At 42.5% G+C, this 288,358-nt stretch overlaps 5 protein-coding genes and 1 pseudogene across 6 annotated transcripts; 4 read left to right on the top strand and 2 right to left on the bottom strand.

Moving 5' to 3' along the window:
• The first annotated feature begins 22,432 nt into the window (after window positions 1–22,432).
• LOC147883859 (tubulin alpha-3 chain) lies at window positions 22,433–25,634 on the top strand. Its single transcript, XM_087398773.1, has 5 exons — window positions 22,433–22,704; window positions 23,044–23,258; window positions 24,065–24,264; window positions 24,377–24,885; window positions 25,182–25,634. The coding sequence occupies exons 1-5, from the start codon at window positions 22,592–22,594 to the stop codon at window positions 25,489–25,491; spliced, it is 1,347 nt and encodes a 448-aa protein (XP_087254899.1). The 5' UTR covers window positions 22,433–22,591; the 3' UTR covers window positions 25,492–25,634.
• A 15,882-nt stretch (window positions 25,635–41,516) lies between these two features.
• On the bottom strand, window positions 41,517–43,219 carry LOC147883858 (uncharacterized). Its single transcript, XM_087398619.1, has 6 exons — window positions 43,055–43,219; window positions 42,722–42,813; window positions 42,535–42,613; window positions 42,249–42,346; window positions 42,064–42,159; window positions 41,517–41,976 (listed from the first exon to the last, which is right to left on the bottom strand). The coding sequence occupies exons 1-6, from the start codon at window positions 43,179–43,181 to the stop codon at window positions 41,905–41,907; spliced, it is 564 nt and encodes a 187-aa protein (XP_087254745.1). The 5' UTR covers window positions 43,182–43,219; the 3' UTR covers window positions 41,517–41,904.
• A 19,357-nt stretch (window positions 43,220–62,576) lies between these two features.
• On the bottom strand, window positions 62,577–110,935 carry LOC147883857 (uncharacterized). Its single transcript, XM_087398988.1, has 10 exons — window positions 110,516–110,935; window positions 109,434–110,115; window positions 109,247–109,331; window positions 79,515–79,602; window positions 69,301–69,482; window positions 68,724–68,856; window positions 68,490–68,629; window positions 63,316–63,390; window positions 63,114–63,227; window positions 62,577–62,877 (listed from the first exon to the last, which is right to left on the bottom strand). Exons 1-10 carry the CDS (start codon window positions 110,631–110,633, stop codon window positions 62,806–62,808), a joined length of 1,689 nt encoding a protein of 562 aa, XP_087255114.1. The 5' UTR covers window positions 110,634–110,935; the 3' UTR covers window positions 62,577–62,805.
• A 14,761-nt stretch (window positions 110,936–125,696) lies between these two features.
• LOC147883855 (pathogenesis-related homeodomain protein-like) lies at window positions 125,697–169,602 on the top strand. 2 transcript variants are annotated; one of them, XM_087399125.1, is made up of 10 exons: window positions 125,697–125,929; window positions 126,097–126,170; window positions 135,243–136,236; window positions 136,618–136,783; window positions 139,613–139,736; window positions 139,840–139,952; window positions 140,044–140,433; window positions 166,070–166,303; window positions 166,608–166,697; window positions 168,858–169,602. In XM_087399125.1, exons 3-10 carry the CDS (start codon window positions 135,512–135,514, stop codon window positions 169,176–169,178), a joined length of 2,163 nt encoding a protein of 720 aa, XP_087255251.1. In that variant the 5' UTR covers window positions 125,697–125,929; window positions 126,097–126,170; window positions 135,243–135,511; the 3' UTR covers window positions 169,179–169,602. The 2 variants fall into 2 exon arrangements, with proteins under 2 accessions (XP_087255251.1, XP_087255250.1); XM_087399124.1 differs by lacking the exon at window positions 126,097–126,170.
• Window positions 151,400–152,192, top strand: LOC147883856 (uncharacterized; annotated as a pseudogene).
• Window positions 169,603–258,126: 88,524 nt separating the features above from the next.
• Window positions 258,127–259,226, top strand: LOC147883854 (citrate-binding protein-like). Its single transcript, XM_087398883.1, has 2 exons — window positions 258,127–258,384; window positions 258,642–259,226. The coding sequence occupies exons 1-2, from the start codon at window positions 258,127–258,129 to the stop codon at window positions 259,029–259,031; spliced, it is 648 nt and encodes a 215-aa protein (XP_087255009.1). The 3' UTR covers window positions 259,032–259,226.
• The last annotated feature ends 29,132 nt before the right edge of the window (window positions 259,227–288,358 follow it).

Genomic DNA, 288,358 nt, shown 5'->3' with positions numbered 1-288,358 from the left:
CCATCACTATGTGTTCTTACAGACTCTACTCCACTTACACCTTGACTTTCCCAAATTGACCTTCTTTTGATTTTTCCAAAAGATTGTAGCTTCTTTGTCAAGGTGCGAGCTGCTCTACAGTAGCTCTTGGGGCCATACAATGCTAAGTACTCTTTCTTGAGTGACCAAGCAAGTGACTCCTTATGCGAGGTGCTCCCCCTGATTTCCACTCAACGTAGTCATGAACATTAATAACAAAGTCCCATTTTGGACCATGTAACTTTATGTTTTTCCCCATGTGCATGTGGAATACCTCTTTGAGAGGATTGTGACACCCGCATAAATCCTCTCCCCATATCTTGGTTAACAACCTCATAGTGTGGATAAAGCATTGAGGTAGTGCCCATTTTGGCCTTGAGATCCTCTTTTGCAACTCCTTGTTCAACCCCAAAAACATTATCACGCATATGCATATTGGCATGGGCCTGACTCGATGCATCCATAGTTTGCCTCCTCACAACTCGTCTTAAAGATCGTGAATGAGTATTTCTAGTTTCAAGCATATTTGATTGTGCATTTGTAGTCACAACACGTGTCGTGTTCCTATTCAAATCATTGCCATCTCATCACCCCCTTCTCTCCATGCCTTAGCTTAAGAATCCTCACTAAGAATCTCATTCATTGGCACTCATGATCGTGGTCCACAAGTTTCCCAAAATGCAAGGAGTCAGAGTATAGACCACCCTCAAAAACACACAACAAACAATCACATCCACTAGCCCTCGTGTTCGTCATCTGCAATTTTAATTTTTCCCAAAACATAAGGAATCGGAGTAGCAAACCACACCCACAAGTATAATGAATGTTGAATCACCCCCCCCATTTAGCCTTACCACTATTCACTTTCTTTCCCAACTTACCAAAGGGTTTATCAAGATATGAACCACAATCAGATCAAATGATGAGCCTCTATTGCCTTTTCCACCAATATATAGCACCAGGTTGCATGGGAAACTGTGAATTAGCAACCCACAATACCACCGGTACTTAAGATACTACCGGCAGCAATATGAAAAACACCCCCGATAATATTGTATTACCACCGATTATAATACTGCCGGTGGTAATATAAGCTGCTGGTATTAGTAATATTACCGTCATTTAGTAATTTACATAATACCACTAATTATATGAATACTATCAGTGGTAGTTTATCTGATTTCCCAGTGTTTTTTTTATAAACAATGTGATCACGTTGTTTTGACTATACTTTAAAGCGTAATTAACCAATGCTAATAACCCATTAATGCAAACATGAAAATGTTAATGTAATTTTTGCTTAATGTTGATGAGATTTTGAAAGCTTACTCTTCAAGAAGGGGTTGTAGATGTGGAAACAAATTTCGCTCAAAAATGAATTTAGATGGAAAAATTGGTAGGAAATTCAAAGGGAGTTAGACTCTCTAGCTAGGAGCAAGGTTTGGTCATGAGTAAAATACAGTTGTGGCAAAAAGACCCTACTTGGAGAGGTCATGTTCTGAACTTTTCAAAAGAATCCAACTGGATAGGGAGTGCTCACCTTTTTCATATCCCAACCCCCTTTAATGACATTGACAAGATTATTAGAGCCCTCAACATAAACTAGAAACTGGCAAATAATAGGTACAAATGGCAAAATAGTTTCCTCATACTTTGGGAGAAATTTAGAAAACTTTTCTACCCTCCTCTAGCTCATCCTCCACAAAGAAGTGTGAACCAACTGTATAATTGAGAGAATAGGGAAAGGATCATGCTTTGCAAAAGGTGCCCTTCAATCAAAGAAGACATTTTCCATCTTTCTATTCCTTGCCTAGGTGCCAAAAAAGTGTGGAAATTTAAGCAAATGTAACCAAGGGAGCCTATAAATTGGAAGGCAATATTGCTAGGGGCCTCATGGGTTATTTTAAGGGAATATGCACGTAAATTTTCATATTAACATTTTACTATAAATGTAGTAGAATGATTGGGAACCAATTGATTCCAATGGATCAAGATTTGAACTCTTTTGGTCCTAAGAATGAAGCATTGGATATCACCATTAACAAGAATGACAATTTATTGGAAATCATATCACTCATACAATGCTGCACACTCGCTCAATTATGCCAGGGCATTTAGTTGGATATAGAGGGTAGTGTTGCAAAAAGATTCTCATTCATTTTGAATAACAAGAAGGTAAACAAAGAGTTGAATATGACTCAATGTTTTTTATTTATTCTTAAACAAATGGTTGATTAACACTATGTGTTGACAGGTATTACAGCAAAGGGAAAGAAGAATTCTGTGTAGAGATATCCCAAATTGAGATAATTCAAAATTCATGATTATAGGTATGAAAGGAGTATTTACATAGTATACAATTGTGAGACAACGGATTAAAATTATACATTATATTGTCAAACAAACTAATGATTCTTAGACAATTAGTGAGGCAATGGTGGATGCTATGATTCTTAGACAATCAGTGCCCTTCAAGCGATGGTGGATGATCCTATGAAGAAGGTTGACCAAGGATCTTCTATTGTGCCTTTTCCTCATCCACCACCTTCTCTTCCACGTTTTCATCTCACCTTCGCTCTAGTAGTTGTACCTTTCTAGGCTCATATTGTTGGAATATGAGAAGCTCTACTATAATTTTAGCTCTAAAGTTACAGCCATAATCAACATTGTAACTATATTTTTTATCATATACAATCAACAATGGAGAATCAGTTTCTTTGGTATTGTAACAATTTGTCATGAAAATTTTGTAATAGATACATCCATATTCATGAGTCGTCTCTCTCTCTCTCTTTCTCTCTCTCTCTCTCTCTCGCTCTATGGATTACAAACTAGAGTCTCGTATATAGATGAATTTCATTAAACGTTGTTATGCATTACAAACTTCCAAGAGTACAATGTGCCTCAACTCAACTAGGGGGCTCTAAAGTTTGTAAAGGATTCTTAGGTCCAAGCTCAATAAATGGATGGGGAAGAGGCTCATGATCCTCAGGTCCAGGCTCAGTAGTTTGAGGGGCTCGATGAGGGGCCTCAAATCTAAGTTCATGTCCAAGTTCAGTGGATTGTGGAGGCATCTGAGGTTGGGCCTTAGGATCCTTTAGTCTTATCAAAGGGTCCTCATCTTGCTATGGAGTGAGGTCCTCCATCAATTTTGAGCTCTATCCCTCATCTAATTTCTTAAAGCTTTCCTCCTCCTTGCTTTTCTCTTGTGGTAACGAGGAGGCATATTGAAGGAGATGTATGATTATCCTAACTCTGAAGTTTAACACAAATTGATCATCATAGCTTTCTTTTGTCATCTGCAGAAACACAATCAAAACTTTAGTTTCAAGTTTTGTGTTAAGATTTATGTTATGTATAAATTTTAAATGCATCAATAATGGTACTTATGGGACCTGCTGTATCTCCTGACAAATAAGCCTCCAAAATGTGCTTGGTGTTTATAAGGACCCTCCATCCACAAGAGTGGGCATCGTATTGCTGTGGTGTTTGTGAACCAATCCAGTCACTTGTAAGCATAAAATTATTCTAATTAATTTAAAAAAAGTAATGAGAGGGCAAAGGATTTTATGTCTTACGTCCAAGTGCAATGGTTCAATTGCACCCAACTTATACGATTTTCTTTCACATAAATCGATTGCAAAAGATAGTCTCTTCATACCACTGCAAGTTGCATATGTGAGTGTGAACAACTTTCTACAAAACAAATAATTTGTTATTTTAAAAAATTATGATACTTATTTTATGCATTGCAAATTCACTTACAGATCGATCTCTTGATGAGTATGTGTAACTGAATTGAAGTAGAAGCATTCTTTTGATGGAAAATGTATTATAGCTAAACTCTAACGGCGACTTCATTTGACAAATGCTATAAAGATTAGCATTTATGGATTGAAAATAACAATCTAGCTCCTTATGAAACGTACTTACTAATCACTTACTCTGAATGGTAAGGGATGGCAATAATTAGGTTCACAGATTCAAAATTGCAATATGTGAACCACTTCGCAAGCTGGTCCACTGGCTCCCTAGGATCCTTCATTTTGAAGGAGATAGCTGGATCCACAATATGTATCATACCTTGAATCTCCCCATGTAACTTTTTTTTGAGTAAGCTACAAATCAATAGAGGAATTCAGAACAATTTTTAAAATAAGTGGTTGTCTAAATTGATATATAAAAGAAAAACCTACCAGAGTCTTGCAAGGATAACTATATTGGTAACTTGTCCTAATCTATCTTTGATTGCTTTAAGACAATCTTCTATTAGGGTAAACTCTTTCATGACTCTACATCTACAAAACTTATCCTTATAGCAGTATCTAGCCACTTGAGAACATGTAGCTCTAGCTTTGTAGTATTTAGATTAGTGGACAAGGTACGAAGGCGCTTGGTGTCCTTATATTTTATCCTTTGCACCTTCTCGAAGGCTGTTTTTGCTCTTGTTTTTATTCCATGAGTCACTTGAGTCACTTCCTCTAGGCGTTCAAGCAGGTGATACAAGCAAAATGTCTCTCATCTTCATGTTTGTCATATTTGTAGCCTTTAAGAGTTTGTCATATCTCCACCTAACCATCTTCAAAGTGGTGATATCTTTTGCCATGATTGTCACCCCATGGCTGTGGGCTGCAAGAAAAAATGTATCCTGAAAAACTCTATGAAAAATCCTCAGTAGCCACCTGCAATGCCCAAATAGCTGTTCTTCGCCACCGGTATCCAAGGCCCACAAAGTTCATATCATCACAAACTTGCCTAACAAGCCTTTGAAAAGGAGCCTTGGGAATACACAATCCCATGGCTTTTTGGGCCCTTCTTATCTCCATTAAAACACTGACCTTTTGTGTAAATCTTCTCTTTTTTTCTTGTTTGAGAAGATGCATTGGCTTTCCTTTTCTTGGATGTGAATCCTGTCCTCTAGATGTTGCCAATTTTGCTATGGGTGGACCCCTGTTCGTCTTCCTGGAAGTAGCCTTCGTCCTTGCCATTGTAATTGATGCTAAACTACACGTGAGATCAGAAAACATAATTCCTAAGTCCCCCCCCCTCTCTCTCTCGCTCACTCTCATGAAAGGCATGACAGAACACAGTGCAGGCATGAACAGAACACAGTTCTTTATCAAGATTTATGTAGCCTTCTATCCCCTCTATCCTTTGATGCAACTATTGATGGATAGCATGGAGTAAACACTGCAATCAGTCTAGCATTATTAATTTATCAAAGTCAACATGCTTGGGCCAAAATACATATAATTGGGCATTTGTGGATGCTAGGCTGAATCTACAATGCTTCCCAAGCATCCCCACCCAGCAATACTATCCTCCTCCCTCCCTTTGCATTTCTCCCTCTCTCCATGCCCCCCCCCTCTCTCTCTCTCTCTCTCTCTGTCAGTCCCTCACTTCTGTGGCTGTCAATTCTCCCTCTCTCATTTCTCTGCCTGTCTCACTTCTCTCCCTCTTAGCTCAACCTCTCTCACTTCTTTGTTTGTTTCTTTCTCTCTCTCTCTCTCTCTCTCTCTCTCTCTCTCTCTCTCTCTCACTTCTCTCCCTCTCTCATTTCTATATCTGTCCCTCACTTCTCTCCCTCTCAGTTCACCCTCCCTCACTTCTCTCTTTGTTTGTTGGTCCCTCTCTATCTGTCTCTCACATCTCTCCCTCTCAGTTCTCCCTCCCTTACTTCTCTCTCTCCCAACTCCCCCCCCTCTCTCTTTGTCTCTCTCTCTTTACACAGCATATACAGTGTACAAAAGAAAGCGATATGGAGGGCTGGGAAATTCCCAACCCTCCTAATCACTTTCTTTTGTACATCTGTGTGTGTGTGCATGCATGCGTGCATGTCTATGTGTTTCCCTCCCTTGCTTTGTGTTTCTCCCTCTCTCCATGCCTCCCCCTGTGTGTGTGTGTTTGTGTGTGTGTGTGTGTGTGTGTGTGTGTGTGTTTCCTTGACCAAAATGTTGATCATTGAGAGGTACCACCTTTAGCCTCTCTTTCCTTAAGATATTACATTGGGTCCTCAATACCACCTCTATCCATCTAGTCCCAAAATCGTTATAGTAAAACACTCGCTTGGTAGTACTAGGTGAGGGGTTTGATCGTACTTGGCATTCAAATACTACTTAATTCGACCTATCTTGAGTAGCAACCAAGGGGCCTTTGGTTGGAAATGAAGGCCCTTGTTGAGGCCTACTAGCAACACAAAGGATGGGCAAAATAGTGTGCAGTAATCCGGCATTACATCAGGAAAGTTTGCCAAAGAAATAGTGATATCTCCCTTGTCTGTAATCAAATTGAGCTCAAATTTCGGCAACAGCTAGCCCTAAGCATTGTCCAAGTGAAGCTAATAGGGCAGGTCAAAATTATGATTGTAGAGGCAGAATTTTGAGGAAGTTTGGTGACCAAAGAACAAGGCGGCACACTAGTTCAAAGTACAATTCTGTCAATCCCAATAGCATAAAGATGCACCCTAGTGTGGGAAAGTTGTAGCCAGAATTATTTGTCGGATGTGGAGAAATCGAAGTTGCAAGATTCTAGCAGAATTGGGGAAAATGAGATAAACATAGAAGAGATGGAAGAAGGTTGAGGAATATGATGATGTGGCACTAGGACATGGATGGAGGCTCAAGGAGAGTGGAAAGGCTCTGATACCATAAGTTACATCCAAGAGTAACATCATATGTGAGCTCAAGAGAGCATCTCTAGATCCATAATTATCTCTCAATCACACACCACACTCCTAGATTCACTCATTCACACCTACTAACTGACACATCATCGGTCACACCTAACTCAAGCACACCTACACACACCATGTGTTCACACACTCACAACCATAGACCTTAGGACCCTTGGTATGATCCCATTACATCAATTTGTCCTTCAAAAACCAAGTCAAATCACCATGATGGCCGGCTTGGATGGAGACTATGTATGCAGGACAAACTGAATATCAAAGTGGTGCAACCTTGAGTTAGTAGGAGGGGCCAACACAAATTATGCTAGGAAACCAATCTATGATAGTGGTTTAGTGAGCTACCAGGTCTTGATTAGGATGGTGGTTCATCTCAACTCCCTTAATTCCATAGGTATTTAGAGGCTAGGTTCCAGTTAGAACAAGCTCACTCTGGCCCTCTAATTTTGTCTTATTGGGATTAACACAAGTTGGAAGAATTTGAGTCTAGCTACTCTTAGAGAATGTGGAGCCTCAATCGAGGTGAGAGAGAAAGAGTGTCTAAGCATTGAGTTTGTAGCTATAGCTATTTGAAGCTGAGTGGCTCTATTTATAATACAAGTTTTGTTTTGCATGCTATGGCTATTTGTAGCCGAGTGGTTCTTTTCTATAATACAAGCTCTATTTTGCACCTATGGCTTTCCTTTTTTATGCTACACACAATCATTCACTTGTCTACATACCGTTTTACCAATACAACATAGAACCTCCATTGCAATGTGGGTAATAGGTTGTAGCAACCTACCGTAGTACCAAGAATTCTTTGGTTAGGGACTCAAATACTTCATTCATGAAGTGAATTCCTTAGTTGCTGACAAATTCAATTGGGCATCCTAATTTACATATGATATTTTTAAATAGAAACTTGGACGTACTTTGGGCAAAGTTTTCTCTCATTGCCTTAGCCTCAACCCACTTGGTTGCATAATCTATAGCTACCCAAACATATTTGTATATTGAGCAGTCTTGAACGGACCCATAAAATCCAATCCCCATCTTTGAAAAGCTTCCCTAGGTTGACTGGGTTGAAGAGGCATATGATCCTCTGAAGTGTTTGGCCTATTTGTTGGCATACATTACATCTAGCACATCAATCATAAGAGCCTTTAAATAAGGTTTCCCACCATAGCCTAGCTTGGAGTACTTGTTAAGGTATTAAATCTCCACCAAAATGACCACTAGCAGGCCTCACTTAGGACTCTCTTCCCATTCATGTGACAAAAACCATCTATGCAATATGCCATCAGCACCTTGATGATACAAATGACCACCACTTAGGGTGTAATGCCAAGCTTTTAAAGCCGATTGTCTTCGCTTGTCCTTGGTCATATGCTCAAGAAAGGTTCCTTGAGAGAGATATTGCATCAAATCATTGTATTCAGTATCCACAAAACTAGCAGCAAATAATTGTGCATCTGGTAAATTGGTTAAAACACCTTGAGTTTCTTTAGGAGGTAACCTAGACAAGCAATCTATTCCTGCATGGGTTTTCCCTGGTTTGTGAACAATTTTGAAGTTAAACTCTTGCAGCAAAAGCATCCATTGAACCAAGCATCCTTGAATCACTATTTTGTTAATCAAGTGTAACAAAGCTTGATGATTGACATAGAAGACAAGTTGATTACCAAGAAAATAAAGCCAAAATTTTGCACCATAAACCATGCCAAGTGTGTCCCGTTCAGTGGTGCTATAATGAGTCATAGCTTGTTTGCATAGTAAACTAGGTAATCTAATTTCCCTTCTAGTTGAGCCAAAATAATCCCAATGGCATAACCCGATGCATCTACATGAACATGAAATATTACATCCCACCTTGGCTGCCACAGGATGGGTGTTTCAATAGCCCATTGTTTTAAATCATGGAAAGGTATAGCTAACTCCTTGGTCCACTGAAACTTAGTATCCTTCTTGGTCATCTCATATAGAGGGCCAACAATTTTTGCAAAATCCTTAAAAATTCTCCTATAAAAGCTAATAAAACCCACAAATGATCTACATTGAGTGAGATTCTTCAGTTTCGACATCTTTTCAATGGCATGAGTGTTACCTAGCTTAGTGTGAATGCCATCTTTAGAAATCACATGTCCAAGTGATACAATGACATGTACACAAAAGACACTTTTAGCTAGGTTAAGCAATATACTTGCTTGTCTACACCCGACAAAAACCTTGCCCAGGTATATGAGGTGTTGGTCAGTCTCTAAATGTATACAAAAGTCATACAAGTAAATAACAATGAACTCAATAAGATAGTCTCGAAATGTGTCCACCATGAACCTCTGGAAAGTAGGAGCATTTTGTAATCCAAAAGGCATCACTTTTGTCGCATAAGTGCCCCACTCTTTAATAAATGCTATCTTAGATTGGTCTTCAAGAGTGATTGATATTTGGTTATACCCATTGTAACCATCCATGAATGAGTACATCTTATGTCCTGCAACTTGGTCCAGAATTCCATGTCTGAAAGGAATTAGAAACGGATCTAGCATAGTTTGAGTATTGAGCTTATGGTAATCCACAATGACTAAGAGCTTCACATTTTTCTTTGGTACCATAACTATATATAAAAACCAATCACTTCAATCAATGGCATAGATGAATTCTACCTAAATTAATTTATACAGTTTGGCTTTGACTTGCTTGGCATAATTTGGATTCAAACAATATTGTTGTTGCCGAACGGGTCTGACATCTAGAATTAAGGGTATTCTGTGTTGAAAACTCTCTGATGGCACTTCATGCATATTTGTATAACTCCATGCAAACACATCCTTGTACTACAAAATAAATCCTTAAGTGCTTGGATCTAGTCACCTTGTAAATGTGCACCCACAATCACTATCTGATGGTCTTCCTCGCTTCCCACATTTAATTTTTGTGTTGGTTTTGGGATTGAAGATTCCAAACCAAGCTTAGTAAAAGTAAGTGGATCCTCGGCAAGTTCCCATTCACCAACCATATCCTCTATGAAATTGTTGGGGTAACAGTGTTGTTGCTCGACCAACTTCTCAGCTTTTAGTTTTTCCTTGAGCTTGGCTGTGACCTGGAATACATCAAACTCACCTACTAGTAAGATTTGCATCTCCATTATTTGAATTTCAATGTCCTAAGGAAAATGGTCTAGAACTTCTAGGTTTGTTGGACAACAACTACTCGGTATATTAAATGGATTTGTGGGAATTTGAATTTCAATGTCTTGATAGTCATCAATCAAAACTTTCACACTCTTAAGCCAAGGTCAACCTAATAGGACCGGTATCTGCTCTCTTCCATGGGTATGACTAGTAGACTCACTGTACAATGGATTCCACCAATTGTAATGAGAACATCTTGTAATATATCTTTCAATTCCACTAGTCAATGATCTTCCATTTGTATCTAGAATGGTGATTCTTAAACCACTTAAATTTAAGTCGGTTGGTTGGCAATAACCTCTAAGATAATATTAACTCTAGATCTTGCATCAACAATGACACTAGAAACAATTTGCTTCCTGATTTCTTTTTAAATAAGTTGTACTTGGTCATCCACCTCCGAGGTATCAATGATCGGTATGGTCTCAAGGGATTCCACATCCTTGGGTGGTTTATCTTTAATTTAGAGCTATTGTAGAAATAAACCATGGCAAGATGGAGCAATCTGTATTACTTTGGCTAAGGTTAGACTGATCTTCATACCTTGGAAAATTACCCATGCCTTCGCCACATTAGGAGGTGGTCGCTCTTCCTTATCAAGTGCTTCTTGTGTCTTGCTTGTAGAAACTTCATCAGGTGTTGTCACCTATTTTGGCATACTCAGCTCAGGTTGCCAGTTAATAGTGGGTGCTTTACCCTTTAAATCCCATGCCAATTTGGATGCCAGGAGCTTTTATGTAATCCATTCCAAATCTATATTTGATGATGGGTCCTCTTTTGGAGTTGCAACTGGACCCTTTAATCAAGTAATTGGATTGGCACTAACCAAGTCATTCAAATTGATAAGTATAGCTCTACAACCAAGGTCTACCTCCTATCTCTTAAGGGTGTCCTTCATTATTTTGAGATGTTCTTTCCATAACTTACATTCAACTTCTACATTGAAATCTTACACTACTATCCTACTCCATTCTTGCCCTCCCTAGTCTAGTCTTGTCCTATTACACATCCTACACTTCTACACTACACTCCCACACTTCTACACTACCCACTCTTACCTCCCTACTCCATTCTTGCCTTATTTCACCTCCTACACTTTTGCACTACACCCCCACATTGTCACATTGCTCCATTGTGGCCTTGCTAATTCTACCAAGTTGGTGAATTGTTTATGTATATTTCATTGAAGTAGAAGAATATGTATATGTTTCTACGTATGTTGGTTACAACAAAAGATCTTTTGGGCAAGATCACTTTCATCCATGTTCGTCAAATCCTTTCGCATATGGTTGTCTTGTTACCATTTATCTCCCTCCTACATATGATATTGTGGATGAAATTTTACATTCTTATAGACAAATTAAGCCACTATGTAGCATGTGGTTGGATTTTGGATATATTTTAAAGAAAATCATCCAATGGCTCAAAAAAAGAAATTATTTGCATATAAAAATTGTAAACATGAATAATTACTAGGAAAAAGACTAAGTCCTAAAGAGGGGATTCTAGTGTGGAAGACCACAAATGTCAAAAAGATACAACTTCTTTGAAATCCTTGTGAATGATAAGAAGGCTATGTGCTTTGCCCATCTGGTAAAGAATGAGGTTCCTCTCCATGTTGGCTTGCTCCTCTTTTGCATTAACAATGGTCTTTTGAGTGACAGGTGGTGATACATTTACTGGTGTGTCATAATAAGTAAGAGGAGGTTGAAGACACTCAAAAAGCAAAGTGAGTGGGGCATAGTATGGACCCAAGATCGTGACATTGAAGGTTGGATGGAGATGTAGTATAAAACGAAGCTCCAACATTTTGAATGATGGAAAAAGGTCCATATCTTTTGGTCGAATGGTGATATTTAACTCTTTCTTTAAGCAAATGAAAGGCTGCTGACTTCAAAATTAAGTTGGTTGCTTGGTAGTAGGGCATTCTTAGTCAAGTTGTTGGTAAGGGACTTGACTGAAGGGGACCAACCATGGAAGAAATTTTTGCTTCATGGCATACTTTAGTGCACTCCATAATCAGCCCACTTTTCCATTGGTGAGAAGACTTGTCCAAATTTGGAATCTCTTGTCCTACTCTTATCAACGTAGTTCCATCCACTAGGGAGGAGTTAGCTATACATACACTTTTCCACAACCTCTTGTATAGTATCAGTGTGCTACCATCAACAATGGCATAGACATAGATTGGCACGATGGCACCCATAGACATTCTTTAGGATTGATGGTTGGTTTAATTGAGGCCAAGGGATCATGGATGAGTTCATTATCCACAAACATGGACAGCTTCCCCAAATTGCAAGCACTAGACTTCACATCATGAGAGCATTTTCGAGACTTGGAGTGAGACTCTCACTAATCCTCACCATCCATAGATTGAGCTTAGATGGCTTGGATGTTTCAATATGCATGGAATATCTTTTGGGAGAAAGATAAGTATAGATAACTTTTTTTTACTATACTACAGACACCTCATTTAGACTCACACTTAACCAATGGATCAAGTTGTCTCTCTGATGAGAGTTTTATGATGTAGTTTGAGTTTTAGGTTTATATTTGTTTGCATCTCAATCTGGCACTCATCTCTCTATTGAGAGTTACATGATGTAGTCTAAGAGTAATATTTAGATATGTGGAATTGCGTAAATGCTTAGTCTAGGACTCATCTCTCTCTTGAGAGTTGTGTGATGCAGTCTAAGTTTGATATTTAAATATACTTGCATAAATGCTTAATATGGGCACTCAAAGATTGTGATGCAATCTGAGTTCATTATATAGAGATGTGTGCACAAAATTATAGTCCTAAATATAGCACTTGACTCTCTCAATAGCTATTTGTTATAGTCTGAGTTTAATCTTACATGTATTTGCATAAGCGGTTAATTGATGGCACCGAATCAAATTTAAATTACGTGTTGTAGCTTGATTGCATATTAGATGGTACAAGCCAGTGAGAAAAGCATCTACATCTCACTTGACCTCAGAAGAAGGAATGAGAATTTTCAATTCTTGATGATGACTATTGACCAAGACATCATTAAGATTGCTTTCAACCATGGTGAAAGCTTGCTATCACCTTAGGATTCCTGTTGTTCTGGACTAGTTGCTTCACTTGTCATGTTTTCAAGTTCTTCACCATCACCTTCACTGCCTATTAGGGTCACCTTTTGCCCTTTACTTTCATCTTTTCCTTTTTCCTTCATATTTTTCCTTTTGGAGCTGTAGCTTTGTTGTTCTTCTTTGGTCCTGTTCACCTTCAACTAGATCGTTCGTTCATCGTCTTTACCCTTCATCTTTGGCATGTCAATGTTGACACCACCTTTCTTCAATGTTAACTTTTACTGCCCCTCTAAATTCATCTATGTCCCCATGGACCTTGGTTGATGTGCTCTCTTTTTCATGACCCTCAGTCGTGCAAAGACATCGCTTGTTAATGTTTCTACTATCATCCTTCTTTTGGTCTTGCACAGTCTCAGTACACCTCGTGTGTGCTTCTAGGTGTCATGGTTTGCTTTGGAGACCACATCCTTCAGAGCCCATAGCAACTTCATGCTAAATACCTCAACTTGTGCTTGTGATGGGTCTATGATCTCCTTTTTTCTATCTTTTGTCCCTTCATTGTTTTTGCTCATCGGTCTTTCACTTCAGTGCCAACACTTGTCTTTGGTTCTGTGCCTTTGGTTTGCCTTCACTACCGCTTTGGTCAGTGTCCTTGATTCTTTGGTCTTTGGTCTCTTGACTACCATCCTCTACATCTAATTTGGCCCCTTTCATATGCTTTTGGCCCATCAACATTTTGCTAGTGAACATATGATCTAAGAGTTGCCTCCTTCACCATCTTGCTAGTAGCCTTCTTTACTCTTGTGCATTCTTGGTGTGCTCCTTCTGCTCCGCCCTACTCCACCATCCCATGGTCAAATGTTCGCCCTTAGGATGAATGAGTTTCAATCCACTCCCTTTGTCAGGATGCATTCATTATTCAATCTTCCATTGTCATCTGTCATTAACATGCCTTCCTGAAGTCACCTTTTGTTAATGTCTCTGTTGCCCATCGTCTTTTGGTCTCATGCAACCAAAATACTGCATTAGTGCTTCCATGCTTCGTGACCATTTGGGGGTGCATCCTTCGGAGATCGTGAGATCTTTGTGCTTTGCCATCTTCAAGATTCTCACCTCCTTTTTACCGTTCTGCCTTCTTTTTGTTGTTCTTTGAGGTTACATCCCTTGAAGTTCTAGCCTTGTTTCAAACTTGCCCAACCCATCGCTCCTTCCTACTTTCTCAATGCCTTCTTTTTCTTCATCTAATGAGGCTGCACCCCTCGAAGCTTTATAAATGTCATCTTCTTTTGGTTTCGTGCCATCAAGATCCCCTTCGTGCTTGCTAGGCCCCATCCTCTTTCTTTGGGTTTGTGGTCTTTTGTCATTCGCCCTGTACTCCAGCTCATTCGAACGTGGACCTTCATCTTTTGCTTCCACCTTTGACTTGCTATTTTGTCTTTGGCATTCAAGCCATGCCTCTAGCATGTCTAATTCTATGGGGGGGGTTTCTCCTACTACTGAAATTCAGACCCAAATATTACTGCCAGCAGCTGCCTTTCTTTGGCCAGTAAGTTGTATTAAGAAACAATTGGATTGGTAGCCATTGCAATTCGGTGTCTCCTCGTGCCTCCTTCTATGCTTGTTTGCTTCCTTCATCCCTACTGGCTTCATCTTTGGGCCTATCGTTTACCCTTGATTTGTCACTGTGTGAATGACTTGTACCCTCCTAGTGGCTTTGGCATGCCCTAGATGCTTCATCTCTACAATTTTCCTTTGGTTGTCTTTGTTTGTCTATCACCTTTGGGCTAGTCTGCATGCCACAAAACTACTCCATTGGCTCGCTCCGGTCTTCCTACTTCCAAACTTTTGGCCTACTTGATTTGATGGATTGATAGTTTGTGACCATCCATCTTCATTCTTGAAGCCCTTTTGCACCAGTGTATGCATTGTCATCTATGGGCCCCTCACTTGCCTCAACATGTCGAAGGTGGTGGGATCGTTGCTTGGAATGGCCGAATCACAACAATAAGTTACAAACATTGGTTTCATTGCAAAAACCCATCTATTATGTTTCCCTCTAAAGCTAATCATAACTTGGGTCTGTGCCTTCGAACAACTAGAAGGTTTGGACCTTTGACTCACCCAACTACACACATGTAGGACCGAAATTATGATGTTTACAACACCTAGCTAAGTGTAAATAATCTGCACAACTCACCAACAATCAACAACCCCACAATGGAAGAGGGCACATGCTTTTATAGCCTTTTTGATGTGACGTCTACCTAATTCTGACTCTCTTGGATTTCCTTGGCTATCCTTTTCCTTTGTCATCATGTATGCAAATCTCTATTGCCATGCTATACAGACCTTGTCAATCCACCATCGCCTCAAGATTCCCACCCTTTTGGCTGGTTGCTTTGCTTGTTGGTGTTTCAAGTCTTCACCTTCACCCGATACCTTCGCCTTTGTTGTTGGTGTCTCATCCTCCACCTTGCGCCCTTTGCTTTTGCCTTTTGGAGCTACTCATCTTCAGCCAGGTCGTTCGTTCTCATCAGTCTTCATCCTTTGTCTCTTCGCTCCTCAGCTCTGGCCTTCATTGTCGATGTTAACATTACTTTTCTTTGGTGTTAACATTTACACTTATAAGGAACCTCATAGAATATTGTGGGATATCATAGTCTCGTATGGTACTCTATGGAGCCTTCTAGGTCTATGATATTGTGTCATCTACTACTTTATTAGTTCTTGCAGTATCTTATAAATTAATGTAGCTACATGCCACTAGAAGATCGTGTTTGTTGATAATGGTTATTGTTGCCATTCTACACTAAAGGTTAAATGGTGTCAAAGCAAGAACACTACTTTGACAAGAACATGTACGACATTTTCCAGATGCTTAAGAGATCTTAGGTATTAAAAATCTATATATGGGATTACTAGAAAAAGGAAAATATGGAATACTAGCAATAGAGAAATAAATATGTAATTTTTAAACTCTAGAATATGGTATATTTTGATGCAAATGATAGGGCAATACTTTTAACTAGAAGGTTTGGACCTTTGACTCACCCAACTACACACACATAGGACCGAAATTATGATGTTGACAACACCTAGCTAAGTGTCCATAATTTGCACGACTCACCAACAATCAATAACCCCACAATGGAAGAGGGCACATGCTTTTATAGACTTTTTGATGAGACGTCTACCTGATTCCGAATCTCTTGGATTTCCTTGGCTATCCTTTTCCTGACATCCCCATCAATTGTCATCATGTCCTGCAAATATCTATTGCCATGCTATATAGACCCACTGTAGCCTCAAGATTCCCACCCTTTTGGCCGGTTGCTTTGCTTGTTAGTGTTTCAAGTCTTCACCTTTACCCGACACCTTCGCTTTTGTTGTTGGTGTCTCGTCCTCCACCTTGTGCCCTTTGCTTTTGCCTTTTGGAGCTAGAGCTTCAGTATTGTTTTCATCTTCAGCCAAGTCATTCGTTCTCATCAGTCTTCATCCTTTGTCTCTTCGCTCCTCGTCTCTGGCCTTCGTTGTCGATGTTAACATTACTTTTCTTTGGTGTTAACATTTACATTTATAAGGAACCTCATAGAATAGTGGGATCTCATAGTCTTGTATGGTACTCTATGGAGCCTTTTGGGTCTATGATATTGTGTCATCTACTACTTTATTAGTTCTTGCAGTATCTTATAAATTAATGTAGCTACATGCCACTAGAAGATCATGTATGTTGATAATGGTTATTGTTGCCTTTCTACACTAAAGGTTAAATGGTGTCAAAGCAAGAACACTACTTTGATGGGTTCCACTAGTATAAACATGTATGGCATTTTCCGGATGCTTAAGAGATCTTAGGTTTTAGAAATCTATATATGGGATTACTAGCAAAAGGCAAATATGGAATACTAGCAATAGAGAAATAAATATGTAAATTTTAAACTCTAGAATATGGTATAGTTTGATGCAAATGATAGGGCAATACTTTTAACTAGAAGGTTTGGACCTTTGACTCACCCAACTACACACACGTAGGACCGAAATTATGATGTTGACAACACCTAGCTAAGTGTCCATAATCTGCACGACTCATCAACAATCAACAACCCCACAATGGAGGAGGGCACACGCTTTTACAGCCTTTTTGATGAGACGTCTGCCTAATTCTGACTCTCTTGGATTTCCTTGGCTATCCTTTTCCTGACATCCCCATCAATTGTCATCATGTCCTGCAAATATCTATTGCCATGCTATACAAACCCATTGTAACCTCAAGATTCCCACCCTTTTGGCCGGTTGCTTTGCTTGTTGGTGTTTCAAGTCTTCACCTTTACCCGACACCTTTGCTTTGTTGTTGATGTCTCGTCCTCCACCTTGCACCCTTTGCTTTTGCCTTTTGGAGCTAGAGCTTCAGTATTGTTTTCATTTTCAGCCAAGTCATTCGTTCTCATCAGTCTTCATCCTTCGTCTCTTCACTCCTCGTCTCTGGCCTTCGTTGTCGATGTTAACATTACTTTGACAATAGGTAACATGATCAACCTTTGGGGACTCAAATAAGTATTCTACTTGGCCTTTTAGCCATGATGTTGGAATAGACTTTTGCACTAACTCTCATGTCCCAAAAGCTTAGTATGATACAACACTCTTGATTGAGTATGGAGCATACAGTCTTGTACACCTCATTTGAAGATCAACATAATCAAAGCATGAGCATTCATGATAGGTTTCCTTGGTTTGTAGGTCTCTACATCTGGTCAAACATCCATGACTTTTACCATTGTCTACCTTAGGCAAACCCTTGATTGTACTCAAGCATGTTGACTAAGATGCCTTAGAATCTATGTCAAAATGAACATGGAAATGAACTCTCAAAAACAAGGATGAACTTTCAATCAATAAAAGACAAAGTAAAAGGTTGACTCCCTCCAGAAGCAGCTAGAAGTAGAACACAAACTTGTCATGAATTAGGTTCAAGAATTTATCAAATGGACTAATGAACATAAAATTTTTATGGGGGTTTAGTTTTACCTTGACAAGAAGAAAACAAGCAAGAGAACATCTCAAGACCATTGATATACGCCTTTTAAATAGTGGTCCATATCATAACTAAAGGCTACAAAGAAGATCCTTGAGGTAGAAAGAGGTAGCTGCACTTTAGGCAATAGAGAAGTGGAGTGGTAGAGGACATGGACAGGGGGGAACACTCAAACATAGACAAAACAAGAGAGTTGATGAGGAAGCTTTATAGAAAGGAAGACATGTAGCACAAAAAAGATGCACTTTTGTGAGGCCACATTCTTGATATGGAATCTTATAAAAAATCTAATAGTCCACTCTCACAAGTCTTCAATACACATATGAAGGTGCCATATAGTCCCCATATAGTCCATAAAATGAAGCCATAAAATGAAGGTGGCCATCATGCATGACCATTTTACCAATAACTAGAATGGACATACCAAATAAAAGGACAAATTCTTTGAGCTACAAACAATACCCAACTTGAAGCAAGAGTTACCTAAAAAGTTCATCGATGGTGGTTGAAGGATTGAGTAGGTGACCTACATATATAGACACACTAGAGTAGCCACACAATACTACCCACACATAGTAGCATAAATGATGGGAAGAGATTACAAAAGTGTGAGTGATGAAAATGTCAAATAGATTTATATACCTTAGGAGCTCTTAAAGTTGCAATATGAGCTTAAGGATTGGGCAGGATAGTGGCTTGATCTAGAGAGACCATTATTCTTTAAGAATGATCCTCAAATTGGTTAAGATCTTACAAAATTAGATAAGATAATTATACTTTGTATTCTTCCAAATTGTTGTATGCATTTATTTTCTTTTTCATGCAACTAGTTGTTTATCCGATTAGTGGCATTGCAATTTAGCCACAATATAGAGGTTGAAACCTTAGGACAAGTTCATTCAAGCATGCCATAAGCACCAATAATTGCTGGCATTAGCATATATCTACTCATTTGCACATACATTGTAGTTTTGGGATGATGAAAAACATTCAAATATGCGCATAATGCAAAAACAACTCATTTTTTGTATTTATATGCTATAATACAGATGTACCTTTAATGAAGGAGGAAAACTTTCATATGTACTACTAGAAGCAACACACCAAATAAAAGGACGAATGCTTTAAACTACAAATAATACTCAAGTTGGCCAGAGTAACTCAAAAAGCTTAGCCATTAGCAAAAGGACTAGATAGACGATGGTTTTGATATTGCCAAACCAAATAAAATAAAAATTTCCACATCTTTAAATGTATTCATTTTCATTTTTGTTTCATGCAATTAGTTGTTTATTCTATTGGTGTCAATTTGGCAACTTAGCTATGATATGCGGATTTGGCACCTTAAGTCACATTAATCTCTCTATAATTGAGCTTACAATGATTTTCAAGGAGTAGCTAAGTTGCATGTCAAAGAGTTTAAATAGTCCTTGTAGAAGCACATCATAAGCACCAATGATTCTTTGCATTACTATGCATGTTTGACCCAACCCTACTATTCCAATTCATTTGCTCATAACTTTTAATTTTTGGATGCTTAAAGACATTTATATAATGTCCTTGCATAAAATATACAAAAGAAGTGCAAGGTCTTTTTTTGTATCTCTACAAGATCACGTAGATGTACCTTGAATGGAAAGAAAACCTTCTTATATGTTGTACATCAATTGAGACTCACTTTAATGCTTCCACGCATTCAATAATAATTTCATCCTTCCCTTTCCATTTGTTTCTTTGTCTTTAGCTTAAACTTGAGTTGTTTGAGGGACATATCCTATTGACACATACAATAACTTCTTCAGTTAGTCGCCTTCTCTCTTCCCACTCAAACACCTGGAGGTATTTGATTACTTGTTAGATATGGGAATTCTATAATGTATGTAAGTGATGCAATCCTTATGTTGTGTAGTCACATCCTATTGGGGCGTGGATCACGTACTATCTATAGAATTTTCCCCCTTAACAATGTATATGGACGTTGGGTTTTGGCCCCACAATGGCATGGCTATTGGTTGGGCATTGTGCAGACATTGCACACCTTGTCCATTGCAATCCATGAAGCATGGGCCTTGCCTAAAAGGCATCTGAACATAGAGGGGTGCTCACCTTGGCTAGATTATCCATTCACCCAACTCGGCCAAAGTTGTCCTTAGAAGTGGAAAGTCGCATTTAAAGTGGTCTTTTCATTCCTCTTTATGTTTCTTGATGTTAAATAGAATCATGTAGGTTAGCAGTAAGAATTGCACTTTTGATGTGGAAGCGTGGTGCTAAAATGATCCCATTTCTTGGTTGAAAAAGTTGAACATGCTATATAGGCATAATCAAATTTTCCCTACCAAGGGATTCATACCTTGTAAGGTATAAGGTCTATTGCCATATATGCTTTTTTGTGGGTCTCACAACCTTGTAGATGGGGTGTAGATGGTACTTCAATATGATGTGCTGAGAGATTGTTTGAAGATAATTGTTGGAAAAAACCTGAGCCAAATAGTAACTAGAGGGAGGGAGACATGATAGATATAGCCCAATTGATTATAAAGAGTAAGTGGTGATTACAATGTCACATGTTCATCAAAATCACCTATAAGTTAGCATTTACACATAATCACTTATACTTGCACTTGAAGTTGATGGTCAAATTTTCAAGGTAACTTGACTAATGTAGGTTAAATGTTGAGCCCTTATTTCGTACTTGCAATCTAGGCCTTGATCCCTTTCTTAAGTTTGTTTATTTTGATCAAAGAACTTGCCAAGGAGGGAAACTTTAGTTGGTGTGTAGTATTCTTTTTATGAACATTTTGAAATCGAATGGACAACCCATCACAATTATCTTTCTACATTTTGTTGTGCAATTGGAATCTCTAAAAGTTCTTCTATGTCGTTCCTTTTACTAGTTATTGCAATCTTTTACTCTTTATGCAAATGAAAATAATAGAATTTGCAATATAGAATGTTATAAAGTTTATCAACTCCATGGGTTATAAAGACTATCTACTCTATTAGTTATAAAGTTTAGGGGTTCATAAGACTTGCTTTTCCATGTGCTTTCTTTACTTGTGTGCATGAGAGAGTAAAGATAAGTGAGATAAGTTATTGGAAATATCTCAAGACCGAAATAATAGAATGTTGTCTTAAATACGAGGAGGAAACTTTCCTTTTCATGGATGAAGCCATTGGATGCAAAAGGCAAGGTGAACTCTTAAAGATAAGACATTGAATTCGTAGTTTCAGGGTGGTGACTTGGGAGGTATGCATGGTGGGGATGGGTAGGTGTGCAAGGTCGAGAGAGAGACTTGGGAGCAACTGTGGGCACAACAAAAAGGAGAGGAGAGAGGGCAAGTATTCCCCCTTACTCAGCAAAAGAATCATTTTCCAATTCAATAAAGTTTGATTATAGGGTATGGTTTATATAATGTTAGGCATTAAGGACTAGAGGTAATTCTACATACAACATTGTGCATTTGATATTTCAGGCTTTTTCCTTTTTTCCAAACACACACACACACACACACACACACCCTCTTTAAGAAGGAAAGGGGTGCCGGGGTTGGGCATCGAGCTCTAGAATGCCCAAGTAGGCATGCGGAGGTGCTATTGTGGGGCTGAATTGAGGGGATATATGACAATAGAGCTAATTCTAGATTTGATTCTTTTTTTGAAAAAAAATTTAGACACAGTCATCTACGAGGGGCATAACACCCGTGGCCTACATTGCGTGGCAGTATAGCTGTATTCCGGAGGGAATCTAGTTATAAATCCTTCGAATCCTCAATCTTTCACAACACCTTGCCAAAAATATTTGATGCTTACATGACTATTGAAGATACGTAGAAAGAATTAGTTTGTGCTTGCAATACGTATGTTAATGCTTTGTTCATTTCTCCAGATATGGAACCGTGTATGGTTGTTGCAGATGGGCAAATTGCAAACCGCCTGAAGCGCGACTGCGCTGCTGGGGTTGATATTCATTCAACATTAAAGGACCAAGATGAATTGCATTTCATAGGGCCGGCCCGGATGGTAAGAGGAAAGGAAGCGAAGAGCGAGGGTGGTAGAGAAGGGGATGCGCAAGAAGCGAACGAGGGGCTACAGTGGACAGCCATGAATTGCACGGATGTCATGGAAGATGTTTCCAAACGAGCAGCTCCGATGTTGAGAATAGAAGGCGCCGATGTGCTCGTTGGAAGGATGGACTAGTGGAGTAAAGGAGCTCTCCAAGGGCATGAAATGCTGAATTTGAGAACCACCATTCTCGTGCCATATCACTAATATATAGTAAGATAAGAAGATAAGATAAGAAGTAAGAAGTAAGAAGAGAGAGAGATAGAGAAGCCCTAAACGCCTAGTAAAGAAATAAGAGAGGATGAAAGCAAACAAAGGCCAGGCTGGAGGGGGACGGACGTGAGGCAGTGATGTAAAAGAGTTAATAAACTTAGGTCGTCATGTCTTCTTCACACTTGTTGCTTTTAAAGGTCATCAGCCTGATTGACCAAAAAGGCTGCTCTTTTGCAAGCTCTTCTCTCTCTCTCTCTCTTTCTCTGTGTCTGTGTGTGCATTTGCATTGCGCGTCCTCATCACGCTCTCTGCAGATCCTCACCTTTCTTGCTTTCCTCCTTCACCATGAGAGAAATCATCAGTATCCATATCGGTCAGGCTGGTATCCAGGTCGGTAACGCCTGCTGGGAGCTCTACTGCCTCGAACATGGCATCCTCCCCGACGGTCGCATGCCCAGGTTTGCCTTCTCCCCTCCCGCTCATTGGATCGCACAGCCGAGAGCATAGTCTTGCTTTGCCGCATTCTTGAGGAGATTGCGGGCGTCTTCAGCTGTCTTTGCGGTGTCTCGCTGTCTTGATTTGTTAGGGAGGACGCTTGGCTAGTAGATCGTTTCGCCTTTCCTCTGTTGTACTCTGCTAGCTCACTGATCTGTCTTCTACGATCTGTTGTCATGCACTGTGGAATTTTTGATCTGTTGATTCTTAGTCTTTTCTTTTCTGGTCGCTCTCTGCTTCAGAGCACGGTATGCGCGATCTTTCTGATCGTCGGATCTTACTCATCTTATGCATCTTTGCAGCGACAAATCCGTTGGAATAGCCGATGACGCGTTCAATACATTCTTCAGCGAAACTGGTGCCGGGAAGCATGTTCCAAGAGCCGTCTTTGTCGATTTAGAGCCGACAGTCATCGACGAAGTTCGCACTGGCACATATAGGCAGCTTTTCCATCCGGAGCAACTTATTTCTGGCAAGGAAGACGCAGCCAACAACTTCGCGCGTGGTCATTATACCGGTGGGTGCTCTTGTGATTGGGTTACGTGAAAATGGTTTGCAATGCTGCTTTAATTTACGGGTGCAGTTGTCGTTTCGTATAGCTGCAATCTCAGCACAGAAAGCACGCAAAGGACGAATTAATTGCTCTACTAGAGCAGTATCTGTAAAGTCTATCAGATCCGGACAACTATGCTTCCACGAGATGTTCTAGGTTTGGTCTCCTGTGACCTTACGTATTGAACATGCCGGAAATCGTTATTGTTCTCTACAAATCGCTTGTATCTTGGGACTTGCCATGGTGCCATTCTTGTGCCTGGGCCCACGGCCATAAGGCTTCCACACAGCACTTCCAGGCAGTATAGCCGACCCTTCACAAGTCAACACATAGATCATGGAAACTTTGAGACGCTATTGGTCCCATTGATTGAATGTATCGCTTCTTTGTTGACAGTTTCAAGGTTACTTTAAGAAAGATTATGCTGTATACAGGATGAGTCTGGGCATCGTCCTGGTAGTTTTAAAAGATGTCACATGTCATTTAGACGCCCAAATTCTTGAAAATTTGGACTGCAAAATTTCTTTTTCATCGACTTGAAAATTTGGTTCATGCAAAATTGTTTGTCAATTGCTGCATCCCTCCCTTCCTAGAATCTAAACAGAAATAGACTGAGTGGAGCTCTTTTCATGTGTGAGCTGGCTGAATGGATGGACTTTTGGACTGGTTAAATGCCTTTTCTACTGAAGCTCTTTTAAGATTGATTATTTGATAATTAAAACTCAAGTTTGCCCTTCCTTTCACTGAATCTCATCTGTTTTTGATTGCAGTGGGGAAGGAGATTGTAGACCTCTGCCTTGATCGTGTAAGAAAGCTTTCGGACAATTGCACTGGTTTGCAAGGCTTCTTAGTTTTTAACGCAGTTGGAGGTGGGACTGGATCTGGCCTTGGATCACTTTTATTGGAGCGGCTCTCAGTTGATTATGGCAAGAAATCTAAGCTTGGATTTACCATCTATCCCTCCCCTCAGGTAATGTGTGCAAACCTGCATGTTTGCTTGATTATAGAAGGTCTTTTAGAAAGTGACAGGTTGCTCACTTAATAGAGCTAAGCATTTCTGGTTGTTGACTGGATCTTGCCAGGTTTCTACAGCAGTTGTAGAGCCTTACAACAGTGTTCTTTCTACCCATTCCCTGTTGGAGCATACAGATGTTGCTGTACTTCTGGATAATGAGGCAATCTATGATATTTGCAGACGGTCTTTGGATATTGAAAGACCCACATATACCAATCTCAACAGATTAGTGTCTCAGATCATTTCTTCTCTCACAACTTCACTCCGCTTTGATGGTGCCTTAAATGTTGATGTGACAGAATTTCAGACAAACCTTGTACCATATCCCCGTATTCATTTTATGCTCTCGTCTTATGCACCGGTTATCTCTGCTGAGAAAGCATACCATGAACAGCTCTCTGTCCCTGAAATAACCAATGCTGTGTTTGAGCCTTCCAGTATGATGGCTAAATGTGATCCGCGGCATGGCAAATATATGGCCTGCTGCTTGATGTATCGCGGTGATGTGGTCCCCAAGGATGTTAATGCAGCAGTTGCAACCATCAAGACCAAGCGGACAGTGCAGTTTGTTGACTGGTATGCATTCATTTGTAGGGCTATAATTCGTGCTGTGTCCTGTAGGCTGTAACTTAGGGGTGTTCCCAGTTTTCCATTTGTAGATTGATCACAGGATGGTTTTCAAGCTAAGCATGATAGTTTTTGTTTAATTCATTTCATTGTAGAAGTTTTGGAGAGGTCTTTCTGTCAGAACTTTGGTTTCTCTAAAATATATGCTGTAAGATTAGAACATCACATGCCATTTGGTTGAAAGATCAAATTATGTGCTATTTAAATCATGATCATATTCTAAATTGTCTCCCTTCTGCTCACAGGTGTCCAACTGGTTTCAAATGTGGAATCAACTATCAGCCACCTTCAGTAGTGCCTGGTGGTGACCTTGCTAAAGTCCAGCGTGCAGTGTGCATGATAAGCAATAACACTGCTGTTGCGGAGGTCTTCTCAAGGATTGACCACAAGTTTGATTTGATGTATGCAAAGCGTGCATTTGTGCATTGGTATGTCGGTGAAGGCATGGAAGAAGGTGAATTTTCTGAGGCTCGTGAAGATCTTGCTGCATTGGAGAAAGATTATGAGGAAGTTGGAGCTGAAGGTACAGAAGAAGTTGAAGGAGAGGAATATTGAGATCCTGTTTGAAAATAATCACCCTGATGGCACTGAAAGGTGATGTGTCAGTATGTATTTTAAAGGATCTAACCCAATTATTTGCTAGCTTATGCTTGATGATTTTTAAGAATTTAAAGTTTTGTTTTAACCCTGTACAATCATTCTTTCATCTTATGAGTTCTTTTGATTGCTGATATTCCACCATGTACTGTACAATCATGCTTTCATCTTATAGTTATTTTAGTTGTTGACAAATACCAATGGCACTAAGCATTTGCTATAGGCTGTTTTTACATCCTCAGCCTTTTCTAAGGGCTCTGAATTAGTATATTGCAGTGTAGTTATACCCTTGTTTAATTAGAGTGGTAAAAGGAAAAGTCCAAATTGCAAGTGTCCTTCTGGTGTGATAATCATTTGGCTGTATTTTATTTGGGGGGCTTTCTTGTTTGTGCCAGTAATATGAGCTGCTTCTCAATCACTAGAGTTGTGATTGTTTGAAGGCATAAATATGGCAGTGTTGTTTTGCTAATATGTTAAAGAGGAAATGTTTAAACTGTTGACATTGGAAGTAAATAGTTCGTATTAAAGATGAATTAGTATATTGCAGTGTAGTCATACCCTTGTTTAATTAGAGTGGTAAAAGGAAAAGTCCAAATTGCAAGTGTCCTTCTGGTGTGATAATCATTTGGCTGTATTTTATTTGGGGGGCTTTCTTGTTTGTGCCAGTAATATGAGCTGCTTCTCAATCACAAGAGGTGTGATTGTTTGAAGGCATAAATATGGCAGTGTTGTTTTGCTAATATGTTAAAGAGGAAATGTTTAAACTGTTGACATTGGAAGTAAATAGTTCGTATTAAAGATGGGATGTGCTGTGTTTGACACGTTTTTTGGTTGAGTAAATTTTTCATTAGGCCACATATGACTCAAGGTCATAAATCATGCTATGAACCCAACTATTTCAAAAAGAGACCATTAAAAATCTACCTCGAAAAGGATTTGAGGGCTTGAGGGAGGAGACACATCGTAAATTAATGCCTCAAGCTCCTAGTGGTCAAAATTTTTTATTGGAATTATACCAAGCTAAATTTATATGTTTGATCCCTATTCAAAGTTCATAATTAATATCTCATCACCATACACTAGATTTGTCACGAGATTATTACATTCAGTTAGAATGTAGCAAGAATGTAGCATGACCTATGTAGCATGACCTCGGATGGGTTGGTGACATTCTTTTGAGAGACCAATGGTAATGTACATAAATTTAAATAATTGATTGTTATGTTGTGCTATAGGAATTGGTCAAGGATTTAGCTATAAGATTATTACATTCAGTTAGAATGTAGCATGACCTCGGATGGGTTGGTGACAAATTCTTTAGAGAGACCAGTGGTTATGTACACAAATTTAAATAATTGATTATGTGGTGTTATAGGAATTGGTCAAGGATTTAGCTATAAGGTCTGACAATTAGAAGGCTTGGAGAACCCATGCACATTAGATGGTTTTTCATTCGCCATGCTCCTAGGAGTAAGCATTTAGGACGATTAGAAGGCCTTGAGAACCCATGCACATTAGATGGTTTTTCATTCACCATGCTCCTAGGAGTAAGCATGTAGGGGCAAAGATAAGGTTAATAACCGACAGGCCTAAATCAATCATGCAAGGGGTGATTTGGGAAGAGAGGGTCTCGCAAGGTAGCAAGGAGCTCTCTAGGGACATGGGGAATATTTGTTCACTCTGTGGGAAAAATAATTATGTATGTGCAATTAAATGACTCAAATTGAGTTGTTGGAAGCTTGTTGCACAAAGATCATTTGGTTGGGTGGAGAATTCTTCTTCGATGCTTTTGTGTGTTTTGGAGAGAGGAAAGGCTTTAGTGTCATGCTTGGTGTCTACCACATTGAGCTATTGTTGTATGATAGCGAACATCAAGTAGAGTTTGACTAGTATATTTTGGTTTGACTACTTAGTGTCAATATTCTAGATCTAAGTGTAGTCTACTCCTCTACTTGTGTGCACATCTTGGTTTAAGATGCATGGGTAGTGTCTTTAAATTTCTTCAAATTCAATAGCTTTTTGGATGTCTTTTTACAACTTAGGGAGGGAGGCAAGGTGGATGGGACCAATCAAATGTTGTGTAAGGTGAAGATACAAAATCACCCATGGCAAGGAAGTTTGAGAGGTTAAATGGTGTTCATCATTTGCAAGGAAGGAGCATCATCAGGTAGGAGCTTCACAATGCCTATTATTGACTTTGTTTCTATAGAAGCACCATCTATCAATAGCTTGTAGGTCTAGATGTAGTGGACTCTTGTGGGCATAGAGTAGACCTTGTGAGCCCCAAAAATTGGAGAAAGAGGCCATTAGGGTGGAGTTTGTATATTTGGCTAGCTTTGGATTGGACAAAGGCTAGCTAGCAGTATCAGAGGAATGACTGTAGGCTAGGGCATTGTGGTACCAAGGAAAGCCCTTTAAGTCACAATAAGAGTAGCAGATGTTACAATTTGCCTTATTTCTTTTTACCTTGAAAAATTTTGAGAAATTGTAATGAAAGTCCTTGAACTTGAGCCTTAATTGTAGTTTGTTCAAGTCAAAGATTATATATTTGGCTTAAACAAGATAAAAATGGAACGTATTCTAAAATGTTGGATGACTCATAGCACTTGCATTGAACTATGAGGATGCTAGGGGTAACATAAGTGGTGTTGCACACCTTGAAACTCAGTATAAATTCTTGAAGAGGAAATTTGTGAGAAAAGGAATAGTGCCACAAGCCAGTAATCAAGCCAAGTGAGCTAGAGTAATTGGTAGTATATCACCATCGGAAAGGTGAAAAGAACGTATAGCATCTCGCGCTTGCTCAAAGTCGTCATTGACTTTGGAGTAAAGGAGAAAGCAAGGAAAGAAGGATATGTTTTGGATGCCTTTAGTTGCATCTATGGAAGGATTGTCCAAAAAACAAAAGTTGTCACAAGACTAAGATGATGATCTTAGAACGGATATGAAAACAGAGGAGAATCGCAAGCAAATTTAGCTTGAGTTAAAGATTGTTGATCCCAAGCAATCATTTTTCCTAAAAATCAATGTAAGTGGCATTGCATAGGAGTGGGTATATTACAAGAAGGGAGGCTCGTTGCCTTCGAAAATAAAAAGCTTTCACCTTCTCAGAAGAATTGGCCAACTCACGAGCAAGAGTTGTATGTTGTGGTCCATGCTTTAGAAGCATGGATACATAATTTGTGGTACAAAGTTTTATGTCGATGCCGATTATGATACTTTGAAATATTTTTGTGAACAATTTGATTTGATTGGCCACCAACAATTGAGCTGGGCAGAACTCATGTGGGTATGGAAATTAGTATCGAAGAGGGAATGATAATAAAGTTATTGATGCATTGTCATGCATTATGCATAATATGAGTTTCAAAATATTAGAAAGTGGTCTAATAATTGGCTATAGGACAGTGTGTCAAGTTATAACCCCGATTGTTGTGGGCTGTGGTTAATTCTAGAGAGAATATGTGAGGTTGTCTATCGATTAGAATTACCACAAGGTTGCCTATTGATTAGAATTACCATAGGATTGCAAGGTGCATCCAGTATTTCATGTGTCTTTGTTAAAACGATTGTTGCAACCAATTGATTCATTAATTGAGGAAAATGTAGTGCACAAGTAAGCAAGATTCCTAGATTTAGGAGAAATGACTATTTAAAATCAGAAGGTACCTACTGTCCTAATTGCTTGGTATGGACTTCCTTATCTGAGGCTACCTAGAATCGGTTTACGACATACGAGATTTTATCATCAAGGAGGTTGATGCTTGAAGAGGTAAGGAATGCTACGTTCCAGTCAAAATATAGCATGACCTCAGATGGATTGGTGACAGAAAGCCCTTATAGACACAAATGGGAATCATGTATTTAAATATAAATAATTAATTGCTATGTTGTGGTATAGGAATTGGTCAAGGATTAAGCTATCAAGGTCCTTTATCGGGGTTTGAGATACTAAAAGGCTCCAAGGCCCCATGCACCTCAAATTAGCCATGCTCGTAGGGGTTATTGCCTAGGGGCAAGGATGAAGTTAACGATTAGAAAAGGAAACAGATGTTAGCAAGCGGTTAAATTTAGTGAGGAGCTTTCTAGGGACATGGTGATTTTTGTGGACATGCTTTGTGGAAAAAATAATTGCATATGAGCAATTTGATGACTCAAGCTGTGTTGTTGGAAGCTTGTTGCACAGAGATCATTTGGCTAGGTGGGCAATACTTCTTGGATGCATGTGAGTGGTTTTGATAGAGGAAAGACCTACTGTCGATGATTTTTCATTATCTTACACAAGCATGCTTCCTACAATCGTATTTCTTTTAAAACGATGTGATGAACCCTCCCCCTTGTAAGAACCCATATTTTCAATAAAGAGACTTTGGCTTTCCATTAGTAAAAATCAACATTATCCTATATTCCTTAAAGATAGAATAAGCTAGAGACAATCTTGAGAGGAATACCTACGTAGTTGTCTTTGGAAGACGACCTCAATTATAAAAAATACCATTGTGAAGCATCTACTACAATTCCCACCCACAGGTTCCTCCTCTTCCTATAAGCTCTCATCTTATCGTCAACCTTCGATGCAGTTCCCTCACATGGGATTCTATTCTAATGGAGCCTGCAACCCTCCCCCATGCCCAATACTTGCCATGTGGGACCACCCAGTGGTGCCATGTGTCCCCCCAAGGGACCCTTCCAATAGGATTCCTTTGCACCCTCTAACTAATGTTTGAACCTAGGGATGACCCTAGACCGACCCAAACCCTTTAAGTCCCACTTATGCAAGCATTCTCACAACCCTGAATGGTTTACGTCCACAAAAACAAGATTGAGAAACCTCCTTTGGAGATTGCTTACCCTTTCCCAGGTTGAACTCTCTTCAGGTCTATCTTTCCACTTAACCAAACATTCTTGCCATATTGTTTGTTGTATTCTTTTTTATTGTCGATCTAAAATTTTTTTTGGTTCATGTGGTAAAGTAGCAAGTTCAATTAGTTCAACTAGGACTTCATTGCCAATGAGATTATCATCATCTCCTAAATTTCTTTTTAGCCTACTTACATGAAAAAATGGATGTACTCTACATCCCTCTAGTAAGACTAATTTGTAAGCAAGTCCTCCAATTCTCTTAAGTATTGTGAATGGTCCACAATACCTAGGAGACAACTTAGAACATTTTCTTATCTTTAGAGATTATAAAGATTTAGGTACCCTAAGATAGAGTTTCTCATTTACTTCAAACTCCAACCTTCTACGGTGGGGGTTTGCATAACTTTTTGCTCTATCTTGAGCCCTTCTGATGCTATCTTTAGCTAATTTAAGCATTTGATTCATATCCTCAAGAAAGTATTTGGATGCTTGAACCTTTTCCTTTTTAAGTCCCATGCAACTGGGGCTCTAGGTTGAAATCTATACATCATCATGAATGGACTAAAACATGTAGTTGAATGTTTGGCACTATTATATGCAAATTCTAATATGGGAAAATATTGTTCCCCATTAGTTTGCCATTTATTTACCTATGCTTGAAGCATATCCTCAATGACCTGATTGACCCTTTCAATTTGATCGTCACTCTGTGGATGATCCACGGTGCTCATATTCAAAGAAGTTTCCAACCTCATAAACATAGCCCTCCAAAAATGGCTGCTAAATTTGCTATCCCAGTCACTAACAATACCGACAGGTAGCCCATACAATTTATAAATATGCTTCACAAATAGCCTAGCCAATTCTGGAGTTCTAACCTCTTCATTGGTTGAATAAAGTGAGCCATCTTGGTCAATCAATCCACAATTACTTACACATAGTCGTGCCCCCTCTATGTTCTAGGTAATCCAATAATAAAATCCATGGAGATGCTTTCCCATTTGCAAGATGGAATCTCCAATGGGTGTAGGAGACCTCCTACCTTAAGGTGTTTAGCCTTATTGACTTGGCATTTTTGGCACTTCAATACATAATCTTGGACGTCGTTATTTATCTTTAAGCTCTGGTTGATTGTAAATCCACTTAATGCTTTCTTAATAAAAAATGATTTCAAATTTGGCACCATAGAAATACTGCCACCATTTCTTCAAAGCATAGACTATAGCATACAGTTCCTTTTTATATGTTGAGTAATTCCATTGGGCACGGTTTAACTTTTTGCTTTCAAAGGCCATTGGTTGACCCTTTTGCAAAAGTACCACCCTAACAGCAAAGTTACTAGCATCTGTTTCAAGCACGAATGGTTCATTGGGAGCCACTACCTTTGAAACAGGAGCAGATGCTATAGCTACCTTTAACTTCTCAAAACTATTCTTTTGAGGCTCATCCCATCTGAAGGTGCTTCCCTTCCCCTTAAGCTAATCCATCATCGGAACAATAATTTTAGCATAATCTTGGATGAATCTCCACTAAAATCCATACAAACCAAAGAATGTCTATAATTCTTGTAGGTGTTTAGGATGTGGCCATTCCAATATGGCCCTTACCTTCTCGCGATCCATATGAATCCCTTCTTGGAATATTACATGTCCCAAGTACTTTACTTCTTTTGCAAAGAATTCACATTTGGATTCTTTTGCAAAAGAGTATTATCTCTAAGCAATGTTCCTAAAATGTTCTAGACGCTTTTTCCTTGTTTTACTATAGATTAGGATATCATCTAAAAGTACTGCAGCAAAGTTTTCTAGTTTTACTATAGATTATCTCTAAGTAATTGGAACACGTTCCTCAAATGTTTGAGATGCTTTTTCCGCGTTTTACTATAGATTAGGATATCAAGAAATACTACATCAAATTTATGGTCTCAAGACACTGTTCATAAATGTTATAAAAGTTGCTGGAGCATTAGTTAAACCAAACGGGATTACTTTAAAGGTATAATGCCCATATCTAGGATGAAATGTTGTCTTAGGAACATCCTCTTCTCTAATTCACACTTGGTGATATCCTAATCTTAAGTCAATTTTAGTCAAGTTTTGCCCCTTGCAATTGATCAAAGAGCTCATCAATGCTAGGCATAGGGTACTTATTTTTTATTGTGATTTTATTTAAGGCTCTATAATCTAAGCATAAACACATAGTGCTATCTTTTTTCTTTACCAGTAAAAGTGGTGATGATCATGGTGAATTACTAGGTTGAATTTGGCCCTTCCTAAGGTATTCAACTAGTTTTCTTTCGACCTCACGTTCTTTCAACTAGTTTTCTTTCGACCTCACGTTCTTTCATTTGACTAAGTCTATACAGTGGTCTACAAACAGGGGTGGATCCAAGAATTATCTCTATTTTATGATCTACATCTTGCTAGGGAGGTAAATCAATAGGCAAGTCACTCGGAAAAACATTTTTAAATTCAACCATTAAATCCTTAAATGAAGTTTCATACTTTTTAATCACATCAAGAGAAAATTTATTCTTTTCAGATGTAGCAAAACCAAAATCACCAATAAAAGAAATCTCACAGAGATATACCTCGCATTGTTGTTGTAGAAGTCCCAATTCCATCGAACAAATAAGGGGAGAGTTGGACACATCATGTTCTCCCTAAATCTACAAGACTTTACCATCTTTTTTCAAACATAATGGAGTTATTTAAATAACTCCGCTGTAAGCTGTGACCAAGACTATACAACCACTCTCAACCAAGCACAACATTTGTTCGATCGAGATGCATAATTTGGAAATCCAAGGCATCCTGATAACCTTGGATATCCTCCTCTACACCATGAATCATGGTGCCCCAAATCTTTTTATTGCTGCCCTTTGCTAGAGATACCACATTTATGGGCACTTGGGCTCTCTGGCAACTTCATTTTCTTAACTAGTGAATAGTTTAAGAAATTGTGTGTGGTACTATCATCAACCATCACTCTTACCCTTTGCCCTTTAATTTTCCATGCATCCCCATTAAGTCATGAGGATTGAAGGTGGGCTACAACATTGCTGATGATAGACACCACATATGGGAGCTATCTTTATGAAAAAACTCTACCTCAGTGTACTTTTTAGCACCATTAAGGGACAATACCTACACCACATGTACTTATTTTTGTGGAGGTTTATTTGGGGATTTAGCTCCCGCATGTTTTGTTTTCAGGGAAGTTCCAAGTAGCATGGTCTTTTGAAGCAAATATTTTCCTGCTTAGCCCTTTCATAATCCTCCTTCTTTAGGAGGATATTTTCGTGTTTGAGGTTTCTAAGGTAGTTCCTGAGAAGCCTCCTTCTTGAAGTGTCCCTTCCTTTTCAAATTGGGAAATTTATTAAACTTAGGAGCAAAACTTGTTTGTTCCGAAGTTCCACCTTTGGATTTCTTCGTTGTATCCTATATTTGGGCATACTTAATTGCTTCTTCAAAGGTCTTGGGAGAATTTCTTCTCACCTCAACCTTGTAGGTGTCTTTCAAACCTCTCACAAAACCCCTTATCTTTTGGAATTTGTTGATTCCTTTAAACATAAGGACTGCCTCCCTATAGTTTGCTATGTATTGGACTAAAATATTCTTACCCATGCCATAATTGTCCCAAGACTCCCAAGCTCTTCCTAACTCATTTTCAGGTAAAAACACTTTTAAGAAGGCTTTCTTGAATTGGGAATTCATCCCAATACCTAGAGATTCTGTCATTTTTCTTGAGGCTCATCCACCATTTATAGGCCTTATTTCCAAGGCAAAGACTCGCTTCCACGATTGTAAGCGAACCTGTAGCAAAGACAACCAGCTGAGCATGAAGGAAACTACTTGCAAATGTGTAAGTGACCGTGCAGTCACATGAAAGGCTTGCTAGATAGCCAAGGAGAAGGCAAAATAACAAAGAACGTCGACTTGCATTCAAAGAGAAGAAACCCGTCATCATGTAGGGTTTAACAACCTTTAAGAAAGCCACATCAGCAACCCTCTTTATACCCCTCTTTCTCCTATTTTCTAAAGTTTTCATGGCCCCTCTTTCTTAAAAAAGCCTCTCTTTTCTCAGACCTATTCCTTTCAAGGATATATGCTTTTTCTTTAGCCTCACCATAATTCAAAGAAGGCAATTGAAGATTGAGATCGAGGAAAGAAAAAGAGTAGAATCTAAAATAAAGATCGCAAAGTATCTAGTGGGACGACTTCATCTGTAAATCCAAAACCTCGAATAAATATCAAGGAAGTGGCCCATCATATTTTTGTCTAGATAAAGCATTTTGTTTTATAATATCTAGAAAATTCTCTTTTTAAAATGATGAGCCCAGAAAGAGTGGAGACAATTAGGGAGAGAGAAGAAAGGGCTAAAAAAGAAAAAGCGATAATGGAAGAAGAAACACATGAGAGGAAGCAGATAACAAAATTCAAGAGGATAGTATGGAAATGGAGGATGTTAATTACGATGATTATGGAATTCTGTATTTGGAATTTATTAAACTAGAAACTCGAACACAAAACATAGAAAAGCAGTTAAGGACGATTAATGATAGATTAAAATCCCTAACCAAAGCCATATCTAAGTTATCTAATTTTTAATCACGGTAACTCCTATGGCACAATCACCAACTCCTCCTAGTCAAGTTAAGAGGTCTACCTCTTGACTTGAGAAACCTCAAACATACTTAAGGACTTGAAACCACTAAATTTTAATGGGGAAGAGAAAGAACACAAAAAGGAGACGATAAATATGTTCTTGCAAAAATAGTAAGCCTTCCATAGACTCAGAAATACCCCTCTTAGGTAGACAAATAATTGTGATGCATTTTGTAAGCATCTAGTCGTTCATTTCACGCTGCCATCTAAATCTTTCCTTACTTCTTCAAGCAGATCAAATTGGCTCTCCAATTACTTAATGTGTGGGATGATAGTCTCTTGAAACTCATTTGCTCGTTGGGTATTTTTGCTCATCTACGCATAATTGTCAGCTTGGGCAAAAGATTACAATTGCCCTTCAACTCCTTGTCTTATAAGTTATGAACAGACTCCTCAGGTCATTTGCCACACTCTAATACCAATGAAGCATCTGCTACAGTAGAGGGCTTGAATGTTTGACCTCCCTAGCCATGGGTTCCTCCTCTTGTTATGACCTCTTGTCGTACCGTCATCAACCTCCTATGCAGTTCCCTCACGTGGGAATCTATTCCAATGGAGCTCCATAATTTTGGAACCCTCCCCCATGCCCAATGCTTGGCGTGTGGGACCCCACCCAGTGGTGCCATGTGTCCCCCAAGGGACCCTTCCAATAAGCTTTCCTTGCACCCTCTCACTAATGGTTGAACCTAGGGATGACCCAAGTCCCAAACCCTTTAAGCCCCACTTATGCAAGCATTCTCATAGCCCTTTGGCTTCCCACCTCACCATAACCAAGCTATGGGTTTCAACGATTATGGCTGACATAACCCATCGCTCACACAGAGCCAAATATTGATAGAATGAGTAGTAAGCTCACAGTATGATGTACTGGATGCCTTGTAGCGAAGCTAGTTATTACTATTTTGGTTGTGCATGTATTGTAAATAGAATGAACTAAGGATTGCTGAAATCACAAAATTCTTTACCCAAGTAGTGATGTTTTCATTAATGTTTGGTTAAAATCTTGGTTACCTATGTTTATCTTCATCCAACTTCACTTTATTAATTTGAGAAAGGGTATCCACCTCTCAATTCTATACTCCTACTAAGCCCATCTACCTTGCATGGAGCTCGATACTTGGCAAACTTCTAATTACCTTGGGACCTTAGTGATTTAATAAAATAACTAACTCCATGCCCGATGTCTACAAAGGCTACTGCCTTGTTGTGGTATTCCTATTGCTATCATGCTATGTTGCTTGCATGGCAAATATCTATTTCTTTTTTAGGTGTTGGCTTGTCGATTGTCCTCACTTATCTATTAGGATGGTCATTGTATTCCTAGCCTAGGAGATGAACACGACACACACAGTACATTCTAACCCAAATTATGGGAGGACCTTATGACTGTAGTTAGTGTCAATATGCCGAAGGGTTTCAACTCAATACAATGTTGATGTATTGTGCTTCTCTAATACTCATTGTACATTTAGCAATCACTTTTTTTTTAAAAATGCAACTTAGCTATGGGCAAGCATGCAACTAGAAACCTATGTTCTCCATTTGTTGGACAAACCATGTAAGAAGATAGCATTAGTAGAATGCAAGACAAGAAATAGAGGATGAATGTTATCTACTCCTATATGATTAAGCATATTAACACCTCATGGAAAAGTACATCTATATGCTAATACTTGACAACATACATATTCTCTTTAAGTAACCAATCGAGTCGGGTAGATGGGGAGCTCTTAGAATATTTTGGACAAGGGAACATTTTGCCTAGATAGGTCTTATGCACATAAACATTAAACTTGAGGCTTGTGGTAATGGAAAATTTGTCTATTCAAAAAGTTAATCCATCTAAGAAATCCTTGAGGATAGAGCTTGAAATGTTCACCCATCCCAAAATGGGGGAGTTGGATTGCTCAAGTAGATACTCAATGCACATTTTTGTCTAGACAGCCATATGACCACATTGGACTATGCATTTTGAGGGATTTTGAAGCCCACAAAGGCTTGTGTTTCATAGGGGCTATTTTGGGCTAGATTTGGGGCCAATTGGGATGTATACCGATGTAGTTAGACAAGCTTTAGCTATCCAATTTGCTAAAACAGCCAATCAACTAGCCCTATGATTGTTAATCTAAGGTTTGTGATGCAAATTGCCTCGCTCCGCCCTAGATGGATAGAAAGCAATTGATTCCCCTCTCCTCATCCCACTAAAGCCTCCAATAGGTACATGACTTGTGGAGAGGGGGCTACAATCATGTGGCAAGGTCTGCCTTTATCATATCTAGCCATTGTTTGATTTTGGCATCTCTCATTTAGACCTTTAGTCAAGTCCTTAGTGTAGCATAATAGAGGCTCTCTTAAACATTAATTTCAATGTTGCACTTAGCCAAATTTCAATTCTTTTTTATGCAATTGTTTGATATGAGTTTGGGAGAGGGATTGAAGGTGTTGAGAAATGAGTAGTAGAGGGAAACATGAATGCAACAAGGAACTACATGAGGCAAGGAGTAGTGGCACACAAAAAACTTCAATGGTTTCATTAGATAGGTGATTTAAATTTAAAGACCATGAGATTTACAAACTTATCCACATCAAGTGGCATCACCGAATCACACCAACCATTACACAAGTTCTCCCATATCTAGAGAATACCCCCTCACTCTAAACAGGATTAAATATAGGAAATGGAGACTTTTATAATTCAAGACATTACAAATCCAGATAAAAGGCACACATGATTAAGATTGTCAGGCAGCAATCTAGAGAAAAAAACAGTAAACCTAAGGTAGCCGACAACAAAAGCTAATCACTAACACAAGATCACCAAAGATGTGGCGACAGTAGAAGAAATTAATGTTGCTGGGGGAAAATTAACAAAAGCTGAAGTTTGGGGAAGAGCCATAAAAAATGGCAGCAACAATCAAATGTGATGCAGGGCTATGATGGCTACTTCAAGGCAAATTGGTAGAATACACCTTGAGGGGAGAGAGCGATCGAACCCCTGCTCTGATACCATGTTGAGAAATGCGTAGCTTAGAGAGGGACACATGAAAGCAACAAGGAACCACATGAGGCGAGGGGTAGTGGAACACACAAAACTTCAATGATGTCATTAGATAGATGTTTTACATTTATAGACCATGAGATCCAAAAATATCTCCATTAGATGACCTCACCCATCTCTCCTACAATCCACTCCGTGGAATGCCTCACTCATACCAACTATGAGACAAGCTATCCCAAGCAAGCTTGCACACCAAGAGACAAGATCCTATCCACACATCCATATACACACATGGTCACATTAATACATGTACACATGTAATGGGGACATGCACACATATGACTCCAAATCCCCAAACAAGGTCCTTTGCCCATCTATATTCCACACTGCAGACTAGTTTAAGGTTTACTAATCATTCTTTAATTGAGAAATCCAAGAAATGGATGTGTGAGGGGCCTCCCCATGGGGTAAATTTCAATCATTGTGTGCCTTCAACAATCAACATTGATGGAAGTGACGAGGCATAAGAACTAACCTAATACCCAAGGTTCTCCTACCATATGGGAAAGCTCCAAAATGCATGAAGTACTATGAGTGCTTTGATATACCATACAATGATACAAAAGGTACCAACTTTACCTGGTACTATCAAAAGATATTTTAAAAATAAAGGTCACAACTATTTTTAGAGTTGCAATTTATATTCATTGGAGAGTAAGTTTTTACATCCCTTCCATTCATCTTGCTCAGTTTCCAACGGACACCACTAAAATCATAGTATCATACTCTCTCTCTCTTCCCAATGATTTTGGAATATTCCATTTCATCATTTACTTTTATTTACACACGTATTGACTCAAGTGACATGTGTGAGCCCTTATGCATGTGATAGATTTGCACATAGTGTTCACCATTCCAACTTGAGGAGCCTCACATAGACATAACATATATGCATATTTTGTAATAGTTCCTACGAGGTGACTAGATGGGGCCAAGTTGCTACATGTGTAAGTTCAATAGTGTAGATATTCCCAAACTAAAGTCGGGTCACCCTCCACCATATCACGTGCTTGATCACATGGCCTAACATGCAAATTTGTTGCTCCACATATCTTAGGATATTTATGCCTATGGGACTTTCTACTTTCTCTATCTTGTTCAATTAACCATCATCTTCTGCATTTTGTGGGCGAGTCTTGGTGTGTTGGGGAAGATACTAGATAAATGATATTTCACTTGAGGCCATCTAGAACCCTTGATAAGTGTGGTGGCGGGTATGGCCTCCAAAATTAATTGTCATTTGCATTAGAATTAAGCTAGGCATTGCACCTATGTCAAACATTTAAGCACTTGCACAGGTCACGCAAATTTTTGGTTGATTTCACATCTAAATCTAAGGTTTTAAGCCCTAGTTGTCGAATAAAAAACAAGTTTGATTTACGCTTTGTATTTGATTAGAGGGGGGTCATAGGGCAAAATTCAAATGGATTAGTTAGAACTCTTTAAACATCACCAAACCAAAACTCAAAAGTTAGTTAATGTGTTAACTCACATAGTTAGATGAGTCATATGATTAACTAAACCTAACTCTAAGACCTACTTTAATCAAAATCTTCAATGGAGCCCAAAAAAGGAAAGAAAAGAAAGAAACAGTTACACGATTGCAACTTTTACCCTAGAGAGACATTGCAAGGCTAAATCACAATTTTTTGAGTAACTCTCTCTATGATCAATTAAGTCTCAAGCCATTAGCTCAAAAGCGTGTTTCTTTAGTGCATAGTGAGATTGCTAGAAGAATCATTCTTTTGAGCTACTTTGCTAGCTAGAACTATTTATCTCTAAATTGAAAATTTGTAGATCCTCATATGGATGGATGATGGAAATTCATGTGATGAGATGCTCTCTTCTTAAATTAGTTTCAAAATTTGACGTGAGTTAAGTGATGTATTTTAAGTGGAATAATTGGGTATCGATTGTGCAATATGCAAATCCACAATTCTCTCTCTCTCTCTCTCAAACAGATAGATAGGCAAGATTATGCAAAGATCATAGCAGAGTAGACTAGAGGGGCTGCTATGGTGTTTTGTGGATTTCAGGATGGTGTTCCACACAGTTTCAAAAAAGAGGACAAAGGGCCAGCATAAGGGTAACCTTGGATGATGACAGAGCAAAGGATCAACGAGAGGGTATGACACACCTTCAAAATGGAAGAGGGGTTGTCTTGCGCACAAGTCAAACAAGGATACCCCAAAGCTTGAAAGAAAGTATCATGGAAGATTTACAGAAGAGAAAAAAAGGTCGGGGAGGACACTATACTCTTATGATCTGGTTTTTATGGCACACTCTCAAAGGACCTACAAACCCTAGTGAAACAACAAGAAGCTTTCTCGAATATGTGTAAGCTGGTGGTCAGGATAAATAAAAATTGTGTGCAAGCATAGACATTATATATAGAATATTGAGGTTGTTTGAAGTTACAAACACATTGAGATTGACATCCCCTCATAATATCAACAGGGGAGCTGCCTCACACAAGAATTGAAGCAAGACTGAATGCGCACCATGCCGTAGAAATAAGGCACAAAAATAGACATGGAAATGGTGGCTGAAACGTTGCCGTAGTTAATCTTCTTAAGGTAGAGGCTCTCCTGAGTGTGATGTGGCTATTAGAAGCACTTCATCAAAACACCCGGTACATCAACACAATGACAAACATGGACAAAACAAAGCCTCATTACAGAGCAATAAAGGGAGCCAAGCATGCAGAATAGTACGAGGTAAGGGTAGCGTGGATAGCACATTGGGGGTTAAATGGCTGAGGATCTACCATCCAATCACACAGGAATACGGGAATAAGTGAAGCAGATAATTTTTAACAAGATTTTGAAAGATCCAGAAGAGAAGATGGCATTCTCCTAGAGATATATCAATCCCATGCTCATCTACAAGTGACGGGTACTTCAATGAAGACATTTCCAATTTCAAAGGCAGCTCATATGCAGGATGAGAACAAGCTCAAAACAACCTTGATGTGAAAATGGGCAGATGGAGAACAGACATACTAAGGGAGAAGTTTTTTTACAAGATATGCCAAGAGGGTACACAGAATGAGCATCACACTTTCATATGCTGCCATGCTTATCAACACTCTCTCAGAGAAATCCAGACGATTACAATACCAGAAAATATGCAATGCCTGCAAACCGGCTTAAGAAGGCACATACATCAAGGACATTTTATAACACCACAGAGAAATTCTAGACAGGGCACTTATGGTAGCCAGACAAGTACTACAAGCAATCTACAAAAGGCAAGAATACATAGTTGACAGCTATACATAGAGCTTGCAACTTGTAATCTGAGAATATTCCATTCTCTAGTACTGTCTCTCTCTCTCTCTCTCTCTCTCTCTCTCTCAACCCCCCGTCTCCAGTTTTAAATATTGGAAAACTTCAAAACTAAAACCTTTTTGGGCCCATTTTTCACATTTTCAATATGAAGCCAACATTCTATCACACCCAGTGACCAAGAGAGGATCACGAGGCGGCAGATGGACTCTTGACAAATTGGAAAGCTTCCCAGATTCTCTTGTTTTTTGGCTCGGGATTGTTATAAGCGTTCACACTCCAGTAGAGTCACACAGCTTTAAATAACTACTAAGCTGCTCATCTCAGACTTGAGACATGACTTCTCTTCTGAGCTTTCAATCCTTCAGTAGCCAAAAACTCCTAAGAATGAGGGGACATACTGGAGAGATGCTTGCCACATGGCCGAGATAAAGGTAAATTCTAACTTTGTGCTTGAAGCGAAACTTATGGCCTCCAGCAGACTTTGTTTGTCCACTCACGACTGATTCATTGCTCTTTCCAAAATCTGCTGCAGATTACTACCTTCATCAGCTAGCTCTGCTGCAGTCTGCACGAAGAGGGTGTATCTCAGTAAAATAACACCCGATAGCACTAGACCAGTTAGAGAACACGTGAGAAAATCCAAGGGGCACACCTTCCCTTGAGCATTCTGAGGTTTTGGAGAGGCCCCATAGCTGAGAAGCATGTGTACGGCATCTTCATGATTCCCACGAGCTGCATTGTGCAAAGGCTGAAATACAAAAGCCTTTGAATGACTCAAGCTTGCCAGGCGAAGATACTTCACTTACGTTAAAAAAAGAACAAAATACAAATACTTACCGTATCGCCATCAATATCAGTTGCTTCCAAAAGGCTTTTGAACAGCTGTTCGTCCTTTTTAGCAGCTGCTAGTAGGATCTCCACGATTTCAGTGTATCCTGGTGTTTGCATTTGATGAGAAAGATTTCACATGCTCTATGCTTTGGGGGTTGGATTAGTAGAGATATGTTTCAGCGCGAACTACATAACCAGAAGAGAATTCAGGAAATGCATAACGAGTGCACATGTCACGAATTTTTCAGACAGATCCCCTTGAGATTTGAATATAATTTGCACATTATTATACCTCCAGCACACGCATCATGCAAGGCTAAGGATCCATCTTCGTCTCTCACGTTCAGAAGTGCGCCGGCTTCCAATAAAATCTAGAAATGAGCAGACGGTCAGTGTCATATGCTCAAAACAAATACAAGAAAAAGTTCGAATACACGATCTTAAGTGAAACAGCTAATCCGGAGAGAGCCAAAATGGACCTGGACGCAGCTCACGTGACCGTAAAGGCAAGCTAAATGGAGGGCCGTATCCCCATCCTCGCCGGCATCGTTTATGCTCCCATTCAGATTGGCTAGTGTTGGCATTCAGAAGAAAACCAATCGCTTGAAATCAGCCTCTCGGGGGCATGCATGCAGATCAAATAATGTGAGGCGTAACCAAAAGGGGAGCAAGGATGGAAGATAAAATCAAGTGCGAGGAGGGAAAAAAGCAGAGGGCGAAAGCGATCAAGGGTGAAGATCTCCACAAAAGAAAGCAGAACAAGAGCCATGACCAAGAACTGTAAAAAAGGAAGGAAAGGGGGGGGGGAGTACCGAGGGCATGACGGAGGACATGGGGATCACCGAGTTCAGCTGAGCTCAAAAGGTTGAGAAGGTCGGAAGGAACGTCGTAGATCTGCTCATCGTCGTCCTCCATCTCCATCTCCACGGGAACAGCCATAGCTAAAGCCAACCTCTTACAATTCTCCTTTTTATTGACAACAACAAAATTTAACCTTCCCTTTTCTTCCTTAACCCTACCTTCCCTAACCTTACCTCTTTCGCATCCATCTCTTTCCCACCCCATGCCTTTCACGCTTCCCCTCCCACCTTTTCAATTTACCCCCCCCCCCCCCCCCCCCCTCCCTTCATGGGGCCGCCCCCGTACCCGCTACGCTTTCCTAACATTCGAATGCTTGGGAATAGCTTACGCATTGGCTAATGCCTCTCAGTAAGGACATCATGCCTCTCAGTAAGGTCTGCATGGCAACTTCTATATTCTTTCATTTTGGTTGAAAAATATTTCTTATCATGGATCATGATGTGGCCTCCCACATCCAACAAAAGGCCAACGGGACAGTCGGAGAGGGGCTCGTTATCTTTGTATATTCAAGGATCCTCATGTCACAATAGTGCTTATGGGATTTCTTCCTTTTTGCATTTGTACACGTGTCATCCGTGCGCTAGAGGGGCCTCAATACTGCATTAACCATATAGACCACAAGGCACCATGAGGGGGGTTTGAGCCACACCAAGGCCTATATTTTCAACAACTCAACCCTGATGGGCAAGTTCATGTAGCCCCAAAAATTTGTTTGCTGGGATTAGACAATATCAGTTTTTTATGCACCTCTTAGAGTAGAGATCTAAAAAGACCACCGTTTAGAGCTCAAAAATAAGGAAAATGTCATATATCTTACATCAACATGGAGTATCAACTCAAAAAATTTATTTTTGTTCTAATAGTGTCAAAACTATTCATACCCAACCCAAAATTCACCTTTTTTCTGTAACATGCAAGAATCTCCTTCAATGTGGGAGAAGCATCTACAATCCACGGTGAGCTGAGGTCGTCTAAAAGATTAGAATATGCCCTCAATATTAGATCTAGGAAAGACTTCATCATGTGAAGGAAATAAGGGTTGAAGCAGATGAGGGAGATGGGGTAGATTCTCATGAAGACAAGATCGAGCTCATATAGAAGAGGGTAAGCAAGAGGAGAGTGAAGGGAATGGAGCATAATATTTATTCAAGTTTAAAGAGAAGATCACTTGGAGATAATTACAAAAGTAGGAGGCCTAAGGAGGAATTGGATACAAAGAGAAAAATGAGGTGCTTGAAGGGGAGGAGAGAGGCCCCCTGTATAGAGTATTTTTTACCCTCCTTCATCCTCTCACATTTCCAATCAATAGATACCTTCACCTCCTAGTGGCATGAGGACATGGGTTGCCATCAATTTTCCTTCTATGGCTACATTATGACAAATGTTCCATTAAAGATTATCATTATTCTTTTAAAATGATTCTCGTGACTTTTAAAAAATAAGAAAGTCAAGAATCCTCTAACATGGAGCCCATGGGGACCCCCTCCTTTCCACAGAACATCCTTCTACACCCCTCTATGTTCCCTCCATGCCCTTTGCATGTGGCCTTCATATTATTTTAGTACTAGACATTTCGCCTATTTCTAAATAAATGACTGATGTTTATTTTCCAATACATTCTAATAATGTTTTTTCCCAAACTACTCTTTTGTTATACCAAAGTATTTATAAATCATACTCATGGCATTCACAATAGGTGCTCCATATATACTCACATCTATAATCATGCTGAGCCCATATCTATTATTACATGAGACAAAGTAGTCAACATCAACTCATTGACAAGATGCGATGAAAATAGCCTTCTCCCATTGTTGGCTTCTACATCACATTATGGGCCCCACAACTTTCTACTTTATTCAAAAGGTAAGAATCAAAGATATTAAATTTTGTTGACACATCTTGCCCCCCCAAACCAATCCCCATGCTTGTATTGCGGGCCTACTGTGCGGGCCTACTGGCCATAGTATTTGAGGCTAAAAGATATTTCTAGGATTTACTAATTCTTCTTGATGAGCGAATTTTTTGACATACTCAATATATTTTGTTTTTTCATGCTATGCATGATGTACTCTTGCCATAACATGTGCTCTTGGGGTTTTTTCCTACTTAATGAAATATTTTCATTGGAAAAAAAAGCATAATGATGGATAATACTACCCACCTCTGTTAACGTGGATTATGATGGATAATATTGCACACCTCTGTTAAGTGGTGATAAAAAAATGTCATATATCTTACATCAACATGGAGTATTAATTCAAAAAAATTATTTTTGTTCTAACAGTGTCAAAACTATTCATGCCCAACCCAAAATTCACCTTTTTCCTATAACATGCAAGAATCTCCTTCAATGTGGGAGAAGCATCCACAATTCATGGTGAGTTGAGGTCGCCTAAAAGATTAGAATATGCCCTCAATATGCCTCAATATTAGATCTAGGAAAGATTCCATCATGTGAATGAAATAAGGGTTGAAGTAGATGAGGGAGATGGGAGGGATCCTCATGAAGACAATATTGAGCTCATAGGAGAAGAGGCAAACAAGAGGAGAGTGAAGGGAATGGAGCATAATATTTATTCAAGTTTAAAGAGAAGATCACTTGGAGAGGATTACAAAAGTAAGAGGGCCTAAGGAGGAACTGGATATAAAGAGAAAAATGAGGTGCTTGAAGGGGAGGAGAGAGGCCGTATAGAGTATCTTTTACCCTCCTTCATCCTCCCACATTTCCAATCAATAGATACCTTCACTCCCTAGTGGTATAAGGACATGGTTTGCCATCAATTTTCCTTCTATGGTACAATTTGACAAATGTTTCATCAAAGATTCTCATGATTCTTTCAAAAGGATTCTGGTGACGTTTTAAAAATAAGAAAGTCAAGAATCCTCTCACATGGAGCCCATGGGGACCCTCTCCTTTCCACATAATATTCTTCCACAGCCCTTAATGTGCCCTCCATGCCCTTCTACATGTGGCCTTCATATTATTTTAGTACTAGACATTTCGCCCATTTCTAAATAAATGACTGATGTCTATTTTCCAATATATTCTAATGTGAATTATGATGGATAATACTGCCCACCTCTGTTAACATGGCAATCCCAAATGCTTGGTTTGCAAGGGTTGTCACATTAGGAAAAAAGGGAGCTCATTTTGGGGCCGTTTAGGGTTTAGAAAAATAGGCTCTCGACCAATTAGTAGAGGCAAAGTAACATTGGAAAAATACCAAAATTACGTAAAATGATAAAAGACGTCATATTTAAAATCTCTCTTCTATTAGGTCTGACATACGTGATCTTAAAAAAAAAAATTTGTGCAGAATTTGATGATTCTGACATTGTCATGTGCTCAGAGCGGGCGAAAACCCCCAAATCGACCCCAGAGACACTGAAAACCGATGCTTGGAGGCTCGAAAAAGGGCAAAAATGCCCAGAACGAAAATTTGTAGTAAAATGTGATTTGGCGAGTTGGAACTAAAGATTTGCAGTAAAATGCCTGGAATGGAAGATTTGCAGTAGAATCCAAATCTTCCGTTTCGAAAATTTTTACCCTTTTCCAGGTATTTGGGCATCGGTTTTTGGTGGCTCCGGGGTCGATTTGAGGGTTCTTGCTTGCTCCGAATGCACCGATGATGTCAGAATCATCAAATTCTGCACATAAAATAGAGGATCTTATATTCGCATTCAATGTGAAGCTTGGGTACTAGATTGGATTTTTTGTAGTAAGTATTTGTATCTTATGGCATTTTTCATATTTTGGGGGTAACAAAAATAGGTAAATAGTGAATTTCTTAAAGGGCCCCAAAATGAGTTCCCTTCTTTCCTAATATAGTTCACAATGATGGGTGAGGGAGTCCACACTACACTAACACCAGAATCCCCACGCCAAAGAGAATAAGTCCATCATTGGTAACGCTCAAATGCGGGGGAACTTGTGTCGTCAATCCATATCACATCTAAAATTTGAGCATGGGTAACCATATCAAATTTCAACTTTCTTCTTGAAGAAGCATGTACTATACTGATCCCCTCCTTCCAATTTTGTATTGCACCCACCTTACTTGACAAGCAAAATTCAAAGGGACCTAGGCCTTTCAAAACAACACACCCCATACATATATCATTATCCATTTTCACATACAATCCAACAAATCAACACCCAAAGAAACGAAGACCCATTACATTGGAGACTTTGGCCCACATCACCTATGCTCATCAATTCCTCAAAACCCTGCAAGAAAGACATTATATTCATCTTTGAAATATCTACATCCAACATGTTCAAATGAGAGAAAACAACTCCTACTGTCGCCAAAGCCCATCCTGTGGGGCAGTGCATACTCTGAGTGCCTACCCATATTCACAAGAAATCTAGATACATTTTTTGTCCATATTAGTGCCAGAGAGCAGATTCAAAAAGATGAGGGGTTGAAAGAGGGGAAGAAGAAAGTGAGTCATTTAGTGATGAGGAGAAAAGTGTCAATTCGGAGAGTGATGAGGCTATTGTGCTATAAATGAAGATGAAGAGGGATGAATTGAAGTGATACAAAGTCTTATGCAGCCTAGGAGCACTCAAGAGTCCATCTAAGAGTGCATCCCAATCTCACTGTAGAAGAGGAGGAGGAGTATCGTGCAATACTTAGGAAGTATCCCAACCTATTTATCACTTTGTATGAAGAGATAGGGAATTCAAGGGGAGACCATTAAAGATTAAACTCAAAGAGAATGCTAGGCCAATCTTCCAGAGGATGAGAAGACTAAGTCCTAAGCAGATAAAGGCATTGAGGGAGGAAGTTGTTAAGTTGTTGAAAGCTAATATTATATATCCTATAGTACATTCTGATTGGATTAGTCCTTGGGTTGAAGCAAGACTGGTACGGGCTATAAATGCTACATCTATTTGTGAGTTTGTGTATGAGGATGTGCTACCGCTATGGAATGCCTTTAGAGTTGGTGCTGGACATGAGAAAAAACACGCTAGAAGAGTAAGCAAAAAATCAAAAGGAGTTGGAGAGAAACCAAGGTTGAGGCTAAAATGCCACCTCAACCCTAATGTAGTCTCTGAGAAAAAAGGGAAGCCCCTCCATTCTATAAGGAATATAACCCTCCTAGAAGAGGCTGCCCTGAAGGACCCTTGCATGCTCGCCCAACTGGCCATCAAAGTGTGAATGGTATCAGTCCAAATACTGGCCAAGGTATGAGAAGGGTAGACCTGTGATCCATTAATGGCCTCTGTGCATCTAGCGCTCTAGATCTACTAAGCAATAATACTAGCCAGTATCTCCCTAGCAAAATGCACATCAGCATGCACTAATCTATATTGGGAGATAGGCACATCCTCCAGAAAACAAGGCTCGGCTAGGCGTCATCAAATAGAAAAGGCCCAGGAAGCATCCTGCCTCTCACTTCAATGAATGAGCACTTCAATGGTGAGGTATGAAATGTTATAGGCAAAATGATGAGATTGCATGGGAAGAGTTGGGATCTTTCTTTGCTTGGTGCTCTGTGGGCTTACAAGATTGCTGTGAAGGAAGGCACTCAATTCTCCCCTTTTCATTTGGTATTTGGGAAAGAGGCTTTGATACCTCTAGATGTTGAGTTTCCATCTTTGCAGATGTTAATTAAAATGGATGAGCACACAAATTTAGCCTTGAAGAATAGGTTACTAGATTTACAGGAGCCTCAAATGGAAAGGATGAAAGCAGTTGAGCAATATGCTTTAACTCAAGAAAGGAACCAACTGAGGGCTAATTTGAAATTCAAAGATAAGGAAATTAACAAAGTGGACTTGATCCTTCGTTATAGTAGTAAGATTGATCATACCTTTAGGAAAAGGTTTGTGACTAAGTGGGAGGGTCCTTAGTGAAGAAGTTTCAAATGGGTCACATCAGTTGGCAAACTTGGATGGTAGTGTTGGGGTAAAGGATGATGTGTGCGGTCTACTCCTTTTGTACTCATATGTACCATTCATATATAAGTGAGCATAATGGAAGATTAGGGTGTGGTTGCACCAACAAAAACTAGTGTGCCTCAGCTCTCTCTCTCTCTCTCTCTCTCTCTCTCTCTCTCTCTCTCACTCCAGCTAGGCTATAGGCTGAGCTAACTCTAGAACTGGTATTAGAGCTACACGACTCGAGCCTGTGGGGTGTGCATGGGAGAGGAGCTTTGGATTGAGCTATCTCGAGAGGTGCATGGGCTGCCATTGCTATAGATCTGAGTATGGAGGGGGAGCTTCAAGCATCGGAGAGCTTGGAGCGTGAGAAGGAGACTTGGAGCTTGCCTCGTGTGGGACAAGCACTTATCTTGTGAGGGAGATCCAAATTTAGCTATGTGTCATGTTTTGGCTTGTGAAGTGAGTGAAGAAGAATTCTCTGCTACAAAGCCATGTGCCATTGTTGGGATTTTTGGAGCTCAACAAATCATTGTGGAAGCATTGAGAAGCTTCATCAGAAGCTTAGCATTGGATATAGTGGAGGCCCAAATGAAAATTTTGCAAGTCGTTAAAGGAAAATCCTATAGAGCAGGGGTGCTATTCATGCTTGTGTGTAGGATATCTTAAGGCACCCCTCTTAACCACTCAGGAAAACCGGCCCGATTTGATGTTTTGAAAGGCCAAAGCAAGGTGAGGAAGAAATCCATAACAATGAGGGGTGCCATTACGCATCTTCATTTGGCTGAGATTCAATTATTTTAGCCCATTTTCTTGGTCATTCCAACTTCCGAAGGCACTCCGAGGTCCCTCTTAAGCCTCCCAATAGGTCCATAACAACTAGCATTGCATTTTGTGGAGATTTGGAGGAGTACGGATTTAACACAATGGCGTATTTTGGTTGCAATTTGTTGCCTTTTTTGGCATTTTCTACAAGAGAAGAGCTAGTTCATGCCTTTGAGGAGCTAATGAGCTCTTGACTTGATTCATTGGCTAGCCTGGATGCTTGGTGGATTGCCGTTGATGTCGGAATGCATTTGCTGCTAAGTATATGCTAATTTGGAGTGCCGTGCTTGGACATTTTGCAGGATTCACATTTTTGCCATTTTGTAGCTTTATATGCTTGTGCACTATGCATATGGACTTGAGTGTAGTTAAGCATTATTAGCTCACTTCACTGGTGCATTTTTGTCCCCATTGGACACTCTCAATTTCTTACATCCATGAGACAGCTCAATTGGGTTGGGGTATTGGTTAGGCACCTCGAGCGACAATAGGCTGGCTTTGAGACACCAAAATTAGGAATTCTCTTTTCCTAAGGCCCTTTCTTGGTTGCTTGACAATTGATACATGCTTTTATGTATTATTGGATGCCGTTACATGCTTCTAGGACACATTGAGCAATTGTGTTGGATGTACTGATGGTGCTCAGTGACTTGTTGGATTGCCACTCACTAGCCATTATTGTTGGCACTTTTGGGGCTAATGTGCTAGTGTTTGTTGGCATCTTTGCATTGCTCCTTTGGCGTGTATTTTCAGCCGTTATTATGGGCTCATCTTTGGAGAATGCATTGTTCAACATTGAGAAGTTAAATGGCACTAACTTTTTTTATTAGAAGGAGCAAATTTACAATGCCTTGGTGTAGAAGAAGTAGGTTAGACCTATCAAAGTGAAGGGAGTTAAGCTAGATGCCATGGACACCAATGATTAGTACGATCTTGATGAGCTCACCAAGTCTACCATTATGCTTACACTTTTGAAATTAGAGTATTTCAATGTGAAGGACATGCAGGGTGGTGCCTACGGTGTGTGGAAAAAGCTATGTGACTTATATGACAAGAGTTGGATTGCCACTCACTAGCCATTATTGTTGGCACTTTTGGGGCTAATGTGCTAGTGTTTGTTGGCATCTTTGCATTGCTCTTTTGGCGTGTATTTTCAGCTGTCATTATGGGCTCATCTTTGGAGAATGCATTGTTTAACATTGAGAAGTTAAATGGCACTAACTTTTTTTATTAGAAGGAGCAAATTTACAATGCCTTGGTGTAGAAGAAGTAGGTTAGACCTATCAAAGTGAAGGGAGTTAAGCTAGATGCCATGGACACCAATGATTAGTACAATCTTGATGAGCTCACCAAGTCTACCATTATGCTTACACTTTTGAAATTAGAGTATTTCAATGTGAAGGACATGCAGGGTGGTGCCTACGGTGTGTGGAAAAAGCTATGTGACTTATATGACAAGTAGAGTGCGGTGATTCAGGTGTATTGGCTGAAGAAACTCATTGATCTTTATATGGAAGAGGGGACGTCTATGTCCAATCACTAATGAGTTTAATAATATCTTCAGTCAGTTGTTGTCAGGTCATAATATCACCTTAGCGAACTCCATCAAGGCTATGTTTCTTTCTCGAATGCGTCAATTTTATGAGCAAAAACCTATGAGCAGGTTTATCCGAGCGTGTTTTTCAAGAGATTTAAAAAATTGTATTTGTGCTAGCATCTCCCGCATCTGAACCACAAAGTTCGCGGCACTAGGCACTTTCTGAGGTACTCCAACTGTAGTTGGATTTGCTGGTTTATAACCATAGTTCAGCCCAAACGGACTAAACCCTGTAGAGGAATGTTTTCTATCATTGTAGGCAAATTCTAACAATGGCAAATACTTGTCCCATGTATGTTGCCCCAATGACATATATGCTCTAAGCATATCCTCTAAAATTTGGTTGATTCTTTTCGTTTGACCATCCGTTTCTAGATGATCCCCACTACTCATTCCCAACTTAGTCCTTAGTGTCTCAAACATTGCAGTCCAAAAATGACTAGTAAATTTAACATGCCTGTCTGACACTATGGATTTGGGTAATCCATGCAGACAAAATATATGTTTTATAAATAAATATGCCACCTGCGGGGCACTAACAGTCTCTCTAGTTGGAATGAAGTGAGCCATCTTGGTAAGACAATCAACTATCACAAGGATAGAATCATATCCACCTTGTGTCGTAGGCAGACCTACAATAAAGTCCATGGAAACGCTCTCACCTAGCTAGTGGTATTTCCAAAGGCTATAAAAGTCTGGGTGGCTTCACCCACTTTGCCCTACTTACCTGACACAAAAAACATGTCACATATTTATGAATATGTTTTTTCATTTTTGGCCAAAAGAAATCTCGCTTCACAAGATCATACTTTTTCCCCACTCTTGGATGTCCCGCACATGGGCTATCATGGCATTGTTGAATGACTCTCTGCCTGAGATCATTTTGATGATTAGGTACTACTACCTTGCCATTTCTTTTTAGCATACAATCTCTTATGGTATATCTTGCATAAGTTTGGCCTTTTTTACATGCCAGGTCATCCTTTTCCCCGAGTTTAAATACATGAGCCTTAGGCTAAAGGCTTTAGACGAACTCGTCCACCTTTTGAGTTTCTCTAATCTTAGTCATTAGGGCACTCTCTAATATCGTGAAACTCATATTATGCATAATGCGTGACAATGCATCAGCAACTTTATTATCCTTCCCTCTTCTCGGTACCGAATCGTCAAGTTAAACTCTTGCATGAGTTCTGCCCACCTAGCTTGGCGGCCCCTCAAGTCAGGTTGTTTACAAAAATGTTTCAGAGTATCATGATCAACATCAACATAAAACTCTGATCCATATAAATAATGTCTCCATGTTTTCAGAGCATGGATAACAACATACAACTCTAATTCATGAGTTGGCCAATTTCGTTGAGAGGGAGAAAGATTCTTGCTTTCAAAGGCTATTGGTATCATGAATACGTTTTTTCATTTTTGGCCAAAAGAAATCTCGCCTCACGAGATCATATGTTTTCTCCATTCCTGGATGTACCGCACATGGGCTATCATGGCATTGTTGAATGACTCTCTGCCTGAGATCATTCTAATTAGGTACTACTACCTTGCCATCTCTTTTCAACGTACCATCTCTTATGGTATATCTTGCATAAGTTTGGCCTTTTCTAGATGCCAGGTCATCCTTTCCTTGGGTTTAAATACATGAGCCTTAGGCCAAAGGCTCCAGACGAACTCGTCCACCTTTTGAGTTTCTCTAATCTCGGTCATTAGAGCACTCTCTAATCCTGTGAAACTCATATTATGCATAATGCGTGACAACACATCAGCAACTTTATTATCCTTCCCTTTTCAACACCGAATCGTCAAGTTAAACTCCTGCATGAGCTTTGCCCACCTAGCTTGGCTGTCCCTCAAGTCAAGTTGTTTACAAAAATGTTTCAGAGTATCATGATCAACATCAACATAAAACTCTGATCCATATAAATAATGTCTCCATGTTTTCAGAGCATGGATAACAACATACAACTCTAATTCATGAGTTGGCCAATTTCATTGAGAGGGAGAAAGCTTCTTGCTTTCAAAGGCTACTGGCCTTCCCTCTTGGAGGAGAATTGCTCCTATCACAATGCCACTTGCATCAGTTTCAAGGCAAAACGGCTTCTGGGGATCAACTATTTTTAATACGGATCCTGAGACCACAGCTTGTTTTATGGTGTTAAAACTTTCCTGTTGATTCTGTCCCCATAAAAGGTCTTTATCTGAGGTCAGATTAGTCAATGGTGATACTATTTCGAAATATCCTTTGATAAAATTGGACAAATCCTAAGAATGATCACAAAACGGTCACTTTGAGGGATAGGCCAAGTCAGTATCGCAACCACTTTCTTTGGATCCATTTCTACCCCCTCAGGAGTAATAATGAATCCTAAATATTCAAGTCTTACCATACATGGTATAGTTTTCTTTTTAGTTACATAAAGACTGGCTTTCCTCAAAGTATTGAACACTATTCTCAAGTGTTCGATGCTCAGCAATATTTTTGCTGAACACAAGAATGTCGTCAATAAAATGTACTACAAACTTCCCGATATACGGGCATAGTAAATTGTTCATAAGCATGACAAATGTAGCTGGAGCATTGGTAAGTCCAAACAGCATTACCAAAAACTCATAATGTCCAAACCTGCTTCTAAAAGCGGTTTTATGCACATCCTCAACTCTAATACGGATTTGATGGTAGCCACATTTAAGATCTATCTTACTGAAAATTATGGCCCCATATAAGGCATCTAACAAATCATTGATCTGAGCCATCGGATACCTATGCTTAGCAGTGATATTATTCAGTGCTCTGTAATCTATACAGAGGCGAAAAGTATCATCTTTTTTTTCTTCAATATCACTGGCGAGCAAAAGGTGAGAAACTGTGTTGAATCTGCCCCAGCTTGAGGTATTCTTCCACTTGTCTTTGCACCTCCGCTTCTTTGGTAAAATTTAACCTATAGGGAGGTCTATTTATAGGTTCTGCCCTTGGGAGGGATTAGTTCAATCTTATGTTGAACATTCTACTCTAGAGGTACCCATAAGGTAACTGATCCCTAAAACAATCAGAGAACTCCCCTACTATTTGATCAGCCAACTTGGCCATCTCTCCATTTTGGGTAACATCGATGCTAGCCGAAGGATTATCAATCAGCTCTATCGATGCTGTACAAAGAAACAAAAACTCTTTCTGAACTTTTTGAACTTCCATTATGGAAACCAACGGTCCTTGAGGTATATCTTTTCCACCTCGCAAGACATACAACACATCATTCATCTTGAATTGATAAATGTGCTTTTCCCAATCTATGGCTAGATTCTTCCTAGAATGCCAAGCCTTACCTAGGGCTATATCTACGTGAGCAAGCTTTGTCAATTCAAAATCAAGCTTCTCTGTATAGTCCTGAATTCGAAGTTCCAACTGGGTAACCCTTTGGTCCCATAATTCAGTTGAACTTCCGTCTACCATTCTGACTGTGTATGCAAAGTCAGACAGGCTAGTCTTTAATTTCAGCCTCTTTACAAGCTTGGAGTTAATTACATTGTGCGTTGACATTGAGTCAAACAACACAATGATGTCATGATTGGCTACTTGCCCTTTCATCTTAATTAACTCCATATCGTTAAAGGCTATATACCCCGTTGTTGCGGGCTTAGATAGGACATTATCAGGTGCACTATTTACTAGCTTAGCAACAACAGACACACATGACAAAATAGGTATTGACCTTTGAGAAGGTCCCGCTAGCTGAATCTGTATCTATTCTGCTCTGGGACTTTCCTCCATTTCCACGTCACATTCTGAGATTACCATCTCAGCCATCCGACGATCCTTGTTTCGTGGGACAATCTTTCCATTGATGAGGCTGAAGGCATCCAAAACACAAGCCTTCTCTCCTCGCTTTTTCTCTTTGCTCTGGGTTCAAAGAAGACTTTGACCAGCCAGCCCGAGCTGCCATTGGTGTTACTTTTCGTTTCACTCCAACGGTGGTACTTGGTTTAGGAGTCTCAACTGGCTCAACCTGCTTGGCTTGACCACTAGGCACTCCCTTTGCTAATCCACTTCTTCTTAAACCCAATTTTCTTCAGGTACTCATACTGGGTCCCAACCTGCACAAACCCACTTGGTCTGTTCCTTTTGGCATCCTCATAGTTCAGGGCTATGGCAATTGCTTCATCTAGCGTGTTTGCATACTTAGCCCGAACTTCCATCTTGATCCGATCATTCAGTCCAAATATAAAATCTTTTACTTGCACTGGCTGAGGTAGAGGTTCATAAACTTTCATTACACTTTCTATGAACTTATCAGTGTATTCAGCCACTGATAAATTTCTTTAACGAAGGTTTCGATACTGAAGCTGGGATGCTTTGTCAAGAGGTAAGAAGTGTTTTCTAAATTCTTTTTAAAACCCGTCCCAAGTAATGGATGCCACTCCATCTTTTTGTTATTTTATCCACCACCTATCTAGCTTCATTAAACATATGGGTGGCCTCATGGATTTTCTTCATATCATTCCTAATTTCACAAATGGCAAAGGCCTCATCCCATTTGTGTAACCAGGTCTCTATGATATCGGAACTATGGTCAGACATCCGACCAAAATACTTTTCTGGCCTATAATTGGCAATATTAGGCACCTTAACTCTCCTAGGCTCGACCGTATGAACACTGGATTCAGGCTCCATTGGAGCTTTACCCTTCTCTTCATGAGATGATCTAGCGACATGCTATGAACCATTTTTATGAGCTCAGATTGCCCTACATTTGCTTGCAATTATTGAGCTAAAATCTGTTGTAAGGCATCCTCCAATAATGCAATTCTACCAGACAGTGTATGGCCTGCTGGGTGTGACACCTGCATAGTCGATCGGACTCTTGACTCTACAGGATCCACCCTAGAAGCTTCTTCTTCAACTTCCGTTAAGGTTGATGGGTGTTTTTTTTTCTTTTTTCAAATAATAAATAAAGCACAGCCTAAAACTGTATTTACAAACTACTTTTCAATCTCACAACCACAAAAGGTGTCTAAACTGGTGTAACCATTAATTGAAAATAGCTAAGAACCAAGATGAATATCTTTTCCCTATACTAGGGAAATATCTGCAATCTCAAATAACTCAAATACCGAGGGCAAATAAACTAGCATATACCCCAACAAAATTTAAAAGGTATATAAAGCTCCCTGGTAATATTTTTGCTACATAAAGAGATCAACTAGTCCCTGTAAGCCACTCCCAATCTGTATTTATGATCTGTTTTGCAACCACCTGCCTTTATGTTGGATTCAAGAGAATATCAGCCGTTATAAACAAATACTCAGGCTCCATCCTCTCTTTTTATTACAGATGTGACATCGATTTGGCTTCTACTAACTCAGCAAGTCTTCGTGAGCATAGCCTATATTCATATTAGTGACTAAATGTAACCAACTCCCTTAATAACAATTCGCAGCCCATGCACGTAGCTCTGCTGGCTACCAAGGCCAATATAGCGGAGCCCACAATGACTAGCAAATCAACGGTACTATTGTATCACATGAGATTTGCTCCTTAATTATGGCGCTAAGGCCATCACACATGAATATCTCTTCCCCACCCTTCAAGTTTCTCCTTCAAGCTGTAGGAGTTACCAGTAGAAGAGGCAGGAGGGATGTGAACAACGAAATAGTTTATGAGGGAGATATTTGACGATTGAAAAAAGGAAGTAAATAAGCATTGTCATCCCGCTTTGACTCCATAATCTCTTTCGTCCAGTTCATCACGTGCACTATCCAAACACGTCAACCAGGTACATAAATTCATAGGGTCTTACCCCCCTTCCCTGTACGTGATAGCTCTGTGTGAAAGCTCCTGCTTGCATATTCCACCAAGCCCCAATTCCCTAGATGAATCTAGTATGCCACATGTCTTCATTCTAGGGTACCTCTTAAATGCATCTTTACTACCCCTCTCTTGGGATATCAATTTATTCACTTGCCCCTAGGCACATTTCCACACTTAGTGCATTTAAGACCCATAGCCTTAGACCCATCTAGTCAATGTCACCCTCATCAAGGACCTTGACATTAATCCTTTTGACCATTTACATGAAGCCCAAATATATATAATACAAACATTGATCCTTTAAAGGAAAATGTCCATTGACCCTTCCAAAGTCATGTTACCTCAACTTGAGCGTAACATTATCCCTTTGGGCTGAAGTAATAGTGGTATGTGCTGTGAATGCTACATCTATTTGTAAGTTTGTGTATGAGGACATCTGCTGCCGCTATGGAATGCCTTTGGATTTGTTGTCTGATAGAGGGCCTGGCTTTTGGAGTGAACTCATGGACTTGCTTTGTGACAAATTAAAAATCAAGCATAGGTATGCCACTCGTGACTATCCTTAGTGCAATGCAATGAATGAGCATTTCAATGGTGAGGTCTAAAATATTATAGGCAAAATGATGAGGTCATCGCATGGGAAGAGTTGGGATCTTGCTTTGCCTGGTGCTTTATGGGCTTACAGGATTGCTATGAAGGAAGGCACTCAATTCTCCCTTTTCATTGTAAGAAAATAATACAACGTCTATGCTCAACAGATAATAGGATCTCATACGCAAGGGAGAAAACAAGATAGTATGGAGAATCAAAAATTTGATTACTATAAAACTGATACAATACATGGCGTTGCCTCCCAATCGTGCGCTCCTGTGAAAGAAGCTTCGATGGCATGCTGGAAACAGTAGAAGACGGAGGCTGGATGCTAAGGAATCAGGGTTGCTGTAGCCAGTGATTAAATGGGCTTCACGGGCTTGCTCTTATATAGCCACCAGTCGTAGTCGATTAGGCTCAATTGGGTGACCGACCCAGTCCGCCCAAAACGGTCGACTGGGGGTCGGTCCCGAAATAGGCCACTGACCATACGATAGAACCGGTGTGCAAAAACAGAGCAACTAACCTACGGGGTCCGTTCGGCCTAGAGCCATCCAAGATCATCTGAGGCTCCAAACGGGCCGTACAACCCGAGAGTGGGCTGCCCCGGGAAATGCTCCATCTACCCTCAGTGCGATCAATCAAGGGATGCCTTCCCGCACTTGCATGTAGCCTAGTTGGCGGTGTGCCAACTCTATCTGAAGCCATCCAGCCATTAGGCCACACATGGCCCCCATCTGGTGTCCAAAAAACTAGGACCTACCGGATAACCGAGCTACTCAAATGCCTTCTCCTCATATGGGGGGCTTACAAGTAGAGTTAGCTGGTTCCCGCGTAGTTACACGAGAGTGGAGCATTGATATCTAACACGTTTGGTATTTGGGAAAGATGTTTTTATACCTTTAGATGTTGAGATTCCAACTCTTAAAATGGATGAGCAAATTTAGCCTTGAAGAATAGGCTCCTGGATTTGCAAGAGCTCAAATGGACAGGATGAAAGCAGTTGAGCACTATGCCTTAACTCAAGAAAGGAACCAGTTAAGGGCTAATTTGAAATTCAAAGATAAGGAAATTAATAAAGGGGACTTGGTTCTTTGTTATAACAATAAGCTTGATCATACCTTTACGAAAAGGTTTGTGACTAAGTGGAAGGGTCCTTTTTGTGTAGTGAAGAAGTTTTCAAATGGGTCGTATTAGTTGGCAGACTTGTATGGCAGCTAGCATAGAAATAGGCTGAATGGCTTAACGTTGAAGAAATACTTGTGTGAGGATCATGCAAGTGAGCACATGTGAACCTATTATGAAGATGAAGAACAAAGTTGAGAGTCTTGTTGATGACGATATATCAAATGAACTGCAAACATATGTTCCTTGAGCTGTAAGACATGAATGTCTGCAGCTAGGGGGGTGGGCAAAATATGAAAGGACAAAAAATAATCTGGCTTTTTTGCACTATATTGTTGATATGGGTAAGCACTCAGAGTATGCCCTGACCCAAGGGATGGGCTTTGGGGGCACTAGGAGTTGTTTTTTCTCATTTGATCATGCTAGAGGTAAATATTTCAAAAATCAATATAATGGGTTTCTTGCAGGGTTCGGGAAATGATGAGCATAGGTGATGTGGGCCCAAGGTCTCCAATATACTAGGTCTTCATTTGTATGGGTGTTGATTTGTTGGCTTCTATGTGAAAATAGATAATGATATATGTGTGGGGTGTGTTGTTTTGAAAGCGCTAGGGCCCTCTGCATTTTTCTTGTAAAGGAAATGTTCGGGAGATTGGAGGGGTCAAAGGGGTGTTATGGGTTGTGCATGGGATTGTTACATGATAAAAAATGGTATCGGGTTGACGTGTTAATGACGTCCGTGACGGGGTTGGCGAGTTGGCGATAGATCGTAGGAGATTGCAAATGCTGGAGAGTTCTAGGGAATGCACACGTAGGAGAGATCGTTCCACATATGGATCGTGGTTGGAGAGCAATCGACAGATTGTGGAGTTGATTGCACCGAGAGAGAGGGGGAAATCCTAAAGGAATTGGTGCTTCCTCATCAAATCGTGATGGTTGCTTAGATAGTAATGGGATTGTAATAGGTGTTGATCGTGCGATTGATTGTTGATGATCGTGTTGCTGGAAACGTGGCACTCTTGCTTGATGCTGACGAGCAGGTGTTCTATGGACTTCTGATTGTCAAAAGGGTGTCTTTTGATGCTGGAGATGATGGCAGGAATAGAAGCCTGTCACATTTGAGTATTGATTGGCGACGTATCGATTGTGAGCTTAAGACTTTGTAAAATTGCCGTCATGATCGCTCAGCAAGGAGGAGGGTAACTTCATTTGATCGTGGCTATGTGACTCTGATCTCCAAGCTTCTAGCTGGGCCAGAGATTCAAAAACAGAGCAGCCAGGAAGGTTGACGTAATTTAGTGTAAAGGCGTGAAGTGTGAAGGGTTTGAGCTTGTGATTTTTGTTGAGGACGGTGTATTCTCCGTTTCAGTGGAAAACGCCTGTAGCTACTAAGTCAAAGATTGGCTTTTTGTGTTGGGGGGTTTTGTGTGTTGAGACGAGGAGACGTAGCTAAGTCAAAGATTGGCTTTTTGTGTTGGGGGGTTTTGTCTGTTGAGACGAGGAGACCTTGGACTGTTACATCACTTCTCTAATCCCGAATGAGACCCTTGTCTTTTAGCTTCATTTCAGAATTGGATCACAGTTTCATCTTCATCGAAGAGTAGATGATGGACGTTTGAATTGGTTGGCTTGGCATTAAAGTAGGGATAGCTTGACTGTGTGGGATTCTAGCTTGGGCAGTTCGAGAGTTTTTTTTGGTATTGCCTTCTTGAGGGAGCCTTTGTAGTTCCACTTTTTGTTTTTTGGTTATCAGTTCCTTGGATGAGGAGCTCGGCTGAAAGTGCTCCTGTGGTAACATAAGAGCCGCCCTTGCAAAACAAACCCCATATTAGTGACTTTTAAGGAACCAACCTAAACGAAAACAAAGTCTGGGGAGGAGTCGGGGAGACGAAGAATTGCAGAAAGCAGGCAGACGAAAGTGAGGCAGTAGCTGGCTTCGGTATTCGAGCTTGATGCTTGACAGGGATTGGCTCTGCGAGTGCGAGGTTGGTGAGGCATGCCTTGGCTACGCGAGCTCTTTTAGCCGAGCTTGTCATCAAAGGCACAAGAGAGTAGATTCAAGACGATGAGGGGTTGTATATCAAAGGGATCGACAACACAAGTTCCCCCCCCATTTGAGCTTTTGCACCTCAAACTTGGAGCTTTATTGGCTCTTTTTGATGAACAAGCTTTTGACATACTCAATATATTATGTTTTTCATGCCATGCATGATGTACTCTTGCTATTAACATGTGCTCTTGGAGCCTTTTTCCTACTTAATAGAAATCTTTTCATTGGAAAAAAAAGCATTCCTTACACATTCTATCAAAAATTGTAATAAAGAGTGGGTCAAAGATATCTTAATATAACCTGCTTGTATCATGAAACTGAAAAAAAACAATCCATGTACTTCCTCTGAGGCCCCAAATTTGAAGGGTATAGCCTTTAGAATTTCATTTTGAAGGATAATTTAGAAGTCATCCTTCTAGTTAAGATTTTTTCGATTATGTTTTAAGGACACTACAAAATTTGTTTTCCAATGTGGCACTTCTTTTTTAAGGTTCATTTCTCTCTTGCCCTTTTGGAGAGGGAAAAACCCCCTTTGAAGGACATTATAGTCTTCAAATTTAGAGATTGCTTCCTCTTTCTTTTCTATGTCCACTATATTGACGATGTAATACCAATTTGTCCTTTTTGTCACATTCACCATAAATTTATGTCCAAACACATGAGACATACTAGAGTGTATATCTGTGTGCATAATGACCATCCCAAATTTTTGTGTATGCAAAAAAATAAAATCCTTTTGGGAGATACCAATAACACTAAATGCTCTACTTTTATAACATTAATGGTGTAAATGCCATTGATGTACATCTAAAATTCTTTCGGCAGGTAAAGTTGCAAGTTTTGAAATTTTGATTTATTACTTTTATTTATGTCAAAATTGCAACTTCCTTTGCTGAGTAACCACCCAATCATTGGCACAATCCTAAAATTTAAGAGTTTCATAACAAGATCACCAAATTATTAGTATGAAACTATATCTTAATGATTCAAGGGGTCAACATGTAATGTGTGCAGAAAAGTACTCTTTTCGAGGTAGACTCGAGTTTAAATATAAAATAGAGGTAACAATTTGGTCAAGCCATATTGTGACTTGAAGATTAAGCAGGACTAGGGTCTATCTAAGGTGTTAAAAGATAGTTAAACAACAATGAGGGAAAAGCAGTCCGGAGGGGAGGAAGATGGTGGTGGATCAAGGAGTCCACCCTACAGCTAGAATTCTTCCAATTACTCCTCCATGATCTGGTTGTCATTTGGTAAGTAGAATGCAAGGGTGTGTTCTGCTTGGATTCCAGTTACATTTTTCATAGAGATACATGACCCTAGAGGTCCAACCTTATCGAGGGGGTACCTTATCGAGGGGGTAGGGATACAATGTTCCTCTCTTGTCTCTATAATATGATTCACATCTTGAAATACTCTCAACTATGCTAATTACAAAGACAATGAACATACTCAGCATTTGGGTATTGTCTGTAAATTTAACATCGTCTCAATTATGCAAGATAAAAACTTACGATTTGAAACAATAGCCTTATAACAAGATCCAGCATCATGAGCAATACACCTTGAAGCGGTATTATTTGTTCTGAATTTGATAGATAAGATGAAAGCTTCAATTGGATGGAGTTGAATTCCAAAATCATGCTCGATTTCAAACAATAGCCTTCTAACAAGATCCAGCATCATGAGCAATACACCTTGAAGCGGTATTATCTGTTCTGAATTTGATAGGTAATATGAAAGCTTCAATTGGATGGAGTTGAATTCCAAAATTATCCTCGCATGAGACAAATTATTAATGTGCCCTCCTTGCTATCAATCACAGGGATCATCACCAGGAAGACTTGATTTTATATTGGAACTTTCATCTTGAACTTTGAAATGGACCTGAATTATATCAAACCAAGAGTGAATCATCTTTTGTTTTGGGCCAAATATAGGAGTGTTATATCAACAAAACCCAGATATTTGTAACAGAAGTCTTTCTGATTAAATTAGAACCCTGCAGAATTCTATAGGGTTATCAGAAAAGAAAAACTGCAAAAAATATTGGAACTTGAAGTTTAAAACCCTTTTAAAGAACAGAGGAAAATTATTTTTGGATGTGCAGTGGATATAAATACCACATGTAGTTTCCAGTTTAGCTCGTTTTTATTAGATGTTGGCGGTATTCCCACCGAACTTATGTGGCCAAAGATGGACAGCAGAACAACTGCATCTAGAGCAGCATAATGTAGCTGACAAAACACAAAAAATGTCAAGGCATGAAGTTTGGAGAAAATTTCACACCAGCAAGATGGATATTCTTGTATTAAAATAAACAACCTGTTTTTTGCTGAGTGGACGCTTCTCCCAATCACTCATCCTCATTTGTTTGTCCATGTAGCTTCCCAATACCACCTTCAATAACAAGAGAAATTCTATGAATTAGAATCTGTAAAATCAATACCTCTGCACCATACTTTCTTCCAACCCCATAATATTTGCAGAACTTTCTTCCAACCCCATAATATTTGCAGAACATACATATCAGTGAAAATCAAATTAGATCTGGAAAAAGTACAGGAATGTGGGAATTTTCCACTTCCAAGGGTATGATCACTTCCACAAGAATAAATGAATGTACAGATAACTCTTACAATTTTTCTACACTACACCATCATGTGAGAATAAATGAATGCATATGACGCAGTGCCAATTTTGAAATGGAATCACCAAGTTGGGAGATACAAGGAAATCAATGAATTCACGAGTCTGCAACATTGAGCAGGGTAAAAACAGGCACACAGTAGAGGAGCAGCTTGATAGCGGGAAAAACATGGATAAATTTGAAGAGCAAGAGGTGAACCAAGCCAAGAGAAGGCCCTATCATGAATTGGGTAAACAAGGCTCTTGTCTCTTGCATGTGGAGCATGCAATTCTACAATTAAAAATGGTGCAAGCACAATAACTCTAGCTGCCATTCCATCATGGTAGAGTCAATACTTGAGCCACTCAATTTGGATAAGGATCCTATGTGTGAATGAAGAAGGGAAAGCCGCCAACCAATGAAGGGGGAAAGGAAGTCGACAAGGCCAATGGGAGACAAGTCCGCGTAACAGCAAGGGGAATAGACTCCATGAAGAGAAGGAAGAAACCAATGTATGGGAATTGGGAAAGGCATGTGAAGGGAGAAGGCCAACTGGAGCTTTGAGATTTTTTCCATTCTTGAGTCAGCATGTGTGAGGCCATTGTATGGTGGATATAGAGCTAGTGGAATTTATGTCTTCTATAATGTGTCTACAGGGCTTCCTTTCTCAACTTCAGTTGTCTAGGTATTGTCCTTTGGTGTTTTGTTGTATCCTTGCTGCTGTTGCTCAGTTCTTCCAAGCATATAAAGCGAGCACCTTCTTGCACAAGCAATCCCAGGTCGACATCAACCTTCGACATACATAGCAATCATTACGTAAGAGTTCTTGTGTAAGCAGTCCATTGGGAATGAGGTTGTAGTACAGATATCTTCCCCTTTAAAAGTTTTTCGTTTTCAAGCAGCACATTGTGGTCGACATAAATTCTAGTTATATAGCAGCATCTTTGTCCATGATTATGCATAACATCTCACAATTTTTATTTATTTATTTATTTATTCATGAAACAGACTTCTATTAAGTATGAAAGAAACCTGCGTGAGCAAGCTCAAAGCGGAAATACATCATGCTGGGCCAAACACTCTAGAGGAGTAAATAAAACTCAGAAAGAGCTGGAAAGAAACCAAGGTTGAGAGGCTGAAAATGCCACCTCAACCTTGTTTTAGTCTCTGAGAAAAAGGGGAAGCCCCTCCATTCCGTAAGGAATAAAACATCTCACAATTTAAGGGATTAATGAGAGTAATCGGAGATTTCTCAAGAGAACAGAAAAAAATAGAGTGAGCATATTTAGGGTAAGAAATTTTCACTCGAGATTAAGAGGCTTGCTTCCGCAACCAACATTCATAGTGATTTTCTTGTGAGACAACCAATGGTACCAACTTTGTGAAAGATCTTGTGGTGGTTGAAGAGAAGTTTGTGAAGTTTGTTGTCAGGAAATTGATGCCAGAAGATGAGCCTTACAAGTATTTCTTCTTATATGGAATTCATACTCTCTCCTTAGGTGGTGATTGGCTGGACAGCAGTAGATGGAATTCTACTTCTGCATATATCAAGATTCTTTCTACTCCCCTTATGATAGCTATAGCGAGAGCTTGGTGTAGTTTCAGGAATTCCTTGAGGCTGATTCTCCCTTCCACACCGTTTGAGATTGACACAAAACCTATCCACCTTGGATCTTCAAGAAACATGCAATGGTTCAAATGGGAAAGAGGTCCCCCTCTCAGTGGCTTTTAAGGAACTTTTTTGAGGGTTAGAGATCTTAGAAGACAGGTACATCATCTCAAAGGGAGCGACTAAAGGATTATACAAATTGACACAATCATCCCCTTGGGGTGGACCACAAGTGTTGGAGGTCAGGCCAGACCTATCAGATGCATGAAAGTCTTTTCAAGTACAAGCTGTTGGGAATTTCGGAGTCTACAGTGTGAACAGGGTTATGGTTTGGTATGTGTGAGTGCGAATAGGTTCTAGTGATTTGAGTCTTTTTAATAGACATCATCTATGATGTCAATTTACTTGTACTTGACATCCAAAATGATGTCAGGTGTGTATTGACTGAGTCAATCAAGATCAACTGGTTCTTTGCCTCACATTTTCCCTCCATGCGACCACTTGTCTTCACTTCCTATTCCCACATGGTATCAAAGTGGCTTGATTGAGCTTTTTCCTTCATCCTGCTTGCCTACTACTGGACCCTTCTGCTGTGACTTGTTTCAACTAGATCATGTCAGGATTACAATGACGCTATGGGAAGATGAGACATTGCCTTAATCCACCGTTGTGGATATTGATGCACAAGACCATTTGTTGGGAGCATCCTTGCCATCGTGCTCTATTCGATGAGCATCTGGGATTCGATCACACTGCTATCTTCCTTATCTTGCAATGTGGAACATCTCCTGGAGGATTGAAGAGGAGGGAAATCCACAAGAGAGAGAGGCCACCACCTGTGGAAGAAGATGCCCTATTGATAGGAAAACCAAGAGCTGAGTCACTAAGATGGAGGGCACAAACTCTCTCTCTCTCTCTCTCTCTCTGCGTGCAAAATGAGCTAGAGGAGAGAAAGAGTTCTTCGAAACCAAGTACGGCATCGAAGTCTATTAAATCCCTTTCTGCAACGCTAGAGTCACATCAAGGGAGCTAGTTGGGAGGGAGGCTAAGCGACGGGGAAGAGCGTAGTGCACAAAGAATATGTCTTGTTAGCTTCAATTTAAATTGTTTCAGTATGCAAAACAGAAAGAGCCTTGGCAATGGGGAACTTCGGAAATTTTCCATCTCTTCTCTATTGGTACAGGCATATGGTAGAGGATAGGTGGGCATATTGTATGATATACACTTTACACTTGGTCATCACAGATTGCCCTCTGTTACTTTTATGCTTTGTCTGCTCACAAAGCCATGTGACCAGCAGAGAATTAATGTTGGTTTATTTGGCTTCACTGGTCTCGATGTGCTCAGTTCATACATGATCATGAGAAGGGTTTTGTTGGAATTATGGGAAGACTGATGGAACCGTATCATGCTGCCACAAGTGTAATGGTGCTTGTTAGAATTTAGGAGAGAGGGATTGTGGGGTGACGGCTAGAGCAAGGAGGATCACATCATTATATTAGAGTTAATGGTCTTAATGTGTGTATCTGTGCTTCAGATGAGGTGATGGCCCCAAAAAGGCCTAGATCCTTTGAAGCAAGTTATGTATGCAGAAGCATGAGCTCCCATTGTTGGTTGGCAGCTAGTGGATCTAAGATGGAGATGAGTTTATGATCATTTGTATACTTACATCCTTTCTTTATTTTTTTGAGACCCCCCTTGAAAAAGGAGTGCCTAAATAGGCTATCCTACCATCATCACCCTTGAGAATTGATAGACTGAAATGGGCAATCGTACTCTAAACTTGGTGGAGAAAATAAGCCATAACTTCATAAATGCTTATTTTGATGCATGTAATGTTACTGATGCTGTTACTGATAGTGCAAAAAAAATTATAAATATGCAAATTATGTCTAGCTATTTGGTTTGATATGCTACATGACCCGATTTGGATTTGGTAATCAAAACAGGTAGGTTGTCAAAATATGGCAGTTTTTGGAGATCAACACAGATTTTCAAAAAAAAAAAAAAAAAGAATGCCATGGTCACACAGCTTTTTGTCCAAACCCAAACGAGTGCCTAATTTTCTAACATTCGCCCTTAAAAAAACACTGATTCTTTCTTCTTTCTCTTACAGGGCCTCAGGTATTCTATGAGAGACTTGACTCCTCTCGGGCCATTTCGATTCGACATCATCAGGTTGAGTCCTATTCTTTGGATGTGATACCACACCTTCCTTTTGCAGCTGTACATGTCTCTGTGGTGTGGATACCTCTTGGCAGATTCTAGCGAGCATAGAAGCCTGGCATATCTGGAGAGCCAGATGCACATAGGCATTGAAGGGAACTCAGATTCATCCCTCGCACACATTGGCTAGTATCTGGACAGACACCATACATACCTTGATGGCCGTATGGACGAGTATGCAGGGAGACTCCCGTGCAGCCTCAGCTAGGAGGGCTTCTTTCTTCAGGGAATGGAAGGATTCTCCTTTCTTCTCTGAGACTCCTACAAGGTTGAGGTGGCACTTTCAGCCTCAGCCTTGGTTGTTTTCCACCTCATTTTGAGGGGATGGGTTTATTTATCCTCATGATTTCATGATGTATTCCGCTTTGAGCTTGCTCTCACGGGTTTTTTCTCTTACTTAATAGAAGTCTCTTTCTTGAAAAGAAAAAAAACACTGATTATAGCATGGAGGAGGATCTATCTGCGGAGACATTTATTTTATGATGCTAGCTTGGGGGCATGTCCTAACAGTTTCTTCATAGATATAAGCCACATATAGACAGATATTCTCCCTCTTGTTGTTACCTCAGGGAGGCATATACCCTCATCTTGTTGTTTTGCATTCATCAGGGTTTAGAGCTGATACGACTATTATTTACATCCGAGATTGTTTTGGCCTGTGGGCAATAACTGTGCAGCGAGTATGAGTTTTGATCTTGCTTGATAAGGATTTGTTCTCCAAAAAGGGCTAAATGGTAAGTACTGTCCTATTGGAAGTAGGAAAACCAGAAAAGGGGGTGGAAACTGTAAATCTTATTAAAATAAAGAGGGAAGGCTAAATGTCTCCTAAAAAGCAACATGCAGCTTAAAAAGACTATAGTGAAAAAATGTGTTGCTTACAAAAAATTTCAGAAGACCACAGCTTATAAATCAAAATTATCACCTCCTTTTCATATGATTTGCATGCATGATGGGAGGACCATGAGCAGTGTTGAGGCATATCTTTCAAATTTACTATAGGAATCACAGATTTTACATCTTTATCAACTGAAATACCTTTGCAAGACCAGATAGACCTCCTTTTGCACCTTTCGCAGCAACCCGTTGCAAATCCAATACAGATTGACATATGTGAAAGCACTCTAGTTCTTGATAAGACTGTGAGAGCCGCTCCAAGTCATTACGCACCGCATAACCTACCAAAAATTACAATTCCTTATCATAAAAAGAATAATATAAATCATACATATTTTTTGTAAAGCGTCATTTTGTACAATCCCTGCTTCATACCTAGCTTCAAGATAGTTGAAGAATGAAAAACAGATTTGATGCAAGCGTCCAAAGCATCCCTGTCCTGCTCAAACAGGTTGATCAGGTCAAAGATAAAGACAAATGTTGGAGTAGCCACCTGCAATATTGCAACCTGAAACAGCATTCTATTGTTAGAAGCATATACAAACATAAATACTTGCTAGTTTGTAGACTAAAAACCTCAATAGAGAATGTTTATATCGTCGTTCCACAAAAAGACAAGAAGGAAAACTTTTATTGCTATGACAAGTAACTAAGCTAAATACCTATGAATAGCACACTTGAAAGTTACAATCACTTTACCAAATGTCGCAACTACCACACACAATCCCCTCTACCTGGTCCGTTTTGCAGAATCCAGTTCTCACAATGAGTCACAGAAATGGCCACTGCTACTACAGCTTTGCATACTTTACTAACACCATTCTTAAAAAACAACATTTCTCAATATGAGCAAATATAAACGATTAATCTCTTGAAATTATAGAATAGTCTAAAGGTGTACCAAAAACAAGCTCATAACTTGATCTGTTCAATCTTAACCGTATAACTTTACCTTGTTCGTTTCACAACCTTTCATTCGATTCGCCTTCCACTCACAATCAATACCCACCACTGCAACCCCTTCAAAATGCCTTGTAGCAAAATCTAGCTCCTTAGAAGAATCAACCCAAACAATTCTCTCTTCTGGGCAAAAGTCAGTCAATCGTAGAAAGTGCCTGTTTTCATCTTTCTGCACTGCTTGAGCCAAGAAAAAATGTAAGAAAATGAAATATCAAATATAACGAGAAATTAAGTTAAAATTTACAAAATCGCAAAAATGGGTAACTGAATTTTGTAAGATTCTATGTTTAAATAAGCGATTCCTTTACTTAGATCATAGAGAGGTATCAAATACATGCCATCCCCAATTAAGACAAGTATGCATCAAGCACAAATCCTGACGAAGGTAGGTGTGGGAAGGAGAGGCGGGGGAGGCGGAGGGGGAGGGTGAGAGGAGGTGGAGGCCGGGGAGGGGAATGGGCTGAGAGGGAGAGGCAGGTGAGGGGGACAGGCTGAGAGGGGGAGGTGGGCTGAGAGAGGTGGGGAAGAGGGAAGGGGAGGGGCTGAGAGGAGGGGAGGGGGAGGGGGAGGAGCAGCAGCTCAAGGCATGTGAATCTCTTCATGGGTGCACAGACGTATGTGCATTTGACTCATGTGGTTGCTCGAGGTTTGAAATGCATTACTCTATGTGAGAGGGCATTATAAGTTAAAGGTTGACTGTAGGGTTCAGCTGAGGTGCAATTTCAGAGGGCTGGTTTGGATGATTTCATGGGTTTTTCTGATACATGTAAGTTGATCAGTAAATACACAGAGGTATGTGTGTTGGAATACGAAGCCAAAGTGAGTCAAAAATGTGTGTTCTAGGTGGTGTTTTATAGTCTAGTGAGTCCTAGACATGCCACGTGTCATATTGGGAGATATCCCATAGACATTGTGACTTTCTAGAGTCTAGTGTCACACTATATAGTGTTGTACTTGTCTATTGTCTATTATATCAGTCAACATCAAGCTATCAATACATTGTGAGTATTTTGGTTATTGCCTTGCACTTGTACTTTCCTTCCTTTCCATTTTTCCTTTCATTATGCTTTCCATATTTCCATTCTGTTCCTAGCTAGCTACCATGTCTCTTCATATGGCATCAGAGCCTTCCTTCATAGCCCTTCCCTTCCTCCTTGCTTCTCCATGAGGTAGAGGGTGGCCGGAAAGAGAAGCTGCCCTCTCTTCTCTTGGAGGAGCTCCCCTTCCCTACTCCTCTTCATTGAAGGCTTCATCAACATTGGGATTCTCCTCCAACGTTGTCTTCTCCAACTTGAGCTTCTGCCACCTCTCTTCCCTTTCCTTGGTGAGCTCTTCTCCTTCTTTCAGCTACAAAGACGTCCTGAAGTGGTGCTGTTTTTGTTGCTCTCTCTATGACCTGTGGACGATGTGACGCTTCTATCTAGATTTGGAAGCAGAATCACGACTTTGTGTCTTCAAGAAAGTTGTAGCGGACCTTGAGTACTACAATTTTTGTTTTTACATTATTACAATCCGAGTTTTCTATGAAAATATATAGCTCCTGCTAAAAGTAACAAAAATTATTCCTGCACACGGATTTTGTTCTTGAGTTCATGGGATGATAGTTTCCAGCCTACTGTCACTATCTTGATCTCCACCTCCATCTTTTGCTGCTCCAGTTGGTGCCCACAATGCTAAGCTATAGCTGCCCACGCAGCTGCTCTTGCTGCTCACGCCTCCTGTTTCCCATGAAGCTCTATCTTCTTGCCATTCGAGCTGCCACATTGCACACCTCATCCACCTTGTATAACGGTGTGTAGACTCCACACTAATTTGCAGCAAGAAGATAAAGAAAAATGATCTTGATGTAAGGAACGGTTACTTCTCGGCTTCTCCGATTACTTCTCTCATTGCCTGTGGTGCTAGGCTTGCACATTGAGTGACTCTACTAGTCCTTGTGGCAACTCCGGCCTCTACATATTTTGGGACATCCATCCCTAGTGCTTCATCAACATCGTCATCCACTCGCAGGGATGTGCACACATGTGCAGTGGCTACTTGGAGGACATCTCTTACTCCTAAGAGATCTATTTTTATTATTCCTACAGCTTGATGTATTTTGGGGTCCTCTGCCCTGGGTAGTCTCCCTAAAATGATATGTATTGAGTGTTTGGTTGTCATTGAGTCTAAAGGTCCTCTGCCTTGGATAGTCCTCCTAAAAAGATGTATTGGTTTTCCTATTTTGGTGTGTGGCTTCCTAACATGTCCTATTATGAAGCCAAGGGGGGATGTACTGTGGGAGCCATGTATTGGCTTTGATAGGTTTAGAGGGGGATGTATTGCGGGAGCCATGCATTGGCTTTGATAGGTCTCGTTATCAAGCCTGGCCGAGTTTCAGGATGGTGTTGTATTCCTAGACCTATGAGCTGGTCATGTAGCCATGCTATAACGTGAGCCTCTGAGCATGTTGAGTCTCAAGCCAACCTCTGAACACGCTCAGACTTTAGCCTCTGAGTTACATAGGGTGCACAGTTTGATGACCGTAATTGTCCCTCACCTTAGACCGTGATTGTCATGTTCTGTTATTGGTTCCATTCCAGTAGTCTCTCACCTTGCCTTCATGGGGGGTGTTGGAATATGAAGCCAAAGTGAGTAAAAAATGTGTGTTCCAGGTGGTCTAGGTGGTGTTTTATAGTCTAGTGAGTCCTAGACGTGCCACGTGTCATATTGGGAGAGATCCCATAGACATTGTGACTTTCTAGAGTCTAGTGTCACACTATATAGTGTTGTACTTGTCTATAGTCTATTATATCAGTCAACATCAAGCTATCAATACATTGTGAGTATTTTGGTTATTGCCTTGCACTTGTACTTTCCTTCCTTTCCATTTTGCCTTTCATTATGCTTTCCATATTTCCATTCTGTTCCTAGCTAGCTACCATGTCTCTTCAATGTGCAGCTGATACAAGCATCAACATGAAACATAAGGTGTATTGCATGGTCAGTAGACCATTACTGTATCTGGCTGTTTACAGAGCTCTCTGAGGCTGTTTGACTCTACTTTTGAGGGACTATGCAGATGGTGAACTGATGCCTACTTGATGGATTGAGAAGATTTCCACGTAGATATATTTGGTGATTAGATTGGGAATTATTTGGATTGCATGTGTGACTTAACAATGCACAAAGATGGTATAAAGTTCCCATTCTTCAAGGAAAGGAAGGGAAGATGTAAAGGTCTTAGCTTCTGTGGATTTCAGAAACAAGTACTTGTACTGTGATGGTTCTCAAAATTTATAGGATTTAAGGAGAAGTACAAGCAGCTGTAATTCATGTTGATTACCATAAAGGGATGTATTTGGGTGGAGATCTTAACAAGTTCACACAAATTGGTATGAATCAAGTTGGAGGCTTCTTAAAAAGGCTTTGGTGAAGAGGGTCAAAGTGAACGAGCATGAAACGAGAGAACGGGAAGAGCTGAAGGTTAATGAGTAGTATGGAACTGCTTTGTTTTTGGAAGGTGAAGACTTTGACGATGAAGAGCTTTCTCATCGTGCCGAAGACATGCTTGAGGATGCTACAGCAAAAGAACAAGTTTCTGTGGGTGACGATTTTCAGTTTCTTGATGATGTGTTGCCTTTGGGCTTGATGAATACCTAAAACATAGAAAAGGGGGCACCTCTTTAAAAGGAGGGCCCACGAGATAAAAAAGGCACCAAAAGCACTGGATTTAAAAAGAAAGCCTGAAAAGCTTGGTTTTTTTTGTAAAAGTAGCTTTTAGAAAGCAAGCCCTAGCTTTTTGCTAGGCCTAGTCTATTAAAGAAAGGTCCAGCCTCCCAGATTCATTCAAGAGTTGTAATCAGCTTCATGCTCTTCTCAGAGCCAGTTGTACATAGTATTTTCTATTGCAATAAAGACCTTCAGGAGGTCCAGCCCTTATTTATGGGCCCTAGTGTTGTGCATGCTGCGTATCCTTCTTCTCTCCCTCTGTTCTATCATGAAGAATCTTTGAAATAAGTACTGCAGTTCTGATTTTCAGATTTCAGTTTGTGTTCTCAGTTTCTTTCGAGAAGTTCTTGTGAAATATTGCAAAAATATTGTGTGGAAGTAGCAATCTCTGTTTTTTTCTCTCCCTCTCTTAGTTCGTTTTGATTCCCAGAAGAAATCAGCTGTTGCTCCTCATCACATGAAGCTATTAGATGCTGTTTTTCCCTGTTATCAAATCTATCTTGGTGATTTTTTGCTGCGAATCAAAGATCCAAGCTGCGTTTCTACCACAAGCAATGATTCGTTTTTAGGTTTTCAAAGCTGAATACAGATTCGTTTTAGGGTTTCTAGTCCGGTTTCATTGGAAGTGGCTATATTCAGGCAGAAATACTAAGGGGTGGAGTCTTTGAATGAATGGATCATGCTCAAAGGAATATATGCACAAAATCCACTCGGAAAAAAGGAGATAGCGCGGCATACAAGCTTCTACATCAATCCAAAGGAGGGGAGGGAGCAAAGGCTTTTCAGTTTGTACAGCTGCTCAGCATGCATTGCATACTCAGAAGCTGAGGGGAATATGTTACACTACCCTAAATTTTAGTTCTGCTGAAAGGCAATTTTGTGTGGGAAGCTATAACCCCTCTTCGCTATGGAGTCCACAGGAAGTTTGGGGACTTCATGCACTTCGAGACACAGTTTAGATCCTGAAAATCAGATGAGTTAAGGGGAAGTTATGTAACTAAACATGGGTTGGAGTCAATCATGTTTTTATAGGGGGTTAGAGTGTTTAGGGATCTAAAAATTAAGGTGTGATGTAAAAGGGGGGAAAAAGAAAGTCAAATGGTAAGGTCACGGCCAAGAGGATTCTAGAGTGGGAAAGAAGTCTTGGGAAGAAGAAACTGAGGAATGTACAAAGGAGGAGGGGATGGATGTGTATGGGGGCTTTTTTGCAGTGTGTTTTTATTCCTATGTGCATTGATGAATACAAGACATTTTTTGGGACAATGGCTAGAGGCTTTAGATGGGACTTAGACTTATATCTCTTAGTCACTCTTAGTGATTTGGTAGGCTATTGGACATACCCTGATGGCCACTTGAGACAAGATTCAAGGTTCCTCATTCGCCCGTATTGACTAGGAGAGCTTCTTTCATGAGACAATTGAACCATGGTTGTTTCAACTTTCTTCACATATACAGCCACATGGCCTTCATGGCCTCTAGATTGGTTATGACAGCCTCATTTCTTTTTTGCATGACTTTGTATGAGGCTTTTATAAGATCTTATCCTGGATTTTTAAAATTTTGGTTATATTTAATAGAAGTTCTTTCTTTGTGAAAGTAAAAACAAAGTTCCATTACCCCTAACTTCATATCACAACGTGTAGAGCATCCCAGTCTCTTAAGGCATGTTGACGATTGGAGGATGATCCGGCAAGCAAGATACCAAGCCGTGCAAACCAAGACAACTCTATAGATTTTGAACTGGCTCCATACATAGTGGAGTCTACCCCATGCACTAGCTCCCAATATCTTGTCACGTAGGAGTGACTAGCCGTACATTGTATGAGGTGTCAGCTGTGAGGAAACTAAATGGCTCGAATCAAAAGAGCCCAAGTATAGTCATGTCTCTCGTAGAACACCTGAGGCCCCAAAAGAGAGAGCCATGCTACCGAGCCCCAAGCCATGAAGAATGGAGAACGAATAAAGGTGTTCAAAAGTCTAGCAATCCCCTTCTAAATACCCTTGCATGTCTATAGTCCCATAGGCAATGCTGAATAGACTCATCGGCAACAACGAGGCAAATGAGAACATGTGGAATCTAGTATCTACCCCACACCTCACACTCCAACGGTTCACGTCAATCTCTCCATGAATAGAAAGCCAAAAGAAAAAATTGAATTTTCTATTCCTGAGGGATTTTCAGAGTCTCTTCCAAAAGGATTTAATCTGAAAACAACCTGAAGTGGGATCCCTGACCTTGTAAAGGCTCCTAGCCACATGTCCCTAGAGTAAAACCTATCACCCGGAAGAACCCAATCCGGTATGGCTGCATCAATCGCTGGATTCTCCTTGCACGTCCTTTGATGTGACTTACTACCTAGAATTTGCGATCATCTGGAAGGCATTTGAAAATCCTTCAAGAGCCTACTGAGGAAGTAAGATCTCTCCCCCATGAAGACCACTGCATGTAGTGAAACATACGTGGAGATCCTCAATGTTTGTCACATATAATATCATTCCATGATTGTTAAGGTAGCCAGCAATACTTAGTTCATGAAACCCAAGAGCTATTTACACTCCCACAATCAGTTTGGTAACAAAGCAAAGGAAAAAGTTGGAAGCTCTTTGCGTTGGCTCTGATTGATTAAGTTAAGGCATATGCCATGAATAAAGGAGAGGAGAGAGGATTTGCTCCACCAATGGAGCTTGCCCACAATCACTTTGGCAATAGGAGAGGCAGAGAGTAAGAGAAAGAAGAAGTAAACATGGAGAAAAGAGGGGAAGAGACACATGAGAGACACATAGAGATAGACAATGTGCGAGAGGGATAGACAATGTGCGAGGAGTAAGAGGAGAGGACCAAGCTTGAACTACAAGCTTGCCACATTTGTAACAAAGTGCATGCCTTGGAATTATAAGTCTTCTTCTCCATGCTTTTGTCCACATTTTTGTCCACATTGTGCGGCCAATTCAACACAATCATACTGCTATCTTGTTGATCTATGTGTTTGTGTGTCTTTGGTCCTTTTCATCATATGATGTTTTATTTTATAGTCGCAAATTCATACTTGTTCCTAGATATGAGTTTCCTCCTCGTACCATTGTCCATAGGCCAAAGTTTATTAATTTTCATGAGCACCCACCCTTAAAAACTGCCTCTTGTTTTTGCTTCACAGTCTGCAATCTTTCACTATAGCATGCTTCCACCATTTTCACATCAATGTTCTCCACAAATATTTTCTTTGTATCTCTTGAGTGAGAAATGTGGTGACATTTATAGACTCCTTGATCTTTCCAGATTCTACTATTCTTTTAGAATTTTCTACGAGTAGAGATGTCCCAAAAGAAAGGCTTATACATTAGCTCAAAGCATGTGACCTCCTTTTCCCTCCCACCTCACATTTTGTTTTATCTTAGGGACTTTCCTATGTTTAACCTTTCAACCCATCGTTCTATATCCGTTTTTTTTCCTCTTCTACCATTTCCCAAGGTGCACAATGAGTTCTCTCTCTTCAACCTCATTGCTTGTGGAGAAGTTCAAGGGGGAACTATTCCCTACTTGGCAAACTAAGGTGCAGCTGCTCCTCATGAAAGAAAAGGTGTAGTATGTTATTGAGGATGATCAGGACTATGCTACAACAACGGATTCCCAATAACTTAAGAATTGGAAGCAACACAACTCAAAGCCTATTGCCATCATTGAACTTTGCCTTGATGACACTTTGATTCATCATCATGTCGACTTCAAATCGACAAGCAAGGTGATTTGGACGCGTCTCGAGAATCTTTTTGGTAACAAAATCACAAACTCCAAGATTTTCTTGAAGTTGCAATTTTATAAGCTGATAATGGAGGATAGTGATACCTTTAGTGCACATTTAGCAAAAATGCAATCTCTTGTTAAACAACCTTCCCCTGAAGTGTTTCCCGAACGACGAGGACAAAATGGCTATCCTCATGAAGAGTGTGGAAGGAGTTACTCGTTTTGAGCACTCTTGAAGTACTTAGGCTTGTCACAACTAGCTTTGATGATATGGTGACTCTTCTTCTCGAAAAAGATCGCCGAAACAAAGAATCTCAAATCTATTCATCATATACTACAAAGACTCTTGCCTGCACCAGCAAATGGAAATCGAGGCCTCCACCAGCACATGGTCATTCAAGCCTCTCAAGTGCACCTTTTGTAACAAGCTTGGTCATACGGAGGACAGATGCTACCTGAAGCTTGCCAAACAACAAACTAAGGACCATGTCAGTTGGGTTGCAGCCGTCACTAGTGTTGATGAAGATGACAACCCTCCGACACAAGTTCATGCTCTCATTGCTTAAATCCGACATCTCTCTCTCTCCCTCTAGAGGATGATGGAGATGATGATCCATTTGTTTTCTAACATGTTGTATTTGGGTACCTTGCCCTAGGGGTGTTTCCCAAAAATGAATGCAATAAATCATGTGTGTTAAGTCCATAAAGGTTCTTTGCCTTGGACAGTCCTCCTAAAATGATGTATGGGTTTTCTATGGTGTGTGACTCCATGTCTCTCGTTAGTCCCTAGATCTAGGAGGGGGATGTACTGTGGGACCCATGTATTGGATTTGATAGGCCTATTTATCAGGCTTGGCATGTGAGTTCCAAGATGTTGGTGCATTGGTCTCCTAGACCTCTGAGTTGGTCATGCATCCATTCATGATGAGCCTCTGAGTCATGCTAGTTGAAACTTTGAGTCTATACCATGCTCACTAGCCTCTAAGCCATGCTCACTTGCCTCTGAGTTAGCATGGGAGCCATGTGTAGTTCTAGACCATCATTGCACAGTCCGATGACCGTCATTGTCATGTTCTGTTCTTGGTTCCATTCCAGTCGTCACTCACCTTTTCTCCATGGGGGGGTGCTAGGAAATGGAGTCAAGTTGAGTCAGTTTTGGTTTGTTCTAGTGAGTCATGCTTTGAGGGTTCTTGAGTGCTATAGGATCACTCTGATACAATAAATTTTAACAAGCCCCAAAATATTTTGAAACCTAATTTTCTGCTAAGCCCTAATTTTTAAAATTTAGGGCTTTTCTGGTTTTTCCATCCCTTGAGCTGTATTGAAGTCTCCTGCATGTAGACATTTGGGGAAAATTTTGTAATTTCATCACTATATTGTACATTCCTTTGGGAATTTTGTCCCTATTGGGCATAATTGCCCAAATTTGAAGTTTCCAGTCTGACCTTGGTAATTCAACATCTCCAGTTTTGAGAGTCATGGGCTGATTGCCCTTGGTAGCTGCTCCCATGGCCAACATTGACAGATCTTTAGGGACATTCTTGCCATGATCTTCATCGACACATAATTGACAGGAGGGGTGTGCGCACTTGTGTGCAGGCAGCTACTCGGGGAACATCTCTCATTTTGAGAGATCTACATTTTTATTTTGTGTGAGTGCCTAAGGGTACTTTGCCCTGGGATGTCCCCCAAAATGAATGCAAATAAATTATGTGTTGAGTCAATAAAGGTTCTCTGCCTTGGATAGTCCTCCTAAAATGACGTATTGATTTTATATTCATCATTAGTCCCTGGAGCCAGGAGGGGGTGTACTGTAGGAGCCATGTATTGGCTTTGATGGGTCTTTTTATCAGCCCTAGCCGAGTTCCAGGGTGTCGGGGCATTTGTCCCGTAGAGAGAGAGAGAGGGTAGGCTAGGGAGAGAGATAATGATACTCAAATAAAGACATAATGGAATGGAAATGATAGGAACTTACATGACCAAAAGGCTTGATACTTGATTGATGTGACAAGTGACAAGTACAGCTCTCTTATAGAGCACACACACACATAAGATACCACTGTGTATATGGGATAATGACACGTGGCATCCATAACTAAAACACACATAAAACACTCACTTTGACTTCTTGTTTCAACATCCCCCCATGAAGGAAATGTGAGAGACTACTGGAATGGAACCAAAAATAGAACATGACAATGATGGAGTCTGCTGCTTTGTGCAATGTCAGAACTAGACATGACTCCCATGCTAACTCAAAGGCTGAAGTCTGAGGTTCAGAGGTCAGGTTGAGCACTCTCATGGCTTTACGTCCTAAACATGACTCAGAGGCTCATGTCTTAGCATGGATGCATGACCAACTTAGAGGTCTACTCCACCACGTGCCTTCATTCCATTTCCATTATGTTTGCTATATAGTCTAGTCTTTCATGTCTTAGCGTAGATTACCTTGCCTCCCATCTAGTTCCAACAATTAAGACGAGCAAAAATATATACATCATGGTGGTGTAAAGTAGGACATGCAAAGTATATATAAAATACTTCAATGCCATGGCTGACAGCCTAGAATTCAAATTATTTCTTACGTGAAACATTGAGCTTTAAAGAAACTATGCTGTTATGTTGCCTTGATGTTGCTTCTATCATGTATTCTATCACATACATTCAAATTTGGAAAGCTTGAGTATTGGATCGAGTTCCTTGTCAGATCATTCATAATATTCATCATAAAGTAAATCCTTAGTCAACAAGCATACCATGGCAAAGTGATGTATCTTTTGGTGTAAAAGAATTCCAAATCCCTTCATCCTTTAAGAAAGTCTTTTCTCCCATGGCAGTAGTTATCTGATCAAGGGAGAAAAATGATAAGAAAACTTACAATGAGAAGTATGAAATAATTTTGAAAACACATTGACATTGTTGTATTTTGTAGTTCAATATTTCATATTTTATCTTTTTTGCTTTGAATATTTAGGAACATACACTATGTATCAAAAGTTGTCACATATAATAGTATATAGTAGAGGTTAATTTGAAGCTATTCTAAGAAACCATTTGAAAGACCTCACAAATATTTTATAATCCTAAGATACAATATAAATGCACATTTAACGCCTTCTAATTCATACTCTAAAGCCTATCCTTTTTCCATACATTTCATGTATTTTCTTTACTAATCACCATTTTCAAATTAACCAAATTATCTTGCTTTGGAAACTTCTCAAAGGGCTTTCCCTAATTTTGTTGAGTATGGTGCCTTTCTTAGCATAAATCCCTATATATCTTAGGATTTTGTACATGAAAGATGATAGAATGACCCCAAATTATTGCCCATTTTTCCGTCCATCCATTGAATAGAATTGGTGTCTCAGCAGCAATTGCAAGCAAGGGAATTGACATCAACAGATTTGGTGTTGTGATGACCACACCCTGCCCCATAATTGTGTGTTACTCCCCATGTCACTCATAAAGAGTTTGTAGGATTCCAAGAAGAGGATCACTTGTGCCTTCAACAGCCCAGCACCATGTTGGATAGCCTGATGTTAACTAGCCCCCTTTGGTTTTTCTAGTCTTGGCATCAGCTTCACTAACCATGGCTCCAGCTTAGATGCCAAGCTTTGCCCTATATAACCCCAGCCAAGGCAAAGCATGTGGCTCCAATTGCAAGTGAGATAAATCCCTTTATATTAATGATATAAAGATTAGGAGGAGAGAAGGTGGCCAAAATGGGATCTCCTTTGAAAAATCAAATTTCCACAACCTTCCTTTGGGATCAGATGAATGAGACGCTCTGTAAGTGAATCAAGCATAGTACCAAAGTCCCAAAATGCCCTGCAGGGCTGAGGTAAGTCTCAAAAAGAAATAAAAAAGGAAATTATTAACCCATCTGGACCCCAGCATCTACCCTTGTGAAGGCAAGAAATGCAGTCATGAATTCCATATTGCATCAAGTGAGACTCTCATATGTGGTTCCACCAATACTAGTATATATTGCTAAATTCTATGTTTGGCATCATCCTTAGCAGGTGTGTCAAGATCTGTTGGAAGAGGGGAGGCATAAAAATGTGTAGCTATTTGCAAGACAGCATCATGACCTGTCTGCAAAACCGTGTCACACACAATAAGCTGAGAAACACTATCTCTACCATGTCTTAGTCCAAAAGTATAGAAAAAGTGTTTATTGACTGTCCTTCCCATTTGATTTAAAAAAGATTCCCATGTATGAAAGACATACTCTGCTCTTTGATCTAGTAAAACATGTTGGTGAGCCCTTGCTGCCAATAAGGCACTCTTGAATCCAAGCATCTGCAAGCCTTTTTTGCAACTTCCCTCTGTAGGGATGCTAACTATCGAGACGCAAGTCCATCTCCCGCCCACAAATCTCATGTCTCCAGGTGCTAGCAATGGTATGATAAAAATTACTAACACCAAATAGGACTACTGCCACATGTTAAGGAAATGACACTCCACCTATAAATGAGATACTCAAATCTATATAACATCATACGAGGCATATGGAATCTTGATATTGGCAGACCAACGCCTTACATGAGGCTCAGAAATCATGAGAACCATTAGAAAGTATCAGAGGTGGAAATCCCGATACACCTCTGTCTAATGCCCAATCGTCAACATATAATCTGTAAATTCGTGTATGAATGGGCATATACAGCCTCCTATTTGACCACGAGAACGGGCACAAACGAGGCTGAGTCTGAAAGACATAATCTCTTTGCCACTGAACTGCAAAAGGAAGGCATTACAAACTGCTCTCTCCAATGAGTAAATGCCATCATGTTGAAGCCCCCTCCAATAATCCATGAGTTTGCAATGGGATCCTAGAATAGACGTTTCTTCCACAAAAGAACACAATCCCCTCTATTGATGGGGGTGTAAAGGTTAAGAAGACAACCTTATGGTCTCCAATCAGCAAAATTATCCACTATGCTCTAGAGCATAGTCCAACCGCAAGAGGAAGAAAGGAATATGAAACAAAAATTCATGTTTCCCATCTAGTGCCCAAATCCAAAGACCAAAAAGTATGGCTTGAAAGCAGTTTGACCAATCTCTAGCATCTAGTTTGTGTTTCTAATTAAAAAGAATGTCAATGGATCCCCTAGTAACACATGGATGGAGATGATTATGAATCACCTGCCTATGGCGACGATGAGGCACACTACCAAGGCCCTGTGTGTTCCAGCTAACAATCCTCATCGACGAGAGGAAGTAGGGTGGAACACCTCACCCGACCTAGTGGTGAAAATAAGTCCCTCTTTGGTAGAGGATCTCCTGATAAATTGGATAGGAGGAAATTCAAAAGGAAAAAGAGCCCCACACCTATGGAAGAGAACACCCAGTTAATAGGAATCCAAGAACTGTGTCTCCAAGAGTGTACAAATTCCATCCCTCCGATTTCAATTGGGAGAGACAGAGTTCCTACAAGCCAAGAATGTGACATAGTGCCTAACATCCATGTCTGCATGGATGAAGAGGAGACCAAAGCTGAAGGAACATGGTGGAAAGAGGGAGAGAGAGAGAGAGGGTAGGCTAGGGAGAGAGGAAGTGATACTCAAAAGGAGACATAATGAAATGGAAATGAAATGACTAGAGCAATGAACAAAAATGAGAGTACTCACATGTAGACCAAAGAGCTTGTAGCTTGATACTTGATTGATTTGAAACTAGACAAGTACAACTCTTATATAGGAGCACACACCCACATATGACACCTATGTATTATGGGATAACTCCCAATATGACACGTGGCATCCATAGGACACACTAGACTAGAACTCACACTAGAATACACTAGAACACACATTTTTGATTCACTTTGGCTTCATATTCCAACACCCCCCCATGAAGGCAAGGTGAGAGACTACTGGAATGAAATCAACAACAGAACATGACAATGATGATCTAAGGTGAGGGACTATTGGAATGGAACCAAGAACAGAACATGACAATGACGGTCATCAAACTATGCACCCTCTGTAACTCAGAGGCTAAAGTCTGAGCGTATTCAAAGGTTGATCCAAGCACTCTCATCGCTTGAGACTCAGCATGCTCAGAGGCTCACGTTATAGCATGGCTACATGACCAACTAATAGGTCTAGGAATACACCAACATCCTGGAACTCGGCCAGGCCTGATAACGAGACCTATCAAAGCCAATACATGGCTCCCACAATACATCCCCCTCTAAACCTATCAAAGCCAATACATGGCTCCCACAGTACATCCCCTCCTAGCTCCAGGAGCTAATGAGAGACATGGAGCCACACACTGAAACAAAATAGGAAAATACATCTTTTTAGAAGGACTATCCAAGGCAGAGAACCTTTGACTCAACACACATGATTTATTTGCATTCATTTTGGGAGACAACCTAGGGCAAAGTACCCTTGACTCAAACAAGAAAGTAGTAAAGATATATTTCATTCATTTTATGCATTGCAAGGGTAGAGAACCCATGTGCCTGAAGTAGTTGCAGCACAAAAGTGTGCACATCCTGCTCGTCGATGATGTGTCGAAGATGCTCATGTCGAGGATGCCTCGGAAGATGTGTCAATGAAGACCATAGGAGCAGCTACCAAGGGAGATCACATCATGACTCTCAATGTGCCGATCAGAGAGCCACCAAATGCGTAGAAGAGCTCAAAAAAATGAGCGAAAGTGCTCAAGGGAGCTGCCCAAATCATTGCTGGAGGTCACGGGGTCCAAATCTGAGCAAAAAATGCCAAAAAATAGCCTAATACTGCTCGGAATCGCCTTCTGACAAGTTGTACGGACTCCTGACACTATCGCGCATCCACCTGCAAAGATCTATATGAACGTACGGATAAAAAAATCGATTTTTTTCCCCTAGAAAAGGTGCGGGACAGGATCTTTTTTTTTTTTCAAGAAAGAGACTTCTATTAAGTAAGAGAAAAAACCCACGAGAGCAAGCTCAAAGCGGAATACATCATGAAATCATGAGGATAAATTTAAAAAAACCCCCTCAGAGTGAGGTGGAAAACAACCAAGGCTGAGGCTGAAAGTGCCACCTCAACCCTGTAGTAGTCTCAAAGAAGAAAGGAGAATCCTTCCATTCCCTGAAGAAAGAAGCCCTCCTAGCTGAGGCTGCACGGGAGTCTCCCTGCATACCCATCCATACAGCCATCAAAGTAGGTACAGTGTCTATCCAGATACTAGCCAATGTGTGCGAGGGATGAACCTGAGTACCCTCCAAAGCCTCTGTGCATCTGGCTCTCTAGATATGCCAAGATGCTATGCTCGCTAGAATCTCCCAAGAAGTATCTACAGAGGCATGTACAGCTGTAAAAGGAAGGTGTGGTACCACATCCAATGAACAAGACTCAGTCTGATGACGTTGAACCAAAATGGCCCGAGAGGAGTCAAATCTCTCATAGAATACCTGAGGCCCTGTAAGAGAAAGCCAAGCCACTAAGCCCCATGTCATAAAGAATGGGAAGTGGGCAAAGTGACTGAAAATCCTGGCTACCTCCATCCAAATCATCCTCGCCTATCTACAATCCCATAAGCAATGCTGAATAGTCTCCAAAGTAGAGAGGCAGCGAGGGCAAGTATGGTCGGCTCCGAACCTGGACCTCCAAAGGTTCACTGCAATCCCACCATGGATAGAGAGCCAAAAGAAGATAGTGATCTTTCTATTCCTGTGGGATTTCCAGAGTCTCCTCCAGAAGCACCTCTGCAGATCCGCAGTGATATCAAATGTCTCCCAATGAGGAACTCTGGAAGGTCTCCAGCCTCTACTACTGAGCTGAAATCTCCTGGCATTACTAACCGTGTAACGAAAGAAGGGGATGCTCTTCTCTCGATGCTCTGCATCAATCCACTCCCACTCTCCGGGGTCCCATTGCAAATACCTGATGGGAACTCCCTCATAGAGCCAGAGCCTCCAAGACCCGGTGGAGAGTAGTCGGGGGTCTGGGTCTAGGAACCACTCTGAATCTGATCCCTGCACCAAAAGACCTACAACCCTGATAGGCTGAAAAGCAGACTCAAGCAAGATGTCCTCTGTGGACCTGAGCAATCTGCCACCATCTTGGACACTAAAAACTAAAGCATCCTCCTGTGCATCTTGAAAGGCCAAAACCTGAAGCAAAACACTGCCTCTCGTAAAAGTACCTGTCCAAGTGGAGGAAGTGAGTGGCATATCATCTGTGTCTACCCAAACCTCTGGAAGGGCTGCCTCAATCTGCAAGATCCTCCCTGCACTCCCTCTGAGATGTCCTGTCAACCTTGATTTGGTCTCCTCTGGAAGCCTGCGGAAAGCTTTCCAAGACCCCATAGATGATGCAGGTCCCCTCTTCCACCTGGACCACTGCATGTAGAGTGAGGCACCCAGTGGTCTGCCATGATCATCTAAAATACTGTCATTCCACATGATGGGTTGCCTATCAATCTCTTCACGAGAGGAAGGAGGAATCCTCCGAAGAGTGCTTCTGAAACTGGCCCAAGCTTTCAGAATGGCAACCATGAGAGGGGACGAAGGTGATCTGAGGTGTGCTGTGGTGAAGATCCACCTAACACTGCTCATCCAGTCTCCTCCTGAAGAAGGTGTGCACCTCTGTATGCTGCTAATAAGAAAGTCCTTCCACGGTTCCTGCCCTGGCATAAGTCCCCACACCACCATCTTGCAAAGCAAAGCTCTGCACTGTAAATCTGGATCAATAATATTCAGACCCCCTTCCTATGTAGGGAGGATGAGGGTCTCCCAAGCCACCCTGGCTAAGGCATCTGCTGTGCCATCAAGCCCACTCCAAAGAAAATTTCTGATCGGTCTTCTGAGCTGAATGATGCAATCCCTAGGACGGCACCAGCATGAACAAACAAACCAGGCTGTGGCCAAGAGGACCTGGTTGCCAAAAAAGAAGCTTCCTCCTGATGCTCTCCAAAACGGGGGCAAACTGCTGCGTGGAAGAAATATCCAAGCCGACCTGGCAACCCAAATACCTGATAGGCACACCCCTCTGAACCCAAGTGAATCCTATGTCAAGCCCCCAAACTGGAGTGTCCTCATCACTGATCCAAAAGCCATTGGATGGGACAGGATCGTTTGTGTTTGGGAAGTGCAAAAATTTCAAAAAACGTAGAAATTGGACCTCAAAAGGTCAAAAAACAGCCACTAGACTGCTCCAAAACAAGTTTCTGGTGACCAACTGACGAGGAATGTCCGCCAATGCTGAGGGAGAACCACAAACTGATGCAGGAGTGAGCTGAACTCACAAACGAGGACTGCGGAGTACTTGATGGCGAGGAACCATGGTGAGGCTAAGGGAAGGGAGGCTCTACCTTAGAGGAGAGGGGAGCTTCCATTTGCGGGCTTCTCTCATGCTCTAGATAGAGCAAGAAGAAGGGGAAGGTAGGAAGGAAGGCTCTAATACCACATGAAGGAACATGGTGGAAAGAGGGAGAGAGAGAGGGTAGGCTAGGGAGAGAGGAAGTGATACTCAAAAGGAGACATAATGAAATGGAAATGAAATGACTAGAGCAATGAACAAAAATGAGAGTACTCACATGTAGACCAAAGAGATACTTGATTGATTTGACACTAGACAAGTACAACTCTTATATAGGAGCACACACACACATATGATACCTATGCATATGGGATAACTCCCAATATGACACGTGGCATCCATAGGACACACTAGACTAGAAGTCACACTAGAACACACTAGAACACACATTTTTGACTCACTTTGGCTTCATACTCCAACAAAAGCCACACCCTTCTCTCAAAGGAAGATTGAATAGCTGAAGTGAAACGGGACGAACAAAGGACCAGAGCCTAGGAGAGTATCTGATGAAATTACATGAATGACCTCATCCCAGGCTGGGGCCGGGGCATTGCTAGCCATGACATGATCAGGTTCGTGGACATTAGTAGCCACAACCAGAGCTAGGATATCAGTAGTACCGATAGGTGCAAATTTCGAGTCAAGAGAAGTATCCTCCAAATCTACAGGTAGAGGAGAAGCAACAACTCTAGCTTCCATCCATCAAGGGATGACCGGTGTAGGGTGAGCAGCTGAAGCAATGGGTGGTAACTACACACCAAAAGATTTCTTGGGCCTCTTTTTCTTCTTTGGGCAATCTCTAGAAAATGCCGAAAGGTCCTGCAAATCGATACTAATCTGATCTGCCTGCTATCTCAGCTCTCCGCCAAATTAAAGAACCATCGAGGCAAAGAAGCATAATATGTTCATTTGAAATGTTAAAGTCAGAAACAATGACCCTAACTCTGGGGATTCCATCAGATTTGATTGCCTCGACTGCGGAAGAAGGCAAATCTTTGTGACCAACCCAAATGATGTTCCAATCTTTGACAAGAAGACAATGGTAAAGCTGTGGAAGACCAGGTTATCGAATGAAGAATAGGATAACATTTCTGTCCTCCTCTACCAGATCAAAACCCAAGGTGAATGGAATGAAAAATGTCCTCTTGGAAACAATTGCCAAAAGCCTCCACTGTAGCAATGTGCTCACGGCACCCGAAGAATCAAAAACCAGCTGGAAGAAGTCTCATCCCATAAAACAAATAACTAAAAGGCGAGGGATAAGGTCTAGAGAAAGACCAACAAGCATCCAATCCCTAGCCTGCGAGCTAGAAGAGTGAGCGCATGGATGCATACAAAGAGTGTGGTGGGGCTTTCAACCTGCACATCCATTTTGAGCTGCAGCAGCTCGTCTTCTGAGAAGATGATGGTTCTCAGGGCTGGCAAAAGCAGTCGAGGATTGCCTAAATGGAAATCCATCCGACAATCAAAAAATGGGAGGGTGACTCAAACACAAAATAAATATGTCTGTAGTTTTGCAAAGGCTGGAAGGGGGGGGGGGGGAGAAAAAGGAGAGAAGGCAGAAGGTAGAGCTGAAAACCTAAGGGAAAACTAAGGGAGATTGAGGGTAGGAAAGGGGCTGGGAACGGAGGACAGGATAGGGAGGATGTTGAGAGAGAGAATGGAGGGAGATTGAGAGCTCAAACTAAGGTAGAGCTGGAATCCTAATGGAAACTAAGGGAAGGGAAGGGGCTAAGAAGGGTACAGGCTGATAAGGAGATGGCTGCGGGGGAGAGAGAGAGAGGGGCTAAGAGGGAGATGGAGGAGCTGACACAAGATGAAGGTGAGGAGTTGTTAGAGCTGAATATTGCTGTCAAATTTGGAGTTGTTGAAGACACCTTCTTGGGGCCGTTCAATTCTTTGTATGGAGCAGGTCTAGCAGATTTGGGGCAGCTATCCCCAGGTGAGAGTACAGCAAAGCTGTGAACCAGAACAACAGCAAATTCAAGGCAAAATGAAGCAGCGGGTCCTGGAGCAGATTTGAGGTGTGGAGCAGTTTGTGGTGACCCGTTTTGGAGTTGAATCTGCAGCTATTACCAGGCAGCAGAAGTACAGCAAGATTCCCTGGCCCAAAAATGTAGCGATTTGGAGCAGAATGTAGGCACAGAGTTCTGAAGCAGATCCGCGATTTGGTGCAGCAGGTCCTGGATAGAATCACATTTTGAGAACAGCTTGCACCTGGAGCAAATGGGTTGCGATTCAAAATCGCAAGTGCCTGGAGCAGAAACGCCGATGGAACAGCTTGTTGAGCTGTCCAAGAATGACTGAGGGGGGGAGTGAAATGAAGAGGCTGAGGGTGATCTGGGAGGGAAGGCAACTAAACTAGGAGAGAGGGGAGCATGATGGGGAGCAGACTCGATCTCACTCAATCCCTAACCTGCAAAGAACCCTTATTGACACTCGAACTCACGATTCTTTCTGGAGGAGTTTTTACAGTCCTGCTATAGTATCTTATACTCTGCCGACAGAGTTCCTGGATTCTGCAAAGGCAGCTCGTGGCCAAGTTGTTTTCATCTTACTGTTCAACGTATGTTTCTTCTGAAGGTTTTCTGGGCAAAATGTATCTGTGAAGTCTCTATTTCTTCTGTCGATCTTTTCTTTGAAGAGGCTCTCCATTTAAGCGGCTATTCCGGGCTCGTTTGCTGATTAAATGCTAAGGCCTTCCAAAAGTTTGGAGACGGTTCTTTCTGCCTACCACAACTATGTCATGTTGGTATTCCAGGCAGGAAGCTTCATTTTCTGGTAGTTGGTTTCATTTTCCACATGCGAGGCAGAGATCGTAATTGACCACCATGGAGATTCTATGGGGCTCATTCCACAGTCAGCACACTGCACACCTCTATGAAAGACTGCCGGCTCTACCTCTGCAATAAAATTCTTGAGCTTGATCTAGATCTTGCTGCCCCAAAGGATCCTATTTCGACTTTATTCCAGAACTTCTGCATCGGCCTGACTCTCAATTTGACATTTTGAGAGTCATGCTGTGATTACCTCATGCAGCTGCTCCTATGGCCTTCACCAACATATTCTTCGAGGGCATTCATGCCGGGATCTTCATCGACACTCGGACTCAGGGTGTGCATACACCTGTATGCAGCAGCTGTGCAGAGCTCTCATTTCGAGAGATTTATTCCTTTATTTACTTTGTCTGAATGGGTCCTCAGCCCGAGTTGCCCCCCAAAATGAATGTAATAAAGTGTCATTGAGTCAATAAGGATACTCTGCCCTGGGTAGTCCCCCAAAAAGTGATTGTGTTGGGTGTTTACTCTTATGGCTATGCAAGACTCCTACCTAGTTCAGAGTAAGGGGGGGTGACAAGTAATGGTCCTCACTGCCGGTCGCAACTGACTGAGAAGTCACTATCACACGGGAGGTGTTGGATAGTTGGACTTGCTCCTTGGAGTATTGTGGTGGAGAGGGGATCGGTTTACTCCTTGCATGTTGGGTCCCACACTCTTTGCTTTGAGGGGGGATGTTGGAGAAATTATAGTGAAAGAGTGTGTTCTAGTGTGTACTAGAAACTACTTTTATGAGTCTTTGTGTGAGAGTGCCATGTGGCATATTGGGAGTTATCCCATATACATATGGTACTTGAGTGTGTGTGTCCACTCTATATAAGTGTTGTACCTTCACTTGTCACATCAATCAATCTAGTCAAGCTATCTTGGTCTACATGTGAGTACTTGTTCATTGCTTTCATTTCTCCATTTCATTATGTTTGCCATCTTTCCTTTCCATTTCTAGAGTTGGCTTGCTCCTCTTCCTACCACAGTTCCAACAAGTCCTAGATTAAGGACATGATGATAATTCCCTGATTATATAAGCAGTCCATAGCTTGAGCAATGCACAAGGCAAACTTGATGGCCATATGCTGATCCAACCGCTGGCCTTAAGCTCATCAGATATTTGCGTAAAGAAACTTCCTGCTCTAATTCTGTTACTGCAACCATTATTGTTGGCTCCTTGCATGTTTCAATGAACTGAACAAGGTGTAGAGAATCACATGCAAACTGATATTGTCGCTTTGCCATTTCTCCAAGTCTGTCTCCTGGGTGCACCAATTCCAGAGCCACACTCTCGTCATGATACTTGCCCTCGTCAACTTTGCCATGGGCACCCTCTCCAACTCAGAGACCGACAAATTTGTCGTTGATCCCAAAGTCATGCACACGACTCTGTCCAGGCCAGAGATTGTGCACCAAAATGAGGCTATCCATGGTGAGACAAGACAACCCTCCCTCACACCCTTGGGACACTCCAATAGAACTCAAACACCCTTGATTAAACATCTAGATTGGTCAAGAGAAGAAGGTTCTTCTGTTGTGCATTGTGGGGGAATCAGCGAGGATCAACATGTGTTCTGCTTGTGAATTTGGAAACAAATTCATGCGAAGGGGTTGGGAGGGGGTAGTGTCATGAGGAAGAAGATGATGTCTGGTGACGGACTTGTCAGTTTTGTCCTAGAGCAGAAGAGGTAAGAGCAAGATCCTGCAATTGCAGATGCTTGCGCACTCCTCAGGGATCACAATATGTGCAATTGATGACACCGGTCAATGCTTTGACTCTTGCAAGGCACCTCCTCCCCCCTCGCATTACCCAACAGAACCCACCACAGAAGGACAGCAAGCTTGGTGCTTTATTATGTGCTGACATTTCTCTTTCATCTAATTCTCTGGTGGCAAAGTGCTCAAACACAAGAAGACATCAAACAAAGCGACGGGAGCTGCTGCTCCTCCCCGCACGAGTGCCCCTCCCTCCTCTCAGCCTAGCCTCAGCTAGCCTCTCCTCTCTCTCAGCCCCCTCCTCCTCCCTTGCTGCCCCTCCCTCTCCGCCCTCTCAGCCCGTCTCCCTCCCTACCTCCCCTCCCTCTCCCCTGGCTGCCTCCCTCCCAGCCTCTCCCTACCCCGCCTCCTCTACCCCCCACCTCAGTCCTTCCCTCCCTACCCCGCCTCCTCTCTCTCAGCCGCTCCCCTACCTCGCGCCTCAGCCCTCTCCCCCGCCTACTTTACCCCCTGCCTCAGCCCTTCCCCCGCCTCCTCTACCCTCCCCCCTCCGCCTCCTCTGCCCTCTTCTCAGCCCTCCCTTCCCCCCGCCTCCTCTACCTCGCCCCCCCCCACCCTCGCCTCAGCCGCTCCACCCTTCCCCCTCTACTCCTCCTCCCTCCTCTCTGCCTACCCCTTCTCCACCTCCTCCCTCCTCCTCATCCTCTTCTTCATCCTCCTCCTCCCTTTCCTCCTCAGCCCCTCCTCCTCCTCCTCAGCTCACCTTCCTCCTCCTCCTCTCCCGGGCAGCTTATTGCGGAAGGAACCTTTTTGTGTTCGAGTCGGCCTCACCGACCTCGATTGGCGATGGCTCTGTCTTCAGCCAATCTCCGTCCACTCCCACCAGCCGCGAAAACTTTTCTCAAAAGACGAGTTGCAGCAGCTCAAATAAGATACTGAGCAGGAGAGCTCGACATCGCCCTTTGCTCGCATCCATGGGTCCCACCCTTCTAGGTTACAGGCCAAGGACTGCATGCTCGCCACTCTACCTAGAGACCTCGCAGGGCACTTCACACATGTTCGTCTGCTTGGGCGAGGTTTCTTCTAGATTGTTTTTGACTCCTTAGAGGTAGCTCGTACAGTGCTGCAGGCTAGCCCATTAGCACTGGGCTCCAGGAGGATTTTTTTGACCTCTTTTTCTTTGGGGTTTGATCCTGTGGAGGAATACTACCAGATGACATCACTCTTCATCAGATTTCCAGGCCTTCCTCAGGTGCACCATCAACTGCTACATTCCATTGAAGCCGCCTTTACAGTGGTTACTTAGCTTCACCCGACCTAGACCTTCTTCACGACCAGTTCCTACCGCCTCACGCGCTGCTAGACCTTCGACTTCACAGCCAGGACCATCAGCCTCTTGTCTTAGTACTTCTACAACGCGGACAGGACAGTCAACACGTCTTGCTTCGGTCGTCCCCCATTGGGTGCCTGTCAGAGTTGGTGAGCTAGTACCTCAAGCTACAACTAACGGGGCCGCGGACCCGTCTCTTCAGATAGGAGACATCCCTGTCTCGGTTCCATGTGCAGATGAGACTGCTCCTGACCCTGTTCAAATGCAGGAGCGCTCATCTAGGGAGCACCTTTCTGCAAAGGCCCGTGCTTTACTTAAGGATAGTGACATAATTGTGGCTGAGGTCATGCAGATGTTTTCACGTCTGCCTACACCTGATAGAGGTAAGGGGGTTATTGGTTCCACTCCTTCCACGAGGCTCCTTTGCACTCTTGCGCCAGAGGTACTTCGCAAGATTTCATTTTCAGTTCTAGCAGACTTGGCTGAGTTTGAGGCAGAGAAGTTTGTACCCTCCACGCTTGGGGAGCATATCTTCCAGGACAATTTCCCCCTCAGCAGCGGGGGTGTGCTTTCCCCAGTTGACTTCCCTCCTCTTGATAGGAGGAATTTTTTGCAGGAGAGGGATTTCTCCACTACCAGGTCAGGTAGGATCTTCCATCCGGCCTCCTCCTCTCACAGATGAGGATTGTGAGTTGGAACGTTCAGGGCCTTGAGGGTGTACCTCACCGCCGCCATAGGCAACTGATTCGTAACCAACTTAACTCAGGTGTTACTACGGGTCCCATGGACATTTTGATGATTCAGGAACACAAATTGGATGCCAGGGATTGTTCCAAGTCGGGTAGGCTTCTTTCAGGCCACACTTTTTGGTCACCCGCCTTGGGCACCAAGGGAGGTACTTGCATTTTTGTTTCTTCTTCTATACTCCCCTTAGTGATTGGACACGGGATCACAGTCCCTTTCAGAGCTCAGTGGATTATACTTTTGATTGATGGGCATAAGATTGGTCTCTTAAAACTTTATGCACCCAATTCTAAAAGGGATCGTGTTCTTTTTTGGAAGGAACTGCTCTCTTGGTCACATATTGCAGATCCTTGGATTTATAGGGGGCGATTTCAACATGGTTGAAATGCCCTCAGACAAAAGGGGTGGTAGGGAAGGTGGCCTTCACTCCCTAGAGAGAGCAGCATCGGATGCCTTCCTTTTTCAGTGCAGCGGCATTAATGCTTGGCATGATGATGCTTTTCACACTCAGCGACATTCTCTCCTATTTTCTTGGTTGAACAGGAGATTGTAGATGCCTATACATGCACGAATTGACAAATTTTATGTGGATGATTGGGCTCTTGACAGAGATGGTACTGTTTACATTGAAGTTGAGGTGTCCACTTTGGATCATTTTCTAGTGGTTTTGATAGTATCAGATCCCCATGTGAGGCGCCGCTCTGCTAGTGTCAGGATTCCAGATTCTTTCCATGTAGAGGAGGGCCTCTATCTGGAGCTAGAAAGTGATATTTCTATTCTTGAGGGATTTCTAGAGCCTACTCCAAAAGTTCTTCTGCACAACTGCGGAAATCTTAAAACCATCCCAATGTGGCGCTTTGGAGAGCCTCCAACCTCTACTGCTGAGCTGAAATCTCCAGGCATTTCTAACTGTATAGCGAAAGAAGGGAAAGCTCTTCTCTCGATGCCCCTCATCAATCCATTCCCACTCCTCTGGGTCCCACTGCAAGAACCTAATAGGGGAGCGACCATACAGCCAGATTCTCCAAGACCCCGGTGTAAATGGGATCAAGGTCAAGATACCATTGTGAATCCCTGCCCCACTCCATGAATCCTGCAATCCTGACAGGCTGAAATGCAACCTCCAAAAGAATATCATCAGAAGATCTGATAAGTCTGCCTCCCGATTGAACATCAAAGACAAGGGTATCCTCATATGCATCCTGCAATGCAATGACCTATAACAGAATTCCCGTCCGTGAGAATGCTCCCCACCAAGTGGACTCTGTAAGCGGCATGTCATCTGTGTCAATCCACTCTGGCGGAATGGCTGCCTATATCTGCTGTATCCTAAGTGCACTCCCTCTGAGGTGGCCAACTGTTAAAAGTCTCTGATCCTCTAGAAGTCTCATAAAGGCTTGCCAAGTGCCTACAGTAGAGGCAGGTCCCCTCTCCCATCTAGACCACTGCATATAATGTGACACTCGGAGTGGCCTGTCATGATGATCCAAAATCGCGTCATTCCACATGACTGGCTGCCTTTGAAACTCTTCACGAGAAGTGGGTGGAGCTTTGCGAAGTGGCCTATCATGATGATCCAAAATTGAGTCATTCCACATGATTGGCTGCCTTTGAAACTCTTCATGAGAAGTGGGTGGAACTCTGCGAAGTGTGTTTCTGAAGCAGCCTCAAGCTTTTAGAATAGCAGCCATGAGAGGAGGAGGGGGGGATTTGAGATGGGCTGAAGTAAAGATCCATCTGCTACTGTCCAACCAATCTCTCCCATGAGAAGGGGTGCAAGACTGAATGCTGCGTGAGAAAAAATCCTTCCAGGGCTCCTCTCTAGGCCATACACTGTAAGCTCGGGTCAAGAATATTGAGACCCCCTTCTCCTATGGGGAGAATGAGGGTCTCCCAAGCCACCCTGGGTGCCATCTAAACCACTCCATAGGAAGATAGGTCTCATGAGCTGAGCGATACAATCTCTAGATTTGCACCAACATGAGCAAACAAACCAAGCAGTGGCCAACAATACCTGGTTCACAACCAGAACTCCGGATGCAAGGTCAAGTCTGGATGAACTCCAAAAGATGAGTTTCCTCCTGATACTCTCCAACACAGGAGCGAACTGTTGTGCCAGAGAGATGCCAAACCCACCAACCTGGCATCCCAGATATCTGACGGAGACTCCCCTTTGAATCCAAGTGAACCCTATGTCAATCCACCAGACTGGAGTGTCCTCATCACTGATCCAAAAGCGATTGGATTTGTTCCAATTGATGTGTGCACCTGCCGCAATGCAAAACAAATCCAATGCTGTCTTGAATGATTCAGTGTTTGTGGAGTGGCATCCAAAAATACAGCCGTGTCATCTACCAAGTCACTGTCTAAGAGCTCATCCTCCTGCCTCAGAGGAAGCCTTAGCCCTACGATTCCATCTTGAGCTCTAATGTAATAGCTCATAGCCTCGGCCACAAAAAGGAATAAAAAGGGGGCTAGGGGGCAACCCTGATGGACTGATCTGGTAATCTCAAACCTGTTTCCCTTGACTCCACCAATAAGAACCTGGCTGTGGGCTGATTTGTAGAGGGCTGACACCCCTCTGATCCATGCATCTTGAAGAGACATGGTAGCTAGCTAGGAACGGAATCGAAATATGGAAAGCATAATGAAAGGCAAAATGGAAAGGAAGGAAAGTACAAGTGCAAGGCAATAACCAAAATACTCACAATGTATTGATAGCTTGATGATGACTGATATGTTAGATAATAGACAAGTACAACAATATATAGTGTGCCACTAGACTCTAGAAAGTCACAATGTCTATGGGATATCTCCCAATATGACACGTGGCATGTCTAGGACTCACTAGACTATAAAACCACTAGTACACTCATTTTTTACTCACTTTGGCTTCATATTCCAACACCCCCCCATGAAGGCAAGGTGAGAGACTACAACCAAGAACAGAACATGACAATGATGGTCTAAGGTGAGGGACTATTGGAATGGAACCAAGAACTGAACATGACAATGACAGTCATCAGGCTAAAGTTCGAGCATGTTCAGAGGTTGATCCAAGCACTCTCAGGCAGAACAGAACATGACAATGACGGTCATCGGGCTAAAGTTTGAGCATGTTCAGAGGTTGATCCAAGCACTCTCATGGCTTAAGACTCAACATGCTCAGAGGCTCACGTTATAGCATGGCTACATGACCAGCTCATAGGTCTAGGAATACACCATCATTCTGGAACTCGGCCAGGCCTGATAACGAGACCTATCAAAGCCAATACATGGCTCCCACAATACATCCCCCTCTAAACCTATAAAAGCCCAATACATGGCTCCCACAGTACATCCCCCCTTGGCTTCATAACAGGACATGTTAGGAAGCCACACACCAAAATAGAAAAACCAATACATCTTTTTAGGAGGACTATCCAAAGTAGAGGACCTTTAGACTCAATGACAACACTCAATACATATCATTTTAGGGGGACTACCTAGGGCAGAGGACCCCAAAATACATCAAGCTATAGGAATAATAAAAATAGATCTCTTAGGAGTAACAGATGTCCTCCAAGTAGCCACTGTACATGTGTGCACATCCCTACGAGTCGATGAAGCACTAGGCATGGATGCCCCAAAATATGTGTTGGTGAAGTCCATGGGGTAGCTACATGGAGCAGTCATGGCATGACTCTCAAGATAGAAGATGGAGAGTCACCTAAAAATTGATGTAGAGGCCGGAGGTGCCACAAGGACTAGTAGAGTCACTCAATGTGCAAGCCTAGTACCACGGGCAATCAGAGAAGTAATCAGAGAAGCCAGGAAGTAATCGTACCTCACATCAAGATCATTTTTCTTTATCTTCTTGCTGCAAATTAGTGTGGAGTCTACACACCGTTATAGAAGGTGGATGAGGTGTGCAATGTGGCAGCTCAAATGGCGAGAAGATAGAGCTTCATGGGCAATAGGAGAAGCGTGAGCAGTAGAAGCAGTAGCGTGGGCAGCTAGAAGCAGCATGGGCAGCTAGATGGCAGGCAGAGAGGATAGCTACGTGGGTAGCAAGCGAAGCTACATGGGCAGCTACAGCTTAGCTTCATGGGCACCAGCTGGAACAGAAAAAGATGGAGGTGGAGATCAAGATAGTGACAGTAGGCTGGAAACTATCATCCTGTGAACAAACTCTGCGCGCATGAATAATTTTCGTCACTTTTTGCAGGAGCTATATCTTTTCATACAAAACTCGGATTGCATTGATGTAAAAACAAAAATTGTAGTACTCAAGGTCTTCTACAACTTTCTTGAAGACACAAAGTCGTGATTTTGCTTCCAGATCCAGATAGAAGCATCACATCGTCTCCAGGTCATAGAGAGAGCAACAGAAATAGCACCACTCCAGGATGTCTTTGTAGTTGAAGGAAGGAGAAGAGCTCACCAAGGAAAGGGAAGAGAGGTGGTAGAAGCTCAAGTTGGAGAATCCTAATGTTAATGAAGCCTTCAATGGAGAGGAGTAGGGAAGGGGAGCTCCTCCAAGAGAAGAGAGGGCAGCTTCTCTTTCCGGCCACCCTCTACCTCATGGAGAAGCAAGGAGGAAGGGAAGGGTTAGGAAGGAAGGCTCTGATGAAGAGACAAGGTAGCTAGCTAGGAATGGAATGGAAATATGGAAAGCATAATGAAAGGCAAAATGGAAAAAAAGTAAAGTACAAGTGTAAGGCAATAATCAAAATACTCACAATGTATTGATAGCTTGATGATGACTGATATATTAGATAATAGACAAGTACAACAATATATAGTGTGCCACTAGACTCTAGAAAGTCACAATGTCTATGGGATATCTCCCAATATGACACGTGGCATGTCTAGGACTCACTAGACTATAAAACCACTAGTACACTCTTTTTTTTTTTCCCCCAAGAAAGAGACTTCTATTAAGTAAGAGAAAAAACCTGCGAGAGGAAGCTCAAAGCGGAATACATCATGAAATCATGAGGATAAATAAAAAACCCCCTCAGAGTGAGGTGGAAAACAACCAAGGCTGAGGCTAAAAGTGCCACCTCAACCCTGTAGTAGTCTCAGAGAAGAAAGGAGAATCCTTCCATTCCCTGAAGAAAGAAGCCCTCCTAGTTGAGGCTGCACGGGAGTCTCCCTGCATACCCATCCATACGGCCATCAAAGTACACTCATTTTTTACTTACTTTGGCTTCATATTCCAACACATTTGAGAAGCCAAAGTGAGTAAGTATGCCCTCCAGAAAGCCCCAGTATACCTTGTCATAAGCTTTCTCAAAGTCAAAAGAGTAGAATGGCCAGCCTGTGGCCATTATGCATGGCCCACTCCGAAGCCTCATAAAATGAGAAGATGTTATCAAAGATGCTCGTGCCATGCACAAAACCCGTCTGCGTATCATGGATAAGATATGGTAGAAAGGGCTGCAGACAAAGGTTGATAGCTTTAGCTAGGATTTTGTACAAGGTACCTAACAAGGAATCGGTCTCCACTGAGACACCAAATTCCTGCAACCCCCTTTCGGAATCAACTGAACGAGGCCCTCCGTAAGTGAGTCTGGCATCTCACCCGAGTCCCATATACCCTGCAGGGCTGAGGTAATATGATCCCCAATCTGGTCCCAAAAAGTAATTAAAAATAAGGGGGTAAGTCCATCTGAACCAGGACAGACACTTGCCCTTGTGAAGGGTAGAGAGAGCAATCCTGAACTCTACATTGGTGAAGGGTGCATCAAGTGAAATAGTCATATCCCCTATCACCTGAAGAGATCTAGTAGCTAGCTAGGAACGGAATGGAAATGTGGAAAGCATAATGAAAAGCAAAATGGAAAGGAAAATGAAAGAACAAGTGCTAGGCAATGAGAACCAAAATACTGCTTGATGTTGACTGATATCCAAAGACTCAAAACAAGTACAACACTATATAGTGTGACACTAGACTCTAGAAAGCCATAGTGTATATGGGATAACTCCCAATATGACATGTGGCATGTCTAGGACTCACTAGACTATAAAACATCCCCTAGACACTTAGTACACTCATTTTTGACTCACTTTGGCTTCATATTCCAACACCCCTCCATGAGGGCAAGGTGAGAGACTACTGGAATGGAACCAAGAATAGAACATGACAATGACGGTCATCAGAAGTGTGCATGCCGGTCTAGATCTAGACATGGTTCCCACACAATCTCAGAGGCAAGTGAGCATGGCTCAGAGGCTAGTGAGCATAACATAGAAATCTCATCTAGCATGGCTCAGAGGCTCATCATGCATGGATGCATGACCAACTCAGAGGTCTAGGAGACCAATGCACCAACATCCTGGAACTCTCAAGCCAGGCCTGATAAACAAATAAACCTATCAAAGCCAATACATATGGCTCCCATAGTACATCCCCCCTTGGCTTCATAACAGGACATGTTAAGAAGCCACACACCAAAAAAATAGGAAAACCAATACATCTTTTTAGAAGGACTATCCAAGGCAGAGGACCTTTAGACTCAATGAAAACCAAACACTCAATACATATCATTTTAGGGGGACTACCCAGGGCAGAGGACCCCAAAATACATCAAGCGTGTAGTAATAAATAAAAATATCTCTTTGTGAAAGAGATGTCCTCCAAGTAGCTAATGCACATGTGTACACATCCCTGCGAGTCGATGACAATGTCAATGAAGCGCTAGGCAGGAATGCCCCAAAATATGTGTTGGTGAAGTCCATGGGTAGCTATATGGAGCAATTACATGATGACTCTTAAAATGCAGGAAGGAGAGTCACCAATGTCGAAGTAGAAGCCTCAGGTACCACGACCAATCGGAAAGTCAATCAATGCGAAGTACCTCAGGCACCGATCGAATAAGCAATGTTGAAGAAGTCACTTGTTGATGTAGAGTGGTCTACATCAAGCTCGATGTAATAAACTAATCAGAGAGATCACTATAGTGGAGTGTGTCGGAGTAGTATCGGAGAACTCACATTTAGCTCGGGAAGTTTTCACCAAAGTTTGGAGTAGTCACGTGAAGGAGTCACCGCAATGTAATGTTAAGTGCTCACATCAAGTGACGGGCACAGAAGATAGAGGCAGCGTGAACAACAGCTCCAAGAGAATGACGGGCAGAATGAGGGCACGAACTTGCGGGCAGCAGCTCCAAGAGAATGTCAGGCAGAAGGAGCAAATGGCGGGCTGGAACAAAGGTCAACGTTGAAGAGGATGGACAGCTCCACGTTGAGCTGGTTGCATCATGCTTGGGCTGTCAAATCATTGAGCTCCAGAACAAAATTTGCGCGCAGAAACAAATTTCGTCACTTCTTGCAAGGGCTGTAACTTTTCACAGAAAACTCGGATTGCAATGATGTAAAAACAAAATTTGTAGTACTTAAGGTCCTCTACAACTTTGCTGAAGACACAAAGCCGACTCTTTTCTTTTGGCTTTCTATTCATGGAGGGATTGCAGTGAACCTGTGGAGATCTAGGTTCGGGGCTGACCCTACTTGTCCTCTTTGTCACATGGCAGTTGAGTCAGTACAACATTGCCTTTGGGAGTGTAGACAGTCGAGGACAATCTAGAAAGGTGTTGCTAGGATTTTCAGCATCTTTCATACAGCACCTTTCTATATGACCTGGGGTTTAGTGGCTTGGTTATCTTTTACTGGCCCACATGTGTTTTTCGAGGGACATGATCCAGATCCAGCTTTCATTGTACGGCAACATTCAATGGAGTCTTGTTCCCTCCAGGATGTTCCCCTCACTCCTTTCAAAGCTGCTCATGCCTCAGTAGACACGTCTTGGGAGATTTTGGCTAGCATTGCAGCTTGGCATATTTGGAGAGCCAGGTGTACAGAGGCGATGGAGGGTATCCAGGTTCACCCTTCCCAGACTATGGCCAATATTTGGACTGGCACAGTACACACTCTGATGGCCATTTGGGCGGGCATGTAAGGATCCTCCAGAGCAGCCATTTGCCATGAGAATTACCTTTTTTAGAGTTTGGAGGGGATCTCCTTTCTTCTCTGAGTTTCCTTCAGGGTTGAGATGACATTTTCAGACTCCGCCTTGGTTCTTTATTAGCTCACTTTGAGTTGTTTTTTGCTCATGCATTGCATGATGTACTCCCGCATTTGAGCTTGCTCTCGCAGTTTTCATTCATACTTAATGAAGTAATTTTCTTGGAAAAAAAAAAACACAAGAAGAGTGAAAATAACGGCCACAGCTACAACAACTGTCGATGCTCCATGGGTCAACGATGGGCTGTAGGTAGGAGCTTTTCTCCCTAAGCGGCGGCAAAATCAGAGCTATGTCTGATTCCCCACTCTGATACCATGTTGACAATCACACATTGAGAGTGACAGAATCAAAATGATGGAGATCGGAGGTCAAAGAAAGTCGGATGACAAAATCTGGATCTCAGTGAGATCGTACCTGTCTGTTTCACCTCATCTAGAACACTCAATATGGTGTGCTAGATTTCATCTCCTTCACAATAGCAATACTCCAAAAACATGATTTTCACTCTCTATAATTTCATCTCTCCTCTCCTACTAGCTCAACATTTGTCAGTCTCATCATTGTCACTGCGAGTTCTTCTTGCCTCCCAATGATCCTTCACATCCATGTCTCTCCTCCCCCTTCATCTAGTTGCATGCTTTCATTCCTCAGCTACAAGATGCTTCTCTCCTTTTCCTCATATGGTTACAAGCCCTCTCCCTTGAATCCCACATCAAGGATGATGGAAAACTTGCTCTTGCTGAACCCTATATTTTATTTTCCTGAAAAAGCTGATTCCAGTTTTGGTCATTATTGGCTCCTTTATTCCATCTTGATGACTCCACAAACTCCATGATCTCCTCTTCTCTAAGGCTTATCTCAAGTCAAGGACCTTTGTCTCCAATCCACTCTTTTGTGACACCAAAATCATCATAAATGAGACTTGCCAACAAAGCTTAAAGTGCAAGAGAATCAATTGGACCCCGCTAGGCACAATCGTTCTCTCATTTTCTTTTTTTTTTGCAAAAAGTAGTGCTAGTTATATTACTTGAAAAACGAGAGTACAAGAAGGCCTAAAGGCCAATGGGCTGTAATCACAAAACAGATACAGCTCGGGGTAAACAAAAATAATTACAAGCCTCTCAGGGCATAATCATCTGAGTGTGGACAAACAGCCACAGTGGGGGCGAGTAATGCCACTGAAGACTCTGAGCAAAGTGCTGGAAGAAAAGCTCCTGATGGTCCCAGTCGCAAAGGAAGTGCCGTCTCTTCTCTTTCCCTGCCCGGGAGCCCCCCTGACTCTGATCCCATTGACCCTTGAGCGTGTGAATGATCGTGCTCCAAATGTCTGCTAGGGTCTGGGTAGTGGAAGAAGCTTGATCTCTAGGGTCTGCGCACATCTGGAGGTCCAGATATGCCATCCCACAACACTCCCAATGATCTCCCAAACTGGGTGTCGAGTCATTGCTCCTGCATCTGTCTCTGTCAGATGCCAAGGGAAGCTTTCCATGTATGCCCAGGTGGCCTGTGTGATGAAGAAAACTGGGTCCTGCCAAGAGAACTCGTAAGCCGGGTGATGTCCCAACTCGGTGCTGCACCAACAAAAAGCTCCCCAAGTGATCGGTCCTAGCTCGGGTGCTGCCCTTGCTAAGATCCCCATGGCTCCCTTCCACACTATCTGAGCATGCGAACAGCTCCAAAGGCAGTGCTTCAGGGATTTCTCCTCCTGAAAACACATCTGGCAGTGCCCCTCCTGCCCCATCTGTCTCAGCCAGCTCCCAACTGGTAGCTCCTTATGGACCACCATCCACAAGAAGTAAGAGATCTTCCTCGGCCGCCAAGTTGCCCATAGAGTCTTCCAGAATGTATGAAGAAAGACCAGAGATATCCCTTGGGTATACTAGCTATGTGCCTGGGTGGGTAGCCTGCGCTGAAGAGCCCCAAGAGCACGCCTACCTATACGCGCGCTGTATGAGAAGAAGGGGGTAGGGTTCTCTGAATCCTCGGCTAGCGCCACTCCCCTGGGCCCCACTCCACCTCTGTCAAGGAACAGCCCTCCCAAATCTAGAGTCTCCAGCAGTCCTGGGCCTGCACAATGAGGGGGTCCATATGCCACGCTTTCCCTTGCAGCCCTATAATGCGAAGGCGCTGCTAGGGAAGCTGGGGGTTGATCACAGCCTCACTACTCTGGAGGCGGCTACCATCGGTGACGAAGAAGTGAATCGAGGAGTCCGAGAAAAGGCTTGCAACCACCAAAGGAATGCCGCGAGGCGTGAACTGCCCTAGCCACCTCTCATCACCTGGGAGAAATTGTCTGGTGACTGTGGGAATCCTCCAACCTGCAGGAATGGCAGCATCAATCTCTGCTCGCCAAGCCTGGATCCCTCGTGCCATACCTACTACTGCTACCAGCTCGTCTGGGCCCAACTGGCTATAGACGTCCCTCCAAACCCAGAGCGAGCGCGCAGGCCCACATGCCCAGAGCGCCCATGGGATATGGGACCTCTCTCCAAGCTGGCGACCTGTATCATCTGTCACCTAGCTGCTCCAAATCAAGGGCTGTTCGTCCATCTCCTCTTGGCAGCTGGGGGAGACCTGGGAGAGGTCGTCCCGCAGCTTCCTCCAGACCGAGAGGAGACTGCGGAGGAAGGGGAAGCGGGGCTGAAGTGAAAATCCACCGGATAGAAGGCTGCCAATCACCCCCTCTCTGGGGGGTACAAGCGCTGAGACCCTGCTGAAGTAAGAGCTTCCACGTCTGCCCTCCTGGGGTCAGACCTCGGATGACTAACTTGCCAAGTAGTGCCTGACTCTGAAGTTTTGGATCTATGATGCCAAGACCACCCTCTGTCTGGGGGGGAATGACCGTCTGCCAGGCGACCCGGGCTCTGGTGGTGTTGGAACCGTCTGAGCCAGACCACAGAAAGTTCCGCACCAGTCTCCTCAACTGGGCTACGCACGATCTCGAGAAGCACCAGTAGGAGGCCACATACCAAGCGGTGGCTAGAAGGACCTAATTGACCACAAGGGCCCTGCCTGCCAGAGATTGCCAAGCCGTGCTCCAGAAGGCTAGCTTCCGTCATATGGAAGCTAGGACCGATAGGAACTGCTGAGCCGGCGTGGTATCCAGCCCTACCTGGAAGCCCAGGTAACATGTCATATGTCCTCTAGAGATCCAGCAAAACCCCAGGAAAATACCCCACTGTGAGCTGGCTCTCGAATCTATAAGAAAACTAACTAACTTATGCCAGTTGATTTTCACCCCAGCGGCTAGGTAAAAAACCTCTAGAGACAGTCTCACTCGCTCCAGTGACTCGATATCATCCTGCACATGCAGGGCCGTGTCATCTGCATACTTGGAGTCCAGAAGTTCTGCATCATCCCTGATAGGGAGGCGCATCCCTCGAAGACTAGTGGTACGGGCTCGTAGGAAGTAAGCTTGGCCTCCACAAAAAAGAGGAAGAGGTAGGGCGCAAGCGGACAGCCCTGGCGTACCGAGCGCTCGAGGGTAAATCTCTCCCCCATCCTGCCACTGATGACAACCCGACTGGAGGCCGATCTGTAGAGGCTAGCAATACCTCTAATCCACTCGTCTGGGAAACCGAACCGAGAAAGTGTGCCCTCCAGGAAGGACCAGTCTACCCTATCATATGCCTTCTCAAAGTCAAGGAGGAGTATGGCTAGGTGCTGGCTACTATGCTGGGCCCACTCTGTCGCCTCTGAGAACGTGAAGATGTTGTCCAGAATGCTGCGATCCTGGACAAAGATCCTAGACAAAACCGGTCTGGGTGTCATGGATCAAGTCATGAAGCAGGGGGCGGATGCGGCTACTGATCATCTTGGCAAGGATTTTATAGGCAGTCGGAATAAGGGTGATAGGGCGCCAATGTCTGATCTCCTGACGGTCCCCCCCTTTGGGGATGAGGCAAATCAAGCCTGTCGCAAGGCTCTCTGGCATATGTCCGAGACAGGGTCGTCCCTGGAACCACCCCTGACTCTCCACCTCTGCCTATCGCCCAACCCCAAGAGAAGTCCAAGCTCCCTGGCCACCTGCAAAGGCGGGCTCTCTCCAACTGTCCCGACCTCCCACGGCGAACAAGGAGTCCCATCCCGACTGCTCCGCCTAAGCTATACCGAGGAACTCTGGGCCCCGTCCCTGCTGATCCTCTAGAGCCTCAAGGTTGTTGAAATCCCCGCCTACAGTCCAAGAATCCATCTCTGGCAATAAGTCTGTCAGGGAGCTCCAGAAAGTGGCTCTCCGTCTCAGGTCGATCGAGGCATAGATATTGAGGATGCCGATGCAGGATCCCTCAATATTTAGGCCCACCCAAAGCGCTCGTCCTGGGATCAAGGTGCCAAAACCGCACACATGCTGTACAAGAGAAGCGTCGATGGAGGTACAGACACCTCCGCTCCTCCCCTGCTCGCCAATCGACGGTTCCCAGTAGGTGTGGGAGCGCCCTTCCCACACTTACTAGTCTGAGAAGCCAAAAGCTTGTATTCTTGTAATAGGAGCACATCTACCCTTCCCACCAAAGCTGGTTGGAGCTCCAGTTTGAGCACCATCTTCCTGGGGCCGCGGGTTCCAGATGAGTGGAACCCGTTGACGTTCCAAGAGATAATGCGTATACTCATGAAGAGGAGAGATAGGCCGCAAACAACTGTCTGCTTGCGGTCGAAGTCGAGGTGGTCGGAGGATGTCCTGTGTGCAGACGAAGGCACTTCTGTGAGGGTTTCGAGGGTGAGGCCGGATCATTGGACCCATCCTCTAAAACCTTCAGCAGGGTTCTCTCATTTTCAATGTAGGGTCTAATAAATCTAAACACCTTGGCCCATTTATGGAGTCCAAAAAGCATTTAGCAAGATCTTACAAACCTTGCAAAGTTTTCTATGTCACATCTCTGCAGCTTTAGGTGTATGATGATGCTTTGGGGACATTCAAGTTCTCAAATTCCTCTCCCACAAACATATAAAGCTAGCTATGGTGACATTCATGCTAGAGATTATGTGGTCATGGATACAGATTATCATATCTCTTCTTTCAAGGAGAATACTGGTAATCCTTTTACTATTAAGAATTCCTAGTATGTTGGCCGTTTTTTGTGGGACCACTGGGAACTGAATGTGGGAAGTGGTGAAATATGTGAGTATGATATGGAAATAAGTGTAAATGTGAGATGTCTCATACTGGAGAGGAAATATTAGGCTGAACATAATAATTGCAATGATGAGGCTGCAACATACGACAATTCTCGATCTTTAGTCTTTGAAATGCCTGTACCACAACAAAACTAACAATAATGCTGCTAGAAAGAAAATTTAAGAAACTGTGCTTTAACTCCAATGAGCCAATCCCTGATCTACTAGCACCATCTATTTAAAGACATAGTTGCTGCATAGCTTCATCGATTCAAAGGCATATCAAGGCATTAACTTCTGGCATTGTGATCAGCTCCAACTAGAAGAGCCTTGATCCACTAGTACCATCTGTCTAAAAAACCAGTGCTTCATATCTTCAGCCATTCGGTAGCCTATCAATGGCTACTCTCTATGCTAAACTTTGAAATTCATAGAGATGAAAATTTTCACAATCAATACCCCATGAACATTCAAACTATTTAAAAGTTGGCTTGGGATTTTGTCATTCATTGTTGCTATAAGATGTAACTGAGCAGCTATGTATTTGTTCCCACCCATTGCGCTTACCTGCACTTAGGCAAAGACCAACCAAGACACTGAAGTGTGATTTTCACAAAAGTATGGTTGGAGCAAATACGTCCATAGTATAAGTTTAACGGAGAGAGACGGTACACCCTTAACTCAAAGAACTAGACTCTAAAGGACATTCCAGTTAATTAAATATTTGCCTTTGACATGTATTTGTGACATTCACACAGGTCACCTACGTGAATCTCACTCCACTTCTGGGTGAAAATATGGCGGTACAACTCTAGATGAAGACTTGGTTGGTGAAATGTTTCTACCTCCAATTTGTTTCAATTTTTGGTGAGAGATTCCTTATTGCACCACAGCCGAGTAGTGGGATGGGTCAAGGACTCCATGGCAAACATTGCAGACCAGGGTGCAATGAGAATAAGATGGACCAGTCTTATTCACACATACAATATTTCGATGTGCATCAATACAAACCCATCAGCCCATGCAACAAGATCTAGGCTCAACATTTGCAAATATGAGTCAGCCGTGCAAGTAGCCTCTCGATACAAAGCTGACAAGATATCATGTGAATTGCCTTTACGCCAAGATTAGAGGCAATCCACACAAAGTATCTTGATAGGGATTGAAGTTGTTAGCTATATATCTCGGAAACATATGATGCACAGCTTTTCAACATTTGAAAAGTTTTCCAGCTCTAATATCCCTCTTTTTTCCTGTAGAAGAACACCAAAATTCCACCATTGTAGTTGAATGGACCACAAATTGTGCTTGTATCATGTATGTAAGCAGACATTTGGCTGACTTGAATGGATCAATTAATAAAGCTCACAGAAGGACTCACAGCTCGGGAACTGCTCATTGAGGAGAGCATGAACTATGCTCAATACTCAAAGGGAGTGGCAGCTCCATCGTAATGGTTTTTTGGTTGTCGTCAGATTTTGCCTTCTTGCTGAAGACTGTCTATAGATTTTTCACTATAACGATAATATAAGTGGTTCCTTCTCAGGCAAATATGAAAATAGAAGAAGTCAATCATTTGGGGGGATTCAAACTCTCAAGAAGGCCTGGTATAAATCAAATGGGGGGTGAGTTAGGGACTGAACTCCATCCACCAAGAAACGCCACACCAGCAATCCTGGGTTAATCAGTTAGTCGACTGCCATGGGCACCATTTTTTGAAAATGATACTCCTGGATGGGAAAGATCAATGGTGCATGATATGTAAAACCGTGGGCAGCTTCATGGAGGCTTCTTTGGTGGGCTCAAACTGCCCAAAAACTGACAAGAGGGCTATCAATGAGGGAGATCGCACCTACCTGTGTGGACCATAGGATCTTGGAAAGACATAAGAAACCGTGGGCTGAGATTAAGGTGCATCTTGGCAGACTAGGCTTGAAGATGTAGACCAAGAGCATAGTAAATGGCTGAGATTGACATGCCTATTGATTTGTTCTCTTCCTTTGGATTTTCTGCTCGATGGATGGGTGAGATTCAGGCACCTATTCGTTTGATCTCATCCATTAATTCTACCTCTTGTCAAGGACGACTGAGATTGAGTGAAGAGGTTTCCCTTGGATCGGAGTTCCAGTTGATTGCTGGGAGTGCATCTCATGGCTCTAACTTGATTTGATATCATCTTTTGGATTTGCTGCTTGATGAGGTTGAGGCAGTTGTTCATTTTATCTCATCCATTAAATCTAGGGATGAGATTGAGGTGAGTCTTCCTGTTCTTGCATCTAAGATTTGATCGAGAGTTGAGACTAGATCCCTCTTTCTTTTATTTCTATCCCAGCTTAAATCTAATTAATGACTCACAACATTGGATATCCCTTGGATGGAGCTTCAGTCAATAGCTGGGAGTACAGCTTATATGGATCCAACTATGTTGAAAATCACCTAAATCATTCAAGGACGACTGAGATTGAGTGAAGAGGTTTCCCTTGGATCGGAGTTCCAGTTGATTGCTGGGAGTGCATCTCATGGCTCTAACTTGATTTGATATAATCTTTTGGATTTGCTGCTTGATGAGGTTGAGGCAGTTGTTCATTTTATCTCATCCATTAAATCTAGGGATGAGATTGAGGTGAGTCTTCCTGTTCTTGCATCTAAGATTTGATCGAGAGTTGAGACTAGATCCCTCTTTCTTTTATTTCTATCCCAGCTTAAATCTAATTAATGACTCACAACATTGGATATCCCTTGGATGGAGCTCAGTCGATAGCTGGGAGTACAGCTTATATGGATCCAACTATGTTGAAAATCACCTAAATCATTCAAGAGAGCTCAACCCAACCTTGTCATATTGCATTTCCACAAATAGGACTAATAATTTAGGGCCGTTTTGAGTGTCCACATCTTCTTAATGGTACTTGATGGAATGATAGTGCAGGTCGGTTGAGTTATGTATCGAAAAGCTGAAGTCTGTGTCTTTCCGACAAGTATGCCTTTTCTTATGTCTCTATGCACGTGTTGCTATTCAAAGAATGTATTGAGCTGTATGAATCCCAAGGCATCATGGTCAAGCTAGAGTTTTCCTTGAGAGTTGGTAAGGGGCAGGTGGGAGCCTATTGGCCATCTTATTATCACAGCACCGTAGAAAGATATGTAGATTATTTAGAGTGATACGTGTGGCAATTGGGTTGGCAATATATACTATTTTCAGCAAAGACAGCAAGAGTGTCTATTTATGCCTAAGTTTCTTCCACAAAGAACGCAAAAGATCTGTGGGCTGCGAAATTGCCCCTGGAATGCGTCAGTGACCGAGAGTAAAAAAGCACATGCATACAGAACTTATGGACAGGTTTCGTGCATGTGTTACTGACATTTTACTTTCGCCTAAAAGCAGTCAATGGAAGATAGAGACCTATTGTGCAAAGAAGATTACCAAGTGTCCTGACAAATGGAAATCTTCATCAGCGGTAGATCCTGACCTGTCCCACAGTCCTTTCACCACAACTTTACGCAAGGAGCTACAAAAGCACGTGTAAATCCATACACACGAATCATCAAGTCTGTCAGCTCATGGACATGGTGAACATAAAGCTCACATTCATATAAGCTACGAGAAGTACCTTCGCCTGTAGAGGTAACATGCATCTGGAAAAGAATCGTTAAGATGATAGTGTTGTACGTATCTGTAAGCCGTCTTGAACATGCCCATCTCGGTACAAAATTGTACGAGGAAGCAGATCATGTCCTTTCCAAGGTGTGACGCCCATTGGCCTGCCAATTCTAGTTGGCCCTCATTAACCATATTAACAAGGAAGTCTTGAGAAGCACACCGTTGGAGAAAAAAATGCTTCAACAAAGATATGGCACTGTTATATGAGTGACTCCTTATCAGATCTAGAAGAAATGGCTCTATGAACGCTTCAGCTTGTGGTGTTGTATTTCCATCCTTTTGAAGATCCAAAACCTCGTCAACGTCCGAAAGTCGAACACCAAAAACTTCTACGAGCTTGACAGTCACACGGGCCTCTAGATTTCTTTCTCGATTTAATGCACTACAGAAAAGGGCGGTGGCCAGCTTCCGAGCTATAGACGAATCTTCTGCGGGGCGGTATTCCGCATCTAGACGGTTAAGTGCAGATGTCAACAGATGACCGAGGCCTTCACTGTATGGTGCGTCAACTAAAGTTAAGGCTTCCAAACAACGAATCACGAATGTAGCTGGTCCAGGTGGTGGTGCTGTGGGTAATGCACGTATCACTTGTTTGCGGAGTGTATGAAACTTGACAGTAGACTTGCCCGTCCCTATGCATAATTTCGTGCAGAGAAAAAACAATGCATTAGGCGGATTTGTAAAGAAAGAAATTCAAAACGAACGTGTGGAATTTCAGAGGAATTCCGATTCGAGGCACACAAGGGCAAATATCACATTCCAGTTATGCGAATAGGGCAGGTCAGTGATAAGCAGGCACTAAAAGGAAGTTGAGCATGATTGTGTATACGTATTTCTTGGTTTGATAACCTTTTGCACAAAATGATTTCGCAAGCTCTTTCGCCCATCAACTTAGTGTGCCAATGTGGGTATGATGACTTTGTTTTCCAGTTACAATTATTATTTAGGTCAAGAAACCTACTGTGCCACGTACAGGCCCAATGATGACAAAGGCTGGACAGAACATGCATGGTAGCAGAGAGAGAGATTCACCATAAATGAAAGATTGCTTGAGATCGATGACAAACACGGGGGGGTAAGCGGACGAGAAGTCGACCAAAGGGTGGAGGACGATGGCGTTGGTGGGAGGTTGATGATGATGATCCGCCATAGCCGAAGGTCGTCGAGGGGTCGATGAGGGCAGCTACAATTGCGGTGGGAGTGAGGATGAAGAGGCGAGCGAGGTGTGGATGATAAGAGGGGAGGCTGGAAAGGTCGAAGGATTGGAAGGCAAGCTGAGACAGTTAGCGGAGTGCTGCATGAAAGAGAAGGTGATGATCTTGGCAGGCGAGATGGGTTGCATGAGGAGGAGTAGATTCTGGTTCTTGTGAACAAAAGTCAGCAGCCAATTAGCATGTGCTTCGCGGGTGGCTGCAAGATCAGCTACTGGATACGATCGAGGGAAGTTTATATCGAATCTATCTCTGGCGATCTTTCGTTAGATGATAGATTTCTCCGGCAACAACATCGTCCGTTCCGTCTCTTTCTGGCTCCGAACTCAGGAATTGCTTCTTTTTTGGATCTCAGGAATTGCTTCTTTTCGTGGATGCGCATGAATCCGTGGTACAGTTGATCGTAGTAGTTCTCTCCCTGTCTCTGCCTTCATTCCATAGCATTCGATGCAAACTCTGTGCCTCTGAGCTTTGCCTTGTTGTCAACTGCTGCTGCTGTACTGTCACGTTGAGAATTCTCTCCCGCCCGGCCTTCAGCATTCTCTTAATCCTCTGCTCATCTCTGGCTAATGGGCGGCGGCTGCGCCTGCTGCTGCTACTGCAAGCCACAGTTAAAAGCTCTCAGCGACGTCCTGCTCGATCTCCCTCCTCCCGCGCAGAATTCATGGACATGGAGAAACTTCATCGCGCACACTTTCTCTCTCGCATCCGCTGTCTCTCTCTCTCTCTCCCTGCGTCTACTCCAGTGCAGCACTCGCAGTCCGAAGTCCGTGCGGCGACGGCGGGGATAAGGTCGAGCAAACAGTGGTTGTACGCTGCGGCGAGTGGTATAAATTTCGTATGGGGGAGGGTGTGATGGATGCACGAGCGGGTTGATGGCGGGATGATCGAATGCGCCACTCTCCAGAGTCCAAATCGGTGAGGGAAAAGTTGGGGTGGTGGAGGTGGTGATGGAGCTGCAGCTGCAGCCGCAGTTGCGCATGCTTCACAAACCGAAGTGGGGTGGTGGACGCACTCATGAACTACTTACTACTACTACTACTTCTTCATTCACACACCTCTCTCTCTCTCTCTCTTACTCATCATGACCAACATTTCTTCCGCTCATTGCCACCACACTTGTTTCTCTCTCTTGTGATCTTGTCATTGTCATGTGCACTCTGTGTCAAGTCTGCTCTCTCTTGTGATCTTTGTCGCTGTTTGCACTCCGTGTGTTTGATCCCTAGGTTAACCTAAGATGCGTCATATTTGGCTCATCTAGAATGATATCTACCAAGTAAAAAGTCTCTCTCTCTCTCTCTCTCTCTCTCTCCCCCACACACAGTGCGAATGCAGTGCCCATCTGGGTGCCTTGGCACTCTAGCACCACGCACAAGGAGGTGCTACAAAGAGAGGCTACATATGTACAAGGTAGCAAAAAACAAAGGCAACCACTTAATTGGGCAAAGGTGCCCAATGCATCTGGCACCAGATGCCCAAACGAGTCCCACAAAAATCATTGTACTCGTTTCATGCAGTCAAATGCACTCAAGGCCACCACCCCACCATCAATCAATGTTCATGTGAAGCTAATAACTGTCCCTGCCCACAACCAAATGCGCGCATTTGAGCTATGCAAAAATAAGACCTATGTCTCACGCGCACACACTCAACACACACACATGCTCTTACACTCCCGAGTGCACACACACACACATACACAATCCACCAAATCTTCAAAACCCACGATTCGTCTTACTATTTGGCGTTCCACCTCTTTCATTATGTGTGTGAGTACAATCCTTCATATGATCCTTATTGGGTCATTGGCTTGTCCTACGACCCTTGTTGTTGTGTGTGTCAATCGTAAGTATAATCCTTCTTCTACAATCTGAGAGAGAGAGAGATTTTGGAGACTTGCTTTAAATTTATAACGATGAAAACATGTGGAAAATCTCAAAAACATGCATTTCTTTAGAAGAAAATGCTAATAAATGGTCTCCCCTCTTAATTAAAAGTCTTATGTCTCATAGTCAAACATTTTGGGGAGCAACAACCTTACTATTAATTTTATATACGAGAATGAGCTATTGAACTTATCCCATAGAGAAGACTACATGAGCTACTATCCACATCTTAAAAGGACCTATAGAGAGGTATGAGGATTGGACCTCCCTCAAAAACACACACACAAAAATCTCTGTCATAAAGTCATATGCCAATGCATTTGTGATGGATCCAAGAGAGGGATGGATATAATAGACAGCTTTCAAGAGGCTATAATGCTTGTAAAGAAGCCAAGAAGGAACATGCTATAATGCACCCCCCACAATGACTACCATTACACCCAACCCCTTCTCTATACATTAGGGGACCCACACAAGGTACTGTAGCATTAAGCTTTTTCAAAAAATAGGCCATTTGCTTACTAATTACAAGGACTTCCATTTTACCAATTGGCATGTCAACTCTAGAGGCTTCAACAATCCTCACAATCATGGCATGTCTGAACGCACGATTCCTAGCCTTTTCCTTGAACAATGCATAATTGCAAGATTCCCTGGCCCCACCCTAGGCTTAGATTTTAACCTAACAAAGTGGAAGTTTTGAAAGAGGGGGTGTTTAAGTCCAACTAGGTTTACAACGTATAGTTTACTACATCACCTTGTCATCATCTGAAAGCAACGCAGCCGTCTCCCCATGTCCAAACTTGTTTTTTGTTGGAAAGTTGCTAAGGGAGCACATAATTATAGATTTGACCATTATGTGTAGACCCATATTCAATGCAAGCACCATGATCATGCAGCTCCAACATTCTCATCCCCTCATCCCTCCCCAAACAATACCTCCACTCCCATCCTAAGGCATCACTAACTCCATAATGTGTTCTTTCTCCATGCAACCATACCAATCTTGTTGAGGTATTGTCCAAGTAAAATGTTTAGGCAGTCCTTGTACAATCCTTACAACTAGTATACGAGCATTGCATCTTCCATAATAAAGTAGCACATTGTACTCATATTAGGTTTTAGGATGTGTGCATATTACAAAGGATTCCAATCATAATCACCCTAGACATAATCACTACAATATCTAAGATATTGTAGAAAACAAAAATCACTCTAGGACCATCATTTATGCTACAATCAGCACACTTACCTGGTGTCATGAACTATAGAGTAGACACTCATAATTAGTGCCAATATCATATTTATTCACCCATAGGCATTCAAATATTACATAAATCTCATCCCAACCCCATTTTTTTCCCCTAGTCGACAAAAGGAACTTCTATTTATGCTTGAAAGAAATCTCAAAGAAATCACCATAGAAATCAACAAAAAATTCCCAACCCCATTCAATCTTGAACATTTCAATTAATCTAAAGATGTAACAAGCCTCTTATGATGATGGGTTCTCTAATAAAAACTACAAAGTTCTATTGTCCACTTCAAATACCTTTTATCTTATCTTAGACATGACACTCTTGAATTTACTTTCAAGTTTGCACAGTCATTTTAGTTCTATTCAAGATGGATATTTGGAGCTCAATACTTATGTATTCCACACGATAAACCTTTTATGAAAATTTAAGGCAATCTTCAAGAAGGTAGTATCAGTGACAATTGCAAGAAATGAATTTAGTATAACTAACAAAACATGTAAAAATTATCGCATCTTTGGAGAAATGAATGAGACTTTTTAGATTTTTTTAGTGAAGATAAAGTGAGAGTTATTTTCCCAACAAACAAAAGTTAGAGAGATAATTCAATTATTACAATTTACTCAAGTGTATTTAATATAATTAGCAATAGCATAGCTTCCATTTGATCTTCAATTTCAGCAATGGATGCACTACTAAACTCTATCCTATATGAAACTTGTAGTGAGATCCATACTGTGGGAACATGTTACTCATTGTAATGGTAACACATACTCCATACTCATGGGCAATAATTCTTAAAATCATAAAAGAGATATTTATATTTCCTTGATATGCATATGAGAATTACTTTGTGTTGTGTAATGGTCAATATATATTGCGACTGTTATATGCAACCCTTTAAAGGACCAATATAATCAACTTTCACACAAGAAAAGGCACAATCATAAAGGTTCTAGAACAAAAGTATCTATGACATGTACATCATATAATAAATGGATTGAGGTTCTAGAACATGAACTTGGAAAAAGTACTCATCACATGTACATCATGTGAATGTATAGGCCACCAAACATTAAAAATTTATGGATTCTAGTATATATAAATTTGTCCAAGACTATACATTCCTTGATGGGACTTATTTTGAAATACCCTATCGATGGTTTGAAAGGCACTAGCAAATTTAAGCATTCTATTGAGTTTGATGCATGTCCCTTTGGCTTTAGGCCTAGGATTTAGGCTATTGGATGGTTATTTTTGTGTGGCATCACAAACAAGTTTCTTGTAACCTTTCATTTTTACTAGAAAATGGCATGAATGGGCAATTGCATGTCTACATTTATTCTTGAAATTATTGAGCTTGGAGTGTTAAAACCATTACATCTTCTTTACTCCCTAAATGAGTTTCATTAATGCAACTTTTGAAGAGCGCTAGACATCAAGACTTGAGAGCAACGTTGTCAATTTTATGTAAGTTATAAGGATGCTCTAGGCCACTAAATCATGGCCTATTATTAATTCCCATTTTTTTAATTAAATAATGTAGAATTGCAAGTCACACTTGAGATGTTAACCTAGCAAAGGAGAAGGGTGTTAACATTAAGAGAGGGGTGGGCATATGCTCTTAAGTCCAACTAGATTCACAACACAATTTATTACCACATTATTATGTAGTGAACCTACTCCATGCCTAAGCTACTTTTTTATAGGAAAGTATCCAAGGGAGAACATAACAAAGGCTATGAACTTCAAGTGCAACATCTATATAGATCCAAGGTCTCAATATGTGGAGACTCAATTGGCCATGCTCAATGCAATTTCCACGAGACACAAAAAATGCAACCTCGAGCATGTTGATCCTATAAGATGCCACTAATCCCATACTAGGTTATCCATTTGCATGTCCCATTAATGTTATATTTCCTTCTTGCTCCAAAAATCGTGTATCTATACTATACACTCATAAATCCTAATCCTTACAAACATGGTGGGGTAAATATTTAAGAGGTCTTTTGTAAAAGCCTTATTTGAACATGACATGTTTCACAATATTAACTCGATGATAATAATCATAGGTGATTTTTGTGCTCAAGTTAGATGACGAGCATTGCATCTTCCATAATAAAGTAGCACATTGTACTCATATTAGTAGATATTCAACATTCCAACTAGTTTAGGGCCTGGAAGCGGTTATGCCCAATGAGTTCCACATGAAGACTACTAGGGTCATGGTAGATATGGATGATAACTTGGAGGCATGCACACTTGAGTGATTATGGGATCTTGAAGCCTTGGATGAACATCATCTCGTGAAGCAATCAGGAAGTATGGCAAAGGAGGCAGAAAGCATGGCATGACAGAAATCTCAAGAAGAGGGAATTCCAAGTTGGCAACTTGGTCTTGTTATATTCCAATAAGTTCCTGAAGCATAAACCCAAATTTGTCAGTGGCTGTATAGGGCCCTTCTTTATCACAAGGATTATTCCCAGTGGAGGGGTATACTTGGCCACCTTGGAGGGCAAGAAGCCCGCAAGAAGTTACTAGCACCTATAAATGGCTCACGGGTAAAGAAGTATCATCCTCATTGACTCTCTCTCTATGGATAAGGATTGCCATTTCTATTATTTGGATTTTTATTCATTCAAAAAAAAAAGTATTCCTTTTCCTAACTCTGTCAAGGTTGTACTCTCTGCCAAGTTGTGCTCTTTTGGTGGGAGATCAATAAGTACTAAGCTTTTTTCTCCTTCTTTGGTAAGATGGAAATAGCCATTGCCTTCTCTAGAACACACTTCTCCTTAATCCCTCTTCACCCCTCTATCACCCATGTTCACCCATGTTCACCTCATGTTCACCTCTATCCGTCCTGCTCTAAATGCTCTCTTCACTATCACTCAATATGATTTTGCATCCCTCTTTTATTCAACATTCCAGACCACTGTATGAAATCGCACACATAGAGGCACACACACATGTACTTGTGGACCTCACCTCACCTACCTCTTGCACCAATGGTGGGTTGCAACACCTGCACTTTTCCCTCCACCTTCCCATACTTCCTCTTCTCCTCACCGTCCACCTTCCGCCCCTATGGTTCCCCACTTAAGATCAGCTTCATTGGCTCTTACTTCAGCCCTAGCATCTTTGGTCTCTGTTGCATTAGTCTCTGTCGCCTCTCTCTCTCTCGTCTCCACTCCTAGTCTTGCTACACCCACATCTGCAAGACATGTTTCTGAGCCATCCCCTCTTGGGCCAACCTTTGGAGCTTTGTCATCCATTGCTCATGCAGGAGTTGCCTCTCCATCCACAAAAAGCAATATGAGATTGAAATGCAATACTTGTGTTATCAAGGCACTTAACCATACAAACAGCTAGGGGATACGTAGAATCACACCTCGACTCAAGGCAAACCACCCAACCTTGCAACAAGACTCAATACTCACTTGGACTTGTCTCTCATATAAGACACTGTGAGCCAAAAGCTACTCATTCTCAATTACAAACAACAACTTATAGACTAGTTCCATCTACCAGGTGGTTCTAGCAACCAACCTGGTAATCCCTAATAGGGAACCACACTCAATCGCTAACAGCTATTGGACCACTTTGGTGTTTCCATGTTGCTTGTCCTTGTCGCTTGAAACTCCATCACTTGGCACTTGGCTACTTGTTGAGCCCTGTTGAGCCAATCAGGGCATCTAGTTGTCTGTAATCTCTCGTCAAGTTCTTGTGTCAACCATTAGTCAACACTTTTCCTCGAATTAACTTCATCCATGTCTTGATGAATGACAAGGACTTCAAGAAGAAACATATTGAAGTCGGTCTTTAAAATTGGATAATCTATGGGACCTAGAGTGCCTTTGAAGCAACCTCGTTTGCTTTGGGGCTATCAAAGGGGACACGGTCACTAGGGTAGATGGTCAAAGGGAAGGAGGATCTGGGGCATCCTAATCAAAGAGATAGGCATGGAGTGGATTAGGAATACATGATATTGGGAATAGTGGTGGCCACGCATATAAGGCATTGATACTGACAGTTACTTCGTTGGGGTGGACCCACCATTCCTCCTTCCATTGCTCTACTACCTAGACCATGTCTAGGTCCTTTATTCCAAGGAGTGAGAACTTATATTTATATTGCTTCTATTGCAATTATGGCTCGATGAACATAACAAGTGGTGAGCAACAAACTTGTGCAAAATGTTTCCACAGATTGATGTTCTTGGACACAGCCACTTGCAACAACTTCTTGATCAGTCGTAGAAGCTATTGGTGGGGGCTGAGGTAACTCCTGCATGCTCTACAAATCACCTGGTGCACGATCCTATAGGAGTCCTATAGTTAGGCCATTGAGTAATTGTCTTTGATTTTAGTTGCTAATCGAATTTGTTGTGTGTAGCTAAAAGATACTCCTACTGGTAAATCCTCAAGAGAAATTTGACTCGAGCTGGTGGGGCTGACACAAAACTTGGGCATGTGGAGATCAATCAACACTTGGCAAGAACCATCCGATGGGAGGTGGAATCACAAATTTGGGGGAAGGTTTTTCGGCAAGTAGGTTACTCATCCCTTTGAAGAAAACCCAATGTAATGGAATGACTCTCTCCCATTACTTGGAGTGTTATTTATTTGAGGAATCCCTTTTTCATTGCTCTCCATTATTTATGGTAGTGTTTGTGTCAAGACAACATGTACTCACCAATCCACTTTTGGCAAGGTTACAAGATTCGGACCTATGACCCTCTGTACCCAAAACAAATGCACCACTATGCTACACCCCCACCCTTAGCCATCCTAAGTGATATTTGGCTAAATGCTGCCTTGATCACTGAGACTAGCAGCAACCTCCATTGTCATACAAGTAACCCAAAAATGCTCCTTCCTGGAAACAGCTTCCAAGGGAGGAGATAGAGGCCTTGCAACATGATGAGATGGCTCAAGGGTGCTTGTCAGCTGGCAGCAGCAAGAGCATCTTCTCAAAGCATTTGAGAGTGTGGAGATGATCCTCGTACTCCATAAAAGGTAAAGGCCAATTGTATTTCAGTCCATAAGGAGGGACTATCTTGAGCCTCTTTAAATAGAAGCTAAGAGTTCCACCAATTCATACACTTAGTTGCACTTACGTCCACACATTGTGTACATCTAGCACCGCACACTTGTTTACATCCTTGACCACAACGTGTTAGATATGCTCAATGCCCCACCCTCCTGGTAACCACCAATGGGCCAAGGTGCTTAAGTTGTAAGGCCCCCATATGAGGAGAAGCCATGTGTGATCCCGAGACACATGCCCGGGACACTAGATGGATCTCGATTTGCATGTCAAATGAGGTCTATCAATGAGATCGTTGATGGTAGAAAGGTGATTGTGTGGGAGCCCCTTATTCTTACTGGGGCCTGGGGGCTAGCGGCCCCCTGGTGGGGGTTCGGGGGTAGGAGCCCCCAAGGCGACGGTATAGGGAATATTCCCTGAATATTCCATGGACGACTAGTCGGTTCCACCGACTAGGTTGACTAGTCGGCTCCATCAACTAGGTTGACTGGTCGGTTCCACCGACTACATTGATTCGACTACCGCCCTCATAGCTATAAAGAGGCGACCTCCCCATCCATTGTATCAGATCTGTTCAGATCAGATCTTCCAGCAGAGGTCTTCCAGCTAGTAGCTCTTCACCTAGTATCTGTCTAGATTGCCATCTAAGCTCCACTGTGGGAGCGCACAGGTGGATGGAGCCATCATCTATACTACATCAATATTGAAGGAAAAGTTTGTTCCTCTCCAGTTTGCTGTGTACTCTCTATTCTTTGTTCAATTTCTGTTCCGCTGCACTATGTAATTTAACACAACGTACATTGTCCATGTTCCATGTGACTCCATTTATGAGACCCATGGCTGATTCATGTGCCTCTTCATGTTAATCATGTGCATACACTCATCCGTAACCTCTAGGGAGTGTTTCTAACCATGATTCTTTTAGCTGTTTGGGTTTGACTTGCTTGGCATAATTTGGATTCATGCAATATTGTTGTTATCGAGCTGGTTTGGCATCTGGAACCAGGGATATTTTGTGTTGATAAATTTTTGGTGGCATGCCATGCATATTAGTAGAAGTCCATGCAAACACATCCCTGTATTGAAAAAACAAATCCTTAAGTGTTTAAAGCTAGTCACTCGCTAAATGTGGGCTAACGATCACTGTGCGAGGATCTTCCTCACTTCCCAAGTTGAGTTCTTGTGTTGGCTCTAGGATTAGCGATTTTGAACCAAGCTACATAATAGTAACTAGATTCTTGGATAGTTCCCATTCACCAACCACATCATTTGTGAAATTTCTTGGGTAATAGTATTGTTTCTCCACTTTGAGTTTTTCATTGAGCTCAGCTATTCGAGACTCATCTCTTGGCAAGGAATCCTTCTATTGATGTGGTCATGTTCTGGTTGTCTCTGACTCACAGATAGAATCCTGTGATTGTTTCTGGTTGGGAGCTTGTCCTAGCTCCAATCTAGATGATCCCCTTATAGACCCAATCCTAGGTCATTGACTCCAGCTGTGACTCCGGCTGAGTATGGGCTCTCCAAGTTCTTCAACATGGAGAATTTTTGTAGATGACTGCTCCATATCCTCCATTCATCTTTTGAAGATAACTTCTTGATTAAACGTTTTTGGTCATCAAAGATAGATTCCTCTAATCGACTCACTCCTGGTGTCGGTACAACAATTGAATTCCACACATCTTAGACAACGACCCATCCTTCAAACTTATTCAGGCTGTTGTTGAAGGTTTGTATAGCTGGATTGTGAGGATTCACCCACTCATCCATACCCGATTTAGAATTCATTATAGTTTCTATGTCTCCCTAAGTCTTGCCACCCTCTATAGACTTGAAGTAGGTATTCTCCTCTCTTGGTTGCATATCATTGTCTTCTCTTTGCACATGAATTAGACATCTTTGATTTCCTTGATGATGCAAAGGGTTGCATAGGAGCACTCCTTAGTCTAGACACCAATCTTTAAACATGTTTGTAAGATGTTGCAATCAACATCAGATACTTGAAGATTTTTTTTAAAATATTGCACTTGAACAAGTAATTGTTGCAACTCGCCATTGGTTAGCATAAAATATTGCATGCTGCTACTTTTTTGTGCACACTCCCACTCAAATCTTTCAACACATATCCTCCTGACGATCATCAAATGTGGACGCTTGATTCTACTACTCTCGGTTCCCTTGCCTCCCAAGGTTCTTGGTGCCCAATGCACTGTGCTTTAATGGAAGATGCCCTCTCTTGCACTCCTCAGTGAGACTGGCTCACATTCCTAATGGTTCTTGGTTGCAGAATCATGTCATGTACTAATAGGGTCTATGTTGAGTGGAAGAATGCTGTATGAAGATGGGTGGAAGAGAAACAATGCAAGTACAAAAAGCAATATGAGATTGAAATGCAATACTTGTATTATCAAGGCACTCAACCACTATAAATAGCCAAGGGCTGCATAAAATCATGCCTTGATTCAAGGCAAACCACTCAACCTTGGAACAAGACTCAAGACTCACTTGGACTTGTGTCTCATACAAGACACTCTAGGCCAAAAGCCGCTCGTTCTCAATTACAAACAACTTATATATTGGTTCCATCTACCAGGTAGTTCTGACAAGCGACCTACTAATTTCTAATAGGGAGCCTCAATTAACCGCTAATTACTATATTTGTTTTTTAACAGTGATAATTTTGTTGAATAATGAAGAGCAAAAGATGAAGAGTCATCAATGTGCCAGAACTAGCCTTGATTCAAAACGTGCTAAAATTAGTCTTGATTCAAAAGCAAGTAGTAGGATGATTGCTCTATGTGCATGAAGTAGGGAAAGCTATCGTGTATCGAGTCAGAGAAGATTAATGTGTATGTAATGATGTAGTGTAAGGGCCCCGTTTGGGAAGCTAAAGTGGAAGTGTTACCAAGAAGGAAAAGCGCTTGAAGTGGAAGGACTAGGAAGAGGTTTGAATGACAACCTTAAAGTAGATTGGGAAGATGCAAGATTGTGGCAAGCAATAAGATAAAGGGCGACTAGTTACACTGGAGTTATGGGAAGCTAGATTACATTGAACAATACAAAGGTAAGACTTGTGGTTCATGTTCATGATAAAAACTTGTTTTGGAAAACTCTGACAGCCTCGTAGAAGGAAAAAGTGAAGATCCCAGTAGATTGTTTATTATGGATGGTCCCCAAAGTCAATACAATAATATTGGCAGATCTCATGTGGCCCCATGAAGAATTTGGACTCCAGGAGTTCATAACACCAACTCACTTGTATGCGGACACGACAATTACATGCCGAGGGCAGGACCCAAAGACATGGATTATATGGTACCGATGGTTAAGGTGCAGTACCATGGCCAAAGTTAGGTAGGAGTGCTGCTTGATGGAGGTTTTGGAGTGAACATCCTAATAGTACATGTTCAAGAGATTGGGACTTTCTGGTTTAGAGCCAGCCCCATTTCAGGTCCGTATGGTGGATCACAGGAGAATTCATCCAATTGGCATAATCTGTAATCAGGTAATTCACATGCAAGGAATGGTATTCTGCATAAATTTTGTGGTCCTTCAAAAGGAGGAAAAAGATGTGTGCTACCCTATGTTGTTGGTAGGCCATGGTTTAAAGTCGCTAGAGTGAAGCAAGATTGGGGTTCTTCAATGATTACAATACGGAATGGTAAGAAGAAGCTTAAGATGCAAATGATCCTGAGTACAGCCTTGAAGAAAAAAGAGCAACTTGTCATAGCGCAAGGGTTGAACATGGGAATAGAGCTTGACGATGATGAGGAACAAAAGTAAATAGATGCGAATCCATTGGTGGTCCACTCTTTGAGATAGATGTGGAAGAAGTGTTTCAACAAAGGATCCAAGGGAAACAGCCCACCATACAGGTTCAATAGTAATAGTGGAAGATCTAGTACTAGAAGAGGCATTTGAATCAGAGGATGCTCAACCTGCCATCTGGATGCAGAACCAAATGAGTAGAAAATAACATTCTGTCAGAAATATGGAGAGGAAGGCTAAATCGACATATGAGGATCACATGCGAAGGATGCCCCGCATTAGGGAAGATGATTTGGAGGGATTTAATCTGGGGATGGAGGATGATCCAAAACGAGTGAAGGTGACCATGTTTGCTACATAAGAATTCTAATGGCAGTTGGTCAAACTATTGCAAGAATACAAGGATATTTTTGCATGGGAGTACATAGACATGAAAGGAGTCGATCCATCCCTTAGTGTTTACTGCATCAATTTGAAAAAAGATGCCAAGCCTGTAATCCAGTAACACTATTGAATGTACCCAAATTTTGAAAAGTAGGTAAAGAGGAAATTGACAAGCTACTAAGGGTGGGATTTATCTATCCAATGGATAAAGTAACCTGGTTGTCTCCAATAGTCATCATTCCAAAGAAGAATAGGAAGCTCCTAATTTGTGTGGATTACCAAAAGTTGAATGCAACGACGATCATGTTAGATATCAATGCTCCACTCTCACGTAACTATGTGAGAACCAGCTAACTCTACTTGTAAGCCCCCCATATGAGGAGAAGGCATTTGAGTAGCTCAGTTATCCGGTTTGGACACCAGATGGGGGCCATGTGTGGCTTGATGGCTAGACGGCTTCAGATAGAGTTGGCACACCGCCAATCAGGCTACATGCAAGTGTGGGAAGGCATCCCTTGACTGACCGCACTGAGGGTAGACGGAGCATTTCTTGGGGTAGCCCACTCTCAGGTTGCAGGGCCTGTTTGGAGCCTTAGATGATCCGAGATGGCTGTGGGCCGAACGGCAACCGTAGGTCAGTTGCTCTGTTTTGCACACCGGTTCTATCGTATGGTCGGTGGCCTATTTTGGGACCCCCAGTCGACCGTTTTGGGCGGACTGGGTTGGCCACCTAATTGAGCCTAACTGACTACGACTGGTGGCTATATAAGAGCAAGCCCGTGAAGCCCATTTCATCACTGGCTATAGCAACCCTGATTCCTTAGCATCCAGCCTCCGTCTTCTACTGTTTCCGGCATGCCATCGAAGCTTCTTTCATAGGAGCGCACAGTTGGGAGGCAGCACCATCTATTGTATCAATTCTACAGTAATCAAATTTTTGATTCTCCATACTATCTTGTTTTCTCTCTTGCGTACGAGATCCTATTATCTGTTGAGCACAGACGTTGTATTATTTTCTTATAGATCATGAATCCATTTCCCCTATCATTTTGTGATACTTTCTTGGATGTTGTTGCTGGGCACGAGATGCATATCTTTCTAAATGACTCCAACAGATATAGCCAAATCTAGATGGTTGAAGAGGACAAGGATAAAGCAACATTTGTTACGGAATGGGGGGTCTATTTTAGCATTGTTATGATGTTTAGATTGAAGAATGCACTACCAACATTTCAATCTTGGACACAGAAGGTTTTTGAACACTATCTGACCACCTTCATGTGGGTATTTTTGGATGCCTGTAGTGTATGGGAAAAAAGCTGAGCATTTCGATCAATTGCATTTATGTTTTGACAAATGCCGGAGCGCCGGGTTAAGCCTAAATCTGGCAAAGTGCACTTTTGTAGTAAAGAGAGGACTATTGTTGGGTAACATCATTTTGCAAGAAGGAACGGCGATTGATCCCCAAAAGGTAGAAGCCATCTAGAAGGCTCCTCGAAATGTCAAGGAATTGCAAAGGCGTGTGGGCCAAGGGAGATGGCATAACCGGTTCCTGTGTTACTTGTCATATGTTTGCTAGCCCCTTACAAAGTTGACAAAGCAGGATGTTCCGTTCATTTGGGGGAAGGAACAGGAAAAAACATTCCGGTTGCTAGAAAAGATCTTAGTGGTCGCACCAATACTACAGCTACCGAGAACTGGAGCTTGGATTTCCATGTATTTGTGGATGCATTAGATATTGCAATTATAGTGTTGATGCATAAACGTCACAAAGGTTGGTATCAACCTATTTATTATGTAAGTTGGACGCTCACCAGTGCAGAAAGAAATTATTCGGTGATCTACTCCTTGGAAAAATGCGGACACTATTTACTGAGAAACAAGATTATGTTCTATATGGATCACCAAGCACTGATGTACTTGGTGAACAAGGTGCAACCAACAGGAAGATTGGCTAGATAGATTCTCCTATTGCAAGAGTTTTATTATATAGTAGTATGCATGCCAAAGAGTCAACATTTGGTGGAAGATTATTTGAGCAAGTTGGATTCTGGGGAAACACCCTTGGAGGGAATTTCAGGATGCGGATTTATTTGAGGTAGAACCCATTCAGTGCATGTACTGGTATGATCGCATGATTCAATTTCTAACAGATGGTGTTTTCCAAAGGAGATGTCGCTCGATCAAAGAAAATAGATGGCATTGAAGGCGCATTTATAGTACTTTAGGATTCCACTCCAATCTATTAATTCCTTTTATTTTTATTTGTTCTTGCTAGAGTTTGCAAATTCAAAACAAACATCATACTTTGGACGAATATATTCTTCAAAAGGTATACATATGCAAGACCTATGCAACAATTAGAAAATAGACATCAAACAAGATTGTATTCACATTCACATCATGTCAATTATCATGCACATCAAAACAGAGATTGTATTCACATTCACATCATGTCAATTATCATGCACATCAAACAGAGGTTGTATTCACATTCACATCATGGCAATTATCATGCAGATCAAAACTTCGAATCACACCAATAGAGGTCTACATGTTTACATTATGGATGTCTAATATGACTCATGCACACGCAGCATACGACCTAGCCAAGCAATATAGTTGTAAGCTGTCTTAATTGGTCACCTTATGTCTTAATTGGTCACCTTATGACAGTGCCATAAATTGTTAGGAAATTCATTAGGACCGCAATGTCACCTTAAGGCTGATGTGCTTGGCGTCTCCAAAAGCAGGCATTACTGCGATCGCTCAATTGCAATCGCAATTACAGGTTACTCCAACAAATTTGCTCTTGGACAATCTGAATTGCGTATAGACATTGACAAAACCGAAGCAAATTCTTGTGGAGTCGCTTCGAAACTGTCCGACAAGGTGACTCTCCACATTTGCGAGTTAATCCTTTCATGTGTAAGCAGGAAATTTTCACGTTTCAATCCCGGCATTGTGATGTTGCTTATGTGGGACACACCCGGATTGCAGGGCGTGGTGATTTGCCAGTTGTGTTCAGCAATTTGATAAGATTTGTCTGTTGTCTACAGCGATTTCATAAGAGATGACCACAAAGGGAAGATCTGGGCAGCGGCTGCGATCGCCAGCGATTTACAGATTTCAAGTATGAAATTATCATGGAATCCCTATAAGCAGCCACTGTCAGACTCTATTTTAGCCAGCATTAGCTGTGAGTCTTCATAGAGCCACAACCTAGCGGCCACCAATCTGTCATGCAATTGACGTCATCCCCTTGATATAGCCCCACCGCAAGTCAGTGGTAATAGAGCTGTTGCTCCATTGGACATAGAAGTGCAAGATATAGGTGGAAGAGACTGAGATCAAGAGAGCAGGGCTCCTGAATGAACTGTGCTTAGGGAGCGAAGTCAACAAATTTAAAACTTGGGACTGCTGCAACTAGCCTATCGATTAAAGGAATAAGGTGAAAACTTTTCCAACTGCCAGCAATCCTAAGACTTTGTGCAGCTTCATATTGTTGCTGCCTGACTGTGGTGCTAAGGAATTAAACCGTTGCTAAGGTCCTTGGATCGTTGTCCCCTTGTGCATCAGCTCAAATGCTTTCTCGTAGTTCAAAGGAAAAAACTCTGAACGCACTGTTGGATATCATTCCACAGCCTGCTGTCCAAGAACTTTGGAGGTCCATACTCTTCCTTTTCTCGAATTAATAGCCATCTGCATGAATTTTTCTTATACTGATTGATTACCTTGAAAAACTAGAGACTCTCATCCACATTTTGCTCTATGCTAATGACGTCATGTTGTCTGACAGCTCTACAGGCTTAGAATCAATTCTATCTATTAGAGCGTCAATGTGATTCAACCATTTGGGCCACCAATTAAGTGCTTCCCATCTGGGTCGCGCAGTGCAGTCAGGTGATGGGCGGCCAGCAGGGCTACCCTAGTCGCCATTAGGTAGGACATCATGTTTACTCTGCATGCCATCTGAGAGCACGGTACTCTAGGATCAATAGCGACTGTCGAAAAGCGGGAGCATTTCTGCAAGGCTTGGCCTGCAGGAATCTTTTACACCCACTATGTGGGATATATCTGCTGGATGTACCACCTTGTTGTCAGCCCGTGTTCCGGAGATTCCTTAGACATTGAGTTGGTTCTCTGGTACAGGCTGGTTCTTTTCTGACAGCCAGTTTTTTTCTTGTACTTACCATCCTTAGTTCCCTTTGGAAGCTGATTTATATTGTGTTTTTAAAGCATTAATAGAGTTTCCTTTTTCTGGAACATAAAAAGTGCTTCCCCATCGAGGTGCATCGATGGTAACAAACACTAGTTGTTTGCTTTGTTAAACAAACTGACTGAGCCATGATAGAGCGTCATGGAATCTTCCTGTTAAAGTTTAAGGCATCTCATGTGTAGTGAGAGAGGGCTTCTTTGTAGGTGTGCCGGCCTAGAGAGAGGATAGGTTCACTCCTCATTCAGGCTAGGTCACAAGGTCAGGTCAGGTTAGGGCACAAACCTTTGCTGGTTGGAGGCCTGTTAGAGCTGGCTGAGGCAGGCCTACTTGGCCTAGGGTTAGGGCAAGGTTGGGGCCCAGTTTTGGGCACCCAAGCAGGTTGGGTCACCCGACCTGCCTGGTCAGGTCAAACTGCCCTTGTTTGGTTTGGGCCAGCCTGACCTGCTGGTCGGGTCAGGGCAACCATGAGTCGGCCTGTCAACGTGCTCATAGCAGGCCGACCAGGTAGCTAGGGGTCTATAACTTCCCCCCACCCCCCTCTCACACTTGCATGGAGTGGTCACTTGGCGTTTTTCTCTCTCTCTCTCTCTCTCTCTCTCTCTCTCTGTGTGTACAGCCTTGTACAGTCCCGTACAGTCTGTCATACCTGCCTCTCCTGTCGTACCTGCCACTCTCTCCTGGTAGTACCTCTCCGTACAGTCTTTTCCCTTTCCCTCATCCCAGGCTAAGCTGAGCCCTTTGGCTTAGCTTGGGGGTTAGCGTCAACAAAAGGGCACATCTAAGTTTGCACAGGCCACTATGGAACTTCCGAAGATGAAGACTTTCGCCTCTACACAAATTAGAAAGCCCTCCTACTTTGACGTTGCAGCCTCCATATCGACACCCAGCCCCTATGCATTGCACTACAAGCGAAGGATTGGATCTGATCCACAAGAGCAAATATACTTTCTACAGCAAGAAGTGAGAGAGCTCAGGCTTATGGTTGCAGCTCTTGGAAGAAAGGTGAAGGAGATGGAGAGCAAAGGCAATCAAGAAATTATTGCAGAGGTTATGGAAAAATACAACACATCTCCAGTATCGCCAATACTTGTCTCCATGGTTGAAGAGATGATCACCACTCAGGTAAGCTCAGCCAAGAAAGAGATGGCTATTCTAGCCAACAACAAAATCAACAAAGCAGATCTATATACGGAGGTAAAAGAGTAGGAAGCCATAGCAAAAAACAAGAAGAGATTGCGTATAGGGGGGCTGCCAGAGGATTGTATGGGCTGTCCTGCAGATGATTTTACGGAGGGATACACCATAGAAGAGAAGATCACAAGTCTCAAGAAGGAGATACCACAGATAGAATGGGATGAAACCGACATCAGTTGGATCTCTTAGAAGGGAACACAAGTACAAGTTGAGTTCACAGAGAGGGCAGGTAAAGTCAAGATTCTCTGATAGACAAACAAACCGAGAGGCACACGGGTATGGATATCTGAGGAGCTTACCCTGAGTCAGCTCAAACAAAGGAATGTTGAGCTTACTAAAGTGAAGGATGCCTGTAAAGATGGAAAATGGGCAGTATATAGGGATGGACAAGCCTTGATCCGTGATTTGAAATCTAAACCCAAAGACTCTCAGTCTTAAACTGATGTTGCTCAAGCCGTTTTTTTTCTAAGATAAAATTAGTAGCTAGTTATGCATCTAAATATGATAAACTCCCCCAAAGACTCTCAGTCTCTAATTGATGTTGATGTTTTTGGTGTGTGTTTTTTTGTCCCATAGACCCGCGAGGTCTCCTGTGGACGTTAATCTCTCTCTCTCTCTCTCTCTCATGCACACACTTTTTTTTTTGTGAGAAGAAATATTTTATTGCTGTAAAATAATTACATTCATAGTTACTTCAAAAGTGGAGTAACTACTACTCAACTGAAAATCTCAGTATAGGCTGTATATACATCATGATCAATCAAATGAGTTGGAAAGCAATCATAGAACGATTGTTGCAGAGATCGTTTGAAAAAAAGAAAAGATGGAAAAGTAGGATCACCAAAAACTCTATGATTTCTGTCCATCCATAGAGTCCATAGTGCCTCGTAGCGCACCCAAACAAAAAACAAATCAAAACCCTGTCTAGCTGGATGAAAACCAAACAACCAGAAGAACCTGCCAAAAGTAACAGTAGAAAATCTCGCTTGAAGCCCCTGTCGGATGAGAGCGAGGAAATCATAAGTGTGTGGACAGTGCTAAAAGATGTGAAGCACAGATTCAGTAGAATGTAGACATCTGTGGCAAGCTACCGGAGCAATATGTCTATGCGCGAGTAATTGCCCAGATGGAAAAATGCCAAGTAGGACTCGCCAAAGGAAAAGCTATTGTCGAAGAGGGACTTTATAATGCCAAAGGAGACGCAGCCTCTTTCTCCACCACTTTAGTGGGCGATACATATGCCAAATAGAATTTGCGCTGTCAGAAATCCAAGGCGGAAGTAATAACACTTTATACAGAGAAGGCACTGTGATATGTGAGAGCTTCAAAGGACAGACTGAAGAGGAAGAAGACTGTAGAGTCCAATCCTTAAGCCTATTCTGAAGTTCCAAACGAGGTACCGGCAAGAACAGTCGAAGCATTTCTGAAATTTGATGCCATAAAGGACGGTAATGAGCTCCCAAACCATATTTGCTAGCGGCCATAGAAAAATATAAAAGAGTGCCATCATCTTGGAGTACATCGGCCACAGAAGAAATGCCTTTGAAAGATAGAAAATAAGAATGCCTGGGTTCTTGTATAGCCAAAATATGCTTCCAATCAAGAAGCAAACGAGAGACAAAAGGACAACCTCTGATCTTGCCTTGAATAGAGCCAAATAGGAAATCCCACTGTGTAGGCTGCCAATGCCCAAAAGCAGAAGTATCAATATGCAACAAAAGAGAGTGGATCATGAAAGTCCAAGGTTGATCCCCCCTCCGATTGGGCAATAATAATTCTTTGCCAAGCCCCACTTAGGGTTTAGTGTTCCGTGTGCCATTGGAATCTACCCATAGAAAGTTATAGACCAATCATCAAATCCGTCCCACGCATCTTCTGTGAAAGCACTAAAAAGATGTACTCAGCCATAGCTAAGAAGACTTGGCTCGCTACAAAGGCTCTTCTTGCAAGAGAGAGGTTGGTAGTGCCATAGCGTAACATCTTTTGGCAAATACTCTTGAGGGTCGGTGCCACTTGCTGCTTTGCAGCCCCTTTTGGGATTTAGTGAAAACTCAAAGCCTCTCCTCAAGTGAGGGAGTCCCCTGTCTTTATGACAAAGCCAATTGACTTATGCCAGTTGATCCAGGTGCTTGAGGTCATGCAATAATGGTCCAATTTGAGTACCCTCTCCTGAAGGTTATATAATCTGCAAACTCAGATTTTAATAGCTCTGCCTGTCGAATTGGATATGCATCCTAACTGATCTTGCTCCCTTTGATGTCAAAATGTAGCCCAAGGCCTTTGCTACAAAAAGGAACAAGAAGGGAAACTAAGGGGCACACTTGACAAATGTGGTTTGAGTTGAGCTGCATGACCTGTGTGATGAGGGACTTTGACTGTGGGGCTTGAATTTGCATCATGGCCCTGCATCATCACCATCATACAAGATGGGGTGAATGGTGCCTCCATGTGTCGAGCAGGATCCACCTGGGGGTGGCAGACAACTCCTCTTGGTCGTACTAATGCCTGAAGGCTCTAAGGTTGTCTTGCTGGAGCATGTCAACACCATGCACTGTTGGGTTGACTAGATTGGTTGAATCTTCTATTGAGGCTGAAGGAGAGAGCAAAGTTATGAAGGGTCTAGGGTAGCACATACTCGTGGCATCTCACTGTCACTCCAAAATGTGATGCCTACTCATCATCTCAAGGAAGAAAAGTTTTGAGATTGAGATACCAATGTAACAGACACATGAGCTAACATATTCTTTCAAAAGTATGTCCATGCTAACTGATGGAGTGTGGAAGCGTGTAGACTAACTGGCATAAGACAAAGAAAGCCCTTGTGCAGGCATGACCTACTAACTGGCATAACAGAGAAACCTTGTGCAGGCATGCATGGAGACTAACTGGCATAAGAGAGAGAAACCTCTTGTGCAGGTATAAACTATGTGGAACAGATACACACCTAGACTATGACTTACAATGGAAGACTTGAGTATGCTAACTACTATATTGCTTATGGCCCTGGCAATCCACCAGCTGCACAAAATGCAACTAGGCTGATTGTCATTGAAGAGGCTTTGTACAGGTTGGTGCTGTATTGTGAGGGTGGACACCCTCATTCCACTACGATTGAGAGGTTACTGGAGTGTGACTATTGAGAGAGATCTGCTGGCTACTGGAGAAGGCTCAGCGGCTGCTGAAGGCTGACTGTTGCATCTCAATTGTGCTGTATCCAGAAAGTAGAAGCACATTAAGGTGCTGGAACATGTCTGCAATGTCCAATTGCTGCATCTTGTGCCTGTTGGAGCAGAGGTACAAAGATGACTGCCGTATCTCATGGAGGGTAGTGGGGGGAGGTATAGAGAAACGATAGGGTTTGCAGTGGAGTGATCAAAATAGACAATACTCAGACACAACTGAAGAACGGAACTCAGAAAACATAGTGCCTGTCGGTAATATGAAAAACTGAATACAAGAACCTCAAGCCGGTGTTTCTCAAGGACCGTGGCTGAGGTGAATCAGAAAGATGATTCCATGTAGAGAAACAGTAGAAAAGATAGCAGCAGAGGGAGCGAAGCGCAGTCCTCTGTGTAGCTCGATGATGACGAAGAAGATGAAGGGCTAGAGCTGCCCTAGGAAATGGCTGAAAACCAGCATGCTCTGAGGAAGGAACCTTTAGGCTATCTGGAATAGCAACATGATGAAGAAAAGGAGCAGATCTGGAGTAGGAGGGGCAGATCTGGAGCAGGAGGGGCAGATCTGGAGCAGAAGGAGCAGACGAGCAGATCTGGAGCAGGATGGGGCAGATCTAGAGCAGGATGGGCCAGATCTGGAGGAGAAGATGGAGCAGCCAGGAGGCAGGAAGGAGAGACAGAGAGAAGGCAGATCTGAAGAGGAGAGGTAGATGGAGTAGGCGGGGCTGCAGCAAAGAATGACGTAGATGAGGAGCAGTTGCAGGTCCTGTCCTGTCCTAGAGGAGTGTGGGGGCTTGTGCCTTTATAGGCCAGACCTAGCTGGTCGGCCAGTTGTTTGGCTGAGGTGGCTGGCCTGTAAGGTGTATTGGTTTGCGTGTAAGCTGGTAGATTGCCCCAGAAATTGGGGATTGTTAGTTGCTTAACACCCCCTCTCAATGGCCAATTTGGAGGGGCAGACATTGTGTGCTTGGAGCTTCGTGTAGGGATGTCGACGGTGGTGGTGGCTATCCCTGCGAAATGCCCTAGAGATGAAATGCAAAAAATGCAGAGAAGGTCGCAAGAGGAGTGCCCTTGCAAGGGAATTGTTCACATCCTCAAGTGCGTGAGTTACACGTATGATACCATATAGAAATAAGAACACTGTGAAGCTTGAGAGAATAAGCCACCCCCTCTCAACGCCGAAAGGTGGAGGGAAAAGCAAATATGTCGTAGCAGCACTGATAATCCAGAGAGGGTAGGATTCCTGCCAAAGAGATCGTAGCTGAACAGGGAACCAATGTGTGCCCGATCTTGGACCTTTGGAGAGAGGAGTCTATCCCCGCCTCCATGAGTGTAGAAGAATCGAAACAACAGTCATCAAGACACATCTGAACAGAAAAAAGGGTCCCACCTAGGGAGAACTTGTAGATCCTGGAAGGCGATGCCGATGGAGATCTTGTAGAGGTGAAGGATCATGACCTCCTTGTTCGAAGAAATGGGGAGTGTCAAGCCTAAAACCGAAAAAGGTAGGGAGGGATGGGAGTAGAAGATGGAGTTTTGAAAGGGAGGGAGGGATGGGAGTAGAAGATGGAGTTCCCTCCCGTAGTGCGTAACAGAATGAAGAGGAAACTGATATGTTCATAGGAGTGATGCTCCCCGTACCTATGGCCTCCTTGAAGAAGCAGGATCTTTAGATCACCAGAGATCTGGGGTCTTTAGATCACCATGGCTCTGATACCATATAGAGAAACGATAGGGTTTGTAGTGGAGCGATCAAAATAGACAATACTCAGACACAACTGAAGAACGGAACTCAGAAAACATAGTGCCTGTCGGTAATATGAAAAACTGAATACAAGAACCTCAAGCCGGTGTGTCTCAAGGACCATGGCTGAGGTGAATCAGAAAGATGATTCCATGTAGAGAAACAGTAGAAAAGATAGCAGCAGAGGGAGCGAAGCGCAGTCCTCCGTGTAGCTCGATGATGACGAAGAAGATGAAGGGCTAGAGCTGCCCTAGGAAATGGCTGAAAACCAGCATGCTCTGAGGAAGGAACCTTCAGGCTATCTGGAATAGCAACATGATGAAGAAAAGGAGCAGATCTGGAGCAGGAGGGGCAGATCTGGAGCAGAAGGAGCAGAGGAGCAGATCTGGAGCAGGATGGGGCAGATCTGAAGGAGAAGATGGAGCAGCCAGGAGGCAGGAAGGAGAGACAGAGAGAAGGCAGATCTGAAGAGGAGAGGTAGATGGAGCAGGCGGGGCTGCAGCAAAGAATGACGGAGATGAGGAGCAGCTGCAGGTCCTGTCCTGTCCTAGAGGAGTGTGGGGGCTTGTGCCTTTATAGGCCAGACCTAGCTGGTCGGCCAGCTGGTTGGTGGGCCTGCCAGTTGCTTGGCTGAGGTGGCTGGCCTTTTGGCTGGCCTGTAAGCTGTATTGGCTGGCCTGTAAGCTGGTAGATTGCCCCAGAAATTGGGGATTGTTAGTTGCTTAACAGGAGGGGCGGAAGAGAGGTGAGGAGTGGTGGTGGGCTAAGCTCTTCTATGCCACCAAATGAGGGTTGCAGCACATTGAGATGAGCAGAGGGATCTGGGCACCATTATTCAAAATACAGAACTGAGTATCTAATTTTCCATCAGCTACAAAGTCTTAGGCAGCAAATCAGCCTTTTCTAAGGTTATTCAACTTTCTATGGCAACAATCCTACAGATAACTTTTCAGCTTGACATTTATTTTTCATAATTCCCAGACTACCTGATTACGTAAGTTACAAACTTCCCATTCAACAAACACCAATCTTCTTTTTATATTTTCTGCTCCCAAACAAATGTTTTGAAAAAAGAAGCTCTTTTATAGTTTCATTTGAAAAAAAACGGTCAGTAAACCATTGTAGCCCAAAACAGGGCTAACTACAATTACTCTTTTGGCTAAGGAAAGAAGTCTACCTTGGGTCCTCTCGGACTTACAACGTTGTTTTTGTGGTTCTTGTTTGTGAAGTTCTTTTGTTTATTTCAAAAGTTTTCTTTCAACTTCATATCGTCCTTACCTTCCCACCGAATCCTCCAATGTGATTGGTTTCTACTTTTCTTCGTGTGTTTGCAAATGACACCTGCACTCTGAGGCTATTGAAATCTGAAATACTTTGCTCATGTTTAAACATATTTGCTGTTTATGAAAGGGAACACGCATCTTATTTTTTGGAAATGTGGCTGGATAGCACTATTAAAGTGTAAACATTTTTAATATGCCTTCCAGCTCTGGATTGTTGGCAGAAACTTTATATGACGATCTTTGCATAAATGGATGCTCTTGCGTGTGAGCGTGAATGGATATGTGTTTATGAGAGAGAGCAAATATGAATGGAAATGTGTGAGAGTACTATGATCTGCACCCGCCGTTGGCCACTGATGATGTTGGTTGGGATGTCATAGTAGCTAGTCCCTGCTATGTGCAATGGAGTTTATGCTTTTTAACCTTGTGGTTGATTGTCATGAAGTTCAAACTGCACTCTTTGTTTGTAGAGGATGAGTTTGGGCATGTCCCTGAATTCATCTAGATATAATTTCAAAGGATGGTATTGCTTCTAAGGTTTTAGGATTTATGATCTCATTGACTTACAGGATTTAGTTCTGCTGAACAGGCACATCATGCCACAATCATAGTGATACGAATTTCCAACAACTGCTAGCTATTACTGGTGTTTCTGAAGCAAGGCAGGAATGCTGCCTCCATAACTTGCTGGATATCTGTTACATTGATTGCTGAAGTGTCGAATGAACATTGTCTTGCTTTGGGATTCTTGAAGCTGTAACCTTGTATTTCAATAGATCTCTCCTCTTGCTCACGGGAGAAGGTATTTCAAGTGCTGTCCCTGGCCACCTAAACTTATGATCGGTTGATGGTGAAATAATGGGCAAACCCCAAGGGTCAAAGCTCTCAATTGAGTCAAAGAGAGGCCAGAAACTTGGCAACACGATTGGTCAGCTCTCTTTGACAATGAGACAATCTTCTGACGAAGGTGCTAAGAGGTTAGCATACAAAAAATCTGGTGTGTCTTTGAAGGTGGAAAGTGGTAAGAGGAAGAAAAGTGTGGACCCTTCTCAGGTGCAAGTAATTGCATCTATTATTACAAGGCGCCGCTCAAACCAAAAAGTGAAAACTCTGAAGCCAGGACAACCAAATCCATCCAAAATTTCTAAGCAGGCTGTTAGAAAACTTGCTGGAAAGATAGTGACAAAGACATTGAATGGATCAAAGGCTTCTCGATCTGTAAAGCTACCAGCTACTTCAAAATATCAAAAGAAGGATGTTATACCTGATCTTGGAAGGAAGGGTAAGGATAAAAAAAAGGTCCGTCAAGCTCATAGAAATGATGCTGGAAATCAGTTGGCCAGGTTACTGAGGTCCCAAACACCCACAACTCCTGAGATGCTGAAGAAAGTGCAGCCCAAAAGCGAAGAGACAGAAAGAGAGCCAAAAAAACGACGGCGCCGTAAAAGGAAGGAAACAGGAGATGAATCGAAACAAGATCATATTTCAAGGATAAATAAACGCGTGAAGTATTTGCTCAATCGAATGAAAGTGGAGCAGAATCTGATTGATGCTTATTCAGCCGAGGGATGGAAGGGTCAAAGGTTTGTAACTGATCAATGCAGTTACTTTGGTATCAAGTTTCTGTAACATGGCAAGATAGCTAGAATGGTTAGTTATGAAATATGGAAATGGTATACAAGCAATACATGAAGATAAAGTTGGAGTCTTAACTTGTCAAGTTAGAGACTTATCGAGGATTTTCTGGAGTATTAGAATTCGTTTCTAAATTCTTACAGAAACAAGAATGTCCACTTTTCTGAACATTTTATAATTCATGAATGATGAGGAATATTGTATTCGGATCTTGTTGATAAGTCCATAATAAGTAAATCTGTTATGGCTATAAAAGTATGCATAACTGAGAGATTTGCAGCTGTTTTGATAGAGAAACTCATCTTGGTTCTCCACTATTGTGGTTGCAGTCGGGAAAAAATACGACCAGAGAGGGAGCTGCAGAGAGCAAATGCGCAGATCATACAATTTCAACTTGGGATACGTGAGGCAGTGCAGCAGCTTGACATGTTGGGACGGGAAGGCTCACTTGAGGCTTCTGTCTTTGATTCTCAGGGTCGAATCTACCATGAGGATGTAAGCTCTCTGGTTATCATATAGCTGTACTTTTGCCAATCAAGTAGTTTTAAAAAACAAATGTCTTAATGTGATTTCTGAAAGGTCTTCCTCAAGTCCAACATCACTATAAAATGTTTGATGGTATCCATGCGTCATGTCAATATTCATTGGATTGAAGCCAAATTAGATTTTGTACCCATAGAGATGATTGGTTGTCTTCTTGCTGCCATAGTTTTGGTGTTTTGGTAAAATGTTCATGTGAGATTATAGGGGGTCCGAGAGCACTGCCTCGCTGTCAAAAGACCTAGTTGAATGTCTAACCCAGACACGGCAGGTAGCAATTTGCTACCTTGCCAAACAACATGCATCCACTCTTGGATTACGCAGCAATACTCCTCCTAGGGCAGCCAATAACAGCATGCTGAAGGGCTTGTGCAAGGAGTACGGCAGCATTGAGCAGCATTGAATGGCCACCATGCAGCCAAAGGCACAGGGCTTGTATCAGCCCTGCGCAAGAGCACTACAGCAGAACATCAGCACTCAGCACAATGAAGAGCAGGAGCCACCAATCCAGCAGAAGCAGTACTCTGTGTTGGAAGGTAGGGTCAATGCCCCACCTGTACACCCCCAAATGAGGAGAGCTCAGGGGTGTGACACCTCAGCATGTATGAGGGTAGATGGATCAGGTGCAGCAAACAGAGACACCTTTTGGTACCTTACCTTGGCGACTGTTTGCTGAAGGTGTTACAGGTTTGTGGCAGTTTTTGTACTTGATATCTACCATGATATATATTCTGTTTTGGCAGTTCGCTTCCACATCTGAGTTGTCGTTGATTACTGTGCTAAAGAGCACATAGAGTTGAGTTGTGCTCTATACATGTGTTTGGCTTTAGAGGAGTTATGCTGCTCGGAAATGCAGATGGTTTTGTAGGCTTGGGACTACTTATGGACAGACTCCCACTGTTTCAGTATCCATTCCACTCACCTATCATGAGGTGAACCAGGTCATTGCAGTAGGAGTCAGTCATAGCTAGCATCTAAAGGTGCTCATTATTGTATCAGTCATTCGCATTATTGCGCATTGCAGGTAGTCTAAGGTTGTTTAACTAGAGTCAAAGTCCTCTGCATGTTACACAGCTCAAGAGCTTTCGGTAAAACATAGGGTCTACAGAGATCATTTCTTGCGATTCATCAAAAGGCACCCATGTTTACAGTTGTTTCTAGGGTGTTTGGGTCTCTTGAGATCATTACCAGTGTCAGAAAGGCTAAATTATGCATCTATAAAATGTTTTGATTTTTTTCAAAGAAATCAGAGCTTCCAAAGGTTTTACTATGTATTTTTTCCTTTGTGTAAAAAATTTTCATTGAGACATTGAGGGCTTCATTAGAGGCATCAACTTCATTAAGGACTTCATTGCATTAAGAGAGCTCATACATAGCCTTGATTACCATATTTGTTGATGATGTGATTGTGCTCATATTGGATTAAGGGTGTGCCAAATCCTCATTAAAGGGAAAAATTAATGTAATGAGAATTTTGTTGCTAATCTATACATTGATCCTTGTTTGTAAAACCATTATACACGACTGAGGAGTGCGAGTAATGGTCGTGGTGCGTTGAGATTTAAAAGGAAAAATTAATGTAATGAGAATTTTGTTGCTAATCTATATATTGATCCTTGTTTGTAAATTCATTATACACTACCGAGGAGCTAGTAATGGTCGTGGTGTGCTGAGATTTATGTTTTTAAAATAAGACATCAACATTTGTTAAAATTTCTTTAAACATACCAATAAAGTGTCTCTGAGATTTGTATGTGTTGGGAGAGGGATGTCAATCAGTTATCTCCAGGTTTTGAATGTGTGGAAGAGGGATGTCAAAAAAGCTCACAAATTTTATTGGCACTCTAAAAGCCTTGCGACAAAATGCTCGCCAAAAAATCACACCCTATGACCAACTGTTGCCAGTTGATCCTTGAGAATCTTCAATTTTACAAGGAAATCATGGGCTGACTCGCCTTCCTCCATCATCATGGTGGCTAATTGATTCTAAGCATGATGATTCTCCCTGCATTTTTCATCTCATAGATATCCTTCAAGATCTCCCTTGTTTCATGTGCTGTATCCGCCAATTCAATATGGGGTATCACAGCATCCGTAGTCATCCCTATAATCATGGAGAGTGTCGTCCTGATATTCATGAACAGAGCACTCAGTTTCCACTCCCTCGCTCTCTCTGGATCTGTTGGGGTTGTGACCTGCCATGAGGCATTGACCACGTTGACAGTTTTCAATTCGGTGCCTTTCATCACCTCCTAGATTTCCATGGCCACTAGATGTCTCCGAATGTTCACTTTCTAGGTCAGATAGTTGGTTCAATCCTTTCTTCTCATTCCTTCTTCCGTTTTTGGATCTTGTTTTTTCTGCTGTGTTACTCTTTTCTACGAATCTGTCCCATCCCCTCTTCTAACAGTTTCTTTTGTCAAAACGTTTTCTTTTGCTTCTTATCTTCGACTTTTGTGTGTTTAGATTGTGAATTCTTGGAAGTTACACAAAATGCCTTTTTTTGTTCTTGTTAGGGGTGTCATGGGGCTTCAATTGTGCAAGGTTGTTGTCTCTCTTCCTCCTGCAATGATGACTGTTGCACAGGCTACCAAAGACTGCTTATGAAAATAAATTGTCATTTGTGGATGAAGTGTAAGAATGATTAGAGGAGATTATATTTTTTCATAAACTTAGACTGTCTTGATGAATATCATTTGGAGCCACCAATAATAAAAAATTTATTGTTGCTTATTATGACTTTATTATTGATTAGTCATTGTGCAAGTATGCTATCTGCTGCAGATATTCTGTGCAAAATGCACACTCCAAGAAGCATCAGCAGATAATGATATTGTCTTATGTGATGGGTTTTGCAATCGAGCTTTTCATCAACGCTGCCTAGACCCTCCTTTAAGAACAGAAGACAGTAAGATTCTGGCTGTTCTGTAATTTCATTTACCCTTTGTTAAAACTGATTCTTCTTGTTAATGCTGTCATATGAAGCCAAATAAGTTTCTTTCCGTTGACAGTTCCTCCAGGTGATGAAGGGTGGCTGTGTCCTGTATGTGAATGCAAGTTGGAATGCTTGGATATTGTTAATGCTTATCTTGGGACCTCTTACCATGTGGAGGACCATTGGCAGGTATTTTAAAGCACCTAATCGCTTAACTACTATCCTCTAAAAATTAGCCCAATGCCATTTGAACTAAAGTGGTTGCATGCCAATGTGTCAGAAAGTTTTTGCTGAAGCTGCAGCTGCCGCAAGTGGTGATGGTAAACTACCTACAGCTGCAGAAGAATGGCCTTCAGAAGATTCAGAGGATGATGATTACAACCCAGATCAAGATGTCCATCGTGCAGAACGACGGACTGAGGAAGAGAAAGACTCTGCCTCTGGAGACTCAAGTGGGCGGAGATTAAATGGGGAAGATCTGGGATCTAGCTCAAGTGATGAGGATTCAGAAGTTTCTTTCTTCGATGAGTTTGCAGAAAATTCCAAAATTGACCTTACCATAACGGATGGATGTGAGGGAGGGAACGGGCCTGCTTTGGAAGATGAAGACGATCTCTTGGTTGGAGGAAAGAGACAACGCAAAGAAGTTGACTACAAGAAACTACATGATGTAAGTTTGTGGCATAATGTAAGAGATGTCCATCGTAAACAATTTGCTTCTAGTTTATGTCTTGAATTCGTTAAAGCTGAACACAGTCTTTGTCATGTTAGAAGTGATGTGGTTGACCCTCATTGCTTAATTCCTCTAGTCAGTCTTCAAATAGGCTATGCAATAAGGCTGACGGGAGGATAAAGTCAATGAGATACATACATATGCGCACTGCTCATTACTGTTTTAGAATTCTAGCCGGTGTTCTATCTGGAGATATGGGAGCTTGGTTATCATCCAGCTCTTTTTTCGTGCTGATGATGTGTTGTGGCTCTGTTCAAAGAAATGCTAGACCCTCCTTGCTATCAATATAGGATAAAGTTTTGATTTCACAGACTTGTAAGTCCCTGCTAGCAGACCTAATTTAAGGATGCCCTTTTCCCCCCCTTCTATCTTTATGTAGCTGTCAGAAAGAAAGGCAACTGCCTGCATGAATAATTTCTTAATACTAGAGGCCTAGTGTTTTCTTGGGCAAAGACCGTTGTGGTCTTAGTTTCTTTCTGCCCTCATTATTTTGGTAAGCAGCAAGTGCCTCTTATCTAATTTTTCTTGACGCCTCACATTGCAGATGCACACGATAAAAAACAAGACCTCAAAAGGTTTTTTGTAGTGAATGTCATCAAAGCCTTAGGCCTGATAGGACAAAAGTCATTTTTATTTTGAAAATACTTAAGTCCAAGGAGTTTCTGTTGTTTTTCTTGCTTATAAAGCATGACAAGGGTGCAAAATGGATCCTTTTTTATATCAAAGCATTACAAGTTTTTGATTATATCACTGATGCTCCATGCAGCCAAGGACTGGCCAAATACTTCTTTTGAGAATTCTACTTTGGATCTGAATCTTTGATCTGGATTGATGGAGGAGTATTTCTTTACTATTAATTTGAATAAGCTTTGAATCATTGTTGGTGGTCATTGTCTTGCCTTTGGCAGTAAGGTTAACATCAGAAGCTTTATCGAGCATTGGAGCAAGACCAAAGCTCAGTTGTCTTTACTTGCTTCTCTATGTGAAGTGTTGGCCACTCTCATGTGAAACACTTGAATAGTTTATTGCTGATTTTTTTTCTGCCATTGGAGTCTGGACTCGCTATTGAACAAGTTGGTCAATTACTTGTCTATCCTTATATATTGTGGTAGTGCCCCTTTGCTTATTCGGTAGTGTTAGGGAAAAAATGTAATGCCCCCCCTCAAGGGGCCCTTAATTTTTTTCGAAAAAACAGTGCTGATTATATTACTTCGAAAAACAAGATATAAGAGGTCAGTTTTGCAACTGACGGGCTGCGTTCACAAATCGGACGCAACCCTACATGGAATCAAAAAGCTCTCTCTCGCGGAGGGATCAGGCGGGTGTGAGTAAACAGCCAGAGAGGTGGTGAATAGCGCCACTGAAGGCCCTGAGAAGTATGCTCGAAGAAGAGGCCCCGCGCGTCCCAATCTCGGAGGAAACGTCTCCGCTTTTCCCGGCCAGCCTGGGAGTCTCCCTGAATCTGGTCCCACTGGCCTCTGAGTGTGTGGATGATCTCACTTTAAATGTCGGCCATGATCTGGGCAGTCGAAAGAGAGGTACCACCGAGGATCTGCGCGCAGCGTGAGGTCCAAATGTGCCAGCCAGCGATGCTGCTAATAATCTCCCAGACTGGCTGCTTCTCCTGAGAACCTGTGTCCGCCTCTGCCAGGTGTGGCAGGATGCCCTCCAGCGGCCCCCAAGTCCCCTGTGTGATAAGGAATATGGGGTCCTGCGGGCCTGCCTCGAACAACTGATGAAAGCCAGGTGTGGTGCTGCACCAGCAGAACGCGCCCCAGGTGATCAAACCTAGCTCAGGTGCTGCACGTGTAAGGATCCCGAAGGTCCACCTCCACACTTCCTAGGCACGAGTGCAGCTCCACAGGCAGTGTTTTGGTGACTCCTCGTCCTCATGACAGATCTGACAAAGTCCATCCTGACGAATCTGCCGCAACCAGCTCCCCACTGGAAGACCCTTGTGGGCGAGTAGCCAAAGGAAGTAGGAAATCTTCCGTGGCCGCCAGCTCTCCCACAGGGCCTTCCAGGAGGCCTGCAAAAATAGCCTGGAGATACCCTGAGCATACCAACTGGGCCGCTGAGTGGGCGGGCGGCTCTACATGCTCCCAAGAACTCTCCTGCCCAATGTCGTACTGTACGCGAAGAAAGGGATCAGCCCCTGGCCTGCCACCACCTCTGGCCATCTCCACTCACCTGGGTCCCAATCAAGCTCTGACAGGGCCCGCCCCTCCCAAAGCCAGAGTCGCCATAACTGCAGCTGATCCTGCTCTATACTAGGATCGATCCGCCAAACCTTCCCCACGAGGCCTACGACCCGAACCCTCTGCCACGGGAGAAGGGGGTCGATGAGCACACCCTCTCTCCTGAGTCGGCCGTCCCCCGAAACCGCGAAGAAGGAAACAGAGGTGTCATCCATCCGGCCTGCAACCACCAGTGGGATGCCACGGGGGGTGAACTGTCCAAGCCAACGGTCATCACCAGGCATGAGGATCTGAAACTCAGGTGGAACCAACCAACCGGCAGGAATCGCTCCGTCTATCTCTGTGCGTCTCGCCTGAGCTCCACGGACACCTCTAGCTGCGGCTGCTAGAGCAACGGTCTCCAAGTGTCTGTAAGTGTCCCTCCAAACTCGAAGGGACTGGGCTGGCCCCTGCATCCAACCGTCCCACAGGATATGTGACCTCTCCCCCAGCTGAAGGCCCTCGGTATCTCTGACCTGAACGTTCCAGATGAGCGGCTGGCGGTCGATCTCCTCCTGACTGCTAGGAGGGAGCTGAAGGAGGCTGAGACGGAGTCGCCTCCAAACCATGAGAAGGCTACGAATGAGTGGGGAGCGGGGGTGAGTAAGCGGTGCAGAGGTGAAGATCCACCGGAGGGACGGTAGCCACTCCACCTCGGCGCGGGACGCAAGAATTGATCCCTTGTTGAAGTAACATCTTCCACGTTTGCCCCCCCGGGGTCAAACCGCGGATAACTAACTTGCCCAGCAGGGCCTGACTCTGAAGCTCAGGATCAATGACCCCCAAGCCACCCTCAGCCTGCGGAAGAATGACTGTTTGCCAGGCTACCCTGGCTTTGGTATCTCTGAGAACATCCCCCCCAGACCAAAGGAAATTCCGGATCATCCTCCTAAGCTGTGCCACACTGGATCTCGAGAAGCACCAACAAGAAGCCACATACCAGGCCGTGGCCAGGAGAACCTGGTTGACTACAAGAGCACGACCTGCAAGAGAGAGCTTAGCAGTGCTCCAGAAAGCCAGCTTCCGTCGAATGGAATCTAGCACCGGGAGAAACTGCTGAGCTGGCGTGATGTCCAGGCCGACCTGAAAGCCGAGATATCTAGCTGTCTGCCCCCGCGGGATCCATCTGAAACCCAAGAACCTCCCCCACTGTGAGCATGCCTCAGGGTTTGTGAGAAAACCAACTGATTTGTTCCAGTTGACTTTCGCACCGGTTGCCGAGCAGAAGACCTCTAAGGCCAGCCTCACCCTCTCCAGCATCATCTCATCATCCTGAACGTATAGCGCTGTGTCATCTGCATACTCTGAGTCCAGGAGCTCCGTGTCCTCCCTGATGGGAAGGCGAACACCTCGGATCCCGGTCGACTTCGCCCGAAGGTAGTATGTCATCGCCTCGGCAAAGAATAGAAACAGGTAGGGAGCGAGGGGGCAACCCTGACGCACTGATCTCTCCAATCGAAAACGCTCTCCCATCCTGCCACCGATGATGACCCTGCTGGTAGCTGTCCTGTATAGCGCTGAGATACCCTGAATCCATCCTACTGGGAATCCCAGTCTCTCCAAAGTACCCTCCAGGAAGGACCAGTCCACTCGATCGTAGGCCTTCTCAAAGTCGAGAAGTAGAATGGCTAAGTGCGACCCGCTGTGCTGAGCCCACTCCGTCGCCTCTGAGAAGGTAAAGACATTATCCAGGATACTGCGATCCTGGACAAAGCCTGTCTGAGTGTCATGAATGAGGTCAGGAAGTAGTGGCCGAACTCTGGCACTGATCATCTTGGCAAGGATTTTGTAGGCAGTGGTGAGGAGAGTGATCGGGCTCCTCCCTTTGGGATGAGGCAAATCAATCCAGAAGAGAGGCTCTCGGGCATATGTCCGCTGCTGAAAATTCTCTGGAGGGCTGCTAGGAGGGGCTGATGGATCTGATCCCAAAAAGAGGTGAAGAAAGTGCGAGAGTGCCCATCCTCGCCAGGGCATTTCTGCCCATCGATAGCCAACAAGGCCTCCTGCATCTCGATAGTGGTGAACGGAGCCATCAGCGTCGTCTGCATGCTGGGCTGAACAAGGGCTGGAATGTGCCTCCACACTTCCTCGCGGGAGCGGCGAGAGCGGGGGGCAAGCTGCTCCTGCTGGAAAAGAGTCCTGTAGAAGTCGGTAGCCAACCCCAAGACCTCTTCCGGGTCAGAAACGATGTGCCCCTCCACTGTCTTGAGACTCCGGAGCTGATCACCTGTTGCCCTCTGGACATGCGTCCTGAAGAACTCCTTGCTCATCTGATCGCCCTTCCGAGCCCAGTAGGAGAGGGAGGCGTGATAAGAAAACTCTGAACGACGCTGGAGTCTCCTCAAGAAGGGCTCTAGCTCGAAGGGCCTGGATCCGAAGCTCCTCCGAACCCGGAGCTGCCTGCTGGAGTCGCTGAATGGAGGCGAGGTCCCTACGAAGAGCTCTTTCTCTGCCCCACCACTCCTGGCGAACCTGAAGGGCTGCGAGCTGGCAAATCTGGCTGGACTCCTGCAAAGCCTGTGCCACCGACTCTACCAGATCCACGCACTCGCCCCAATCTCTGTCCCAAAGGCTACCGATACTGCTGCGCACCTCCTCCCTAGAGAAGATGGAATCAGGAATCCTGCACGAACGGGGAGGAAGGAACTGAGCTGCCGAGTCTAGTGATAGGAGCACTGGTGCGTGGTCGGAGAGTGTCGTCCCTGGCACTATACCCACCTGACCACCTCTGCTGATGGCCCAGTCAGTGACATAAAATCTGTCCAGTCTCTCCAGGAGTTTGCCTCCTTCCCTGCGGAAGCCCCACGAGAAGTCCAAGCTCCCATGCCATCGTTGGAAGGACGGGTCTCTCCAGTTCTCCCTACCACCTGTCGCGAAGATAAAGGAGTCCCAAGCGGACTGCTCTGCCTGAGCTATACCTGTAAACTCTGGTCCTCGGCCCTGCTGGTCCTCCAAAGCCTCCAGATTGTTGAAGTCACCTCCAACAATCCAGGAATCCATGTCTGGGAGAATCTCTGTGAGTGTCCTCCAGAAAGTGGCTCTGCATCGGAGGTCTGTGGGTGCATAGATGTTGAGGACTCCTATTTTGGAGCCCTCCAACTCTAGGCCAACCCAAAGTGCTCGGCCTGGGATCAACGTACCATGGCCAAAAACTCCCTGGGCAAACGGCTCGCACACAGAAGTACAAACACCGCCACTCCTTCCCTGTGCTCTGATCGAAGGCTCCCAATAAGTGTGAGAGCGTCCAGGGAGGATCTTCCGGCAGCTACGGGAGTGAGCCACTGAAAGCTTATGCTCCTGGAGCAAGAGTATATCCAAGCGACCAATCACTGTTGGCAGAAGTTCCTGTCTCAAGATGAGCTTCCTAGGACCACGGGTGCTAGAAGAATGAAACCCGTTCACGTTCCAGGAGACAAGGTGTAAGCTCATGATGTAGGCTGCGAACAACTGTCTGCTCGCGACTGAGGTCGATGAAGAGGCTGAAGTTTCGGAGTGAAGGCGCTGACGCTTTTGTGAGGGTTTGGAGGGGGAGGCGGGGTCATCCTGCCCATTCTTCAGAACTTTTAGCAAAGGCGTGAGGCCTTTGGTGCCATGGACAAACGCTTTCTCGAGCCAACTCGAGATCTCTGAAGTGGTAATCCCATAGAAGGCGCGAAGTTTCTGGGGAGTTCAGGCTCTGACATCCTGGGGTAGGGGCCACGACAGAGGGGGTCTGAGGATCACAATCAATCTGAAACGCTTGGCGGCGCATCGCCACTGCAGGTGCACGTCACCCTCGGATCACTGAGTCTCGAGAAGCTGTCCACCCGACGGGCCTATCCAAGAGCAAATCTGAGCGTGCGTCTGCTCTCTGAGAGCCTCCCAAACCGAGTCGTCTGTCTAGGTCTCGGTGCCGTCGCTAAGAAAGGTGAAAGCAAAGCTGGGGCCATCCCTCGGGGCCAAGGCTGCGATCTTCCTATCCGCCCCTTTACGGAGCAGGAAGATACTGATGTCGAGGTAAGCAGGGAAGGTCCCGAGGTCGGCCACATCCAAGTAATCCCAGGGACCAGATTTGTAGAAGTCGCAAGGAAGCTCTCTCTCCTGGAGCCGAGGCCCGCCAGAGTCTGCAACTGAGGGGGTCGGGCTAGCAGACAGGGAAGACTGCTCCAAGGGTGGTGCAGACTCGGGATGGCCTACCTGGGGTGGGGAAGAGGAAGGAGGCTGAGGGGTAGGCAACTCAGACTCCACGGAAGCGGCTAGCGGGGGGGCGGAGGAGGGGGGAGTGGGGGCTGCCCGCGATTGAGGAACCACCGGTGCAACTGAGAGGGGCGGGGGAGGGGGGATGGGGCTGGAGCTGGGACTGGGGCTAAAGAGGAAGAGAAGGGGGCTGAAGAGGAAGAGGCGGGGGCTGATGCTACGGGTCGGGAGGAGAAGGTTGCGGCTAGGGTAGGGGCTGGGGCAGAGTGGAAGGGAGCTGGGGATCGGAAAAGGGGGGGACCTGAGGCTGCGGAGGGCGGGCTACAGACGAAGAAGAAGCTCTCCCAGGACCCTGGGACGGCTGTCTGTCAGGTCTCTGAGGCGCTGCTCCAGGTAGGGTAACCTCTGTTTCCTTGCCTTTGTTAGACGTCTTCTTATTCTTTCCTCTTTTCCTTCTGACCTCAGTCTAGCCGCCAGCCACCTCTGGAACGGGCTCCGGCTGCCTCTGCTCTTCCTGACGTGGCTGCCCGGGGGGAGGGGGAGGGGGCTGAGAGGGGGGGGGGCGGGGGGGGCCGAGAGGAACTGGAGAAGCGTGGACAAGCAGCAGCCAGGTGCCCAAAGCCGTGACACCTCAGGCACTGGCCTGGCTGTCCTGTAACTACCATGCTCTGAGTAATGCTGCCAGCATCTGTCACGATCTCAATCACTGCCGGGAGGGACGCAGGGTCAGCCATAGCCACACGGACTCTGGGAACACCTGCCGCAGTAACCGCGTCGACGAAAGTGTCATGCATCACCCAGCCAAAGTGGGAGCCCAGGTCCTTGACTATCGGCCGCAACTCAGCAGCAAGGCCTGGAAATACTAGCGTCACTGGATGGCGAGGTATGCGGAAACGAGCATCAAAGTCCGCTGCGCTAAACCCTCAGTACCAAGGAACTATCATGATGATCTTGCCATCCACCGATGTGGGGGAACCAGCAATCAGGTTGCTCGCAGCTTTCGCTGTGGATAGTTTAAGCCAGAAGATGCCCCTTTCCATAAGGGCTACCTCCTCAATGTGACTATCCTCTAGCATAAGCGTGGATTGCAGCCAATCCCTGATGGCTGGTCTGGAGGGGGAATGTCCAATGACTCTGCTATAGACTGAGGTGTGGGCAAAGTCATTGGCAACTTGTTGTACCCGGGAAGATTGTTGCTCTGTCAAGATCACGCGGTAGGCTTCTGGAGAGGGGGGGTCCGGGTGGGCCTCTGGTTCCGGGCAGGGAGCCGCCATACCACCAAGACAAACTGTGAGAACTCCGATGAGGAAGAGGCTGCCACCAAAAAGGGGGGAGGGGATAGACGAGGGTGGAGCCTGGGTTTGGATGAGGAGTCGGTAAGCGAGGCGAGAGCGAGGGCGGGCGGGGGGCGGGGGGTGGAGGCGGAGGTGGAGGGTCGAGGCGAGAGTGGGGGTGTGGCGGGGTGAAGGAAGGGGCGGCGGCGAGGTTGGAGGGGTGAGGCGGGCACGGTGAGGTGGACGAGATGAGGGCGGGGCGAGACGGGTGAGGCGGGCGTGGTGAGGTGGCGAGGCGAGGCGAGGCGGGAGAGCTGGGCGGCGAGGCGGCCGCGGTGAGGCCGGCAAGGCGGGGCGGTGGGGCGGGCGGGGTGAGGCGGGCGAGGGCGGCCTAGGCAAGGGCGGGTGAGGTGAGGGCGGGCTAGGCGAGGGAGGGCGAGGCGAGGGCGGGCTAGGCGGGCGAGGTGAGGGCGGCCTGGGCGGGTGAGGCGGCCGAAAGCGAGGGCGAAGGCGAGGTGGGGGAAGCGCAAGGTGAGGCGAGGGGAGGGTGAAGACGCAGCGAGGGCGGGCGAGGTGAGCTCGCGGGCGAGGCGGTCGAGGGGGGTAGGGAGGTAGGCTATGGTGAGGGAGGGAGGGAGCGCTCGCAGGAGCAGTCTATTATGTATCAGATCAAGGGGCCCTTAATAGGCTTGGAACTGCCCCTTATAGTCAACTGGTATGGTAGACCGGCCAACCAGTCTGCCAACTACCCTCCTGAGAATACCCAGCTAGATTGAGAGCCCGTCCAGACCTATGTCTCCCTAATGACATCTGCTCAGATGGGACTGCGTGGTATGGGGTGCGTGGCCTTACCTGGGATGGACTACGGTCAAAGGTTGCCTGACCTCTAACTCTGGGTTGATCCTGAGGGATCTACCGTTGGGTGGTGATGCACTGGGCAATACCACATGTGCCCCTATGTTTGTAGTCTGATATTGGTCTATGCTTGCAGGTTAGCACGGAGATAGAGGAGATCCTGGATCTCTATCTTAGGGGTTGTTTCAGGTTGTATTGCAGCACGTATAACTGCCAGGTCGGTAGCAAGGCCAGCAAGAAGGCCTTATGGGCACGCAAAGCAGCAACAGACTAGTCGGCAAAGACCAGTCTGCGATCGGTAGAAGAAAGGGTGACTAGCAACACCTCGTATGTTCTCCACTTAGGATGCCTCGCAATCAAGTCCTTCACACGTTTCATGACGACCAGTCCTGAGAATGCCCCAAGTGAGCAATGGCTCTCACTTATATAGATGTAGGGTGTCTCAAGCCTAAGACTGCCTCAGTGTACCATAGGTACCATGTGTCTTGACTGTCCCAAGGTTAGGGCACATGACGATAGGTTATCTTGACCTCCATAACACTAGCCTAGTTATGTCCATGCGTGGACATAACATTCTCCACCCCTTAAATAGAGAATGACTGAGACATAAATTTTGGGAATTGGCGTTGAAGAGAGTCAACACTTTCCCAAGTGCTATCCTCATCTGAATAATCTTTCCACCCAACCTTGAGCTTTGGAACAGTCGTGTTCCTAAGCTGTCGTTTCCTATAATCTAGAAGGCATTCTAGTTCATGGGATACGTAAGTGGATAGATCTTCTAATCTTATGAGTTCATCCTCAGAGACGAGGTTATCTCTAGCACCCAAAGCCTCTTTCTTTCTTTCTTTTTTAAAAAAGAATACTTCATTAAGTATGAATGAAGGCCGCAAGAGTGTCATGTGCACGGATTGGTATCTGACGTGTATTGGGATACACAAGACTAGCTCAGGTAGCCTGGGGAGGCTTAGAGCTAGGTAGGCTTGATTCTCGGGTTGAGTGGCAAGGGTACGAACCAGTTATAGGTCTTCGCTATTTTTGGCGCATTGGGCCCGAGTCTATATAGGGGGGCCCAGAGGTTCAGTTCTCAGGGAGCTGATGGGAACAAGTCTCATTCCTAGGTGCTAGGTCTGATCTTGGATTGAGTTGCGGACGCGCGCATCTTAGCGTAGCCCAAGGCCCTAGCAGCAGATCCTAGGCCTTCAGGCGCCACCTGGTCGTATGGGACACCAGGTTGGTTAGGATCTAGTTGGGAGTTCGTGCCATTAGCTCGGCTCGTGGCTCGGAGGGGACATCTCCTGATTCGGGATCATATCTCGTAGATGTCATGGTTGGGTGGTGAGGAGCCTGCTCAGATTCCTCACGGTTGGTGTGTTGTGTTTGCTTGTAGATTAGAGGTTTCAGCAGTGCTGGGGTTGTGTCAGTTGGTATCAGAGCCAACTCTTGAGGTAGGAATCTCTGTTACGAGTAAATTTGGACGTGATTTTCTCCAGGTATGCCTCAAATTCGAAATTCATATTCATGCGCTGTAAGTGCTTGTTGGTTCATCGTTTAAGGGTTGTGGTTGCCTAGATTGGGAAAGAAGGAAGGAGAAAGAGAGAGTTGGGTGAATTCGTTGCTAGATGTGAAGGACTATGAGAGTGAGAGACAAGAGGGAGTAGTGAGGTCTAGGTGGAGAGGTGCGAAGGGAACTGTTAGGCAAGTGTAGAGCTGGGCGGACCCAAGAGATCCCGTGCACAGCTGGCTGCGTAGGGAACGTGATGGCATGCAGAAGGGGAGCGCGGAGAGATGCGCAGCAGGCAGGGGCTAGATCGCGATCTAGGCCGAAAGCTATTTGGGGGGGGGGGCCCTGGAGGCTAAGAAAAGCACCATCCCCTCCAAAATTGGAGGGTGGGCTTTTGAAAAGCAGGGCTTTCTGAAAGCTTGCTTACCCACCTTATAGCTCGGACAGTTTGCCTCTTATCCCAAGCCCATGGACTGCGCATACATGAAGCCTCTCCACGCCATCTTGTTTGGGAGCTTGTCACGTGGTACGGCCTGCTGCTGCAGACGACTGTACGGCATTGCCAAGAGCGGGAGTAGCAGGATACAGTGATTTGTGGCTGATCGTCAGTTTCGTACCAGCCTATCTTTTCCTCGGCCAGCCTTTCATTTCTTTCATCATCTCCTATCCTTGTGGCCAGCTTTCACTCCATTCCAGTCTCCTAGCTCCGAGCCCACCTGTTGCTTCTCTTCTCTAGTCTACTCTGTTCATCAAATCCTATTTCAGCTATGGCTGATTCACCAGATCCCGGGCTCGCTATGGGTGATCAAGATATGAATTACCATGCAAATGATGACTAGGGCCTCTACGATGATTTGATTATGAAGAATGCCTTCAGTGAATTCACCATTGCTCTCGATGAAAACTTTGAGCGGGTTAATGTGAATCAAACGGGGTTGACACTGCAACTCCAAGGGATTCAGACTTCAATCTCGCTTTTGACTAGCACTGTTCAAGCACCTACGCATGTGGATGCTTTGGCTTCAGTGTTGGGTCCAAATATCACTCCAGATCCTTATCCTGGAGATCAGAAATCCAGAACCAAGGAGGTGGTTGACACTTGGTTGCACAAGTGGCAAGTACACTTCCAGTTTCACCCTTATCTTGATGAAAAGAAGATGTAGCTTGCTGCTGGGTATATGTCAGGTAAGGCTTTATTGTGGTGGAAGGAACTCCGATCGAAGCTTGCAACATGGATCGAATTTGAAGAGGTCTTCAAGAAAGAGTTTTTGAAGAAGGAGGAAGATTATGATATCGTAGGCAAGCTCAAGGCCCTCGATATGTCCAAGCTGAATTTAACTTTTGAGATCTATCTTCAGAGGTAGGTTTCGTGATTTGCAGAGCAGAGCTAGAAAGATGGATCCTGTCACCTTGTTAGGTTTCTTCGTGGATGGTTTACCTGACTCGTACAAGCTTTAGATCAAGAATAACAAGTGTACTACTTTGCAAGAGGCCATGAACTATGCGCGCATCTATGATGATGCCATGGCCAGTGCAAAGGGAACCACTACTGCCGACATGAGTGGGAAGAACAAGAGAAAGTTCTTCCAGTCAACAACTGGTACCGGGGAGTCGAAGTCAATTGACAATGCCTCCAAGAAGAACTCGACTTAGACGAAGAATGGTCGAGCCCGTTTCCTATGCACCTTGAAGTTAAAGAAAGAAGGACGTTGCTTTATATGCGAGGAGCGGGGCGACACTCGGAATGATTGTCCTAAGCGCAAGAACCAGTTGCAAGCGCTTGGACCAAAGCTCCATGTGGGACAAGGTACCAAAGCTAAGGGAGCTAACCAAGCCTTGATGACAGGTATTTTTGTAAATGTCATTACCTGCCCACTTTCTTGTAATTGTGTTTTTTGGGGCAAAAAAAGTAGTTGTTTTTTATATTATGTCTTAAGAGACTGATAATCACATAAAGTTCCAATTACAATTGGTTCCACAGTACATCTGACAAAATAGAAAAAGGGAGAGCAAATGAAGGTCATACATCAGTTATAGACTTCAAAGACTTCAAAGCAAAATCAATAGACTTTCTTGTAATTGCACTTTTAATAATTCGTTATTTGGCCCCCATGAAATTTTCGGAGTTTATGGAGAAGTAAGGGACCAAAGAGTCCACATTCTCTTTGACTCGGGCAGTTCTCACAATTTTGTGAACTACAAACTTGTGCAGAGGATGGAGCTGTCCACGACACCTAGCGATCACACCTACGAGGTGTAGCTTCTAGCTGGGAAGCAGTTTTGGGATCGTAAGATTGACGCACTTTCTATTGGGATTCAAGACTACACAACTGCTCTTACATACTATGTCATGCACTTGGAACATGTGGACTTGTTAATCGGAATAGAGTGGTTTAAAACCCACGATATTCGGATTGATGGAAAGATCATACACTTTCTTTTTCGGACAAGGACACCTAATTTTGTATTCAATGTGATAATATCCCCTCTTCTCAGGGACCTATTGTATCTGCGATGCAGCTTCAGAATATAATAAACACTTCTCATTATGATGTGTATCAGTGTGTTTTGATTTTGCTTTCTTCATTTGTTGTCTCTGTTAATAAGAAAAATGATTTAAGCTTGTTGAACACCGTGAATTGAGAACGTTGTTAGACGATTTCATGGATGTATTCCCTGCTCAACTACTGGAAGGTTTACCTCTAGAACGGGCAGTAGATCATCGCATAGATTTAGTACTTGGGGCTCAATCTATTAGTATTCCACCTTATAGGATGAGCCAGCTTGAGAAAGATGAGTTAGCTTCACAGCTACAAGATTATTTGGATATGGGCTATATTAGCCTAAGTAAATCACCATGGGGTGCACCTGTCCTCTTAAGAAAGAAGAAAGATGGTTCGTGGAGAATGTATATAGATTATGAACGAATGAATAAAGTGACAATTAAGAATCGATACCCTTTTCCTCATTCCGATGATTTGAAAGACCGTTTGGTTGGAGTAAAGTACTTCACTAAGATTGATTTGTGTGCGGGTTATCACCAAATCTGTATCTATGCTAAACACATAGATAGAACCGCATTTCGAACTAGGTATGGCCACTACGAGTTTCTCGTATTACCTTTTGGTCTGACCAATGCTCGTGCTACCTTCTAGCAAATGATGAACAATTTGTTCTGAGATTTTTTGGGCAAATTCGTTGTCGTGTTCTTAGATGACATCTTAGTATATAGACGAACGCTAGAGGATCACATTGGACACCTCCGGATTGTCTTAGTTATTCTAAGACAGCATAAGCTCTATGCCAAGATGAGTAAATGTGACTTCTTTATGAAGGAGATTATTTACTTAGGACACAAGATTTCTTCTGAAGGTATTAGCATTGATCTAGATCGTATCCAGAAAGTTTTGGAATGGCCCATCCCTCAGAGAGTGAAACAACTTCGTTCTTTCCTAGGATTTACGGTTTTTCTATGGAAGTCTATGCGTGATTATTTGAACATCACGGCACCCTTGACCAACATATTGAAAGGTCGTGGATGCAGGTCTACTCGGTCGATCTCTTGGAATGATGCATTGAACAAAGCTTTTGAAACCTTGAAGCTAGCTATGAAGGAAGCTCCTGTTCTTGCATTACCCGATCCTACTCGGCCTTATATTTTAGAGGCCGATGCGAGTGATTTTGCGATTGGGGCAGCTTTATTTCAAGACAGCATACCTGTAGCTTTTGAGCCAAAAATAGCGAAGACCTATAATTGGTTCGTACCCTTGCCACTCAACCCGAGAATCAAGCCTGCCAAGCCCTAAGCCTCCCCAGGCTACCTGAGCTAGTCTTGCGTACCCCAATACACATCAGATACCAATCCGTGCACATGACATACTTCCCCTCCTATAAGAAATCACTCTTGAGTTCTCTAAAACACCCGAGAATGTCCTCTAGAGAATCGGTAATGTCTCCCATGTTGCATCCTCCTCAACACGATCCTTTCACTTGATCTTGTATTCTGTGATAGTTCTACTACGAATCTGTCTTTCACGAAATTCAACAATACTCTCAGGCTCGTGTGGAATAAAAGTCAAATTGGTAACTTCTACTATTTCTTAAGGAGAAACAAGTTGATCAGTTGCACCCAGTAACTCTTTCAGTCGACTGACATGAAACACTGGATGTACTTTAACATCAGGAGGCAATTTAAGTCTATATGCAACTGGTCCAATTCTTTTAATAATCTTGAATGGACCACAATATTGGGGGGATAATGTCGGAACCAAACCAGTACTTGGATTCCTTGGGAATACGTAAATATACCATCGTCCCTTCAAAGTACTCTCTAGGTGAACGATGTCTATTAGCATAAAATCTGTCCCGATCTTGGACAGTTCTAATAGACTCCTTGGCAAGCTGCAACATTTCTTGCATGTCTTGCAAGAATGTCCTTGCAGCATCATTTTGAATTCCCTTGAACCCAACCATAACTGGTGACTTAGGTTGAAACCCATACATAAGCATAAAAGGACTGTAACCAGTACTTGAATGCTTTGCACTGTTATAAGCAAATTCTATCATGGGGAGATAATCTTCCCATGAAGTCTGTCTCTTAGAAACGTATGGCCGAAGCATATCGTTGACCTTCTCTGTACTGCCATCAAATTGTGCATGATCTGAGGAACTCATACTTGAGTAGTTTCCAACTTCTCAAAAACAAGTGTCCAGAAGTTACTTGTAAACTTAGAGTCCATGTCGTTGACTATGTCAGAAGGCAAACCATATAGCTTAAACAAGTGGTCCACAAACTCATGATCCAACTGAACAACTGATATGGTCGATCTAGTAGGTAAGAATCTAGCCATTTTTGTCAAACGGTCCACTATGACCCAAATTGAGTCATGACCCTTGTGCGTTCTAGGCAAACCGGTAATGAAATCTATGGAAATACTTTTCCATTTATTATCCAGGATTTCGAATGGCTGTAATAAACCCGTGCTTCTAAGGCATTTTGCCTTAGTAACCTGACAAACCCAGCAACCTACCACATAGTTTTCAATAAATGCACGCATCTTAGGCCAATAAAGGGTATGTTTCACAAGAGACAGAGTCCAATGTATACCTAGACGTCTAGCACTAGGAGCATCATGACACTCCCAAAGAATCTTGGATCGAAGATCCGAAACATCTGGCACACAGATCTCCATTCTATAATAGCAAGCCGTTCCTAATCATCCACTGACCTCCCGCCACCCTATACCGTAGGTGGCATACTCCCTGAGTCCTGGTCAACCATGGAGCTCCCATCCTGGACTTTCTGCCAATAAAAACTGAAATGACTATTAGTTGTGTAAAGCCCCCTCAAGGATTGAAATAGGTCTGAGGATATTTCCGTAGATGACATAGCATTTACAAACTTGACTCGACTTAAGGCATCCACCACACTATTCATCGAATCCTTTCGATAACGTATTTCAAAATCAAAATCTTGCATTAACTCTGCCCATCTAGCCTTTCGTCCCCTCAATTGAGACCCGTCACACACATACTTGATTGACTGATGATCTGTCAATATAAGAAACTAAGGTTCAGTTCTCAAGGAGCTGATGGGAGCAAGTCTCGTTCCCAGGTGCTAGGTTTGATCCTAGATTGAGTCGCGGACATGCACCTGCATCTTAGCGTAGCCCAAGGCCCAGTAGCAGATCCCAAGCCTCTAGGCGCCGCTTGGTGGTATGGGACACTAGGCTGGTTAGGATCTAGTTGGGAGTTCAGTAGCTTAGCTCGTGGCTCGGAGGGGACATCTCCTGATTCGGGATCACATCTCGTAAATGTCATGTGGTTGGGTGGTGAGCAGCCTGCTCAGATTCCTCACGTTTGGTGTGTTCTTGTGTTTGCTTGTAGATCAGAGGTTTTAGGAGTGTTGGGGTCGTGTCAGTGAGCAAGCTCTAATGCGGGAGTACATCATGCCATGCATGAGAAAAAACCAGCTCAAAAAGAGCTAACAAAAATCCAAGGTGGAGGCTGAAAATGCCACCTCAACCCTGAAGAAGACTCAAGGAAGAAGAGATATCCTCTCCAAACTCTGAAAAAAGTATATCTCCTGGCTGTAGCTACCTAAAGCCTCTTTCAATTTGCTGGCATGAAAGACCAGATGTACCTGAACTCCGTCAGGTAATTGCAACTTGTAAGCCGTGCCATTGATCTTTTTTAAGGAAAAAAAATGGGCCACAATAGCGATGAGATACCTTGTACACAGGGCCAATGCGCATTACCTGAGAATCTTTTGGGATTCTCAAGTGAACTCGCTGACTTTCTGAGAAAACTTGAGGTGTCCGCTTCTGATTAGCATAAAACTGCATTCTATCTTGAGTACATCTTATGCTTTCCCTTGCTAATTGCAACTTATCTTGTTGCTGTTGCAATCAATCAGCAGCATAGCTCACCTTGACATTCTGTAAGCCAACTACTCAAGGGGCTCTAGGCTGATATCCATACATCAACATGAATGGGATGTTTCGGGGTGCTCAATGCTTAGCACTATTGTAAGAAAATTCCAGCAAAGGAAGGAAGTCTTTCCGGTTAGACTGCCTTAGGGAGAAATAAGCTCGTAGCATGTCTTCCAAAGTCTGATTAACCCACTGAGTATGTCCATCAGATTCTGCATGATCAGCCAAACTCATCCTCAGCTGAGTATCTGACTTCTTGAATACAGCCATCCAGAAATGCCTAGTAAACTTAGCATCTCTTGTTAGAAACATGGTGAAGAGAGAGAGAGAGAGAGAGAGAGAGGGTGTGAGGAATCTAATGCTCAAATGAAGACATGAAGAAGGCTTTCATTCATTCATCAAGTATATCAAGATAAGTAAAGTACAAGCCTTATATAGGCTACTCACTCACACACTAGACCCTAGTGCATATGGGATAAGTCCCATGATGACATGTGGCACTCACACAAGACTCACACACACATAGACTAGTACTAGATCACCTAGTACTACACACCAACACTTCACGCCAACACACTCTTTGACTATGATATCTCCAACACCCCCCTTCAGAGCAGAGAGTGTGAGACCCAACACGCAAAGAGTAGACCGATTCCCCCTACACCACAATACTGCAAAGAGCAAGTCCAACTATCCAATACCTCCCGTGTGATAGTGACTTCTCAGTCAGCTTGCGACCGGCAAGGGCAAACAATCACTCGTCATCCCCCCTTACTTTGAACTGGGTGGTCAATACTATCAACCAAATTAAAAGACAATACAATCATTTTTAGGGGACAACCCAGGGCAGAGTACCTCGTATTTTTGAGGGACAACCCAGGGAAGAGTACCTCTTATTGACTCCAAATACATTCACTTTAGGGGACAACTCGAGGCTGAGAACCTTTTATTGATTCAACACAAACACACATAGAACTAAGCATTATCTTCCTCCGCAAAGAGGAATAGATCATGTAACGCATTAGATGAAGCTTCCCGCTCAGGTCTAGTAGATGTAGCATAAATATTCTTAAGCTTGTTCAGGTTCTCCTTGGCAGCAAAGCAGCAAGCTGAAATAGATAACCAGCCAATTAAGGAGCTGGTCTAGGCCTTTGAAATGAATCAGCAGCTTGAGAAAGGTGTGAGTAAAGGTGTCCAGCAGCTGATGGATGCCCTCGGGGGTTCCAAAATGCAAACCCCAAGGGAAAAGCAGCAAGAATATTCACCGATATGAGAACTGAACCAGAAGAGAAGCTGGAAATGCTGCAGTAGGTCCAAAATGAGCAGAGGTAGCTGTAGGTGCTCCCAATGCAAAGATAGGTCTCGAAATTTGTAAAGCAGCTCAGCAAGACAGCTCCAAAGTACACTGAGATGCTGCAGCAGGTGTGTAGGTGTACCAAAGCGCAACAGGAGGTCTGAAATGTATCAGGCCACTCTCTAGAACAGCTCTGAATGCTGTAGCAGGCCACCACAATGAGAAATCGCTGCTGTAGGTGATCTGGAAGCCAAGAAGCAGCCTCTAGATAGCTCTGTTGAAGGCGGCTATGCAGGAGCAGCTTAGAAACGCTTGGAAATCCCTTCAAAACCTCGAATAGGTGGTTGGCTGTGCTGCAGCAGCCTAGGAACCCTAGATTCGGCGATGGAGAACTACAAAATGGCCTTAGGGAACCTTACGTGCAGACGCATGCTGAAGAAAGCGCTGATCAGAAGGTAACATGTGCGGAAATGACCTGAATGAAGGCGGAAGGAAGAGGAGAGTAGAGGCGGCAGGCTGTGGAGGCAAAACCAGGCGCAAACGGCTAAACAAAGAGGCAGCTAGAGGCGAAAATGAGCAGGCTGCATAGGAGAGGTGGCTGAGCAGAGTTAGGGTTTAGGGTTTGTTGGAGAAGATGGTGACGTGGCAGGGCGGGCTAGGGCAGGACTGACCTGCTGATACCATGTTAGAAACATGGTGAAGAGAGAGAGAGAGAGAGAGAGAGAGAGAGAGAGAGAGAGAGGGTGTGAGGAAATAGTGCTCAAATGAAGACATGAAGAAGGCTTTCATTCATTCATCAAGTATATCAAGATAAGTGAAGTACAAGCCTTATATAGGCTACTCACTCACACACTAGCACCTAGTGCATATGGGATAAGTCCCATGATGACATGTGGCACTCACACAAGACTCACACATAGACTAGTACTACACACCAACACACTCTTTGACTATGATATCTCCAACATCTATGTCACTAACTATTTCAGCCGGTAAGCCATAGAGACTAAACCACTTCCCAACAAACATGTGTGCATGCTGGGTGCCTGTAATAGTCTCTCTTGTAGGTATGAATTGAGCCAATTTGGTGAGTTGGTCAACGATGATCCAAATTGCATCATGCCCACGAGAGGTTTGTGGTAAACCTACCACAATATCCATGGAAATACTTTGCCATTTATTCTCAGGTATTTCCAAAGGATACAATCGTCCTCGTCTCAGCGTTCAGCTTTATTGACTTGGCATTGTTGACAATTTTGAACATACTGTTTGACATCAACTTCAGCTTAGACCGAAAGAAAGTTCTTTTGACTAGATCTAAAGTTATTTGTACCCGGATGTTCGGCACTGAGACTGTTATGACATTCAAACAAGATACGATGCCTCGTGTCTCTTACACCACCGGTAACACAGACCTTACCCTTTTTGAAAAGCAGACCATTGCGAATGGGGTACTCTCATAATTTACTTCCAAGAGGGGCATTCCCAGCTTGTACTTTATCCCAGACACTTTGAAAGAATTCATTGATAAAGGCCCGTGAGAGAGTCATACAGGTCTGAATGGATCTCTGTGAAGCAAAGTGATCCATAGTACCGATTCTACTTAAGGCATTGGCTACCTTATTGGTAGAACCCTCTCGATAACGAATCTCGAAGTCAAATTCCTACATCAATTCCGACCAACACTTTCTTGCCCCTAAGATCAGAGGCATTGCAGAAATACTTCAGAGAAGAGTTATCCACGCAGACCACAAAAGTAAATAATGTCTCCACTTTTCAATGCGTGAATAATAGCATAGAGCTCTTTTCATGCATTGGCCACCTATGTTTTTGCTCGGTTAGTGTTTTACTCTCAAAAGCTACTGGTCTACCAGCATGGAACAAAGCTGCTCCAACAGCAGAGTCACTAGCATCCATTTCAACCACAAATGGTTTACTAGGTTCAACTATCTGTTAGATAGGAGCTGAAGTGACAGCATGTTTTAATTGCTTAAAACACGTGTCAAGCTCTTCTGTCCACACGATGGGTCTATACTTATTTTATTTACCCTTCTCCACCCCTTTAGACAAATCTGATAAGGATAATGCTGTCCTAGCATAATTCCATATATGAGTCTGGAAGAAGTTCACAAATCCACGAAAGGATTTGACTTCGGTAATCGTTCTCAAAATGGGCCATTCACATACCTTCTTGACTTTCTCATAGTCAATGTGGACACCATTTATTGAAATGACATGTCCAAGGTATGTGAGTTCCTGTTTCAAGAACACACATTTACTCTCTTTAGCATAGCGTTTCTCCTTTTTGAGTATGGATAGTACTATCCGCAGATGGCATCCATGCTCCAAGAGAGTCTTGCTATAAATCAAGATGTCATTGAGAAAGACCACAACAAACGTTCCTAGATATGGACGAAATAAATCGTTCATCATCTGCTGCTGAAAGGTTACTAGAGCATTAGCGAGTCCAAATGGCACTCAAAGTAAATTCTTGGATAAGCTCCAACCAATGGACCTTCCTGTCCCTTAGATCAGAAGTATTGCATAGATCATAGACCACAAAAGTGGAACCATATAAATCATACCTCAACTTTTTCAACACGTGAATGATATCATACAGCTCTTTTTCATGGATTGGCTACTTATATTGTGGTTCTAGAGATGCTCAACCTGTCATTCGTGGAGATGGAATCAACAACTCCACCAATGAGATTTTTGGAAATGTGAGAGGATGAAAAAGAAGGTGAGAGAGGTAGGGAGCTGCCAAAAAATGCAGAAAAGGGAAGAGAAGACGAGATTATTGTGAGAAATAAAGAAAGCTAGATCTATTGACATTCATGGATGACCAAAAAAATCTATGGGACTAATAAGTAGCTGATACATCAAATTCCCAAAATTGGAGTGCAAGAACCATTTCCACCCTATTTTAAAGCAAAAATGTTTTCAAATGCTAGCACGAATTCCCTGATAAGCGCTTTCCCTTCTCTCTAAACAATTGATTTATCCTCCTTCCTAGCTTCCTTTACTTTGGTGAGTTCTACGGCTCTTTGTTTAAGCTGATTTGGAATAAGCTTTTCTGATATTTAAATCCGGTTGCCTTTTAGTTTGTGAGTTTGCCTTAGAATCTTTGCTGATTTGGAGTGAGCTCTTTTGATATCCAAATCCAAATACCTCTTAATTTGTGAATTGCCTTAAAATCTTTATCTTTGCTGCCCGGTTTCTACAAGCGATTTGAGCATGTGACTCCTTTTGATGGACTTCACATATGTCATATTCAACATTGGGTATATATATATTTTTTTTTCAAAAAAGAGACTTCTATTAAGTAAGAAAGAAACTCGCCAGAGCAAGCTCTGAGCGGAAATACAACATCATGAAATCATGAGGAAAAATAAAACCCCCTCAAAGTGAGGTGGAAAACAACCAAGGCTGAGGCTGAAAGTGCCACCTCAACCCTGTAGGAGTCTTAGAGAAGAAAGGAGAATCCTTCCATTCCTTGAACAAAGAAGCCCTCCTAGTTGAGGCTGCACGGGAGTCTCCCTGCATAGTCATCCAAACGGCCATCAAAGTATGTACGGTGTCTGTCCAAATACTAGCCAAAGTGTGCGAGGGATGAACCTGAGTACCCTCCATAGCCTCTGTGCATTTGGCTCTCCAGATATGCCAGGATGCTATGCTCGCTAAAATCTCCCAAGAAGTATTCACAGAGGCATGTACATCTGTAAAAGGAAGGTGTGGTACCACATCCAACGAACTCAATAAAGTCCATGGAAACGCTCTCACCTAGCTAGTGGTATTTCCAAAGGCTATAAAAGTCTGGGTGGCTTCACCCACTTTGCCCTACTTACCTGACACAAAAAACATGTCACATATTTATGAATATGTTTTTTCATTTTTGGCCAAAAGAAATCTCGCTTCACAAGATCATACTTTTTCCCCACTCTTGGATGTCCCGCACATGGGCTATCATGGCATTGTTGAATGACTCTCTGCCTGAGATCATTTTGATGATTAGGTACTACTACCTCGCCATTTCTTTTTAGCATACAATCTCTTATGGTATATCTTGCATAAGTTTGGCCTTTTTTACATGCCAGGTCATCCTTTTCCCCGAGTTTAAATACATGAGCCTTAGATAGAGAGCACCGATAGGTTCTACAATTTAAAGATAAAATTCATAGAGAATAGAAGGATTTTGCTAGAAGTAGATGCCCAAAATATTGAGCTTGTTAGTATCATGAAATAGGAACTTGATGCATTGCCTTGGGTCAAATCCTACATTGGTAACATCGGGACATGGCTTGGATGGGAAGGATGTGTTGCAAGTTCGTCATTTGTCAATGATATCATTATATTATAAGTACAATGGTCCCAAAACAATGTGGTTCAATATGGCCTTTTCATAAAAATGAAATCCTCAAATATGACAAGCAAAACCTCATGATTAAGGGAGAAATTTTTCACATTAATGTTTGGGGAGACGAACAAGATGAGGAAGGAGGCGATGCAATCGTGAAGGGAAAAGTGTAAGTAGAAAATTTTTACATTAATGTTTGGGATAGATGAGGAGGGATTCAAACAAGCTAATTAAGGATGCAGTGCAATCTTGAAAGGAAAGGTGCAAGGACGTGAAGCTTACAAGTATAACAACAATCTTGTCATATAAGGAATGTGACTTTAGTGAGTCTCCTCATAAAGGTCAACTTTATTGACCTTTGTTATCCATTTCTGTTATAATTTCTTCTTTCATTAACTTCATTTGAGTATTGATCATTTCCTCAATAGTAGATACAAGCTATGGTGCACGTAGGGATATATTGTATGAATTACGTCTTGGACAATGCCTTTCTTGCCCATTCTTTCCATCTCATGGACTTCCTTCTCCATTGCTACAAGTCGAAGCTTCAGTTCTCTAATCTTCTATTATAAATGAAAGATCTAATGTACCACCCTCAAACACTTTATCAAATTCAAAAGGACTTTCCATTAACTTTAACAGGGTCCTACAATGCTTGCAGACTTGTTGTAATGTCTCTAATACACCTTCTCAAAGGGGCTTGAGTTCTCTAATCTTCTATTGTAAATGAAAGATCTAATGTACCACCCTCAAACACTTTATCAAAATCAAAAGGAGTTTCCATTAACTTTGACAGGGTCCTACAATGCTTGCAGGCTTGACGTAATGTCTCTAATACACCTTCTCAAAGGGGATTGGTGTAGGTGTAGGAGTAGAGGCAATGGTAGAATATGAATATTTATCTATGGGGATTGAAGCAAAGAAGACCTTCGTTTTGAGAAATTTCATATGTTCCATGTTTGCCATTCATAGTTACCCCTTGGCTGGAACTAACCTCTAAGTAGGGCTCGGCTAGGGGTTTAGCCCACTTTAGAGTGGAACAAAAAAAGGGATGTCCCACCTGTGCCTACTTAGGGCTAAAATTTGGAGCTGCACAGGCTGGAGAGCGAAGCCGAGTGGGCTAGAAGTGGCAACTTATGGTGCACGGTGGGTGTATCAAGGAGTGTATGGCCTGGAGCGAAGCTATACAACTGAGGAGGAGGAGCTGTATGGGCTGGAGCGTAGCTATATGGGTTGAAGTTAAGAAGTTGTATGGGTTGGAGCAGAGCTGTACGATGGGCTAGAGTGGAGCTGTACGAACAGAAGCGGAGTTGGTGCAAATGTCATGCTAGTTCCAGTGCTGGATAATAGAGGAATTTGGATCTTGTTATAGTAAACATCTTTTGGCCTAAGCTTAAGGTTGATGTTGAATTGTATGTTTGAAATTGTCAACTATGCCACGTCAATAAAGCTGAGTGCTTGAGCTGAGACAAATTTTGGCCAAATTTAAAATGGCCGTACCTTTTCCATGAGGAATTTTATTGGTGTGGTAAAAGAAAAAAGGCTCAGCAACTTATGCACACCGCAGTGGTCACATCAGATTTGATTTCTGACTTTTTGACAGCTGAGGATCATTACCCCTCATCATCAGGACCACATCATGGTCTATTGCAACCTCCTCAAACCAGCACATAACATGAATGAAGGATTTTTCTGCATTACATACTAGTTAAAGCAACCTATAGGGGTTGCATATGGCTTAATGATGCCTCCTGCGCTCGTGGAGAAGTTGTTGTGACTACCCCCAGAGGAAAGGCCTCAGGTCTGAGCTGCTTGACCAGTCCTGCGAAATATATAGTGTATGGAGAAGGCCTATCCAAATATTGTTAAGTATAAGTAAAGTGCCAATGATATGGCCTCCTAGCATTTTAGGCAATGAGACTTCCACATATCATAGGCAGTTATCACCCTATCATGTCCCAAACTGTGCTGGAAGCCTGCAATTGAGAGAGCTGAGTCTAAGGTACCTGATCTTGGTTTAGCCTCATGACTGTGCCTTCATTAATGTGGCAAGCTATAGACCATACTTGCCCTTCATTCTAAAGAGCTGGGCCCTTTTCATCAAGCATTGCCATTACTACCTAGTAAGGTAGACAGGATCTAGTAAATCTGCTCAAAGTTGCATTATCTGGGCCAGATGGGGAACCCATTGGGACAATGTTTCTAGCTATATATCATGCTGAGAGCATATCATGACTCACCAAGTGGGCAATCTACACTATGAGACATCTGATCCTAACTTAGCCTAGTCAGTGTACTTTTTAAATGTACTGGACATCTGTAAGACATGACACTACTTCCTAGGAAGGTTTGAAAGAGCATTAGTACTTGTGTGATTGTGTGCAAGATTGGGGAAGCCAGTGGGATAATTGTGGATTCGTGGTCACAATCTCTCTGGCTCTCTGCCTCAGGTCCACATCATATCGTGGATATCTTGGATAGACAAATAGGCAATGCAGCATAACTTATGCTTAGCTTAGGACATTCACATTTGCAAGTCAAAGAATCACTTTTGCCCAGCTTGATTGTTAAATGGTGCCATATCACCACCAATTTTGCATTACAAGGAACAGATTCTTCAAGATAATTAGATTGTCAGAAAGCAGCTAGCTGGTGCTGAATAAGAGACGAACTCCCTTCCTCAGATGTAGGAGACATGGCTTTGCCCAGATTTTGATAATTGTGTGCTACTTCTTGAAACATCAGTAGCTTGCTTATTTCCTATGATTGTAAGTAAAAAGTTAAAAAAAAAAGGTAAGGAGGCTTTGACAACACATGCCCATTGCCTATTAAGCACATTTATGCTCTCTCTCTCTCTCTCTCTCTCTCTCTCTCTCTCTGTGAATTCCAGAATTAATTGTGCAGTTACCTTAGTAATTATACCGAAGATCTCGCCCATGAATTCAGATGTTCTATTTTGCAAAAGCAACCTATCAATCCTCCACGGCTTACGGTAACACTTGTGAAATGTCACACATAATTCATTGCAAGGAATTGTTGCAAGCATTAACTTCTAGTGACAGTCGATGGTGTGGGCTTTGGCTGTCTCCATATTCTCAATGTATTTACCTGTACAAGCGGAGCTAAATAAACATTAGTAAAGTGACGTTCTTTCTTTTTCCCCATCTTATGGGAATGCCTTGTCAAAGTAGATTCTTGTCTAAATGACGCTATAATCAATAACATATATGCATTACCAACTAGAACTGTGGGGTTTCTTGGTAGGAAAATGGCCAATGTCCACTGGTTTTTTTTGGCTAAGAAATAATTGTTAACAGATGCTCTGTTAAGGTCATTGTAGATAAGAGATTTCAGAGTGAAGGCTCATCTTTTGAAGCATGATTGCTGTTTCCCTTGTTGATACGTTTGGCCTTACTTTTCTGATCTGTGGTTGCATGGGAAATTGAAGGAAATGTTTGGAAAGGACGCTTCAGCAGGTGAAGCTAGTGAGGATGAGGAATGGGGACCAAGGAAAAGGATGAAAAATATGAAACAGTCAGAGGAACATTCTCAAAGGGATAAAAAAGTGCTTAATGAAAAGAGGGAAACTGTCACAAATGCTAAAGATATTGCTTCACCCAAATCTGCCAATGCCTCCCAGAGCAGACAGAGCAAGGTTCGTTTACCACTGCATACTGTTGAGGTACGTTTCCCTGCAACATCAGCCCTTATTTTCTCGTTACTCTTTTGAAATGCTTCCAAAGGCATACTTAGAAAATATAATTATGATTAACTTGAATTGCTGCAATGATCTATGCTTGGGAGGGACACACCTGCTAATTAATCTTAAAATGACTCCTGGAAATCATTACTCCACTCTGTTTTTTCCAAGGTAGAGAAGAAAGAAGGCCAGGAAACTTTTGTCGAGTACAGAATTTTATTTTCAAAGAAAAGATTTCTTTAAAAACTTTGATAGGCTCCTGAAGTGCATTGTTCTAATTTTCCAGAAGCTTCGTGCTGTATTTAAGGAGAATCCATTACCCTCGAAGGCTTGCAAGGAGGGCTTGTCAAGGCAACTAGGCTTATCTTTTCATAAAGTAAGTTGATGAGGTTTGATTTTACATGCATCGGTTGACAAGATTCTCCACTTGCATCTACTATCAAATTAGTACTCACAGCAAGTCTACTAGTATCTCTGCTGCATTTGAATCACAATACTGTGCACCTGTCATCATGTTGGAATTCTTGGGCCTCATTACTAGCAAGTTTGTGATGGTAGCAGATCTAATGACTCACTAAGGTGGCACATCAATTTCTGAAATGTAATTGGGCTAAGAGCTGATAAAAACTGTGGAGAATGCATTGAATCCCATTTTGTTTCAAATCAAGAATTGAGAAATGCATATCTAAGGTGATAGGCAAGTCCTTATCTAAAGAGCAATGTTTGATGGGAGGGCCAAAATAGGCAAGCCATGTTTTCAAGGAAACTAACTTAATAAATTAAACTGGTGGCATATCAAGATGGGCAGGTAACTATCCGTGATTCAAGAATAACCAATGAGGGTTGTGTAATAGCACCTCATAACATACTCTAAAAGATGATGAAAATAGCAACCTCCGAGGATCCCCAGCGTCAGGATTCCCCAACATCTTGCTGACTTTGTGGAATGTCTATTTTTGTCCAACCCAATCCATGACATATCTCTGTATTTTCATCTGTTCATACAGCGTTTGCAGCATTTCCTTAAGGGTAAGAATGCATATGGTTTACTGCATGTGCATATCAACATCTCGCTGACTTAGTCGAATGTCTATCTTTTTCCAACCCAATCTTTGACATGATCTCTGTATTTTTCATCTGTTCCATACAGCCTTTGCAGCATTTCCTTTTAAGGTAAGAATGCATATGGTTTACTGCACGTGCACATCATATCCTTAAAGTTTAATAATAAAAATGCTTCAGCAAATTTGTTGGCCTTGTTCAAGTGTGATTGCGGTAAGGAAAATATTTCTGAATGTTTTATGGCTAGTCTGTTGTTGAAAGATGCCATCTAGTTTTTGGGAAAGCCCAACCTATCCTCTCAAACTCACATAGTATGCTAGCAGTCCCCATTGGATCCCCATAAATTGCCACCCAAGGCTATCATTCTCACGGGCAAGAAGTTTCACAGCCAGTCCACGAGTCCCCTCTTTAGATATTCCCAAGTCTAAGTTCCATAAACAATGCTTAGCGCTGTCGTAAATCTAAGAACCCCATGATACGATGTATAATCCACAAGGTTGTCACTCCAGGATCTTCCGAGAACAATCTAACCTGTCGTTCTTTAAGAGCTCACTCATATTACCTCAAGCACCCTGCACAAACCTTTCCTTACCATATCAACATACTTCCACATTAAACTACCCGACAACTTCTAGGATAGACTCTCAACTCCTAATTTCCACATAAAACGTACTTGGGAATTGAGTTCTCTTCTTGCAAAGGAGAGCTTGACTCTCCATAGACAGAAGCCTCTTTCAGTCAGGACACTAATGGCCTCAATCAATCTTGCGGGCTTCCCTTTTCTCTGAAAATCCAAGCTATGTCTACAGGTGGGTTTCCCTCCTTTTGTGTTTTATTGTTCTCGTCTTCCTGTTGCAAGTTTTGTGGGACATTTGCTGTTATTTCTATTTTTTATCGAGTGACAGGACTAATCTCAAAAGGCGAAGGGTGGGAAAACACAAATTTTGAATTTGATATTTTTGGGGCATTTGCTGTTCGTCATGCAAATTTTTGTGAGGAAAACACAAATTTTAAATTTGATATTTTTGGGGCATTTGCAGTTCGTACTCGTTCTCTTACAACGGAGAGACCTCATTTCAAAACAACTGGATTGTACATTTTTAACCTCAGAATTTTCTTGGGGATGCGTCTGTTTTCTTTTCTTTACCAGTGTCCATTGTTTGGATTTGTGAGTTCCTGGTGTCTTCATGCCCAGATAATGTTGGTCGTGCCTGTAGGCTTGTTGTAGATACAGAGGCCCTGAATTTCTGCCTGGGCTGCCTTCTATACAGAAGTGCTGGAAGAATTTAGTTACTAAAATCAAATTAGGATTGTTTAATATGTAGAAATAAAATTTCAAAGCGCACTCTTAAGGTGAGGGCCGATATAAATGGGTAAAGTTTCTCCTGGCTTGTTATGTTTTGTTTTGAGTTAATCATTGAAAGAAACATTGATCAATTAACAGTCATTCATTTGGTTGCGATGGTATGTGTAGGTAAACTTTTGGTTCAAAAATGTGCGCTATGCAGCTTTGAAGAAAGGATTAGTGCAGCGTACAAACAGCAAGACAAAGCATTCTACAAGTTCCAATTGTGCGACAATGGAAAATGGAGTTGCACTAAGGGAAAAAAAGCTGACGGAACAAAATAATTCCACCAATGGGCTGCTAGTGGAGATGGAAAGGCTATGTGAGGCACAATTAAAAGTGGAAAGACTAAAGAGAATTCTGCAAGAGGGGAAATCAAATGCAGTTCGATGTGAAATGGTGATGTATGTAGCTGTCGCTGAATTAAGAGAGAAGGCACTGTCATGCTGAAGCATTGTTCTTTTTTGAGGTGCATTTTATCCTCATTATATTGTTACAGAAAATGTAACATTCCTTTCTATACCTTCATTAGTTGTGTACAAATTCCTAGTGATCATCTTGGCTATGAGTAATCACCAAAGCATTGTAGCCTCATTTTTCTTATACAAGCAGAATTGACATTGTGATCAGAAACACAAATGTCAGAAGGATCCCTGATTACACTTGTAAGGACCTTTGAAAGGCTGATTTCTTTCAAACGTCTTCTCATTTGCAACTAACCTGTGTTCCACTCTGTGGACGCTTTTGAAAATGCATACAGTAAGAAGAAAATATTTTCTCAAAACATTTGGATCTTAAAAAAAAAGATCAACATACACCTTGTACTCAGGGCATCTACCCTCTAAATTGCATTGTTCCCAACATTGTGATTGCAAACCTGTCATCAATTTGGACTTGTCCTTGAAAACACCTGAAATGATTCTCTGCAATTTGTACTCAAAATCTTGATAACATACCCAGATTTATACTTGCAATTAGGCCCTTGATTCTATCATGTATCTATGCTAAACTTTTTTAAAGAAAAAATGAAGTCAGTGAAAAAAATGTACAGCAAACAATTAATCGCTTGCCTTGGTTGTGGATGCCTCAAGTAGAAGGGTGATGAGGAGGTAAATTGTTTGAATTGAGAGAAAAAAAACTTCCATAGTTGTATTGTGTCCATCATGAATGGTCAAAATAACCTACCAGGGTGATAACCTAATTATGAAACAATGTGGGCCGTGGTCAGTAATGAGATTGAATCTCTGGCTTTTAGTCAAAAAGAGGAAATCCTATTCTAAATCCTCTCAAAATCTTGTCTCTATAATGAGTTGAGCTAGAAGTTCCCTTGTAGTGATCTTAGATTTTTAAACTTTGAACAGTGAACACCAAAGAAAGTCCATGTCGAAGGGAGTAACCGTTCATAGATATCAAGAAAAAATTCTATCGACCACGTCCCACAAAATATTTGAGCACTAAAGTTGCAAAATGCTAACTTGACAAATTTGGTCTCTCTTAATTTTGAAGCTGTGTTCTTGGACTTCACACACCGTTTGGTTATTACCATCAGTAAATTGGTCATCATCTACTTCACGCATGTCCCTTAACATGCTTTCCATTGTTTCTTATGATACCATCTTTGCAATGGTTGTAGCACCTTTGTGAAGGTGGTCACGTGTGACACTTTTTTAGAATGATTAGACAGTCACTTAGGTGACATGAGAGATTGGGAGCTATTGGATGTGGTGCATTCCACTCATTGGAATTATAATCCTTTGGCTTCATTTATATACTTCAATCTAGTGTCGGATTCTCCTCCATCTGATCATATGCCATATGAGATTGAGATGCTCCGCACAATATATAGCACTTGGAGATACACCAGCAGGGGAAGATTTGGGATTGGGTAACATATTCTTCTTGCTCTGCTTACAGCCGTGGAAAGCATATAATGACTCGGATGGTTGATATCTAATTGTCAATTCTTGATTGATGGGGGCACCTATGAATTTACTTCAATGCATGCTTCTTCTACTTCTGCAGTTCGGGCTGAAATGTGGCAACATTTGGCTGAATATCCATGGAGGGGGAGTGCGTTGATATGTGGAGATTTTAACAATCCTCCTAACACCAAGGATAGTAGTACTCATTGATCTCATATGATGCGCAGAGAAAGGGATGCTTGGACATTTATGTTTGACATTCTACATGCTTGTGATTTATGGCAGCATCTTATGCGTACTACTCGGGTTCACTTTTCATCATAATACATTTACTTAGTATTGGGCTCTTTTGGATCGATGGTGCATTCTTCATGCCGCATAGTTTGATGATTTTACTTGTGAGATGGCTTTGGATTTTACTCTGTGCCTATCTGATCACTTTCCAATCTCCATGACTCCGCATTTTGGGTTTAAAAAGTCCAATTTATACGATAATCCCCTCTCACAATATGCAAGGAGAAATCCATAACACGTATTATAATAGACCACCGAAAGTTGTGAAAGTCACTAGAAACATAGAAACGTGAAACAAAAAAGTTGTTTTTTTTTTGAAACCTTGGTTGGGTCCACCTTGGTTGAAAAGTGCAAAGTACTCCATGATTGGGGTATAGAAGAGATGACTATTGAGACAGAGGGTCAGGATGTGTGTATACCGACTAACCCTGAGAAGGTTTCGAGTTGTTGTCGACCTAAGAATCTAGAAGTAAAAGATCCATTTCCACATGGACTTGTACATATTTTCTGTTAGTGGTGAGATCGATAAATTGAACAATTAGTTCCAAAACCTACATAAGAGTTGAACCTGGGAACACAAGATCACATAGCCATGGTAGTGGTAAGTGCCAATTTGTCTACCAAGCAACTTGGATTGACAAGGTATTTATTTGTTAGGTTTAAGGATGTGTTGCATGGAGTTACAAAGATTTGAGAGGGTCGCATAATTCCCATGTATTATTCTTGTACCAAAGCATCCATTTCTTCATTCATAGCAATTTGCCATTTTGGCTTGTCTAATGCATCTTCGAAGTACACTGGCTCTTTTGTAGCCATGATGGTAGTCATAAGATCATAGTTGGTGGTTTCAACTTGAATTGCTTTACCTTTCTGGGCATATGTCAATCTGGCCGATGGTACGCTTTTCCTAGTAGACCGTCTGAGTTGTGGTTATGCTTGGGGTGTTTTTGGCAATTCTTGCTCAACCATTTCTATAGATGACTGTGAAATCAGTGCGTCTATCTCTTGTGTATTTGAGGTTTTTCATTCTGATTCCTCATCGAAGATTACATCTTTGGAGACAATGACCTTGCGGTTGATGTATGCTTTGCTTTCTTCACTGTAGCCAACCATGATGCATTTACGTGACTTCACATCCAATTTCTTGCGATGGTCGTCATGTATGTGGGCATATGCTATTCATCCAAATATGCGGAGATGCCCAATGCGTGGCTTGTGTCCAGTGAATGCTTCATAAGGTGTCATACCCTGAATCGGTTTGGTAGGAAGCCAATTAAGCAAGTAGTTTGCAGTGGGTATTGCTTCTTTCCAATACTGATTCAGAAGATGCTCTCACTAAGCATTGCTCTAGCACTGTCTACTAAAGTACCATTCTTCCTTTTAGCTCTTGCATTCTGCTAAGGAGTATTTGCACATGTGAATTGTCTTTGAATGAATTGTCTTCGAATGCCGTGACTTCTGCAAAAGTTCATGAATGCTGAAGAAATGTGTTCACCTCTTCTGTTTGAACTCATGACTTTGATATTTCTGCTGCCTATCTGGTTTTCTACCATGGCTTTGAATTCTTGAAATCTAGAAAAGACCTTAGATTTGTCTTTCTGAAAGTAGACCCAACAATATCTTCTATAGTCGTCGATGAAAGTCAAATCGCTGTGGGTCTAGGCATAACGCCATACATATGTATGAATCAAATCAAGAACATCTCTTGCTTGAGAGGTGCTTCTGTCAAAGTTGGTTTGCTTTTGTTTGCCGAAGCAGCATGCATCACAAACTTTTTCAAGAAACTGTACCTTAGGAATCCCAATTGCCATATTCTGATTCCTAAGATCTAGCAAGCTCTTAAAATTGACATGACCATATCTCTTGTGCCATTTTGTGGATAGTGGCATGTGTTGCGGTTGAGCTGACATGGCATGCATATCTGCTACCGGAGCTAGCATTCTGTACAAGTATCCTTCCTTAACTCCTTTTCCTACTAGTTGAAATCCTTTGGATTTGTCTTTGATCATGCATTCATCTCCATCGAAGATGACTTGGTAGTTGTGTTCCATCATTTGACCTACTGTGACAAGAGGTTCTTGCTGAGCTTTGGAACATAGAGTACATCTTTCACCAATCCTTTCATACTGGTGAAATTATTCATAGGGATAATGCCTATCCCTTTAATTGGATTCGGTGTATTATCTGTTGTGTAGATGACATTCTTTTGACCTTCTAGTGGTTTCATCCGTGCGAACCATTCCTGATGATTTGTCATATGAGATGATGCACCGCTGTCAATGTACCAAGGATCTTGATCTGCTTGGTCGACTTGATAGCTGAAATCCTCTTTTGTATTGAAATTAGTGTCTAGATAAACTATATCAGCTTTTTTGCATTTCCTCATTTGCAAGAAACATATTCCCATGTTCATTTGCATAATGACTATGCCTAGAATGTCCACCACGATGATTTCCTCTTTTGCGGAAATTCCCTCGATTACTCCTGGATTGACCACCTTGGCCGTATGGCTTCTTGCGGCAATCTCTTCCATAGTGTTCAAGCTTATGACAGTAGTTGCACTGAATGTTTGACACGTTGGTGGATGCATTCATTCGTCCTTGGAATCTTCCTCGATTGGAATGATTTCCTCTTTGCTGATTCTGATGTTGCTGAGGATGATGTTGATGTTGATTTTATTGCTAATGATTATCGCTTTGCTGGAATGATCTACCTCTGCCTCCGCTTCTGTCTGAAGCTGTGAATGTGTGATCATTAGAATGACCTTTGCGTGCATGAATGGCCTGAGTCCTGAGTTCTTCACCAAGTAAGACTGACTGAAGTTCTTCTAGTGTCAAAATTTGCCATTGAATAGCAATACTATGGACTAGATTCTTGTATTCCTTTCCTAGTCCATTCAGGATGACTTGAACCATTTTTGCGAGATTCATAGTCTATCTTACTGCTGCTTCTGATGCGAGTTGATTGTTGTAGTCTTTGATCTGTAGTACATAAGCATGATCGGTTTCGTTGCTGTTGTGAAAACACTAGTTGATTTGGTTTCTTAGTGTGAGAATCTTGGAAGTGTTCTTCGACTCGTAGAGAGCTGCGAACATATCCCATGCTTCTTATAATGTCTTGACTGTATTGAGCTGTCCTAGCATGACATCTTGTACATTCTTTTGCTTGATTAGATGATATGCATACTTGTCTTTCTTATCCCATTCTGCCTATGCTCAGGCAATGGCAGGATCTGCTACAGGTGCAAAAATTGTTGGTGTAGCTAGAGCTCCGTTGTAGATCCCGCTATTGGTGTTGTGTGACAATAGGTGGAGTATAGCTATTGCTGGCTAGATCGTCCAATGGTCTAGGTGTAGATCCATTGATATACTCCCATTTGACTTGAAGTACAAGAATGGTCTCCATTTGGTATTTCCATGTGCCATAATTGGAGATGTCTAGCTAGGCAGATGCCTCTTGATTAAGGTTGCTAGACGTAGACATGGTGCAAGAAATATACTCAAAGTGTCATAAAAATCACTGTCTAAATCAACTGCAAAACACTGACTAGATCAATTGAAATCCGAACTGTCGGTGAAGGTAGAACTGCAATATATAATCCGATATGAATTACAAGGCTTGTGGCAAATGATGCCAGAAATAGCCAAGAGGCTTTACAAGGCTGGAAATGATGTGCACAAATGCCGTGAAGTAGCCAAATAGGCTTTACAATGATGGCATGTGTGTGTGAAATCAAATCATGTGCTATTTGTTCATTGAACAATGTTCCAATACCATTGAGGACTGCTCATTGAACTAATGAACGTTAGGGTTCAGGTAATGAGATGATGTGAAACTGTATGTGAGCGTAGGGACTGACTCCAAGTAGGAACTAGTTGGGAATTTTGGGCATGTCTTAGATTGGCAACTTGGAGAAATTCAAAGCGTCTCCTCTCTGGCGATCTAGTCTACTTTGATCTAGATCTAGACCAACCATCAATCGATGAAAGAACAACAAATAATTTCTTTTCTTTGGTTCTTTTTATGTGCTTAGTCAAATGCGTCAATGTAGAGGGTAATGTGCATGTAAGAAGTGGATTTGTAGGTGAGGCTCAAAAGTGAGTGATAATTGCGCCAAAATGTGTGCGTGATATGACGAGCGTGTAGAGCACGGAAAATTGAGCGGTTTTTCTTTTTTGAAGTGCCCTCAAATTCTTCTTGGATCAAGAGATACGACTTGATCTAGGTGGAGGGGCAAAAGGAGTGCTAGTGATGAAGTGGCACTCAAGGTCACATGCAGGGGTGTGCTTGCCAAGGGATGTGCCAGTGTATCAGTGATGATGTGGCAACTGGGTGCACATGTAGTAACTGTGTGCACCTTGTAGGAGGTAACTGTGCCTCTGACAGGGGACTGCCACGTGGTAGTGCTAAGGTGGCAAATGATGTGGCACTTTGACTTTGATTGGCTGACGTGGATCTGACAATTGGTAGATAAGTTGATGTCAGCAATGATGACATGGTAGATGTGTGATCACTCTGCTGACGTGTCACGGGGTGCAGTTAAATGTACCTAGGGTTAAGTAGGCCTAGGTGATGTGGCAGATAAGGCTGCCATGTGGCAACCTTCTAACCAATGTGTGGTAAACTATGAGATAAGGCTAACCCCTTATCTGCCACGTGTTGCAAGGGTAGAGCCTTGGGAGATCTAGTGGAATCTATCAGATTCTATCAACATAGGAAAATTTTGTCTGGGCGTACATTGTTGTGGAGTCCGTCGGGGAGCCAGGAGGAAGCGCCGCACTTCCTTCAGCAGGATGTTTGCACAGTATAGAGTGTTGTGGGGACATGTTGAAGCTGGGTGTGTTGAGGCATTGAAAATGGTCGTCGAATGGAGAAGGGAGAGTGCTAGAGCAGAATGGAGAAGCTACTGGAGTCGCACGAATCGTTGTAGAAGCTCTTGGTTGCAGGCGCGTTGGAGAGCCTCCCATCAAGGGAGTCCATTGGTGTTGGATGACAAGGCATTGCACTGCATTAGATGGCGCTTGCTTGGAGCCGCCCAACAAGGAGGCATTGGTAGAGCATAGGCATTGGAGAAGACGGGCCGTATGCATGCAGGTCGTTAGGCTAGAGCTGGATGTAAGGTCGATGAGCAATTGCTTGCTTTGTATGCTAGCAATGTGGAGCGTTGATGAGAGCTATTGTTGAAGGACTTAGCTAGGGAGCCATCGTGGAAGCTAGAGCTGGCTCGCTATTGCATGGAACGTTGTAGTAGATGATTGATTGGCTGCTCGGTGCTAGATACCAAGCAGGAAGTCATAGAAGTCATGGCTGGAGCTTGTAGGAGAAGCACCATTGTTGGGGGAGCCAGGTGAGCTATGTTTGCATTATTCGCTTAGGAGCTGGGAGTGAAAGGAGTTGCAGAAGCCTCTTTAGAATGCACGGTCAAACTCAAATTGGCCCTAATTTATTTACACTGTTTTGGCAATTGGATCTATGGCTCTGCTCCTCTCTTGTGTTTCTTCTTCTTTACAATCGTGCACTTCCCCATATGTGCTCGAGCTGGTATTCTTGGAGAGAAGGAAACCACACAGGGACTTTGGTACGCACAAGCGCAAGGTCCTGGAGTCATTGCCTATCCTTTTCTTGGGCTGGATGACCACCAAGCTATCACACAATGGCTGGATTACTCAAGAGATGCTAAACAAGCTAGGAACCTGCAAGGCCTGTCTTCGCCCACTGGCTATCTCTAATGGCTCTATCTCTCTTAATCGGATAGAATATAGAGGAGTAGCTCTCTCTTTCACACACAACAGAAATCTCTCAAGAGAATGGTCTCCTCAAAAACTCGCTAACTCATGAACAACTCTCACAAAGTAGATATCTCTCTCACTCAATAGAATTGAACAACCACTCATTCTCATGGAAGAATGAATGGAAATGATGGATAGAGATTTCTCTCAACACAATGAATGGAAATTTTCTTTCAATGGACGGAGTTCTCTCTATGGAAGTGAACAGATGGAACTCATGATCACTCAAGAGAACTCTCAATCTCTCAATCACTCAGTCTCTCTCACAAGGATGGTGCCTCAGCGGAAGGTAGAACCATGCTCTGATACCATGACAAAATATGAAGAGGGGAGAGGAGAAGAGTGGAGATGAGGAGAGAGGGCACAGCTAGAGAGCACACCACAAATGACTAAATGTACACTAGATTTAGTTGAAAATGTGGAATATATACAAACCCATTTAGGGTTAGGGTTAGGGCATCTAACCCTTTCCTTTATAGAACTCTATATGTGTTAGTGCTATTCACATGTAATCACATGATGTTGAGCATGGTCTCTCAACTATTGATCACTTGGGATACCTTGAGAAGGTATTTTTGAGATGTAGACAAGCCGGCATCTCTTTGAATCCTACTAAGAGTGTGTTCTATGTCTGAGTTGATATTTGCTTGGGCATGTTATTTCTAAGGATGGAATCAGAGTTGAGCCAGGTAAATTAAAAGCCATACAACAACAGATGCATGAACCTTAGAACTTAAATCAAGACAACCCCCTTGGGACCCCCGTGCCTATGACCTAGGAGATCCAAGCTCCAATGGAAACTCAACCGGTGGAGCAAAGAACTATAGTGCCACCGAGTAAGCACTGATTTCAGTGCTAGCTCACCAAACATGTCATGAAAAGTTGATAAGGAGGGTGCAAAACATTAGACGAAAAAAGAACCACCTCATAAAGATTAGGTCGCATCTTTCCTCAATGAAGATTTCCTCTTGGAATCCATGGATTGGATTTCCTCACATGCACTCATAGGATTTCTTCCCAGTCCCTGACCCCTACAGCTTTCTGAGAAAATTGGATTAGAAATAACTTCCTATTCGCAGAAGAGGAGATGGCTCACGATGCCCTCCATCAAGCTTTGTGGACTATCAAAAACCAACCACTCTACCATGAATACTAGTCTAAATACTTCAATCCTGATAGGCCTAGGTCAACTACCATCCCCGTCTTGGTAGAACTCCCTAATGCCCCTTTTTGTCTTATGCCTCAAGCAGCTAGGCTTTGCAGTAGTCTAGGAGAAGTGATGGGAGTCAAAAAGGAAAAGTTCATCAACCCAAGAGGGAACCTACAAGTGTGCATCAAGATTGATGTGGCTGATGACTTGCCAGAGACCCTAGTAATTGCTACTAGGAATGGAGGAGTCTACAAAGAACATTCCCTTGTCTACAAAAACATCCCAAATTCTTGCTTCCTCTATGGGCTGTACTCTCACAATGTGAAGAATTATCATCTCAAAGAAACCAAAAGCAAATCTTGCTAAGGAAATAACTCCCACTCCCACCGCTCCACCGAAACCCAAGTGGTCGGTCAGCTAAAGAGCTTGCTAATTTAGGCCCAACCATTTCTACCAAACCCATAGCTCCCCAACAAGACGTCATCCCCACTCTCAACTTTGTTGAGACAAAAAATTCTTTCGACGCTTTAATTGATCAAGAGACTGAAATTTGGATACAAGACCAAGCCAATACAAAGGAACATGTCAAGATAGGTTGGTTGCAATAATTCGAGGAGGAGGTAAACCAAAAAGACACAAACATGAGTGACTCTGAGCCTGGGGACTCAGAAGAAGAGCTTGCTCCTACCACAACTTCAGAGAGTGCTCCAAAAAATGTAGCCCAAGCCACTATTCAAAATAAAAGAAGAATCTCCTAGGTAAAGGGTCAGAACACCCCCCCCAAAGAGTCCTGTCCCCAAGGTGAAAAAGGGGAAAAGCAAGAATGGTAAGCCCATTTATTTCCTTACTCTAAAGGTTTGCGGCCTAACTAATCCTCTAAGAGGACAAGAGCTTGACTTTTGGCTTAGAGAAAATGGGCTCTCCCCAACATTTATCACCCTCCAAGAAGGTAAAGACACTGATGAGATTCTTGAACAAAGACTTAAAGATGCAGATAGAAGAAGAGTCTAGTTCTTTACTAAACATGAAAATGGTAAAGGTGTCATAGCCATAGTAGTTCTCTCACATTTCAGTGAGGGGATTCTAGGCAGCCAAACTGATCAAGATGGTAGATGGACCTCCCTGGCCTGCAGGATCAAAAACATATCCTTTACATTAGCTTCAGTCTATTCCCCCACAAGAGCAGGGTCAAGAAGAGGTACTTGGGAGGAACTAAATGCAATGGGATTAGACACTATACTACTAGGGGACTTCAATGTGGTGGAGTGACAAGTGGTTAATTAAGGGCTCCACTTTAAGAGGGCCTGAGCTCCTAGCTTAAGTAAAATCTCCAATTGGTAGACTCAGGTACCCTAGGTGTCTTTACTTGGAGCAATCGACAAAAAGGGGAGGCTAGAAGAGAAGCAAGGCTCGATAGGGTCTATGTTTCACAGAGCCTATTCTCATAGAAAATCTCATCCAAGACCACAACTTTCTCTACACTAGCTCTCTCGGAGCACAAACTTGTCCTAACAACACTTGACTTTGGCAAAGGTAGAAAGAGCCCTTCCTACTTCAAGGAAGATCCCAAACTCGTTTCTCTTAATTCTTCTCAGCAAGAGATAATGCAAGTGTGGGCAAATGCCTTTTCCTTGGACACATCATCAATAGCAACAGTAGCAGTAGCAGCAGTTGATGAGGCTTGGCTGTCTATGATTCAAAACACCCAAGAAATTCTTAAAACGGCAAAGAAAAATAGAGCAATTATACGTGCCAGAAGAATGGATAGCATCAAGAAGACTATTGAAGGCCTAGAAGGGAAGGCTAGATCATAAGACCCTCGAGCCCAAGAAGAGCTGGTAGTAAAGAGAAGGGAGCTAAGGGTAAAAGAGCAGATTAAGCTAAATGATGCCAAGGTGTACTACAGAGATTGGTGGGAAGGGAAGATAGATAGGATGACTAAAGAAAACTCCAAACTTATCAAGAGGAAGAAAACCCAATAGGAAATCCCCCTCCTCAACAAAGGCAATGGCCTCTTGAGTACATCAACTGTGGAAAATTTGGACTACATAAGGCTCCACTTTCAGGACGTGCTAAGAAATATTGATAATGAAGCTGACAGCACAACATAGGTAAGAAGGCAATGTAGTAGAGCTAGAAAAGTCACAATGCCAGGGTATGACATAGTCTACCTTGCTAAGGACCTATCTCTTCAAGAGCTAAAAGAAGTAGCCTTTGCCATGAATGATGGTGGCAAGATACCTGGGGAGGATGTGTTTCCTTTTCAATTTTACAAATGCTTCTAGGAGACAGTTGGTCCTTGTCTACTCAAGGTTTAGAAAGAGAGTCTAGCCCATGGCTCCCTCCCTACCCATCTAAATGGAGGAGTCATAAAACTTATTCCCAAGGAGGGGGACAAAACCCAACTGTGAAACTATAGATCCCTCACAATGCTCAACTATAGTTACAAGATTATTGCAAAGGTTCTGGATCTTAGAATCCAAGGAAAAATGGACAAGTGGATCTAACCTGAGCAGAAAGGTTTTTTAAAGGGTAGGCACTTGCTACTAGAATGCATCATAAACCTATGGGAAGGGTATGAACATGCGAGTGAAACCAATCAAGATAGTTTCTTTTTGAAAATAGACTTTGACAAGGCATAATATGACAAACTAAATCAGGATTTCCTTATTTTGTCTCTTGAGAACATGGGCCTTGGAAAATAGTTTATTTTATTCATCCGACTCCTCCTGTCCAATGCCTCAGCCAAATTGTGTGTCAATGGTGAGATGACCCTAGATTTCCCTTTGAGAAGGTCTATTAGAGACAGGGATGTAGTTGATGCTATAGGATGGCTCTTTCAAGAACAAATAGATGAAGGAAATCTCAGAGGGATTGAGCTTCCAGGAGGTATGCAGCTTGCAACCCAATAGTTTCTTGATGACACAAACCTTACTTTGAGAAACACCAATGCTGCCTTGACACGTTCTACACTACATCATCAGGTTCCAAAATAAACCACTCTAAAATAGGATATGCAGTGTTAATGGATAGAGAGAAACCAATTCTGGTACAGCTAGGATGCAAAAAAATCCCCAAAGGCACTGTTTTTAGGCTTCTAAGCATACTAACTTGACAAGTGGAGAGGATATCAAGCTAACTTGGTAGGTAGAAGGACTATCCTCAACCATTGCCTATACCCTATGTCTATCTTCTACCTTTCCTCCAAGACCGGCCTTGAAAAATTCATCAGATTATGCAAAAACTTCTTGTGGGGGGTTCCTGACACGAAGAGAAGAATATCCAATTTCAAATGGCTCTTTTGCACTAGACCCAAGCTTGAGGGAGGTCAAGGAGTCAGGGATATTAAGCAGGCTTTCTGGCAAGCTGGCCTCCTCTTGGGTGGTGAAAGGTTTTCTACACACTGAAGCAAATTGGCCTAAACTACTTCTAAGAAACACCAAATTCGTTGGACGAGTTTAAACCCCTAATCGCATTGTGATGATTTTGAGACCTATCAAATTTTTCTTAGTTTCTTTTTTGTTGAGATTGTCACACAATGCAATTAGGGCCCCTCCAATTGATCTTGAAACTCCCTTATGTTCAGATCATCACAATGCAATTAGGGCCCCTCCATCGATATTGAAACTCCCTTATTATGTTGATGAATGTGATGATTTTGAGACTTGTAGGACTTTGCTTATTCAAATTTTGTTTAGATAATCACAATGCAATTAGGGACCCTCTATTGATCCTAAAACTCCTTTACCACCTTGTGATGATTTTGAGACCTATAGGGTTTTTCTTATTTTATTTTTTTGTTTGGATCATCAAAACTCATTTAGGGCCCCTCCGTTGCTCAGTAAACTCCCTTATGCACACTATAGTGAAGCCTCTGTGGTAGACAAAGCAACACACTTATGTGTGTGAGACATCCACGACACTGCACCACCTGCAAAGCTGAACACATAACCAAAAGTGGATCTCCTACTATCCACATGCCCTGCATAGTCTGAATCTATGTACCCAAGTACACACATGTCTCCTCTACCAAAGCAGATGCACATCTCCTTGGTACCCTTCATGTACTTCATGATGCACTTAATTGCCTCCTAATGCCTCTTTCCTGGATTAGCCACATACCGGCTAACAACTCCCACTGCAAATGCAATGTCTGGTCTAGTAGCTATCATAGCATACATAAGACTCCCAACCACTGATGCATAAGGAACCTTGGACATCATGGCCCTATCCTCATTTGATTTGGGACTATCTGTATGACTCAGTTTCACATATGGAGGCAATGGAGTACTCACTGCCTTCCCCCCCTCCATATTGAAATGCTGCAGTACTTTTGTAACATACTCCTATGAAAGCCAAAGGAGTTTCCTATTGTGATCATGCATGATGTGCATACCAAGAATATGACTTGCAAGTCCCAAATCCTTCATATCAAAGGCCTCATGCAACTTGGCCTTTAATGCATCTAGCCCATAAGTATTCTTGCTAGCCAATAGCATATCATCCACATATAGTGCCAGGAGTATCAGGCTATTATCTTTAGTCCTTTTAGTATAGAGGCAGTGATTGATTTCACTCCTTCTAAAACCTCAGGACCGAATGAAAGCATCAAACTTCTGATACCATTTTCTAGGTGCTTGCTTAAGACCATAGAGACTCTTCTTCACAGTAGTAAATGAGTAGACTATGGAAGATTTGTGGAAGAAACTGTGTGCCACTTATGAAAAGGAAACTGCCTCTAATAAAGTTTACCTCATGAAGAGGTTGTTTGAGCTGCAGATGAAGGAAGGGGTCTCCATTGATTCTCATTTGAATGATATCAATATTATTTTCAACCAGCTTTAGGCTCAGAAGATGAATTTTGATGCGGAGACTAAGGCAATATTTCTCTTATGTTCATTGCCATCCTCATGGGATACCTTCCGTAGAGCTGTCAGTAACTCTGCACCTAGTGGAGTACTAAAATTTAATGATGTTGTGGGTAGCTTGTTGGCCGAGGAGATTAGACGGAAGTCTATGGATGGCAAATGTTTGTAAACTCCACCAGAGTGCGAATGATGAGCAACATAGAAGTTTTAGGACCTCCTGAGTCCACCGGAACTGACAGATCTGCAAATGGTTGCTCCAAACTTGAGTTCCAACACCCGGGCAAAAAACGCAGAAACTGACACAGTGAGCCAAAAATCCAATGAAATGATCCCAGATTCAAGAATGAAGGTGTTTCCAAGCTCCTGAAGTAATGTGGACACCAAAAGCAAGCAATAGTTGCCTCTACAAGTCAATACGGAGTCTCTGTCATCGAACGGAACAGGGAAAAGCTCAAAAAACGACTTTTTCTTTGAAACCACTTGACAGGCTCTCAAAACCACTTCGCAAAGCCAAAGTAACTTTTCCAAAGGTTCCTCCTTAAATGTGCAAAGGGGCAGATCACAGTTCAGGGGGAAGTCCCAAGAAAGAGGGAAGTCTCGTAGCAAATCCAGGGCACGGAACATTGAGTGTTACCACTGTGGCAAGAAGGGCCATATGAAAAAGGATTGCTACAAGCTGAAAAGAGAGCAAAAGGATAAGAAAAAGAATGCAAATTGGGGTGCAAATCAAAAGGAAGAGAGTCCAAGGGAGGACAAAGGAAAAGTGAAGATCGAGGAGATCAATGCAGTCACACATGATAGTGATAATGATGTTCTCTTCATGTCTAGTTTATCTGCAGAGTTGCTTACCACTTCAGATGATGCATATTCCCAGGATTGGATTTTGGATTCTGGTGCTTCATTCCATGTTACTCCCCATAGGGAATGGTTCTCCACTTATGACAGTGGAAAGATAGGTTGTGTGCATCTTGGAAATGACTATGCATGTGACATAGTGGGAGTAGATGACATAAAGTTTTCTTTTGCAAATGGGTCTGCATTTATTTTGAAACATGTGAGACATGTGCCTAAGTTGACCAAGAGTCTTATTTCAGTGGGTTAGCTAGATGACGCTGGTTTTCACACCACTTTTGGCTTTCAGAGTTGGAAAATTCAGAAGGGCTCTATGCTTTGGGCCAGGGGTGCCAAGTCTGGGACTTTGTATCCCTTACATGTATCAGGGGTATTTGATCATGTTGTTGCAATAACCGAGCAGCCAAGCACTTCTTTGTGGCATTGCAGGTTGGGGCACATGAGCCAGAATGGAATGAAACTCTTATGCTGTTTGGGTTATGTACCACATTTGAGTTTCTCTGATTTTGAAGTTTGTGAGTACTGTCTCTATGGGAAGCAGACTAAATCAACCCATAAAAGAAGGGGAAAGAAAGAGTTTGAAAAGCTTGATTTGGTGCATTCAGACGTATGTGGTCCCATGCCTACACGGTCATTAGGCGGGGCTGAATACTATGTGACATTCATTGATGATGCAACTAGGAATGTGTGGGCTTATGCTATAGCTCGGAAGAGTGATGTGTTCCAGGTATTTAAGAAATGGCTAGCCTTGGTTGAGAATCAGTCAGGTAGAACGCTTAAATGCCTATAAACTGACAATGGTGGAGAGTATTTCTCTCATGACTTTCAGCATTTATGTGATACACGTGGGATTAAGAGGGAGCTCACATCCCTGGTACTCCAGAGCAAAATCCAATTGCAAAAAAGATGAACCATACCATTCAAGAAAGGTTGCAATGCATGCTTTCCAATGCAAGTCTTTCTGGTGGGTTTTGGGCTGAGGCAATGAAGACTGCAATGCATGTGATCAATAGATCACCTAGTAAGAGTTTGGATGGTGGTATTCCTGAAGAGGCATGGAGTGGCAAGAAGCCCTCTTACTCTTATTTGCATATATTTGGGTGTGAGGCATATGCACATGTGCCAAAAGAGCTTCGAAAGAAGCTAGATCCTAAGTCTAGGAAATGCATCTTTCTGGGTTATGGTGAAAGTGGAGAGATGGGCTATCATCTCTAGGATCTAGAAGCAAAGAAGATCATACACAGCCATGATGTAGTCTTCAATGAGAAGAAGATGCATAAGGCACCCATGAGGGATGTGGAAATGAGGAGAATCACTTTCCAGGATGTGAATCCACCTGCATATGTTGATAGACAGCAAGCTGTCCATGCACCAAATGTGCAAGAAATGGTAACACCAAGTACTCCCACAGGTATACAATCAAGGGTAGATGATGGATCATCTATTGGTGGAAATGATGACCCAAATGTGACTGATATGGAGGTGGGACAGCAAGCTGAAATGCCCTTAAGAAGATCATCTAGAGTGTCTAAACTGCCTGATAGGTTTGTTCCAGGGGTAGACTATGTGATGCTTACTGATTGTGAGGAGCCTTCTTGCTACAGAGAGGCTATGATGCGCGAGGATCAATGCAAGTGGGAGTATGCTATGCAATCAGAGATGAGTTCACTTATGAAGAATAAGACTTGGGACTTGGTTTCTTTGCCACATGGAAAGAAATCATGGCCATGTAAATGGGTCTACAAAATGAAGATCACAGGTGATGATGTGCTTAGGTACAAGGCCTGTTTGGTTGCTAAATGGTTCAAGCAAGAGAAGGGTGTGGACTTTGATGAGATATTCTCTTTGGTTGTGAAGATGACCACACTTAGATGCATGTTTGGACTAGTGGCATCAGAGGATATGGAGCTTATGCAGATGGATGTCAAGATAGCTTTCTTGCATGGGGATTTGCATGAGGAAATTTACATGGTGCAGTCGGAAGGCTTTGAAGAAAAGGGCAAAGAGCATTTAGTTTGCAAGTTGAAGAAGAGTCTCTATGGTCTTAAGCAAGCGCCTAGAGAATGGTATCAGAAGTTTGATGCCTTCATTCGGTCCCAAGGTTTTAGAAGGAGCAAAATTGATCACTGCCTCTACACTAAAAGGGCTAAGGATAATAGCCTGATAATCTTGGCACTATATGTGGATGATATGCTATTGGCTAGCAAGAATACTTATGAGCTAGATGCATTAAAGGCCAAGTTGCATGAGGCCTTTGATATGAAGGATTTAGGACTTGCAGGTCATATTCTTGGTATGCGCATCACGCGTGATTGGAGTAGGAAACTCCTTTGGCTTTCACAAAAAGAGTATGTTACAAAAGTATTGCAGCGTTTCAATATGGAGGGGGGGAAGGTAGTGAGTACTCCATTGCCTCCATATGTGAAGCTAAGTCATACACATAGTCCCAAATTAGATGAGGAAAGGGCCATGATGACCAAGGTTCCTTATGCATCAGCAGTTGGGAGTCTTATGTATGCTATGATAGCTACTAGACCAGACATTGCATTTGCAGTGGGAGTTGTTAGCCGGTATATGGCTAATCCAGGAAATAGGCATTGGGAGGTAGTTAAGTGCATCATGAGGTACATGAAGGGTACCAAGGAGATGTGCATCTGCTTTGGTAGAGGAGACATGCATGTACTTGGGTACACAGATTCAAACTATGCAGGACATGTGGATAGTAGGAGATCCACTTCTGGTTATGTGTTCACCTTGCAGGTGGTGCAGCGTTGTGGATGTCTCGTGCATAGAAGTGCATTGCTTTGTCTACCACAAAGGCTGAGTATGATGTAGCCACAGAGGGTTTCAAGGAGGCTATATGGCTTGATTGGCTAGTGGGAGATTTGGGGATTCATATAGGTGTACCGACATTGCATAGTGATTCCATGAGTGCTATTCAGCTAGCACAGAATCCGGTCTTTCATGCAAAGACCAAACACATTGAGGTTAGGTACCATTTCATCAGGGAGGTACTTGAGGACAAGCGCATAGAGCTTGTCAAGGTTCATACAGATGATAACCCTGCAGATATGCTGACGAAGAGTCTAGCTAGTCAGCGGTTTGAGTATTGTCATGTATTGATGAGCATTGGATAGTATGCTCACTGGTTGTTCTCCCTTAAAGGCACATTGTCCTTTAAGTGGGAGGTTGTGGGGGTTAAAGGTCACTGTGCCTTTACCCCGGTTATGTATAATACTCAAAAACATATATAAATGAATGAAATAGAAGATTAGGGTGTTTTGCACCCACCAAAACTTGTGTGGCTCTCTATTTCTCTCTCTGTCTCTTCTGTTCTTGCTTCCGTTGAGAACACTCTGAATAAGCCCACACTTTCCTAGTTGCATCATCAATGAATGTCACATAGTATTCAGCCCCGCCTAATGACCATGTAGGCATGGGACCACATATGTCTGAATGCACCAAATCGAGCTTTAGGAGATCGACATAGGGATATGCATTTTTCCTTGGTCAAGGTGCTATATCATGGTTGTCAAACAAACAGCCAACTGTTTCTTTGTCTTCGACTGAAGCAGAATATAGAGCACTCACTACAGGTGCATGTGAGGCTGTATGGCTCAAAAGACTATTGTCAGAAACAGATTACTTTGATGAGTCAAAGCCAACAACAATATACTATGATAATCAATCGGCTCAAACACTAGCCAAAAATCTAGTATATCACTCCAGGACAAAGCACATTGATGTCAAAGAGCACTTCATCAGAGAAAGAGTGTTACTTGGTGACATCACACTCTAGCATTGTGATAGCAAAGAAAATGTTGCAGACATCTTTACCAAACCACTCGGTAAAGAGCTATTCGAGAAACACCGATTAGCTCTTGGTTTGATGTAGAGGAAGGACATTCCCATTAAAGGGGTGTGATGGAATGTAATGCTCAGTCCTTCTTCGATTCCCCAGAATCATCATCTTGAGGGAACGCCTACTTCATGATGTTGATCTTGAGGGAAGGTGTTGAGAGTTCATGCTCAACATCATGTGATCATGTGTGCATAGCACCATCACGTGATCATATGTGCATAGCACTAACCTTATAGAGTGCTATAAAGGAAAGGGTTAGATCCCCTAACCCTAACCCTAAAAGGGTTTGTATATATTCTATTTTTTCAACTAAATCTAGTGTACAGTTAGTCATTTGTGGTGTGCTCTCTAACTGTGCCCTCTCTCCTCATCTCCACTCTTCTCCTCTCCCCTCTTCATATTTTGTCAAGTTTTTCAGCATTAAAAAGTTTGATGGGACAAACTTTTCTTTGTGGAAAGAACAGATAAGGGATGTGCTTATTCAAAGGAAGCAGATAAAACCCTTGCAAGGGATTGTAGCTAAGCCTGTAGCTATGTCCATAGATGAATGGAATGAGTTGGATGCATTGGCAAAGTCTACCATTAGACTTCATCTTGGGGAGATAGTTTATTTCACAGTAGTCAGTGAAAAGACTATAACGGAAGCTTTATGGAAAAAGTTGTGTGCTACATATGAGAAAGAGACTGCGTGAAACAAAGTCTATCTCATAAAGAGATTGTTTGAGCTACACATGAAGGAGGGAATATCCATAACTTTGCACTTGAATGAATTTAATATCATTTTCAGTTAGCTTCAAGCTCAAAAGCTGAATTTTGTGATCTCCAGCATAGTCATTGTCACAGTATCCATGCAATCATGGATGACTTCCTCTATATTCTATCCCAAACTACCTTGTACCTCTTATGTATCTCAAGACTCTTTTGGCTGCATTCCAGTGAGACTGTTTTGGATTTGCCATAAATTGTGCTAGTGAGCTTACTGCATAACAAATATCTGGCCGTGTGATTGTCAAATATATAAGAGATCTGATGAGCTCCTTGCAGTATTTGTCATTGACTGTAGGCTTTTTTGAATCTTTAGTAAGTTTCAAACTTTGCTTCGTGGGAGTGGCTGCAATCTTGCAATCTGCCATATGAAACTTCTTTAGGAGACTGTCAACATACTTGAGCTGACTCATGAATGTGCTATCTGAATCTCTCTAGAACTCAATTCCACGACAATAGTGCATAAGTCCAAGATCTTTCATGTTGAACTCTATAGATAAGTCTTGTTTCAGTTTTCTGATGAAGCTATCCTTGCTTCCTATCACAATCAGATCATCTATGTACAAAAGTGCAATAGTAATGTCTTCTCCTTGAACTTTGTAGTAGAGAGTATGATCTGCATTGGACTTCATGTATCCTAGATCAGAAAAATACTTATCAATTCTGCTGTACCAACTTTTGGGCGCTTGCTTTAAGCTGTAGAGACTTTTCTTGAGATGGTAAACCTTATTCTCCTTTCTTGGTTCAACATAACCTACTGGTTGTTGCATGTAGACTTCCTCGTCTAGATAACCATTGAGAAATGCATTCTTGACATCAAGTTGATACACATTCAATTTGCTGAGTGTCGCTAGTAATATCAAGAACCATATGGAATCCATCTTTGCTACTGGAGCATAAGTCTCATCATAGCCTTGACCATATTGTTGTGCAAATCCTTTTGCAACTAATCTGGCTTTGTATCTCTGAATACTGCCATCTAGATTGTACTTCACTTTGTATACCCGTTTGTTTGCTATGGCCTTCTTTCCTGGTGGAAGGTCGCATAATTCCCAAGTATTATTCTTATACAAAGCATTCATTTCTTCATCATAGCAGTTTACCATTCTAGCTTGTCTACTGCGTCTTCGAAGTACACTGGCTCTTCTATAGCTAATATGGTAGTCATAAGAGCATAGTTCGTGGTTTCAATGTGAATTGCTTTTCCTTTCTGAGCATATGTTAATTTAGCTAGAGGTCTGCTTTCCCTAGTAGATCGCCTAAGCTGCTGTGGCTCTGCTTGGGGTGTTGCTGGCAATTCTTGCTCTTCTTCATCAACCTGTTCTGTAGATGACTGTGAAGTCGATGCTTCTATCTCCTGTGTAGGTGAGGTTTTCCATTCTGATTCCTCATCAAAGATTACATATCTGGAGATAATGACTTTGCGGTTGATGGGATCATACAATTTGTATGCTTTAGTTTCTTCACTGTAGCCAACCATGATGCATTTGCGTGACTTTGCATCCAATTTCCTGCGATGATCATCATGTATGTGGGCATATGCTATGCAACCAAATACGCAGAGATGCCCAATGTGTGGCTTGTGTGTAGTGAATGCTTCATAAGGAGTCATACCCTATATCAGTTCGGTAGGAAGCTGATTAAGCAAATAGTTTGCAGTGGCTATTGCTTCTGTCCAATACTGATTCGAAAGATGCTTTTCACTAAGCATTGCTCTATCACTGTCTGCTAAAGTCCCATTCTTCCTTGCAGCTCTTGCATTTTATTGAGGAGTATGTGCACATGTGAATTGTCTTCGAATGCCGTGATTTTTGCAAAAGTTCATGAATGCTAGAGAGATGTATTCACCTCCTCTATTTGATCTCATGACTTTGATCCTTCTACCTGTCTGGTTTTCTACCATGGCTTTGAATTCTTGAAATCTAGAAAACACTTCAGATTTCTCTTTTAGAAAGTAGACCCAACAATATCTATTGTAGTCGTCGATGAAAGTCAAGTAGTAAAGTGAACCATTGATGTTGCGGGTCTGGGCATAACCCCATACATGTGTATGTATCAAATCAAGAATACCTCATGCACGAGAGGTACTTCTGACAAAGTTGGTTCAATTTTGTTTGCCGAAGTAGCATGCTTCACAAACTTTTCCAAGAAACTGTAGCTTCGGAATCCCAATTGCCATATTCTGATTCATGAGATCTAACAAGTACTGGAAATTGACATAACCATATCTCTTGTGCCATTTTGCAGATAGTGGCATCTGTTGTGGTTGAGTTGACATGGCATGCTTATCTAGTAGTACAGCTAGCATTCTGTATAAGTGTCCTACACCTTTTGCTACTAGGTGACATCTTTTGGATTTGTCTCTGATAGTGCATTCATCACCGTTGAAGATGACTTTGTAATTGTGTTTCGTCATTTGACCTACTCACAAAAGATTCTTGCTAAGCTTCGGAACATAGAGCACATCTTTCACTAATCCTTTTGTACCAGTGAAATTGTTCATAGGGATAACGCCTGTCCCTTGAATTGGATTCGGTGTATTGCCTACTGTGTAGATGACATTTTTCTGACCTTCCAAAGGTTTCATCTTTGTGAACCATTCTTGATGATTTATCAAGTGAGATGATGCACCACTGTCGATGTACTAAGGATCCTGTTCCACTTGGTCGACTTGATAGCTGTAATCCTCTTTGGGATTAAAATCAGTGTTTGAGTACACTGTATCAGTTTGATGCATTTCCTCACTTGCAAGAAACATATTCTCATGTTCATTTGCAAAATGACTGTGACTAGAATGTCCACCACGATGATTTCCTCTGCCTCGAGAATTCCCTCAATTATTGCTGGATTGACCACCTTGGTCATACTTCTTGCGGCAATCTCTTTCATAGTGTCCAAACTTGTGACAGTAGTGCACCCCCATGCACCGCCTAAGCACCACCAAGTGGAAACCATGCACTCGTTCATTCGTCTGAGGAGCCAGCCATGAGCCAAAAATGTCGATCACCCAATCACAATCATAGAAGTGTCTTCTCCAACTAAATCTAGACACGTGGTTACTATCAATGCTCCCTATTAGGATCATTCTTCTAACATCTGTATGATATTTTTCCATTGCAAGGCTGGGCTTGTCAAGTTGTCCATTAGCACTGCTAGTGTTTGCAATTGTAACAAAGCCCCTAAACAAAAACTTGATTTTTATGTCTTTAGGGGATCATTGCATGGTCTTAAGCTTTATGACAATTATTGCTTCTCCTCTCAAGTTAATTATTGGGTCTCCTCTCAAGTTTTTGCTAATGATAATGGCAACATTTTGGTGGTTAAGCAAAATGATGCAGATGACCTCATGGATATATACTCTACATTCTCTATTGTTTTTGATGCCAACATAAATGATTCCAAGACTGATGTTCTTTGGTTGGGCTGGGATCCTGAATTTGAGCAAATTTCTAAAGTATGGCTTCATAGTGATTCCTTCAAGATCCATCTATTGCTACATGGGTTATCTTCTTGGATTTGGTGTGACCATGAAGTAACACATGGAATGGAGCCTCCACAAATTTCCAACAAATTTTCAAAAATGGAGAGACGAGCAATTGTCACTTCATGGTCAAATAATCATGCTCAAGCATTTTCTTACACCAACAATTTTTAATGTGTCCAATATTTTGCCATTTTCCAAGGTTGGCTTTTTTAGTAGTGGACATTGGTAAAGAATTTCACCTAGAGATCTCCTATTTTTGCTTCCATGCTAAAATCTCAGGGTCGTTTAAGGCTAGAAACCGTTAAAGCAAAAAGCAATCGGTTGTGCAGTAAAATGGGTCACAAAGTTGCATTTGATGCGGACTTGGGTTGTCATTACATGCTTCTGTATCAAATAGCAAGGAATATTAGCTATTGAAGGATGAAGTGCATGGTAGGAAATTCTTTTGATGAAATTCCCTCTTAGAAGCTGATTCATGTTTGGAGAAGGAGTCTTGGCCAATGCCATTGGCTTGGTAACACCTCAATTGGTAGTGATGGAACCCTTGGGTTGAACATAAGGCTGAATAAATACTATAGATCTATCCAAATAAGTCCTCTGATTGTAAACTTATCTCAGCAATAGTGGTATTTGTGCTTCAGTCAGCTTTTGGGATTACAAGAGAATCCAGTGTGGTTGAGCTTATGTGATCTTTCAATTGTCTAATAGAGAGAGCAAAGGTTCATCCGAGTTATGCCCAATAGGTTATTCCATTTGTCGCCCACCAACCTGGTTCTGAAGGATATACATGGCTTGATAAACTCTCAAGTTAAAGATCCTAGTTGCCTTAGCATTTATGATTTCCTCTTACTACATTGAACTAGCATTTCATTGAGTGCAAAGAACGCTTGGAGGCCACTTGCCCATTTTGATTAATATGATGATTGGTAAGAAATTAGTCATTGGACTTGAGCAAAGTCTAGCTATCCACTCCTTCAAATCGATTGAACATCATACAATGGAGATTGTTGGCATGCAGGTCTTTGGACAAGGATTGATCTTTTTGCAAGGTAAAATTGGAGGATCAATACTATCTTTTTTTTTGATCATTCACCTTTTGTGATATTTATTTATAATTGGCTAGAAAGAGCTCACTTTAGGGTGGTAGTAAGCTAAGGGTGTCCACTTCTGGACCACTTTCAGGTGAGTGTGACACCCGCTCGAGTGAAAATATAAAGGTTTTGCTTCGGTTTGCAATACCTCGATCGAGCTATTATCTCCAATGAAAATCACACATGAGGACAACCGAGCCAAGCCGATACCTCGATCAAGGTCCTGGACTTTTTTCATTGAACCGAGCCTATACCTCGATCGAGGTCTCCTGGCATGCCACCTATACATGCCACCTATACCTCATTTGAGGTATCGTGGCAATCCAGCTATACCTCGATCGAGGTTTTGTGGCATGTCACATACCTTGATCTCGATCGTGTCATATACCTCGATCGAGGTATGTGCCATCCGACAAGGCAGTTGACATACCTCGATCGAGGTATGTTGGACCGATGACTTGGCCGCATGTTGAATATGTCAATCGAGGTACGTGGCATCCGACTGGCTGCTGACATACCTCGATCGAGGTATCGTGGTTGGTCCATACCTCGATCGAGGTAGATGGACCGATGTGTATGGGGCATGTCAAATACCTTGATCGAGGTGTAGAGGTATGATGGATCGATGATAGAGGTATGACGGAGCAGGTCCATACCTCGATCGAGGTAGATGGACCGATGTGTATGGGGCATGTCAAATACCTCGATCGAGGTATAGAGGTATGATGGAGCGATGTATCAATGCTTGCCATTTTTCATACATAGTCACTAGTAGGGATTATACCTTCCACGTGGCACATACGAAATCAGTTGGAGACCAAATCTTGCGTGGATGTATGCATTATACCTTCCACGTAGCACACACCAAATTAGTTGGAGACCAAATCTTGCGTGGATGTATGTCTAGGGTAGCCTAAGAGCCGTGTGAAGTTTCATCCCCAACAGGGTTTAGGGTTTAGGGTTTAGTCGTGCTAGTAGGGATTGTAAAAATGTATGCATTATACCTTCCACGTGGCGCATACCAAATCAGTTGGAGACCAAATCTTGTGTGGATGTACGTCTAGGGTAGCCTAAGAGCCATGTCAAGTTTCATCCCCAACAGGGTTTAGGGTTTAGGGTTTAGTCGTGCTAGTAGGGATTGTAAAAATGTATGCATTATACCTTCCACGTGGCACATACCAAATCAGTTGGAGACCAAATCTTGCATGGATGTACGTCTAGGGTAGCCTAAGAGCTGTGTGAAGTTTCATCCCCAACAGATAAGTCCACGTGCATATTTCATTAGTACGTGCACCATTTTTCATACGTAGTCGTGCTAGTAGGGATTGTAAAAATGTACGCATTATACCTTCCACGTGGTGCATACCAAATCAGTTGGACACCAAATCTTGTGTGGATGTATGTCTAGGGTAGCCTAAGAGCCGTGCAAAGTTTAATCTCCAACAGATAAGTCCACATGCATATTTCATTAGTACGTGCGCCATTCATTATACCTTCCACGTGGTGCATACCAAATCAGTTCGAGACCAAATCTTGCATGGATGTATGTCTAGGGTGGCCTAAGAGTCGTGCAAAGTTTCATCCCCAACAGATAAGTCCACACGCATATTTCATTAGTATGTGTGCCATAGCTTTGCCGCAGTCGTGCAAGTAGGGATTGTAAAAATGTACGCATTATACCTTCCACGTGGTGCATACCAAATCAGTTGGAGACCAAATCTTGCATGAATGTACGTCTAGGGTGACCTAAGAGTCGTGCAAAGTTTCATCCCCAACAGAAATGTCCACATGCATATTTCATTAGTACGTGCACCATTTTTCATACGTAGTCGTGCTAGTAGGGATTGTAAAAATGTACGCATTATACCTTCCGCGTGGCGCATACCAAATCAGTTTGAGACCAAATCTTGCGTGGATGTATGTCTAGAGTGGCCTAAGAGTCGTGCAAAGTTTCATTTGCAATAGATAAGTCCACACGCATATTTCATTAGTACGTGCGCCATAGCTTTGCCACATTCGTGCTAGTAGGGATTGTAAAAATGTACTCATTATACCTTCCACGTGGCACATACCAAATCAGTTGGAGACCAAATCTTGCGTGGATGTATGTCTAGGGTGACCTAAGAGTCGTGCAAAGTTTCATCCCCAACAGAAATGTCCACATGCGTATTTCATTAGTACGTGCGCCATTTTTCATACGTAGTCGTGCTAGTAGGGATTGTAAAAATGTACGCATTATACCTTCCACATGGCACATACCAAATCAGTTGGACACCAAATCTTGCATGGATGTACGTCTAGGGTAGCCTAAGAGCCGTGCAAAGTTTAATCTCCAACAGATAAGTCCACATGCATATTTCATTAGTACATGCGTCATTTTTCATATGTAGTTGTGCTAGTAGGGATTGTAAAAATGTACGCATTATACCTTCCACGTGGCGCATACCAAATTAGTTCCAGACCAAATCTTGCATGGATGTATGTCCAGGGTGTCCTAAGAGTCGTGCGAAGTTTCATCCCCAACAGATAAGTCCACATGCATATTTCATTAGTACATGCTCCATAGCTTTGCCGCAGTCGTGCTAGTAGGGATTGTAAAAATGTACGCATTATACCTTCCACGTCGCGCATACTAAATTAGTTGGAGACAAAATCTTGCATGGATGTATGTCTAGGGTGACCTAAGAGTGGTGCAAAGTTTCATCCCCAACAAAAATGTCCACATGCGTATTTCGTTAGTACATGCGCCTTTTTCATACGTAGTCGTGCTAGTAGGGATTGTAAAAATGTACGCATTATACCTTCCACGTGGTACATACGAAATCATTTGGACACTAAACCTTGCGTGGATGTATGCCTAGGGTAGCCTAAGAGCTGTGCCAAGTTTAATTTCCAACAGATAAGTCCACATGCGTATTTCGTTAGTACGTCTAGTAGGGATCGTAAAAATGTACGCATTATACCTTCCACGTGGCGCATACCAAATCAGTTGGAGACCAAATCTCGCATGGATGTACGTCTAGGGTATCCTAACAGCCGTGTGAAGTTTCATCCCCAACAGGGTTTAGGGTTTAGTGGTGTTAGTAGGGATTGTAAAAATGTATGCATTATACCTTGCACATGGCGCATACCAAATTAGTTGGAGACCAAATCTTGCGTGGATGTACATCTAGGGTAGCCTAAGAGCCGTGTGAAGTTTCATCCCCAACAAGGTTTAGGATTTAGGGTTTAGGGTTTAGTCGTGCTAGTAGGGATTGTAAAAATGTACGCATTATACCTTCCACGTGGCGCATACCAAATCAGTTGGAGACCAAATCTTGTGTGGATATATGTCTAGGGTAGCCTAAGAGCTGTGTGAAGTTTCATCCCCAACAAATAAGTCCACGTACATATTTCATTAGTACGTGCGCCATTTTTCATACGTAGTCGTGCTAGTAGGGATTCTAAAAATGTACGCATTATACCTTCCACATGGCGCAGACCAAATCAATTGGACACCAAATCTTGCGTGGATGTACGTCTAGGGTAGCCTAAGAGCTGTGCAAAGTTTAATCTCCAACAGATAAGTCCACATGTGTATTTCATTAGTACGTGCGCCATTTTTCATATGTAGTCGTGCTAGTAGGGATTGTAAAAATGTATGCATTATACCTTCCAAGTGGCACATACCAAATCAGTTGGAGACCAAATCTTGTGTGGATGTATGTCTAGGGTAGCCTAACAGCCGTGTGAAGTTTCATCCCGAACATGGTTTAGGGTTTAGTTGTGTTAGTAGGGATTGTAAAAATGTACGCACTATACCTTCCATGTGGCGCATACCAAATCAGTTGGAGACCAAATCTTGCATGGATGCACGTCTAGGGTAGCCTAAGAGCCATGTGAAGTTTCATCCCCAATAGGGTTTAGGGTTTAGTCGTGCTAGTAGGGATTGTAAAAATGTACGCATTATACCTTCCACGTGGCGCATACCAAATCAGTTGGAGACTAAATCTCGCATGGATGTATGTCTAGGGTATCCTAACAGCCGTGTGAAGTTTCATCCCCAACAGGGTTTAGGGTTTAGTCATGTTAGTAGGGATTGTAAAAATGTACGCATTTTTCCTTTCACATGGTGCATACCAAATCAGTTGGAGACCAAATCTTGCGTGGATGTACGTCTAGGATAGCCTAAGAGCCGTGTGAAGTTTCATCCCCAACAGGGTTTAGGGTTTAGGGTTTAGTCGTGCTAGTAGGGATTGTAAAAATGTATGCATTATACCTTCCACGTGGCGTATACCAAATTAGTTGGAGACCAAATCTTGCATGGATGTACGTCTAGGATAGCCTAAGAGTCGTGTGAAGTTTTATCCCCAACAGATAAGTCCACATGCATATTTCATTAGTACGTGCGCCATTTTTCATACGTAGTCGTGCTAGTAGGGATTCTAAAAATGTACACATTATACCTTCCATGTGGCACATACCAAATCAGTTGGACACCAAATCTTGCGTGGATGTACATCTAGGATAGCCTAAGAGCCGTGCAAAGTTTAATCTCCAACAGATAAGTCCACATGCATATTTCATTAGTACGTGCGCCATTTTTCATACGTAGTCGTGCTAGTAGGGATTGTAAAAATGTATGCATTATACCTTCCACGTGGCGCATACCAAATCAATTGGAGACCAAATCTTGTGTGGATGTACGTCTAGGGTAGCCCAACAGCCATGTGAAGTTTCATCCCGAACAGGGTTTAGGGTTTAGTCGTGTTAGTAGGGATTATAAAAATGTACGCACTATACCTTCCACGTGGCGCATACCAAATCAGTTGGAGACCAAATCTTGCATGGATGCACGTTTAGGGTATCCTAAGAGCCATGTGAAGTTTCATCTCCAACAGGGTTTAGGGTTTAGGGTTTAGTTGTGCTAGTAGGGATTGTAAAAATATACGCATTATACCTTCCACATGGTGCATACCAAATCAGTTGGAGACCAAATCTTGCATGGATGTACGTCTAGGGTAGCCTAAGAGCTGTGTGAAGTTTCATCCCCAAAAGATAAGCCCACATGTGTATTTCATTAATATGTGCGCCATTTTTCATACGTAGTCGTGCTAGTAGGGATTGTAAAAATGTACGCATTATACCTTCCACGTGGCGCATACCAAATCAGTTGGACACCAAATCTTGCATGGATGTACATCTAGGGTAGCCTAAGAGCTGTGCAAAGTTTAATCTCCAACAGATAAGTCCACATGCGTATTTCGTTAGTACGTGCACTATTTTTCATATGTAGTCGTGCTAGTAGGGATTGTAAAAATGTACGCATTATACCTTCCACGTGGTGCATACCAAATTAGTTCGAGACCAAATCTTACGTGGATGTATGTCTAGGGTGGCCTAAGAGTCGTGCGAAGTTTCATCCCCAACAGATAAGTCCACATGCGTATTTCATTAGTACATGCGCCATAGCTTTGTCGCAGTCGTGCTAGTAGGGATTGTAAAAATGTATGCATTATACCTTCCACGTGGCACATACCAAATCAGTTGGAGACCAAATCTTCCACGGATGTATGTCTAGAGTGACCTAAGAGTTGTGCAAAGTTTCATCCCCAATAGAAATGTCCACATGCATATTTCGTTAGTACGTGCACCATTTTTCATACGTAGTCATGCTAGTAGGGACCAATAGATAAGTCCACACGCGTATTTTGTTAGTACATGCACGAATTTTCTTAGTCACGTATTTTTTTTTCCAAGAAAAAGACCTCTATTAAGTAAGAAAAAAACTTGCGAGAGCAAGCTCAAAGCGGAATACATCATGAAATCATGAGGATAAATAAAAAATCCCTCAGAGTGAGGTGGAAAACAACCAAGGCTGAGGCTGAAAGTGCCATCTCAACCCTGTAGTAGTTTCAGAGAAGAAAGGAGAATCCTTCCATTCCCTGAAGAAAGAAGCCCTCCTAGCTGAGGCTGCACGGGAGTCCCCCTACATACCCGTCCATATGGCCATCAAAGTATGTACGATGTCTGTCCAGATACTAGCCAATGTGTCCGAGGGATGAACCTGAGTACCCTCCATAGCCTCTGTGCATCTGGCTCTCCAGATATGCCAGGCTGCTATGCTCACTAGAATCTCCCAAGAAGTATCCACAGAGGCATGTACAGCTGTAAAAGGAAGGTGTGGTACCACATCCAACGAACAGGACTCAATCCGATGACGTCGAACCAAAATGGCCCGAGAGGAGTCAACTCCCTCATAGAAAACCTGAGGTCCTGTAAGAGAAAGCCAAGCCATCGAGCCCCATGTCATAAAAAGTGGGGAATGGGCAAAGTGACTGAAAATCCTGGCTACGCCCATCCAAATCAACCTTGCCTGTCTGCAATCCCATAAGCAATGCTGAATAGACTCAGAAGCAGAAAGGCATCGAGGGCATGTAGGGTCGGCTCCGAACCTGGACCTCCAAAGGTTCACTGCAATCCCTCCATGGATAGAAAGCCAAAAGAAGATAGTGATCTTTCTATTCCTGTGGGATTTCCAGAGCCTCCTCCAGAAGCACCTCTGCTGATCCGCAGTAATACCAAAAGTCTCCCAATGAGGAACTCTGGAGGGTCTCCAACCTCTACTACTGAGCTGAAATCTCCTGGCATTACTGACCGTGTAACGAAAGAAGGGGATGCTCTTCTCTCGATGCCCTACGTCAATCCACTCCCACTCTCCGGGGTCCCATTGTAAATACCTGATGGGAACTCCCCCATAGAGCCAGAGCCTCCAAGACCCAGTAGAGAGTAGCTGGGGATCTGGGTCTAGGAACCACTCTGAATCTGATCCCTGCATCAAAAGACCTACAACCTTGATAGGCTGAAAAGCAGACTCAAGCAAGATGTCCTCTGTGGACCTGAGCAATCTGCCACCATCCTGGACACTAAAAACCAAAGCATCCTCCTGTGCATCTCGGAAGGCCAAAACCTGAAGCGGAACCTCGCCTCTCGAAAAGGTACCTGCCCAAGTGGAGGAAGTGAGTGGCATATCATCTGTGTCTACCCAAACCTCTGGAAGGGCTGCCTCAATCTGCAAGATCCTCCCTGCACTCCCTCTGAGATGTCCTGTCAACCTTGATTTGGTTTCCTTTGGAAGCCTGCGGAAAGCTTTCCAAGACCCCATAGAAGAAGCAGGTCTCCTCTCCCACCTGGACCACTGCATGTAGAGTGAGGCACCCAGTGGCCTGCCAAGATCATCTAAAATACTGTCATTCCACATGATGGGTTGCCTATCAATCTCTTCCCGAGAGGAAGGGGGAATCCTCCGAAGAGTGCTTCTGAAATTGGCCCAAGCTTTCAGAATGGCAACCATGAGAGGGGACGAAGGTGACCTGAGGTGTGTTGTGGTGAAGATCCATCTAACACTGCTCATCCAGTCTCCTCCTGAAGGTGTGCATCTCTGTATGCTGCTGATAAAAAAGTCCTTCCACGGTTCCTGCCCTGGCATAAGTCCTCGCACCACCATCTTGCAAAGTAAAGCTCTACACTGTAAATCTGGATCAATAATATTGAGACCCCCATCCTGTGTAGGGAGGATGAGGGTCTCCCAAGCCACCCTGGCTAAGGCATCTGCTGTGCCATCCAGAGAAAGTTCCTGATCGGTCTTCTGAGCTGAATGATGCAGTCCCTAGAATGGCACCAACATGAACAAACAAACCAGGCTGTGGCCAAGAGGACCTGGTTGACCACCACAACTCTAGAGGCAAGATCCAGCTTGGCTAAGCTCCAAAAAAGAAGCTTCCTTCTGATGCTCTCCAAAACGGGAGCAAACTGCTGCGTGGTAGAAATATCCAAGCCGACCTGGCAGCCCAAATACCTGATAGGCACACCCCTCTAGCTCTACCTCTTCCCCCTCCACCCTCCCCCCTCCCCCTCCCCCTCCCCCCATTCCCCTTGGTGCCTCCCTTCCCCCCTCCAAGCATCAGTAAAGCCAAAGCATAGAAGGGTGCCCTCCAAAAAACCCCAATCTACTCTGTCATAAGCTTTTTCAAAATCCAAAAGTAGAATGGCAAGATTTTGGCCACTCTGCATGGCCCACTCTGAAGCTTCCCAGAAAGAAAAAATGTAATAAAAAATGCTTCTGCCATGCACAAATCCTATCTGAGTGTCATGAATGAGATCAGGGAGAAGTGGCTGCAATCGGAGGCTGATAGCCTTGGCTAGAATCTTGTAACAAGTCCCTAGAAGTGTGATAGGCCTCCACTGGGACACTAAATTTTTGGTACCTCCTTTTGGGATAAGGTGGATGAGACCCTCTGTAAGCGACCCAGGCATCTCGCCAGAGTCCCAAATGGCCTGCAGGGCTGAAGTAATATAGTCTCCAATCATATCCCAAAATGCAATGAAAAAAGACGGGGTGAGGCCATCTGAACCTGGGCACTTGCCCTTGTGAAGGGCTGAAAGTGCAGTCCGGAACTCTGTGTTGGTGAAAGGTGCGTCGAGTAGAACATGCATACCCGGATTCATCAACACAGGGATACTCTGCCAAATAGCCTGTCTAGCATCTTCTCTATCGTGTGTCTCAGGATCAGCAGTAAGAAGGGTGGCATAGAAATCTGAAGCTATGCGTAAGACATCATTAGGCTCTGTCTGTAAAACCCCATGTGAGTCAATAAGCTGGGATACACTCTCTCTACTATGTCTAGGGACAAGAGTAGAGAAAAAGTGTTTATTGACTCTACCACCCACCTGAATCCAGAAGGACTCCCGTGCATGAAAGGCATACTTTGCTCTCTGATCAAGCTCTGATCAAGCAATAACTGTAGATGAGCCCTTGTTGCAGCAAGGCACTCCTGAATCCAAGCATCTGAAGGCCGTTTCTACTCTTCCCTCTGCAAAGTTGCCAACTGTTGGCGAACACCAATCTCACGTCTGAGAATATCTCGTCTCCTAGTACAAGCAACTGAGTGGCAGAAGTCGCTAATACCAGAATGGGCAGCGGCTACATGTGATGGATATGGTTGCCCACCCTGGACATGAGCAAACCATATCTGCAAGGCTGCCTCTGTAAGGTCCTCCTCTGTGTAAAAGGCATCTGGAATCCTGATGCTGGCAGACCGGCCTCTCAAGTGAGGCTCTGAGATAGCCAGCACAATAGGGAAGTGGTCTGAAGTGGAAACCCCAGCAGTAATGCATACTGATCCACCTCTGTCTAGTGCCCAGTCATCTACATAGAATCTGTCAATGCGTGCATGAATAGGCATCTGTTGCCTCCTGTTCGACCAAGAGAACAAGAGGGACTGTGGCTGAATAAGAAAGGCATCATCACACCAAGTATCTCTGCCACAGAAATGGAAAAGGAAGGCATCCCAAGCTGCTCTCTCCAAAGAGTGAAGTCCACCTTCTCTACCCCCTTTTTTGTCTGACGGTAACTCGACCATGTTAAAGTCACTTCCAATCACCCATGAATCCACAATGGGGGCCCAGGAGAGCAAAGTCTTCCACATAAGGACACGTTCCCCTCTAATGTTGGAGGCATATAGGTTAAGGAAACCAACCTTATGCCCTCCAATCAAAAGAGTAATCCACTGAGCTCTAGAGGGAATAATGACTCCATGCCCAACAACTAAGGGGAGAACCGACTGCGAAACTGAAATAGAAGTGCCCCCCCTAGTGCCCAAGGTAGGCGACCAAAAAGTATGGCCAGAAAGCAACTTGCTTGACTTGGCACAATCTCTAAAATCTAGTTTGTGCTCTTGAATAAATAATATATCAACTAATAATCCTCATCGACGGGAGCTTGTAGAGTGGAACACCTTACCTGACCTAGTGGCGAAAACAAACCCCTCAACAGGGGAAGACCTCCTGCTCGAGGGGGGAGGGATGGAACCAAGTGGTGGAAAATCAACAGGGGAAAGAATCCTGGCACTTGAAGAAGAAGCCCTATCAACAGGAAACCCAATCACTGGCTCCCCAAAAGTAGCGAGCACAAACTCCTCCTCTGGGAAATCTGAACCCTCTGCCAAGGCTGAAAACGAGTTCCTGTGGAGCAAGCCAGACACCAGAGTGCGAAGGATCCCTTGTGAGGGAAGAGGATCAATAGTGTAAGCTATCCCCTTCCCCCTATCCAAGGGAGGAAGTGAGGAATGCTCTCTATCCTGTGTCTGCCCAGCCGCGGAGACCTCTCCTACCTCAAGAAGAGCATCTGGCACTGTTGGAACTAAGGAAGAAGCTGCAACTGGGGAGGGGGTCGAAGCTTCAACGTCTCGGACTGTGCATGGTGAGACTGGAGGGACAGCTCGAGGTGAAGCAGAGTCCACTAAGGTACCCTCATGAACTGATGGAGGGATCTGCACACGTACCGGAACCCACTGTAGAGCGTCGCGTGTTCCCGAGGTAGGTGTGGGTCAAGGAGCAGGTGAAGGACCTATACCACCCTCCTGTCGAGGCCGAGGAGCAGGTGCTGGACCTGTACCACCACCAATCTGAGGAGGACCGCCATGCGAAGGTCGAGGAGTAGGAGCTGGACCTGTACCACCCCTCTGTCGAGGTCGAGGAGCAAGTACTGGACCTATACCACCCCCCTATCCCCCCTGTCGAGGCCATGGGGCGGTAGCTGTACCAGAGGGCTTCTTGGGCCTTTTCTTCTTCCTGGGGCAATCCCTGGCAAAGTGTCCAGAGGTCTTGCAAATCCTGCACTGGTCTTGCCTGCCTGAAATCTCTCCTCTCTGGCGAAAAAAGGAACCATTCGGGCGTTGGATCATAACGTGATCCATCTTGAGGTTAGGATCCTTGTAAAGGACCCTAACTCTAGGAACTCCATCAGCCTTGGTTGCCTCTGCTGCAGTCAATGGCAACCCAGGGAGGGGTGGGATCTCAGCAACTGCGCCAAAATGCTCCCCAATAACAGAAAGAAGTTGATGGTAAACCTGGGGAAGCCCGGGGAACCTGATGAAGAGCGATAAGATTTTCTTATCCGCCTCCACTGGGTTGAAACCAATATGAAAGACTTCAAAGGAGATCTTCCTGTGTCCTAGGTGTAACGACTCAACCTTGAGCACAGTGCTCGCAGCCTTTGGAGTGTCAAAAACAACCTGGAAAAGACCTCGTCCCAGAAGACGGTCATCTAACAATCGTGGAGTGAGGTCTGGGGGGAGAGCCGCAAGCATCCAGTCTCTTGGGATTGGGAGGGGTGAGACCCGAAGATGCATGCTAGCAACGTGGTAGAGCATTCAATCTCTACATCCTTCTTGAGCTGTTGCAACTCGTCTTTAGAAAAGGTGATAGTTTTCGTGGCCAGTGGAGGTGGAGTAGGATTGGCTGACAGAGTATCCATCACCAATCGAGGTGAGGAGGCCGACTCTAACAAAATAAAGGCTCCTTCCGTTCCAAAAAAGTTGCGGGAGAAAAGAGGGGCAGAAGAAAGGGAAAGGAGGCAAGGATAGGAAAGGGAGAGGAAGGAGAAGCTGGAAGGGGGCGGGCTGGGAGGGGAGGGCTGAGAGGGAGAGGAGAGGAAGGAGAGGGAGAGGTAGAGGAAGGAGAGGGAGAGGAAGGAGAGGGAGGGGGCGAGGCAGGCTGAGAGGGGGAGGAGAGGGAGCAAGGAGAGAAGGGAAGGGGGAGGAGAGGGGGGAGGGGGCGGAGAGGCAGGGAGGGGGCGGGGGGGCAGGGGGGCAGGTTGAGAGGCAAGTAGAGGGCGGAGAGGCAGAGAGGGGGTGGGGGAGCAGGCAGGGAGGGGGCGGAACAGCAGGGGGGCGAGGGAGCAGGCAGGGGGAGGGGGCAAAACAGCAGGTAGGGGAGGGGGCAGAATAGCAGGCAGGTGGAGGGGGCGGAACAGCAGGGAGGGGGCAGAACAACAGGGAGGGGGCGAGGGAGCAAGCAGGGGGAGGGGGCGGAACAGCAGGCAGGGGGAGGGGGCAGAACAGCAGGGAGGGGGCGGAGTAGCAGGGAGGGGGTGAGGGAGCAGGCAGGGGGAGGGGGCGGGGGAGCAGGCTGAGGGGAGAGAGGGAGGGATGGGCTGAGGGAGAGGGTGCAGCAAGGGAGTGGGGAGGAGCAGCAGTGAAGGTTAGTCACTTATTTAAAATATCCTAAAGCACAAAACACAATTACAACGTTACTACTAATAAACAATTTTTTGTTTTACAAACACAACAAATCTTATTGAGAAGACATCAAACATCATGTATAAAATAGATTCTAATACAATAATGTGTATGAACGTGTATACAACCATCAGAGTGAAATACAAAATATGAGTCCATGAAAATTACAATGGTACGGTCACACAGTGAGCCTATACATATCGAATACAAAAATGTGTAATCAACTAGTGATACCCAATAAAAATCAATCTGATCAACTGATGATCCCAAAAAATATGATATGTAATGTGCTACTCCTCAGGATCAACTCTCATGCCAATAGTTGCAAGTATGCTCTCGTGATTTGCCACTGCAAGGTGCCATCGTGGAGTGGATGTCACCTTGCGAGTGCGAACACGACTCAAAGTCATCTTGATCACAACAACAAGATGAGAATACATGTATGCCTCCTGATCTGCCATGTACTCCTGGGACTCAATATAGCGACCACACCTCTGTATCTGCTGAAAATAGTGGCCACCTACGGTCATGCTATGAGCATTGAAGTGCATCCCATGCCCATCCACTGTATCCTCATTCAGCACACTTTTCAGCATAGAGCATCGCAACAAGTAATAATCCACACCCTCCTCATTGCCCTCCGAAGCAATAACTACAAAGATATCACCAATACGCAAAATATCTGTAAGCTGGTCATAATCTCTAGAGGAACTGAATCCCGCATCCTGATCATCATGTACCTCCTCCCACGGTTGGAAGGGAGAAAGCACTCGCCGTACCCATGGATCGACCCATGGTATCATGGAGCACCCTCCCCAATCATCATCAATGCATGCAGAGCAAAAACATGTAAACCGTCGAGAAAAGATCATGGGGTGAGACTCACCTATGCTCCTGATGGAATGGAAATCAAGAGTGCCAGACACTGAACGACAATCAAAAGGCCTAGACCGATCAAGACTCCCAATGTCCACGCACCAAAAATACCGGCTCACCACCCTATCATCATGCGGCTGAAACGAGGAGATAGCACTAGTGGATAAGTGCTGGCTGCACCACCGCACCACATCATGTGCATCCTTGAAGCGATCGGCACTGTGACGCAACTGGTATCGACGCAAAGCACGCTTCACGCAAGCACCTGCACCATTGTGCTCTCCCTTACCGTGCCCTATCTCGAAGTAGCTCTATGTGATCGGAATGCCTGTCTCACGGTGCCATCTGCAGAACCAATAAAACTGTCTAGCGGATTTGAATTGACCACCACAGCCGTCTGACCAGATCCAGCGCCGCTGCCATGTGACACCATGATCCCTTAAGAAACTATCATGCAAAGTGAAGCAATGCTGCACAAAATGGGCATCATGCAATCGATCATCACTAATGTAGAAGTGATACTCCCGCACAATGACGTGTGAGTCCATGGTGCTATCAATGCCATCCACATGAACCTGTGCATGACGATAGCTAATGTGCACAAATATAGCAACTTGCAATATGGCATTGAAAAAAAATATGACTATTGAAATAATTCAATATAATGAGGTGGGGAAAAAATCAATACTCAATCACACGTCACCTGTTCGGAGAAATAATACTCCGATTGGATCTCATGCTATGGTGCAAAGGTGTAATTCTCCGCAAAGTCCACCACTGAGACAACCACCCCTGTAGGAAATGTCCTCAAACATGCACGGAACTGATGATCCTCCCATTTTGCAATGTGCAAGTGGCATATGTAGCGTCATACAGCTTCCCTCGAAAACTGTCAATGAATACAACATGTGGTGTCTCCTTCCCCACAAGCTGCAACCTCCTCGACTGTGCACCATCATCTAATGTCAAGGTACTGTACTCATACTGCTGCCAACGAACCATTTGCACATCACAAGTATTTAGTGCAACTCGTGACACTCTAGCAAAGTCACCACACAAAGTACACCTGCCTTCCACACAATCGAGGGAGTGGAATAAAGCATCACCATCTCGTGTACACAATATGGAATGAATGAAGTCACGAGGGCTAGTAGGAACCACTCGCCTATGACCATCAAGGGAACGGAATATGTCATACATCAATCCAAAATCCACATGGTAGCGACAACAGCATGTGTCACGCTCCTGAGAGCATCGCATAAACCATGGCCTGCATCACCCAAATGACCTATGCCCAATCCTAAACTCCGGGTGCGTCTCTACAAACTGAGTGTACAACTCAGTCTGGGTACACTCCAAAAAACATGCACCATGCTCAATGTACACACCGCGTGACACCCTCTTCCGCAATGCCTTCTTGAACACCGAGGATGCTCTGCAATGCTCCTCCCAAAACTGTTGTATGAAGGACCTAGTGGAATCATCCAACAATCGATCGCTGCGAGGTGTACTATCACTCGAAGCCCAAAGAGCATCAGTCTCACTATCCTCTAGACTCTGCCTCCTAATCATGCCTGCTCACAATGTGCGCGGTGCAATCTGAAGAAGATGTGAAGTGGTACGCACATGGCCTATCATATGAGGTCTACTAATGGTAGCCACAATAGCACGACATGCTGCCAAGGCATCACTGGAGTTCCTATGCTTAATAGAAGCATAGGAACGTCGAACACTGCTAAGGACCTCACTACATACAACCCTATCTCTATGTGCACCAAGACCAGCAAGCCTCCTACACTCTACCAAGTCAGGGTGATCAATTAGGGACGTGAGAAGAGAAGACTGCAAAGCTGGCGTGAGGTCACAAAAAAAAGACTGCACAATCTTGCTAGTACGATGACGGATAGTGGACTTTAGCAAGTCACGTCGTGAAGCAACACTACACGGCTGATGTGGCACCATGCATGGTCATGATGTGGCAATATGGTGTGGAATATATGAGTCTCTTCCATGACGTGGAAATGTGATGTGGCATGATGAGTTGGCATTCATGAGGTGGTAGATTGACATGGCAAATTGAGGTGGAGGGATTGGTGATGTGGCAAGGTTGATGAGGTATGCCAAGGTGGCAAGGTGTGATGACATGGCTCCAGGAGTTCCTATGATGTGGAATGATGAGGTGGCACATGTGGCTAATGTGGCAGCACGTGTGGTAATTTAAGGTGACATGGCAAGGAGTGATGTCACATCTCCTTGATGACATGGCACCACGTGGTCTAACAATGTGGCATGGTTGCAAGGCCAAAATAGATGACTCAGCCTTCCGCATGGGTAGCATGCACACTCCAAAGGCTTGCCACTAGGGTCAGTGATGCTCCTAGCCTACCTCACCAAGCCTAATACCAAGCCTACCTTGTCTTGGTATTAGGCTTGGGTGGCCCTTTTTCCCCCACAAAAGGGAGATTTCACTCTTGGAGGCCATATCGTACGTTTCCCTTACTCAAATTTAACCAAAATTTTTTCTTATTCATCATGTGGAGGACTAAAAATATTGACATTTTTGAAATGTTTGGTCATGTTTGAGAATTACTAGATTTATTTTTAATATTCTTTGTTGATCCTCTAAGGAGTAAAAGTAAAAATTAAACTTCAATCTTCCTAAATCTAACCATTGGATTTGGGATTTGATGATTCAACCACACACCCTTATGTGCCTACTAACCTTCCACCGAATTGGATTTGCTTAATTATTCAAAATACTAAAAAAATGTGGTGTGCTACTAAAATGCATGTATTTTATGACTTTATTTATTATAAATAATTATTTATAATTAGATAAATCATTCAAAAAATTACCAATAAATCAAGTTAAGCTCTACATAATGTAAAGAGACCACTTACAAAGTTTCAATAACATTTAATCTAAAATGAGTGAGAAATTTAGAATTTAATATGACACTCTCTGTTTGTAACAAAGGTGTGACCACCCCTGGAACCATGCCATGTGACACAAAGAAATTTTTTGTGTGTGCATCGAATTTTCAATCAGACTATATGATTGTGTGCACAATAGCAAGTGTGATGTTGTGTCAGAAGACTTCAAAGACTAGATCCATAGGGAAGTAGGTGAGATTTGCATTTTTGTGTGCTAAAAAGCTTGTTTTTCCACCTCCTAAGGATTGGGGAGTGAACAAAAAGTGGACACCCTTAGCTTGCTACTTCCCTTTAATCTCTCACATAAGTGGAAGCAGGCTTTGCTAGGAGATAGAGGGGTATTGAATACTGCACAATATCACATGGAGTTTGCTAGGATAGCTATTATCCTGCAAATTTGGTTCTTAGAAATTCAATCAATTTTTAGCATAGGAAGCTCAAAAAATTTCTAACAAAAAGTACAACAAGATGCAATTGACTTTCTTGGCTACTTTAGCTAGCATCATGCTGAGTTCATGCTTGCTATGTAATGTTCATTAGCTATCTCAGTTGTAGTAATTTTCTTTTTCTTTAACTAAAAACAGTCCTTTTGTTCACTGCAAAAAAAAAACATCAAGTCTAAGAGAAAAGGTTAGACTTTGTGGCAAACACACCATGAGACTATGAAAATGATTGATCCACCTCCTACTGAGGAACACCTTGGGGAGCACACTCAAGAGTGGTATTCCCTTAAGCGCATGCACATAACATGATCATTACAAATCTCGACATTTGTCTGCTTTTTAGAGAAATTTCTAAGCAAATCCCAATGAATCCCTAGGAGTGGTTTTACTTTGGGAGAAATATTTTACCATGTATCTTTACAAATCTTGACATTTGTATGCATTTTAGAGAATTTTCTAATCAAATCCCAATGAATCCTTAGGAGTGGTTTTACTTTGGGAAAAATATTTTACCATGCATCTCTCTCTCTCTCTCTCCCCCTCCTCTATATATTTATATATTTGTGTGTGTGTTGGTACATACAAAATGATTCTGCAAACTTCCACCATCATCTTGTGCTACTGGTGTTGTGCTCTCTCCAACTACCATACTTGGCTCTTTACACCTCCCTTGGAGAAACCATAGCTTCGTTAATTGTGTATCTTAAGTGAGAACAATGATCTCAATGTGAAGGGCCAAGCAATTTTGCATGTTGTTGGAACTATAATTATAAACTCATTCTCTACATTGTTATAATCAAGGAGCAAAGCTATGAGCTTCTAACAATCATCTTATAGACATGAAGCTTTCAATGATCTCTTGATATCAGCCTCTATTTCTCAAGGATATGTACATGGGACTCAACGCTTTGCCAAAAGTCATCCAAGTGGCTTGCGAACATTGTAGTTGCATGATTTGTTGCTAGTGACTTGCAAACTTTCTAGTGCATAGGCATTTGGCTACTTACTCATTATGATAAGTGGTTGTGTGGTCACCATATGTGGTGTTTTAAACCTATGTTAGGATGTAGCATGAGATGAAGGAAGAAAAACTTCAAAAAAGAAGCATCCAAAGTCGGTATAGGACATGCTCACATCGATGGATGTGTTGGAAATATGGGCCTATGTGTTCCTAACCCCCTCGTGGTACCTTGAAAACAATTGTAAATATAAAGGGGTATTGAGCGTAGATGACACGTGTACAAAAGAAATCCCATAAGCAATCTGGGGATATAAGAATCCTTGGATATACAAAGACAATGAGCCCCTATCCCATCATCTTGCTGGCCTTTTGTTGGATGTGGGAGAGGCTCTGCATGGCTATGGGGCAAGGTGTGTGGGACCCTTGTACTTGGTGCATCTCAATGGTGACACGTGGCATCTGGACACGTTTTTTGACATGATATCAGAGCACGTTGAGAGAGGCTTGTGGACTTTATGGAGGACATGTGTACTGCGCGTGACTCTATGGACTTTGTGAATGACTTTGGTGTGGCGGTGGCTGAAACAGTAATTGCGCACATGTGGGAGTGGTGACCCACATTGTGTTTGAGTTGTAATGAATGGAGGCTATTGTTGCTCTGTGGCCAGAATTGAATGGCGACTGGTGCAAGAATTGATGGCCTACGTTAGTTAGTCAAAGACCGTGTGTAAACCTAGTGGCCACATTTGATTGGGCAAGCCGTGCTTTGTGTGTGGATGGTTGACGTGTGTTTCTGACTGTGCCTTGTGTGGGTGGTCAGAGTTTGAGGCTGATCTGGCCTTGTGTGGGTAGTTAGCAATATTTGGCTGGCCAAATGCTCTCTCGTGGTGCTAGGCCCATGGGGGGGTGTTGGAAATACAGGCCTGTGTGGTCCTAACCCCCTCGTGGTACCTTGGAAACAATTGTGGATATGAAGGGGTATTGAGCGCATATGACACATGTACAAAAGAAATCCCATAAGCAATATTAGGATATAAGAATCCTTGGATATATAAAGACAATGAGCCCCTCTCCCATCATCCCACTAGCCTTTTGTTGGATGTGGGAGAGGCTTTGCATGGCTATGGGGTGGGGTGTTGTACCCCTATACCCGATGCATCTTGATGGTGACATGTGGCATCCGACCATGTGTTCTGATAGGATGTCACCCAAATTTTGCTATTGTACTTGAATATAGACCCCAATTTTCCATGTTAGCTTGTCCTTGGCATCGCAGTATGCTAATGCATACCAATTTCTGTTGTTGAATGTGTTGATGGACCTATTTAGCTTCTAAAAGAAGGGTGTCGGTAAATGACATCTGCATGACAAAATTTGCGAAATGTTTAGAACCTCATCCTTTGAGTCTCTCGTAATCACTTCGTGAATGATGTTGTTGATGACCAAGACCTAGTAGATGAATGCCTTGTCCAATGCCTCAATCCATTTTCCTAGTTGTGGAAGTTTACAAGGAATTCTGGAAGATCTCCCTGCCAAATCATCAGCCACATCACCTCAAGTTGCCTAGGGTGGCAACCTTGAGAACTTCCTAAAGACTGGTTATCCCAAAGCAATTGCAGATGCCATCAAGTGGTTGTTAAGTTGGACCCGAAACTATTTGTTAAGGTGTTGCTCCACAACGCTCTACAATTTAGATGCCCCTCTAGTACTCCCACCCAGCATCCCGATCGGGCCACACACCAACCATGTCATTCAAGAAAATCTCCTGCAGCTACACACCTTTAGGACCGGAGCTGAGGGAGCTTCCAGTGAAGTTTAGTTTGTATAGAGATTACTGTCTTCGTATTTCAAAGGAGGGATTCATCACACCATCAAGGTACACTGAGCTTCATATGCCTCACTCACTACCGATCTCCATCGGATAGTTTTGGGCATATCACATTGCCTCCGCATAGAGAGTAGTAGAGTAAAGGGGATTCCTAGGCATCGCTTGTGCATATTACTGTCAGGAGGTTGAGTCAGAGGAGCATTTTATTTTCAGGTGCCCAGTGTACTACGAGATCCGAGGTTGCTACCACTGCCTCTTCAGAGATGGTTCTGGGCTCCTTTCCAGATTCCTCGCCTACCTAGATCAGAGATGCCTCGCGGCCTTCATTCACAAGGGGGTCCGACACAGAGAGTACTTACTCAAGCGATGGGGCTTGGCCACATCATTAGACACCTCTCAGAGCAGGATCATAGAGTTCTTCCCATCGAGTGACATCGATCATCCAGTCTCTAGCCACAGACGTGATGGAGACCCCAATCTTGACGACTGCAGCATGACACATGAGACATCGAGGGAACACACAGATCACTCTAGGCGACCTCCCGTCATTGTTTAGACCCGAGATACGTCCCACGACAGTCATGGTTGCTCTGGTCTTGCATCGAGCCTTGTCCAAGAGATCGAGATGCACGGCACCCCTTGACGGGTACCACTGTCCCATCACCGGCTATGCACCAGCTAGGGCGACATGACATATGGAGGATTCTGCTCCACTCCAATCTTTTTCTTTTCATTGTTACACTCAGATGTATTTGATTATGTACGATAGACTTAGGATTCAGCATGGGTGATGATGCTTGTTTCAGTAGTTCCACCCTTATTGTGATTTGTATCAGGTTTTCTTCTAGTCTCATCGACCCATCGGTCTTCCGAAGACTCTAATAAAATTTCTTTCTTTCTTTCTTCTCTCTCTCTCTCTCTCTCTCTCTCTCTCTCTCTCTCTCTCTCCCCGTCCCTTCTCCCCTATCTCCTCTCTCTCTGTCTCTCTCTCTTCATGGTCTCTCTCATTCCCTCTCTCTTTCTCTCGTCTCCTCTCCTCCCTCTCTCTTCTTTGCATTAGCTTTCAAGATGCCACCAGCACCATTGGCCTTGGCACATCACTCCACCTCCACCACTTTGACTCCCTAAGGCTTTCAACTCTCTTCTATGGCTATATCTTCTCCTCCTCTTTCACCGGTGACCATGCGGAACTCGAATCTTCCGAGATATGGTTCTCTCTCTCTCTCTTGCTCTCTCTATCTCTCTCCATCTCTCTCTCTCTACTATCTCTCTCTCTCACTCTCTCTTCTCTGTGTGTGTGTGTGTGTATGTGTGTCCTCTCTCTCTCTCTCTCTCTCTCTCTTCATTGTCTCTCTCCCTCCCTCCCTGCCTCCCGCCCCCCCCCTCTCTCTCTCTCTGCTTTCCCTCTCTCTCCCTCTCCCTCTCCCTCCCTCTCCCTTCCTCCCTCCCCCCCCCGCCTCCCTCCCTCTGTGTGTGTGTGTCTCTCTCTCTCTCCATTGTCTCTCTCCCTCTCTCAATCTCTAGTCTCCTTTCCCCCATCTCTCTTCTGTTCACTAGCTTTGAAGGTGCCATTTGTACCATTGGCCTGTCCATGTTACTCCACCTCCAAATAATACCCCAACACATTGGTTCCTGCCTGCTACCTCCTCCACCACTTCGACCCCCCCCCTCCCTCTCTCTCTCTCTCTCTCTGTCTCTCTCATTTTAGCAAATTGCATGCATGCAAGAGCATGAAAAAACTTCAACGAAAATAATCTGCGAAGACTAAGGCAAAGGAATGAAGAATGACACATTATATCAACCTCTCTCTTTCACTCATGCAACAGATAGAGAAACAACGTTTAATGATCAGTCTTTTGAGCACGACTTTGATTACAGACTATTGATTCATCTACTTGCCTCGAGCTTGCCTCACCCATACACGGTTTGTTGGCGTTACAAAATGAAGACTCCTAAATGAAGACTCCTACACTACAACTAAGAGTAGCTGTTGTGACTCCTATAGGCACACGGCTTGGATAAAAAGATCGTCTGCATCTCCCGCAAGTCGTTTTGTAGAGGTTGGTGGTCGTGAGGCTGCCTTCACTCACTGCGTGTCTCACTCTAGAAGCCACAAATGCACAGTAGGTTCCAGAAGAGTTGCCAAGTGTCCCACATGTAGTGATTAGCTTGCACGGCCCAATCAGGATCATCTCCTAGCACAGCTTCTCCAATCACGTGCCTCTTCAAGCCTAGCCCTTCAAACCTTAGTCCCAAACTAACGTACCCATAGGTATTGCTACCAACAATCCCCCCGGAAGTCGAATGGGGAGAATCACAAACGAATATCATGAAATCAACAGAGTCACACTATCAACCATCGACCAAGAACATTTGAACAGACTAACATGATCTACTTATACGAAAAGCCTAGATCATCAAAATCAATTGAGTGCATTACGAAAAGCCGACTCCATCCTGAATTCTGTTTGTGACTTAAAATGCCCAGTCCTGGTCTTTAAAATCCGTCTCCACCAAGCTTGCCATCTCCTCTTTAGAGGAAGAACCCTCAGCTATACATGCTTTATCAACTTTGAAACTACCTTTCATGAAATCATCTCTCTGTTTCTTGTAACAGTGTTTTTCAATATGATCATCTCGTCCACAGTATTGACAAACTCGAGAGTCTTTCTTTGATGTCTTCTTCTTTTCCTTGATAGCATAAGCCGTATCGCCATAGGAGTGTAGCAGATCATCACATTTTTCTTCACTTAACAAAAGTCCCACACAATCAAGGTAATCTGCATCATCGTCGAGCCTCAGAATCCGTTCAATATCTGCGTATTTTGATGGTAATGCCTTCAGAAGAATGGCCTTCTTGTCGTCCGCCTCTACTCCAGAACCTAGATCATGTAGTTGCTTGAAGATAGCTTGCATTCGATTGAGGAAGGCTCCAAGAGTCTCTGCTTCTCCCATCTTCAATTCAAAAAGCTCCTGCTTCAAAATTGCCTTAGAATGTTTCATCCTCCGCGCTGATTTCTTCATGTCCACGTGATGGAAAAAGTTTGAACCCAAAGCACATCTGATAAATCCCACTGCCTTATCATTCTTTTGCAACCATGCTGCTAATTCTCGTTCATTTTCAGGCCTTTTCTCTGTGCCCTCAACAAGACTCTAGAGACATTTTGCATAAGTTAGAGTCTAGTTTACAGCTGCCATGAAGGAAAATTTTGATCGGTGAATGTTAAAAGAGCACTCTCAAACTTCTCTTTCTTGTGAGTTTCCATTTGATCTTTAAACTCCTTCTAGAATCGCTCTGAAGCAAGCTTCGGCCAATAGGTCAATTGGCGATCGTCTCGTCCGATGAAATCGACTACGAAGATGTCTACAAGCTGGAGGGAATGAACCGACTGTATACTTGATGAAAATCTCAGACTTCTTCAACATGTGATCATATCCTCACCACAACCTTCCACCTGATTACTAAACACTGCTCTGATACCACTGTTAGCAAATTGCATGCATGCAAGAGCATGTAAAAACTTAAACGAAAATCATCTGGGACTAAGGCGAAGGAATGAAGAACGACACACTATATAAACCTCTCTCTTTCACTCACGCAACACATAGAGAAACAACGTTTAATGATCAGTCTTTTGAGCACGACTTTGATTACCGAGTATTGATTCATCTACTTGCCTCACCCGTACATGGTTTGTTGGCATTACAAAATGAAGACTCCTACACTACAACTAAGAGCAGCTGCTGCTGTGACTCCTATAGGCACACGGCCTAGACAAAAAGATCGTCTGCATCTCCCGCAAGTCATTTTGTAGAGGCTGTGGTCGTGACGCCGCCTTCACTCACCGCCAGAATGGCACGAATGCACAGTAGGCTCCAGAGGAGCTGCCAAGTGTCCCACATGTAGTTGGTTAGCTTGCATGGCCCAATCAGGATCATCTCCTAGCGTAGCTTCTCCAATCACGTGCCTCTTCAAGCCTAGCCCTCCAATCACGTGCCTGTTCAAGCCTAGCCCTTCAAACCTTAGTCCCAAACTAACCTTCTCATAAGTATTGCTGCCAACATACTCTCTCTCTCTCTCTCTCTCTCTCTCTCTCTCTCTCTCTCTCCCTCCCTCCCTCCCTCCCTCTCTCTCTCTCTCTCTCTCTCTCTCTCCCTCCCTCTCCCCCCCTTGCTCTCTCTCTCTTTCTCTCCCCCTCTCCCCCCCTCTTTAGCTCTCTCTCTCTCTCTCTCTCTCTCTCTCTCTCTGTGCTTTCCCTCTCTCTCCCTCTCCCTCTCCCTCCCTGCCTCCCTCCCCCCCCTCCCTCCCTCCCTCCCTCCCTCTCTCTCTCTCTCTCTCTCTCTCTCTTACTCTCTCCCTCTCCCTCTCTCTCTCTCTCTTCTCTCTCTCTCTCTCTTGCCCCTCTCTTGCCCCCCCCCCTCTCTCTCTCTCTCTATCTTAACTAAACCATCTCTCTCTCTCTCTCTCTCTCTCTCTGTCTCTATCTTTGTCTGTCTGTCTGTCTGTCAGTCTCTCTCTCTCGCCCCCCCCTTCTTTCTCAAAATTAACTAAAGCACATAATGTATATTGAATAAATGCTCTCTCACACACACACACACACACACACACACACACACACACACACACACACACATGGCCTTCTTTGGGTCACCTATTTTTTGTGTGCACACACGTGCAAAGATTGTAGTATTTGCCAAAAAGTAAAATTGTACAATTTTTTGTTGGTTTCTCTTTACACAAAATTATATCCAAAGACATCGAAAAACATGCTACAAAAGAAGCAAATAATTTAGATTTGGATTTTCTCTATTATCTATGGCAAACACACTAGTGCTATTACCACTAAAAGATCAAATTGTTGATAGCATTCTAAAGAAGAACATGAAGTCAATTAATTTATCATTGATGGAAGATAGAACATTGACATTAAACTATGATACTTTCTTAAGAACCCTTGCATTGTTAGAAGAAGAATACATTTCGATGCTACAAGCCTCTATCTCACAACCAACACTATTCTTGAGAAGAGAACCAAAAGAAATGTACACAAAGAATTTCAATCCAACCTTGTCTACACTTTGGGGCAAACACAGATGTACGATTCGTACTAAATCCACATGGGGCTGCTGCATATTGCACATCCTACATGACAAAAATGGATAAGGCCACCACAGAGGCTATCAAAGTGGGTCTTTCACAAAGCATAACATCCAACACACCACCAAATGAGTGCATTCGTTGCATTGGGAATGCAATTTTAAATACTCGACGCATAAGCTCATAACAAACTGTTTACTTATGTCTATCCTTGCCACTTGCAACTTCATCAAGGCAATTTCAATACATTAACACAAATCCTCTAGAGAAACGAACATTGTTGTTAAAGCACTGAGAGAAACTTCAAAAACTACATCAAGAGAGCAAAAACATCTTCTTTGATGATATTATCAGTAAGTATTTAAAACGTGCCATCACTCTTCAAGAGATTTTCTCGGAAACTTTTGCAAGTGAATATACAATCTTCGTGGGAAACGCAACACAACCAAAAAACCCCAAAATTATTTGGTTTAATAACTATAATGAAGCCCATGATCCGGAAAACTACTACAAAGAACTATGTACTTTGTCCATTCCATATCACAATCTTGAGCCCTCACTTAACAAAGACACTCCTACATGACACGATAAATACAACAAAAGCAAACATATCATAAACCAAAATAAGGAAAACTTTTATAAAGTTTTTCTTGAAATTTTAAGAAATTTAGGAACCACTTCTAATGTTTCTACATTATGAACTAATTGAGAACATTGAAACATATGACATTGAAATTGGCATGCCCAAAGTAACAAAGCAAAACCAAGTACAAAACACATCATTATTAACATATAACCTAATTCCAAACAATGATTACTACGTCAACTTAAGAAAAGTAAACATTGAACAACGTTTGATACTCGAAGACATCATGTTGAAAAAACGAATCGGTCCCAAAACAAAGATCCATGTTTTCTTGATAGGTAATGCCAGAATAGGAAAAACAATGACATTAATGGCCATTGTTCAAGCCCTCCTAAGGTATTACTCACACAAACAGAGCTATAATATAGAACTCCCTAAAGTTCCCTTGCTAGCATACACTGGAAAAGATGCATTCAATATTGGTGGCACAACTATTCAACTATTCTCACTTGCCACTAATGGCATCTCATCATACGGGGATGAGTATTTTTCGAGCAAAATCTTCCGAGCGTCTGAGCGAAGGAAAAAAAAGCTCCCAACTATGTAAAAATATGGCAAAAATAGATCAAAACAAAACCTAATTTCACTTAGAAATATGCAAAGTATTATAGCAATGTCTATTTTATACACAAATATTTACATGAATCTTTGGGAATGGTGAGTACCATAATGGGAGGAATTTTAAGAAACCCACATGTAGAGTAGACTTCTCTATAAAAATTCCCTTATGATCCTTCTTACAACTTTTACTTAATAGGGGGTGACGTCTAAAATCCTCTCTCAACCTAGCCTATGAAAGGGTTTATCCAAAGAAACCTCATTGAGGTAAGCCATCAAGGTAGTTTCACCAGTGAAACCCCTTTGAAGTAGGTCTTCCAATGTAGTTTCGCTGGTGAAACTACCATGGACAACACTTTTAAAAGTGGCATAATTTTCACATCCAATGTCCAAATATAGTCATTCAACCACTCAAATTGATCAAAAAACCCCATTAGAGGACATCTATGGGGTTATATTTTGAAAAATCTTTCATCTTTAGTATTAAATATTACGTATATTATATGAGAGTGATATATAAGTCCGAGTTAATACTTATTTATAGTAATTTAAACTTCTTTAGAAACATATCCATAAATATCTAGTTATCTATGCTATTAAAATGCTAGAAAGCTCTTGTCATATTGATATAAATGTGTTTAATAAGTAATTATATATGTATAATATTATTACATTGAGAGTGATTATGAGGGATGTTTCTTAACCGAATTATTTTTCAACACTTTTTGAAGATAATGGCAATGGTACAAAGGATGTCTATAAAGAAGAAAATTTGTGTCATGTAAAATTGAATGAGTGACAATTGTGTATGTTTTTATGATAAAGGGATCTAGTTCTAGTGAAAATAAAAGTGTAAAAACCATGTTTCCTAAAGAAATATAATTTTTTAAATCTCTTGAAAAACACGCTCGGATAAATTTGCTCATAGGTTTTTGCTCGTAAAATTGACGCATCCTCATCATACTAGTCTATTTGGGAAAAGTTGCAAGAACTCTCGCAACTATATAGGGACCTTCAACTAGTTGTTTTTATTAAGGTTCTCTAATTGTTTGGCATATCACATTAGTTGCCCGCTGACATGCGTCTATGTGAAATCAAACACAACCACCTCCAACCATTTGGAGGAGTTGATGTACTCTTATGTGGGGATCTATGCCAAACTATTCCAACAAAAGATTCATGGCTTTTTATGGAACAATCAATAAGCACATCAATGATGACATCTTATTAGAAAGACAATGCTTTGCTCTATGAACTCAACACACAAATAACTGTTTTCTTATAAATCCACTAGAACCAAAACACATTCTAAAGGAAATTGAAAGAGGATTGAATGCTTACAAAATGAATGGCAATGGGTTTCTCAATAGAAGAACTTATCAAACCAACAATAGGTAGAAGCGATGGAGTATGCTTGCTACTAGTAACCAAAAATTTTAAGGATCTTTGGACCTCACATCTTTAATTTTTTTGTTGTACCTTAGCCTATGAGCCCTTCCTTTTCACCCCTCTTACTTTTTGCTAGACAAATTAATGGTATTTTTCACCAATTGGGGGGCCCTATTTCATGTGGGCAGGGGTGGACATGCAAAAAATGGACAAAGGATGTGGGTGGTAGCTTGTTAGGCAAGGTAAAAGGGAGTGGCTGCAAGGAGAGTGCATAGGTTGCATGCCTTCTAAGTGCCAGGAGGCACCTCACAAATAAGTAGTATAAGAGACATATAGATGAACCACCTTATTCATGACTCTCATGCGCTTTTTTTAAAATAACAAACATGTACTAAAACTGTTTGTGAATTCATTGTCTGAATCGACTGCAAAACACTATCTATATCAAATGCAATTTGATATTGTTGCTCATTGTACTATGGAACTTTGGGTTTCAGGAAACGTAATGATGTGAAACTACATGTGAGCGAAGGGAGTAGCTCTGAATGGGAACTATTTAGGAATTTTTGGGCATGGCTTTGATTGGCCCTTTAGAGTTATCTTCGCTATGGATGATCTAATGTACTCTAAACTAGATCTAGACTAGCCATCGCGTGATGTAAAAGTAGCAAATAATTCGTTTTCTTTGTTCATTTTTTGTGATGGGTCAGATGTGTCGATGTAGAGGCTGATGTGCATGCAAGAAGGGAATTTGTCTCACTGAGTCTCAAAAGTATGTGATACTTGCACCTAATGTGCATGTCAGGTAATGAGAGTATAGAACACAAAAAATTGAGCATTTTTCCTTTTTGTAGTGCCCTCAAATTCTTCCTGGATCAAGAGATACGTCTTGATCTAAGTGGAGGGACAAAAAGGGTGCAAAATGATAATGTGGCACTCAGAGTCATATGAAAAAACTATGCCTGAGAGGGGCTGTGCCTATGAAGCACTATGCTTAGGTGGCACCTATGATCATATGAAAGAAGCCAAGGGTGCTTATGGAGAGGTTACTATACTTTACAAGAAACTACCACGTGGTAGTGCTGAGGTGGTAGGACATGTGGCAGTGATGATGGGGCTTGGATGAGCTGGCAGGCTGACTAGATAGGATGTCATGGACATGATGATGTGGCCAGTGACATGGATGCTGACATGTCAGTTGACTATGTAGGCTAATGTGGCAGATGAGACGCCATGTGGAGGATAAGTCTTTGTGAGATTGTCACATGTAAGCTCTTTGTTACACCACGTGTCATAAGATAGACCAACCTGGGGATAACTTGACCCAAGGTTTTGCTGACTAATTCTATCCCCAAGAGATGATGCCACATGTCAAAAGCTAACCAAACCTTGTGAAGTAGTGACCAAGTGGCCATGTGCCTATAAGAGAGCCAACCCCAGTTGATTGGATTCGCCGGAATCCCAAGAGATTTTGTTAAAGATTTTGATTTCGTCCGTTGCAAGATGACTCCGTTCGTCAATTGTGGAGGTGCTCGTCTTGGTCGGGCTATTCGTGGGATGAGCAGCACCGGGCTATGGAGCTATTGGTGCATTCTAGAACACCACCTCTTTTCTCTATCTCTTGTTCTCTCTTTCTCTCATGCTACTTTTCTCTCTCTCGTTGTTCTCACACACACAATGTAATTTTCTCTTCTTGCTTGCTCTCTTCCTGACAGTCTCATGCTCTATACGTCAAGCGCTCTCTCTCTCTCTCTCTCTCTCTCTTATATGTATATATAGATATATGCATGGTCTAGAACAGTTCCAAAAACACATTTGAGTGGTATATTTGAAATAATAATCTCAAATTTCAAATTTCAAATTGTCTAGCAAAATCGGTTTTGAAAATGAGCTTAGTAAAGGATAAAAGGCAAACCCTTTGTCTTCCAAGATCGGTTTTAAAACCGATCTTGATGGAAGGGATGAAAGGCTAAGCACTTGAAAAATGAAAGGCCAAGGCTCTTTCATCCTCCTTAGCCATTCATTCTATAACAAGATCCGTTTTGAAAACCGATCTTGGTGCGTGAAGGATGAAATGCTAAGCAAGATGGAGCGACCTTATCCATTCATCCTACATCAATCTATGGAGAACGAAAGGCTGAGCCTCATGCTCCACTAAGATTGGATTTAAAACCGATCTTGATAGAATCAAGGAATGAAAGGCTAAGCCTCATACTTGGATAAAGATTGGTTTAAAACAGATCTTTATGGAACCTGATCAGGAGGCTTAGTCTTTCTATTAAGATCGATTTTAAAACGGATCGTGGTGGAAGAGGAATTGCTAAGGCCACTTCATCCCCCTTAGTTTTTGACCCTCCAACAAGCTAGGAAAATTCAATTAATAATTGCCACTTCAAATTTTCTACCGAGATTAATCTTAAAACAAATCTTCCATGGAATTAAAGGCAAAGGCATTCATCCTGCACAAAGATCGGTTTTAGAACCATTCTTGGTGGAAAGATCTTCCATGGAATTAAAGGAAAAGGCATTCATCCTACACAAAGATTGGTTTTAGAACCATTCTTGGTGGAAGGATCTTCCATGGAATTAAAGGAAAAGGCATTCATCCTACACAAAGATCAGTTTTAGAACCGTTCTCATGCTTTTTCTTTCATCTTGGTACAAGAATGAAAGAAAAAGCACGAGTACGGTTCTAAAACCAATATTTATATAGGATGAATGCCTTTGCCTTTGATTCCTAAGAAAAATGGTTTCAAAAGTGATCTTTGTGTAAGATGAATGCCGTTTCCTTTCATTGCTCAGAATATCAGTTTCAAAACCGATCTTCATGGAGCATGAGGCTTAGCGCCCCTTGGCATTGAATTCACCATAGATTGATGGAAGATGAATACTTAAGGCACTTTTATCAAGATTGGATTTTGAATATTTAAGGGCCTTAGCCTTAGTCTTTCACCTCCATATCTAAGGTGCCTAGCCTTTCATCATCCATAGCCTTTCCTTCTCTTGAGTTAACACCTTTTGATTCAAGATGAATCGCTAAGGACCTTTCATACAAATTAGCCTTAAATCCTCCAACAAGATCGATTTTAAAATCGATCTTGGTGGGTAAAGGATGAAGTGCTAAAGAAGAAGAAACATTCATCCCCCATCATTATGTGAAGAATGAAAGGTTAAGCCCCATGCTTGACCAAGATAAGTTTTTAAACCATTCTTTATGGAACTTGATCTTGGTGCAGCATGAGGCTTTGTCTTTCATTATGTGATTCTATCAAGTTTAAAACTAATCTTGGTGGAAAAGTAATGGCTAATTCCACTTCATCCCCCCTAGGCTTTCACCCTCCAACAAGCTATGAGAAATTCAATTAGCAATTGCCACTTTGAATTTTCTATCAAGATTGATCTTAAAATTGCTCTTTTGAGGAATGAAAGGCAAAGACATTCATCCTATACAAAGAAAACTTTTAGGACCATTGTTGGTGGAGAGGACAAAAGGCAAAGCATTGGTCTCTCTTGCTTCACAAAGATCGGTTTTAAAATCGATCTTCGTGGAGCACAAGGCTAAGCATCCCTTAGAATTGCATTCACCATAGGTTAATGGAAGATGAATACTTAAGGCACTTTTATTATGATCGGTTTCTGAATATCTAAGGGCCTTAGACTTAGTCTTTCACCTCCATATCTAAGGGCCCTAGCCTTTCACCCTCCATAGCCTTTCATTCTTGTAAGCTAACACATTTTGATGGAGGATGAATGGCTAAGGCCCTTTCATCCTCATTAGCCTAATTTCCTCCAACAAGATCCATTGTAAAATTGATCTTGGTGGGTAAAGGATGAAATGCTAAAGAAGATGGAAGGGTCTTAGCCATTCATCGCCCATCATTATGTGAAGAATGAAAGGTTAAGCCTCATGATTGACCAAGTTATTTATGAAACTTGATCTTGGTGGAGCATGAGGCTTAGTCTTTCATTCTCTGATTCTATCAAGGTTGAAACCAATCCTGGTGCAAGAGTAATGGCTGATTCCACTTCAGACCCCCTAGGATTTCACCCTCCAACAAGCTATGGGAAATTCAATTAGCAATTGCCACTTTACATTTTCTATCAAGATTGATCTTAAAATCAATTTTTAGAGGAATCAAGCTTCACAATTGTGGGGATTGTAACTAGAGTAATAAAAGGTATAGTGGGTAGAGAAGGTGATGAAGCCATCTTTGATAGAGTTAGCTTGAAAGTATTTTATCTACTATCACTTGCTTATTATGAAGAATCAAAACATAAAATGGGCACGAGAGATTCAATAGGTGAATTGGGATGGAATATTTTGATTGATGATAATACCACTCCTAACGTGATTGTTGAAGCAATCCAATACATTCCATCAGACAATCAATATGCTAATAAGAAACTTAGATAAGGATATTGTAACATTAGGAGAAATTGGGGGGGAGCATAGTAAAGCCTTAGTAAACCAGTGGAGTGTCTTGATCCATTTAAGATAGCTCCGTCCAAAGGAGATATTATTGGATGGAAGGAGAAATGAGCACGAGGAAAGTGTTTTTCAATGTACTATCCTTTTGGATTGGAGGTGTTTTCAATTCCTATTATGGATTGTTTGCAAGCACCAGTTTAGTACCTAAGATGATTATTGAGGCAATCAATAAAGTTAGTAAGACAATAAGTATGCTAAGGAACTTAGATCAAGCTATTTTTGTGGGGGTTCAAGGACACTGTGCCTTTACCCCGGTTATGTACAATACTCAAACAATATATAAATGAATGAACAAGAAGATTAGGGTGTTCTGCACCCACCAAAACTTTTGTGGCTCTCTATTTCTCTCTCTCCCTCTTCCGTTCTTGCTTCCGTTGAGAGCACTCTCAACTGGTATCAGAGCCCGGGTGATCTAGCTGAGCGTGCGTGAATGCTTGAAGCTCAGCAGCTCTGTGGGAGGAAGGAGAAGCTCTATGGGAAGCTTTGTGGGTGACTTTACTTGCATCCGAGTGTGTAGGGACCTTGGAGGAACCTTTGGAAAAGTCACTTTGGCTTTGCGAAGTGGTTTTGAGAGCCTGTTAAGTGGTTTCAAAGAAAAAGTCGTTTTTTGAGCTTTTCCCTGTTCCGTTCGATGACAGAGACTCCGTATTGACTTGTAGAGGCAACTATTGCTTGCTTTTAGTGTCCACTTCACTTCAGGAGCTTGGAAACACCTTCATTCTTGAATCTGGGGTCATTTCATTGGATTTCTGACTCATTGTGTCAGTTCCTACGTTTTTCTGCCCGAGTGTTGGAACTCAAGTTTGGAGCAACCATTTGCAGATCTGTCAGTTCCAATGGACTCAGGAGGTCCTAAAACTTCTATGTTGCTCATCATTCGCACTCCGGTGGAGTTTACAAACAGCTCTGTTTCAAAAAACGTTTTTCAGCCTGTGTGTTGGACGTAGTGATTGAGACCACGGTTTCCAAAACCGTCTATCCCATTGCGTTTCGGACGCCCAAAAACCCCTACCTATCAGTTCTTGCATGATTCGGTGGAGGATTTTCAGAGTTATAGATCTCTGTGTATTCGATTTCGTCTCTTTGTTATGCATTTTTCATTCTAAGGTTTCGAAACCTTACATTTATGCCACATGGCAGTGGATAAGTGTTGACTCCCATTTCTCACTCATCGGTTGGGATTTTGGAGTTCTGGCAGAACATAGATATTTGCAGATTTTCTTGCTGAGTCCGATTATGCAATGGTGCCCATGTTTTGAGGCATCTCAGGTCCTATTTTCAGTAGCGGTCATTACCGTGGGACCATGATTTCTTGAGCATACCTTATGCAGATCACTCTGGTTGCAGTTTGAGCAGTGTGTGCTCATTCATGGTGTGCATTTGGTTGCAGTGGATGATTTATAGGCCATTTGGATGCATTGCGGTCCTTATTGGATGTGCTGATAGGCCCAAATTGCCTTGTGGGATGCTATTTTTATGACTCTTTGCACATGAATGCTATTTTATGCTGAGGGACAGCTTTGACACATTACAGGTGATGCACTGATAGTGCTATGCTCTCTTGGATGAGATATTATTAATGCATATGCCAGTGGACCCGGTGTTTATGCTTGAGTCATTTGGCACTTATTGGCATTTTGGATTGCCATTGCAGTTGGCATTTTCTTTTGGGCCATATTTGCTCATATGGATGCATAGTATATGCACATGAGTCAAATGCTTTGAGACATGAGTTCGGTGATATTTCACTCTATTGTGGCATACACATTTGGGTGCACCTGGTATTTGGTGTGATTCTCTCTTGCAGGCACGCATTTGGGATTTTGCTTTATTTGCATCATGGCGTCCTCTTCCATGTCTGAAAAGGAGTTTTTCAACATTAAAAAGTTTGATGGGACAAACTTTTCTTTGTGGAAAGAACAGATAAGGAACGTGCTTATTCAAAAGAAGCAGATTAAACCCTTGGCAGGGATTGAAGCTAAGCCTGCAAATATGTCTGAGGATGATTGGAATGAGTTGGATGCATTAGCAAAGTCTACTATTAGACTTCATCTTGCAGAGTTAGTTTATTTCACAGTAGTAAATGAGCAGACTATGGAAGATTTGTGGAAGAAACTGTGTGCCACTTATGAAAAGGAAACTGCCTCTAATAAAGTTTACCTCATGAAGAGGTTGTTTGAGCTGCAGATGAAGGAAGGGGTCTCCATTGCTTCTCACTTGAATGAATTCAATATTATTTTCAGCTAGCTTCAGGCTCAGAAGATGAATTTTGATGCGGAGACTAAGGCAATATTTCTCTTATGTTCATTGCCATCCTCATGGGATACCTTCCGTACAGTTGTCAGTAACTCTGCACCTAGTGGAGTACTGAAATTTGATGATGTTGTGGGTAGCTTGTTGGCCGAGGAGATTAGACGGAAGTCTATGGATGGCAATAAGCAGGATGCAGCCTTAAATGTGCAAAGGGGCAGATCACAGTTCAGGGGGAAGTCCCAAGAAAGAGGGAAGTCTCGTAGCAAATCCAGGGCACGGAACATTGAGTGTTACCACTGTGGCAAGAAGGGCCATATGAAAAAGGATTGCTACAAGCTGAAAAGAGAGCAAAAGGATAAGAAAAAGAATGCAAATTGGGGTGCAAATCAAAAGGAAGAGAGTCCAAGGGAGGACAAAGGAAAAGTGAAGATCGAGGAGATCAATGCAGTCACACATGATAGTGATAATGATGTTCTCTTCATGTCTAGTTTATCTGCAGAGTTGCTTACCACTTCAGATGATGCATATTCCCAGGATTGGATTTTGGATTCTGGTGCTTCATTCCATGTTACTCCCCATAGGGAATGGTTCTCCACTTATGACAGTGGAAAGATAGGTTGTGTGCATCTTGGAAAGGACTATGCATGTGACATGGTGGGAGTAGGTGACATAAAGTTTTCTTTTGCAAATGGGTCTGCATTTATTTTGAAACATGTGAGACATGTGCCTAAGTTGACCAAGAGTCTTATTTCAGTGGGTCAGCTAGATGATGCTGGTTTTTACACCACTTTTGGCTTTCAGAGTTGGAAAATTCAAAAGGGCTCTATGCTTTTGGCCAGGGGTGCCAAGTGTGGGACTTTGTATCCCTTACATGTATCAGGGGTATTTGATCATGTTGTTGCAATAACTGAGCAGCCAAGCACTTCTTTGTGGCATTGCAGGTTGGGGCACATGAGCTAGAATGGAATGAAACTCTTATGCCGTTTGGGTTATGTACCGCATTTGAGTTTCTTTGATTTTTAATTTTGTGAGCACTGTCTCTATGGGAAGCAGACTAAATCAGCCCATAAAAGAAGGGGAAAGAAAGAGTTTGAAAAGCTTGATTTGGTGCATTCAGACGTATGTGGTCCCATGCCTACACGGTCATTAGGCGGGGCTGAATACTATGTGACATTCATTGATGATGCAACTAGGAAAGTGTGGGCTTATGCTATAGCTCGGAAGAGTGATGTTTTCCAGGTATTTCAAAAATGGATAGCCTTGGTTGAGAATCAGTCAGGTAGAACGCTTAAATGCCTACGGACTGATAATGGTGGAGAGTATCTCTCTCATGACTTTCAGCATTTCTGTGATACACATGGGATTAAGAGGGAGCTCACATCCCCTCATACTCCAGAGCAAAATCTAGTTGCAGAAAAGATGAACCGTACCATTCAAGAAAGGTTGCAATGCATGCTTTCCAATGCAAGTCTTTCTGGTGGTTTTTGGGCTGAGGCAATGAAGACTGCAGTGCATGTGATCAATAGATCACCTAGTAAGAGTTTGGATGGTGGTATTCCTGAAGAGGCATGGAGTGGCAAGAAGCCCTCTTACTCTCATTTGCGTATATTTGGGTGTGAGGCATATGCACATGTGCCAAAAGAGTTTCAAAGGAAGCTAGATCCTAAGTCTAGGAAATGCATCTTTTTGGGTTATGGTGAAAGTGGAGAGATGGGCTATCGTCTCTGGGATCCAGAAGCAAAGAAGATCATACGCAGCCATGATGTAGTCTTCAATGAGAAGAAGATGTATAAGGCACCCATGAGGGATGTGGAAATGAGGAAAATCACTTTCCAGGATGTGAATCCACCCACATATGTTGATAGACAGCAAGCTGTCCATGCACCAAATGTGCAAGAAATGGTACCGCCAAGTACTCCCACAGGTATACAATCAAGGGTAGATGATGGATCATCTATTGGTGGAAATGATGAGCCAAATGTGGTTGATATGCAAGTGGGACGACAAGCTGAAATGCCCTTGAGAAGATCATCTAGAGTGTCTAGACCGCCTGATAGGTTTGTTCCAGGGGTAGACTATGTGATGCTTACTGATTGCGGGGAGCCTTCTTGCTATAGAGAGGCTATGATGCGTGAGGATCAATGCAAGTGGGAGTATGCTATGCAATCAGAGATGAGTTCACTTATGAAGAATAAGGCTTGGGACTTGGTTTCTTTGCCACATGGAAAGAAAGCATTGCCATGTAAATGGGTCTACAAAATGAAGGTCACAGGTGATGATATGCCTAGGTACAAGGCCCGTTTGGTCGCGAAAGGGTTCAAGCAAGAGAAGGGTGTGGACTTTGATGAAATATTCTCTCCGGTTGTGAAGCTGACCACACTTAGATGCATGCTTGGACTAGTGGCATAAGAGTTTATGGAGCTTATGTAGATGGATGTCAAGACAGTTTTCTTGCATGGGGATTTGCATGAGGAAATTTACATGGTGCAGCCGGAAGGCTTTGAAGAAAAGGGCAAAGAGCATTTAGTTTACAAGCTGAAGAAGAGCCTCTATGGTTTTAAGCAAGCGCCTAGAGAATGGTATGAGAAGTTTGATGCTTTCATTCGGTCCCAGGGTTTTAGAAGGAGTGAAATTGATCACTGCCTCTACACTAAAAGAGGTAAGGATAATAGCCTGATAATCTTGGCACTATATGTGGATGATATGCTATTGGCTAGCAAGAATACTTATGAGCTAGATGCATTAACGGCCAAGTTGCGTGAGGCCTTTGATATGAAGGATTTGGGATTTGCAGGTCATATTCTTGGTATGCGCATCATGCGTGATCGGAGTAGGAAACTCCTTTGGCTTTCACAAAAAGAGTATGTTACAAAAATATTGCAGCGTTTCAATATGGAGGGGGGAAAGGCAGTGAGTACTCCATTGCCTCCATATGTGAAACTGAGTCATACAGATAGTCCCAAATTAGATGAGGAAAGGGCCATGATGGCCAAGGTTCCTTATGCATCAGCAGTTGGGAGTCTTATGTATGCTATGATAGCTACTAGACCAAACATTGCATTTGCAATGGGAGTTGTTAGCCGGTATATGGCTAATCCAGGAAAGAGGCATTGGGAGGCAGTTAAGTGCATCATGAGGTACATGAAGGGTACCAAGGAGATGTGCATCTGCTTTGGTAGAGGAGACATGCGTGTACTTGGGTACACAGATTCAGACTATGCAGGGCATGTGGATAGTAGGAGATCCACTTGTGGTTATGTGTTCACCTTTGCAGGTGGTGCAGTGTCGTGGATGTCTCGTGCACAGAAGTGCGTTGCGTTGTCTACCACAAAGGCTGAGTATGTTGCAACCACAGAGGGTTGTAAGGAGGCTATATGGCTTGATCGGCTAGTGGGAGATTTAAGGATTTATATAGGTGTACCGACATTGCATAGTGATTCCATGAGTGCTATTCAGCTAGCACGGAATCCAGTCTTTCATGCAAAGAACAAACACATTGAGGTCAGGTACCATTTCATCAGGGAGGTACTTGAGGACAAGTGCATAGAGCTTGTCAAGGTTCATACAGATGATAACCCTGCAGATATGCTGACGAAGAGTCTACCTAGTCTCTGCGGTTTGAGTATTGTCGTGTATTGATGGGCATTGGATAGTATGCTCATTGGTTGTTCTCCCTTAAAGGCACATTGTCCTTTAAGTGGGAGGTTGTGGGGGTTAAAGGTCACTGTGCCTTTACCCCGGTTATGTACAATACTCAAACACATATATAAATGAATGAAAAAGAAGATTAGGGTGTTTTACACCCACCAAAACTTGTGTGGCTCTCTGTTTGTCTCTCTCCCTCTTCCGTTCTTGCTTCCGTTGAGAGCACTCTCAATTATAACACTAGGAGAAAGTGGACGGGAGCAGTGCCAATCCTTAATAACAATGAATGAGTGTCTTGAGCTATTTAAGATAGATCGATCAAAATAAGACAAATTGGATGGAAGGAAAAAGGAGTGCGATGAAACAATTTTTCAAGATACTAGTCTTTTGGATCAGAGGTGTTCTCAGTTCCTATTATGAATTATTTATGCAAGCACTAGTTGAGTATGTACACAAACCCCTTGTGGATCAACATGTCTACAATCTGGTCAAGAAATTTTGTATAAATCCAAGGGATTGCTTTGCAATGCAAATGTGATACCCTTTGACCTAAACACAATTTTGTCACTTTCCAAGGTGTCGACTAGAGAAATTAACTAAACCTTATTGGTCTCTTTTGGGGAAGCATTCAATTTAAGTGGAATTTTTTTTACAAATGAGTGATTACCAAAGTGTTCAACATATTAGAGGGGTTTATGCAAAAAGGATTACTAGAATTGTTGTACATTGTTTGAAGAGAATTTGTCATCTTGTTTTAAGAAACGCCAATGAAGAACTACAAAAGGTCACATGTGAAGGATGCACGTTATGTGCTCGTTATGTGTAATAACTAAAGGAGGTTCGGAGTCAGGTGGTTGCTTTTGGGAGACTAGAGAAGCCTAAAGCCACAAAGCTGGTAGAGGACACACATAATGTAAATAATGGGGCATAAGCTTTTCTTTGAAATTTTTTGTTTGGATTTTACTTTTTAAAAATTTTAAGTTTATTTCTCATTGTATAATTTTTTTGTTGATACAATCTCGGTTTTAACACCAATCTTAAAAAAGAGTGTCATTTTGGTTTTTTTTTCAGCATGCTCTGCTTTATATAAATGCAATTTAAAAACCAATTTTGAGACCTATGTGTCATGCTATATCATTGTTATGTAGGACTTCATTAACACTGTGAAAATATCTTTTGGGGAGAGTTTCAATAAAAAATATATCCACATGATTACCTATATAGATGAACTGTTTGAAGGATGGATGGATATTACAAATAGATACGTTGCGGGCAATTTCCCAAAAAATCAAAAGGGTGAGATTTTGGTCTAGGAGATGAGCACATCACAGGTACCCACCTTTGGTAATGTGGGAGAGATTACTCAAGTGAAGGAAACTAAAAGATTCCATCTACCATGTGCTGATGTTGGTATTAATTATAAGGAAAGGATGAATGTTATGTATGTATATGACCCTAAATTACCACCATGTTATGTATGCATATGACCCTAGATTGCCACCTTGGATTGAAGACAAAGGAGATGTTTTGGATGCTAATATGTTTGAGTATATTGTTGTACAATCCCTTAGGTATATCCGTGCATGAGAGTTGTTGTTTTGTGAGTACAAGTTTTAAGATATACAACACCATTGTCAAGTTCAAGTCAAGTTCAAACTCCCAATTTGATATATTTCAATTTGAATTATAATAATTGTGAATTATATTAAATTTCAAAGGTGTTTCTTAGCGCCGTTGTTCTCTTGAGAAAATTCACAATATGTGACTCACAATGCGTGAAACTATATGAGCATTTTTGGATTCACAAAATTGCCATAAATTTGGTAATACACATGCAACCTTCTTAATATTCCAAAAGAATGATATAATATTTACACAAATTAAAACTCATATATATTTGGATACATGATTTCCTCAATTGATTTTCTTTTAAATCAAACAAAATGACTTTAAACTTTAAGATTTGTAAGAAAGTGTGAATTGAGATTTTCCCAAAATTACTAATACAGTGTTTGTGTCTTGTGGGTGTCTGAAAAGATGCAATGTATGCCTTGATCCTTGCCTCCTCTACCTTGGAAAGGATCCATGGTGGCTTCGGGAGAACAATTCTAGAAAAATGCTCTTGGGTTCCTGAACCACCCACCTAAGTTGTAGAACCACGCTCTCAGGTTCTATACACACTCTTGGGGCCACAAGTGAGGCATCCTACCCATCTCATGCAAGTCTTCTCACACTCCCCTTGTGTCTTTGTCATCAACCAAGTGTGCCCAAATAGAAGCCCCCACATTCTTGAAGATATGAATGGGATCCAAGAGGTGATTGATTTGTAACTCACCGCAATATGTAAGCTTGTGAAAGATCAATAACCGTTCCATACCAGGAGGAGGCTCCTGATTATTAGCTCTCCAATCCCGAATCTAGTCACTTGCATTCCTACGAACCAATGGTGGATCAAGTTGCATGGTGGTGATCATCCTGAGGACCATCTGGCTCAAAGTGTGGTGGTGGTGCATGTGCTCCCTTGCTGCTCTCCTCATCCTATATAATGATGGTACCAAGATCTAGCAAGAAGATCAATATCTTCTTCTGGTGACATCTCTCCATACATCTGTAATAAGTGTCCCATGACAATATGATGCTGATGACGAACCCCTCGCTTGCAATGCATGCAAGGACAAGGAAGTCCCTCACAAAGTCACTCCACATTTCTGGAGGTGGTCCCCATCTGATGAGCTATTGCCATTCATCCTCTCCATGCGAACACATCCAAAACCATCCCCCCAAATCAAGTCAAGCACCCAAATCCCCCAGAAACTCCTAAACCCCCCCTTCAAAATCCCAAACCCAAAACCCCCTTAAACCCCATTAAACTCCCAACACCCCATAAAACCCCCTCCAACCAAAACCCATCCGAATTCTCTATACCCCTCCAATGAGCCCAAACCCTAAACCCTAAAATGAAAACCCCCTAAAATCCCAAACATCCCCTAAACCCCCCTTAAATCCCCTCAAACACCCTTAAAACCCCCCAAAATTCCCCAAGACCCCCCTCAAAACCCAAAACCCAAAATCCCTAGAACCCTAAACCCTTGTTTTTTCATCAGTATGTATGTCAAACACCCCCTAAACGTCCACCCTTAAATCAATCCTACATCTCCTCAAATCCCCCCAGATCCCCTAAACCGTCCCCCCCCCTAAAAACCCTAAACACCCCTAGAACCCTTACCCTTGTTTCATTGGTATGCGTGTTGGTATTTATTGACATCGATACTAACTCTCATATTGGCACCTCCGCTATATATATCGACGCCGATACCAACAGTTATACCAACAGCATTAGGGACAAAACCCGCACCTTCTCTTCTCGCGATGCCAGTCATGTGTTTATCCCTCCTTGCTTTTAGCTCATGATCACCCTCCATCCTTGCCTGCTCACTCCTCCTTTCTCCCTCTCCCTCCCACCTCTCCATCCTCTCCTACATTCTCCCTCTCCACCTATAGGACTTGCAAGAGCTCCCTCTCCACCTCAAGGTAAGAATTTCTCTCATCTACTTGTATTTCAAGTTTTTGTTGTCTCTTTGTCCTTCCTTCTCCCTCTCCTCTAGTTTCTCTCCCTTTGTCTTATGTTTCTCCCTCTGTCCTTCCTTCTCCCTCTCCTCTAGTTTCTCTCCCTTTGTCTTATGTTTCTCTCCTCTATTTTTCTTTCTCTCAAGGAAAGACCAATACATAGAAAAAAATCATCAAAGAGAGTAGGAAAGCTCAACTTCTTTGTAGGCTTCTCTTTGTCCTTCTTCACGAATTGTCCTTCTTTGTAGGCTTTGCCTTGTGGTCTCCTCTTCATTCCTTTGGTATGTTGCTTCTCCAAACTCCTACTTTCACTAACAAGTTTTCTTAAAAATGGTATGTTTCTCTCTTTTATAGCTCCAAAACATGAAACTTTGAGTGGGATCATCCGTGGTTGCACTTAAGACACGTACTTTTTAGGTAAGAACATGCTTTCTCTCTTTCTTTTTTTTCTTTTTGTGCATACATTGGCCTGCAACTAGCACCTTAAGTGCTAGCTGTAGTGATGGGCGTACTAACTCTTCACTATGTTTCTTTTCTTTCTTTCTCTCTTTCTCTCCTAACACCATATTAGAGAATTTGGGAAAATCCTGATAATTTGGGAACTTTTGAGGGGTTGTAATTATGTAACATTCAATGTTTTTCATTGATTTTTCCCATAGATTTGGTAGTCCATCCAAATCTCGCAAATGTGCATGGTTTGCATCAACATAAATAAAATGTCAAATGTTGAGGTTTCGACCAATGCATGGTATTTTTTGAGGGGTTACAATTACAATGCATTGAGTGCACTCCATTGACTTTCTCCCTGGATTTTGCCGTGTATATGAAACTCACAATTTGGAGTGTGCCTGTTTTGCATTAGCTGAGAAAAAAACATCATATGTTTGAGTTTAACGAAGCATTTTTTTGCCTCTTCTCGAAAAAAGGTGGTGTTCAAAAACACCATTTTTAGTTTAGTTGGAGAGAAAAAGTAAGAATGCAACACTAGTCCTTGATATTTTGTCGAGTGTGCAGAACTTGCAACCACAAAGCAATGGTCTGCAAAAAAAAAGATAAAGAAAAAAGATCAATGTCATATCCTCCAAATATTTGTCAGTATTCAATTAAATTATTGTTGTGCAAGGAAAAAAAAGTCATGCTTTTCAAGTACCTTCACTCCATTGTGGAGTCAGCATCAGAGTCGGAATCTATTCTATGAGACGAATTGGATAAAGCTCGCTTGCGTGCAATGGTTGGTATCTTCACCTTGATGGGGAGGTTGCTGCTCTTTGAGGAAACCTTCTTTGAGAGGTTACATTTTGGAACCCATGACCATACAATAGCATCAACAGATTCCCAACGTGGAGGATCACGTTTATTGCACATCCAAACCTTGTTCCAACAATCTGCATATACCTCCTCAATTTGTGCATTGTGTCTTTTGCATATAGGTGCCCAATATTGTATGAAAACCTTCTTGAAATTTTTAGATTTATTATCCTTCTGTACATCAGTTTGAGCAATGCCTAGCCAAATTGGGCAAATTTTTTCTGCTGATCGGACCAAAAGAAAGTGTCCTTTTTGTACATCAACCATTGGATCAAATGATTGTTTTGGCTTTTTCCTTTGAGGTCCACAGTAATGATCATTCAACTCTTCAATTCCTTGAAACTCATCGTTTTCATTATCAACTACTTGCACACAATCAATATGTTGCGTCTTTGGCCAAAATCTCTCGTACATGCCCTCTACACTATTGTTTGGTTTATCAAGCTCATCAATCATGCTCTTCCAGTACTTCACTACTGGCTTGTAAAACTTTGTGAAAGATGCTTCTGGACCTTGCAAGTGTGCCCATTTTTCCCAAAAGCGTACATACTCCTTGATACCAACTATCACATCTAAGTGGTCCTTCACATACTTGAACATGGTTACATAAGGTGGCTCTCCACTTGGTAGCATTGGATGACCATCCGGATGTCTCTTCCATAACTCAATGCCACCTTCACTTGGTTGCCAATCTAATGATCGTGGATGCACTTTATATTGCATGATAGGAATTTCATTTCGCATAAAGAACCGAAATTGGAGAGGCTTTGAGTGTCCCACTAAAGAATCTTTCCCATCGCATAGGCATCCATCAACATAGCTCTTGAAATCAGGGACTTCCGTTACCAAAAATGGCGTTGGAGAAGACTCCTCACATTGTCTAAAAGTATCCATGAGATGTGCAAATGTCAATGTTTGGCTAGTTCTTAACCTCTCTGAAAACCTGCTAAACATTGCATCAATATCCTCACGTGTATGCCCAACCATCAAGAATCCCAATTGAATTGACTTGAAAATCCCTCGAGCAACAAGTAATGATAGGTATGCAAACAAGTACCTATTCTTGTTTTCAGAACCACAATTATCCAATTGCAACAATAGGTGTTCGGGTAGTTTCTTATAAGGATTTTCTTGATGGGAACTTCCAAGTCCAAGGTCTTTGAATGTTCCACCCACTGCTCCAAGATGAAGTTGTTGCTTGCCATTAGAAACATAGTGAAAATCCAATGCTTCTCTTGAGGTTAGTGCAATTAGTAGAGCATTGTCAGACCTTGGCATCCCATCATGTACCAAATCTCCAAGTGCATGGTTATCAAATCTTTCAAGATTTCTCAAACACAAAGCCAATGAACCAATTGTGAAGTTAGGATCCGACGGCCATAAGGATAAAGAAAAATGACCATAACGTCCTTGACCATGTCCATGTGTTATCATGCCAGTCAAAGCCACTGGGAGCTGAAAGGATTTGTCTGTGTCCTTTGAACGATTGCGTAATCTAGGGATCGCTGTCTTCTTTTGGTCCATCTTATCATGGATAATGCACAAGTATGTCTGAGGATACATTTCAGAAAATCTGCGCCAAGTGTAGTACACATTTCTACAACTTTTTTGTTGTAACATGTGCTTTCTTCTATCTTCCATCAACTTATTACGTTCATTTTGGCATTTTGTCGCTGCAAGCTGAGCCTTGATTGCACTACATAAACCACACTTAGAGAATTCACTTGTTTTTGACAAAGTTACATGCTTGAATTCAGAGTTCCATATGCGGTTGAATGTGGAAGTTGACATCTCCTTACAACCCAAACTATGCTTTAATTGCATGTTAACTTCATAGAGAATATCAACCTGCTTGTATACATCTGGTATCACCAACTGTGTTTCCCTTGATCCATCCTGAAGTGTTCTACTTTTGTGTGGCATACGCTCAGAATTGTTATCGACAAAATCTTGGATTATGGCTCTACCCAGTTCTGTGTGGTCCCAACCTCTCCGCACGATTCCTTTATTACCATGTATGCACCTTCGTATACCAATTTCAAATTGCTCCCTGTATCGATAAAATGTTGTTTTTGGAATACCATGCATTTCATACCATGTTCTACAACAAACTTGAATACCATTCAATGAAAAGACATATTTGAACTGCCCATTGTCATCTTTTCGACAAGCAACCCCAAGAGTGTCATATACATAATTGGTGCGAGCCTCCAAACTTTGGCCCCAATACTCTATGCGTAATTTGGATATCATTTGACGATCGGCAAGTTGACAACAATTTTGTTTACAACAATCAATCATAGATACTTTTATGACTGCATCCCTTGTGAGTCTAGATGATGCTAATGGCATGCCATGTTTTTTAGCTTTTCTCTTTATCATGCAATAACGCCTCTTTTTTGTGGATTTTTCCATTGGGTCCTCATCTTCCATGTGCTTTTTCCCAGAACCACTTGAAGAATTCATGGTGTCATCGATTCTTAATGAAGTTCCATCTAAAAAGGTTATTTGTGCAATGGGCCATTTTATTAAGTGGATGGTATCGATGCTTGATACATCATTGTGATACTTTTCAATTCCCACACCTAGATTACCTTCACCAAGCATCTCAAAATTTATAGGTTCAAATGGGTAGACATATAAAACAACACCCTCTGCAATGCTCTTGGTTTTCTGCTCATCCCATATTAAGACTTTCTTGTCCTTCCATGATTCTCGAATGGAAAACTCATCATATTCACATAGAGGTTCAACGTCAATGGTATCTAATGTTATATCATTCATTGGTACAATAGCTTCATTGACATTGTCCACACAACTCATTGATCGTGCTTTCCAACGAACAACACTACCCAAAGCCTCATAGACTAAGAATGCATCCATTGTAGGAAATGGAAGAAGTGCACTTTCATCCATACAAATATCGATCGCCACCGATACATTGTTTTCTCCCAAGGGCACACCTTGGCACATGTCATCATGTGATGTAGAGAATATTGTCCCAATGGCAACAATCTTTCCACTGACAAGCAAGTTGACTTTAACCCCCACTTTCAATGTGGCACCTGCATAGTACATAGCATTTGTTATAGTTCAATATTGATATTTGATGGTGTGACTTAGGATGAAAATGCTTTACAAGATTTCATTGCAAGACCACATCTTCCTAAACCTTGGTGCTTTGAATTTTAGGCAGCAAAATTTGGCTACATGGCCAAATCTTCACAGACCATGGTGCTTTGAAAGGGAGATAGCAAGATTTGTCCAGACAACCAAATCTCCCGAGATGCTGGTGCTTTCAAGAAGCCATAAAGATTTATGCACACATCCAAATCTACTTAGACCTTGGTGCTTTGAAAGAAGCCCACAAGATTTGGCCACATGGCCAAATCTCCTAAGACACTAGTGCTTTGAAAGAAGCAATAAGATTTGGCCACACGGCCAAATCTGCTCAAACCTTGGTGCTTTCAAAGAAGCTAGCAAGATTTGGATGCACGGCCAAATCCTTCGAGACCTCCGTGACTTCTTTCAAAGCACTGAGAAGATTTGGTTGTGGCGTTCTTTCAAACTTGGGAAGATTTGGTCGTGTGGCCAAATCCTGTAGGCTTCTTTCAAAGCACTAGGGTATGGAGAGTTTTGGCTGTGCAACCTCCTCTTGCATGCTTCTTTCAAATCACCAGGTTCTGGGAGATTTGGCCATGTGGCCAAATCTTTCAAAGCATTAGGGTTTGGGAAGATTTTGCCGTGCTGCCAAATGTTGCTAGCTTCTTTCAAATCACTAGGAAGATTTGGTCACATGGCCAAATCTTCTTTCAAATCACTAGGAAGATTTGGCCACATGGACAAATCTTCAAACGTTAAATTTAAAAATTGAAGATCCAGATTTTAAATTTTAAAATTTAAAGTTTAAAATTCAAAATTCAAATTTTAAAATAAAAAATTCAAATTTCAAGTTTCAAGTTTCAAGTTTCAAATTTTGAAATTCAAATGTAGAGATCCTACTTTCAAAAAAATCGTACATGCTTTTCATGATTCACGCTATTACACTTTAAAATCATACTATTACTTTAAAAGCAAACTAGAAAATCTAAAACTATTAAAAAACCAAAACTTTAAAAGGCAAAGCTAAACAAGCCTTTTAAACCAAGCATAAAAAGTAAACCTATGAGAAGGAATTGAATTCGTCTTCATGGGGAATCAAGTGCTAGGCTCACCTTGTTCTCTCCCTTCCTAGATCTCCAATGTGTACCTAGGGTGGTTTGAGAGCTTTAGGACAACGTCTTAGATGGGGTAGTTCTTGGAAAACACTCCTCCACCCTTGCTTAGCTAATTGCAAGCAAAAAAGTTCAAAACTATGTCAAAATAAGAGGTCCCGGGAGGCTCCCCATCCCAGTTTTGTCCTAGCAATGTGTACTTAACTATGTAGGTTTTAAAATTCCATTACCAATTCAACTCTCCATAGATTCCACACACAATAGTTGGATTAGAAACAGGTCTTTTTTTTTTTTTTTTTTGGTTGGGCTCTTCATGCTTTTGGGGGGATTGCTCCATTCCCCCCAAAGCATGCTTTTTTGGGGGGATTGCTTCTTCCCCCCATTTTGGGCGTTTTCCTCCTTCCTCGTCTTCGGCTAAATCTTCCTCCTCGTCGCCCTCTCGTCCTCCTTCCTTGCAACGCCTTCTTACTCGTCCCCTTCTTCCTCGTCATCGGCTCGTCGCCCTCCATCTTCCTCGTCGCGGTTTCTGCTCCTCCTTCCTTCATCCCTACAATGCCTTCCCGACGCGGTTTCTTTTGTGCGTCATCTTCCTCTCCCCATCGCGGTTTCTGCTCCTCCTTCATTCATCCCTCTCCCCGTCGCGGTTTCTGCTCCTCCTTCCTTCATCCTTGCAACGCCTTCCCGTCGCGGTTTCTGCTCCTCCTACCATCACAGCGCTCGTCCTCCTTCCTTCCTCGTTCCGTCCGTCTTCTTCCTCGTCGCCTCCATCTTCCTCCTCGTCGCCCTCAACGCTTTCTTTCTTCCGTCCGTCATCTTCCTCCTCGTCGCGGTTTTTGCTTCTCCTACCATCAGAGCCCTCGTCCTCCTTCCTTCCTCATTCCGTCCATCTTCTTCCTCGTCGCCCACACCGGCAGAATTCACGAGTTGCCATCTTCGGATGCCTTGTCTGTTTCCCTCCCGCTTCCTCCTCTTCTCTCGGTGCTTCTCCCCTTTGGCTCCTCTTTCGTTTGCCAGCAAGAAAGACAACTTCTACAATTGCCATAGCTACTCTCTCTTTAGCTCCTACGATGGCTACTCAATCATTCAAGTAAGAGAACGAAAGAAATCAAAAGTGTACCTAATTCTTGCATGTTCTCCATTTTCTCCATTTCGGAACACCCCGATTTGAAAGAAAGAGTCTTGTAAAAGTAGGAATCTCGAAGTGTGATTTGAAAGTAGGGTCTTTAGTATATGATTTGACTTTCATATCTTCAAATTTGAAATTTGAATTCTGTATCTAAGATTTTGAATTTTGAATTTTGAATTTTGAATTTTAAATTTTGAATTTTGAATTTAACTGATGACATGGCACTGATGATGTGGACTTGGGTAGGATAAGATTGCCATGTGGCACTGTTGTGGCCAAACTCAAGTGTGAGTTAACTTGACCCGGGTTAATCTAACCAACCCTAACCTTTCCTGACTGTACCCGAGTTATCTAGACCCAAGGTGGGTGATAGGATTGATGGCCATGTGTCACAATTGTGGCCAAACCACCTAACCAGGGGTTTGTTGAACCTAATCGTGGTTCGCTCCTATCTGCAACGGAGTCATGGGCATGGCGTGGAGATCATTGTAGGAGATTGTGTTCGTGAGTAGTCGTTGGTGGCCTTTGCATGAAGCTTCTTGCAATCGCGCCCGCGTTGGAGATAGCTATAGGAGGCGCCATTTAAAGTCGACTGAGGCCACCACAGACGGCTTCCACCTCCGTAGCCAGTGCTCAGCCATCATCGCACAATGATTTAGAGCTCCTTCGCTGTGTTTCAGGTGGCCGTCGATGGCTCCTAGGAGGCATCGTCAGAGCGGGCATGGAAGCTATAGGTAGAGCGTGATTGTTGTTGAAACTAAGCCTTTGTGGATGACTGTCATTTGGAGTTCGTTGTTGCTGTCGATGGGAGTTGTTGGTCTCGGAACTAGCAGGAAAGAGCCACTTAGTCCTTTTTCGATGGAGATGGCCCATGAGCTTTGGCTCATAGTTGGAGGCTGCGGGCTCTTGGAGCACCAGTGGCTCGTAGTAGAAGTTGTAGTGAAGGAGCTTGTTGGAAGGAGCCGGGCACATGGGCTGATGGAGCCATGATGCACCTACTAGCCGCGTGAAGACTAAGAGTTGCTGTTGGCGATTGGATATGCAAAGTTAGCTAGTAGAATTTGTAGGTCGTTGTAGACTGGTGCATCAATGGGTGCTACAGAGAAGACTTTGTGGCTCGTTGGAGACTAAAGGTAGTCGATGCAGAGGGTTTTTGGAGCCATTTTACCAGCTGGTTTCTATAGAGTTAGATGGAGACGCAGCTTGGAGAGGCTTTGGATTGAGTATACGAAGCTTGGAGCTACTCCCAGAGAGCTAGTCAAATCTTATACAGAACCTTTCTCTTGTTGCAGGACTCTTTCCCTCTCGAAAATCTCTCAAATAGAATTCTCTCAGAAAATCAGAGAACGAAGTCTCTTTCTCATTGAACACTCAAGGAAACCAACGAATCTTCTCAACACCATATCTTGAGCTCTAGATATCAGATCTGGAAGCTTTCTAAAGCAAAATGAAGGTGGAGAAGAGCTCTACGATGAGAGCTAAAGATGCCAAGGTCTTGGACTCTCTCTCAACGAAAAATCTATCAAGAACAATGATGGAAATTTCTTTCAAATGGATGGATGAAGATCTCTCACCGGAAGTGGACTCACACAAAGAACACTCAAGAGCTCTCAATCTCTCTCACACTCTCAAGGATCACAATGCCTCAGTAGAAGGCAAGGGAGTTCTGATACCATGACAAAATATGAAGAGGGGAGAGGAGAAGAGTGGAGATGAGGAGAGAGGGCATAGCTAGAGAGCACACCACAAATGACTAACTGTACACTAGATTTAGTTGAAAAAATAGAATATATACAAACCCTTTTAGGGTTAGGGTTATGGGATCTAACCCTTTCCTTTATAGCACTCTGTAAGGTTAGTGCTATGCACATATGATCACATGATGGTGCTATGCACACATGATCACATGATGTTGAGCGTGAACTCTCAACATCTCCTACTCTTATTTCTCTTATGCTCTCCTCTCTTTCTCTCTTCTCTCTTTCTCTTATTCTCTCCTCTCTTTCTCTCTTTTCTCCCTCCTCTCTTCTCTCCTACTCTTATTTCTCCTATTCTCTCCTCTCTTTCTTCTCTCTTTCTCTTATTCTCTCCTCTCTTTTCTCCCTCCTCTTTTCTTCTTTCTCTCCTCTCTTATTACCTTCTGATTCTCTCTCTCTCTCTCTCTCTCTTCTCCTTCTTCCTACTCTTATTCTCTTTCTGTTCTTCCTACTCTTATTCTCTTCTCTTAGGTTTTTCTCCTTCTTTATATCTTCTTTTCCTACTCTTATTATCTTCTCTTCTTTCTTTCTCTCTTCTTTTCCTACTCTTATTCTCTCATCTTACTTCTTTCTCTCTTCTCTCCTACTCTTCTTTCTCTTATTCTCTCCTCTCTTTCTCTTCTTGTTTCTCACTTGTCTTCTCTCCTCTCCTCTCCCTGGTCTCTTCTTCTTTCTCTCCTCTCTTATTCACTTCTTATTCTCTCCTATCTTTCTCTTGTTCCTAATCTTATTCTCTTTCTCTTATTCCTACTCTTAACGAAGTGACAAATCTCAATCCAATGTGGAAGACATACCTAAACATAAAATTCCTTGAGTCCATGTCACCTCCCCAATCCGCATCACACCATCCAATGAGAGTGAGCAAGAGAAGTGTGGTATGTGATTCTGCCATGCTGTGTGTATTTGAGGTACCAAAATAGTGGATGCATGGGACATTTGGCTAGGAAAATGGCAGAGCATGGAGTGAGGACCCTACATGAACGATCTCCAGATGTATTTCCAGTAGTGTTTGTAGATCAATTCATGCACCACTTCACCTTGGAGAGTCAACAATGCCTTGGTCAAATAGATCGAGACATCACCTTGTGTGACACGAAGTGGGAGGGTCCTGCTGTAGAAGCCAGGGTCATGTACATTAAGAATGTGTGGCAAGGTTTCAAAGGCAAAGGAGGTGCCTCATCCTCCATTCAATGAATGCACCCATGCCCCCAAGCACAACCACAGCCACACACATCAATGCATCCACCATAGTCACAAGCTGCATTAGTGCAACTACTACAAGCATCACTGCAGCCATGCCACGCATATGCACCAATGCATTCACCATAGCATATGCTCCCCCGTATCCCTTTTCCCCAAGTTCTTCGATATCCACAAGAAACTCCTCCACCTGGTCCACGTCTCCCATCACATGCACACCCAAAATTTTCAACGTCTTTTGCATCTCTGTTTGTGCCTCCTGCTGCAGATGCTGACCAATTTCCCTCTCCTTCATACTTCCTACACCAAGAATGCACAATATGACTGCACATGTTGATAGGGTGCTCTGTCCATGATTCTCACCTTCATTCTCGCTTGCACAAGCACCATCCACATCACATGGCCTGCATGAATGTACATCAGTGGCAAGACCCATGTGATGCTTTAGTGACGTGACATTTGATTCACACCTAGTGCAGTTGTGGTCATAGGCACACATGGAACTGTCAGCATGTGCAATCTTCTTGTTGCGCCATTTGATTCGCACACAATTCATACTTGTAAGATGCTGAAGCATTTTGTGCCTACCAATGCATTGAAGGTAAGAGCCTTGGAGGAAGCCATGTCCCTTGGCAATGTCATACATCCGGGCATCATCTAAGCTATAGGTATAGTCCATGATGATAATCCAATGATAATATTTCTGTTCTAGAATGTAAATCATTTGAAAAGATGGCTGACCTACCTCAGACATGACGAAAAGTGACCACCATCTCCGGTGGGACATAGGGATGATGCGAAAATGCCTGCTAGAGCTCCACAGTTTTGTCAGCATGGATTTGATATTTAAGTGTACTTGTTCTTACTATTCATTACATACACCAACACAATGTCCTACATAATGATTTGCATGCGCAAAACATTATGCTACATTTCTTCCAGTCACCCGAGGAAGTGTATTTGGTCATTTGTGATTGGGGAATGATGACACTGATAAGCACTAGCAAGCATTATCCAGCATTACCCAGTGACAGCCCAACGGAGTTCCTATCTAAGATTTCTCCACATTGTTCCGTAGTGCATGTGCACCAATCCCCCACCTTTTGACATTGCACAAGATGTGTATGCAATGTCTCATCAAATTTTAAAGATAATAGACATTTGTGCGCCATTTGACTAGTATTGGACCCACTGGGGTTCTTGATATTTCTCCTAGATGCGGCATACAACTCAATCCCCACCAAGGACTTAGACTAGCAAATGATCGAGTCTTTCTTGGACAATTTGTAATATGAATTTTTGAACATGATTACTTGTAACACTGCTATTTTTGGATATCATCCCACGTTTCCACTCCATGATTCAAGTTTGTATATCAAAAATTGGTACGATTTCATGAGATAATAAATGTTTAAATATTATTTGTATAATAAATGATGCCATAAGTATCCATGTTGAATTTAATTGTTTAATATTGTTTAGGGTTATAAAATAATTCTATCTTGTTGTCATTTTTAAGGTTAAATATGAGCAAGGAGGGAGAGAACATTCTCCCATAGGATCCTCCCCAACCAGAGAAGCCTCCAATTCATGAGGGTCTTGAAGCCTCATTTGTGCCTCAAGAGGCCGATTTAGTGGACCAACTAAATCACGTCGAGGCTCAAACTATCTTGCAGGTGCAAAGAGAGATGTTGGTAAGGGAGGGGATGGGTATTTTTTCCACTGGTCTAGTGGATGGTGAGACCATGCAAGGCGACCCACTCTCTCTTTGGCAAGTACAAAGGCTTTGTCCATTGGGGTTTATAAGAAACACCTTGTTTCTTTGAACCAAAAATGCTAGAAACAAATATGCATAGCCCAAGTTGTCAAACTTGTGTCACAAAACCCTTGCCCACATCCTTCTCCAGTGATTCATAGAGATGGAAGGGAGCATCCCTAACAACCAACAGATACCCAAGTTCTTCATTTAGTAGGTTTATGTATGCGATGCGTTGCATTGACGTGTGGATTAGAACGACAAGCATCACTTGTCAGGAACAAGAAAGGGACATCCTATGGAGCACAAGCGAATGAGCTAGAACATAAAATGGAGAGCTGATGTCTCTAAGGGCTTACGTGCTAACTCCCCCTAAGGCACATAGTGACCTTGTTGACTTTGCAGCAATACAGAGCACACGTGTTGCAACTCCAATATCTCTCCACCATATTCCTTCCACCAAGTAGATGCAATCATCGTCTTAATAGCATCAAGATTCCAAGGATCTCCAAAAGAGCCTTCACGGTTTGTATACCTCAGTCGTTGGTAGACCAATTTGCCTTGATCTCCTGGAAGCAAGTTCTTACAAACCTCTCGAAAGTTACTTATGACTTTTGGATTCTGTGATTAAGCATGCATTTGATATTGTGCAAACGTGACTCCATGCAAAGGGGTGTGCATTTGTTTCCATCTCTTATGGGCCAAATATACCACTTGTTGCTTTTCCCTTGGTGCAAAGTGCACAAATTCTTTAACCTATCGTATTGCTTCGGACATGTCCCAATACACTTTACCCATAATAAAGGCATCATTGTCGACCATCCTCAACACTATCACAAATGGCTCCACATCTTCTTTTATTCTTTCTACATTTTTTCAGAATACTGATGATTGCACAAGATGTACACATTTACTACCTGGCATTGCGTTCTATGTCTTTTTCTCAAGCCAATTCACCCATCATCTATCAACAAGAGTCTCGACTAAAGCTTGGCACACTTCCAACAATCTAGCAAGAACCAAAAAAGAAGTGGCAAATCTAGTTTGACAAAACTTTCTTAGTTGCTTCATAGAGTGCTCTCAGAATACTGCATGCAATTATTGATGGCTCTTTATAAAACTCACTACAACGTTAGCATCTTGTAGCACTAGTTGCACAAATGGAAATTTTCCAATATCTTTCAACAATAAGTTGAGACTATGAGTGCCACATGGCACCCATGTCAGAGTGGGATACTTTGGCATGATCATCTCACCCATGGTCTTATAATTCGATGCATTATTTGTTACTAACGCAGTAACATTTTCACTACCACCAACTTTATGAATTGCACTTTCGTATATTTTTACAATATATGCTAAAAGTTTTTTCTTTTAGAGACGTATCAATACTCTCCAAAAACATTATTCCCTTGGGAGTAATGCACATTACATTTATCAAGGGTCCGGCCTGCTTGCTAGGCCATCCATCAAAAGCAAGAGTGCACCTATATGTAGGAATCCAATATCTTTTTTTCAAAGCAGTCCATTGTGACAACAAAAAATGATATTTTGTTTTGAAACCTGTGGGAGGATTTGTGGGGCCCACAAGGTGACAAAAGCTAGCCACAGAAACAAAGAACCAAGAAGGGTGATGGAGAAGTTGGTGGTGAGAGATGGCTCTTTGTAGCTTGACAATCTTTTGATGTCAACTATTCATCAATAAATTATATTTCATTCACATTAGATTATATCCTCACTAGAATATGATAATTTATTTTTTAACATTTTTTTAAAAGAATATAAAATATTATTTCAAAAAAAATGTAAATGCAAATTGTATTTCATTCATTTAAAAACATGGACTCATATTCTATTGAAAGAATATACTCAAATTGTAAATGGTTCATTCACATTCTATTGAAAGAATATTAAACATTCATTTAAAAGTAAGTGTAAGAATGAGTAATGAAAATTGAGAAACTAGGATTCATATTCTATTGAAAGAATATACTCAAATTGTAAATCATTCATTCTCACATTCTATTGAAAGACTATTAAATATTCATTTAAAATAAAGTGTAAGAAAGAGTAATGAAAATTGAGAGACATGGATTCATTTCTATTGAAAGAATATACTCAAACTGTAAATCATTCATTCACATTCTATTGAAAGAATTTTAAATATTCATTCAATAGAAATTGTAAGAATGAGTAATGAAAATTGAGAGACATGGATTCATTTCTATTCAAAGAATATACTCAAATTGGAAATCATTCATTCACATTCTATTGAAAGAATATTAAATATTCATTGAAAAGAAAGTGTAAGAATGAGACAAGTGTTCTAATAACCTCTAAAACTCTAAATTCATAGACACCTTTAAAACTCTTTGTATTCTCTCACATTCTATTGAAATAATATTAAATATTCATTCAAAGAAAGTGTGAGAATGAGACTCTAGGTGTTCTATTAAACTAGGACACAAAGAAACAATTTTACTTTAACATCATAGACAACCACAAAACAAAATCACATTTCTCACCAGACACCTAAGGAACTCAACAAGGAGATCCTAGAACTCCCACAAACAAGTTTCATAGACACAAAAAGACCGAAAGCACATTTCTCACAAGAGATCGAAGGCACTCAACAAAGAGAACCTAGAACTCCCACAAACAAACACAAAGACCAAGACCATAATTCTCACAAGAGATCTAAGGATCAAATAAGAGATCCTAGAACTCCCACAAACAAATTCCATCTTAGCTCATACCTTCTAGATTACTTTCGCAACCTTGAAGGGCCTTTCTTCTTTCTTTTCCTTATTTGATGTCTTATGCTTAGCTAGGGAACCAAGCATGAGATAAGAGAAACTCACAAGCTGTGAGCTTAAGTATAGGAAAAAGAGCCATATAATCCTCCTAATATAGGTTTATTCATACAAATAAGTTATTCATATGAATAAGTTATTGATACAAATACATATTCGTACGAATAAAAGATATTCGTACGAATATGAATGGATGATGTGTCGATTTATATAAAAAACGTGACATGTCACTGCTTTTTGCACGATTTTTTCCTCCCTTCGAATCATTCGTCCAGATTTCCCACATTTTTTGAATCACAAATTTGAAATTTTCTACTTAGGTGCTGGGTACAGGGGTGGGCATATACCCACGTTTTTATAGAAGCTAAAAAAAAATTATGTGGGGTAGGATGGGGCTTGTTTCAATCCTATCTTGCCCCACATAAAATTTTTTCCCCATTAAAATCATGATTAAATGTTACAAATGCGGAGGTGTACATTACAATTTTGCAAAGAAAGTCTACAAAGTAATGGCAATATGCTACAAAATGGCAAATCCACTGAAGTAATGCGCTAATGCGCTACAAAATGGCAAAATTGCTGAACTCCAAAATGGCAAATCCGCCCAGGCAATCTACTACAAAAGGGTAGAAGTGCCGAAATACCAGACCGCTAACCCCCCTCCCCCATCCACTTCCCTCCTTCACTCCACCTCGTCTCCATTTGCCTTACATCCCTCCCCCCTTCTTGTTCCCCCTCCTTTTCTCCCTCTAGCTCTTCCCCCTCCACTCTACCTCCCCCCCCTCCCCCCTCCCCCTCCCCCCTCTAGTTCTACTCCCTCCATTCTACCTCCCATCCCTCCCCCTGCCCCCTCACCTCCCCCTTGTGATGGATCATGATGTGACTTTCCCAGGACTACCATTCGTAGTTGTGCTAGTAGGATAGTGGAGTCATTCTTCAGTGACATTATACCAGCTTCACAATCAGCTCTACTATCTTGCTTGATAGATCACCCTACCTTGGTGGAGTGTAGGAGGCTTGTTGGTCTTGTTGCATCTATAGATAGGGTATTATGTAGCAAGGTCTTTCATAGTGTTCGTCGGTCCTACACATCCATCAAGCATATGAACACCACAGATGCCATTGTGGCTGCCATTAGTAGACCCCAGATGGTTGGCCATGTATGCACCACATTGTGTCTCCTTGACATTACACCGCACACATTGGAAGTAGGTATGATTAGGAGGTAGAGTCTAGAGGAAAATGATGTTGATGTTCTTTGGGCTTCAAGTGGCTGTGCACCCCATATAGCGATCAACTATTGGATGATCGCACTAGGTCCATCATACAATAGTTTTGGGAGGAGCATTGAAGGGCATTTCCAATGTTCAAGACTCCATATTGTGTGCACGAGATGGCGATACTTTGTACCACTCCCTTGATTGTGTAGAGGGGAGGTGTACGGTGGTCACTTTACTAGAGTTCTGCGAGTTTCGCTAGATGTTAGTGATGTGGAGATTGTGCACTGGCAATAGTACGAGTACATCACGTTGACATTAGATGGTGGTGCACAGTCCAGGAGGTTGCAACTTGTGGAGCAACAGACTCCACATGTTGCTTTCATTGATGCTTTCCGAGGGAGGATCGACAATTTCGTGCTTGCTTGAGCACATTTCTCGTAGGGGTGGTTGTCTCGGTGGTGGACTTTGTAGAGAACTGTACCTTTGCACCACAGCACGAGATCTAATCGGAGTATTATTTTTTCGAACAGGTGACATGTGAACAAGTATTGTTCTTACTTTTGTTTTCTCGCACATTTCATTTATTTCTTTCCATCATCCTCATTACTTTTTCTGTGCCATCTTGTAGGTTAATATATTTGTGCATATTACCTATCGTCATGCACAGGCTCAGGTGGATGGCATTGATAGCACCATGGACTCGTGCATCATTTTGCGAGAGTATCACTGATACATTAGTGATGATCGCTTGCACAATGCCCATTTTGTGCAGCATTGTTTCAGTCTCCATGACAGTTTCTTGAGGGATCGGGGTGTGACATGGCAGTGACACTGGGTTTGGTCTGATGGTTGTGGTGGTGAGTTCAACTTAGCCTGGAAGTTTTACTGGTCCTATAGATGGCACCACGAGATGGGCATTCCGGTGATGTGGAGCTACTTTGAGACAGGACATGGTAAAGGAGAGCATGATGGGGCAGGTGCTTGTGTGAAGTGTTCTTTGTGTTGACACCATTTGTGTCATAGCGTCGCTCGCTTTCTTGGGGGGGTCACTATGTATAAACCCTCCATATAACATGCGTTCAAGGCCTATTTTTAAAATCCCTTATCTATAAATTTTTCATTAATAAACTGAACCCTTTTTTTATACAAATCTTTAATTTTTTCCCAAAACTATTTTAAATACTCCCTTATGTATATTAATTTTTGCCCCAAAAAAAAAAAAAATAAAAAAAAAAATATATATATATATATATATATATATATATATCCTTCTGTTGAACTCACATGATAGGGTTACCTATGATGAGTTACCCCCTGGAGCTCGCTTTGAGGATGCACGAGGTGTGGTGCAGTGGTGTACCCAGCACTTAGGCACTTCACTCGTGTGATGACAGGGTGGTCATATGATTTTTCTGGTGTGTGGACATAGAGAGCATTGATCGGTCTAGGCATTCTGATTGTCGTACCATGCCTAGCACTCTTGATTTACATTCTATGAGGAGCACAGACGACCTAGAACCCGTGATCTTTTCTCGACACTTTGCATGTTTTTGCTTGGCATGCATCGATGATGATTGGGGAGGTTGTTCCATGGTGCCATGGGTAGATCCATGGATGCGATGCGTACTTTCCCCCATCTAGCCCTTAGAGGTGGTACATGATGATTAGGATATAGGGTTCAGTTCTAGCAGATATTATGACCAGTTGACAGATCTCTTACATATTGATGACATCTTTGTGGTCATTGCTTCAGAGGGCGATCTAGAGTGTGTGGATTACTATCTGTTGACATGCTCTACGGTGAAGAGCGTGCTCAACTAGGATGCAGTGGATGGGCATAGGATCCATTTTGATGCTCACATCATGATCGTAGCTGGGTACTACTTTGAGCAGGTACATAGGTGTGGTCACTTCTTCGAGTATTAGGAGTACATGGCAGATCCTGAGGCATACATGTATTCAGACCATCTTGTTGTTGCGATCTAGGTTCATCTGACTCGTGTTCAGAGTCACAAGATGACATCCACTCCTTGATGGCGCCTTGCTCTTGAGGATCACGAGAGCATGCTTGTGACTATTGGCATGAGAGTGGATCCTGAGCCTGTGGTTTAGGGTATATCATTGTATTGGGGATTGCTATTTTATTACATGTCATTGTATTGGAGATCTATAGTCTCACATTGTGAGCACACCATTGTATTTTGCATCTCACTGTATATGACATGATTGGTTTTATATAGTGTCATGCACATCTTGTATTTGACTCTACTTTATTCATGATCTGCATTGCCTCCATTCCATTCCTTGTTTTATCATGTACAATTGTTTATTATTAGTTATGTTTCAATGGCATATCATGTGGTGATTTAAATGGTTGTACACGTACTGTGCAATAAAGGATTAATAAATTGTGTATAGGATTTGCATGTCCATGTGTCGGACTAAACTCAAAATTCGAATAGGTCTCAAACCCTATGCTCTCCATGCTCTGGCAAAGTTTGAGTCCCATCCGACACCGAATGTGGGCACGGGGAGGTCAAAGGGCCCATTTTCACCCTATGCACCTTGTTACATACGTGAGGTGCAAAATATGGAATGGGTCATTAGGATTTGCATGTCCATGTGTTGCATTGGACTCAAAATTTTCATAGGTCCTAAACCCTATGGTCGCCATGCTCTTGCAAAGTTTGAGTCCCATCTGACACTGAATGTGGGCACGGGGAGGTCAAAAGGCCCATTTTCACCCTATGCACCTCGTTACATGCGTGAAGGTGCAAAATATGTAATGGGTCATTGGGATTTGCATGTCCATGTGTTGTATCGATATCAAAATTTGCACAGGTCCTAAACCCTATGGTCTACATGCTCTTGCAAAGTTTGAGTCCCATCTGATACTGAATGCGGGCACGGGGAGGTCAAAGGTCCCATTTTACAAAGCTTGATTTGATATTATGTAGCTTGAGCTTGGAAATTGGAGAGTTTTATCTTTTCTTCTTGCCTTACACTCTCATCAATGTAGTTTTGAGATATTTTTAGAATAAAGTTTAGCATAGTGATGAAGCTTCATGTCTCTTGAATATTTTGACTTTCAGAATTTATTAGGTTATTATCTTAGTTGGAAATTTGAAAAGATGAGCGAGGTGGCCACATCCTAGGCCAAAAAATCCTATGCTATTAAAATCATCCTGGAAAAGGACGCAAGTGGGATCCTAGAGAGTACTTCTAGGTCTATGGGATGTCTGGTGGGAACATCTGTAGGATTGGCGGGATACAAAGCCACACTAGGGTGTATCCTATGGTGACTCTCGTCACATGAGATATGTCTCAGCTCGATGGTATGCAATGCGTGCCGAGACCCTCTACTCCTGTAGCTCTGCCTTTAACTGTTGTACTCGAGTCTCCATTAGCCAAACAAACACACATCATGAGGTGAGAAAGGGGGAATATCACATGAGTAATGCATGCGGCACAAGAATATAGTGAAAGACAATGAACGACCAACCTCGCTAGTATACTCTACCAGCTGCACCTCCAAATCAGTAATACATGCATCACACTCATCTATGGGAGGTGGAATCTATAGTGTGCACATGCAAAAAATCCTTCTAAATGAGCTTTGTAAAGAAAAAAAACATGGCAAATTTTCTAGATCAAGAACAATGATCTCTACTTGTACAAATCTCAACAGGGCAGAGACCATGTTGTGCAAGGACATGGCTACAAAATGAACGTCCGAATGTAGTCATCCTGTGATGGATTGTAATGATGGTGCAGGGACAATATGAAGCTTTGGTTCCTCGCACTGATGTCACACATTGTTGTCGGTTGCTATGCTGGCGTCCCATCCTGCCACGTCCAGCTCTTGATCTAGGACATGCACTGAGATAGTCCACCCTATGCCTGAGGATGTGAACTCAGCATATAACTACATCGCAAATGAAAGAGGAATCTGGTGGTTGTGAGGCAACCGACCACCATTGGTAGCAAGATATCTCAGAGAGATATGTGTGCTAGCATGAGGTGCATGCACCGCAATATGTGAAAAGGTTGTCCTATCCCAAAAAAGTAGATCTAGTGCCGCCCTATGAGGCAAATCACACTCAAATAGGGCATGCATGGCTCTCTAATCCATGCGCTAACCTCCTACCTCATCCTCTGCCTACACCTAAAACATGTACTGAAGGTCCTCGTAACCACCTAGTCGATGTAGACCATCAATGATTACATCCACACTCGTGATCAAGTGAGGGGAGGGCCCAGCATCCTGCAAAGTCACTCATCTCGACTCTCAAAATCTCAATCTACAACTGCACAGTGGCGGGAGCTGCATCAAGTTTGCACAAATAAACACATACATCTAAAGTCACTAATTCAAGTTGCATATGTACATTTGCATGTGTCTACCCACATACACATGCATGCTCAAGTGTAAAACCCACAAGTGATCTACATGGATTTCGCTTCAAATCCATAATTCAAGCACTAACACAAATTAGTGCTCCATAACAACAACATTGGCATCCCTAGAGGACCAAGTCTTTGCTACATGTTTTGGGGTATTCTACATGTTTCCATCCATGGCTATCATTCATGAAGTGTAACTATTCTTCTCTCTCTCCATAAAGTCTGTCGACAATTCTTTCGTTTTTACCATTTCCTACTTGAAATGAAAGTTTGCAAATCCTTTCATAGCTAATAGTGGAAGTGATAATACAAGTGAATAAAAGCAAAATATTGATGAAGGGTATAATGAATTCTGTCTTGACTTTGAAAGTTTATTGCTCTTGGATGCATAGCTCAATAGCTATTGCCTCTATGAAAATTATCTACTAAACCTGTAAAATGTGTTGGCCACTATTCAAAGAGGTGAATTGGGTTCTACCATTGTATTAGGTGTCTATTTGTCAATATGAGAAGTAAGTGTTGCTTGACTCCTTACATTATGCTAGAGATGCATAAACTGTGGCATTGAAATGCTTGAGAGAAAGCAGGAAGGACTGGACTCGTTAACTTCTCATCTGTCAACCATTCCCACTTGCTAACATGCACATATAGGCGCCTCGTTTTAATATGAGGAGGGGCTTCCACATGGCACTACCATGTGGCCCTTATGTTGAGCTCCTAAAGTAATATTACTAAAATGGAATCACATTTTTCTAGCAATGTAGAATTGTGGTGTGTGTTGAGCTAAGCAAAGAAGAAGCAAGCTTGGGCTTAAGGTCCTGAGCTAAGCCTTCAAAACTTTTGGCCAATTGGACTTCATTGAGGTTGATCTGAAAGGGGTCATCACCTATCTCAGAGAATGTGGGATAAGCCTTCAAAACTTTTGGCTGAGGTTGAGCTGAAAGATGTCATCACCTATCTTAGAGGATGTGATTGAAAGGGTTACAGCCAAACGTGATGGCACTTAAAGGGAGCACCCACCACATGGCACTGCTTTCTAAGTGCCACATAACACCTCACAAAATAAGGAATATAGAGATTCTCTATATCTCCTTATTTTGTGAGGTGTCATGTTGCACTTAGAGAGGGTAGTGCCACATTGTACTCTCTCTTTCCAACCTCTCTATTCCTTGCCACCCACATCTTGCTTGCCAAATTTCCCACCCATTTAAACCTCCCTCTCTCACTACTACTCCTTTGCCTGCTCTAATGGCTTGGACTCCATTGCCCTCTACTCTTGCTCCCCCTTCTCCTCGTGCTTCCTTTTCTATTCCATCACCTCCTTGCCATGCCTCCTCTCTTCTCGCTCTCGCCTTACGACTTGCATCACTCAACTCCCCTAGGTTTTCCCTTCTCTCTACCTCTTTGCCTCTTGCTACCTATCCTCCACTACTTTCCATGCATCTACGAAGACTTCAGAGGTATATGCTCCGAGAGAACAAGGCCTATTTCTGCCTCTTTATTTTTTTTGCACATTCTAACAAAACTACATGGAGGACCTCTATTCTTGATACATGTTGCAATCATCAAGTGCTTTATTCGAAGAAATTAAAGGCAACCTAGTATGCAAACCTTTAAATTGGACAAAGGTGGACACTTAGCCTATCGTAGATGGGTCATGCTACTCGTGACTATAGTTGCATTGACGATAAAGATGTGAGTCAACAAAAGACTTAAGCATTCAGAGACAAATACTTGTAACATTAATAAACCGAACCCACAGACTCATAGAAAATCTATTATAAAAGCTCATTCCATCACTATACCATCCAACAGACTCATTGACTTGTTAAACATCATAACTTAAGCTCTTTGCTTAACAAATGCAATGAACTAATGTACATCTCAAAATCTCAAGTTCACTAGTTCCAAATGCTTGCCCTAATGATTGTATTTTGTTTCGTCAGAGTATGGCAATTTCGTTAATTGCCCGGAGTGTGGAGCACAACTCTACAAATAGGACTTGTTGGGGAAGATGATCCTAGTGAAGGTCCTGATACATTTTTCCATCATCCCCAAAATACAGCACATCAACATGTTCAGATGCAACTCCATTGTGTAACTGATGACATGGCATGCTACACTCTAGTCCATTGATGAAACTTTGAGGATCCTAGTAGATTGTGATGCTTGGAAGCACATAGACAACATGTGGCCGGACTTTGCGAGGGAGCCACACAATTTACATCTTGGGCTTGCAATGGATGGCGTGAACCCTTTCGGGTTACACTCCACATCTCGGTCGACATGGCCCATAGTCTTGGTGAACTACGATATTACACCATGACTAATAATAAAGAAGAGACACCTCATGCTTGCCCTACTTGTGCCTAGGAAGTACAAGGCCAAAAATATGGATTTGTACATGACATAGAGTTTCTTGCATCCATGGATTCCAATATGCCACATGCTTGGAACATCAAGGACGATGATCGTGTCATTGTAGTGGTTCCCCAAGGTAAAGGGGTTCAAAGAAAGATGAGCGAAGAGCAAAGAGATAAATTTAATAAGTTTTGTGTCCTTAATAGTCCTGAGATGCAAAGAAGGGCAGAGAGATATAAAGAGGCCAAAGAAAAAAGAATAAATGAGAGGGCAAGATTTAGAGTCATGCATAGGCGGAGGGTGCCATATCCACCGAACCTTGTTCTTCTTCCCAAACACATGTCTCGTGATTGGCTACAAGAAGCTTTTCATGAAGCCGAACATGATGGAGAGGACATAACCAATTGAGAGTGGGAGCTTGTAGTCGGATGTATGCCACATATAAGATTTTTTCTACTTAATTTGGGTATTTATGATCACAATCACTACAAAATGCATCCTCATTGTTTTTAATCATGTTCTTTTGTAGTACTAAAAGTTCGGTGCATTGTGGTCACATGGATGGCATTTTTGTGTGGAACACATAGATTCAAGGAGAGTCACATATGATTGTGGAGTCATTGCTAACTTTGTACAATATAGCCGAGCAAGTGCTTCTGACACGAATCTTCTTTCCTCATAATTAGATTATTGTGGGGGGGACCATACATGATATCTACGAAGTTGATTTTAGATGATTTAGTATTTTCATTCTTGATGTCAAATGGTTTAGAACTATCTACAATGGTCCCAATGTTATAGTCAGGAGAGACAGCTGTGGTTTCTTTGCCATTGACTTCATTAGACCCTAGACCGATGAAAGTGAGACCTTTGTTCTTCCAGAGCATTGTGAACAGGTACACACTAACGAATTGATTAAAAGCTAATATCTTCATTTTCAAACAAATGTTGGTAGATGTTCATATATATATATATATATATATTTATTTATACTTGAGCATAAATGAATATAATTACTCACACCTAATTGGTATCTTCAACGTAGGTCATCTTTCATCTGGATCGTTTGGATCCAAGATGGTGGTATGTGGTCCAAGTTGCTCCTCCAAGAAAACATATTTTTGAAGATAGGAATGTGGATAGGGAGATGCTGGTAGAAGATCCAAATAATGATGCTGATGAATCTAGGGAAGAGGATGATATGGGCCACGAAGAAGATGACAATAATGACACTGTAGGGAAAATTGTACCCAAGCATCGGTGTAAGGGTTGGTAGCAGTCGGTATGGTAGTCGGTATACATGTGGCTATAGAGGTGGATATATCCCGACACCTATACTGATGACCATATCGATGATCATACCCATGGCTATTTTGACATCTACACCAACACCCTCCCCGCCCCACCCACCGTACCGACGATCTTTGTGCCCATGCTTGTGAAGCATCGAAAAGAGGCGTGTGTCTTGTAGTGTATGGTCCCATGAGCACATAAATCAAAGGCTAAGGTATGGTGTAGGAATGTATTAAAGTAGCCAGCCAAGGATGTGGACTACATGATGCAGCAAAGATGTGGAACAAGGACTCAACAAGGACATCCACTAGGAGAGATGTGGATTAGAGGATCCTACAAGTGGTGACTATTGTAAAGGCGCTATTGTTCAAGTACACACACACATATTGCAATAGACTGAGCGTTTCCAATCTTATATCTCTCTCGTGGTGCTTTGATCCTCCTTGATCATCTTGCTCTTCATGTATCTATGATTAGATCGATCCCACTTTCTTGATACTATTACCACAAAATATTAAAGCAACTAATTCAAAAATACAAATTAGATGCGAAAAATAAAAGTTTTTCTAGCATTTGGAATGAGTTTTAATCTTTTGTCCCTTGGTGTTCTATAGCCATCTTTGAGATCAGTGAAAGAGAAGAGACCAAGCCACAAGAGCATTGCTTGGTTTTTTAAAGAATATATTAAAAAAAAATCCTTGTATCACTAGCTATCACTTTTCCCAAAGCTATTTGATGATATTTGCATGCAAGGACACAATGAATACATGTACATCATGCATCATCTACTAGAAGATGACCATGCATTGTTGTGCATGCATACACAGGGGCACTCACACACTACCAAGTAGCTTGTTGGCCTATCTAATAGCTTTTAATATGGCCCTTTATCCACGCCAGAGTAAGGACAACCACCCTTTGGAAGTTAAAGTTTTATGGGACGGATTTCGCCAAGGAGAACTATATAAATTAGTCTTAAGTAGAGTCAGATTTTTTTGAATGAACATTATTTTAGGTTAAAATAGACGGAAAATTCAAGGAAAGACAAAATTCATCGAGAAGTCCAACGAACAGATGAGCTTGAGCCAATATAATCTTCCGCTTGGTTGATGTAAGTTGCGCCATGATCAAAATGGAGATGATACCTCTAGCGATTTCGCTGGTTGTTCTCTTCATAGTTGCACCGCCGGCCTTTGGAGCTAGTCCCACTGCCGGTTGCACGCAACAGACGTTTCAATACACGGTCCAGAAACCTTACAACTTGCCATTACAGGATCGCTATAACTTCAGTGATGGAATCGTGACTGTTTGGGTCTATGATACCGATGCTCCCTTCAAGCAGGGAAGCCCCACAAAAGCGCGCACGGAACTCCGGTTTGATGTAAGAAGCATCGCACGTTATCAGTCCCCATCGTTCGGATCTATGCTTGTACCTCGGTTTTCGGTTGCGGTATTATGTGTAGACTGAAAAGATCTTCTATCCAGCTTCCCGCGTCCTCTTGCAGTAGGCCATGTTCCTGAGCATTCGCTGACCGATGTTGTTCCTTATGATCTGCAGACTGAATTTACGCAAAACCAATACTGCGCAGCTTGCCTTATCCGTAGCTGACAAATCTCAAATTGTGGCTACTTGTGCAGGGGGACGACTACTCAAGTGGAAAGTGGCAATTCGAAGCGGACATGTACGTGCCCTCGGGAACCACCGGCACATCCGTGATGCAGATACATCCAACCGTCAGTACTCATCCTGTGACGATGCTCAGGGTATATGATGGTGTGCTCAAGCATTTTACAACTGAGGTCGTGGAAAGCAATATATACGACCGATGGATTCACCTGAACGTTCTTCACGATGTTGATGGAGGCGAGGTGAGCTACTACATAGATGGGAAGTTAAAGTTGACGGCTCCGCCCCATTCAACTGCAGGTGTTGGACCTTACTACTTCAAGTGCGGTGTCTACACCCAGGACTACAGCTCTCATTTCATGGAATCTAGTTGGGGGAATATTTCGGTATGGAAGTGCTGAGAATAAGAGCGGTGCCAACTTCCAAGCTTAAACTTATCAAGCAGTTTTTTGCTTTAAAGAACTTATTTGGCGGTTTCAGTCTTGAAAGACGCATGGCCAGCTGAACCTATGAAGCATCGTGCGGTGGCGACCTATTCTCTTTGCAGATCTTTCTCCCCTTAAGCGGATTTAAGTACTTGTATACGTTACCGTGACAAGCCAACCGCCAATAGCCTACCGCTTTGAATATGGCTAGGGTATAACAGAAAGAAATGAATAGGAAATGAAGAATCCCTTATTCGATTTGGATTGTCATTTGCAAAACGTGAATTTCATTTCTCATTTTAGATGCTTCTCAAAATTATGTATGTGATGATTCATAATGCCATGCAAACTTCACACACAAAACCAATCAGTAATCCAGAAAGACCAAGATTTTTTATCGTCTTTCCAAATACTGATTAGATCTGTGGAAATTTAGTCATAAAACTGCCTAATCTGTGTGTTTTGAGCCGGTGGACAAGGCGGTTGAATTGGAGTGCTGTCCTTTTCAGAAAGCAGGGAAGATTTAGAAGCTACGTTTCAACACTTAGTTCTCCAATTGCTCCCGCTTGATCAAAACCTTCTCATGGGTGGCATCCTCCCGTCCCTCGGCAACTTCTCCAGCCTGCAATCCCTCGAGAGTCTCTTTCAATTACCCCACCGACTTCATCCCTCCCTATTGCAGTGCTCGCACGAGTTTGTTGCATTTTCTGCGAGGTTGACGTTTGCGAGGTTTCAAATGTTCAAATGAAATTTTCGGGCTTTGACATCGTCTTTGCATAATCAGAGTGGGTGGCTGTCAGCTTGCCCATAGAGTCCGAGGAGAGTGCACTCAGGAATGCATCCGGCTAATATAGTAGAGACCTTTTGTGATTTCTGGTGCCCTCGAATTTGTCAGTGATAGAAATAATATACAGAATATCGAATGCAAAGAACTATGATTGCATAGGATAAACATACATTACAAGGGCTCACTTATAGAGCCGTTTAGTGTGATCCATTCCTCATATTGACGCGGTCACATTACACAAGCCAGCTATTAAGATATCTCCACCACGTACCCACATGACAAGGGAGTGCTTGCATTAACTACCTGCATCTTCGGTGCATCTACCTAACATGGAGTTCCATCATCCCCCCCTCAAGCACTGCGTGATGAAAAATACATAATTTGATTGATTCGTGTATGTCCTGCCTTGAGAAGGAAAGCCAAGAAGAGGACGTAACAATTGGAAACGGGCTCGTGGCAGAGGTTTGGTAAGGAGATCTGCTGGCATATCCGTAGTGGGAAGATATCTGACTTGGATGACTTATTCCTTTACCAATTCACGGATATAATGATAACGTAACGCAAAATGCTTGGAGCGAGAGTGGAGCATTGCATTCTTTGTCAAAGCAATTGTGCCTTGATTATCACACCAAAGGATCGTGGCATCTAGCAAAGGTCATGAGATATCCATCATAAGTCGCCCAGTAAGCTTGTAAAATTTGCATCTGAGTAGGCTTGTAAAATGAACTCCTGATGACGCTGAAAGAGAAGACCATGATTATGTGTACTACGAAGATAACGAAGTACACGTTTGAGCAACTGCCAATGAGTAGAGGTGGGAGAAGTGAGATGACAACAAAAGCAATATCCAGCCGACAGCAAACCATAGCATAAATAAGACTACCAACTAGACTCTGATAAGAAGATGGAGAAGGAAGAGATGAACTGAGAGAAGTCAAAGAGGAGGAAGAATATAGCAATGACAAAGCTCATGGGTCCATAGGTATTGCAACAGAATTACAATCAAGCATATTATATTTGGAGAGTAGATCAGAAATCCATTTCATTTGTGATAAATGCAGACTACCACTGAATCGATTGCGAGAGACTTGCATCACCAGGCAATAACCTAATTCACCTAATTCAACCATATCAAAGCGAGAATGGAGCTGCCTTTTAACATCAGTAAGAGTCATAATATGATTGGAAAAAAGGATAATGTCATAACGTAAAGAGCTAAAAGCACAAAATGAGAGGACTAACGACGAAGAATATAAAGATTGGAGTCGGCAGAAGAAGAAACAAAAGCAAGAGCACATGGTAAGAAAGACTCTATTTTTTCAAACCAAGAGTAGGATGCTTGCTTGAGCCCATAGATGGACTTTTGGAGATGACAGACATGATGAGGGAATTCAGAATCTTCATACATTGGTGGCTGAGTCATGTAGACTTCCTCATGAAGATCACCATGAAGAAATGCAGTTTTAACATCCATCTGATGGATTTCCAAATCCATTTGAGCTGCATATACTAGGAGTCGTCGAATAGTGGTTAGCTTGATTACTGGAGAAAAAGTTTCGAAATAATCAAGTCCAGCAACTTGCAAATAATAGCATTTAGCCACTAGTCGTGCCTTATACTTCCACAATGTGCCATGTGCATGAAACTTCCTTCTTAAACACCCATTTGCAGGGAATAGCAATAGATTGGCTGGTAAGCTAGTCAAAGACCAAGTGGAATTTTGTATGAGAGATTTGTGCTCTTCGTCCATAGCTGCCTTCCAGTGATTTGCATCAGATCCCTCAAGTGCCTCTTTGTGATTCACAGGATCGGGCATAGTATTGTCATCACTATAATGTACTTGTGCTTGGAACCAAGGGGATTCAGCTGCATAGTAGTTACGTGCATTCTCAATGATCTTACTTGATGGCCTGTGTGATCTTGGTGGCAACACATGTTCTTCATCTGATACACTTTCTTCCAATTCACGATAAACATCAGTAAATTCATATTCATCAAAGTCAACAACAAGGCATGAATCAGAAAAGGGTGAACGGGTCCGGGGATGATGAAGTAGATGATGTCTCTTGAGATAATCCGCCTGCAATAGGCTGTGATTGCTCTGACGAAGCAGATGGAGGATCACTAACATTTTCCAAAACAACATGATCATCAATAAGGTGAATGTCAATCAATTGTGTTGACGGTGGAAGAAGCTTCTCTGTCATATTATCCAAAAATTCATATGTTGAAGAAGGAACTGTAGTAGGAACTGTAGCACTAGATGAACCATGAAATACCTCAGAAAAAATCACGTCAGTGTTAATGATCATGCAAGAGCTTGATGGATCCCATAATTTGTACCCGCATCTATCCACCAGATAGCCAACAAAAATGCATCTATGACTTCTTGAATCAAACTTGGAAATCTGAGATGAAGGCATCGCAGCATATGCTTGACATCCAAAAATTCTGAATGATGAAATGTCAGGTCAAAATCCCATCCAGAGCTCATGTGGTGAACATGAATGTGGGAGTGCTTTTGAAGACAAGCGATTGCGAATATACACAGCTGTGTGTACTGCCTCGTCCCCAAAAATGGCATCCAAATTACTATTGCCCGAGCAGATTCATTTGTCATTTGATTCTTCCTTTCAGCCAGTCCATTTAGTAGTGGAGTGTAAGGTACTGTTAGCTCACGCCGAATGCCTGCTCCTTTACAAAATTCTTGAAATTATGAGCTAAGATACTCTCCTCCATTATCAGAACGAAAGATCTTGATCTTGTATCCAGTTTGTAGCTCAGCCATGCTTTTGTACTGCTTAAAACACTCAAATGCATCAGATGTTTTCTTTAAGAAACATACCTTTGTCCAGCAACTGTAATCATCTATGAAGGTCATGGAATACCGACTTCCTCCCTTGAAGGTCACTGGCATTGGGCCACACAGATCAGAATGTACTAGAGCAAGCAATTCCTTTGCTTGTGGTCGATGCCTATTGAATGATTGTCGATGATGCTTTAGCCTCACACATTCCAAGTTTGGGATGATCTGTAAGACTTAAAACCTTCAACAATATTTTCAGACTTCATTTGCTTGATCGTTCTGAAGCTAGCATGCCCCAGATGCTTATGCCATAAGTCGGCATTGCTCCTGCTGGCGGCTAAAAGAATTACATTTTTTATTTCAATGGAATCTGTAAGAAAATACAAAGATTGACGTCTTACTCCCTTAGCAATGATCTTGCCATCATCCTCCTGACGTATGAAGCATGTACTTGTGTTGAACTCTACTGTTATGCCCATGTTGATAAGTCGTGCAACAGATACTAGATCTCTTTTGAGATCAGGTACATATAGTACTCCTGACAGATGGAATTCATAACCTGTTGCAAGTCAAAATTGAATGTCACCTTCCCCTGCAATGACATGCTCAGAATCGTCTCCCATCTGCACAGTCCGTTGTGGGCGGCATGGCTTGTAAGAGACGAACCAATCGTAATGAACAGTCATATGCTGGTTTGCGCCCAAATCAAGAATGGGATTATCCACCAAATGCATATGAGAGTTACAACAAATATTTTCACGGACATTGTGCATGTGTGCTTTCTCTGTAACTTGATTTAATGATGTTGAACCGAACTTGAGCTCCTTAACTTGTTTTTCAAGGTCCGCCAAATTCCTCCTGCACTCAAATTCGAAGTGACCATCGATATTGCAATAAGGACACTTACCCTTGCGTCATTGCGTTCTAAAATTCGGATTTGTTGTAGGCTTAGGTACTGGTGTCGCATGTGAAATCAATGCATGATCCACGTTAGATCCATCCTTCTGCATTCCCAAATCAATCCTCATGGTTTCTTCTTGATACAGCACGCATCTGCAGCTTGTTCCCATGTCAGGCCCTTGTTATGCTTGTTCCCACGTCAGACCCTTGTTAGTCATCAGAGCACTCCGAAAATTATGCCATGAAGATGGAAGCGATTGATACGATTTCAACTTCTGTTGTTCAGCGGGACTTTGTAAGAATCTCCCGAACAGGCCAATTGATCAAACAAATCTTTCATAAAGCGAACATGATTGCGTAGATCTTTGCCCTCCTCGTAATGCAGATTCTCGAGTTTATGAAAGATGTGCAAGATTTCAACTTCAGAATGATTCTCATACCTTTGAATGAGCCAATCCCATAGAATCTTGCTAGTGTCACAAGGAGCCTCGAGAACGATTTCTTTCTTGAGGCTCAATTCAATTGCGGCCAGTGCTTTATCCTCTGTGGCTTGCCAAGACTTTGCTTCACCATCTACTGCTGCTGGCTTCAGCTCCGTTCCAGAGACAAGGTTGTAATATCATTCTCCCTTTAGGTAAAGGGTCATCATACGTTTCCAGGCGTGGAAACCTACTGCATCAAACATAGGGACTAATCGATGAAGGGCGCTCGACGTACCGGTCGACATGATCCTGAGGAAGCATGAACAGAACTGCTCTGATACCAATGATAGAAATAATACACAGAATATCGAATGCAAAGAACTATGATTTCATAGGATAGACACACATTACAAGGGCTCTCTTATAGAGCTATTTAGCTTGATCCATTCCTTTGATTGAGGCGGTCACATTACACAAGCCAAGTGCATGGCCATTAACATATCTCCACCACGTACCCACGTGACAAGGGAGTGCTTGCATTAACTACATGCATCTTTGGTGCATCTACATAACATGGAGTTCCATCAGTCACGGTGTAAAAATTGTGTTTGCTCCCACGTGATTTAAGTTCTCTTAAAAACCCAAGTATGCTTGATCTCAATGTGCTTTGCAATGAAGAGGGGCATGATGCTGTTGGATTGCACGCTCGGCATATTCACCCCTAATTCCCTCTCACTGGGCCACTCATCTTGGAATAATTAACTTCTAAATGTATTAAGACTAAATAAACAAGGTGGGGATCCAGGGATTTAAAAAGTACTTTTTTCTTAAATAAAATATGTACTTTTCGATTCAAAAACATGTCTGTTGATACATTTCTCGCATTGTGAAAGTATGAATTCCCAAAAGAGCACGAGGAATTAAAAATAAAATTGTTAAGTATGGTTAATGTAGATATAGTTAGGACAAACACACACTTGTCGCACCATTTGGAGCTAACAAATATCTCTGCTCTAATGGTGGGCTTGAATGTTTCTTTGAATGCAGCAACTCTCGTCTTGGCATCAAGACTTGAGAGGTCTTGGCTACTGTGAGCCTCTTCTTCCTCCCTCTTTGGTTTGCCATGCTATATTTTCAATGTTTTGCAAGAGAGTCCATGAGGTTATCATAGCTTTAGACTTGTAGGAATTAAGAGACCGCACCCCTAACTCCATTAAGTGTTACTCATGCAGGTTTCTTTGAATGATCGGTGTTAGATATTGGTTTTAGGAAAGGGGAACACTGACAAGATCCTCTCTCTAATAAAGCAGCTTGCTAAGTCCTTGGAATAGTAAATGGATGAAGATAATAATGCTTTAATGGACTTCGTTGAGAAATCTCATTTGAAACAATCAGGAATCTGTTTGTCTACACCAATCTTCCCCCCCCCCCTTTCTCCTAATAATTTGGGTTTAAAGTGCTTCTCGCTTCCAGATTCATCTTCTTCTAAGGTAGTCTAGCATAGTTTTTATGACTTGGAGGATCTGTCTAATGAAGAAATCTCATTTGAAACAATGAGGAATCTGTTTGTCTACACCAATCTCCCCCCCCCCCCCCCCCCTTTCTCCTAATAATTTGGGTTTAAAGTGCTTCTTGCTTCCAGATTCATCTTCTTCTAAGGTAGTCTAGCATAGTTTTTATGACTTGGAGGGTCTGTCTAATGAAGACTAGGATGGAAATTTTTTTAATCAGATGATGACAATAACTGTTACTCCCCAAAAAAACTCAACTCACACTTACACAAACCCCTTCTTCCCTCCTCGAGTGCTCGAGGCAGAGATCATGGCTTATGATAATAAGACTTGGGAGTTCCTTGGCATGAACCTTCTAGACCCTTTCAGTCCGGATACTTGGTTATTTCTTGCTGATTTAGTGGATGTTGAGAAGAGTGTCAAAGTTGGATCTAAGAGAGTTTGTAGAGTTTCTAGATCAACATGTGCGTAAACTATCCATTGGTGAACTTTTTCCCTATGACAGCATTTGCCACGGGTAGGTGCACTTCACCCATGGGTGTTTTTGTGAGGTGTAAGAGTAGGATCTCCAAAACTAAGAGAACACTCAAATATCTAAGTGACATTTTCAATGTTGTGTGCCCCTACTTAAAATGTAGATGTGTGGAGGAAAGCATTGATTATAAGGCACAACCGATGTGATAGGACCACACCATTTAGTTTATTTCTCATAGCTTACCTTCCTTTTTTTCAATGCCGCCCCTTAAAAGCAGCCGCTTCAACTCCTTTCTCCTTTTTATGAAATCCAATGATATGTTCCAATTCTGCAAAGCTTCACTTAGCTTTTACTACATGAGGGAGTTGGTATTGTGGTGAGAAACTTGGAGAGTCATCCACCGCAGGCGCCCTTGCTTCCACAGCCATCTCCTAGAGTCATATCCTTTGGTGGTCTTAAAACATTGATAGTTGGTGGTATTGGTATCTAGATTCACCCTAAAATGGAAGAAGTTGGAAAAGTGCAATTTGTGCATGTGCAAAGATATTTTAATAAATCCAACACTATTTACAATTTTGAATTGTTTCTTTTTATATGCACTTGCTTGCTATATGGTTCATAAGCATGCCAAAGGTCATTGCATTTAATAATACACAGCATCAAACTTGATAGCATGCCCTTTGGCCTATTTGTGTTTTGAAGAATTTTAGGCCACATTGCACTTGTTTGGGATATCCAAGTCTATTGATGTGTATAGTTGTAGGAGGGGAAAAGCGTCTAGCATGGTATCGAATCGGCAACGGAAGACACTTTTGCAACATCTTCGAAGGGAGAAACAACGAGAAGAAAGAAGACTCATTGTAGACCAGCAACAAGAAGCGGTTGCAGATACATGCATTCGATCGTTGCCATCGGAGCGAAGAACACGAGCTGTGGTGTCACGATTGGTGGGAGCATTCGAGGCAGCAACATCAGGCCATTCAAGTGATTACTAGTCTTAAGTCTTCACAAGCTTTAGCTTGCACCCTAAAGTTCGTAGAGTAACAACCCTACCAACACCTCGGGAGATGCACGTCGAAGAGGCAATGCTCTCTAACCCGAGAAATGACCTACAGAAAGTGAAAGGGGTGCACAACTTAGATCAACTAGGTGCAAAGAGGGCAACATTAGCTATGTTGGTGACTCCTAAAACAAAGGAGAAATGGCTTGGGCACACAAAGTTGAAGATGTTGTCAATCAAAAAAACCAACGTGCAGGCTCCAGCGATTGAACATAGAGCAGAAGCAATGCATGATCATCCCGATCCAAGAAGTATGTGGGCTTCAACAGAACATAAGAAAAGGAGAGACAGCCTAAGTGCAGAAGTCATTGCTATAGTGACGATGTTTTGGAGACATTTTGGCACGAAAATACGAGAGTTTCTTCAAATAGAAAGGATCTTTGTAAGAAATGGACGGGACGCAAGGTGTTTGAGGAGCACATCATACACATGCTAGATACAACGCAGGTCAGTGGTTGTTTGTGATTGAGCTTTGGAATAGTTTACTTGTTTCATTTCTTAAACCAGGCTTGAATTAAATGTGATTGTCCTAAACCAGCCTGGTGGTTGGAACATCATGCAACCGTAGGCTGGTTTAGCTCAATGGCCAGTTATGTGATTTCACAATATATTGTTATTTTACTAAACCAGCCCAGTGGTTGGAACATCATGCAACCGTGGTTGCTTCAGCTCAATCACCATTTATGTGATTGTCCTGAACCAGCATGGTTGAACAGACATAAGTTATTGACCAGCCCGGTGGTTGAAATTATTGTGTTTCTTAGTACTTAAATTCGTTAAATTTAATTTCGTGCTATTCAGGTCATATACCACTGTTAAATTATGGAATTCAGAAATGAAAAGTAATATATTGTTATTTTCTAATGGTGAAATTCAGAAATGAAAAGCAATATACTTGTTATTGTCTAATATGTGAAGTTGAGACCATCAGGCTAAACCATCCCAGTGGTTGAAACTGTGAAAGTGTCCTAAAACATCTTGGTGGTTGAAATTATGACTGTCCTAAACGTGTCCTAAACCATCCCAGTGGTTAGAACATCATGCAATTGAGGCTGCTTCATCTCAATCACCAGTTATGTGATTGTCCTGAACTAGCATGGTTGAACAGACATTAGTTATTGACTAGCTCGATGGTTGAAATTATTGTGTTTCTTAGTACTTAAATTCGTTAAATTTAATTTTCTGCTATTCAGGTTATATACGACTGTTAAATTGTAAAATTTAGAAATGAAAAGCAATATATTATTATTTTCTAATGGTGAAATTCAGAAATGAAAAGCAATATACTTGTTATTGTTTAATATGTGGACTTGAGACCGTTAGGCTAAAATCATCCCGGTGGTTGAAACTGTGACAGTGTCCTAAACAATCCCAGTGGTTGAAATTGTGACTGTCCTAAACGTGTCCTAAACCAGGCTAGTGATTGACTATCCTAAACGTGTGCTAAACTAGCCCAATGATTAAAATTGTGACTATCCTAAAGCAGCACGATGGTTGAAAATTGTTTCGCTTCATTATATACTTTAATTAGACCGTGTTTGGTATTCTTTTAGTAGTAGCAAAAAGGGACTCGTTGTTCTGATTATTCCCACATGTGGGTTCAGCAAACTGAGTTGTATCTCAAGTTTGTGGATTAGAATCCAGACATTTCAATTGGGCAGAGGAGCTTTGAGCATTGTAAGCCCTGGTGTATGTTAGGAAACTCAAAGATAGGAATGTTGTTGCAAAACACGCATAGACTTTGACCTGGCTCGGCAAGCTATGAATGACTCGAGATCTGGTCATGTTGGAGCATTGCTCCATGGGGATCAATGCCCATGCGTCCCCAATGAATGCACAGTCTGTAGGCCACCATGATCCTCATCATGTGTTGCAAGGGAGGGAAAGTTTTGTGGCCTGAGTTCTCTGTGGGAGCCAGTGGTTTTTCCAAAGGGAGACCGTGAGTGACACATGCAAGCATTGCAGTTTGAAGCTAAAGAAGAAGACATTCAATGTATGTCCAAATGAAATGAGGGAAGGCAACGACGCTCTAAATGGAGGAGATTTGAAAATGTCAATGTTGAAGGATCCGATGAAAAGAGATGGCTACTGTCATATAAGGGCACCCAACCAAGGGAGCTTGTAGGTCACGTGGCTCAACCAATCCCAAAATATGTGCTTCACAATTTCACGGCCAACTGTGATAGGATAAGCAGTTCAGGACGTGCCTTGCCAATTTTCCCCGTGACACTATGGTATCTGTCATAGATTTTGCAAAAAATTATTCTTTTCAAGAACAACATGAGATACAAACTACATCTCCTTGAACAATGCACTGGACAATCAGTCGTTGAAGGTCAACATGAAGATCAAGGAAGAGATCTCATGTATTGGTAGCCGTAAGGTGCAGAGGACCAAGCACCAAATCCTTAAACGCATCGAGAAGTGACATAAATATCCACCCTCCTCGTGTGGCGTGCATTCGTGAAGTGGACTTGGAGAAGTTCCGAATCGGTGATCTAGCAAGAGATGTGAACATAGCACATGAAATGAAGTACTTTTGCTTTTTACAGCAAGAGTAAACTCCCCATAGTTAGAGAGTTACAGTTCCCGAGATTTCAATATATAAATAAAAATCATTACATTTTCATCACTTCCAACTTGTTGGCCCAATGATAAGTCTCCCTTTTGTGAAGAGGGAGGTCTTGGGTTCAAATCCTACTCTTTAATAAAAAGAGAGGAGAGGAGAGGAGAAGAAGAAGAGAAAGAGAAGAAGAGGAGAGAGGTGGGCACGGGATCTGCTATTACAGTTTTGTAGAAACTCAGAAAAATTGTCTGCGACCAGAAGACGTAGCAGCCCAGAAAACTATCGTGGAGGTGAACACAGTAGACGCACGAAGCGAGAAAACTGTCCGTGACCAGAAGACACAGGGGCCCAGAAAACTGTCGCGCGGGTGAATACAGTGGACACGCGAATTGAATGCGCACGCAGGAACTCTGAAGGAGCACAGATGATACAGTTCTGCAGATGCGACCGGTACGACCAGAAGATTCACCGGCCAGAATACACGTAGGAACTGTGAGCAGAAAGCAGGTAGACTGAAAGTGCAGAAGAAGGGAGGTTTTGCAGCTGTAGAGATAGGGAGGCACACAATTTAGAGGTGCAAAAGAAGAGAACTGTGCACGGAAGAGGCCGCAGTGCCGCACCCAGTCATAGGAGTAACAGATTTCATACCACTAGCCGTGGAGATTTCGATCCCAGCAGCCACACCATTTCTATTAGCTAGAAAAGAAATCAGGACCAGAGGCTAGAGGCTAAGATGGTGACGCTCGAGGGCCATAGAGGAAAGGAGATCGTGAGGGCGAAGCGTGATCATGGGAGGGGAAAAGGAATTAGAAGGGGAGGGAATGAAGAGGGAGACTATGACACAAGGGGAAAGGGAGAGGGGGAAGAGAAGCATGTATATGATAGGAGGAGGAATCTAAAGATGGAGACATCAAGGGAAGAGGACCATACTTTATTTGAAAGAAAGGATGAGAGGGAAATATCAAAGTACTAGCTAGGTGGCTTTACAAGAATGAGCGTGTCTCATCAAGGAATAGCCCCCTCCTTTTATAGCCAAATGAGGGGGTCTCTCCCAATTAATGCATCCTCCCACATGCATGGTGTGTGTGGAAAAGTCTCGCATGTGGGCTAGGCAGTTACGCACTCTCAATTGTGTGCGACAACCCTTTGCCTCAATTTTCCACATAAATCAAGCCCCATATCTCAAGTCTATGATACTCCCTTGGTCTCTTCCCAATTTTATAATATGTTCAAACCTCTAGGAGGACAAGTGGAGGGTTGGCACAAGGAATCTTGCCACCTCGTCCTACTTTCCCCATTATTTAACTTGCTCTCTTGGACCTTCTATACCTCCCCCACATGGGCCTATCCTATATGGAGGGAATAATCCAATATAATATCCATCTCCACCTATTTTATATTACTTCTCCCATGGACTTTGAGCCATATCTCACTAAATGCAGCTTAGGTGGAGGGGTGGCACATGGAGGAGCCATGCCACCTTACATTTTATAATATTACTACCATGGATTATGAACAACACACCTTATGGGTCCTCTTACGTGGAAGGGTGGCACATGGTCATGCCTTGCCACCTCAACCCTGATCCCTATGCACACCATATTTTATTATACTATTGCCACACACACACACACATTAATGCCTTTTTCCTTAGACAATTTTATCCATAACAGTACACGGCGCAACAACATTTACAAACTCTCAGCTTTCAGTGCTTGAGCGGATGTGAAGAACACTAAGCTGTGGCATGAGAGGTTTGGTCATCTAAACCTTAGTTCTTTGAAGGAGATACATAAAAGTGGAATGATTGCAGACCTACTAGAAATTTCAAATCTGCCCGATGTATGTGAAGCTTACATGATGGGCAAGCAACATCGGCAACCCTTTCCTAAAGGGGCCAGCAGGGCAAAGGCTCCTCTAGAGCTCATTCACATGGACCTCTGGGGAAAGATGGAGACGGAAGCTTTGGGTGGTTCCTACTACTTCATGACGCTGATCGACGACAATAGTAGAAGGATATGGATATACTTCCTGAAGACTGAAGACGAGGCTTTTAGTAGGTTCAAGGAATGGCATGTAATGGTCAAGAAAGAAACGGGGAGGAAGGTGAAGAAGTTGAGATCAGACAGAGGTGGAGAGTTCACATCAACTAAATTTGAAAGTTACTGCAAAAGTCACAGAATCAAGAGGCAGAAACCCCAGCCACATATATCACAGCAAAATGGAGTAGTAGAATGCAAGATGCACGTCATCTGCGAAATGGGCCGGAGTATGATGAAAGGGAAAGATTTGCCAAAGACTTTCTTGGCTGAAGCATGTAGCACTGCAGTTTAGATCCTGAATCGTAGCTACATGAAGGCTGTGAATGGGATGACTCCATTGTAAGCCTTTTTTGGTAAGAAACCTTCAGTTGCACATTTCAGAGTTTTTTGATGTGACTGTTTTGTGCATGTCCCTGATGCTACCAGGATCAAATGGGAACCGAAGAGCCGGAAGTGTATTTTCTTGGGCTATAGTGAAGAAGCAAAGGGTCATTGTCTCTATAACCCTGTTACCAAGAAGGTAATTGTAAGTCACGATGTGGTCTTCTCAGAACAGCCGCATCAATTGGAGGAGGATGCTTCCTTCCCAGACAACCAGGACTAGGATATCCATCCAGTACCGCCACCAATAGCAGACCGAACTCCCCCAACAGTGCTTGGGAGGATTCAAGACAAAGAAGATGAAGAGCCTGTAGAACCACAACGGCAACGGCCATTCCCAAAGTGGGTAAAGCAGCTTTTGGATGGCAAAGAACCTCTAGCCATTGAGGAGGAACCATCTGAACACCACCGGTCCAAGAGATTAGAGGATCAAAGAAGGGCGCAGGAACACTTGGTCAACTATGCTTTGATGATAGAAGTGATCGGTGCTAATGAACCCAAGTGTCTTGAAGAGGCATAGGGCGATGATAGGTGGATGGAGGCCATGCAGTCGGAGTATGGCTCCATAATGAAGAACAACACTTGGGACGTTGTGGATTGACCACCAAAACGCAAGATAATCGGAAACAAGTGGGTGTACAAGACCAAGTACAAGTTCGATGGCACATTGGATAAGTACAAGGCTCGGCTTGTGGCAAAAGGATTTGCACAGGTACATGGTTTTGATTATCAAGATACTTTTGCTCCCATAGCTCGACTAACCACAATTCACAGTGTTTTGGCTTTAGCTGCCCAGGGAAGTTGGTCCATGTTTCAGATGGATGTGAACTCTGCCTTTTTGAATGGAGATCTCAAGGAGGAGGTATACATGGAACAACCACTAGGTTTTGAGATCCCTGGTTCAGAAGGTAAAGTCTGCAAACTGAAGAAGGCACTTTACGGGCTGAAACAAGCCCCACGAGCATGGTACTAGCGAATTGATGCCTACTTTCTGCAAAACAGGTTCAGGAGGAGCCCATCTGATGCAAATTTGTATATCTTCAGAGGAGGCAGGTGTACAATCGTGGCCCTTTATGTGGATGACCTTGTCATAACAGGGAACCATGAAGAGAAGATCTCGCAGACAAAGCATTTGCTAGGAAGAGAGTTTGAAATGACAGCTGATGCATTTCTATTTGGGGATTGAAGTTTGGCAGGAGCCGAAACAGATCTTCATTTCATAGCTGAAGTATGCTGGTGAGATAGTGAAGGCATTTGGCATGGCTGAGTGTAAGACAGTTGGTACCCCTATGGAGGTTGACGTGAAGCTCTCAAACAAGGATTCATCACCATTGGTGGACGAAGCAAAGTACAGAAGGCTTGTGGGCAGCTTGATTTACCTGTGCAACACACGGCCGGACATCAGTTTTGTGAGTGGTGTACTAAGTAGGTTTTCCAATAAGTTGCGGGAGAGCCATTGGAGGGTAGGGATGCAGGTGTTGAAATACATCAAAGGCACACTTGATTATGGCATCACCTATACCAAGGGCAACATCTTGACCAGATTCTTTGACTCGGATTGGGCAGGAGATGTGGACAGCAGGAGATCAGTGACAGGGTACTGTTTCTCACTTGGATCTGGAGTTGTGTCATGGGTCAGCAAGAAGCAACCCATAGTTGCTTTTTCTTCTATCAAGGCCGAGTACAAATTTGCATGCTTTGCTTCTTGTGAGGCAGTGTGGTTGAGGAGGATTTTGGGGGACATGGGTGCAGTGTAGAACAAGCCTACGCAGTTATCATGTGACAATCAGAGTTGCATGGCGATTGCAAAGAACCCAGTGTTGCACGCTCACACAAAACACATTGAGATTCAACATCACTTTGTACGTGAGCTCATCATGGATGGAGAGGTTGACTTGGTGTACTGTCTGACTATAGAGAATGCTGCGGACATCTTCACAAAGGCTCTTGGAAGAGACTTGCTAGAGAGGCATCTTCATCGACTTGGCATTGGGCCGAAAAAGTAAGTTCACTTACGGCGGGTGGACATTGAGGGGGGATGTTAGATATCAATGCTCCACTCTCGTGTAACTATGCAGGAACCAGCTAACTCTACTTGTAAGCCCCCCATATGAGGAGAAGGCATTTGAGTAGCTCGGTTATCCAGTAGGTCCTAGTTTGGACACCAGATGGGGGCCATGTGTGGCCTGATGGCTGGACGGCTTCAGATAGAGTTGGCACACCGCCAACTAGGCTACATGAAAGTGTGGGAAGGCATCCCTTGACTGACCACACTGAGGGTAGACGGAGCATTTCCCGGGGCAGCCCACTCTCGGGTTGCGGGGTTCGTTTGGAGCCTCAGATGATCTCGGATGGCTCTGGGCCGAACAGTAACCATAGGCCAGTTGCTTTGTTTTGCACTCCGGTTCTATCGTATGGTTGATGGCCTATTTTTTTGGGCGGACTGGGTCGGTCACCCAATTAAGCCTAACTGACTACGACTGGTGGCTATATAAGAGCAAGCCCATGAAGCCCATTTCATCACTAGCTCTAGCAACCCTGATTCCTTAGCATCCAGCCTCCGTCTTCTACTGTTTCTAGCACGCCATCGAAGCTTCTTTCACAGGAGCGCACGGTTGGGAGGTAGCGCCATCTATTGTATCAGTCCTATAGTAATCAAATTTTTGATTCTCCATACTATCTTGTTTTCTCTCTTGCGTACAAGATCCTGTTATCTGTTGAGCATAGATGTTGTATTATTTTCTTACACATATCACCTGAAAACTTTGGACACAAAACCACACAATAAAACCATCAAAATAAAATTCATCAATGGTTCTAATGTCCTCCAAGTCATGAAGAAAACCTATGCAAATTCCAAAATGCCCAACCTACAATTTATGGACTACTTGTACTAGTCAAACACATTGTTTGATGTTGCACGAGGGATGAAATGGACATTTTTATGCATTTCTCTAGATTCTTGCCTGCTATTTCACAATTTCAAGTAAAGTTGAAGGACTATACATTTCGTTTTTCATGACTAAAAGGTTTTCTGCACATAACATAAGGGGAGAATTGGGGTCTCAAAAGGGCCTTGTAAGGAATGGATTAAGAAATGGATTAGTCCTAATGAAAAGGCCAACGTGGGTCCCAATAACCCCCCTCACCTATGTGGGTTAAGCCCAAAAGTGACCCCACCTCTTACACCTAGGTGGAAACCAAAGAATTCAAAATTCAAAATTCGAATTTTGAATTCCCTCGAGGCCTCCTTCTCTCTCCTCCCTCCCTCCCTCCCCCTCCCTCACTCCCCCTCCTCACTCCCTCCTCCCCCTCCCTCCTCCTCCCCCTCCCTCCCTCCCTCGCTCCCTCCCTCCTCCATCTCCCCTCTCCTCCCCTCCCCCTCCCCCTCCTCACTCCCTCCTCCCCCTTCCTCCTCCTCCCCCTCCCTCCCTCTCTCCTCCATGCCTGCTCCTCCTGGACTCCCCCTCCCTCCCTCCTCCATGCTTGCTCCTCCTCCCCTCCCCCTCCCTCCTCCTCCATCGCTGCTCCTCCTGCCCCCTCCCTCCTACTCTTCCCTCGTCCCTCCCTCCTCCTCCACGCCTACTTCTCCTCACCCTCCACACCTGCTGGTCTGCCCCCTTTTCCTCCTCTTCCACTACTGGTCCTCCCTTCCCCATCCCTCCTCCTCCTCACCCTCCCTCTTCCTGTGTGCTAGGCTGCATCTCCACACCTTCTCCTTCTCTACACTCCTTTAGTCATGGCACCATTCGAGGACGTCTCCAACAAGTACCAGGTTCACTTAGAGTTGGAGGCTGAATATGCAAGCACATGTAGTCTAGGATTGAGGGGAGCTTCCAAAATCCACAGTCTTCGTTCACAAGGAAAGAAGCATCTCGACCTTTGGGTAGAAGGATCCTTGTATCCTTTAGATTCTACCAACCAAAAGAGCCCTCATTTCCATACAATGCATGAGCTAGTTCGATTTGTTGGAAATGGACATGCAGGGTTGCTTGGTTATTGCAATCGGTTAAACAATGCTTAGTCAATGGCTATGCAAGCAAGTGAGATGCACAGAGCCCAAGTAGAGATGCTAGCACATTTAAGGAAATAGCATCATTGTTGCAATGCATAACTCTATGCAGGATCTTCAAAGGAAGAACCAAGATCTTCATGATAAAGCTAAAGCATTGGACTTGGAGCGAAATGCATTGGACTTGGAGGGATATAAATTAGAAGAGTCACTCTATAAGCTATCTGAGTCCAAAAAAGGCTTGGAAAGATCTATATACAATCAAGTTCGATGAGCCACGGAGAAGGAACGAGAGAAGGCAGAAGAACGAGTGCAAAAGATGAAAGAAACACCTTTGGGATTGAAGGAGAGGAAAAGAAGGTACTTACATAACATGGATGCATTGGCACCCACTGGTGGTACTAGAAAGAGGAGAGTTTAGGCTACAAGGTTGGTTATCAAATGTTCCAATGAGATTACACTCTTTTGTGCTACACTGTTTGTGACTAAGTTTTTTTTGTGTTCTTCTTTAGGAACTTCATCATTGGGATACCAAGGGACCCAAGACACAAGCGCCTACATGTGCAAGTTGCTGAAGAGGTGATGAAGGACTTCAAGGATATTGTGGATGCAAAGGAGATGCTTGCAGCTTGTGATACTGCCAGTGAAGCTTACACATATGTTTTCAAAATTTTCAAGTTTGCTATTTTGGGAAAGTATAAGAAGTCTACAGTGCTCCTATCCACACCTTGGTGTATGAGACGTGCACGGGGAGAAACAAACCAATGTGCAAGAGAAATGCTTGGAGGGTACCATTGCGTAAGGGGCACAATGACTTGGAAGAGTAAAAAGAAATATGTCTTGCAAACCTTTGAGATGAATGCTTTCAACAATGTCTCAGTTAGATGTTGAGAAACTGCAACAAGCAATGGTCAAATTCTATGGCATGAAAGAAGATGGTACGAGAAAATCCAGTATAGCATTGCACTTTACTTAGTTCATTTCCTATATCATGTTTATCCTAACGATTTCTCTCTTTTTTTGTACATATTGAAATGGAAAGCTCATATCTGTCATCAAAATGGATGAAGCTCAATTGGTTGAAGAACACAAGTTAGAGAGAGTCACCATCTGCATTATGAATAAAGCCTTGGCCTTTGTTCAAGGGGACGAAGAAGTAGAGCAAGATTTCTCAGTGCAATTAGAGAAAGATATATGGTGGCTTGCAGCATTTGAGACTCCGAAAGAGTGCCATGAGACATTGAAGTGGGTTCTAGATAGAACAGGAATCCCATCGACGATTCGAAGACAAGAGGAAGGGCAAACATCGACAATTGATGGCCATGGAACATTTCAAGTTGAATGGGATCTTACTGGTGTATTGAAAACCCTCAAGTGCTTGCATGGTTGTGATATAGGGGCAAATGCAATGAACACATGCCTTTATTGCATGTGTTCACAATGTAAGCAAAAGGCTGGCTTACAATGGGAGAATGGCATTCTATCTTGCAGCCAAACGCAAGCTCCCAATCGCGACAAGAAGGATCCAAAGTGGGATCCCATCTTGCCCATCCCACTTGAGAGAGTACACATATGTACTTTACACGATGCAAAACTGTGCGTACTTGATAAGTTGTTGTATTTGCATCTTGTTTATGCTTGGAATTTAATTTCGCAAGAAGTATCGACACAGTGCATTGCAGAAGCTGAGAAGTTGCTGTCAGAGATGGGATTCGATGGAGGACATGTCAAACTTAAGGAGGATAAGAAAATGTCTGGGGCAACACAGAATCTTCCTGCAAAAATGTCCATGGGTGGAGGGAAGGCAAGGAGATTCCTATCGAACCACAATCTCGACAAAGACAAACATACATTGTCTCAAGGTAGTTTGGGTTGGGAATACTGGAAAGCATTGTGTGAATGCACGACCAATAAGGCTTCTCATCCTCAAGTAGCAACTTTGAGAGCTAAAGTATGGATAGAGGTAGATGCATTGATAAAATTGCTTCGCTAGGTTCAAATCGATCAGATGTATTATGAAAGGTTCAAAATGGCTGTGAAAGAGTTTATGCAATTAATGGTGAAAGCATGGGGGGAGTCGCACATTACGCATTACATGGTAATCTTGGCACCATCATAATATTTAGCACTTGCTTTATAAACAGTCTTTGTTGTTGCTGAAATGATTCTCATCATGTTTGCAACATATTCTCTATAGTTTGTACAAAATTGGGGTCCTTTGTCCATTTGGAATACACAAGGCATGGAGAAGTTGCACTATAGAGCCAAGGTAGGCTGCTTCAAGAACTCAAGCCATGGTGGTGGTGTCACTTGCTGCAATGCATTGCATGAGATGCTCGACTAGTTTCTTAGATGTTTACTAGGAAGGACTTTGAAGTTTGAAAAGGCAAAGGCATCAGAACTTGCAAAAGCAGTTCAAATTGTATCAAAGAATAGAAGGCATAGTGCTTGGAAAGCATCCAAAAGAAGTCAAGGAGCTACACGTTGGTTGCAAGCTAGAGTGAGAGAAGGGTGTAGATGGGTCCAACCACCAACAAAAACTATGGTGTAATTGTATACAAATATGAAATAAATATATTGGTTATTTTGACCACAATTTGTGTACTCACTCTTTAATATCTTGCTTATTTGACTACATTTTTTGTACTCCCACGATGTTGGGGAAAGTGGGGACATGGTGAAGGAGGGGGGAGAGAAGGGAGGGGCATGCGGCGAGGCAAGGGGAGGGGTGGAGTGGTAGCAATGATGGGGGGAGTGGGGGATGGGGGTATGGGGGAGGGCGACGGGTGTCGATGGGGCAAGTAGAGGGAGGTAAATGGGGGGGGAGGGTAACAAGGGTAAGGGGGGGGTTGGAGGGGCTAGGGCGGGGGCAAGGGGCATCATGAAACCCTAAATGTAATTAAAAGGGATGTCAAAACATGATGGGCCCATATAAAACATTAAAAAAACCCTAACTCTCATTATTCAATGGCAAGAGTGAAGAACACTACTAGACCCACTGGACGCCGCCTCCACTCTTCCTCCTCTAGCTCCACCACCTCCATGGCATTTGTGCACACAAACCTATCCGGGTCCAGGGGCACCTCCTTGACTCTCATGAGCCCTCCCCCAACTCTCATGAGGTCTCCCAGGACTCTCATGAGCCCTCCCCCAAGTCCTGTGAGCCCACTCCCCAGTCTCGTGAGCCTTCTCCTCCTCCCAAGTCCCGTGAGCCCACTCCCTAGCCCCAAGAGCATGAGCCTTCCCCTCAACCTTCCCCTTGTGAAGAGAGTGGGAGAGAAGGAAGGAGTCTCACTTGCAGCTTTCTCACATACACAATGGGGGAATATACACAAAGGTGGAGGCTGAAAACAGTTTTCCTCTTCTTAGTTATGAAAGCCAAAAGAACTCTAAGTACAAAAGAATAGGTGAATCCTATATGTGGGTCTCAAACCAAACTTAGCTAACTAAGGTGGCATACTAACTGAGCCACTAACTAGAGTACATAAAGATAATTGTCATCCAGCTATTATTCATGGGCAGTGTACCAACCGCATCTGTAGCTAACAAGTCGATGACATAAATGCACAACGGTCACCCTGGCATATCATGAGTGGAGCTCGATATCTCAACACTCCCCCTCGAGCTCAATCCCAATTTCTGCACACCAAGTAGGTCTCTGAACTTGCGTAGCTTCTCTGTACCCAATGCCTTCGTGAATATGTCAGCTACCTGATCCTCTGTGCTGACATAAACTAGAACAATAAAACCTACTAGAACCTTCTCCCACACATAGTGATAATGCACCTCAATGTGCTTTGTTCTAGCATGATAGACTCGGTTATTTGCCAAGTGTATACTGCTCATGTTGTCACAATAAATGACAATTGGCCCATCTATAGATTGATGCATATCATAAAGTAGCTTATGCAACCAAGCTACCTCACATGCAGCCATTGCTGCACCCCTGTACTCAGCCTCTATGCTCGAGAAGGCAACTGCAGGCTGTTTCTTGCTGCTCCAAGTGACTGCAGCACTCCTAAAAGAGAACACATATCCATTGATAGATCATCTATCAGAAATACTACCAACCCAATCAACATCAGTGTATCCATGGAATTGTATCTAAACCCCAGTCTCATAAAATAGTCCATGCTACAATGTGGACTTCACATACCTCAGTATGCATCTAGCTACATCCAAATGCGGCTTTCTTGGATCCTACATAAATTGACTTACCAAACCAATAGCATAGCTCAAATTTGGCCTAGTAATAGTCATATAAATCAAACTTCCTACTATGTGTATGTACATAGTAGGGTCTTCCAGAAGCTCACCTGCATTTGTGCTCACCTTCACATTCTGCTCCAAAGGAACTGAAATAGGCTTACAGCTTGTCATCCCATATTTGGACAGCATGTCCAATCCATAGTGCCTCTGCAAGAGCCATATCCCACTTGTGGATCTAATCACCTCAATGCCCAAGAAGTAACGCAGCTCTCCCAAATCCTTCATCTCAAACTTCTGCTTCAATAGCATTTTCACATGAAGGATATCTTCATCACTATCACTATGATGATCAAATCATCAACATAAATGACAAGCAGCATAATTCCTTTCTCTGTTTTTCTCACATAAAGTGAGAAATCAGCCTTGGAAATCTGAAAGCCAATAGTGACAAGATACTATCCTATCTTGTCATACCATGCTTTGGGTGCTTGCATCAAGCCATACAAGGCTTTCTTCAACCTGCAAACAAACTCAGGATGAACAGCATGAACATAACCTGGTGGTTGCTGCATATAGACCTCTTCTTGTAAATCACCATGCAAGAAAGCATTCTTTATAGAACCATCTGCATTGTGCTTCACCTTATAAACCCACTTGCAGCCAATTGCATTCTTGTCTTTAGGTAAAGGCACCAATTCCCATGTAGCATTTGCTTCCAAGGCATCCATTTCTTCATCCATGGCTTTCTCCAATTTTTCTTTTCCCATGGCTTGCTCAAAAGAAGTGGGTTCTGGTTCATGTATCACTTTGACCATATAGGCATAGTGAATGGCTATAAATCCATCATATTTCAGCCTATCCATAGGATACCTAGCTCTGGTAGACCTATGCAAAATAGGCTCACTACCAGGTGCTCTCAAAACATCCCTTGTCTTCCTTACTCCAGGTGTAACAATAGAAGGAATACCCAACTCATCATCAAGGCTCTGTTCTGAGCCACTGGATTCACCATCCACATAAAAGTGACCTGCATTCACATCAACCATGGGCTGATCTACTTTCTCTTTTCCTTTTCGTGATACTTGCATACCACTATTTGCATTGCTTTGAGGAGATCCTCCTGATCTCAATCTGCCCATCCATGGCGAAGTATGTGAACCATTGCTAGAGGACACTACAGGTCTAGTAATATTTTGTGATTGCTGTTGTGAGTTTTGTGCAGCATTACCATTTTGTGCATCTACATCATCAATCACATTTACTGGTTTATACTAGTTGCTCATCTCATAAAAAAAAACATCTCTGCTCACTATAAACTTACGAGTAGAAGGGTTATAGCATCTATACCCTTTCTGCTGCAGAGAATAACCAATAAAGATGCACTTCTCAGCTTTTGGATCCAACTTGGATCTCAACTCATGTGGCTAATGAACATAGGCAATGCAACCAAAAACTTTCAAATGAGAAATATCTGGTTTCCTACCAGTATACCTCTCCTCTGGCGTCATGCCATGTATTGCTATAGTGGGAGTCCTGTTCATTATGTAGACTGCTATAGCAACTGCTTCAGCCCAATAATAATATGGCAGGTCTTTTTCATTGAGCATGGCACGAGATACCTCTCCAATATGCCTGTTTTTCCTTTCTACAAGTCCATTTTGCTGTGGGGTATGACTGCATGAATATTATTGCTTTATGCCATGCTCCTACAGAAAACTTGCAACTCATTTGAGAGGTACTCTCTCCATCCATCTGACCTTAGGTATTTTATTTGCATGCCTGTTTCTTTTTCAACCATAGCTTTAAAAGCTTTGAAATGCCCAAACACTTCACTTTTCTTTTTCATAAAATACACCCAAACTTTTCTACTGTAGTCATCAATAAAAGTGATAAAATAATGATAGCCTCCAATAGATGCAACTTTAGTAGTCCACACATCAGAGTGGATTAATTCCAATGGCCTCTTACTCTCTTGAACATGTCTAGGAAATGGTTTCCTTGCTTGTTTTCCAAATTGACAGGCTTCACATACCTTATGCATTTCTGCAACCTTGAACTTAGGCAATCCTACAACAATATTTTGGGCCTGCATTAATTTAAGTCGTTGTAGATTAACAAGACCAATGCGTTTATGCCAGATATCAATATCTACAACTACACCAGTCCCATGTGCAAACATTGCTGCACTCAATTCAGGCATGTCCACATCCAACGTAAACATCCTGCCCTTCTTCTTCCCTTTTGCTATCAAGTGACCTTATTTTTCATATCCTCAACAAAGCATCCATGAGGATTAAATCTGGCCTGCAAGCCCTGCTCAACCATTTGACCAACAGAAACCAGGTTCTTGGTGATATTCGGGACATGAAGTACATCAAACATGTATTTCTTTTTTCCATCCTGCATAGACAAAGGAATTTTACCAATCTGCACGATAGGATTTGCAGTATCATCACCACTCTCCACAAATCCTGGTCTTTCCATTTTCCTTGCATCCTACATCCATTCTGCATGACCTGTCATGTGGTTTGACACACCTGAGTCAACATACCACACATCATTGCTTTCTTCTGCACTTGTCATAGAATTGGTCATGTGTTGTACCATAAATAGATGCTCATTTCTGTCATCACCCTATCTACTAGAGGATGTATAATTGCCTTGTTGCAATTTCTCAGTCATGATGTCATTCTGCTTTTTATAGCAGTCTTTAACCATATGACCCATTTTACCATAGTAGTAGCATTCAACATTGTTGTTTGCATTTTGGCCTCTCTGCCATCCACCACGACCTCTTTGGCTCCCCTTGCCTCTAAAGTTACCACGTCCTCCTCCATAGGACTAGTTTTCTTGAATTTGCTGCATATTCTAATTTCTACCATGGCCTCCAAATCGGCCTGCTCTACCTCTGCCTCTACCTCTTCCAACATTTGAGTAGAAGACACATTTTTTGAAGTTCCTCTTGAAGAAGATGCACCACCATTTCTCTGCTCTTCAGAAATTAGAAGAGCAATAAACTCCTCAAAATCAGGAAAATTCTCACGGATGGCAATGGATGTCCGGAATTGTGCATAATCCTTTCCTAGACCATTCAAGGTCACAGAAACTAAATCATCATCTTCCATTGGCGACCCAATAGAAGCAAGTGCATCTGCAATCTTCTTCACCTTCATGTGGTAGTCATTGATGCTCATATTTTCTCTCTGCACATTATGCAACTCCTGCTTGAGCTGCATTTTCTTGGCTTGCGTATTTGTGCTATACATTTTTGTCAAAGTATCCCATGCCCTTGCATCCTGAATATGCACAATCATAGAATCAGAAATACTGATAGATAGCCAGTACATAACTTTTCTGACTCTCTCATGCCAACCTTTAAATGCCTGCAACTCTTGTTGATTGAGAACATTAGGAATAACTGGTTCTTGTTTAGGTCCAGTAATGAACTCCCAATAGCCTTTTCCCTTAAGGAAATTCGTCATTCTAAACTTTCATGCTTGGAAGTTGTCCTTGTCAAGCTTTTCAGTGACAATCTATGAAAGAGCATCAGACGCCATTACAGAACATTGCAAAATATTCTGTCATTGCAAAAAAACACAACTTCCGCCTCACAAGGGTAAATCTGCAAAACTGACGAAAGTGGTGTTTGACCACACACTCACTTCCTAGTGATGATTATGCATCAACAGGCAATAAGAATGATTCCATCACTCCCAATATCTCTGTGCATAGGCATATGATGTAATTTCTGTGATAACTTTTAACTGACCTGCAGAACAGTGGTCACGCAGCAAAAATAGGGCACTTTCCTAAGTGCCTACGGAAAAATTCCACTACCAAAACGGGCCTCGAAATGGCCTCAAATAAAAAAAATAATTTCATCAAAGGGCTTCACCCCGTCTCGTAGCATATACTACCCTCTTGCCACACCACGAAGGGCGTCCCAATCTGAGATAGTGCACTCTTCCACTTTTCGACTGTGCTACTTGCAGAGATTTGCTCCCAAACTCGAAAAAAAAGGAAAGCAACATTGATCCTCTTACTAGGACACCGCGAACTTGGTTTGCTTTGTTGAGCTCCTTACCATGAATGAGCTCTGATACCATGTGAAGAGAGTGGGAGAGAAGGAAGGAGTCTCACTTGCAGCTTTCTCACATACACAATGGGGGAATATACACAAGGTGGAGGCTGAAAATAGTTTTCCTCTTCTTAGTTGTGAAAGCCAAAAGAACTCTAAGTACAAAAGAATAGGTGAACCCTCAACCAGCTATTATTCATGGGCAGTGTACCAGCCGCATCTGCAGCTAACAAGTTAATGACATAAATTCACAACAGTCACCCTGGCATATCACGAGTGGAGCTCAAAATCTCAACACCCCCCAGCCTTCCCCTCAGCCTCAACCTTCCCCTCAGCCTCAACCTTATCCTAACCCTCAACTTTCCCCTTAGCCTTTTCCTCAGCCTCAACATCAACCTTCCCCTCAGCCTTCCCCTCAACATTCCCCTCAGCCTTCCTCTCGGTCTTCCCCTCCCCATGAGAGCCCTCCCCCGATCGAACAAAATGTGTTCGATTACCTCCCAGACATAGAGAGGCTTCCTGAGGGCCAATAGATTGCCAGGAAGAGCATAATTTTCCCTCTCCCAATGATACAACCCATTGTAGAGATGATCCTTGTACCCATGAAGAGGGTAAAGCAGACGCCGAGGAAGCCCCATCCCAAAGAAGGACAAAGCTCAAGACATCCGCGAGAAGAGGATTTGGAGGAGGATCAATGTAGACAAGAGCAGCGGAAGAAATTCAAGGTAGACAGGAGGCCATGGGATCATGCTCAGGTACCTATAAAGCCTCCACCAAGAGTCAGGAAGCCGTATAGAGCAAAGCCAGGAGCGTGGGCCCTAAGGGAAATCAGGCAAACGCAGAAGACCATTGATAGCATAGGGATACAAGGACAACATGCAATTCAGCACAAGAGCTATGGGGGCGCTCCAAGAGGCTGTGGAGCAAGTGACCACCGCTCTATTCGAGGATGCCAACTTGTGTGCCATCCATGCAAAGCGCATCATGGTCATGGACAAGGACATGGCTCTGGCAAAGCGGCTATGGAGTGACCCAAGTTTGAAGCCCTAGATTCTCTTGCAGCCCACTCTTAGGACTTAGGCCACCCCCTACCCTTCAAGGCACTATCTTGTATCTAAGGCCCAAGGGCCGATCTTTTTTAATAAAATATATCGACATTCTTTACACTATCGCATTGTTGTGTATTTTCCATTTCTATGATTGCAGTAGCTGATCATTTTAATATAAGTTTTGAATTCTGTCAAATCCTGAAGGAATTCCATCGTCGCGTAGAAGGAAAAAGTGTCTGGCACGTTGCTAGGACCATAGAAAGCCCAAAACCTGCCACGGCATGAATTTGGGCATTCTAGAAGTGTCTGGCACATCGCCAGGACCCTTGAAAGCCCAAAACCCACCACGGCATGAATTTGGGCATTCTAGACTTCCAGAGTCTTGGTGATGTGCCAAACACTTTTTCCTTCTGCGTGGCGGTGAAATTCCTTCAAGATTTAACAGAAGAGAACTTTCGATACCTAGAATTGGTGAAAATGATACTAAATTGGCTAGAAATGTATTAAATTAACACAATTAAAATGATGGAGAAAATACATCATCGACGACTTAAACAAAATACAATGGAATTCATGACGAGCAATGATAACTTAAAACAAATAATAAAGACATGTAGTCATGTATCCATTGAAATATCCATTTAAATATATGTTTATATATACAAAAGGCCTCACACGCTATCTTTCTTCTTGGCTAGTTCGAGTACATCGAGAATAGGGGTCTTTGAATCCCCTAGTGGATTCCTAGATATAAATCTAGCTGCAACAGCACTAACATCCTCCTCTCCTACTGCCAAAGACATAGCCATTGCCGTCAATGCACCTTGCGATGAATGTTCGATCCAAAGGCATTGATAACAGCTAGGCAGTGTACCAAAATGACTTTATTGACATTTTGAGTAATATTGGAGTATCCGATAGTGTGTGACAATGCCTTGCACTTCAGCAGCTCCGAAGGACCTCGAGGAGGAAATTTGTTATGAAAGACCACGATATGCTTTGCGACTTTGCCAAGGTAATGGGCCAAAGAATGATCTCGCCCAAATGCGCTACGAACATTACCCCATTGAGATGAGAATTCATCAAGCTCAAACATGTCATGCAACAATTCAACAAACATTAGAAGACCGACAAAACAAATTATATTGAAAGAACATCAAAATAAAAAATATTGTTTGAACTTACCACTACAGCGTCGTCGGCTTCTATCTCTTCCTCATTTGCAATGTTGATGGAACCAGGTGCTATGTGATGTTCCATTTGGGAGGTGGACACTTTCTCCTGACCTATGTTGGAGGTGGAAGATTCTACATGAGAGGGTGTGCATCGTATACAGACATGTCTGCATCCCTCATTGAAACCAGCGTCGCTAAGAGAAAGTTTTCCATTGTTGTCTTTGGTACCTTAAACCCCGGGATCTTTGACACTTGTGTCAACATCGAACCCCAATAGGACTCCGAGTGCCTCATCCTCTCGTAGTCCAAAAATAATCTCTATGTCATGGAGGAATACGTACTCATCTCCATCAATGATGAGGGGGGATAAGGACCATAATTTTGAGTCTGGGTCAGCAGTCTCCTCGGATGCAAATTCTTGCTCTACTGGGGGCTCTTGAAGTAGGCTCAATGCTTGAGCTACTTCCATCTCTTCTATTGAATCGTCAAGACTCTCTTCCATGTAGATGTTTGAGTCTCGACCAGGTTGGCAGTTCTACTAGAGGGGTGCTAGACGATGAGGCTTCTTCCTCTAAATTTCCTTCTTGGAGAAGGATGATGAATGTCATCTCCCATGAAAGGAATTTGGTGCCTATATTTCCTATGATCCCCGTGTCTAAGATGTCTTAAACTTCGAGTGTCCAAACCCTTCATCTGTAAGGTTGTCACAAAAGCAGGCCAAGCGCTTTACAAACTTGGGTTCCTCTATGAACAGATACTTTATCTAATCTATGGGAACCCATGTCTTTGAAGAGTGGTCAAGTGTATAGGCAAAATTTGAGAAATTATTTTGCATGTAAAGGATGAGATCTGAGAAGTCATCCGTGGCTCGCATATATGTGCCTAGGACATCTAAAGTCCTATCAAACACTAAAAATAGCTCTTCCTCACGATCTGCAAATGCAGTTTGTGAGATGAAGTCATGGAACACAGTTCTAACTGAATCCATGGCAAATAGTAGTTGATGGAGGGAGTAACTTCTGAGGACGCGAGTTTCTATGGCTCTCTAAATGTGAAAGTGAGAATGTGATGTAAAAAGGGCTCTTACCCCTTTATATATATCAAAACCCTAAAAATTAAAATTAATCATAAAATCCCCAAATTTTTTGAAAAACATTTATCATGAACTGAAAGGAGAAAACATTAAAAGAAATAACATTTTAATTTAATTGTCCCATCATCTTTTGAAGCAATAACTAGGATTTGACAGACAAAAAATTAAATGCTGCACTAGTCAAACACATTGTTAACAATCTTCAAAGTTGCAGGAGGAATGAAATTGGCACTATGCATGCACTTCTCCACACGGCGGTGGATCTTACCACCATTTAAGGTAAAGTAGAAGGACTCTAACATGCCATCCTCCATGACCAATAGGTGTTCTCACACATCCCTTAGAGTCCATTGCAATGTGGCATTCACATTCTTGACATCTCCCTCTTCAACATCAATAGACAAACTTACCCCCGTATTGTCTTCATCATTAGAGTCTAGGGGAAGCCACCAGCCATTTGTTTTCTTCCAATGCCTGTACTGAAAAGCTAAATACAACATTTGGCATGACAAGTGGTATCTAATAACCACATTGTCTTTACATGTGTGACATTGAAACACATCACTCTTTTGGTCGCCTGACCTAGTTCCCCAATTCATCCCAAGTAAATCTTCAAGAGCATTTTCATCTACACGCTTGTAGGACCACATAGTTTTTGTTCTATGCATATGTATATTCTGAAATAAAGAAGAAAAAATGTGCAGAGGCATAAACCAAGATAACCTTGCCCATTTGGA

The sequence above is a fragment of the Dipteris shenzhenensis genome, chromosome 27, assembly GCF_047967505.1.
Source record: "Dipteris shenzhenensis isolate YYH24624 ecotype China chromosome 27, Dip_SZ_1.0, whole genome shotgun sequence".
Classification (NCBI taxonomy): Eukaryota; Viridiplantae; Streptophyta; class Polypodiopsida; order Gleicheniales; family Dipteridaceae; genus Dipteris; species Dipteris shenzhenensis.
This window is presented reverse-complemented; position numbering and strand designations above follow the sequence as displayed.

Excerpts from the sequence above, each read along its gene's own strand:
- LOC147883859 (XM_087398773.1), top strand. The coding sequence starts at position 22,592 with ATGAGAGAAATCATCAGTATCCATATCGGTCAGGCTGGTATCCAGGTC. Across the intron at positions 22,705-23,043 it reads CCCGACGGTCGCATGCCCAG|CGACAAATCCGTTGGAATAG; the intron begins GTTTGCCTTCTC and ends GCATCTTTGCAG. Across the intron at positions 24,265-24,376 it reads CCATCTATCCCTCCCCTCAG|GTTTCTACAGCAGTTGTAGA; the intron begins GTAATGTGTGCA and ends GGATCTTGCCAG.
- LOC147883858 (XM_087398619.1), bottom strand. The coding sequence starts at position 43,181 with ATGGCTGTTCCCGTGGAGATGGAGATGGAGGACGACGATGAGCAGATC. Across the intron at positions 42,614-42,721 it reads GTCACGTGAGCTGCGTCCAG|ATTTTATTGGAAGCCGGCGC; the intron begins GTCCATTTTGGC and ends GCTCATTTCTAG. Across the intron at positions 42,160-42,248 it reads CTGATATTGATGGCGATACG|CCTTTGCACAATGCAGCTCG; the intron begins GTAAGTATTTGT and ends TTTGTATTTCAG.
- LOC147883857 (XM_087398988.1), bottom strand. The coding sequence starts at position 110,633 with ATGGCGGATCATCATCATCAACCTCCCACCAACGCCATCGTCCTCCAC. Across the intron at positions 63,391-68,489 it reads GTCTATCTGGTCTTGCAAAG|GTGGTATTGGGAAGCTACAT; the intron begins GTATTTCAGTTG and ends TTGTTATTGAAG. Across the intron at positions 63,228-63,315 it reads GTCCACTCAGCAAAAAACAG|CTACATTATGCTGCTCTAGA; the intron begins GTTGTTTATTTT and ends GTGTTTTGTCAG.
- LOC147883855 (XM_087399124.1), top strand. The coding sequence starts at position 135,512 with ATGGGCAAACCCCAAGGGTCAAAGCTCTCAATTGAGTCAAAGAGAGGC. Across the intron at positions 140,434-166,069 it reads ACTACAAGAAACTACATGAT|GAAATGTTTGGAAAGGACGC; the intron begins GTAAGTTTGTGG and ends GGGAAATTGAAG. Across the intron at positions 166,698-168,857 it reads TAGGCTTATCTTTTCATAAA|GTAAACTTTTGGTTCAAAAA; the intron begins GTAAGTTGATGA and ends TGGTATGTGTAG.
- LOC147883854 (XM_087398883.1), top strand. The coding sequence starts at position 258,127 with ATGATCAAAATGGAGATGATACCTCTAGCGATTTCGCTGGTTGTTCTC. Across the intron at positions 258,385-258,641 it reads GCACGGAACTCCGGTTTGAT|GGGGACGACTACTCAAGTGG; the intron begins GTAAGAAGCATC and ends CTACTTGTGCAG.